Below are 251,314 nucleotides of genomic sequence, written 5' to 3' on the forward strand. Positions count from 1 at the left end.
AGCCTTGGACTTCCCTCACATTTTTCATCCAGTTCTCCTCAGGTTGAAATATAAATAAAACCCAAAGCATTTTAAATCTGTTCTGACATATTTTCATCTTTCAAATAGAAAAGCTCCTTGAAAGAATGTGCCAGCTCAGCACACACTCAGGTTGTTATTACCAGAGACCTATAACTCATGGAGAGCAGCCCCAGGCACCAGTGGCACCTTTCCCAGGGCTGGAGAAAGGGAGCCTGGAGCTGGCCAAGGCAAGGCAGAAGCCATCTCTAAGGCCTTTTAAAACGGCACTTTCAGCCTCCCCTCCGGGGGGTGCAGAGCAGAAGCACCAGGGAGGGTGCTGCAGCAGCATGAGTGATGCTTCCAAAGCCATGACCAGAGCATCCCCTGATCCCATCTGCCCTGTCAGCCCCAGCCCCTTCCCCGATGAGCTGAGCTGCTGACAGAGGCAAGAGGAGCAGCAGCTGCCAGATGAAATATTTACAAGCGGGTGTTTTGAGAGGATAAATATTTAAATGTGCAGAAAAGGGAGTTATTTAAAGAGGAGCTTAGTAATCGTCACCGAAAGAAAAACCGGGACTGACACCAGCCTGATGATGGGGCAGATGGGATATGGGGATGCTTGGCTAATCCAGACACATCTCCTGCTGATTTCTGCACTGACTCCCCTCTCCTCCCAGTCCGAGTCAATGGGGTGTTTACCAGCTTTACCACTCAAGCAATATGATTTTAAAGGCTTTGTCCCTGACAAGGTGGTTGCTGTCTCTAGCAGCCCTGTAAGAAAGCCCAAACCCAATCAAGTATAATCAAGCAAGTCAAAAGCAATTACAGAGCCAGCAACATCTGTACAGCCAAAGCTCTGTCGTGCTGGGAGGGGGGGAACTAATCTTTCTCCTATAAATATTGTCACCCCCAATTATTAACTTAGAGGATTAGGCACAGTGCTAATTGAACAACAACAAAACCCAAATGTAATTACCCTGTCCTTTCCCATCACTGCAATCTCTTCGTGTCTGAGGGAAGCTGTTTGCATAGAAGCGGAATGAGGCAAATGAGATAAACCCCACGTGTAAATTCATTAAAGCCATTGAGCATAATTGATTCCAGCTCCTTGGAGGACACAGGCTGCGGCACAGATGCTGCCCAGACACCCACTCCTAATGGCAGCATCCAGCCTCGAAACCCATCCCCAGGGACCACCCAAGGATGAGGGACATGAGCGATGGAGCACGTGGGACCTGGGGCAGCTGGGGTGACCTGCCTGATGTCGTAGCCATACATGTCCTTCTCCGGCCGCCCATGGATGATCCAGTGAGCCAGCTCCCGCCCGCAGCCACCTCCCAGCATCATCCCTGGGGGAAGAAGCAAGGACCAAGCTGAGGCCAGGAGGCCAACTCAGCTGTGGGTACCAGGCTCTGCCAGGAATATGATGCCCACAGGGGTGCCCGAAGTGTGATCCCTCCAACTCTCTTACCAGCACTGTTGAAGCCACAGCCAAGGAAGAACCCTCGGACTTCTGGGGCTTCCCCCATGAGTGGCTTGTGGTCGGCTGTGAACGACTCTGCAAGACAGAGGGGATGTGCCAGGACAGGCGCTCTGGGGACACTCAAACAGCAGCTCCTCTGCAGCACTGCACCACCTGTCCCTGCAGGGTGAGCACCCGAGGCTCAGGGTAGCTGTGCCCCCCACTCACTGCACACCAGCACTGTGAGGAGAGCACCTTGGTGATAGGGTTAAGACTAAAAACCTGTGCAGCAGAATGAATCCCCAGCTAGAAGTGCGTGAGGTACTGCAGTGGCTGAAGCAGCCTCTTTATACCTCCCAGTCCCCCAGTGAAGAGAGCTGCAGGGACCTGTTTGCTGCCTCTTCAGCAGCTGGGCTGTACTTCATGATGATGACCGTCTGTCACCTTCATTGGTTTCTGCTGGGAACTTCCATGAATCTGAGCTACTTTATTCAGCTGAGAGATGGCTGCTGATGCTGCCCAAGGCCCCTGCCCTAACCACGGCCCATGGTGCAGCTGCTGCTCCCTACAGGGTTTTCAACCATGATCCCTGTGCAAATCCCAGCTAGGAGGGACAGGGCAGAGCCCTGGAAGAGGTGTGCAATCCTCCTCCCTGTTTCACAGGGGGTCATCCATCCATGTCAAAGGAAGGAGGGAAGGCATCTCCCACCCAGCAGTGCCCGGCAGTTTCCCAGGAGTGCTGTGCTCAGGAGAAGGCAAGAGCAGAGCGGAAAGAATATTCCCATCTTGATGCCACCCCTCGGGAGATGACACCATTGCAGCCAGGCCACAGGCACTCTGTGTTCAGTTGTCTTCTCCCTGGGTTATGAAGTTCCCCCTTTGCCTCCAGCAGGATCCTTGGAGCAATGCAGCCACCCTGATGCCACTGCAGCTCCATTACCTGGCCCACAGACAGTGGATTTAATGCCTGTTTTCTCCAGCACTGGAACTCTGTTGATGGCACCTTCAATGTGTTTCATGAAAACATCCCAGTCCAGGTCAAAGAGGCCAAAAGCAAATTTTTCAGATACCTGAAGATGGGAAACAGGAGTCAGGACACAAACTAGAACACAGCTGATGGCCTAAGAACCTCTTGTCTCTAGCAGCCTTGGAGACTGTAGGAAATCAAGGCTGCTTTGCAGGCTCTGGTTTCTTTGGGGTTTTGTGAACAGCCCAGACGAGCCAAAGGTCTGCAGTGAGCCCAAATTCAGACACCTGGATAAGGGATGATGCAGCAGGGCAGGGACCAGACGGTGGCCTCTACATCTCCCCAGCCCAGCCTCTGCATCTCGTATCTCTGCCACCACAGACCCAAAGGGGAGATGCTCTCCCACGCATGGTACCGCAGGCGCCGGGGCTGAGGCACACACGCCTGCGCACAGCCTCCGAGGTGGGTTCCCTGGAAACCTGCCTCGCTCCCCCGGAAAACCTCCCGGCACCGCTCACCTCCTCCCAGAAGATGGGGTTTGACTCATATCCACCCACAGACAGGGCATCGCCTTGGAGACGGAGATAGACCGAGGCGTCGTGATCGCGAACGTTCGGCATGTTCTGAGAAACAGGGAGGGGGAGTGAGAGGGGCCGAGAGCCGCAGGGAGACCCCAACATCACCCACTGCACCCAGCGGGGCTGAGCGGGATGAGCTGGGGCTTGGGGCAGAGGGTCCGGACCTGTGGCCATGACATGCCAAGGATGGGAGCAGCGGTGGCTCTGCGGAGGTTCCCTCAGTCCTGAAATCTGGATGCCCGCATTGTCCCAGGAAGAAGGCACCCAGGTCAAAACCCGGCCAAGTCACGGGCAGTGGCTTAACCAGGCACCCGAGCTCAAGCCAGGTCTTGCACAAATCCTGCCTCATCAGGAGCTGTTGAACCACAGCACTGCGGGCAGGAGTTGTGCTGTGGCCTCAGTGCAGGGCAGCAGCTGCTCCTCCATGGCACCCACAGCGCTGGGAATGCTCAGGGGGAGCGGGAGCCCCTTTGGTTGATCCCAGCTGGGAAGCATCACTGCTCTGCCCCCCAGCCCTGCAGAGGCTGCTGCAGCAAACACAAGGGCAGCAGTGCGCAAAGAATCAGGGATTTGTTCTTGTGAATAATGGATAGAGAAGCACTCAGATAGTGTGGAAGTACTGGTGTAAGGCCTGCTGCGAGTCATGTTGACAAATGGGATTAAGTGGATTGAGCAGAGGTACTGGGGTCTGCAATATGCAGCCTCTTCTCTGCAAAGTCCTCACCGTGTCTGTCACAGCAAGTGACTGGGTGCAAATATCATGGGCACCAGCACTTTGGAAAATGAGGCCTCTTGGACTGAAAAGTCAGACACAGACTGTGTCAGAAGGATGGAAACTGAATGTGTCACCCTCAAAGCCCTGGTGCCTGAGTGAATGAAGCGTCCTTTGGCTCCTGAACAATTCTCCATAGCCAAAGAACAGGGACAGGCTTCTTGGGACAGCTTTGAAACGCACAGAGAACTTCACCTCTGCCTGCCAGGGACTGCGGCTCATTCAGAAAGTGTCTGGCATCTTTATGAATGCTGCCATCAGATAGCAGACACACCAGGGACCTGATAACAATTCTACTGAGACTGAAAAAGAAAAGAGGCAATTATCCTGCTCATCATGACGTTGGTAAGTACTAAATGTGACTCTATTACGGGCAGCGCAATAGTCCTGCTAGGAGCAGAAGCTGCTGTGTGCGCACTTCCCTGGGTGCAGAGCCCAACCTGTGTTGCAGGCAGGATTTTGGGAGGTTCCCACAGGTTTTGGGATCCATGGGGGTCATCCCTGCCTGGTCCCACTGCATGCAGGGGCAGCAGCCAGCACTGTGCCCGGAGCACAGCGGGGACCTGCAGCGTGCGGGACTCACCTGAATGCCCTCGATGCGCTCGGTCACCACGTAGGCGTGATGCATCCCCACCAGAGGCACTTGCACCCCCGCCAGGCGGCCCAGTGCTGGTGCCCAGACCCCTGCAGAGAGCAGCCGGTGCTGAGCACCCCTGGGACCCCCATGGGAGCTGCGGATCACACCCGAGGGAACAGGGACTGGGGCAGAACCCCTGGACACAGAGCCCCCCCCGCCCTGCAGTCCCCGTCCCCACCTGCTGAGCGCCCCGTACCTGCGCAGTTCACCACGCAGGGGGTCTGGATGGTGCCGTGCGCCGTCTCCACCGCGTGCACCCTCCTCACCCCGAAATCGTCAGCTCTGACCTGGATGCCGGTGACCGGGCAGTTCTCGATGATCTGGGGCAGAGGAAGGGCAGCAGAGTCGCAGCAGCATCACAAGGGCTTCAGGACATCAGCTCACCTGATACCCAGCCCCTCCACCAGTCTGGAAAGGTGAATCTGAGCAGTGGTCTGGCAAGGGCCCTTTCCAACAGCTATTGCTGTTAGTGCTGATACCAACATACCCCTCCCCAGCTGCGGACTTAAACCACTGCTCTGTGCCCCAGCACTTGCCCAGGGTGTTATTTACCTCCACATGAGCAAAGCAACACACCAAGGACAGGCTGGCGGTCCCTGCCTTAAGGAATAGATTGTGTTACCTGACTCTAAAACCTCCGCTCTTTAAAGGAACCTGCCCTGGGCATTGCCTCACCTTGCTCCTAAAGGTTCTTTTCATCCTGTATTTCCCCTGGATCTTACGGTTCCTGCCAGCTTTGTCACTGTGACCCAAACAGCCACCAAAGCCACACAGGACAACACCCTTCTTGGGCAAAGACCTGATGCTGCAGGAGCAGCTCTGCTCCAGTGGGAAAGAGGGAAGATGGGGAAGGCAGAGGATAATAACATCTCCTCCCAGGGTCAACAGGCATTAATTGCTAATTAGGAACTACCGTAGCGCCTCTGGCAGCTGCTGCTCTGGCAAGAGTCGAGCAGGTACCAGCGGGATCCATGGTGCCATCCTTGGGGACATACAGCGTGCCGTACAGGTCTTCAATGTTCATCAGTGGGTACAGGTCCTTGGTCTGCGATGGGGTCAGCACGTAGGACTCAACTCCGTACACCTTCCCCAGCTGCCAACCGGACAGAAAACCAGGAGCTCAAGCAGGCAGCCACACAAAGCCGCAGCCTTTGCTCATCCCTTGCTGTTGGAGGAAGAGACTCCCTAGGATGTGTTTCTCTCTCAGATGAGACAGTTGCTGCCCGAGGGAAGCCCTAAATCCAACATGAGATGGTCTCCACAGATTTCAGGGAATATGGTCCCACATTCAATGCAAGCTGACTGCGCAGCTGGAGGAATGATGCTGCCACTATCTGAAGGGGTAAAAATCCACGGTGGATTTGATTTTGCCTATTTGCCAGCATTTTGCCTGTTTCAAGCAGCCTCACAGAGCCAGGAGGCTGGCCCAGAATCCCACCCGGCTGGGGGACACACCGAGGGGCTACTCCCTACCGACATGAGCCTCTTGTACTCATCAAGGCGCTGTTTGTTGGAGGCGATGAAGAGGCCCCCGTTCTGCACCCAGCCCGTGTGCAGCCCCGTCTCCGCCGGCAGCTCCCGGCTGACCACGTCCCGCGTGTGCGCCAGCAGCTCCACTTCCACGTCGCTGGGACGCAGCTGCCACAGCAGACCTGGGGACACGGGACACGGGTGGGACCGCGGCTCCGACACCTCCGTCACCCGGCGGGATGCTGACGGGACCACCCATCCCGCGGGGAACGGGTCGCCCTGACGGGGCTCTCGCTCCATCTCGTGGCGATGTGGGAGCGCTGCAAATCATGGTCTGCTCGTGGGAGAAGGCTCAGTGAGACCTCAGGGCAGCTCCGCTGTCGGAAGGGGCTCCAGGAAACCTGGAGGGGCTTTGGACAAGGGCCTGTAGGGACAGGCCAAGGGGAATGGCTTTAACCTGCCAGAGGGGAGACTGAGATGAGCTCTGAGGCAGAAGCTCTTCCCTGGGAGGGTGCTGAGGCGCTGGCACAGGGTGCCCAGAGAAGCTGTGGCTGCCCCATCCCTGGCAGTGCTCAAGGCCGGGTTGGACACAGGGGCTTGGAGCAAGCTGCTCTAGTGGAAGGGGTCCCTGTCTGTGGCAGGGGCTGGAACTGGGTGAGTTTTAAGGTCCCTTCCAACCCAAACCAGTCTGGAATTAAATTAATGGGAAAAAGGGGGTTTTATGGAGCAGATGACCCCCAAAAGGACAAAACCTCCAAAAGCCAATTGGCTTGTTGAATTAAAAAAAGCCTGGGAATAACCTTTTTCCTTTTCCCTATGGCCATATAAAACTACAAGGAAAATTGAAAAAAAGAAAACCTGGGGGACGTTTTCTCAAGAAAAAGTTGTGTCAAATGAAAACCCAGAAACCCTGAAATTCACCACAATGAAAGCTCCTCCAGCACCTCCAGAGCTGCGCCACAGACACACTCCACGGACACCAGCACATCCCAAAGCATCCCCGTGCCCGCTGAACCCCGCCGTGCCCCCCCCTCACCGGCAGTGTGCCAGGTGGTGCCCGAGGTCAGGCGGTCCCGCTCCAGCAGCACCACGCTGGTGACACCCTGCTTGGCCAGGTGGTAGGTGGTCTGACAGCCCAGGCTGCCCCCCCCGACCACCACCACCTCTGCGGCGCGCGGCGGGGGCCGGCTGGGCCCCCTGCTCCCGGAGCCCTCCTCCTGCAGCGTCTTCTCGTACGGGACGCTCTTCCTGGCCGTGGGACCGGTCGCGCTGCCGCGGGCCCGGGGGCTCCTCCATGGGGCGGGCAGGCGGGGGGCGGCCGCCCGCCAGGCGCAGCTCAGGTACCACATGTCCTGCAAAGACACCTCGGTGGCACCGCGGGTGCTGTGCCAGGCTCCGAGCAGCTCCCAGCCACGGAGCGAACGCCGGGGCTCGGCCCTGGGACCCCGCTCCAGCAGGGACACGGGATCCCGGTGGCACACGTGGGCAGCTCCAAACACCCTTCAGGGGGGCCCCGCTTAAAAAGGGGTTGGAAATGCTCAGGGCGCGGCGACGCCTGCGCTCGCTCACGCCTGCAGGAGCTGCTGCTTTTCTCCCCCCTGCATTCAGGAGCTGTGTGACCACAATGAAGGCACATTTTTGTCCCTGTCAGACGAGGGCGGTGCAAGAGCTGCTGGCGGGGGACGGGGTCGGATCCTGCCTGCAGGCACCCCCGTTCCCGCGGGTGTGCCTCGGGGTTTGCTCCCGGGGTGCAGAGGGGGTCTCAGCCCAGCACCAGCCCCGTCGCACAGACCATGGACGGGGGCTCCCGGAGCTCCCCCCACCGAGACCCTGCTCGCTGCCAGGCGGCCTCCGAGCCTCCCGCTGTCCCTGTGGAGCTCTGAGCTCCAGCTTGGAATTCCCGCGACACCGCAGCGGCTGCTCGGACACCCCGCGGCCGTTCCCACCACCCCACTCACCAGCGAGGCGCGCTCCGGGCCGGCCCTCCCTGCCGCGGGGCCCCTGCTTCTGCCTTCCTCCGATGCTCTCCTCCTCCTCTTCCGTGCGCAGCTGCCCCTTCGGCCCCTGCTGCAAGAAACATTAACCAACACCGGGGGCGAGCAGAGCCAGCCCAGGCGGCCGGGAAGCGGGGGTTTACGTCCCTCTTACCCCTTCTTGTGGCTCTGCTGCTTCCCAACAAAGGATAAAGTCAGGCAGAAGAGAGAAATTCAAAACAGGGCGGAAACCAGCGCTTTTCTGCCCGGCTCCGTGCCCAGCAGGGAACAAACAGCCCGGCCAGGGCCAGTGGGACCCGTCAGCTGGCTGCCAGAAAGCAAACACGGTGAGAAAAGCACCATCTGACCCTCTGACAGCTTTCCCAGCAGTTACGTTGTCAGAGCAGAACTAAACTCGATTCACACGTTTGCTAAGGCAGCCCCGGGAGCTCAACGTGAGGGTGGGAACACCAAAACCGTGAATTTAGAGTGGGCAGGAAAACAAACGTTTCATTTAGATCTCGCAGCCTGCAGGTCTATTGTTCCTCCAACCCAGGACTCACCCCTGGAATTAGGGCCTGTTTGGGCAGGATACGCTGCAAAGGCGGCTCCGGAGGACTCTGGTATCTCGGGATGCAGAGGCCGGGGTGGAGCCGGCGGTTGGAGGGGCCGGGGCTGAGCACCGTGTCCCAGCAGCATCGAGCGCCCCTGGCTCAGGGAGCCCCCAGCAGCCAAGGGATGGTGCTTTGGGGAATCCCAACATTCAACAGCACCGTGACCCCGGGAACAGCCCTCAGTGCTCCCCACAACCCCGAGCCCCTGTTCTGGGATACCCAGCCTGCATCCAAATCCCCCAGCTTGGGAAGGGTTTGAACAGCAGTGGAGGGGCTCCTTGTTCCAGCATTAGCCTCTATCTACATCAGTATTTCTCTCCCTCCCAAAGATAAAATCAGTGCCTAAGTTTCAAAGCAAGAGCCCCAGTACCTCCAGGCTTCTCCATGGACTAATTGCACAAAATAAACCACAGAGATGCAAACAAATCTATCCTCCTGTTTGCAGTGGGGTGTTTCTGTTTGACAGGCCAGAACCATTTCATCAGCATGCACTTATTATAAATATGACCTTTGGGTCAAAACAGATCTAAACCAGTACAAGCCTGAGCAGGCATTCAGCAGCCCCAAAATCAGGACAGACACTTCAAAAAGCGGCACTGACTGTGGTCCCTGGGGCACTGGTGCAACTCCAGAGCAGTAACAAGGTGGTTATTGTCCTTGATGGTCAGTCCAATGTGGAGGGAACCTACCCCAGTTCAGCCTTTGCACTATAATTCTTAGGTTAGTTCTGAAATGAAGGAGCACAGTGGTTTGTATGGCTGGCTGCAGTTTTCCAGGTCACAGAAAACGTTATAGGTAATGCAGGAATGTGCCAGCCAGGCACGCTCATCACCATGGGAGCAGCCTCAGGCGTGAGCCATCAGTGTCCCATCGCACTAAGCCCTGCACCACAGTCTGAATTTGTGCTTGGGAAAGCTTTACCAGTTCGCTCAGAGCAGGGGCAGCGCCCGGCGAGCCCAGCTGATGGGGAGGTTACATCAGCAGCTGCCATTGCTGGGGATAAAAGAGTAAAGAAATAAACCCATGCCTGGTGCATCCCCTCTTGGGACCGGGGCTGGAGCCAGCTGTGCTGCCCGAGGCTGAGAGCCATCCTCCCGTTAACACCCCTGGGAGTGCTGCTCCTGGTCTGGTTACAGCACCTGGCTGTGGCTGTGCTCCATGAATAAATGTCCCATTTATCCATGAGGCATCAGACCTGGCATTGGTGCAGCCCCCACGGGGAGGTTTAGGCATGGAGCCAGGAAAGCCGGCTGTCGAGGCAGCCGCCGGCCCAGGCTGCAACCACCCCCTGCGGGTTACATGTCACCTGCTGCCAGGAGCCAGGCCCTGTGGTGGCAGTGATGCCCCCAGACAGGACCCTACATGGAAGCAGGTCACTGCATTTACCTGCTCCTGCAGCCATCAATCGGTTCCAGACTCCAGTGCTGCAACTACGGTGCCGTGGGTGCTTCATGATGATGCTGACCCACGCAGGGCCCAATGATCACCACCCAAGGAGAGCACCCAGGTACCAAACCCTGGTGTTTCACACATGGTGCATGATGGAGAGCTCCCCTCAGACTGAACAGCGTTTATCCAGGCAGGGGTCATCACCGACCAAGGCTAACTGGCTGAGCAGCATCTTTCCAAATCATCCAAAAGCTAGTGCCCAGCTCATGTCCTGCTTCTCTGAGTAAAACACCTCAGCTCATTGCTACAGCGCCTTCCAGCTGACCCTGTGAAAGCTGAACCAAGAAAGACAAAGCTCTGGGGACTCCAAGAGAGGAAAAATGAACATTGTCAATGAAACGCCCTGACAGCTCACAGCAGCACCTCGTGCGCTGCTCTGGGGTGAAACCTCCAGCACAGCCTCAGCCCTTTTATAAGTGCAATTTCTTTCCTTGCTCTGGAAATGTTTTGTGCAGGGCTGAGGAGATTCTGGAATAGGAGACTTGGGAGTGACTGAAAGCTGTGGAAAATCCTCCTCTCCCCCCCGCAGCGGGTTCAGCTCAGGAGGGAGAGGAGCCCCCGGAACACTGCCAGCAGGAGCCTAGGACAACTGTACCAGGCAGCTGTCCCAGGGACAAAGGGAAGCTGAAAGGCTTCAGGGTACAAACACTTACGGTTCGCAGCAGGAATCGGGAAGGATCCATCCCCAGGAGCACACATCTCCCATAGACCCGCCACGCCGCCCCTTCACCTCCAGCGTGCCCATGGGGGCTTTAGTGACAAGAAGCCCCCCGTGAGCCTGAGGCTCCAGCACGGTAAAAAACCATGGCTGGGAAAAGCCCTCTCAGCAAAATTACACTTTATTTTTTTGTTGTGGAATTTGATGTATGGTAACTAAAAAAAGTCTGGAAAAACCACATGCAAAAGGGTTTCTAAGTAGCAGCTAAAGTTTCTATTCCAGCATTACAAACTATTCCAAATGATTTCCAAATTCCCTGCTATAAACTATTCCATAAACAAACGGTTTTATCTTTAAATCCCCTCCACCCTCCCCCACTTAGTGCAGTGCAAAGGAAAGACCCAAGGAATTTACATATTATTTTCCAACGTATCCCATTGCAAATTTGAATGACCTGCGATGAACTAAAATATATACAATTTTCTCACCATCATAAAAAAACATTTCCCTTTCTTATTCACAGATATATATTGTGGCAAATGGCTGAATAATTACTTACAAACAAAACAATCTTTTTAACAAGTTTCTTACAACAGTAAACACGGGAGGGAGCTCTCCACAGGGAAGGGGCTGGGAGGGGAGCACGGGCAGCAGCTGAGGTTGGGGACCCCCTCCGGGGCTCCAAGGTCCCTGTGATGGGGCACGTGCTCATCCAGGGGGATGCCATTACAGAACCGGCCACGTTCAACAGGAGGGTTGTGTAAGGCTTTAGGATCTGAGGCATAACACGAACCATCATTTGTCTTGTGTGTGTGTGCGTGCATCCCATCCAACTTAAATACACCCTTGGCTTCAGCACAGCTACAAGAGTGGAGAAGGGCCCTTTGCTTTGCACAGGAGGAGCAGGGCATTGCCAGCTCCCACCTGGCTGCTCCTCCTGAGTGCACCCCAAGCTGAGCTGGGAGAGGGTAACACCAAACAGTAGCTTGGGGAAGCGCTGAGTCCCATCTGCATCTCCATCACCTCGCAGAGCAAGACCCTAGTGTGCATCTGCCCCAGCCAGGCCCTGCAGCACCCAGAACTGGGGCACCCAAGGGGCTCCAGGGTGAATGGGCACCAAACTGGGGCTGCTCTGGGCTTGTCACTGAGCAACAACATTTCCAAGTTACTATCTTTCCCTTTGCCTTGAGAGCCCCAGACTCATCCATTTATTATCCCTTGCTGCTCCATTTGCGGCAAGGCTTTGGATGCAGCCGTGGTACCCCCCATGCCAGGGACTGAGGCCATCAGGATCACTCACCCACCCAACACTGGCATCTCCCAGTGAACCAGTGTAGTGCCAAGAGCTGCCCTATGGCAGGACCACCACTAGTGACAGGGGAACAGCATCAGGGCATGGAACCACCAGCTCAAAATGCCACCCAGAGAGGCTGGAAAACATCCCTGGGGCTCAGATACTGGATAGAAAAAAGTTGTTCCCTGTCACCCTCCTACACACATATTTGTTCATATTTGCATCCTGGAAGTAAGTTCTGGAGCTGGAGAGCAAAACCAGTTCCCGACAGAAGAGGATGGCTGGGATTTCCACCTGGCAGCTCTGCCTACCAACTTTGGAGCTGCACTTTGGAAAGAACGGACTCGGATGGACAGTGCTCAGGACAGAGCAGCAATGCCAAGATAGAGGGACCTTTACTTGACAGCAGCAGTGACAGCCTGTGGGAGGAAGAGAGGCAATGTTCACTGCCCCCAAAACTGCACGCAGCTGGAGAAGAAGAGATGCTTCCACAACTCTGCGAGAGCAATCAGTTCATCCCTTAGCCCTTATCAAGTGGGTTGGTCCCTCTGAGCTCAGCAAGGTGGGACATGTCACAGCTCCAACAAGAGCCAGCCTGGCTCGGAGGGGCCTGCCTACAGCAGAACCAAGCTGGGAGCAAGTGATGGACATACCCACGGATACACACTCCCATCCACTCCTGTTTGTATACCTGCTGGTCCCCAAAACCCTGTGGGGCAGAGCAGACCTTCAGTCCTGCAGTGTGCCGAGACCTCCTGCTCACCAGCGGGACAGTTCGCACCCCTGGCTGTCCCCACTGCCCGCAGCAAGGCTGGTGGGACTGACAGCAGTTGTAACAAAAACAGGCTGGGGGTGTCAAAGCGGCTCTTTCCCCTCCTGTCTGACCTGGACATCCATTTCCAGCCTACATCTGATGGTCAGAACGCGTTCCTGGTTGCATGGATGGCATCCTTCTGAGACGAGCAACAGCCCTTCCCTGCTCCCGGGCTGGGTGTCCCCACTCTGCCCCTCGCCCGGCAGCAACACGGTGCTGCCAAAACCGTGACCGGGGAGCTCCCTAAGCAGAGTATGTGTGGGTCCACATTGCCTCCTCAGGGCTGAGTTGCTCCCTCCCCAGAGAAACCCCCAAATTCTCACCTTGGCGCACCCAGGCACCAGCCCAGGCGCAAACCTTCAACCTCACCCTCCCACCACCATCACCATGGTGGCATTTAAACACCTTTACTGGCAAGGGCTTGGACCCCATCCTCTGGTGGGCACTGCACAGAGTCTCTCAGCTCTGTCCATGCAGGGGAGCACGGCTTTCCCGGTACTCTTCAGCAGCTGCTACTCCAATGTTATCCGACAGACCATCAATCTTCTATACATGTAGGAGGAGCGAGGCCGGTGGCCGCGCACACTGTACAGAGGAACAGCTAAAGTCTGCGGGAGCAGTCCCGGGAGGCGTCCAGCCGTGTCCCATGGGAGCCACGGCACTGGGACAAGTGTGCACGGGCTGCAGCAGCTCACTCCAGGCACTGGCGACATCCGTCCGACATCCCGCAGTCACTGCACGCCCTCCTCTTCCACATACGTGGAGGGAAACCAGCCAACCTGCCAGGGAAGGGGAGAGGTGAGCAGGGGCCTGGGGAGCTCAAGGGACCTCCTGTCCTGCTGCTGGGACTATTCCCCTGCCACCACGTGCTGTACCCAGTGAGCCAATAGTGCAGTGCTGGATGCACCCACATCCCGATGCACAGTGGTGGTGACAGTGCAGCCATTACCCTAATCTGGGACAGAGGGAACAACTGTACGTTGCCTGGGCACATGGCTTGTCCGCAACATATAAGGGATCAGGGCATGAAGAATCTGTCCCCAGTGCTGCAAGCCCCGAGGGACACCAGCTCAAGCCATCTCCTGCTGTTTCCCTAGGATGCTGAGCCCTTCACTAGCAGAGCCACCCCTGCTTCAGTCCCCTGCATGAAGGTTCAAGGAAGTGCAGACTCGGATGTCGCCTGCCTGCTCCTGTCCACCTCCATGTGTGTCACTGGGCAGGACCGTGGTGGCTCTCCTGAGATAACAGCCCACTGTCACCTGAGCTGGGAAAGAGCAAGAGGGAATGGGACATGTCCCCCTGCCCTCTGGTGTCCTACACTTTAGCTGGGTAGGTTGAGAACAGGGAGGACCGTGCAGGAAGGGGACAGGACACGACCAGGATGCACTCACTCTTCCATTGGTTTCCCCCTTCCACCATCCCTGGTCCCCGCCGATCCTGCTGTAGATCTTCACCACGTCACCCTCCCGCAGCGACAGCTCCCGCATGTCCCGCGCGGCGAAGTTGTACCGTGCCACTGCCGTCCCTATGACCCGTGGGGTGAACACTGCGGGGGACAAACAGAGGAGCTGGGAGCTGCCCCGCGCGTGGGACCAGCCAAAGCCTAGGGAAAGCTCCGTGAGGTTCAACCTGGGTTTTCCACCATGGCAATGGCTCCCATTGCAGAGCCATGACCTGGAGCAGCCCGGATGGTCGGGCCGGCCTCATCCCAATTACCCAGCCCCACACTGACTGGGACAGCTGGGGTTAGAGTGGATTCTTGCTGGGCTTTAAACAGCTCTGTGGGCTTGAGAAGCCCCTTTCTGCTGATCAGGAGAGTCCAGGAGGGGCTTGGTGGGGATTGCTGTGGTGAGGGGTGCTTTTGTGAGAAAGTGGGAAAAGATTCCATAGCAATATGCATTCATTAACAATGAAATCATGGGAAAATCCTGTTCCACAAGCAGGTGATGGGAACACCTTGTCAAAGATTTCACAAACCAACTTTTATTTAAATTAAATAAAAAAATTGAGTTATTGGGATTGGATTCTCCAGGAGATGCTGAGCAAAACCTGTATGTTTTGCCATGAAAAGGAACAAGCTGCTAACCTGGCATCCTCCCTGCTCCTGGTCCTTGCCAAGGCCCTTGGAAACTTGGTCCTATTTCAAACCAAAAGGCACAAAAGCCCCCTGCAAACCCTAATGCTGACCACACTGTGATGAGGAGTGCATCCTCATGAGAGACCCCAGGAACCAGCCTCTGCCAGCACTGCCACGGCCCCAGCACCACGATCTCCATTGCTTTGGGTGGGGAATACTGGGGGAAGGCACAAGAAGAAACAGCAGTGAGAGGGGAAAGGCAGAGACAATGGTCAGCATCCCTGCCCCAGTGTCCGGGCAGGGGAAGGAGGGCTGGAGGGTGACGCTGGGAGAGACGGGATAGGCAGAGGAGGAGAAAAATGCACCTCTGAAGTTTGCAAAAGCCCCCCCAAAGTGGATGCAGTGCCTCGGTGCCCCCCCCCCCCCCTCCTGCCAGGGGGGGCCTTGAGAATTAATTTCCACTTTGAACATTTGCAAACCAAGGTTGAACTAAGTCTGAGGAAAAGCTTTGCCCAGGTTTTCAGCTCTTGGGATGGAAGGAGATGAGGATGGCAATGGAGATGGTCCAGACACACGTGCAATCACTGGAGGGCTCGTCCATCCTTGCCAGGCAGGCCGGAGAACGGAGCGAGCACCACAGCAGCCTTGAGCCCTTTCATCAGGAGCTTGCTCAGAGGCCACTGCTGCAGAAGGGACTTTCTGCAACACCTTCTATGCAGTGGAAAGATCACAAATTTCCAGAATTACATTCCGGTACCTTGAAAAGTTCAGCGTTCTTCCCAGCACTGCACCAAAGAAAGCACATGTGGCTTTGCCAGTGGTTTTCCCTGTCCAGGCTTAAGAAAAAACTGAAAGGTAAAAGCTTAAATGGGAAAAAATGAACTGGCACAATTTTGCTCTGATCCTGCCAAACAGGGAGGATGTCACCGGTCTGCAACAGATGTGATCAATGGGGTTCAAAGGCCGGAGCACCACTGCTCTCTCTGCAGGAAGCCTGAGCCCCAGAGCACATTCACAGGGCAGGTTCCCCCCCATGTCCTCAGCAAGGGGCTCCTGAGCAGCCTCAGACACCAGAGCTCAAGAACTGCTGGACATTGGGATGTTTTCCTTGTACAGCAAGGAAAATGGTCTGGAAGATGTTGTGATGTCAATGCTCGTTTGGTGAAACACATGGGTTAAGCAGGTCGAGCTTGAAGTACATCATGAGATCCCAGTGTGTTAGGTTCATTTTTTTGTTAATTTAATCCCTTTCTCAAACAGCAATAACTCCATCTTCTCCCTGCCTGGATTCTGGAGAGAGGGGGCAGCATTTTGCTTCCAGCCAAGTCATGGTTAATAACTTATTTCCAGGCTGTGCCCCAGGGCAGCACTGGGGACCCCTGAACTGCCTGTGGGTGATGGAGTGACAGTAGGGACCCACGGGTCCCTCTGGCGATGGCTTTCAAGCTGGGGCTGCTGCAGCCTGGGGAGGGCGGCAGGGTCTCTCCGGCGGGGAGAGGCACTGGTACCTGACCAGAAGGGACTGGAGGAGCTCTGAGAAGAAAAGTTGAGGCCCTGAGGACTGAGAAAAGAAAAGTTGTAGGAAGCGCAGGAGGCTGCAACGAGGTTAAAGAGAAACAGAAAGAGGCAGAACACGCATTAAAAAGGAAATTTAAAAAGGTATTATAGTGCACAATGCTTTAAAAGCCAACGGAGGAACATGGTGCAGAGCATGCAGGACCTGTGCAGGGAGCTGGGGCAGCAGCTGGTCCGGCCATGGCCCCATGGCCAGTCTGGGGCTCAAAAGTCATCCTGGGGCTGTATTTATGTGAATGGATATTTAAACAACTTTAAAAACCATCTGCCCTTGGTTTTCTTTTTAAGTAACCATGGAGAAAGGTTTTTAAAAGGCATTTCCCCACAGAGCAGCTATTCCTGCACTCAGGCTTTCAGGCAAACAGAACATTTTGCAATGATGCACATTTTGCTTTCCAGTTCTTCTGTTTTTTTTTTTCTTTCAGGCACAGACTTACCATTTCTCCCATCATCTCCATTAAAGGAGTCCTGCTGGGATTCAAACCATCACAAGCCGCACCGGAACACGTGCACAAAAGCTCACATGGGCAGGTAGGGCGCTCCACATGAAGCTGTCAGAGCATCGCGTCCCTGCTCGGCTTGGAGCAGCAGAGCCAGGCAGCCCCAGCTCGGCCAGACCCTCCCGGCCCCACCACCTGCCCCGAGACCCGGCCTCAAAGTGCCACCAGCTGAGGGGAGACTTGGCTGCAAACCGGGGGGCTCGAGCCCCACAGCAAAGCTGCAAATCCCTTTGTCAGCCAGCGCTCCCCCCCTTGCTGAGGGTTGTACCTGGAGAGCGGGTGAAGGTCCTGGAGGTAGAGCGCTCCCGGGACTTATAGGGGTATTTCAGCGTCGTGTCCAGCTGCTTGAAGCTCTCCTTCAGTGAATGGCTCTGGTAGTACTCGACCAGCTCCTGGGAAGGGTGAGAGGCACATGCTGTCTCTCACTCTCTGAATGACTTGCAGGGACCGTGTGCATGCTAAAGAGGCTACAGAAGCCTACCAGCAAGCTTTCAAACTTCTTAGCTTCCGTGATGTGAATCCAGTTGTCCTTCTCCACCACCTTGATGTGCTTCACCTCCTCGTTGAACCTGCAAATGGCAGCAAAGGCACTCAAGAAAACACAGCTGCATGCCCCAGCCCCATCTCACCCTCCACGAGCAAGACTGAGTAACTCAATGAAGTATTTCTCACTTAATGCTGATGGCAAAGCGCTCGGCCTCAGCCGGCCGCTCCCGGATCAGGTAGGTGCCGCTGACGTGGGACTTGAGCAGGTTGTCTGTCTGCTGCCGCTCCATGTTCCCTGCAAACCTGAGCCCAGAGCGTAACTAATGCATTTAATGAACTAAAAATTAACACATCTCTTTAAAAGAGGCACGTTTGAGATAAAAAGATGATGGTTTTTTAAGGCCAGGAAGGTTCAGAAGGCAAAGAGGGAAACAGGTCTCATCCGAAACTTCAGGAGAAGAAAGTGCCCCGAGATACACAATGAGCTGCTCAGGCATTGAACAGGGACGGTGAGTGATGTGGAGCACAACCTCTTCCCCTGGAGCTTACACCTAGAAAATCCCACTAATTGGGAATCAGTCCCCAGGTAAATGAGGCCTTAGCAAGAGCTGGAGAATGGGGATAATTCAGACTCATGAATGTGCAAACCTGGCTGGAGCTGGAGGGAAGGAGCAGCAGGGAAGCCAAGAGCAGCCTCTCCCGCCAAGGCAGGAATTGCTTCTTTCTTCCCCAGATGTTTTTCTGGGCACAGAAAACACCAAAAGAAGGAAGAGAAACCAGCGCCTCTCCTGCCTCTGCCCCTCTCCATCGGGGAAGAAATCCCCACTGATGGCGCGAGGCCTCTCCAGATTTAACACCCAAATGCCCCTGCAGCAGCTGCCCCGTGTGGAATGCGAAGCACGGCCAGCCTGCGTTCCTAACTCGCTGTCAGAGCGGCCTCCCGACAAAGGGACCATGAAAACGGGAGGCCAAGGCGTGTTTATGGCCAGAGGAGGTCGTGTCCGCGCGCTGCCCAGCGCAGGCTGGGCCACTCACCATGGGTACGCCGTGTAGTCGATCTCACGCGAGGGCGGCCGGCTGTTGGGAGGCTGCAAAGAGAACACTGGTGACTGATGAGCCGGAGCCTCACCAGGCCGGGGCTCATGAACGAGATGCTCCTCGCCTTGGGAGGGTTTTCATCTGCCAAGCTTCTGATTACTGGCTTCAGCAGCGGAGGGCAGTGTTGCAGCTGAGCTGAGGTGAGCATTTCTTAACTGGGGAATGGCTGACAGCAATACAGAACACAGTGATGAAAACAGTGCAGTTTTCCTGTACTGTGAGTGATCTTGAGTACTCTGAAACAGCCCCAAAGAGGAGGAATGGAGCCTGGATCTGGTCACTCCAACCCCAACCTTGGGAATGAGGCTGAGACCAACCTGACCAGGCATTTGCAACCATGGGATGATGGATCCATCCCTGGCTAATTTGGCCCTGGTAAAAGGCCAGTGGAAGGACCAAGGTCTCAAGCAGAAGGCTGAGAGGAGCAATAGGCACCACCAGAGCAGCACCTCCCATGACAGCCCCTGGTGCTCCCGGCTCCATCTCCCCCTCGGCACTTACCCGGGCATCAACGGGGCACGGCTTTACCGACGAGCTGGGGAAATAACCCGACTTCTTTGTCTGCAGCAGCCGCCCCTGCAAAGCCAAGCAGGCATCAGACGGGGGTGTGAATGCAGGAGCAATGGCTTGGCCATGCAGTGATGGGGACAGGCTCCGAAGTGCCTCACAGCAGCCCCGGCTCTGAACCCCTGGCACAACCCTGCGCTGTGGGACAATGCACAAGTCACTGGTTCCAAACTTCCTGGGAATTCGCACGGGGAACGGCTCTCACCTCCCACCAGGGCGAGTCGGGGTCCCCCCTCAGCAGCTCGATCACGTCCCCAATCTGAAACGTCAGCACGGGTTTCCCGGGGGGGGCAGGGGTGCCGTGGTAGTTCTGAACCGCCACTATTTTAGGACCTGGGAGGGAAGCAAACCAATCTCATCACGTAGGCCTCGTTAGTGAGAAACAACTGAAGACCACCGCTCCCGAAGGGCATTGTCCCTTGCCCTGTGAACCACAAATCTACAGCACCAGGGGGTGGGATTCGGGGCAGAAAGTGTGAAAGCAGAGAGGAACAATGCCCAGCTCCAGAGGTCGTTGCTCCTGCAGTCACACCGAGTTCAGACTGAGCTCCCCCAGCAAAAGTAAACCCATGAAGGACAGACCCAGGCCTGGGACTGAACCCGCCGTGGGGGAGCGGCTCTCGGGCAGTGCTGGCTGGCACCAAGCCCGCGGGTTCAGTGACTGCAAACGGGACCAGCCAACGCTCGGCTCCCACCGAGCGGCTGGACCCGGGACGCAGCCGCCCCTGCAGCTCGCAGCCAAAGTGCGGTCGTCCCGGGAGCAACCGCACACAGAGCGAGCTTCCCAGCTGCACTCCAACAGCGTTTATGTGCAAAACGCTTCCCCGCCGCGGCCTCTCCCTGCCCTGCTCCCTCTGCTTGCTTTTGTTTCAGCCCCCGATTTGATGCAGGTTTCTCTCTGCCAGGCTTGGCTTTCCTCCCCGCAGAGAAAGCACAGAAACAGACTGTTCCCTCTGCTCCCAGCCAGGACATGGGCAGGGCAGGGCAGGCCCAGCACTGGCCAGGATAGCTTCAGGCAAAGGAAAATCAAAGAATACTATAGTAACCATCAGGATTAACGGCCCCATTGAGGGCAGCGCCTGGAGCTGCGCATCCCTGCAGCACACCAGACACACCGCTGGGAAGATGCTCCCCACCATCAACAAGTGCCCTGCCAGGACGGGCCCGTCTGCTTTGGAGGAAGATCTGACAAAGGGCATTGCACCAGCTCTCCTTGGTTACTGTGGGATGTGCAGAGGCTTTGCTCGCATGGCAGAGCAGGGCAGGGGCACAAATGCACCCACGAACAGTGGGGCTGAGCCCCGGGAGGAGCCACGTCTTTCCGCAGGTCCCTCCTGCACCAGCTCAAGCTCCTTTCTGGTTTGGGAAGAAGCTTCCCCCTCCCACGTGCCCGATGTTAGGGACACCTGGGCCACGGTCCACACCCTGTCTCTACCTGCCCTCCTGCAGTACTGTAAAGCCCTTACCAGGTCCAGCACTCAGTGAGTCCTGCAGAGAGAGGAAAAAGTCTCCATGAGGACACAGCCATCTCAACTCTTTCCATAAGCACCTACCCAAATCCCCTTGGGATGAGAAACCCTCTCCCGAAACCTCCCTGCCTTTCCCCAAAAGCTGCCTGCACTGGGACTGGGCAGGGATACAGACTGTGCCCAGCGCAGAGGGAAGTGGGAAAAGGGCAACCAGCAACGTACCTGGTCTGCTGAAGAACCTGCAAGAGAAAGGGGGAAATAAGTGGTGAATATAATAGGCAACAAACCCCATTATCTGTTTCTCTTGATGCTGTGGGTGTCAACAAACCAGTGTCAGTGCTTGAACATGATGGAGGAAGCACAAAGCAGAGCCATTGCCCTGCATGGGGTGGGCAAGACCGAGGGAGGGGCTGGAGCTGGACAAGGACATTGCATAAAGTTCTACGATTTTGTTTCTTCCTACCTGCACCCCAAAACTCCGCAATGGGAAATAACTCACCGATTTTGCAGGGAGGAATTATCTCCAAGCACTCCTTATGAGCACCCGCTCCACACCTGGGGCAAAGATAGCCCTGGTAGAAGGTTCCTCTGTGCAACACAAGAAGTCAGAAAGTCCTAATTCAGCCTCGGCTTTGGGATTTTGTCAGTGTTTTAATGCAGATGCAGACAAGCTGCAGGATGCTGCTCACCTCAGGAACATCCTGCAGGCTTTGCAGTTGGTGGTCTTCTCAAATGTGTACATCTGGAAGTTATGGTGGTTTGCATTGGCTTTCTCTGGCTTTATGTTGGACCTAAGCGAAAGGACCGGGGGTTACTGACCTCTCACCCGAGCGATGCTGCACCAGAGGCCTGCCACAGCAGCTCTGTTTGCGTTTCAGTCCAAGTTTGGAAACCACAGGGGCAGAGATGAAATCAAGTGTGAAAGGAGACTCGGGCTCGACTGTGCAGGGAGAGGATTGTGCCCATCAGCCTGCCCGGGACAGCCTTCATGGATTTGCCATGACCCAGCCCCTGCCCTGCTCAGGACCGGTCCCCCCCAGCAGCAGCCTCCCCCTGCTCCTCCTCCAGCCCCAGCTTCTCACATGGCCTGACACTACGGCAAGGGCTCATTTCAGAGATGCCCCCACATGCGTTGGTGCACACCCTCAGGGTAGATGATTTCATGCTGGACCCGAGCTCTCTTTGTACAGGGAACCATCCGGGGAGCTCACATGAGCTTCCCCGTCACCGGCTGCTGTTGGAGCTGCATCTCCAGTGACCTGCTGGTCCAAGACACTGTTCTCCCACACTTAGCTAGAGCAGCCGCTCATGCTCACATTGCCATTTCAAACTGCTCCATCCACTTCCTCTTCATCTCCTCCGTCTTGCAGAAGAACTGGAAGCCCTGCTTCCCCTGGAGGTGGATTAGGTAGAAGCCATATGACCACTGCGAGAGAAAACAGACTGCTGTGCTCCCACACCTGAGCAGCAAAATGCACCACGCTTCTATTCATGCATTAAACAACTGCTCCCAGTGCCTGTCCCTGCTTCTGATGGGCTGCTGAACCTTTGCACAGGTAACGGGGGGAAGGGAGAAGAAATGCTCTGTGTTTCCCAAACACATCACAACTAATGATGCTTTGGCACTGTGTGCTAGGGCCAAATTGGATTTTATGGTGGCAGATGAGCAAACCCAGATTTTTCTGCTCCAGTGGGTCCTCCCCAGCCATCATCTCTCTCCCTGACAGCAACTGACAGCCCAGGAGGCAGATCTGACCTGCCCACTGCACATATGCTCTGCCTGTCTACTTACAACACTGCACAGGAAAACACAAGAGAAGGCTGTGTGCTTTGCTTACCATTTTTCCATGAGACTAGAAAGCATAGGAAAGCAAAGTGGAAATACATGTCATTAAAACAAAGCTAGCAGCATTTCTTCAGCATCCAAATGGCAAAATTGGCAGTTCTTATCCAAATGTTACTTATCCCATCTGTACCATACCTCTTTCCCATCGCATGTAAGTGGATTAAGCTAATGAGGCACTGCTAAGCCAACAACTGGGAGGTTTTCCTTCGTGGCTGCAGACTAAGCCCCAGACCACTGGCAAAATGATGCTCCTCCAGTGGCAACCACGCTCCCAGTGCTGATTTTGGCAGACTGGTTGGCAATGCTCATGCTGCGTTCACCCCGCGACTCATGGGAGAGAGAGCATCCGGACGGGACGGACCTTCCCTCCCTGCCCTGCCTCCTCTCCATCCCATCTGCAGGTTGCTCCCTGCTGGAAGGCCAGGAAGCAGGGAGCAGCCTCCTGTGGGACTCAACCATCCCAGCCTCTTCAGGGTTGTTTCGCAAGGATGGAGGTTAAGGATCAAGCCCAGCCCCACATTAATAAACATTTCCCAATGCTCTGTAAGGCTGCCCTGAAAGCTGAGCATTTATTTTCCAGCTTTTTTGCAAGCTCAGTTTCCATTTTAAAAGGCAAATGGGAATGTACTACCCAAGGATGGCTGAAACAGCTCCAAAATGCTCTCCAGAAGAGCTAATTCCTGGTCCACCCACCTTCTTAATGTCCTTGTTATTCATAGGGTCATCAGTCATCTTGTGGAAGAGCAGCTCAATAATTTCTTTCAGCTCATAGTTGTATCCTTTCCTTTTGCAGACGATCACCACTTTATCAAATAAAAATAAATACCTGCCCAAAGCAAGCAAATAAAGCAGCAACTCAAACACCTGCCTGAAGTTCTCATTCAAGGAGAGGGGTTTGGAAAGCTCTGCAGAGCTCCCCAGCCAGCGCAGCTCAGTGCTCAGCCCTGCTGCAGTTTCACACTGATGGTGGATTCTGTCAGTGCAGCTCCAGGCAATCCCTGAATACATGAGCACAGAGGGAACGGCCAGACGAAGGCACATCGAGGTTGGGAAAACCAGGCGCTGTTGTCACCCACCTGTCCTGCTTGGTGTGGTTGACTATGGAGCGGACCTTCAGCTCGCCATCGATCTTCGGCCTCCCAAACTCCTCCAGCTTCACTTGCTGCAGAAAGCAAAGCAGGGCTGAGACCCACAGCCAGCTGAGACGATGCCTTGGAATGATGGAAACCCAAACCTGCCTGAGGGCACGGGGTCCTGGGGCATCCCCCCCAGCCCTGCCTTGTGCTGCTGAAGCTCCTGGGAACAGCATGACCCTCACCAAGGGGAGCCTGTGCATGGGAACAGGACCACGGGAGGTACCTGGAGCTCTAGCACCAGCATCCCAGGGCAAGGCTCAGCAGTCAAAGTTCTTTTGCGAGGTTTGGGATCTAGAAAGCAACACCCCCCAGAATAAGCTATTTCCCAGGGCTTTCTACACAACCAGGCTCTTGTAGTTTTGATTCCCAGCCTGAACAGAGTCTGGAGATTCTGGCGAGGCTGGAACCCAACCCAAGGGTTTGGGCAGTTTGTCTACTGGCTCAAAAGCCCTTTCTCACTGCTTGGTGCAGCCTGGCCACGGAGCCACAGGACTCAGTCCGCTTGCACAGTTCTTACAGGAAAAAATAAACACTGTGAAGCATCACACTGCCCAGGACAGCAGTGTGTGTACTGCACAGTTATCGCACTGCCCTGCCGTGTGGGCTCTGTCTACGTAACACCAACCGCTCTACTACGTCCTGCTGCTGCAGCAAAAGGAAGTGGGGAGCAGGATGTGTGGGGGTTTTGCTGACACCCCATCTCCTGATGTCAAACCTGCTCAGGGGCGGCTGCAAGGAGCAGAAGGGGCTGCTTCATGTCCCCAGTACAGTCCTGTTGTATGGAGCATGACGTCTGATTGTTCACACATGACTGCTTCAATCACAGCCTGTGAGCTGCAGCAGCCTGCATCCCACTGGAGAATTTTTGCAGGTTCCTCTTGAAAATTAAGGATTTTGCCTCTCTGTTAAACAACCACCAATTAAAAGTTCCCTGTTTCCAAATGAAGTCAAAGCCCAAAGCCCCAAACCCAGCACCCCTCTGTGGAGCCCCAGGGAGGGCTGTGAAGCACCTCAGGTGTCAGCACCCACTTTGCATGATCCCAGCACCAAGTGCGATGGTGGAGCTGCTGCACCCATGGCTGAGCAGGTCCCACCTCCCCGGTGTGGGAACAAGCTCCTAAGTTTGGAGCTCTGCACTGGGTGTTACATTAATGGGCTTGCTCAGGGCTGAAGCGAGTGATGAGTTGCACAGGGTCAGATGATGCACAGTAATGGGACCAAGTGCCTGACACCTCTGGAGTTTGGAGGATGAGATTCTCCTTAAAATACCTGGTACTTGGGTAGCTCATCAGATTCAGCAGTAAGGGCATAGCAAAAGCATGATAATAGTAATCAAATTACAGCTGGGTGCAAGAGGGTTTTCCAACTTACCAGATTTTCTATAGAGCTCTGAAATTCACTTATTTTCTTTAGCGTCTCTTTGTCTCTCTTTACTTCATTTATGTACATGGCCAAGTCCTTAAAAGCAAAGTGGATATTGGTTTTAATATTCCAGATGGAGAGCACCTCACCGAAGCGGAGCACACAGGATCCGGCTCCCAAAGCCGGGCTGCTGCAGGAGTGGGAGCAGGATTCCAGCTGCAGACGGGACACGCTGGGCACGGGCTGGTTGTGCCCACGCTGCTCGGGCAGGAGCTGCAGTTTTGATCCTTTCCCAGAAGAGGGCAATGCCCAAACCCAGCGCAGCAAACCCGACCCACGGCTTGTAGGGAGTGAGGGACAGGCCAAGCATCCCTGCATTGGAGCCTCTGCCCTGCAGCACCCTTCCCTCCCAGCTCCCATCCCTGTAATTCCCGTATCCCCCTGGATACAAAAGCTGGGAGCGTCTCTGCTGCCAAAACACCCGTGTCTATGAAACAACCGCTCTGGACACCTGACTGCACGTTAGCTATGAACAGCACTTGAGCTGGCGCTGCCCCGGCTCACACTGGGATACCCTGCGGGGGCATCCCCAGCTTCAGCACCTCCGGGCCTCCAACACCTCCCATCACACAAAGGCGGCGTTGTAAAATAGGAGACAGTTCATGGAGCTTGTTCTGCCCTGAAAAAAATCCCTGCTTACCCAAATGTTAACCCCTCAAAGAGTGGGAACCTCATCTCTTCCACAAAAACAACTTCTTACCCCCTTCAGAGCATATTTTCTGTGCCTGTTTGCTTCTTATCTGCTCCCTGCCCCCTTGTCCTCAACAATAGCTCTTGTCAACTTGGATTAAATCTGAGCACAGGCTTTTTAAGACATCCCCTCTGGGTCAGACCTTCCTCAGCTTCCCAGTGTGAGAAGGGTTAATCACAGGTGATAACCTCAAATCTACGTGACAATACCTATAACATCACAGTGTACCCCACTGCGCCAGCGGCAGGGATGGTTATGAAGCATGTCAAAACCAAAGGCTTTTGAAGCAGCATCCTCCATCACGCTGGAGCACTGAGCTCCGCTCCCTCCTGCTGAACAGGCCATCTCCTACACCAAGGGGGATCAACCCTAGGATCAACCACGACTTCAAACAGCAACGTGCAAGCCTGGACTATGGGATCAAGCCAGGAACCCACAGTGCCTTGACCACCACATGGGCTCAGTTCTGTGTACTCATGTGGAGGGCTGGTACCTGCACCAGGCATTCCCACATGCAGGTTGTTGGTGCAAATCCTGCCCCTGCCTTGTGCAAACAACCACTGAGGCAGAGCAAAAGCCAGGTGAATCCCTTTGGGAAACAGAATTCCAATCACCCCTGCTCGGCTCTCGCCCAGACGCAGCAGTGCCTGCGCCTGCCAGCACGGCAGACGGAAGTTCTGGGCTCCTGATGAAGAGCATTACTTGTAAGCTAAGCCTCGGTTTGCAGCTCAATTCGAACCAAACTGCACAGCTGCCTACACCCCGCCGAGCCCAGAGCAGCCCAAACGGCTGCCACGGGGTGAGGAAAGAGAAACCCCACCGCTGGCTCCGGGCAGCCTCCTGCAGAACCCGCAGCCTGCAGCGCAGCCGGTGTGGATCTGAGGTTATGGATCAGCAGTGCACCGGTGGGTGCTGTGCCACGAGCCGGCAGCGGGGTTTAACAACTGCCACCAGGCTGCGTGTCCGAGGCCGTGGCGAGGTGCGGGGTGGCAGCGAGCGCAGCATCCTTCCAACAACCTGAACTGCAAAGTGACCTACATATGGGCTGTGGGCTCCCGGGCGCGGGGGGGCAATGGCTGGAAAGGTCACCCAGCTTATGTAAGTGTGAGGAGATGCGGTGTCCTTACACAACCTGAGAAAACAGTGACCCAGGAGCACGGGGCGACTGGGGACGGACCCTGCCATGCGCTCCAGAGAGAGAACCCGGAGCGAAGGATCAGCCTCAGGCTGTGCTGACGATGGCCCTGTCGTGCGGGGGGATTTGAGCCCGAGTCAGAAAACATTTGGATGATTTTCCTTGTTGCTGCTGGTGATTTCCCTGCGGCCTTGGGGGTTTTGGCTCAAAAACTCAAGAAACCAAACCCTCAAACACAGCAGAATTTGGTGCAGTTTCCATCCGTGGAAAGAGCAACTTCCCGTAACAAAAAAATAAGAATAAACCTGGATGAAAGGATTCTCCAGCAGCGCTGGCTGTCAGCGCACGGCCCGTGCTCCACACAGGCACAGGCTCCATCGCTGCAATCCCTCTGACTTGCTGATACATCTGGACTTCCTCCAGATCCCTCCCAGCAAAAACAAGAATCTGGCACAGCCCCTTTACACACAATAGCAATTAGTGAAAAGTCTTAACTTGTCAACAAATACCAGCGTCCCCAGCTGCTGAAGGAGGAAGATAACAGAGCCGACTACAGATCTGCTGCAAACAATCCCATCAAATGGCAATCATGTCCAGGAGGAGGAGATGCTGCCTTCCCCCAGGCTGCTGGCTGGGCTTTCCATCTCAGGCTTTGTTGTACAGAGGCAGGGGGGTCTCATGCTCTCTTGTACCTCGAGACCCCCACTCTCTGCTCTCACCCTCCCATACCTGCATTGCCTCCAGAGCCTCCTTCAGCTGCTGCTTCTCCGGCCGGTCTGATGAATGACTGAGCAGCTCCTGCAGAAATAAAGTGAAATAAAAGTAGACATAAAGAGCTTTGGATGCTGGAAGCGGCCACACGCTGCCTGTGCCCGTGAGCAGCCAGGCGGTGGCAGGGGTGCTGGGGTGGCAGTGAGACACCAGGGGTGGCAGTGGGATGCTGGGCAGGCAGCTGTGGCCAGAGCACAGGGAACATGCCAAGTGGCTGGTGCTGGGGAGAGCTGTTACACAGAGCTGACGGGAGGAATTTCACACATAATCAGATTATATGCAAGCTTATTTTATATTCATTAACTGCCTCTCGTAGCTAACGAGTGCAGAATTAGCCTAGGTCACCGTACTTTAGGAGGCGGCACAAATATTATGTCATGTTAAGTAGCTCTAGTAATTATTTCATTTGAAGGGGGAAAAAACCCAACAACCCACTCTGCATTTGGCAGCGATTCACTCTCCACTGTAAAAGCTGAACGATGCTACGGCAGAGGACGGCAGCTGGAGAGCAACACCGAAACACTTACTTTTAACAGGAGATGGTATTTCAAAACTCTTTGCATTGGAACCACCAGCAGGTCTTGCAATTTAAATTTCCCATCCTGGACCTTTAGTGTGCATTCCTATGAAAGAAATCAATGCATCAGCAGTGAGGCAGCTGGGGGAAACAGGTCCCCATGAAAAAAAAAACCCATGTCCTGTGGCTGGTAGGTTTTGCTTCTGTAACCCAGCCCATGGCTCGTGGTCCCTGTGTGCACCCAGAGGGGTTATCAGGGAATAGAACACAGGGGCTGGACTCTAAAATGCAGCTGTTCCCACTGAGCAGAGCTACTCCAGCTTAATGAGAGCCTGCTCATTAGGGGAGCTCACGGGTGCTCTCAGACCTTGGGAAATGTCAGAGGAGGTGCATTAGCTGAGCTCACCTCTTGGATGGGCTGAACTAATGCGTTTCCTTTGCGAGGCACTGGCAGCAAGCACAGATGGTCGCTGTGGCTTCGCTGATAAGCATCAAGTCATTGAGATGAGCAAATGTGATCGCAGGAAGTTTTGTGACTGGTCCCTTCACCCAGACCCATTTAGATACGTGACTTGGCCACAGTGGCTGAGAACCCCTGTGTGCCCCCCGGAAGATGAGGGAGGGGAAGGAGAAGCACAGGAGCAAGTGGGTGCTACAACCGTTGGCTTGATGTGAGATCCAGAGAACAGGCTTTAAAAAAGGATTAAACCCAGTTTTAGCCCTGAGCTGGGCTGCTGCTTCTGCATGGTAAAATCAAAGAGCGTTTGCAGAAAGCGACGTAACATGTACAGACAGCCCAGCAAACTCAGATTAGCATCGAAACCAAAGCAGGAATTAAAGCTGGGTAAAAACAGCAGCTCAAACAAAGCATCCCTTCTGGGGCTCCTTTGATTTACTGAATATCTGGATCAGACCCTATTTACGCTAAGCCTTTACATTGGGTAGGAGGACAGGGAGCACCCTGAGCATTTGCCTGGGGACATGGGGACTGTGCCTGACACTGTGTGTGACCTTGGGAAGCCACACAGCTCCTGGCTAGGGACACTCAGTACCTTTGGGTCTCCCTGCATGACTCAAAAGAGGAACTTGTCCACAGCCAGTCCCTCTCTAACAGTCACCTGGATTGGTTTAACCTGGATAAATTCGGGGATAAGGACAGGGCATGTGTCTGGTGGGGAGATGAGGGGCAAGCAGGGGATCAGGACAAGACAACCCCCAGCTTTGCTCCCTCTCTGGGCAGCACAGGCTCACCCCACATCCCTCCCCTCTCTGGCTAAATCATTCCCAATGCACTGCTCTCCAGCAAGTCCCCGGGGTGGGCAGCCCTCACCCACTGCCCACTCACCTCCACCTTCTGCCTGACGTCCTCCCTGTTGGCCAGGAGGTGGTTGAGCGTGTTCTGGGCGTACTCCATGTGGCTGCAGTACCTGCCGTAAATCAGCAGCCTGGAGAGGGAAAATCACCGAGTTAATCGGAAACACTTGCTGGCAGTTATAACCTGTTATAAAAGATATATATGCTTATATACAGCGAAAGGACAAGGCAAACAGCTATTCCCATATAACTGCTTAGCAAAGTATTAACACTTTTTTACTGCATGGCTTTTTAACATTTAAATCGTTTGAAGTTTCCAGAGCTGCAGCCCGTGGGGGTGATTCAGCTCACAGGAGTGGCCAGAGGAGCCCGTTTTTGGAGGCTCCATACCTCATCCCTCCACTCCCCAGTGGGATGTATTTAACCACTTCTTCTCAGAGCACCATGAGAACCCCAGCTCCACAATGAAAGACCTTCCCTAGAGCAGTTACAAAGCGGTACCCGCACCCCAGGTATGACAGCTCTAATATGCAAAGAAGCAGCAAGGAGCTGGCGCCGACCCGTGCACAAGCTGCACCACCACCAGTGCTCGCCTCTCCCACCCCAGCGAGGGTCTAGAGCAGGAGGGGTTGGGTGCTGAACCCTGCAGCCCAACCTCGGCTGCCAGTCAGCTTGTTCTCAGGACCCCACCATCGCCACAACCCCCCGCTCCGGTGCTCCGGCTGTGCCACATCAGCACCAGGGCTCGCTAAGGCAGAGCCGGGATGCGCTGCAACCCCGAACAATGACAAAAATCCATTTCCGAGAGCATTTCCGAGTGATCTCGCTCAAGCCCACACATTCATCTCCCCAGGAGCCTTCATTTCCTGAGCCACAGCTGCTCACGGCCCAGAAGGCGATCGCCAGCACCGTGGCTGATGAGTGTCCCTCTCCCCACGGGTTTGTGGGTATTTCACCAAGTAGGGAAGAAGGCAGCAAGAAACTCCTGGTCCATCCTGATCCATGCCACAGCCTCTGGAGACACGGTGAGGCTCTGTATGGACCCCCAGAGCTATAAATCTAAAGACTGACAAAACCAGAGCAGTTTTACTGTGGAATCCCCCATTTTCCTCCACTTCACTCATTAATCCTGCATGACAGGTTTGGGTTTTCCCCCCTTCCTTGCTGTTAACTGCATTGCTGCTGATAAGACACATATTCCATTACACACTGCAACCCATCCATTATTTTGGGGCCTCATCTCTCAATGGAGACAATCTGGGAGCACCTGACCCGGTGTCACTCCATGAACACGGGACTCTCAGACCCTGGCAAGGAACTGAATGGGGAGATTTATGGGAGCCGCAGTCCCCGGCGAAGCAGCAGCCAATACAGATTACTCTTCTGCCTTTTCCCCCTGACAACTTCTGAACATGCACAATCGTATCTACCTTGCCAGCACTCAGAGAATTTCAAAGAGGCTTCAGGAGCATAAATTCAAACCTCTGGCTTTCAGAGAAAAAGATTTACAAACTATTTCCTGCAAAAAACCCCACCAAAGCCCAGCCTGCAAAGCAGAGGAGCAATACATCACTGTGCCGGGAGGCCTCTGAGGGCACGCAGGGAAGTGAGAGCTATTTGTCACAGATACATCTGATGGGGGAAGGTCCTGCATACAGGAACCAAGTGGGCACTCTGGAGGTCCAGGTTCCCTTCTTGGTGGGGCAATGCTGTCTCCCCAGGTGAGCTCACCTCCTCTTCCTCCACCCCCATTTCCCTGCTGTAATGTGGGATCATGGACTTTCCTGACATAGGAGAAGACCCTGCCTATTTAGATCAGGTTGCTCGAAACTCTTCATCCCCAAGAGCCCAGTTTTGGTGGCTTTGACCCCAAATTTTTAAATTATTTGCATTCTTCTTTGGATTTTTTTTTCTTTTAACTCAAAGGATATTTCCTTTTTAACAAGGGGCTGTCTCTGGGAATGATGGAATATCTGACCTTACGGGGTGTTATTAATGCAGATGGTATTTCTGCAATTATTGACTTCTGAATGGCATTTCTGTGTCTAGACACTGGTTTAATCACAGTGAAATAACACCCTGGCAAGAATCCATGATGATTCAGGCCTTTGATTACTATTAAGGATATTAAAGGCTTTTATTAACCTTATCTTCGCGTTCTGGGGTACTCCTGCCTTCAGCTGCCAAAACACAGAATCTATTATGTTTGCGAAAGCAACTTCTACATTTACACATCATGCTATAGGTGCACGACAAGAGCGGTGCCAAACCCGCGGTGTTTGGGCATGAGCCATCACTCTGATCTCACCAGAGCAAGGACTCATCCCACTACACCACAGCCCCTTAAAGCCCCAGTGCTGCTCGTGGGAGGAGACTACGCTAAACCCATGGAGACAAGTGAGGTTTTACTCCATTCCAGCTCACCATATCCATGATGTTCCTATCATTACATCCCTATAAACACACTGTATGCTCAGCCTGCAACCAGCCAGTCTCATGCAGGATGCTTTGAGCCCAGCAATGTTCAGGCATGGACACAGGCGTGCAGGAACAAGCGCCCACAGGAACCCCACGCATCAGCCAGGGTGGTCAGAGAGATGTCCCAGCCTGACGTGTTTGTGGCTGGAAGTGTCAGCACCGAGCAATGTTCCAGCCACTTGAGAGCATTCAGCTGTGGAGGACACAAACCTGGTCTGCTGTGACCTGCACTTCTGCCCAAAGCTCGGAGATGAGCCCTGCAATTGCTATCCCAGCTCTGCACAAACTGGAGCTGCCTGGAGACCAGGGCTCCTTTACCTCTCTTTGAATTCCAGAAACACTTTTGCCAGGCTGCTTCCTCCAGACATCATAGAGACGTCGATGGCTCTCAGGAAACTGAAGTGCACTTTAATTAGGTCCTAAACCAAAAAAAACAATCAATACTTTAAACACATCCAAAGCAAGTGGGCACAAACAGCCTGAAGAAGCACACGTTCACTGCCTGATCAGACAGGCATTTTCTCTTCTTTTTTTTCTTTTCCCCTTTTCTTAGCTGTTTTTAGAGTAAGTTGTTCTAGTGAGATGCAGCCCTAGATGGCCGGGAGTACACGGGTGTAATTCCACCAGGAGGTTATTCAGCGATAAATGCCCCCGCATTTCCATGTGTATTAAAGTCCCTTTCGCAGGCCTGGAGGCAGCACAGGAGATGGGCAGGCTCTGACCAAGACCTCAGCATGGAAATAAATCCCTTCATCCCAGTGTGCCCCAACCACCACTAAGTACAGATGAAATACACAGCCCCAGCCCTGCAACATTCTCCGTATAAAATTGTTTTCTTACCTGGAGTTCATATAATCCCCAACTCTAAAATTGAGTGTTAAAGAATATCTCCTAAACCCGTGCAAGCTCCGCAGCACATGGAGGATTGAACCTCCACAGGTGAATGCACAAATCTCATATGAAATCTGTCCCCCTCCTCTTAAGCAGAAGAGGTCTGAGCTGCCGTGAAAGGAGCACAGATTTAAGCCACAATGCCTGTGCCGTTACCTCCAAATTGATAAAGATAGCTTCCATGTCTTGGGGAGTCAGCACCAGCCGCAGTGGGTTCATATAGTTCTGCAAGAGGTAAATGGAAAAGGGATTGAAATACTGGAGAGGCGAGGACAAGGGGGGGGTGTGCAAAGGTGGGGGGGTCCTGCTTTACCAGCTGCAGTTACCTGGCAGGGAGAAGCTGGGTTTTAACCAATTTAAGCACTTGCAAAGGCAGATGAACGACCGCGTGTTTGTCCAATTGAGGCTGTGCCAGGGACCCCAGCAGGGCCAGGAGCCCCTTGAGCTCCCCGTGGCACTTCCAGGCATGGGGAGGTGCAGGACCCCCCCCAAGGGTGGGCACAGCCCCTGTCCCACTGCCCCGGGAGGGGATCGCACACACACAGATCCTTCCCCCACTGCAGTCAGGAATAATTCAGCTCTTTGATAATCTCACCAGAATTCTGCCCTTGGGAAGGCACCGATAATGTGATTGCTTCGGAAATGCCTTTCTGAACAAACACATATTAATAGAAACGTCCCCATGACTTGTAACGACAAAACCATCCCTCATGTGATGAGCCGTACCCATAACCCACCATCAGAACCCACCAGGCCTTTACGAACTTCTCTAATGGATATGAAAGCTGTAATTTAACTCTTCCTTTGGAGTGAACCAGGAGGGCTGCAGCTGTTTCCAAGGAACAAGGGTTACTTATGTGAATGACATGTACATTGGGACGTTTTCATGGAAAATGGGAAACGTTATTCCATCGTGCCAGCTTCCCTCACATTCTATGATTTTTCACAGGAACTTGCAGCAAACAGAGGCAAATAATTGCAAAAGGGGAGGAACCAAAAGCGTTTTGGGCTGATTGGAAACGGCAGCTGGATTTTCACTATTGCTCTTCATTCCTGCTGCTTTCCTCGGGGCAAAAACCACGCCAGGCTCCAGCCATGCCCACCACTCCGCTGCCGTGCTGAGGTGCTCGTTCTCACTTTGATTTGAAAGACACAACAATAATTTATGAAAGCCCATAAAACCCTGTGAATTTAAGCAGCAAAATGCTACTTTTAATGCAATTAGTTCCAATGAGAAACCAGCACTTCTGAAAAACACCCCGAATGAAGAAATGATCCCATGGCAATCACGCAATGAGATCTGCGGACTCGGCTCCTATGGGCACGCACAGCGGCTGAGCCTCCAGCCCGGGCAGGGGACACAGTGGGATGGGTTCAGCCTCTTTCCAACAGGCACTGAGCAGACAGAAACGTGCTGGCTGGCTCCTGCAGTTATGGCTGTGCACTTGTGCCGGTCAGGATGGGTTTTCTGGATCTCCCTCTTCAGTTTTACATGTGAACACATCGATCCTGCCCCAACATCTGCCAGCTCTCACTGCGACAACCAGTACAGCAAGACTAATGGGAGACCAGGACGACGGCAAGGTGACAGCATAGAGGAGATGCCTCAGTTCTTACCTTTTCTATATCCTCAAGTGTTTTGTAGTACTTGGCCTCAGTTTCTTGGATTTCTAGCAAACAGCAATTTCTTTTGTCATCTTCTGTCATTCCCATTTTCTAGAAAAAAGGAAAACCAACACATAATAATCTCCAGAATGGTCCAGCCACCTTCTCATGCAGCACAGAGCTCCAGTCAGCCTTCAATGAGAGCCAACCCAGAACCAGCTCAAGCCTGGGAAGTCAGGAGAGCTCTGTTACTGCTTTATGTTAAAGAAAACTATTTTTATCCAGAAAAATTAGGAAGGATCCTGTCTGTACTATCCAATACTTTTCAACACATTCAACATAATTCAGCAGTGGGGTTTCACTGCTCTTGTGCAGGAACGGGGACCCTCTGTACACCCCCTTACAACCCCTAGCTCAGACGTATGTGCTGGATGGAAACCAGTATTTCAATCAATGCATCTTACCTGCATGTATCTGATCTGAAGCATGCAGAAATACAAGAACTGGATTAGCATGACACACACGTAACTGCAACAAATCTTTACAATCCCAACACTTGGCCAGACATAGGGGTGCTTCTATTTAAAATAGACTGGTTTTGCTCAGGGAAGGGGAGGAAGGGAGTCAGAGCCATGGGCTCCATCGCTGTGCAGCAGTGTGCAGGAAAACGGACAGCACTGAGGAGGGGACAGTGGTAAATTGCCAGTTACTGACCCGAACCCTGCACTGCCCAGCTGTGCGACACCGGCCGGCCCCTGGTGCCCCTCAGAGAAGCCCTTCTGGGCTGGTCCCGTCCCACCTGAGCTCACTTTTACTGCTTGCGAGGGAGCTCAGTTTCAGGATTCAAAGCATTCACTCCCCTGCAGCATCACTTGTCACGGGTGGATGGTTATTTATTTAATTAACCCTCCCACTTCCCCTCCCATCAAGGTGCAGCTTTAAAAATGCAGATAAATTGTTACCATGGGCTGCTGAACTTCCACTCTGATGATATCTTCATAGATATCATCGCCTTCATCCTCGCAGGGGACGCAGTCGTAAATATCCTCCCCCAGGTCATGCTCACTGGAACGAGAAGGGGAACGATTTGCCAAGGTCACTGCCTCTGCCCCAGGCCAGCCAGTGACCGCCTTGGCACAAGGAGGACAACCATGACAATACAAAAAGCCCACAGCGCTGATGGGCTCAGCCCACAGTCTCTGCATCAGGAGACTCCGTTTTCCCAGATCAGTACCCACTGCACATCTCTTCCCGCTCACCGGAGGATGAGAAAGGAGAAAGGCACGGGCAGGGATGGCAGCCAGGACACTGCTCTGAGCCCTGTGCTGAGCGCGTGGCGATGCTGCTCCAGCATCAGCTGCCAGCTCTGCTCCTGCAGAGTTAGTGCTCGTCCCATAGAGCACTCAGCAGGACCATCGAGGTGCTGCAGCCACCAGGGCCAGCCCCACCAGCCTCCGGAGCTGCCCACAGCCTCCTGCTCATCTCCTGCCTCCTCTTCAGGACAGAGAGCAGCTCCTGTGCCAGTGGCTTTACCTACATTACACTTAGAGAATACACTTTAGTGGCTTGGATGTTGGGATGTTAAAGCACTGCCTCATTCTTGGTCTGATCATGCTTTTTTTCCAACAAAAAAGACTTTCTTCATGCAAAAAACATCACTCCTTTCCCCCAGTGGGGGCTGCAAACTGGTGAAGGAGCCCATGTCCATTCAAAGCAGTAAAGCTTTGAATAATCATCCAGTAATCACTAAATAATCACCTGAAGACTCCGTGCACAGGTAGAAGCATCCCAGCCCTGCCTCACTGAGGGGGAGTGTGACAGGGCTGTGCAGGACCCACAGCGACACCTGGACCAGCCACAGCCCCACTTCCCTCCAGTCCAGGTTTGAAAGCTCCAGATCCAGCTTCTCTGGGGATGCACCGAGTCCCATGAAGCACAATCCCTGCACTGATGGGCAAACTGGGCGATTTTACCTCTAATGTTACCCAGAGGAGGGGAGCGCTCTCCTGGCCACCGTAAGGTGAGCTCGGCTGATGCTCAGCCTGGTGATGCTCAGCCCCAGTTCTGAGCAGAGGCCAGTGATAATGTTTACAACAAAGATAAATGAAGCAGCAAAAGTCATGCTCTCAAAATCAGCCGCATCACTTTGGAGACGCCCCTGCAAGCACGTGCTTGAAAGGCATCACTAGAGCTCAATTTGTGTTTAAAGCTTATGCTGTGAGGTACTGAGCTGCCATCTGAGCTTATGCAGCCCTGCCAGGGACTCCCAAGTCTTAGAGCACTTCTGAAAATTCAACCCATAGTAAATACCAATTAAGAGCAGCAATTTTAGCTCTCAGATCCACAGGTGTTGATTGCTAACGGCTCCCACTGAAGTCAGCCCCATGGGATCAGCACAGCATGAAACGCTGGAATATCAAACAGAGCTCGGTGTTTTATGAGCTGCCTCATTCAACATGGGTATTAATTACAGACAAATATATTGAGGTGTAGAACTGCACTCAAACTGTAACACTCGACATCTCTACACTACATAGCACAGAGCAGCAGAGTACATCTGCTTACAAAACTGGCCTTTATTTCTTTTCTAAATACAGTTCTTTCTATTTTTATAAACAGATTTATTTAATAAAAATTTGGGGATTTTAAATAAATACACTGGCGTGATGTATCCATCCCATTCTCCCTGAATGATGCATTGCAGCTGCTGTAATAATGCCTACTAATAGCTGGTGATCCATCTTCCCCTTCCCAAGTGTCGCCGTCACCAGCATTATCTGTACCAATATTTATATTCTCTCACTCCTTATCCAGACCAAGTAACTCCCAGATCCTGATGAACATTCCCGCCCGCACCTCTCAGATTCCTGCCTGTCTCTCCATACATCACTCCCCTGGCTCGAGGGCCATTAGGGAACGTAGGGTTGGGTTAATGTCCCGAGCAGGAGCCCGGCTGGTGTGACACGACTGCAGGAGAGCTGCGGGACGCTGCTGCTGGAGCTGAGCCCTGATGCCGCTCAATGGCTGGTATGGGCCATGTGCAAAGGAGAACAGAGCACTTGAGATGACCCCAGAGCCCCGCATCCTGAGCATCCTCTCCCCACACAAGCACAACCAGGTGCCACGTTCAATCCTCAGACCCCAGCCTGGTGCGGCAGAGGGGCCTCCTCTCCTCCATCACCAAGGAGCCACCAGCTCTGGTCTGTGGCTGGGCACACACCAGGACATCACCGTGAGGAACCCAGCAGGCAGCGTGAGATGCTGATGGGGTTTTGCTAAATCTCAGGCTGCCTGCAGAAGGACGGGGGTTCATTGACCTCCCCCAGCCTGGCCCTACCCAGAGCTCCTCTGGGCCACCAGGAAAGGGGCAGGAATGCCCACCAAGAGACAACACAGCAGATTTGCCTGCAGAGCTGCCAAGAGCCGTGTGACAGATACTGCACCCACCACATGGAGCCACATCCTGACAGCACTTCACCACTTTCATTGCTCTATCGCAGGGGCTCAGCCCCGCTGTTTCACTCGCTCCCACCCATCCACACCAATACAAGCACTCCCCATCTCCAGTTTCTGGCATCAGGAAAAAATTAGGAATAACCCTGGTCCTGGGGCCATCTAGAAAGACACCTCCACTTCAGAGCCTAGGGGAGAGGCACCAGAGATGCCCAAACCCGATAGCCATGGTGGTGGTAGAACAACAGCACCTTTGTCCAGCAGACCCTTATTTATTAAACCCATGCCCAGTACACCTCTGAGGAACACCAGAGGTGCTGCTTTTACGGGGAGCAGTAAAACATGCAGATGAGCCTCTCCTGGCACGTGCACAGCGGCTGATGCTGCTGCTTTGCTCATGTTGATCTGCATCAGCCTCTGCACTTTGTCTGCCAGGGTTGAAAATACACACACCCCCTCCCCATCATTAAAGGAGAACAGGCATTGGGATGATTTTAGCCAGTGGCAATCTAAGAACACACTGGTGTTAAATGCCATAAGGGAAAGGAGAGCAAGGCAGGTATTTTCTGTGTTCAGCACAGACCCCTGCTGTGGGAGGCAATAAATTCAGCATCCCAAGCATGTCATGCCTAGACTGAACAACTTGAGCAAGGAAAGCCATACCTTCACCTTGTTCTTCACAAAGAAAAGCAATTTACTCCTCCAATAAAAGCAGCAGAGCCTGCAAGTTACCCACAGGTATCAGAGCCTATGATCTACTGCCTGGATTAGGAGATACATTGACAGCTCTGGGTTTAGGAAGGGATTTTATGAACCCTTCAGAATTCATGCCAGCATTTGCAATTACTGCTATTGGGATGGATGGAACCAGCTTTGGGCTGGCAGCACCTTGCCTTGCCAGGAAAGCTTTTCATACCTAAGGCAATTTGAGGCAAAACCAATGCTTTTGGCTGAGCTCCTCCTCCTTGGCCATGCCTGCTCAGTACATGCCCAAGCAGGCAGCAGCCATACCAAGGAGCAGCTCCCTTAGCAGTGGGACTGGTGCCAAGCTGCTGCCTCGGAGTGAGGGACAAACAGGGATACAGAAGGAGGGAGCTGGAAAAGAGCAGGGTTCCTCCATGATCCCAGTACCTGCTGGTGCCATTCCCCCAGATAGGAAGCCAAAATGGAGTTAGTTTGAGGAAGAACCTCACTGCCCTGGGTGAAGGCACCGGTCCCACTGTTCCCACTGCTGGGAACCCGTGTGGATGAGGAGGGTAATCAGGGAAGCTCTGAAGGTCTTGAGGGCCACTGAAGAACCTCCTAATCCATTAAAGCTGTTCCAGGAATGTGATGAGTTTGTACCAGGCTCAAGAATTCGAGGATGAGCCCAAGCAAAGCCTCAGGGCAAACCCAGCACACGCTGCTCTCGCTCTGAACCACCAGAACCACCAAGAGCAGAAGTCAGAGGCGGAGGAGGGAGAGGAGCTAAAATACGACAACCCAAACAGAGCTCCAGATTTCCAGCCCTGTGGCTGAGGTTCAGAGCCAGAAGACCTCAGAGCCCTGCCAGGTCCAGGCTGGAAAGGAATGTGCAGGTTCCCCAGGACAGCTGCCAGGCTCCAGTTCACCCCAGTAATCCTCCACTTTCTCATTCTTACTCTGCACTTACAGCTATAAATAGGGAGTTCATCCGAGCAGCCCCCTCATTCAGGGTCCCTGTCAGACAGGGACAAGCAGAGTCCTGTATCTGCAGCACATCTGGCAGGCTTGTGTTTCAGGGCGAAGGAGTGCAAGGTGTGCAGCCCCTGGACGTGAGATCTTGCAGGGTTTTAATTAGCCAGATTGTACTTCGATGGAGACACGTGTCTGGAAATAGCAGGAGAAGCCTTTTGCCATCTATTCCACTCAGGTCTTATGTTCCCCATTCAAAGAGGAACATTATAATCCCAAGAATGAGCCTCACCCAGTTACAGCAGCTAGCATGATCCCAGCAATGGCAGTAGCAGCACATATAGAAACCTTTACTGGTGACAAAGAAGAAAAGACACATTTACAAGTGCAAAGGCTCGAGTGCTGTATCCCACAGAGCCGTTCATTTAACTGGCTGGCAAGTGTGGCTTTTCCAACACTACAAAACCCAGGAAAAAAGTGGCAGCTAACTTATCCCACCTTGGCTCCTCTACTCGGTACTGCTTTAACGCGCTAGAGAAATTCTGCTGAGCACATCACTGCCTTGGAAGATGCAAGGAGGCAACGCTGGTGACAGCAGTGAAAGAAGGAGAACCTTCAGCAGGAAGCTCGTGGCAGAAGACAGGTTGGTGGCAAAGTCTGTGCCCCACTGAGCTGCATCGCTTGGGAAACTGAGGCCAGACAGATCTCCTGCAACTCCCCTTCTCTGTGTGGCAGGTTTGGGAACACCTCACTATCCCCAGTGCTTCCACTGAGGACAAATCTCCAGTGAGATGCAGCTCACAACAAGACCAGGAAACACCGACCTGTGGGATGAAGCTCCTGGCTCCAGTGCAGGGCTTGGTGGGGAGCTTCTGTTCAAAACACTGGCTTTGCCCTTTTTACAACAACACAGCTTCTCCCTTCAAACCAATTCCCTTCGGAAGGGATGAAAAAAAAAAAAAGCCAGAAATCATGCAAATTAAATGTTTCATCATGTCAAACTATTCATAGCAATTCTACCTGCCTGAATTCCTCAAACAGCTACGAAACAACCCAAACCCCATCCCACATGGTGGGTGCAACCCACCGAACCTGCTGGCCTTTGTGCCACCACAGAGGGACAGTGCCATGAAGTGCAGAAGGTTCGTGATAGAAAACATTCTGGTGCTGTGAAGAGGACCAGAATCAAAGGCTCTCATCAGCTTAATGAGAGAAAATAACTGGAGAGAGACTAAGGGGCAGCACAGCAAACCTAACTGAAGTGTGAGGTGTAACTTCAGAAGCACCAGAGGGGTTTGGGGCAGCTGAAACAGCCACCAGAGACGGAAAGCGGTCGGTGGGGAGGACGCTCAGCAGCCACGTGGGAAGCAGCAGCTCCCATCACTGCAGAGCTGCGGGAGCATCCTCAGCACGGGCAGCACGGTCACTGATTGCAGCGCCAGCTCCCACGAGCTCCCCCCGCCCGGCTGCTGCGCTGGGCTCCGGGCTCGCTGGGACAGCGCAGGCAGCAGAGGGGGCACGGCCCTTTCCTGCTCCCCAGCGTGGAGGAGGCTCCGCTCGCAGAGGCCGCCCTTGCCCTGCCATCCGCCCGCGCAGCAAACCCAGGGGCTGGGGACAGGGAAAGAGAAGTCCCAGGCTCCCCGGACACCCTCTGTGCCGTGCTCCCGTCCCTGCCCAGCACCAGCTGCTCTCTTGGCTCCTGCGCTGGGCTTCGTTGGGGGTTTTAAGCAACAGCCGCTTCCAGGCACTTCTCTGCCTTGACCTGCTGGGGCTGAGCCAGCGCCGGGGAGATGCACGCAGCCCAGGGTAACCCGTGATACTGAAGGTGAACCGCTCCGTTTGGGGTTGAAATGAGGAGTTTTGATGCTCTCCAAAACAGCCGCTTTTACCAGCCCCCAAAATGTCTCGTTAGAAACTGCTCAATATTTAACCTGAGCTTATCCCAGCAGCACAACGCCCAGAGAGAGCTCCCTTTGGGACACTCATCTCTCCTGGTGGTGCCGAGTCCACCGGGACCATCCCTCCTCGGCCCGTCAGGGACAGAAGGCTGGGCACTTGCAGCAGCACAGTGGTTTTTACGGTGGTTTTATGGGAAGAACCATTCATCCTGCCAAAATGATCCAAAGGAAAAAAACAGCTGCACTGATGCACCACATTAGTGTAGAAAAAACACCCAAAGGTGGAGGGGTCTCTCCTCCAAAAAGGAGGACTGCTGCTTCCAGCTCGGTCATGGTTCCTTTCATGCACTGGGTAGCTTCACTGCTTGTTGTGAAAATCACTTCCTTGCCTCCAATGAAGCATTTCGGGTGCACTTGGATCTTCCCAAGGCTGCTGGATCATCAGCAATATTAAATGCAAAGATGCTGGATGGACTGAATCATGCCCAGCTCATGAATGATGCCTTTGTTCAGCTGTTTGGAGATCGGCAGCAGCGAAGAAAGAGCTTTTCTGATGTGGTCCCACGTTTGCCAGCACCCAGCAGCGGTGCCCAGCACGCACCATTGTGATCAGCAAGCTTCCAGTGAAACTTTCCTTGTCAAGCCAGAGAGATGCTCTTGTCAAAGGAGAAAGGGGGACTCTTGCTGGTGGTTCTGCAGGCAGTGGGATGGCAGCACTGGTGCTGAGCGGCTCTCGGGGTTTCTACATTAGGGGTGAACCACGTCCCCGTTCCATGGCTTGCGTTTCCATGCACAACCTGGCTGCACCAGGAGCACAGACTTGGATGAAGGAATTATTGCAACACCCCCATGGTTTACAGGAGCCTTCCCCCAGGGGTCCTTACTGAAGGTGTAAAGAAGAGGATTTTGCAAAGAATGGGGGGAAAGAGAAAGTTAGAAATTGGAGACAACATGGGACAAAGCAGAGGGATCGATAAGGAATAAACCTTGAAGCCATCCAAGTGCAGGACCTGGGCATCCCAGACCCTCTCACAGGGGAGCCAACTCACAGCCACGAGCAAAGGTCCAAGAAGCAGCTTGGGAAGCTTCACCTGGACCCCCTGCAGGAGCCACCAGCGCTGGGTGCGAGTTCACACACAAACCCTTCTCCAATTAACAGCACATTTCTGTGTGAGAATCAGGAATTTAAACCCAGTATTAAAGGGATTTTGAGAACTTTCTGAGAGGGAGAGAAAAATGTTCCTGAAAGGATCCCTCTATAAGTTAAAATGTTATTAAAGTGTAGCTGCCGGAGCAGACGGGGAGTGGGGGCTTCCAGGGTACTCCCTTCCCTCGGCTAGTAATTTATGATTTACTTTTGTAATAACTGAAGCCATAAGGAACTCATTGGATTAAAAAGCCTTATTATTTATGTTGTGGAACAATAATATTTAACTGTATAAAGCCACATATCCACCCATGCAGACTTTCCCTCCAGATGAAACAGACTGCACTTCGTAAGTAAAACCCTGGCTGGCGAGAAAGCTGCCATTGAATGCCGATAGCACCCGCGCTTCACCGTGTATTGCAGTTCAAGGTTGCTTTTAAAAGCCTGTTATATCATCACCATGGGCAGCAAAACAGAGACCCAGAGACCCAGACAAACACAGACACAGAAACCGCAGCAGCATCGCCGCACAGCCCACCAAGCACCAGGGACAGGCGGGACGATCGCTGGTCTGCATCCCCTGTGATTTCGGCTGGTGCGGTCTGAAATCATGCACAGGGGATGCAGACCCATGTGCCAGCACCAGCACAGCCCCAAAATGCCATGGTGGGGGGTCCAGCACTGAGTTAGCAATGAGTACCCTCCTGGACCCAGCGAGCAGCTTGGCTTCAGCCAGCCTGGAGGATGGATCCCAGCCCCGGATCTTGCAGCTAACGATGGGTTTAGCAGGCAGAGGAGCTCCCCATGGGCTCAGCAACCCAAGTCCCCTAATAAGCCCCCCATACACTCAACCCTATTACAAGTGATGCCTCCCAGGGCTCTACATGGGAATAGACAGACTACTGCAAGAGCACAAGGATCACCTGGTATGATGATCAAAGCAGCCGACACGGCTCTGCCAGCCCCGCTGTCACCTTTCGTCCCACTCTGCTGGATCCACAATGAAATTTTTCCCTTTCCACGTCCCCCCATGACTAGGTGAGGCCACTTACTCTGCCAGCTCCTCCAGGCTCCGATACACATCGTCATCATTTTCCGTGGTCTCCTCCGACGGGAAGGGTCTGGGGAAGGAGAGGAACGACAGTGTTACTGGTGTGTCCCCAGGCAGGCGGACCCCGCAGCCCCAGCCCAAGGACCCCACTGGGCAGAGGGTGTTTGGGAACAAAACATTCATTGCAAATACATTTTCTCTTACGGAGGCATCAGCCAGGACAAGCCCATCCCCGCTGCTCTCCGTGGGCAGTGCTGGCACGGCAGGACAAAAAGCCAGGAGAGGCTGATTCACTGCAGGGCACCGGCTGAGCACTGCACCATTTAATAGCACCTCAGAGAGCCGGGTCTGAGCTGCCGCTTGCACTGTGCTGGTGCTGCACAAAGGACTCGGTGCCAATCTCATCCGAGTCTGTGCTGGACTCGTTGAGCCAGAGAAGCATCCTCCTGTCCCCTGTGATGGAACCTCTCTACCCACGAGCTCCTGCCTGCCCAGCCAGGGCACTCTGAGCTGCTTCCCCCCAGCATCTCCCACCCCTGCCGGCAGCCAACCCCACCAGGATGAATGAGTCCTTAACAAACCCTGGGCTTCCTTGTCCTAACAGCTTAACGACAGCTGAAAAAAGTTAAAACCTGGGGGATTAGGGAAAAGAGACCAAAAGGGCAAAAGGAAGGGGGTAGAAAGCACATTAAAAGAGAAAGGGAGGGAGTGAGGGGAATACAAGAATTCCTTGGCTCGTTCTGAAGTAATAACCAAATAATGTATGAAGGAGATGAAAAATACTGCTTTAATTAAACCCAAACTATTATTGCTGGCGCGGGGCCACGCGGGCTGCGGCTCTGCAGGGCTGGATGCACCTTGCGGCTGTGCCGGGCTCCTGCGGTCGGGCGAGCCCCACTCCAGCTGGAGCCAGGGAATGTGGCTGCAGCCCGGCCCCGAGGCACCGCGGCGCAGGCAGAGGTGTCCCTGGGATGCTGATGCCATGGGGAGCAAACCTGGACACGTGAACTTTTAACTGCCCCAAGGGCAACTTCCCCCTCTTCCCTCCACCCTCCCTGTTTCACAACACATTGCCTCTCCTCAAGGATTCAACACACGGCCTGGCTACCCCCAAATGTGCTATTTTTGGATCCTGTCTCCAGTATGAATCCATTTGTCCCCCGTCCCCCCAGCTTTACTTCACCCTTCCTTTAAGGAGCAGCTTCAGACCAAGTGTTTGAAATAGTGCCCAAACCTGCAGTGAGTTCAGTTAAAACCACAACCAGGTGGTGAGCCCAGGAGGGAAAAGTGACCCCAGCCCCAGGGCAAGGCGATTTCATGCTCCAGCAGCTATCCCGGCTGCCGTGCCCTGCGCGAGATGCAGACCCATGGGACCCATGGGGCCTTGAACCATGCCCACGTGCAAAGCACCAGCGCAGGGGGAGGACAGCGATGGGTGGGAAGAGCAGATGGGGCTGTGCTGGCTCTCACAGTCTCATGGCAAGGCCAGTGCCATTGGACAATGGCCCCAGCACCCCAAATCTGGCACAAAGCTGCCCATGCATTTGTGGCTGGGGGGATGTCCATTCTGGAGAGAAGCTGCAAAGCTCAAAGGTGCAGTGAGAGGCTGGAGGCACCCAGGATCGTTACCAAACCTGTGCTTCCCCTCCCCTTCTGTCCCCTGGGGATCAGTGACAAATACAAGAGCCATGTGAGGCACAGACAAAAATGCCACCAGCTCTTCCTGCAGTGCCAGACCCCATCATGGGAACCTGCCTCAGAGCTCAGCCCCAGCTGGTGAGGGGGAGCAGCATTTCTCCAGTGAGACAGGAGGCATCAGGGGTGACCTCTGCTTGAACAGCACTTGGTTAAAGAGTAAAAGATACAACCCAACGCCAGGCATGACCACCTTTCTTTTACACGCATCTTCTGCTCTTAATCTCTATTGCCTTCTCTTTGCTCACAGAGCCAGAAAGAAAGTAAAAGAGCCACAAAGAAAATTAAAATCACAAGCACATATTTCCAGCCATAAATCTTGGCTTGCGGTGTAATCAGTTCCTGTGATAAACCTTCCCAAGTCAGACGGAGACAGCAAAGAGAGAAAAATACTTTCTACTGCGAGTTTCGTGGGGACAGCAGCTCCATCAGCCCCCGGCTTCACCTTGACCATCAGTAAAGCACCGGAGTGAAAGTCAGGGCAGGGGAGGAATTAATATCCTGTATCTCTGCCATAGCAGCTAATGGCTAAATAAGGATGCAGAATGCAATTAGAAGGGCAGTCACGCAAGGAGAGGGTTACCAAATGGACCATCTAAAACCTGGAGCTGAAGGATGGGTGTTTGGAGGAAGCCCGGGGTTTGCTGTGCTTGCGCCTCCCCCTCCTGCCTGCAGCACCAGCGGCTCCGCAGGAGCCTGATCCCACTCAGGAGGAAGAGCAAAAGCCCCAGAAACATCAAACGCCCCCAGAAGAGGCTCTCAGAGATAATAAACCTCCCAGAGCAGACTTCTGCACAGACAAACCCCACAGCATCCAGCAGCATCGCTCCCAGAGATCAAAGAGGAGAACGAAAGTGGGGTCGATCTGATCTGTTTGTGTTAGAGCCTAGAAGAGAAGAAAAGACCAAGTAATTTGTTCTGGAGTTTAGAGCGAGCTTCTCCTCTTGAGGACATGACTTAGAGCAGATGATCGCTCTCGACACACGATGCAAAGCACCCCCTTGATCTTACGAAACACTTAGGCTACTCCGTGTGTTGGAGACTTGCGCACACGCGGCACACAGAGCCCTGCAGTGCAACACTCTGGTAAGGAAAGGCAGGAGCAGTCCACAGCCACGGTACAGCACATGGGGATGATCCATCACTATTCCACTGGCACCTAATGCAGAACCCCTGCCTTGCTCTTGGTGGTCACTTGAGTTGCCCATGATCCATCCCACGCCGTATCCTCATCAGCCACCCCCATGATCCTCCGTGAGGGTGAAGGCACTGTGTGATGCACAGCCTGGATGCACTCTCCTCTGCATTATTTAATGGCAAGAGCCAGGTAGGCTGCGCTTCCAACAGCGACAGCAAGACGACTTACTTATTTATGAACATATTTCAGCATCTGGGTGCCTTGTCCTAGCAACTGAAGCCAGCTCTTCACCTCTGCGCTACCGTCACAGAGAATACAGAGGGTCAGGGGTGGGTCAGCTTTAGTCTGATACCTGTGTACAATAGCATCTTAACCTCAAATCCAACATGTGACCGAGCAGGGAGGATCTGGCATCATTTATTTTCTCTTTTCCCTGTCTTCATTCGATTTCCTGGGGTCAAACACCAGTCCTGGGAACAGAAAGTCTGGCGAGAAGCAGGCGGGGTGGGAATGTCCCACTCGCTGCCCCCCATCCCATGGGGCTGTTCCTACCAGGGGCTGCTGGCGGTGGAGATGCTCTGTCAGCAGATCTGTGAGCAGGTTTACATGACTTGTGCAAACATCACAGAAGGGTGAAGGATTCGGTTCAACCCCTAGTGGGAGCAGGACTCCAGCCTCTAACACCAGCAGAATCATCTCCTGCTATTGTCCTCAGCCCAGCGATCACATCTGAGTGCTTTAAAAAACAGGCAGAGACCATGAGACCCAGGAAACATGAGCTGCTCCCATCTGCTGCCCCTTCTGCCAGGGATTCCTTCAGCAATGGAAAGGACCAGAGCCTCAGGCTGGTGCAAAGGAGCTTCTGCAGCTCTGCTGGGATGGACGGGGCTGAGCCGAGTCTTCCTGGCTCAGGATCTGGCAGATAAAGGTTTCCATAGCATGGCAGCTACAGGCCGTAATTCCTGGGGAACACTGCTGCACCCTCAGGAGCTGTCCAAAGAAAACCAGGGGGGTTCTGCCAGACGCTCACGCTTGGCTGAAAGCGCTTTCGTTCAGCAGCAGCTTTGGTGGGATCAGGCAGATTAAAGCAGCCTTTAATTTACTGATGTAGCAGGAGGGGGCTGCTACTGATACAGCTGACCAGGGACAAGCAAAGAGGTGACCAGGAGCTGCTTCTCCAGTCCCACTCTCGACCTCTGAGTTTCGATTCCCATCTGTGAAATGGGAACAGAGTCAGGGAACAATTTTGGTTCAAGTGCTGCAAGATGGATGAAAACCAGGAGATTAATGCCCAAGAGCCATTTTTATAAAGCAGATTGGAATCAATTCTTTCCCTGCAGAACAAGACACATTGGAGCACACCAAAAGCTGCTGAATTTAATTAAAATCATACTATTGTGTTACATTACTCATCTCTGGAAAGAAGCGCCTCATGCTGTGCCAGATTTTAGACATGTCCTCTGAAAAATTATGATTTGCTTTTATTTGTGGTCTGGAACTTGCAAAAATTCTCACAAGATTAATTCTGATGGAAATTCAGTGGGGAAGCAGCAAGCTGCATCATCAGATAGCAGAGATGATGATTCTGCAGGGGAGTACTCGCAGCGTTAGCACAGTGCACTGCAGTGCCCAAGGGTTAGCAGCGTGCCCTGCTTTATCTTTAGCTCAAATCTGAGCAGAGCCTTTCTGGAGACTACGAGACAAGAAAATAACAGCTCGTATAAATTTATGTTTCACCACATTATCGCATCTTTAAAAAATTCTCATGTCCCTCTGCTTTGCTCAAGAAAGCGGAATGATTTTCTCCACACTTCAGCTCCATGTTGATGATAACAGATGGATAAAACCAAAAGGGGAATCCAGAAACAACTTTCCCAAGAAGAAAGCAGGAAAAATCCCAACCCTGAACCCTTTGGGGTAACAGCACAGCCAGTCACTAGGAAACGACCTGACCCAGGTTAAAGAAGACTCTGGGCAGGCGGCACCACTCACTGGGGAGCACAGGGATAACTCACAGCTGGGATGGACAGACCTGGGATGTACCCCATGAACTTCAGCAACATCCCCACAGGGCTCTGCAACTGCCTCACTTTGGAAAATGCTGCTAAAACAAAAGCCTTGAAACCCCCAGTTTTAACTTGTGGCAGAGCAGCACAAGCAAATCTTTTAGCAGGTCGAGGAGCAGTTTCTCTGCTGTACCCGAGCCCCTGCAGTCCAAAGAAACACGCCAATGAAAACAAGTAACTACCTAAACATCCATTCCTGTGGCTTCCAGAGCAGCACCCACACTGCTCTCGGCATGAAACCAGCACCAGTGTGTCCTGGCCAAGCAGGGTCCTACTGTGCACCGTAAACCAGATCTGAACACCTCTGCTGAGCAGCACCTTCTGTGGTCCATAAGGAATAACAGACGTGCACTTCCTGCTCTCCGGAGTGGTGCAAAGGGACGTGGTTTGTCCCAGAGCATCCGAGTGTGCCTCTCGCCAGGCACAGCCCATGTGTTCCCTGTCCCCCTGTGCTGGAGACCCCAGTTTGGGACCAGCCATGCCTCAAGTCCTTTACCCACACCTGGGACAAGGGCTGCATTTCAGAGAGACCTTTCCAGCACCCCTGATGTCAGCTGTGCGCTGCCCCTGCTCGGCAGAGGAAGTGGAGGAGCAGCCACGAGGCAGGCACATCCCAAAACCCAGCGAGCCCCACGTGTGACTGTTAAGCAAAGCTGAGCGCATTGGAGCTGTATCTTCATTATGCAAAGCTGCTGGTGAGGACGGGGAGAGAGAAACTGCCTTTGCTTTTATTAGCAGATGCTTATGGGGTGACCTCAGCATCTCCCAAGCCTACAAAGCAGCCGCGCAGGAAAACATATCAATGGTATTTTTCAGGCTCTCTGAGGAGCAAGCCTGTGAGGATACATACTTGCCAAAATAAATGTGTTAAAAACGTTTTTAGCTGAAAAGGAACTGCTTTTAGCCAAGGACCCTGCTCAGTGACAAGGGAGAAGCCCTGCGGTCACTCCTGAAGAAGGTTTGTCCATGTCCCTGGAAACCATCTCCACTCAGCCCCTGGCTCAAGAGATCCGTGGCTGGACCTCCATGGATCCGTGCTGGTCAGTCCCAGGACTGGTCCCAGCTCCCGACTCCCTGGAGCACAGGATAGCTCTGCACAGCAACCATAGGTGCTTCCAGGCACAGATTCCTTCCACAGCCTTCTCCACCCATTTTAGAGCAATGCTTAAAGCACGCACGATGAACACACCGTGGCAGTAAAAAACTAATGGGCAGGGTACGATTACAGAGAGCACACTGGCAATGAGTAAAACAGTCCTCATAAATCCAATCTCACAGGACAAGAGGTCCCGTAACTCCCACAGCACCCAAGAACCAGCATCTTGGCTTGTATTTCTGTATCTGTTTAAAGGGCAGGTAAACCTCTGCCCAGGGCAGTGTGCTATGCTCACTACGTCTGCCCTGAGAGGAGACCAATGTCACCTGTTCTGCCAACAGGCTCAGCCAGCCACAGACCCAAGGGGGCCCTGCCCTGGTTCCCAGGATGCAGAAAACACAACCAGCACCTTCTCCTTCCCTCCAGCACCTGACCAAAGCATGGCCACTGCTCCCGCAGATGAAAACCTCCCTGTGACAAACAGGGCTCACCCCAACTCCCCATTTGCAAACGTTTTTACGTCTCTTTTATTAACTGCGGGGCCTTCTGAAGTCACTGAGAGGTTCACTTCATATATAAAGGATTTTCTTAGATTAAGGGCCTCAATGAAAGGCCTTTGAACACTCCAACTCCTTCCCATTTTCAGATGGTTTCACTGTGCACACATTAAAAATGCATGCAGGCAGCATGAGCCAATATTCCTTAACCTCCTGCCTCTCTTGCAAAACTTGGCTTCCAGGAAAAACATATATCTTGGGGAGACGAAAACACACGTGTCCCCCCACTCACAGCTCACGTTGAGCACACAGAGCTCACAAGCATGAGGTGGACAAGGGCCGGAGCCCAGCGGACACCGGGACATGCCATGGGCAGCAAGAACAGGCAGGGCTGCAGCAGGGAAGTGGAAAGGGAAAAAAAAAGCTTTAAGGGAAAATAAATCCCGGTTTACTGGGCCCGGCAACAAGAAGCCCCATTGTCCTCCAGGGAGCCGAGTTCGCTGGAGAGAACCTGGAAAGAGTGAGAACTCGTGCTCCAGAGCACGGGAAAGCCTTTGCACAATACCCCAGTGAGACCCCGCTGCTCCTCCCTGCTACAGAATCCTCCCACCAACGTGGAGCATTCAGTGCCCCGTGAGGAGCAGGGTAAGGGCTCTGTGGTGGGAGCTCCCCATGTCCTGGCTGTAAAATAAAGGCTCTCATTCAGCGACAGCCACAACAGGCAAGGAACACGGTGGTAACCTCTCCCTGGGAGCACTAATGGTCCTCCAGACAGAGCAGGAAAGGGTGAGAAACAACAGCAATTAAACATATTCCCCTCTCCTGAAGCAATGGGCAATGCTACACAATGAGGATCTTTTCTGTGTCCCCACACACAACAGCCCTGTGAGACAACAACGAAAACTCCAGGGAAAGAGAATTATCGCATTCCTGCAGGACCCGTGCTCCCAAACCAGGTCAGGGGCAGTGCTGCCAAGGCTGCCTGTGCCCAAGGAGCAGCAGGTCTCCAGTCCCACAAGCCAGGTGAACAAAGGCTTTTCTCCCCTCCCCATTCCTGAGACACACGCACAAAACTAAGGGATTTGCCCAGGGCCACGTACGGCACCTGAGCCAGAACACAGACCCTGCTCTCCCTTCCACACATCTTCCCTTCATGCATCACCTTCCTTCTGCGCATTTGTGTGCACAGGACCAACTTTCTTCCAAATGCCTTGAAGAGACAAAACCGTGTCTTTTTCTAGGAGGCACCAATAAGCCTCATAACATCAAGGGTTTGTTACATTGGGCACTACCCAAAAATAACCCAGCGTGGTGGTGGCGGCCCTGGCAACTACACACTGCTTCAGTTAGCGGGAAACGCCGTCTGTGCTCTTCACACAGCCCTGTGCAAGAGAGAAACGAGGTTTGCCACCATAAGGGACCATTCCCTGCTCGAGGGACGCCAGCGATGAGCCGTGCTGCAGCAGGACGCTGCTGCCTGCAACTGCTGAAACCTGCATCATGGCTAGAACAGAGCAGGGGAGGACAGACACCGGGGCTGCAGCAGCTGCACCGGATCAAGCACAGCCCCAGCAGCGTGCTGCGAACGCAGCATCGCATCAGAGATCGTTTTCTGCCATGTTTTGCTGCTTGTACCTTGTTTCTTGGAAGAAACACTCTGTCATCTCAACACAGCTATCCTGATAGCTATCTGATTTGCTCTGTGAAACAGGGCTTCTCTGACAAGGTTCACGTATCCAGGAATCAGTAAGACAGAAAGGATATTTTTTTCCGTCACTGAATACCATACAAGATTGATTCCTTGATTTCTGTTTTTCTACCCTACCTGCCATGTTTTTTTTTAAGGGAAGTAATAGGCTCAGGGATTTATTTCATTCTCAATTTGTGTGATCCTGATTCTTAGACCTCGAAAGAGGGGATGGAGCAGAGCCACATTCATGCACCATCCCAACTGCACTCTATTTACCATGGTCCTGAGCACCATGCCTAAGCCAACGAGACTTTTCCATTTATTTCAATGGCAGCATCCTCATAGTGGGAGGGAAGGTCAGGGACCCCCAGCATCAGTGGGGACCCCAGCGAGCTGAGAGGCAGCAGTGGCCGCCGTGAGCAGCCCCTTTGGGGAGCCAGAGCTGCTGCTGGTTCCCACAGCTAAATTAACTCATCTGAGATCAGTTTCTGTCTTTGAGGCTTTTCTGGAGGTGCGGCAGGAAATCACCTAATCAAGAGGGAAGAACGGGCAGGGATGGACAAGGCGAGGGCTCTGCGCGCTCAGGGGCAGCGGTGATGGGAGCGGGCACCCCGCGAGGGGATTTTCCAGCTAAAGGAGCAACAGCGTTTCCTGTTCTTGCAGTGCTGGCAGTGGGGAGGAGCTGGGTTAATGAGCAGGAAAACAGGGTTAGAAGCAAAGACCCACTAAGCTCTGTGCTATTCTTGTGTCATTACGGTGCCAAAGGCTTCCAAGAGAAGGGATTTTAGTGGGAACTGTAAATGCTGTTTGTAAAATGAAGAAGCAAAAGCCACATAACCACAAGAACAGCAAAACCTCCCTGCCCTGCATCCCAGCTATCGCCAGCCCTGACAGCAGGAGAGCTCAGCAGAAGCAACAGGAATTCAGCCAAAGCCTTCCTAGGGCACAGCCTGCTCCTTCACCCTCTGCAGGACACCAGGACACCCCTGTCTGAAAGGGCTTTGCCAAGGCTGACACAGCAGAGCCGCTCCCAGTGATGCCCCGAGACTTAAACCCAGCCCTGGCAAAGGCACTGCAGCCTGTGTGTGGGTTCCCCCTCACCCCCCGCCTCCCAGCGCCTTGGATGTTCCTTTCTCTTAAAATAATAATCACTGCATTGCTCAGGGCTACCCTTAACAATAAATAGTCCTTAACTTAGAGCACGTCTTTATTCCTCAAACCTGAACCCCCGGATCTCCCCCCAGGTCCTGGTGGGATCTGTCAGGTTTGTGTTTAACAGATGGGAAGGCTCCGAGTTTGTTTTACACGTGAAAAGCTGTTTCCCTCCAGCAATATCAGTGCAGTTAAGGCAGTGAAAATAAGTTCAGACAGCGGAAACGGAGGCGTGGGGTGGTGGGCACGGGCAGCGGGGCGAGATGTGAGGGGGGCCCATCCACAGCACCCCCACAGCGTGGCTGCGGCTGTGCTGACCCCGGGACACAGCCAGAGCCCAGTGCCACAACACACCCTGCCACAACAGCCAGACACGCTCCGCAGGGCAAAGCAAATGTGTTCTACAGCTGAGGAAAAGAAACACCCCCCCCAAAAAGGAGGAAAGGTACTTGAGGCTGAGAACTCGTCCCAGTTGTGTCTGTGGTCTTAATGAGATGGTGCCAGATTAATAATGGAAACACACAGTAACAAGAAAAGCAATCGCAAACCAGTCTTGCAGGGAATTGAACAAAGGCCACGATAACAGCTCTGCTTAACAGGGCTGTCTGCTGGGTTCAATTCCTTCCCCATTGCTCCTTCCACTACCAGAGCAGGAGCAGCCCCACAGCTGGGCAGCCCACATGGGGCACCGGGACTGGGTCACTCCTTACCCCCCTCTGCCCGCACAGCACTGATGCGCCTTTGTCAAGGCCAGGAAGACATTTCCCAGTGTCCAGTGACAGAAAGGCCACCTGAATGAGGTGGGGACAGTGGGGTGACACCACAGGGTCAGGGCAAAGGGTGCTGCTGGCTTTCCTGGGATCCCACTAAACCCACCCGCTGCCCCCCCAAGCAGGCACATCACACACAGCTGATGACTTACTTTCTTTGTAAGCTATTCCTGAGCAGCCTGCAAGGTGCTTTTGCATGTACCCTGTTACAATTCAAAGGCATCCTTGATGTCTGTTTAACCTTAATATATGTAGCTTTTAAAGAGTCTGATGTGATTAAATACTAGAAATATGGATAGGGAGACTGAAAAACATCATTTAAAGCATCAGGTTGAAAAGGATCTTACCTAATTCCTTTGGTTTGAGCAATACTGTGGAAGGAGAGTCTGGATACTGCGGAGATCACCTGGAGAGAGAAAAAGATGCTGATGTGCTTACTGGTGATAGAGGAAGGTTTGGTGGGAACTTGAGGTACCACAGCCTGAACACCCATTGAAATGGGTGAGCTCCAGTGCCCAATCTGTGTCACAGGACAATGCCACCAGGGCTTGGGGGACACTGAGTGCAAACACTGTTTCTGGTTCTATTAATGAGCTTAAAAAACATTTAACCCTTGGTTTATAAACCTACCCATTCAACAGCATTATCCGAGCAAACTTCAACCCACCACCCACACAACACATCCAGACCTGCTCCAGTCGCTCTTTTATGCGACACTGAGAACCACTGAAAACCTTCTTACTTCTGTGTTTTATTACAAAAGGTTTATAGCACCTTTCGTCTCTCCCACACAAAATGATCTTATTGAGGCCACGTGCCAAGACCGAAGGGTTCTGACTTCTTGCGTTTCAGTACAGATACATCATCAATTTGTCAGAGGTGAGCACGGACCATCGCCCTTCCCCGGCACAGAGCAGCCAGAAATGATTCAACAACGACGTGTTTCCATCAGCATCTCAAGCAGGAACAGCAAGACACCACCTCTCCCCGAAAGCTCCAATTCCTGGTGGAAGCTTTAATTGCTACACAGAGTTCTCGATCATTTTTCAGTTCTCAACCACAAGGAGTGGGTTCAGCGCCTCACAGACCTCTTCTACTCTTGCCCAGATTCATCATTGCAAAGCTACATTGAAAAAACAAACCTATTATTTTTGGACTGGTTTCCCACCCACTGCACAAACAGAGATGTCTGGATGCAGGACACGGATAAAGGGCTTCCTGAGCGGTCTGGGCTGCCCAGGGCCCAGCCCTCCTCCAGGCACCTGAGCACCATGGAAGTTGCTGCTGAATGGGGCTGCCCTGCACCCAGCCCAGCCCAGAGGCACCCATCAGCGCTGCCTCCTTTAGGGACCTGTGCTGGGGGATGCTAAAGCACCTCCGCATGCAGCACCCAGGGGAGCAGGAGCCCCCAGTGCCCGACTTCATCCCTGGAGCTGCCGCTGGTACTTGAAGCTTTTCTCCATCCCACATTATTACCCCAGAGCATCAGAGCTGCACCAGGGATCCTCGTGCAAATCCTTCCCACTGCCAGAGCCACACAGGCACAGGCTTGTTTGGGGGATGGACACACACAGCTCCTCGGGACTGAGCAGCTCCTGCTGCAGCAGTTCCTGTGCCAAACCCCATCTTCTCCACCTCTTGCAACCTTCCTCACTCTAATTTTCCTGCTCCTTTACTGTGAGCTCCAGCTACGGCTGCCCCACACGTGGTCCCAAAGCTGCGGCAGCAACAAAGAAACTGCCACAGTTTGGTATTTGGGGCTGACTTTCACATGGAGAACAGAGACGCTGAATTATTCAACAAGGCACACGGGACTGAACGTCAAAACTTGGCCAAGTTTCCCCCGGTATAAGATGTCACTAAGGGGAGCTCAGCACAGAAAGGAGCTTCAGAGCAAGAGGGAATTTTCCTTGCACCTGGGATGCTCTATTGCCCCTGTGCAATGCTTCTTGCAAGAGGCCTTCACCAAAGCATTCTTCCACATCTTTGAGATGTTGCCTCTGACATTTCCTGCTTAGCAGAGGATGGGGATGAAGGATTTCTTTAATTAGACAAAGCTCTACTTTTGCTACTGCTGTCATGAGCATATTTTGGCCAATTTCTCATTCTCAAAAGCCTATCTGGAGAGCTACCAGACCATCACCCCGGCACGCCTGGTTTTATAGGGATGCCCTGGAGCCACTGATCACAGACCATAATTACTGTGCAGCTAGAGGAGGAACAGGAAACCTTCCCAAGCAGAAATTCAGAGCCACGAATGGAAACGCAATGAAGTTCCTCGTTTTACTGCAATCTAACAAAAGTGCAGCTCTCCTGGCACAAAGCTCCCAGCGACACTGCCACCTCCACGGGAGGTGTTAAGCAAACCTGGCTCTCTGAGTCCTTTTCACACCCCATCTCTCATGTGAGACTGTCTCTCGTGTGCCCTGGCTTTGAAGAGCATCAAGCAAAGATGTGGCTTCTGGTAACGTCACGTTTCAATGAGCAAACCCAAAGGGGCTGAGGAAGCCCTACCTGCAAACCACATCCCTGCTGTTGCTGAGGGCCACACTGTTGTTTTAGTCTGCATTTTTAAACAAGGTTGGCTTTGCCTTTAGAAATGACATGAACAGCAACAGGAAAAAGCAAGTTAAAACAGAGCCAGGAGTCAAAGAAATCAGGTCTCACTCCCCACATTGTCAGCAAACTTTAAACACCGTTCCATGCACGTTATTAAATCTCTGTGCTGCCGTCTCCCACCACTAAAATTCTCCCCAGTTAGGGAGAGGAGCTGGGACTCAGTTCATAAGCACCCAATAAAGGCTCCAGGGCTTGTCAAGGCAGAGCCATGGCACGGAGCGTTGCGGAGCATTGCTGCCCGCCAGCGGTACCTGCACAGGCTGAGCCCAAACAGGGCGCAGAGGCTGGGGAGCCGCTGGCACCCCTGCTCCTGCTCCCACAGGGCTTAAAGCAGTCCCAGGGAAGTCCCAGGCTGACTGAACGAGGCTCTCCTGCGGTCTATTATTAGACTTCTGAAGTAAAAAATCGGTTTATGAATCAGATGGCTATACCGCAGGTTCTGACTTCCAGGGAAATCTCAGAGAAAAGCACGCTGCTCCCCAGGCCAACTGCTGCTGCTTTGGTTCCTGCATGAAAAGCCCCAAGCACTGAACATCCCAGCACATCAAAGCCTGGGACCTGGGTCCAGCGACGAGGCAGCACACACCGCTGCGCTTCCCTCCTTGCCTCCCTATGCTCCAGCTCCCAGAGCAGTGCTCAGGTACAAGAGCAAAGCGACCCATTTTGAGGCTTGGATACAAAGAGCCTCCCTGAGCTTGGCACCTCCGAAAGCGCGGCTGGACAGCAACTGTCCCGGCATCAGGGAGTGCTTTTCCAACAACTCCTCCAGCTAAGGCAGTAACCAAGTGCAACCCCAGCTCCTTTTACAGCTCCTGCGCTCCAGCCCCAGCCAGGGAAGTTCTTAAGCATGCATTCAAGGATAAGTAATCCTCTCAATTTCATGAGGATTAAACAACATTCTTAAAAGAAAGTCAATCCTTGCGTGTTTGCTAAACTGTGCCTCATTTTCCCAGCAAAGCAGCCTCTTATTTGCACAGAAACCCAATAACATTTCCTGCCACTCCTGGCTCCCTGTGTTGTTTCGCACCCGCTGGCACCCGGGGTCCCTGATCTCATCTGAGGCTTTTCGTTCCTGCTGCAGTACAGGGACACATTAATACCACGAACACAGGCAGGACACTAAGTGGAGTTACAGCTCACTGGTTATTTATTCCTCTCCTTTCTCCTGGGGCCGCCTGGAAAAGCGGAGTCTTTGATTCCCAAGGCAGATGGTATAAGCAAAGAGAAAAGATTTCTTGCTGTGGGGCATCAATTCTCTTCAGGTCTGTGCTGATTATTTCATCAGCTCAGGTCTTTGGGCTTCCCCTCTCAAAACTGCCTGGGAATAAAGCAGAACCGAGGTTGCTGCATCCTGGAAGTGCTCCTGGAGCACACCGGCAGTAAGAGCTTCCAGATGTGCCAGTCCCTTGAACCAGCACTCGCGAAGGCTTCAAGGACTGAAACCACCTCATGGGTGAGCACCAGGTCAGTCAGTGGGGAGCGCTGGTGGCTCTCCCAGCCCCATCCACATGCAGCAATGTCCTGGGGGAGCACCCACTCTGCACTGGCAGGCGAGAGTGTTGGCAAAGCCACTGGAACGTGCTGCTTGGAAAAACTGCCTTTATCTGGGCATTTGTCTACCGAGAGGAGGAGGGCTGGGGGCTTAAACAACGGGGGCTTAATGCAGATTATTGCTGTTATTACTTCTTTGCCCATTTCTGAATGCAATTTCCTCCAAGAAAACTGCATTTAGCTTGAAAACATTACCCTGAAAGCTATAAATAACACCCTGCTGACAGCAAGATGCCACAAACAGAGCCATAAAGGCAGCAGTGCAGGCGATGCGCAGCCGACCTGCAAAGGACTAGTGGGAAATTTCGAGTGGTTTCACTGTGAAAGGTGAGGGATGCCCTTCGCATTCCCGACCTTCCAGCTTGCCTTGTATGTTCGGACACGAGCTAAATCCAGCCACCAGCTGGGCACTGCCTGACCACCACAGGCATGAGGTGTGATCCATGCTGGGAACCAACAGAACCAGACACGGAGCACCAGGACCTTGCCTCTGATTTTAGGGGCTGAGCTGCAGAAGTCTTGTGGAGACCTTGATTTAAAAAGGCACCAAGCTCTGCTCTGCATGGGAAAAAGAAAGAAAAGGCGGGGGGGGGGAATCAAGTCTGGGCCTGGCTCTCCTCACATTCATCGGTCACTGCAAGAATCCTGGCTGAGGGGAGAGATGGGATAAACCAAACAAAGATATCCCCCCCACACCAGCACCTCCAGAAATCCAGCACTTTTCTTCTCCCTTACCAGGAACGCTTTGCTTTAGGAATTACACAATGGAAAATAAACTAAAGCAAAACAAAAAGCAAATGATTAAGGTTGCTGCTCTCCTATTTCCCCCAGCGCTGTTTATTGCTGATGGCATCTGCTTGCATCTACAAAACTCTCAAACTCACTGCTTGCTTGAAAAAACAAACTACCCAAACCAATACCTGCTTCTAATGAGGAGCTCTGCACAGCAGGAATAACACTGGGCAGAGGGCTCGAGCTGCCATCTCTGCATACACACTTCAGGGGGGTGGAGGGCAAAGGTGGTTTCAGAACCTGAAACTATGTGGAGCAGTGTCCTGGTTTGCCCCTAAACCCATGAAGAGCAAAAGAAACCCCCAGGCCTCCAGAACGGGCAGCACATGCGATTGGTGACTGCAGATGGGGCAGGCATGGGGCTCTGCCCTCAGCACACCAACAGCATGTGGTGTCCCCACACCTGAGCTTTGCTTTGGATCGGGCTTGCAATCAGAAAGCTGCAAGCCAGGGGAGCACAGAGTCACCTCTGCCTCCGGGAACCGCGGGGATTCCAGCCAAGGGCATTGCAAACGTGCAGGATGCTGCAGGAGAGGATGCCCCTTCCCCTGGCACTGACTGGATTTGTTGAAACAGATGGAACAAACAGCTCGTCGGCTGCACAACACGGCTCTCCAGACCTGCTTCCCAGAAACTGGCTTAAGTCCGTATTAAGCTTAATCCTTTTTGATCAAGGCCTTGGATGCAAGCAAAAAATATTCCAGATTTTGCCGTACCTTTAAGTCCCCATTTCCACTCTGCCCTGAAACGGAGCTGGGCGGTCCGAGAAAAACATATGGAGACCACAAAGAGGTTTAGGGACATTTTGCAAGTGCAGGTTGCTCTGGTTGGAGCTTTAGATGCTCCACAGCCAGGGATAAGGAGAAATCACTCACACACCGGTGCCTGCCTGTTTCTACCCTCGACCTCCTTGTCTTGCACACCTAAACTGGAGGGATGTGTCCAAGCCCTCTGCTGCCTGACCCTGCGATTGGCATGAGCCGCTCGCACGCCTCAGTCACCTCTGGGTCTCCCTGCAGACACGGAAAGCAGCTATGTTACATTTCAGAAGCAAAACAGGGCTTTCCACCGCTAATATTTTGACTGCAGAAACACCCTCAGTTCCTGCCGCTTTGTTACTCAAAGGATGGCTCTCAAAATAGCAAGCACCGACTTCCCCAAACCCATGATTGACTTGAAGCCTCAGCAGAGGCTTTCAAACAAGACTTGGCATCCAGAGCCCCCTCCCAGACCGGTTCCCGTACTCCCGAGGGGATGGCACCGGCTGTGCCATCAGATCACGACCTCTGACGCTCGCAGCCACGTTTCTTCCAAGGCTTAATTCCATTATGGCAATTAATCTATTTACACCTGCAGAAAGGAGCCTGGCACTGACGGAGAAGCAATCCACAAAGCAGCTTCCAGAGGCTCCGACAGCCAGGAACTACCTCCCTTCCTCACACACAGTAACGGTGGATAAATATACCCACAAAGTGCTTTCATTTGACTATGTTAAATTTAGTCTCTGCTCTGCCTCTGCAGACAGCACATTTACTGCTGTGTGGGTGACTGAAACACGCATCACTCACAGCACGCTGCGAACTGGTGCATGAAGGAACTGCAGTGAAAGATACCCAGACACCGGCCCCCTTTGTGGGGTGCGCAAGGTCACAGCTCACAGATGACAGGGCAGAAGGGAAGCTGGGTGGATTTCCATGGTCACTACGGCACAGAGGGTGAGACAAGATGACCTAAGGGTCCCTCCAGACCTAACAAATCCATACAGCTGTAAAAAAATACAGTACAACAAAACATCGCAGGCCAGGTCTTGGCTGCCTCCAAGAAAAAAAAGATAAGAGTCAGGCATGAGGTTTTCAGTCAAAGATTTAAGGAATGTGAATAGCTTTGTTGAAGATGCTCAGGCAGATTTCGCAGCTGGATGCTCCACCATGAGCTCACCTTCACTCTCAGGACCTGCAGCACATATCAGGATGGTTTAAACAGCAGGAAAAGCAAAGGTGAGCCCTGGCTCCACTGGAGCAGGGTGGGAAGCACCATGCAGAGCATTCACAACCCAGGGGAACACGGTCCCGATGCCCCGGCACAACCCCATTCAGTGTGCGGTGATGGGAGTTACATCAGCTCCTCAACGGCGCCGTGTGACGCTGAAAGTGTCACCAGCTGTTTATCTGCTGCTAAAATGTGTTTAAAAATTAATAGGAACAGATTGAGCAAGTGTGGAACACAGAAACCAGGAGCTTCGAGGAATTTCAACGCGCAACGCTAAAATCGCACTGGCTGGAAAGAGCCAGCTCCATCCCCGGCACAGGAAGGAGATGCCAAAAATACACACCCATGAGCACACATTCATCCACAGAAAGGGAAGCACAGCTCCAGCCACCCCGCACTCTTTCTTCCAGCCCTCTAGTCCGCCATCGGGGACAAAGAGCAGCCGGGTGGCACTGTGGTCGCTGGGGGCTGCAGGGGGAGGGAAAAATAAAGGGCTCCATCTCTGTGTTCATAGAGGCTCCCTTCAGCACAGCCCACAGCCCGTGCTAAGGGCTCAGGCTGTGGACATATGTCGCTGACAGAGGTCACCCGTTCTGTGGCAAGATGGATGTGAGCCCTTGACAACGAGAGAATGGCGAGGCCCCGGCACCATGTCGGGCATTTACCAATGGGCTAAAATGGGGGAAAAACCAGCAGAAAAGGAACAGGAATGACTGGTCCCCGAAAGGCTGGGCCACGGAGCTCTGGACAGCATCATAAATAAAAGTTAACACCTAGAACTGCATCCCAAAGGCCACTCATGCAAATCTGAAGATGAGCTCAGAGCAACCATTACAGAAATAACTGCTGTTGTTAGGTAGAAGCTGGCGAGGAGCAGAGCTCCACAGGAAACTCCTCCCTGGAGCTCCTGTCCAGAACAGACAGACTGCAATAGAATGGGCTGTTTTCTGCCCAGTGAAGCTCCTGGAAAGGCCTGACAAGTATTTACTTATAGTAAGGAATGGAACAGGAAACTAATATTTGTTCTTAGCCAGCTCTCTTGATATTTCCTTATGGCAGTAGGGGCACATTTAACCTGGAGGTTGAAGTCTTATTGACTTCACCACAGCTAACAAGGAAAGCAGCTGAGGTTGCACTGTACACGGCATCATACACAGCACGAAACCCAGAAACCACCCAGGTCAGAGCGAGACCCTGCTCAGGTACCTCACGTGGGGCTCAGACATGGCCACAAGCCCTGCACCATGAAAATCCAGGCTGCAGAAAACTCGGGAGTGGGACAACAAAAAGAGACAGCTTTGTGCTGGGATGGATCCCAACAGGAATGTTGGGTTTAGCCAATGAAAAAATTAAAAAGGCAGTTTTTCATTTGAATCCACAAACATTCAAACAAAACATTTTCCATTTTTGGACAAAAACACCCCAAAATGCCCCTGAAAATTGAGTTTTAATGACTTTTCCCCATCTGCTTTAAAGGATGTTCTTTGTTCAACGCATTTCTTTTCCACAACATGTTTTGCCCAGATGTAGATGATGTGCCTGGACTGCAGAAAAGAGCATTTGATAGCACCACCAAAAGATAACCAGCTCAGACTAACCCTCGCAAAAGGAAACCTTTCATTTCATGTCAGGTCCTCTGCACTGAGCTGCACCGGTATCACTTCATCAGCCCACAGAGCAAACCGGTCCACAGGGATGGATCTGAAAGGTTTGAATAATTCCACATCAAAATGAACACTACTTGGACGAGGCTTCCACCAAAGCATCAAGACAGAACAAGACAGGCTGCGAGAGGAAAGAGGGAAAATACATTCTTGTCAAAAAGGCATTCCCCTTAGGAGTACAACCTCCACAAAAGCGCTTATCCATGCGCACTGTGTTGGATTCCATGTTCCGCACTTCTGAAACACATTGTGCCGGGTACCTGGATAATTATGCTTGACTTACCTAACAATTTCACATCCGCACGTGTGGCTTTAGAGGAGCAGAATCCCAGGTCTGAGCAAGGGAAGGGAAGAGACCGCTAGGCAACGGGTGTCTACTTATACGTGTTCCCTGCTCTGAAAGTCCGCAAAAGAAACGGTGAAGCGAACTGTCCCTCGCGGGCTGTCAATGGGATTCCAGTGGCGCGAGTGGTCAGCAATGAGGGAAGCGCCAGTGAGTGCCAGGGGACTCATCACTTCAAGGACCACAGTGTGAGCTCCTCACAGCACCAGCAGCGCGAGCGGGCTGGGATGGACACCTCACCCCAGCACAAGGGGAAATAAGCAATAATACAAATAAATAAATGAGAAGTGCAAGGTGTGAGCCCGCAGCCGTGGGGCTCTGCCTGCTCATCACCTGAGTTGGTATTTGGGACATAAACACCGAGCTCTCTGCTGCCCCACATGCCATTCTCCTCAAGCCCAAACCCAGTGTAAAGAAGCATGTTGGTAAGATATCAAGAGTGGAAACGGCACGCCCTGATGGGGAAAAGCTATGCAGAAGAAGGGACCAGAACTATATTAAACTGTACTAAAATCTGTCACAGAAATAAGTCCAAACATCTCTCCATAAAGCAGCTCAGCTCTCTGGGGCTCAGTTTAGCAGACATCCTTTCATTAGAGAGTCACTGAAGATGACTCGAGCAGTTCCAATAAGGAATAGGTGGATAGAAAGGGAAGATTTTTTTCCCCCACTAAGATTACAGAAGGGCCTGAGACAGAAATAAGAGAAAACTTCCCAGTCCAGGCCTTGGTTTCTGCCCAGCTCATTAACCCACACAGTGAGCATCAAGGTCTGGACTGGTCACAGGCTGAGAGCTCTTTCACTTGGAGGGTCACTGGACTCCAGGGTGGCTCATTCAGAGGGACAAGGGGTAGGCACATGAATCATGCAAATGAAAAAGCCTAAAGGGAAGGGGATGAAAAGCGGGGCTCCATGGCCAGCACAGCGGCACCTCCGCCCCATGTGCGGCTCTAACGGAGCTGGCTGGCACATGGGGTGAAGGGCCTGATGCCTTTTATCACAGAAACCCCCAAACAGGAATGCGGCGGCTTGGAAGAAGCTTCCACCTGCACCGCCCTGGAGAAGGACCTTTCACATCTTCTGACTGGCTCCCCCCCAGCTGAGGGCAGGAATTGCCCTGTCCCACCACGCAGCAAGGAAGCGGCATCCTCCCTGTGGGCACCGGGGTGAGGCTCCCATGCCGTGGCTGATGCTTTTCCGCACCAAAGCACTGCCAGTAACGACTCTTCCCAGGCCTCAGTCCTTCCCGCTAAACCTTGGGTCTGCTCCAGATCCATCACTGCTGTACATTATTCACCCTCATTATCATCAAGGTCTCGGTGTGCAAGCACAGACTGAGGTGCTGTAAAATGATCTGGTGTTTGTGTACCCACCAGCTTGCGCTGCGCTGCCACGGCCCCTTTCCACGACAGATAACTCTGATTTCTCAAACACGGCACAAGCAGAGGGGCTGCTCCAACCATCACACAAATCCCCACACAGCAAAGAAGAGAGAGGACAAATGCCTGGAAAGCAGTGAGAATGAAATGGAAAGGATTATAGAAATAATCTAATGGGCTTCAGAAGACCACAACCAGCACCAGCACCATGGGCTGTCCAGCTACCGAGTAAGACAACATCAACCTCCACCCTAAGTTTCAACTCAAACATTAAACAATGATGTGACAGGGTCTTTGCTACAGCCAGAGACATTCCGGGTTTAACCCCCTTATGGTTTCTACCCACATCCCGGTCCCCAGGGCAGACGCTTAGACATGCTGCATTGTCTAATCCCAAAGGTGACAGAAACAGGATGGAGATTTTAATAGTGACAATCACATCACACTTCAGCTTTTTCCACTTTGAATACGAAGAGAACAGGAGTTATGACTTGTAAAAAACTGCACTGTTAAAAATAACATTAAAAATGCAGCTATTTGGCCCTAAGGGCCACAGAGGAAGATGTTTCATTATCCAAGTCTAAGAACATAATTATTCTTTAATAATTTTTGCAATACAAAAGGGAAGTCTTTTGGCTCACTCTGCACTCCTAAAGCTGCACTTGAACAGGAACCCTGAGGTGAGCACCACTTGCCTGTCCATGCCACCTGGGATCCCAGCGATCCCCCGGAGCAGCCTCCCCCAGTTCACCCCCTCCGCATCCCACACATCTTTGAGCAGAGCACCAGCACTGTGCAGGTGCCCAAAGCGTCTCCTCTCCCACTCTGGGGAGATGCTCGTTTCAGCCAAAAAACAACACTATCATCAGCCTTTAGATCTGACAAGTTCAGCATCACACCGACAAGCTGTACCACCTTAACTGAGCTTCTCCAGGCACCGGGGCTGGCCTGCCAGAGCCCCCCAACAACGGGGTGGGTTTTGCTGCTGCTCTCATTCACGTCCGTGTGCAGCCGGTGCCGGATCCAAGCAGCTCAAATCCAAGCCGTTCGCTTGGCACTAAAATCTGGTTTCCATAGAAACAGGTACATAGCACGTAGGAGCTAAATCTTATTTACTCAGTAAAAGAACAGGGCTTTCCAGGCTGTGATTTAGACCTAGGGGTAAGGGCAACATTACTGGGAATACAAAGATTTCATGGTGGCAAAAAAACGTGGCTTTTAAACAAACAATTTCACATCAATTATTATAATAGCAAGCTGACACTCGTCCTCTTGAAAAGGTCCCCAACCCACTGGCTTTCCTCAGAAATACTTGAATTTGATTTTTTATTAAATGCCAGTGGGGTTTGGCAGATTGATTTCTTTCCTCTTCCCCTGCTCCCCCCGTCAGAAATAATCCTGCTAACAAACAAGGAAACCTGCAGTTAGTTAATGACTGTAACTTGGGCATAGCCAGCACTTAAAGCAAGTGGCTTGACCTCAAGTCTAACGAGATACCCTCTAACTGTAAGCTCTCACTTGTTTGGCTCTCAGTTCTTCAGCAGATATATTTAGAGCAGAACTGGTGCAACGTGCACAAATCACTTCTCTCTCCTGTTATAAGTAGAGACAGGCACTGATCACCAGAGCAGCTTCACTGGGGTGAAATGCTGTGTTGTTTGCAGAACATTTCATTTTGGGTGCATCCCGTGTTCTCTGCTAAGAGGAACAGTTACTTGTGTACCCCCAAGCACAAGCACACACGATCTGTTAATGCTTTGAGCCGTAAGATTTATAAGTTGGAGATACCTTTAAAATGACTGTGCCTTGCCCTGAACAATTGCAGAGTTGGAATATGTATTATTTCGGATGAATAATACATGATGGTGATGTAAATCCAGCCCCAGCTGAGAACGTGCTCTCCAGCAAGGAGCAGGGAGGTTTCGGGGACGCGCTGTGCTGTCTGGAGGTAACGTTCATCTCTTTGCTAACGAAGGGAGTTGCTGCCCTGGCACAGAAAAGGGGCTGCAAAACTCTAATTAATGGTATTCAAGCCCTGTGCACATCACTCCCCATGACAGCCCAAATCTCTTCCCCCCAGAGGCCAGCGCCAGCCCTTGCTACTGGGAACTGGGGTTGATTTAAAATAAATGAAGCACTTGCAACCATTTCCTTACCTGGGGATGGGGGGGAAGCAATTGCTTCGGGAAAGGTCACTGGATAAAGACGACCTGCACAACCTGGGCAAGGATTCTGTTTAATCCCCTTTAACAGGGCTCAGCCACGCTCCTGCCAAAGGCACAGATTTTGCTGAGTGTGGAGAACAGTGCGGGCTGCCCCGGAACAGCCTCGTCCCACAGTCCCTGTGCCACATCGCACCCATGAACCCAGACCAGCTCCTCCTCAGGCCATGTCCCGCTGCGCTGGACCAGAATCCCCAGAGCCCATCACAGCTCTGGACAGACATCACAAAGCTATTTTTCAGATGACTGTGGAAGGGAATTTTGAAGCCAGACTGACAGCATCTGATGGCTGCTCATTAGCAGAGCCTGCGATGACATTGCTCGTGGCTCTGCCAGGGTAATAAAGGAACGAGCCAGCAAACAAAGCAAAAATCAATATGGATGAGTGTAATATTTTTCATAATGTCTTTACTGTGCACAGCTTTCCTCACGCAGCTATTATTAGACACTTTCTCTTCATTTCGCAGGGAGTGAAGAGATGGGAATTGTTCTTATTCACAACTGCCACAGCAGACAGTCATACACTGATTTCATCATCCCTGAAGAGTTTATGAATTAAACCCAAATAAGACCAGACTAAGTCAAACATTCATCCTAACTGGTGGAGCCGGTTTCGCTGCTCATGGGCAGCTGGGGACATCCCTGTGGCACCAGGTCCCCCGAGCTGTGGAGCAGGAAACAGGCTGAGCCCCTGGACGCTCATGGTAGGAGGAAAGGAAGAAAAACTCCACTCAACAGGAAACTTTGCCAGCAAACACAGCAGAATCACATCCTTCCCACCAACATCCTTCCTATGAAAGCAGTGACCCCAAATGACTGGTGCCAAAGACAGGGTTTTGCACTGGATGTGAAGGCTCAAAGCCATAAGCAAAAGTGTGCTGTGCCACAGGGAACTGTGCTGGACACCGGGCAGACAGAGGAGAGATGGCTCATCCTGCCGCGAAAGAGGTGACACACAGCGAGGAGCAGGGCTGGCTTGAGGAAACACCAGGCTTCCACCACCAGCAACCCGGACGAGAGGCTGATACACTGGACACCACCTCCCTGAAGCCAGGCTTCCCACACCCAGCAGTGCAGCACAGGGGGCTGGAGCCCTGGTTTTGGGGTGCTTTGCTCTGCCCTGGCATTATCAGTGGAACCACTCCAGTCTGCATTTACCCATTGCACAGCGGGCGCTGCAGGATAAGCTCGGAAGCACCACGATTCCAGGCAGGAGCACTGCCCAGCAGACACCTCCCCATCCCTGCCGGGACTGCAAGGGATTGATGCCTCCCCACATCAACTGGGTACAGTGAAAATTACCTTAATTCCCTGCAGTGAACCGGCACCCGCCAAGGTCAGAGCAAGCTGCGCTTTGAGGCTCAGTGTGCGAAAAGCTCTTGGACACAAAGGTGAAGCACCAACAGCAGCACCTTTGCTGCACAGCAACAGGAGTTACCTGCCGGGCTCAAAAAGCCGCTGCCACCCTCCTCTGTCCCCGGTGTCACCTCCTGACAGCCCCACTCCACTGCTCGGACTGCTCTCTGGCCCGGTGCAGTAAGAGCAATGCTTTCACAAGGCCCTCAGTCTGTTAGCATCACCCCCTGTCAAAGGACACTGGACCCTAAATGGCACCTGCTGGATGCAGAAAGGGCTCTTACACATTAGGGTCCTCTTGTCCTGCTGCTGCCAGCACAGCGCTGGGCTGAGCTCACCTCCAAAGCAAGCCTGAGGCTGCTGAGCCCCAGCCCTGCTGCGGCCGGGTGCCAGCCAGCACCAGAGCCTCACCAGAGCCACAAACACCAACACACCTTGCTGCTGCCTGGTCACTGTGCTCTGCCCCACTAACGGTGCAGCTGATGGCTTCAAAGGGCAGGGGAATCACTGCTTTTATGTGCAACCAGGTGGGTTTTGATACCTCTACCTGGGCTGTTGAATATAATAAGGGACAAAAGGAAAAGAAATGATTCCTCTGTGGCTTTGCTCTTGGTGAGTAAGCAGAAGCCATTGATTAAAAATGAGAAACGAGAAGAGGAAGTAGCTCTCTGCTTCATAAACAGCTTGAGATACAATGGTTTATACTTTACATAAACTTAAACAGAGGAATAAATAGCCTCCTCCTGGACACTGGCCGAAGCAAAACGATGGCAGGATGGAGGCAGCGCTGCAGGGCTGGACCATCTGCACTTAGCAGGGACGATAAGACCTAAATGAGGGCAGATGAGGAGATTTTACCTGTCTCAGAAGTAGTTGGGCTCAGCGCGAGGCTCCCGGCCCAGCTCAGGCCTTGGCAGGGGAAGATGCAGCACAGGAAGCAAACAGCACAGACGGAGCAGAGCATGGCAGTGGGAAACGTGTACAAACATCACCAGGGCTGCCGCAACAGTGAGGTGTGTACAGCTGCAGAACAGCCCCAGCACAGAGCTGGGGGAGTGCCCGTGCTCCTCCATAGGTGCAAACCTGGGCTAGAAGGAAATGACATCTTCAGGAGCATTCTGCACAGCAGCAGGTCCCACATGAACCCTGCCCAGTCCTGCACTGTTGCTGCCGGTACTTCTCACCTCCAAACACGTCACAGCCATTAACGAATCCCCACAAAACCCCTGGGAACTCTCAGTGCCATTCTTCAGATGGAAAAACTCACGGTCAAAGACGTTGATCAATTTGGCCAAGGGGAGGAACGAGCGGATGGTGCCGGGAGCCCCAAGGCAGGGAGGGAGCTGAGCATGCCCCGGGCGGCCAAGAAAAACCGAGCTGTATTTACAGCAAACAGCAGGTATAAAAGCACGGAGCCACGGCACAGCGCAGCTCTGTACAAAGGGGAGTGGGGCTTATACACAGAGCCCTGTGTTGAAGCAATATTTATCCTACCGAGCGCTCATGGGATGGTGCGAGGCACCGCGGGCTCTGCCACCAGCGTAACCATGGCCGTGCCGCACTGAAGCGGGCAGCTCGGGCCAGGCAAAGAGGGAAGAAAAGCTCAAGGACAAGACACAGCCTGGTAAAGGGATTTTCTCCTGCACCCTCGTCCAGATCCCCACCAGGAAAACATGAGCGAGTTAATTCACTGCACCATCGGGTCCGTGGGGTAGCGAGTAGCAGAGGCTGAAGAGCACTTGCTTTTGGCAATGCAACCTCCACCACTGTGCCAACCACTTGAGCCTCGCACCGCGGCCGGGATCTTGGAGGTGTTATTGTTGGAGACAGCAGAATAAATCTCCAAGGGTATCACGGAAGAAAGGGAGGAATCAAACCCCATTTAACTCTTTGGGAGTGAAAAAACAGTATGGAAAATACACTTGAGGATGCAGAGCATAGCGGGGCTCCCTCCTCCCCTTGCTTCCCCAGCAAAATGTGCACAAACACATCCTGTGGCCGGGGCTTTTCATCCGCTGCCAAGGAGATAAAGCGAATTCCTGCTGCTCGGGCGGTGCGAGGCCGCGCCAGCCCCGGCCGGAGCCGAGGAGGGCTGGAAACGTGCCCTTCCTTCGAGGGGACAGGGGGTCCTGCCACCACCCCCCGCAGCACGGGGCAACAGCCACTTCACAGAGCTTCAGGCACAACCTCAAACCATCGCTCCTCTAGGTGGGCCATGGGGAAATGACTCGATTTATCCCAGCAGCAGCGTGGCGCAGCTGCTGCGTGTCCACACAACACACACCCATCTGTCCACGCCTCCTTAAGCTCCAGCCCAACATCTGGACAGGGGAACCAAGCAGCTAAAGGACTTCCAGAATGGTACAACCTGGCTCCCAGCACAGCGCAGGAGATGAAGGGGAAGTTTCCCTTCTAGTTCCTAGTGTTTCTGCACACACTGGCAGCTGCTTTCTCCATTTGCAATCAACAGCATCCAGCAAGCGCGGTGAGGAGCTACGACAAGGTTTGCCCATAGAGGTTTCCGCATCCATCTCCACAGCATCAAATCAAACCATCTGAAACCCCAGCTGAACGGTGCACTTCCTCGCTTCCAAACCTCCCTCTAGCACTTCTGCACATCAGTGGCCCCAGAGAGTGCCCAGCGGCACTCACAGCATTAGCTGCTCACACCACGCAAACACCCCCAGTGCTGAGGCTGCAAGTCCAAACAACCCGAAATTTCCAAAAGCATCGGTGGTTTCACAGCCTGAGGCGAATCCTCAGAGTTCTGCTCTACCTTTGAAGCGCTGAAGCAGCACTCATCTCCAAAAAACCCAGCGTGGGGCTTGTTTCCTTAAATCTCAAGCCATTGCAGACCCTTATCTTCCTAAAAGCTTAGACCTGTTCATTTTTTAATCCCTGTACTAAGGATACAATTGCATTTTAGCAGCTGGATCTTTTCCCCAGCCGAAAACCCCTTCCCAAAGTGCATCCCACAAAACCCCTGGCATCAGTGCTCGCCCAGCCCTGCATCCATAGGCAGAAGAACAGCACCACAATAAAGCTGCATCAGCAACACCGTGGTACAGGGCTGCTGCTCGACTACTTTAATTTCCCACACTCACACAGCTCCTTGGGAACTGATTTATAAGTACAGTATAAAACCTCATTGGAATCAAAACTAATTTATAGACTCGAGAGAAACAAATTGACATTTTCTAGATCACACACCATAGCTGTAAATCAATTTCCATTGTGTGCCCCTGGTGCAAGCTGCTTCCAGCCTCTGTAAATAAATGCCAAGGGTAATGAGTTCTGAAACAACCAGCCTGAAAGTAACATGGAAAATGACAGTCACTGAAAAATCCTCACAATGCCAAGAAGCCCAACTGCAGATTAAAATGATTACCCAAATCCAAGTGACAAGGTGGAGGAGACCAAGGAGCTGAGCAAGGAGCTGATTTTGTGCCTTTTGTCTGCTTTAGCTCCCTCCTCCAAAGCCAGGGAGGATGCTGAGTCCTCTTCTCATTAGTGACTGCTCCCCCATAATAACAATAATAATAAATAATGATGATGATAAGAATAATAATAATAGATAATCACTGCTGGAGGAGGGCGAGTTGTGCCCCTGCACGGGTAATGAACCTCCAAGAGATCTCAGTAAGGCAGGAGGGAACAATTGCCAGCCCTGTGCAAGGAAGGGCTTTTACATGGACAGAGGAGCTGCAAAGAGCCACACAAACCCCTAATGCACTCATTAGCACAGCATGGGGTCAATGAGCAAATTGCAAACTGTCACTTCCTGGGGGATAACTGTCTCCTCCAGCTGCAGTTGTGCAAGTCAGAGTCTGAAGATGCCCTTCACCATCACCTTCGCTTTGGGAAGAGGCAGGAGATGGGTGCAACCCAGGTCCAGGCTTTGTACTGAGCAAGAGAGGAGGCCTTGGACAAACCTGCAGATCACCTAGGATGAGCGTGCACCCATCACGCGTGAGTTCCTGTGTTCTGTCAGCTCTGCTGCAGACCTGGCTGTCATGGAGCAAGATGCTTTCCATGCCATCTGCTCTGTGATTCTGAAGGCTCAACTCCACAGGGAGAGGCAAGACTCTGTTCATCAGACCTGAGGGAGTTCACAGGCTTCTCAGGGCATCTCTCCTGGTCCTCAAGCATCAGTTGAGCCGAGCGGGAGCAGCCCCTGCCCTCTGGTTGCTTCCCTGGCAGGGATCCATTGTTCACATGAAGCTTTAGGATGCTCGAGGACGAAAGGTGAGGGATGTCAGCAGGGTCAGCAGCTAGCGCATCTCCCTAGGCCCTGCTGAGCACCCAAACAACCCCTGATAAAGAGTGGTGCTCCGACCATTGAAATCACTTGATGTATAAAAGAAATCTGAATTTATGTAATAGAAATGCTAATTCAGCCCTGAGGCCATTCTCCTGTACGTGCCCAGGAGCCTCCCAGCACAGATGTGCTTCAGAGGTGAGTTACTCAGAAAATAAGAGCGAAGCTAATTACTGGTCCCAGTGCTCTAAAGCTTTTGTTACGGTTCAGAAGGAAAAGAAACAAAAAAGACCAATGTAGAAAGAACTGGAGTGACTCATATTTGTCTTCCGTTAAGAAAAGCCTGGCTAAGATGGATCTGCACTCAGCGAAACGAAAGGCAAGGCCGGGTCCCATCTGTCCCTGTCTGCAGCAGATGCGCCGTGTCCATGTGTCCATGGCAGGGAGGGGGATGCCGACTGAGGCGATGGGGGAGCCAGGGCACCCTGAGCCACCCTGGGTCCTCACACCTTGGCCCTCCCAGCCCCAGCTCACCCCTGGGGATGGGTGCCCGGAATTTATAAAATAGTGATGTGTGGAGAATTAGGAGACTCTCTGGGAATGAGACAGGCTTCTCGAAGCAGGCGCACAGTGATGGTGGTGGGTTATCACCAGCACTGGTCCCTGTCCAGAGACACTGCACAGCCTGGAGGCAGCCCTTGCAACACACAAGTTCATCATCTCCTACCACAGGCAATGGGGATGGAGCTCCCTGTGCTCACCCTCCTGCTGGGGAAACACAGCACCCAGGGTCGGGGCAGCAGAAACCAAACTGGGCTGCAGAACAAAGTTTGCAGCTAACAGCTCGACAGGGTTGATTCGTACTTCCCAGCTACAAAGAGATGTCCCTGTTTGCCAAGTATTTCACCTTGGCTTGGCAAAGAACCATCAACCAAAGGCACCTAAGTCACGAAACCTCACCATAAAAGCCTTGGCACTGAGTAAAAGCAATATTTAGGTGTCCTGCTCAAAGAGGGACTGAGAGAGAGATGGAAACTCCGTATGACTGCTTCATATATCCAACAGCTTTATATACTTAGCCATCTGCAAAGGGAAACGTGCGGCTGCCGAGAACAACGGCAGCAGTTCCTGACACCGCGCCGTGCCCTGGGAGAGCTGCTGGCAGGAAAAGGCCTTTGCCCAGCGAGCCCACGAGGGAGCCACGGCCACGGTCCCGGCACGCACCCAGCCACGCGGCGCCTGGAGCGCCAGCCCCGTGCAGCCCTGTAGAGCAGCAATCCCACTGCTCTGGAGCCTCACCGCAACCCAGGCACCCCGCATCGCTCTGGAGGAGCACAGAGGGATTGATGGCTCCAGCAGCACTGATCCAAACTGCTGGAGCTCGAGCAGAACGATCCCCCTGAACACACAGTGATGCTCCACAGTACGCATGTAACATCCCAGCACAGGTGTGAGGGATTTGTGTAACACACCCGTGTGCGTACGGAGGGGAGGACACTTCCCTCTGTGGCACTATGGGACAGCCTGACACATCACCGAGGTTCAGCTGTGGGGCAGGAGGACACACATTAACTTGCATTACGATTTTCTGTCTGGTTTAAATACTGATAAAATAGTAACATTTATTTCTAGAATGTTTTTATTCAAAAACTACTGCGCCGACACTCGCATGTCTGAATGAAGGACAAACCCAGGTCTATGCAAAGTCAAGTGAAAAGGAGACGGTCTCCTTGTGACTGACAAGATAAAGCCTCCAGATGATTGACAGGACAAAAGACTTTTGTTTTCAGTTGATAGGCAATGCAGTCATTCTCTTTAGATGGCATCTTTTCTCCCCAGGTCTTCCTCGAAAAGCACAAACCACAGAGAAACCCCGTACTGAGCTGTATCGATCCCTGCCCAGCCAGGGGCGTGAAAGCCCTTCACCACCATGTCCGCTATGGGCCACAGCCCAAAGAACCCAAGTAAGTCCAATATAATCCTGAGAGCCAGCCCTGCTCCCACAACAGGCACAGTCACTGAGCAAATGGGCAGCAGCAACATTGCTGGTGGAACATCAAATCCTTACATTCTGGGTAAAGGGAGCCTTCCCTGACAGCAAATCCTGCCTTCCCTCACAGCAAACCCTATCACATCCCTGCCCATTTTCCTCTTTTCCTGAGCTCCTGCCCACACCAGATTCCCTTCCCCAGCAAGAATAAATTCAATGCACAGTGGTGACAAATTCATGTCAGATGTGCCGTGCTGACAGGCATCTTGGAGGGAATGGGGTTTAGCCCTGATGGAGCAGCCAGGATGCTCCATGGGACAGCAGATCAGGGAAGGAGAGGGTGACCCCGGCCAGGTTTGCTCTCACTGTTCCCCTCTGCGCAGTTCCAGCTCTCAGAAGAGCCCCAACCACAGGTTAGATATGATTTTCACTGAAGGAAAAGCAGATTGTGAAAACAAGGAAATCCATCTTCTCCAAAATGCACTTTTCAGACAAAACAATTGGCTGCACTTCAGCCAAATTTAGGAGTGTTTTCAGTTAACAGCTTGTTTGGGGAAACAGATAAATAAATAGATCAATAAATTAATAAGATGAGCAGCCCCAAGCTGCTGGTGCCGTTCTGCCCTGATGTGACCCGCTGGCTGCCGGCACTGTTATGACAGTGAGCAAGATGCTTTGCTCTCTTGAGAGTGCATGAGGCAGGGGGCAGGTCCCTGGCACAGATAACCCACACATCTGCTGTTTATGGCAGAATTTGGGAATAACCCAGAGTCATTTACCAGCAAATCAAAGTGCAAATAGAAGCAGTCAGGAGCATCTGCCCTGTTTCTTGGCAAAGCCCCACCAGGCAAAGGTGACGAAGGGATGGGACAGACCCATTCGACTCCCGGAAGCCAAACCTGACCATCACAGCACATACACGCGCAGAAAATACATCTGTGCAGGTCTGTCACAAACATCCCTGTGTCCCACAGAGCCCATTCGATTGAGTCACCATCCAGTTGACCCCAACAAGAAGCAGAAAACATCTTTCTTTGCCAGCAGCAAACCCCAGCAAGCCAGAGGTAGAACTGCACGATCAGCTTTCTGTGGTAGAATCACAGCTGCAGCCCAGATACAGCCGCCTCCTTAAAAGTAATAGCAATCTATATGTGAGAAGAACAGAAACATCGTGCCTTGCCTGTGAATAATGACTTAAGACACCAGGAAAAATACCCCACACATGTTAAATGCCACGGCTGTGAGACCAGCTCGCATCTGTTTTCTGCCGTCGTTGCTCCTCGTTTCTCTGGCTTTCCTGAGTTCATACATATTTAAAAATGCCAATAGCTCCATTACCCCTCACTTCTTATAACACTGGAAGATTAGAGTCCATAAGGGAGAGAAAAGAAAAGAAAGCATCATGGGGAAGAATGTCACCCTGGCGCTAGAACAGCATCTACCCCAATCCCCTGTCTGAAGCGGTTTTCCCTGGAGGGGCTGCCTGGGCGGGAGCAGGGACAGGGCTCGGCTTCCTCTGCAGCCGCTGCTCTCAATGTCCCCCTTGTTCTCCCAGCAGCATCGGGCTGGAAAACTATGAATTATGAACCGGAGCTGGCACGCTCCCTTCACAGCACAGCAATGGGGGGAAAGATACCCCAGCTCGCTCTGGCAGTGGAGATGCAACTGCAGAGGTGGGCACTGCGCACACAGGGGTGTTTTGGGTGGGGTTTTTTGGGCACTTCCCTCCCTGCACACACCCATCTCTGACTGAACTTTCAGCCCCACAAGTCCATATCCCCAGTTACCAACTCTTCAGCCCCAGATCTCTACGCAGGAGCCACAAAGCTTCACGGCTCAGCAACTAAAACATTAAAGCAATAAATATTTGCATGTTTATATAAATCTTCACATAAATATTTTGCTCACAACCTGCACTGATTTGTTTTCCTTTCCCCTCCCTTCTTGCTTCACTTCCACACTACTGATGTGGGGATATTTTCTTGCATTACAGGAACAGTTTTCCCTCTCAGAAGGAAGCGGATGAAGAGTCAGCGCCAGCCGTGAGCGTGCCGACAGCCGCACCACGAGAGCTGAATCCTTCCAAAGGCTGAAGAAGGACAATTTCAAGTGACCTCATCATAACTTCAGCCTTATTTCATTCCCCTGATGCAGGGACAGGTTGAGAGCAGCCGGTGAAGCTCGCTGGGGGTGAAGCTGCTCTCCATGAGGTTCCTCATGGGTTCGTGGGTGCGCAGCAGCAGCTGACTGGGATTTATCTGAACATTTCTACAGTGCCACTACTACAAAGCTCTGTTCTTCACCCTGCCTAGGTGGGGACCTCCATACACCAGAGCTCCTCTCCCAGCCCCACAAAGCACCTTTGCTAGCTCTCAGGAGTTGTGATGGACTTGCAATGACAAGTACCCAAGTCACTAACGAGCTTACACTGGAAATCTTGCACATATACCTTGCCTGTGGGGCTCCTGCTGAATGGGTGCAGGCTGCATGGACAGCAAGGCTTGAGGACACCCACAAGGCTGGCGATGCTGAAAATCATGACAGTAAATGGCAGCACCCACCTGCGCATCACCCCTGGCCCAGGGCACAGAGCGAGCTCCTCACACAGGGTGACACAGGCGGACATCAGGGTAGCAAAGCAGCATTGCAGAGGAGCAATCACCAGGTCCACCTCCAGACCAAGAAGTAGGGATGGAAGCAAAGCACAAGCACTGCTATAGCAAGGCCAGCCCGGCTGCAGCATTTCCGGTGCACAGGGAGGCACAGGAATCTAATTTATTGGGGTCAACTCTGTTTTGACCAGGGAACAACCAGCTGGAGCAGGAGGGACAAAAATGCAGATTCCGTGTCAATTTTAAAGCTGTTCATAAAGTTCCAGCTCCACACTCTTGTGCATCCACACACATCACGTGCTGCACCCTGCTCACTGCTGTGCTTCAGCAGCTCGTGTGTCTTTAGCGGCCAGGGCCCCAACACTGCTAACGGGATTTAATTTGCTCCTACTAATATTTTATCCGTGGTACTAGGTCATGTTTCCCTTTCCACTTGAAAGGCATCTCCAGCTTATTGGCAGCAGTGAAATTAATAGAGAAATCATTAGAAAGCATAAGGCACAGGCCATGCAAATCACACACCACAGAGGATTATTTCCAAACAATAAAATTAATTGGTGTCATCAGCCACCAGCAGGAACGCAGAGAGAGTTCGCATTAAAAAACATAGAGCATTATTGACAGCCCGCGCCTCCTCATACATAAAACATCTGATGGCATCGTTTCATTGTGTTATTCCCTATGCATGAAGGCTTTCCCCGTGTGGAGCTGCGGAGCAGAGGTGAACCCGACAGCAGGACACAGACAGGACAGGGACACCACAGCAGCACCTGGTGCTCGCCTGCGTGGGTCTGCAGTGGAAAAGCACTCCACACCTTCTGCAAGTCAAGCCCTACAAAAATGGGCTGTCTGGACCCAAACCGATGTCTTCTTTTGGGCACCTGGGACACAAGGACTTGCTGATTGCAGGCACTTACAGGGAGCAAATCCCACAGCAAAATACCCAGCCCTGGCGCAACCCGTGTTCAGCTCCAGTCACTGAAGCAAACACCCTCCTGATCCTCCAAGGTACAGGTCTGGGTTCCCACCACAGTGGGGACTGGTCCCTCGGTGACCCACGGATGCCAGGCAAGCACGAGCAGAGCACTTGGGCCTGAGCTACAGTATTTTCCCCCAGTATTCAAACATACCCATACTCTTGAGAGGCAGAGAAAGCCATCACCTGAGCAAAGCAGTGCAAATACAGTGCTGCCATTGCCACAGAGGTTGAAAAAGAGAACAATCAATTGCAGGTCTGGAGAAGGCATGTACGAGTTTGTTTTGTTTCAGAAGAAAAAGAGTAAATAGTAGCCTCAAGTCAGGATAATATTTATTCACATGCTTCACTTTGAAGTTCAGCCCCTGTTGGCTTCACGTGGTTAAACCTCCTAGAGAAGAGAGCTCTCTGAAACCGCACCCTGCGCAAGGGAAGGAAGAAAGGAAACTGTTCAAACACCGGCATTAGGGAAGCAAAATAAGCCTCGGCACCAGGGGAATTATCACTGTCCCTCAAAAACACAAAGGAGAACTTGAACAGGTTTGTTTCTTCACGCCCCAGACGGTGCAGAACTGAGAGCAACAGCTCAGGTTCAGGGAACTGCATTTCATGGCAGGACAAGCAAAACGAGAAGAGCCCCGCTAACCTCCAAGGTAAATCCCCATCCACTTGTTTCCTGCCCTACAGAGGGGTTTCTCTATACTGCATTTCTCCCTGACAGAGTTTGGATGTGTTTCCGTACTTGCATGAATACCTGGAGAGCTTTAGGCCGGGAAACGGGCAGGAGCAGAGGCAAAGACAGGCAGAAACACGCCGGGGCTGGTGGCAACGCATCCGCAGCACAGCCTGGAAAAACACCATCACATCCAACAGCCCCGCGGGAAAGCCCGACCCAGCCCCAGCAGCAGGACCTGCCCACGAGCTGCTTAAGGAACGGGGTGTTTTCCTTCTCCACACACGTGCCCCAGCCAGGACCCACAGGGTCCTGCCCACAGCCCCTGAGCTCCGGTTTCCAGGCAGGCTCCAAACTGCACGGAGCAGTTCCACGCACGCTGCGGTGCCGGTCTGCTCAGCACATGCCAAGGAGCAGCAAAGCAAACAGCTCTGCCCTGTGCAAACAGGAGCAGCAGGAGGGCTGCCCCACAGAGAGCCGCCCGGCAGCTCCTGCCTTAGTCCCAGCACAGGGAGCGTTTTCTTTCGGAATTCCAAGCACACCCCAGGTAACCACTGGTACCAAATCCCTCTCCCACTTCACGTCCTGTACTGCCCAGAATGAGAACACTTGGGACAGGAAAGTTCCCCTCTCCAGATCTTGCACCTCTTGCCTCTCTCCATGGGTCCTCTTTGCTGAACACGTGGGTAAACCAGTACGCCAAGTTACACCCTGATACCCTTAACAAAGTGTACTGGGTAATGTCTCTTATCTGACCTTTCTTTCAGTTGGGTCACTCATATTTATAGTCATGCTTCATTTTTCCTTAAGCGTGCCCTAGTTACAGCATTTACTCATTTATGTTTCAGAAGAGAATAGAGTGAAAATGGAGTTAATGGAGCTGGAAATAGGATGAAGCCAAACCACAAAACTCTACAGATCTGCTTGTCCTTCAGACCGCTTACACAGGCAGGAACCGGCTGCGACCGATTCTCATCGATTGCTGCCTCTTTACAAGCCCTTCTGTGGCAAGACAGAGCTGGAGAAGAGCAGAGTGCCTGAAGTTCAATGTTTTCTGCTGTTACTCAATCCTGTAGCACACGGTGCAAACAGAAGCGCCTGTTGCAGCTCGTGTGCGACCTCTCAGAGCCCAACAGCTCGCAGGACTGGCGCAGCCAAACCCCGCTGTCAGAACACTGCCCAGCAACAGCACCCACCAGCCCTGCGATGCAGCTCCTTTCACCCGCTGCCAGGGCTCCCAGCACTCTGAAGGTCCCCGTCACTGAGAGAACAAGGCCAAAGCTGAGCACCCCTGGCCACAGACCGGCTGTGGCCCTGGGCAGCCTCCTTAGCCTGGCCCAGGACAGGTTTCTGAACCTTTCGAATCCCCCCTGCTCTGAGGACCTACTGCAAGTGCTCTGGGATCAGGAGGTGGTCAAAACCCGCCCAGTCCCTAATGTTACAAAGAAAACTTCCTCCCTGGCATTTTCCTTAAAGCCTCAGCCCCAGGAGCCCTGCAATTGCTTGTTAACTGAGATGTCAGGTTTTCTTTTCAAGGCTTTAGCCCCTCACAAACGCAGAAAACCCCAGAGCATCACTGAAGTGCCCCCTGCTCGCTTGCAGAAAAGCCTCTGGAAACATTCCTGCAGTATTGCTGTTTTTAAAGGAAACAAACCCACTTTGAGAGCACCTAAGCCATACCCCCTGGATTCTCTGCAACACCAACAGATGAGTGCACAGGCACAAGAGCAAGTCCCTGCACCCGGCCAGGGAGCAGAAGGTCCGGGCAGAGCTGGCAACTCCTTCCTGACGTGACAGACACTGGGGGACACGAAGGAGTGACCACACGCAGGCAAAGAGCACCACAAACATCCCCGCTCCAAGGGGGTTCAGAGCTCAGCCTCCCCAAAAGCCTCATCCCCCCAAGCCCTTCCCTGAGGACCAGCAGGGCTCCTGCTCCCCAAGCCCTGCACCGCAGCCAGCCCGGCTGTCCCAGGGTACCCCCAAAAATCCACTCTGGAACCCCATCAGGAGAAGCAGCTCTGTGAAAACAGACCAGCGGGACCCGGAGGACCAGGGTCAGCCCTCACAGCCCTCGTTGTGTTCCCCCTTCCATCCCCAGCCAACAGAACCAGCGTGTCCCAGGGGGCCTGGGAAGTGCAGTGGGGAAGCTCTGATCCAAGGACAGGCTGGACGCGAATGGCCAGCCGGCAGCGAGGGGAGATTTCATCAGTGCACAAATGGAATTTGCCAGGAGGCGTTTTAGGAGTCAGTTCTTCACACTCCAGTAATCAGAACAATGTTACGAGACCAGGCGAGGTGAGGGCGGGCGGCAGCACGCGGGGACTTGGCTGAGGCAGGGAACGGGCTGAGCAAACACCAGAGTCAAGTGAGGCCTCAAGGCAAGAGTCCTTCACATGGCTCCCTGCAGGCTGGCGTCAACCAAAAGTTTATCCACTTCCCAACTGTGGATTTCTCTGTGCACACGTGAAATTCAATTTCATATTTAGATTAAACACAGACCAATGACCCTGACCCAACCTCCTTCCCTACCTCAAAAATACCAGCAAGGTCAACAGGGGCTTTTTGCTTCTGGGGCAATACATTCAGTTCAAGGTCTGCTCCAGACTCTGCCAGTGACTGATAAATCCCTGTGCATGACCTAAGATGCCATAAAAGTCTAATCCCATTGAGCACTCAGACCCCAAAACCAGATTCCCACAGAGGAGCCGTCATCTAAGTCCACAGAAATCAGAACACCCCAAACTGCTGCATTAGATGAAGACGCTCAAAGTTAGCTTCCTGTCCAGTACCTACTACAAGGGGATGAAACATCCCAGCTGAAAAACAAAACCAAACCAATCCACATGCTGGTGGATCCATCTCCAACTCCTCCCTGGAGCAGCCCCTTGGGGACCTGGTGGGCTCTATGAGCTGTCCCCCACACTGGTGGGCCCACATGCAGAGCCCTCGCAGGCAGCTTCGCTGTGTTACTTCCAGGAGCCAGAACTTTCATTGCTAAAGTAAAATTGATGTGCACAAGCTGCTCCTTCAAGGGCAGGCTGGGAGCAGGACGGGTGTGTGGGTTCAAGACAGACCGATGCTGTACAATGGGTATTCATATCTGCTGGAAGTGGGACTCAGCCACTGCAATTCACATCTGCAATGAGCTGTGATCTCAGCTCCGATCCCGGAGCACAGAGGTCCTTTTGATGAACGGCTGCACGCAGGGACTGAGGCGCTGTTGCAGCATCGAAGAAAGACATCCCGTTTTTTAATAATCTTCCCAGTCCCCTGGCTCTGAAATCCAAGTTTCTGTTTCCCATCAGGAAGCTGCTGCACCCCAAGGGTCTCAGGCACAGCACTGGGAAGCAGAGAGTGATGCTCCAGACTTGCTGCTCATCCAGCTCTCCAGGCGCTTCTTGTAAATCACAGCACAACCTCCAGTTGCTTTGTCATTTGCACATGCCCAGAGGAGAGCAGGGCCCCACGGAAACACCCTCGCTATCACCCCCAAAATCCTCCTGGGCTCCCCAGCTCCGATTTATCTCAGCGCACACTCGTAGCACCAACAGGGAAGGTCTGTGCATGGGGAAGAACCTTTCCATTTGCCCTCAAGTACTGACCACCTTTTTCAAAGCTAAAGCCACAGGCTGTGAAATCCCCACCATCTGTTAGCCAGGGAGAAGCCTCCACCGCAGCCCACCCTCCTCTCCCACACAAGCCTTACTCATCGCTAGGAACGACAGCAAGCACGTTGGCTCAAAAGTTCCTAAAATCACAAACAAGAGGCTGGGAATAGGAAACCCTGACAAATGCCACAGAGTTCAGCGTGTCCGCATCATTAGCTTTACCCAGGATGCATTAAGGCTGCTTTCTTGCTACCATGATTATGCTTTAATATGCAATTAGTGGGAAGAGAGCGATGTCGAGGAGGAGAATGTCTCACTTACACACACCCCGTTAATGCTGAGAGTGCAAATGAACCAAACGCCCCAGCCGCAGCATCACCCCTGAGGCTCGTGACCCGCAGCAGCCAAGCACAGAGCGCAAGCGCTGCTGTCCCACGGCTGCACAGCCCCAGCCACCCCATCTCCCACCTCCGGGAAAGGAGCAAGGGCTGGAAGAAAGGAACAGAAATGCTGGGTCTGGAAGCCCTTCAAGCGTGACCCCGAGCACTGGGGCGGGCAGAGCTCAGCTGTGCCAGCACCTTCAGACCAACAGGTTCACTTTTGCTGAACCCCGGTTACACGCCTGTGCTAATCTGTTTCAAGAAATGTCAATCATCACCTGTAACCAAAGCGCTCGGCCTTGGGACATTCTCATCAGCAGATGCTGCAGCTCCAAGAAGTTGAGAAATCTGAAGGTTTTAACGAGGAAATAGAAGAGTTCATCATGAAAAAAAGATTCCTTTTATTCCAAGACTCCCTTAAGCAATACTACCTGGGAGGATCTTCCTTCCTTCCTGCCGTCCCCTCCAGCGATGGCAGACGCACTAACTGGGCACCACGACATACAAAGACTGACTCTGCCTGCGGCATCTTCCAGTCATGAGGATGCTCGGTGCATCACCAAGCCTCAAATGCCCAACACAGCAAAGGAAACCATGCTTTTTCCAAACATAGCCAAAACCTGTTGGGTCACCCCGAGCAGCCTGGCTGGCTTCTGCCCCCTCCCCTTTCTGGAGACACAGACCAGCAAGTGGCTTAGCTTTCCAAGGGAAAAAAGAATCCTTTTCTCCCAGATCTTGTCTAAAATTACTGGAAGAATTGCTCAGACAAATCAGGAAGGTACAGAAAGATCAATTTCATGCACATTAAGGGTACCATTTATCCCGTCCTGATCAATACCTTGGACTCCTCACCCATTACAACACTTCCATCGCTGTTTAAGGCTCAACTGCAGAATTCTCCCATCCAGACGATGGAAGTTATGAAAGATCCTGCCCATACTTGTTTGATCTGAAACATAAAACCCCCTAATGTGACCCCTTGGAAAAATACTGGGGAGAGCAGCCAAGGAGGAAACAAAATGCCAAGCTTCCCAGAAGGAACACTCCTGGCTCTTGCAGCTCCACCGAGAAGCTGCTCAGCTGTAAACAGACCAGAGGGAAGTAGGGAGAGAGGAAGAGGAAAAGCAGGGAGAATTTGCCACAGCACAGCTAAAACTGGAGCTGCGGTGAATGCCAGAGAGCCACCACCGATGGTGCCTGGCTCCTGCTCCAGCCCAGGAGCCCCTTGCTGGGACACGGCCTTCCCACCGGCTCTGCTGGACACCAGGTCCCAGCCTCTCAGTCCCACGTGCATGTGCCGAGGACCCCGCAGCACCTCCCTCCCTGCTCTGCATCAGCGCAGCTCCCGGCGCAGCATCGCTCATGCAGGTCCTCACGGGCCCAGGGCACAGAGCCCTCGGAGAGCCTGGGGCAGGACGCCCTGGAGCAGCCCCTGGCAAAGCCCCGAGGGGAACCACAGGAGCGGGTCTGGTGCCAGCGGGCACTTCCTGGCAGAAAACCCAGCCCCGGTAAGCGCAGACCTCGGTCACCCGCAGGTGTCTGCTTTCAGCCGTGCAGGTCCTCACCAGCCCCAGCACAAGCAGAAGCCTCTGCTCCCACAGAGTGGTGGGAGCCCAACGGGACCCCCTCACTGCGGCAGGAGTGACACCAGGGCCACAGCTCCCAGCCACCCACCGGTGCTCATGAACCCGGATGCTCCTCAGAGGGGTTTGCTTTAGGATGCACTGAAACCCAGCTGCAACCATCAGCACCTTGTTGCCTATGCATGGTTTAAGGCTGTGGGGTTGTTACCAGCTCCCTGAAGACCACAAAACACATTAGCGTGCCCCTGTCGACATTAACAGTGACAGGCAGCTGGGGAGACTCACAGCCCACCAGATCCTTTCAGGGCAATATTCAGATCACAGCAGGGAGAAATTTCCAGGACATGGAGCCTAAAAACACACATTACTAGAGGTGTGGTAGCACCTACCACATCCTCATGGCAAACACCACCCCAGTAACAGTCCCACGCAGCAGAAACGTCTGTCTGGTCCTCGCTTCACTTGCCACAGAACTCTAATACATGTGCCTTGTGTTTTGGGGAAGTTCAGAGTCAGGGTTTCCTGTAGATGATTTTAGCATCCCAACTGAAAGCATCTGCTGGGCACGCTGCAGTGGCCAACACTGCACAAATCCCAGTTGATGGGCTCATGGTGCCGAGAGCAGGAGGATGGGAGCAGGGTCTCTGCATCACCCCATGTCTGAGAGCATCACCAAAGGTGAACCTGCACCACTGGTGTGTCACAGGCAATACAGAGCTCACAACACATGGAGTGTGAGACAAGCAGCCCCCAAGCCCAAATGATCCCTCAAGATGGCAAGGCACGGGGATAAACCCAGCCCACGTTGTTCCCATCTGCTTGTGCCATTTGAAGCATCCATCCCAACATCCAAGTCTCCAGTAAAATTCCAGCAAACCCATTTGAAACACTGGTGGACAAACACCGGCTGACCTAACGCCAGCCAAGCAAACAGCAGCCAGCACAGAAGGACCAAGCACCACCCCCAGCTCCTGCAGGCAACCGGGGAGTTAATCATCAGCTTGGCAGGGTGACGGCCCTGCACAGGCACCCACGGGCTGCTTCCCACGCTCCCATACAATTCCTGGAGCTGGGGCTGCTCCCTCAGGCAGGGACTGCAGCACCCAGGGCTCGAGGCAAAACCCTGTGGGCAGCAGCAAAGTTGCACATGAACCTTCAGCTTCTTGGAAAAACAAGCACAGAACCAGACTGGTTCAGGGCTGAAGGGACCTCAAAGCTCCTCCAGCTCCAACCCCTGCCACGGGCAGGGACCCCTTCCACTGGAGCAGCTTGCTCCAAGCCCCTGTGTCCAGCCTGGCCTTGAGCACTGCCAGGGATGGGGCAGCCACAGCTTGCCAGGGCAGCGGTGAGCATGTCCCTGGTCTCTCCACAGTCACACCCAGGATCCTCTCTGCAGTTTCTGCACTGCTCTCTAGGGAGTTAAAAGAGAGAATAAAACAAAACACACCCTTTTGGAGAATTCCCCTCCGACCTGCAGCACACGCACGGTGCAGCTACACAGCAGTTAGAAACACTTCCCTCTGCGACAGCATCTCCTTGACAAGCACCCTGAGTCACTGGCACGGAGGGACACAACCAGGGGGTCCGTCCGACTGCCTGGTCCCCTGGGATCTGAGAGCAATCAAGAGGCACAGGGAGAGCCACAGCCTCCTCCCAGCACTGCAGAGCCGTGCGGCACTGCCCAGCGCTGCTCTCCCCTCCAGACCCATCGCTTCATGCGCTCGGGAAAACCTCTGCTTTTAGCTTGTTCCTGGCTACAAGACATCAGGAAAAAACCCAAAAATCAGGAATGGGAGGAGGAGGGCTGGTCCCAGCACCAGCAGGGCACTGCAGGAGGGCAGGCACTGGGCTTGCTTTGGTACAGCACCAAAAGGCAGCTGATCTGAAAGCCTTGCAATTTTCAGCTACCTGCACTATGCCATGTAAAGCTCCCCGTTTCTCCCTTCATATGCCCAAACTCTGTAAATAAAGCACCCTTTAAAACGCTGCTGCAAGGACGTTGACTTGTACATGAGGTCACAGTTGAGGGAGGGAGGGGAATTCTCAGCAGAGAAACGAAACACAAACCACCACGTCTCAGTTATTAATCCCTTCAATAATTCTGACAACGCTCCCCACCCTCCTGCCTCAAACCGAGCAGAAACCAATTTTCTGGCTCTTGGGCAAGTGGGTGCTGTGTGTGCGTTGGGAGGGGGTCAGGGGATGATGCAGCTGAGTCCCTTCATGCTCCCCCAACACCCTCCCACCCCCAGGTGGACGGGGATGCCGTTACAGGAAAGACCATTCTGAAGACACAGATGCTTTACAGAGGGGACTCAGCGCTTCAACTCCAATGGTACCAGCACATCCCCATCCTTTCCCACCACCACAGCAGCTCTTGCTGCAATCACAGCATCACTTGGTGTCATGGGTCAGGGTAGGAAAGGCCCCAGCCTCACAAAAAAGCTTTTCCAAATAGCACAGGAACTTCAAAAGAAGTTAGGACAATGAAACCCACGGCAGGAGCACAGGAGGAGCAGGAGCTGACACATGCGCAGGGAGCAGTGGAGCTGACACAGGGCTCCATAGCTTTATGAATATTTGAACTATATTTCTCAAGAAAGTACATTACTGCAAGTTATTGAAAATGAGTAACTGCCTCTAATGAACCCCGCTTCCCCCACGCTGACTAACAGAGTGATACAGAGTTTAATCCATATTTATGTACATTTTATCTCATTATGGTTGGTGCCAATAAATTAGCAAGTCCAAGAGGAGTTACATTTTACACCACGACGGCTATTAAATGTGCATGAAGTAAAACAGCACACGGGGCACGAGCACCAACTTCTTTTGAGCCAGGCTGAACCAGGGAACCTGAGCCCAGCACCCCAGGGCTCCCTCTGCCAGCCCAGAGCCTAATGAGGGACAAGGTGGGGGCAACGGGGGTTCTCTTGTGTGCAGCACGGACACTGCACCGCTTCTGCATCCTGCAGCGAGACGTGGCCACAGAGGACCACTCGTGCAGATGCCAGCAGTGATCACAGACAGTGCCTTCTGCGCCGCTTTAAAGGGACAAGATACACAAAACAACAATAAAGAGCCAACCTTCACCCATCAATATAACAACACAGTCTTTCGAGGTGTCAAAGGGGCACAACTAGAGACAGAGGTGGTCAGCATCTCAGGTCACTTTTGGAAGCCTCTGTCATGACACACAGCATGCCTCTGGTCACAGCGGGATTGCTGAACAACGGGACACTGGGGAGAACAGTGGCTGTGAGCAACCTGAAGAGGCCTCTCGGCTCCCTCGCGGGACTGGGAAACACGGCACCAGGATTACAAGAAACATGACGCATCTATCTGGGAGAAGCCTGCACTCGCCAATTACCCGGCATCCCACAAAGGCAGAGATGGAGCTTTTCAGCTCCGCAGGGATTTCGGCCGGAGAAGCCCAGATGGCTCACGATCCCCTTTCACCAGCTGTGATCCTGGTGACAGGAAGGAAGCAGTCACTTCCCAAGCCTAAAACTCATGGAACTGGCAAAACCAGGGGCAAAATCCTCCTGTTCCAGAACTCGAGCAGCCCCCAGCCACACTTGCTCCCCCAGGGGAGGCTCCATAGCTCCTTCTCGATGAAGTGCTGGCTCAGAAGCCAAAGGGAGCTGTGGAAACCCCTCTCGGAATAGCAGCCAGCCATGGATAGACTGAGATCCGATTTTGATTCCTCTTTTAAAGCACCAACATTTTTCTTTCACTAAGAAACCCCGAAGGACTCTGCAGACTCCAGAGCACAAGCCCTGCACATACAGGTTGGTACCACAGGAATGTAAGCCCCTGCCTTTCTACTGGGTAATTACACCGCAGCAAACCCAGATGCTACTATAGCAGTCACTGCCTCACTGGCCTTCTGGTTTGGAGAAGTAACCACTTCAGTGGCATCCAGAAAGGAAACACCCAACACAACCCCACCAAGGTTTCTATGTAATTAAATGGTCAACTGTTACTATGCTGTCCTTAAAAAAGTATCCTACACAGCCTAACGCCTTGTAACCAAAAGCCCTGTTGATCCAAGGGATGAATGGCTCCGGGAAGAAGTTTGCGTGTGTGAAGCCTGGACACGTTCAGTGGGAACGTGGATTAGAGACTCCTTTTGCTCTCACTGCGACTCAAAAAGGAAAGGCGCTTTGGTCGACAGCAGATTTTTCCCTGTTTGTTTGCTTTGCCGCTGTTGAACACAGATCTGAGGACAATGTGGGAATGAAAGGTGGCAAAGACAATGGGGATGTTTTGACAGGCTTCCAGAGGGATTTAGGGTGGTGCAGCCTTGAAGAGCTGATACCTCCAGTGAGCTGATAAAAAGCTGCACTGGGAAAAGATCAGCGAGGATTTTGTGTACAGAATCTGCGCCTCCCACAGCTTAGAAGGTTGTTTGAGGATGGCAATGCATGTGAAAATAAGCAAGATCCAGGCCAATAAAGTACATTTGGATTTCTTGGAAGTTTATGACAAGTTTCTTTCCAAAGTCTCCTAAAAACCTAAACTGCCACAAGGAAAGAGGGAATGGCAAATCCTCACCCTTCCCCAAGCCACAAACCTGAACGCTCCCCCAAAAAGTAACCATAAGGAGGAGAGAATAGCTGTTCCCTAACCAGACCAAAAGGAAACCAAACTGTGTTCAGCTGACACGTTCCAGCAGTGTTTAACTCTGTTAACAGGCATCTTAGGCAATTTGAAACAGCACAAAGCAAGAAGCAATGTGACAATAAAGCAGCATTTTAATTAGCAGCAGTTCTTTCCCCAGCCCAAAAGGTTCCTTCTGTGCATTCATATTCCCAGAACAACAAAAGCCGCCTTGTATTTCATAAATCACAAAAACTCATAAAACAAGCCCCTACAATTGCACATTCCAGATAATGGTCCAGAAATAAATTAGGCAATAAATATCAAACAATATATCCCCATCAGCAGTGCAATTCTACTCTCTGGATAATCAGAAGAGAAGATGCCTTCCAGCAGTTTATGCCTGGTAGCTGGAAATAGGTAAAACAATAGAGCTTTAATAAATCTTTTAACACTTTTTCCATTGAAGAATATAGCGACTGCCCTGTGTAATAGCTTCTCTGAGCGCAGTACCCATCAGAGTAACAGCACAGCTCCGATGCTGTTGGTGTCAAAAGCCGGGCTATGGACAAGCAGCCACTTGTCAAAATCAGGAAGGATTTTCCCCCCTTTCAGCTGGGTCTGGTTCAGCTCTTGGTGCCAACCAGCCCTTACAGCAAACACAAACCCTGCTCTCTCCTCTCCCACGCAGGGGACAACGGCACAGACGTGGTTCAACCCCAGGCTGGGATGATGCTTAACACTGGTTTGACGGCAGCATCCCCACGGGGAGCTCGCAGGCAAGGAGGTGGTGTGGCTCTGCCCCAGTCACCCAGCGGGGCAGCAGGAGCTGGGAAAAGGACCTGGTGTTCCAACCCCACAGCAGCAGCAGCCCCCAGGGCTACCACCTTCTCCAACAGCTCTTATGAACGCACAGATACTCTGATTCCCTCAAAAAAAGACATTTCTTCACATACTCTAGAGGGTTTTAGATTGCTCTGCAATCTACAGCAGAAAGCTTGAGGGCTTCATCTCCCTTCGCTAACCAAGAACGCAGCAGCACCATCCCCTACATAAGCAAATACTCGAAGCACAGGGAAACAGGTGCCCAGTGAATGGGTTAAGGGCACAGAAGCTGCTCAGAAACCCACAAAACATTCATATATTCATCCAAAGCCTGCAGCATAAGCCCAAAGAACCCCTGGTGCCAGAACCATTACCCCCAGGAGTCACCCTTACCTTTCCAAAATCCCGTACGTCGAAGAGGTCGAAGGGATCAAACAGATCACTGTTTCTTAACCCAAATTTGTCATGACACACTTTGAGGAAGGTTCGGATGTTCTTCAAGCAGAGAAACTGCAGGAAACAAAAGAAGAGAGGGGGAAAGGTGAGCAAGGCAGGCACACATCTTAACTGAGATTTACCGTGCCAAATTCACACGAGACAAGTTGTCAGGGACCCGGAAAGCCGCACTGAAGAGGCCGGCACTAGCTCATTTGTTGTCACTGGAGATGCCAGGCTCACGGTGCCTGGGAGCACTCCTGTGTCCTCAGCTGGGCACCAAACAAACCTCCTCTTGGAAAACAAGTGTCACAGAAGATAACACTGCAGAAGGGCTGGAAATCTCAAGCCAGGAGTTTCCCTTTCAAGGTCATAGCCAAATATAAGTTACAGCTGATGTTGCACAGAAACCCAGGGTTGAACTTCTAACCGTCTCCAGCATGATCCCATTTGCTTCCCTATAGAAGGGGCACATTACATCTCCTGCCCCAACTCAGGTCTCATTCCCAAGACCAGGGCAATCCCCAGGACTGTTTCCACAACACTTTGCTCATCTCTAATCTTCACCCATTTGAAGAGGCAGAAACCTCCCCCCTCAGGGACCACACTCGGTTGTTCTGCTGGGTCAATGGGCAGAGCAACACCATGTTTCTCTGTCGAGAAAATCCTGTCTTTGACTAATGCAATAATTGGTCATTTGTTTGGGAGGATTTTGAAGTCTGGGCACTGCAGACAGTCTCGCTCCAGCAGTGACGCCTGCAAGGGGCTGGAGGAGAATAAAAACCTGCTTCATTTCTGCAGCTGCATCACCTTCATCAGGATGGACTGACTCTGCTGAGCAAGCCAATTTAAAGCACTTCTTTCTGCATCCTCGCACTATTCCACAAACCCCCTTCAATTTATTGCTGTGCTTTTAAATGACTCCTTTTTTTCAGCAAATTCCTCACACATACATAATAAATGTTAGAGTTGTAAGTAAATCAACCCATGCAAAGGGTGAATTCATCCCCTCATGATGAACAGGCACAAGACTCAAGCTGCCATCGGGTGGGTTTGATCCACGCAGTTTCATGGATCACACAGTGCTGTCTCTGCTCCCCAAGTTGTCATCAAACCAGCACCACACAAAAACACAGCTTGCAAACGTCAAATAACTTAACCAGGCTTAATTATTATTAACTTAATAATGTAAAATAGCTTAATTTTCTTTTAATTAAGAGAATCAAAGCAGAGTCTTTGGGACCACCAGACCTCCACAGACGTGACAGCAATGCAGCTCATCCTTATCGCTGTGTTTGGGATTATACGTGAGGTTTGTGGCGATGGATTAGCAAAACCACCTCATTAACAGCAGGCTCATCCACCTACGCAAAGAAAGAATCTTTCACTCTTCTCACCCATGCCAGCCCCCTCTACACAGAGCTGTGGAGCGACAGCACAGGACGGCTTGCACAGGGTGTTCCCATCACAACAAGAGCCTTCCCATAGACAAGCAAGTGCCAGAAACAGAAATTGAAACCAGTTCTGGTTTTCTAGGGCATTCCTCCACCTCGCATAAACACTGCAGTAAACATCATCTGTCGAGACTGAGCGGCTAGTTTGGAATCGCTTTACAGCCTCGCACCGATACGGGTTATTTCATAGCTTCATCTTTTGGTCTCTGCAAGAATTCACACCCTGGGCTTGCAGCAGGGGCGTTTTCTGTGGCGCTGCAGCCTCATTGATTCCCATTTCTAGCATATGTTTATTTTAAATCCTTTTAAGCCTCGAGTTTCGAAAGTTAATGACACGGGTTATAGCCACAGTTACACACAGCAAGACGCTGCACCCTTCGCAGCGCTGCCCAGTCTCTGCAGCATTCCCTGCCCACCTCCCACTCACCCCATGAGGGCTGAAGGGCTCGGGAGGAAAGACGTTCACTGTGGTCGCATTCAGCCAAGAGGAAGGCCCCCACTGGTGTGGAAGCCTGAACCCTCTGCACTGTGTGTTTGTGGAGCAAACGCTGCACAGAGCTCACCCCGCCTCTGTCCTGAATGATGGCAGAGATCCTACAGCCAAGCAAGCAAACACCTTATTTGCAGCGGGAGCCCCAGCCCCAGCGTGGCCAAGCGCAGGCAGGGGACAAGCACCGATGCAGAAGCCACTGATCTATTCACAGAGTTGTTGAAAAGGCCTAATGGAAACCACAATAAACCAAGGCAGCAGCACCATGGTCCTGCTCCACCAGCAGGGAGCTGGCAGCAGAGCCAGGCCACCACATTGCCCACAGGAAAAGCCACCACGTGATGATGGCCACAGGTCGGGTTTTAGCTCCACTTCTCACGCACAAGTCAGCGTGGGTACGACCCACGTGTGCGTGGCTGTGGCACAGTTTGCTCCTGGGCTATTTCTTTCTTGCCCACCTGCAAATACCTCCATGTGGTTTTGCTCACAGGTGTCTCAAGGTTGGTTTGCTGGTGATGGAAGGTCATGAATTGTTAACTGTGGTACTCAATGGCCCCATGTTAAAATTAGCTACAATTGAAAATAAGCTGTGCAGAGGCCATTTCATTTACCAGTCAATCACACCTCTGGACAAGCAAACACTCCACAGGAGAAAGGGAGAGAGGGAAATCAATGTTCTCCATGGGCCTCATTCACCACCTGCCAGGCCCAAAATCAATAGTGTCATTTATATGCTCCAAGCAAGACCTGAGCACTACAATCTCCTTCGGTACAAGGGCCAGTGGGAGCCCAAGCACCGCACACCCCAAGTTCCACCATCGCCCTCCTCTGCACCCAAAACAACCCCAGTATCAACCAGCCATCACTTCTGGGACAGACACCATCACCAACCGGGATGCTCAGCTCTGGATACAGACCCCAGAGAGCACAGCATCTTCCACAGCCATCAGCATCCCTCGCTGCACACCGGGCAGGCTCTGAAAGCAGCCATGGCACAAGTCCTTGGCATAGGCTGAGCTCCCCAGGCACTGCAATGTGCATCCAAGGTGCGGTGGAGAGGGAATTCCTAAAGCCAGAGCAAAGAGGCAATGGGGGCAGGGATGGGACTGTACCACAGGCAGCAAGAAACTCATCCACTAAAACAAAGCACCTTGAAGCATGCTGATAGATGAGAGGAACCTGTGGTCAGTTCTGCCCTGAGCCTCTGAGGGTTAGGAGAAGCCAACACTACAGAGGCAGCAGCCACAGCCCCACTCCTGCCGCCGGCAGAAGGGCCCCGGCACCTGCGCTCGATGAGTTTCAGAACAGCTTTGCTTGTTTTTAAACACCGTGTAACACCATCAGGTGAATGAACCTGCCCTGCCCTGCCCTGCCCAGGGCACACACCTTCCGGCTCCCGGCAGGGCTGTTCGCTCGAGGGAGATGGCAAAGAGGTGGAGAAGAAGGTGGTAAATGCAGTAGCATTTGCTCAGCAACCAAACTGCCCGAGGTGGGATCTGGAGGATGCTCATGTGAGCATCTGAGCAGCCCCTGGTCCCTGCAATTGGGATGGCACAAGGGAGAGAGGTGCGAGGTTTGGGAGTCTCCAAGAGACATACAATAATGTGAGAAAATGTAGGAAAAAGAAAGACATCATCAAAACACAGAACCCCAGAGTGGTTTGGGCTGAAGGGACCTTAAAGCTGCTCCAAACCCCTGCCACAGGCAGGGACCCCTTCCACTGGAGCAGCTTGCTCCAAGCCCCTGTGTCCAACCTGGCCTTGAGCACTGCCAGGGATGGGGCAGCCACAGGTTCTCTGGGAGCCTGAGGATGGGGCAGGCAGAGCATCCTGGATCACCCAGCGGCTTGCAGCTTTTCAGAAAGGCCTTTTTGGGGAGGCAGCGTTGGCCTGAGCTGCGAGGGACCGCACACAATAGCCCTGGGCGGCACTGAGCCCCGTGCTGAACCGCAGCCAAAGCCATGGGCTTGGAACGGGTCCTGCTGCATGTGAGGAATGCCGCAGCGCTGCGTGCCCCAACAGCCCACTGCCAGTGACGAAAGGGACTTTCTTTAGTGCTTCCTGACCGTGATGTCAGATTTCCTCTTATCTCGCTGCTGGCATGGCCCGAAAGCACCAGGCACAAAGCAAGTCCCAGCCAGGAGCTGCGAACATCTGCTTATCACAGCTTCTGCAGCGGGGAAGGGAGGGTCTCATTGAGAAAACACATCATCTGCACCAGTCAATGGGAAACGGTGCAAACCTCTCAGAAAGCCAAAGGGTGCTTCCCCACGCCACATCAAGCTTCCCTGAGCTACCCTGACGCTGCAAAGGGGCATCAAAACTCCCTTTGTTTGCCCCTAAGTCAAGAGCAGATGAAAAGTCCAAGAGCACCCAAATACGCAGCAGGAACCACAGGGCTGCACCAACATAACTGCATTTAAACCCATGCAGATCATGACCTTTATCCAATCTCTCCAATGGCTCTGCCCAGCCTCGCTCGCCTCCACATCAGGGTGTTACCAGGAGAGGTCTGGGAGCAGTAATACGAGTCAAAAGCACAAGCGGAGCTTTTACCCCCTCCACCAGCAGCACCACATCTTGTGTGGCTTTGTTCCTCCTCATGTTTCGCCCCATTGTCCCCGTGCAGAGGAGCAGATGCAGAAATGATATAGAACATGTCCACAGAAACTCTGCCTTCCCCTTCACATTTGGATTCAAGTCACAGCTCATCCATTACTTTAGATGGACAGATTAAATTTCAGGGGTTTGGACAGCAGATTTATCTATTGAGAAGCAGAGACTGAAATTATTTCTCAAACAATTTAGTGCTATTATTTCCCCCCATTTCAAAGACATTCCCACTGCAGAGAGCTCACAGGCTGGGTGAATTCCACTTGGTGAGATGGATTAATGAGCCTGAAATGCTGATGAGCACTGACCTCCCCACAGCTTTTCCATTGCCTCATACCCACCTACAAGCAAGTATTAGCCTTTGGAGAGTACCTGAGGGAGAACAACCATTTATTCCAGCACATGCCCATAGCTCCTCACTGGAAGGACTGAGGCAAAGCAAACCTGCAGCGAGCAAAGGTACTTCCCTGCAAGAAGCATCAGCAGAGCTCAAAGGAGCTGCAAAGCCCCCACATAAGCTCACCGGGAGATTCTACCCTGCTCAACAGAGGCACAACACTGAGTCAGGCAGCATCCTTGATCCCCATCATCACTCTCACAGGGCTCGAGCAGACACAGAACTCCCAGGTACCTTACAGGAACTTCACTCTCTCAAAGCAAAGGGGTCTCTCAGATAACAATATTAAGCTCACGAACTGGAAGCCAGAACATACACAGAATTATAAACACAATTCAAACCCGAGGGACTTTGAATTTCACAGGTTACTCTGAAGTGAGAAGGCTCAGCCCCAGAACAGCTCTCGGCAGTGCTCAAGTCAGAGCGGGCACAAACATTAACCAGAGCTCCTGGACTTCACACAAGACAGGATGCGTTGGAACAAGGCGAGGACCAGAGGCGAGCACCCCCGAGGTGTCAGACATGAGGAGGACGTGGGAAGGGCAAGAGAGAGGGCACAGGCTCAGATGATTAAATCCAGTCAGTCACAGGCGCAGAAGCAGTTCAGTGACACACAGGAGCAGATCCTGAAGCTGCACAGGACTCAGATGCTCCCTGAGCCTTCTCTGCTTGCAGGAGGACCCTGTGCTGGGGGAGCAGCAGCATCCCCAGGGCTGCTGCAGTAATGCACAGCGCAAGCCCAGCACTGCAGGAACATGTCCTGTTTTATCTTAGGAAAGCCTTGCTGACCCCCCAGCTTCCCCCGAGGATGGCCAGGCTCATTTCCTCCATTCCATACACTCCTCTGGCAAAAGAAGGAGGAGAGAAAAGAAATGACAGCAGAGCCCAGGCGCTCACGTCCTCTGAGGCAAACTCCCAACAGCAGTGATGACATTCCCAAAGCTTAAAACCCCTGCTGAGCCCTCCCGGGCAGCACAGCACAGGAGGTCCATTAGGGCTTGTTAACGTCCATCTGTCCGTCCATCCAAGGGTCACCCCATGGTGCATGGGGGCTTTAAATGAGCGGAAGGAAGCTGCAGTTTCCTAAAGCAAATGAGGAGCTGCAGCCCAGAGCAGCACTTCCCTCCTTTGTGGAGCCCTCCCATGTCTGCAGGGCTCTGTGAGGCATCAAGGGAAGCGCTCTCACTGCCTTGGAGCGCTTTATCAGAGATTCTCAGATGGGGGCTGAAAGTCTCTGCTCCCACACCAAAGGTCTGGGCAGCCCAGAATGCAGCAGGTCCAACGGGTTCAGCACCGCAGGTCTGAGGTTTGTGTCACCGAAATCCTCACCACTGAGGATTCCACTCTAGGAAACCCTCATCAAGTTCCCTGCATCGCACCAGGCTGCTGACCTGGCTTCAGAGAGTCATCGCTTAGGATGTCCCAGACAAAGATACCTGCAGAGCCATTCCCAGGAGTAACGAAAGTGCCTGCTCCTCCAGACACCATAAGCATCAAGACTGAGGGAAGCAAACACAGAGCAGCAGTTGTTTCTGCAGGTCCTGGCCTGCACCAGCACCATGTGGCTGCCAGGGCAGGGATAGCAGAGCAGGAGCAGGGGCTGTTTGCAGCCTAAGCTATGGGGAAAACCACCAGGTACCGCCACAGCTTTGGAGGAGTAACCAAGCTGGACCTTCTGAGGGTCATCAGCACCACAGGCAGGCACAGCAAAGGGGTTTCTCTGGGACTTTCCCACAGAGTCAGGGTTAGAGCCTCTGATCTGGGCTGCCTCTGCGGTACACAGACCAAATCCAGGCTCGGCTTGGTAAGCAACAAGGTCTGAGACTGCACAAAGCATGGGAACTGCTCAATCTGCCCACGTTCGGCACCCTGAATGGAGAGTCCCTTCCACATCCATTAAATCCAGACTTTTCCTCCTCTCTCTGGAAGAGCAGCAGCTCTGGCAGGAGAGCTCGGCTGAGAAAAGGGAGGGAGGAGAAAGAAAGAAGCCAGGTCTTGGCTTTTACTACGGGTGTGAAGTCCTGAACTCCTGTTTGCTCACCAGGGCTCACACTTCACTCATGAAACACAGCCACGGGTGAAAGATGGGATATGTAAAAAAGGGATTATGATTACAGCTGATCAAGAAACGAGACACCTTCCCACACACTGAGTTCCCAGCAAAGAACACGCAAAACATTTGGGGCAAGCCAAAGCATTAGGACAGGACTCGATGTGAACCATGACAATCAAATTGTAACACAGAATTCAGCTGCTGTTAAAGAAAATGAGTAATTGTGTAACCGTGTCTGGTGTTCCACTGCAATGACACGCTCACAGGAGCTTTCAAGCACTCCTTGTTCTCCTGCTCCTCAGGCTGGCGCAGGCAATGGGACCGCGATGAGCATCTCACAGGACAGTGATGAGAACAGCCACGGCGTCTGCAGGATGGGGGGAAAGCAGCAGGTCAGGAATCGAGCCTTGTCACGTCAAGTATTGGGCCAGAGCCGGGGGAGCTCCAGGCCTGCAAGGCCGGGCTAGTTCCAGAAACTCACAGAGCTTATTTCTGCCTCTTCAAAACCAGGCTGCCCTGTATAAAGCCTGGAGAGCAGCTCTGAGACTTCGGAGGGAATCACAGGGTGGGATCTGCGGGAGGTGCCTGCAGCAGCTGAATCCAGTATCACTTGTGCAAAGCTGCCCAAACAGAGGCAAACAACGGCCAAACATGCAAGTTCAATTCCTTTGTATCAGTTTTATAGGAGTCCCATAGGAGCCCAGCTTTAAATACCCACTGATGTCTCCAGACCATCCCCGAGATGATTGTGCTGCAGGCGGCCGCCGTTCAAGGCGCATCCTCATTCCAGGGCATGCACCAGTCTCACTGCAGGCACCATGAGCTTTTCTGTTTTAAAACATCCCAAGAGATCTTACTGCAACAGCTCTGCCATCACATCAATTGCATGTCATCTCCCAGCATCCCAAAGACTTCTCTGGCAAAAGCTTCTATGGATGCTACTGCATTATTCATCCAGCAATTTTTCTACATAGTCATGATTTTGGGTGACCCGCTTCCAATTAGACTCACTTCACTTTCAGAAAGCCTCAGAAATTACAGCTATTGTTGGAAAATGTGCTATTTTCCTCACTTCAGGAAGCGCCAGGTCACCTGCCAGGAAGCAGAATTGCTGAACCAAGGAACCTCCTGACATATTCATCCCACTGCACGGAAGCAGCACCAAGGGAAAGCACCACTGCAAAGCAAAAACCCAGCCATGGAAAACCTTGTAACCCTGCATTTGCTGTGGCTGTCACCTTTTAAACTGGCCATGGGGGAGATAACGGCTTAGAATAATTGCACAAGCCTCTTGTTCTGAGATTCGCAGTCTTGTGCCCAGACACATCTGGAGGTGACAGTTCAGCTTCCAGATCAGTGCTGAAGGACCCAAAGCTGTAGCTGCTGCTGGCACCAGAAGATGGAGATGGTCTGCTCACGGTTGCTGACACACACTGACACCATCACCCCGTCCTGGGCTGCTGCCCAAGGTGCCATCTACTCGCAAAGCTTTGCTGCAAATCAGGCCAGTGCCTGACAAGGGGTTCAGTGAAAAACGGTTCCAAAATGTCACTACAGGGGCTGGGGTGGCACTATGAGGAGCAGCGAGCAAACACTCCAAAAACCCTGCTAATGGCACCAGGTAATGATGCTGAAAGATTCCCCCCAGCTTCTTCCTGAAGAGCTAATTAAAACCAGAACACTACTTTTCACATCACAGATAACCAGTGCAGACCTGCTTATAAGATCAAGCTGCATTTTGCAACATTAAGCCCACAAAGTGCTTTTAACAGGTCTCTGGATGCTCCTCAGCCTCACGCCAGCACGCTGGGGCTCTGTGCAGATACCAGCTCCTCGCTGCAGGGATGGGGTGGTCTTGGAGCAGCTCAGAGCCTTCTTCACCTCCAATTGCAACAGGGTCACGGGATGCTTCTGGGCCATCCCTGCATTGCTCCTCCATGCACAAGCTCCCACCATGGAAAGAGCAGGCCGGTGGAAAGAGGTAGGAAAGACAGACCCACACCACAAACCCCTTTACGCAAAGGAACGCTCTCATGGATCACAGGACCTACCAGCCAGTGTATGGAGGCTCCTCGTGCAGGGATAGAGAACAGACCCTGGGTCGCGCAGAGCTTCTTCCCCTCCTCGGTTTTAAATAATGACTGTTTTGTTGCATTTCAGTGTTGGGAAGAACCAAGGCTGTGAACAGACACTGTGAGCTGCAGAACAGTGAGGGCTTTTGTTTTCTCTCATCCTTCAATTGAGGCCCATCAAGATTTCTAGCTCCACATTTCTTCTGCAGAAAATGAAGCTGGAACACAGGGGCAAAAGCAGGAGTAGGAGTAGCACTGTCTGCGAGGGGACAGCCTACCATGAGGGATTGTAACACGTGTGCAATGCACAGGAAACTGCTCAAGCAAGAGTTACAAGTGATGGACTCACAGCTGTGTGCTCAGAACTTCCCAGGCATCAGAAGCCCCCCCGAGTCCTCAGCTGGCTTCAGAGTCAGTCCCAAAATCCCACTTGGTGTCCTCATACCAGCTCCAAGTCCATTTCTGTGTATCAGGAGCATGGACATGAACACAGACATGAACACACATTTTTCTTACTACCTAAAGCGCTCGCGCTGCCTCCTGTGATTTGCATTCAGGGTATCGGTTCCTCTGCCTTTCCACACTGCAAGGAAATTAATTAACTGAACAGTAACTGTAAGTATCACAAAGCTTGGGAGGCCAAGACAGGAAACCTGAAGGTTACCCATCTCATTTAATGTATGACAGAGACAAAAGTCAGAATGAACTTCGATCAGGGGAAGGATGGGCAGGCCATTGGCATTACTGTGATGTTGCTCTGTTAGTTGGGGGTTTTAATATTACAGACTATATTTTATATTTACAATATCAATTAAGCATTTTTCTCCACCCTGTGATTCCACAGTTTATCCCTGTTTACACTCACTCAAGAGAGAAAACCCATCAGGAATGTCTCGCTGTAGACAACAAGAAAAGCCCATTATCTCCAGGAGGTGACTTTGCCTCTCTCCGTCCCTGCATTAGCACGGCTCTGGTCAAACACAGGTATTTTCCTTGGACTTGCATCTTCCTTGCAAAAGAACATGGCGATGTATTTACAAGCCAGACAGGAACAGTTCCACCAGCCAGCATGCAGGAGCAAAGCTTACTCTCCTAATTGGAGTATCTAAAATAAACTCTGTGTAATTGCCTTTGCAGAGCAGGGAGCTTTCGGGAAGGTTGTGGTGCTTTTGCTGTGCTGGTCTAATTAATTTGGTACAAGTTGAGCATGGAGATAAGGCCCCAGGGACCTTAGGGCTGGGCTGGACCACTAATGCTGTGCTTCAGCAGGAGGGGTTTGGAGGGGCTGGGAAGCAGCATTCGACTCCTTCCTGGGCTCACCTACATCTCCCCTCCCAAAGCCGCCCGCTCCACTTTAGTGGGCTGAAAATGATGTGGACATGAAAGGACAACACTCAGAGCTTCTAACGCAGAGGATCAATACATGCAAATAGGCAGCAGCCCTAAAAACGCTCACTGACCCGCACACTAAAGTTACTTTATTGACATGGTTAAGGCAGTGTCAACGCGCAGCTAAACACAGGCTCTTCATTTCCCCGTTTTTGGCAACAACCCTGTCCTAAGTGCCACCCAACTGAAGGTAATTTTTACTTAATGATCTTTCTTCTGCTTTGAATTGATCCTCCTCTCAGCAACTGCCTTCAACAATGCATACTCAGGGTAAGACGGATGGAGAATATTTAAGCACAGAATTAAGGTGCAAGAATGAGCCCAGAGGTTTTTCTCAGGCCAGCACACTCAGTTCTGTGCAGCCCAAAGTAGAAGTTATTAAAAACATTTGTTTAGAAGCCAGCGTGACACTTTTTAAATGTCATACAGCAAATATAAAGACAGGTCTGGCTCCTGTAAAAGCGGCTGCGGCACATATCAGGCTGAGCTGTTAGGAATAAATTGCTCCTCTGCATAATGCAATCAAGACTGTACAAAGAAGGAAAAGAAAAGGCTACACAGTATTTTACAGGGCCATAAACACCAAGGGAAATAAAACATCTCTCTCTAAGGTGTAGCTTTCAATGCAAAAAGCTCTTACTCACAACAGTGCTTCCTCAGGCTCCACAGAGGAAAGGCTTCCAGCTGCGGCATGCCTCTTGGGGAAGGAGCATAAATAATATTGCATGTAAAGTCATCATGACCCATCGCTTCTGGTTGCATTCAAGAAACAGACTGAGACATTTTCTGGTCCATGCTCCACCACAGTGAGCGCTCCCTGGCCTGGACTCGAGGAGGGACAGACATCCGTCTGATGGACACCTGGCACGGGGCTCGCATCCCAGCGGGATGAGAAAGCCAAGGCAGCGCGCAGCCTCCCTTCCTGCCCAATGAGTAACAAAGCCCGTCCACCTTGCTTTTGTAACTTGACTCAAACCCACGTGCAGACCACCCCACATCAGCCCGTGGCAGCTCCCCCCAGACATTCACACGCTCAGACCCCAAATCACTGCGTAAAACAGCCCATGTGCTACCAGCTCAGGACAGACCCAGACCCCACACAGAGCTGACCCCTTGGGGTGCGTGGCCCTGGGCACCCAGGGATGCACACACACACACACACACACACACACACACACTCCTGTCCACTGCTAAAGGAGATTCCTACAGAACCAGGTCTGGAAGCAGCCCACAGCACACACAGACCCACAGCAGCAACAGAGCTGTCTCTTTGTTTAACGGTTGCCTTAACCCCAGGGCTGTGTTGGCAGCGCCTCAGTCCCACATGTGAGATTCTCATTATCCTTTTTTAAGCCACCCATAGAAAAGTTCTGCAAAAGTTCTCTCCCAAAGAACAGCAGAAACGATGATGCCAAAACACCGGCAGGGAGCTCGGAGCCGCAGCAGGGACATGGACCCAGCGGCACGTCAGCTCCATCAGCCCTCATCACCCTGGCTTGTCCCAGAGTGAGGATGTCCAAGAGCCCAGGAGGGCCAATGGGAAATGGAGATGGATCTTCAGCCTCATGGACACTGAAAACGTTAAACCCCAAAGAAAGGAGCCAGAAGGCATTTGGCTCCCTGCAGGGGCTGCGGGTGGGATGGCCGAACGTGCCAAACGGCGTTCGTTCCATTTGAGTAAGGCACCAAGTGGGTGGAAGGAGGAGAAGCTCCACAGTTATTCTTCAGCACTCAACCACATGACAAAGCCTGACTGCTAACGTGACAAAGACAAAACCAAGCAGTTATTAAGTTACCCTGAGCGCAGAGACAAGTTAAATACCCCTTTTTGTCTCTGGTTTCCTCCTGAGCTCTGTCAGGAGGAGCCGCTCCTGCTCCACACAGCTCCTGACAGTCCTGCTGGGGGGAATAACGGGTTCCTATGGAGTGATAACGCTACCTGATGCCTTGTCTTCATCACACAGGATCTTCACACCATGGCACTGTTATTAGAAAGTAGTCTCCCAGAAAACTCCAAATCATAGGAAAAAACCACTCGGAAAGGGGATTTGAGCAGTTCCTCCTTCCACGTGTGCACAAGAGCAGTGCTCACTGAAAAAGGACTTGGATTCGCCTCCCCAGGATCAGAACAGGCAAAACCTGGTGGCTACAGGGGAGAGATTAAGTCCTTCCCCCTGCTCCGGCTCAGGAGGTTTAACCCATGAACACGGCCTCCTCCTCGGCCAGCTCCTCCCTGCCCCATGGAATTACAAGGCTGCTTTACACCTCCTGAAGTTTTCCTCTCACTCCGTTTATTTACATCCAGTTGAAACAGACATTTAACACTGCTTAGCATCATTCTCCTCCATGCATTAAAAGATAATACTATTGACTGAGTCAGCCTTCGCTGGTGGAGCCCAACGCTGAATGTGGGTTGTGTTTAGTTTTACTTTTGCATCACTGTACAAGGAGGCAGGCTCAGGATACCACCACCCGCTCCTCAGGAATCCTCCTGCTTTATAAATTTTCAAACTTGGGTATTTTAAATTCGCTTTCAAGTCTATGAGGCATCAGAGAGCGCTTCAATCATGGGTTTGTGCATCTCCCACACTCCTGAAAGCAACGGCTTCCACGCCTGCTCCTCTGACTGCCCGCAAGGAAAAATCAGATTCTCACATCACAGGATGCCAGGAGCTGGCTCTTCCAGAAAAACACCAGAGAAGCGTCACAGAAACACTTCCCTGCACTGCTGCTCCCTGCTGCAGGCTCCAAGCTGCAGGCGAGGCACCTGCCTGGGGCACAGCGGGATCCCAATCCCGGGAATGACAAGCAATGGCAGGGAACCAGTGCGTGCGGATGCACCCCAGCACAGAGCTGCAGCCCCTGACGAACACAGCAAGAGCTGGGTTACAACACAAACACCTTCATGAACAACCCAGATGTGCTGTAGGCACCTGGCTGAGATGGCACTGACTGAAGCGTCACAGCCAGTGTGGGTACCACATCGCCATTGGGCTCACAGGGACCCCTCGCTGGAGGCTCTTGCCCTCCCTACTTCAGCCTGAGACGAAAGGCCAAATCATGGCCTGCACAGAAGTGGCAGCCTGAAAAACCATGGCCAAGCCACCCCATAAGAGCCCACCATGGGGAGCCAGCTTGGCTCTGGGTCCTGCACTTCGAGCATCCCCCATCCAGGAAAGCAGAGCTATTTCCAGCACATAGTAAATAATGAGCCCCACAGCAAGCCCAGCTCCACCCAGGCAGTAGGACTCATCTGGCAGGGTGAACCATGCCAGAGAAACATTCAAAGAGAACCCAAAGCGGGCAGGGGGACTCTTGGCTTTGGGTGAAGCCTGAAACAATAAAACAAAGGATGCTCAAGTCTTAAATGTCCATCAGAGTCCCATATCCCGGCACCATCCTTCCCCGCTGCAAAGGAACAGATTTTGCCCACGCTGCCAGAATCACCAGGAACTATGAAAATGCAATGCGGCTCCATCCTGCATCAGTTAACTCATTTATTCTTCCATAGAGCCGGTCTCCACCCCAGCAGCTGTATGCTAATTCCTCAGCGCTGCTTTATTATCGCTCGGAACAGATGTTTGAGCCGCTCCAAAACCCAGAGGTTACAAACCCCATTAACCTGGTGCGGGAGGCGCTCAGCACCGTGGGAGCACCGGCTCTGCCCTCCTGCAGCCGGAGAAGCTGCTCCTCCAGCGCGGCACCACCAGCAACTGGGGACGGGACCTGGGGAACCGACACACTGGTAATAGACAAAAGTACCCCCAACCACCACAGGACAAAGCTGGAGAGTCCAAGGGTGGGATGCGATTTACAGGCTTGCTCCAAAAGCGCAGGGAAATCAGCTCCTTTCAAAACCTCAGGCACAAACGCGGATGCTATAACCTCTTCTCCCTGGTTTTGAGGGGGTTCTGTCTCTGCTGGGGTGCGTGTGCAAACACACACAAGACAAACCCGACTGCGAGAGGTTTAGCATTCCCTGTGGAGTGGGTTTCTCCAGTGCAGCCCAGTGTGGCTCCTGGAGTAATTAACGCCAGAATCTATTTATGAGCTTTGCATAAATTGTTCTTTTCTCAAGGAAAGCTGTTCAACACGTTGGCAAATATAATTAAGAGGGAAGGGGGGCCTGACAAAAATCTGGAATTAAATCTCTAATTAGAAAGAGCTTTTTGTGACAACCTGGCTAAAACCCCCCTCTCGAGCAGATATTGTACCTTCATTAAAGCTTTTTCATTATCTCTCCTGAGATAACTGAGCCATCAATACAGTGGAAGTTTACCTCTAACCTTCATCGCTCCTAAGAAAAACAAGTGTGGAGGCATCCCTCCACATGGGTAAAGCCTGGGGACGTGCAACCCTGACGCACCAAAGGCTGTAACACCTTTGGGCAAGGGATGAGCAAAACCTCTGCGTGGCCGTGGGTGCTGCATCGGGTCTGCATCGCTGCTCCTCACCTCCCAGACACGGGTCACGGTGCAAGGAACAGGTTTTGCTGTCAATAGCTCAGGGTATTTGATCAAGTTTGCCATATCTCAGACCCAGTCCTTGCTCCACCAGCACAAACATCCCACCCCTGCCACTGGAGAAAGCAAAAGTGAACTGATGCATGAGAACAGGTTAAAGCTAGAGAATAAACTGCCATGTTGGAGAACTTCCAGCACTTGGAGACCAAACCCAGCACCCAGCCCGCACCACTGTGACATGAATGTGCAGAGGGCAGGATCCCATCCAGCCGGACCCCAGATCTATTTATTCCTAAGGTATTTTAGAAGGCCCATAAGAAAATCTGGTTTCACATAAAACTCCCTGCACTCAAGTAACGCGTTCTCCTGCATCTCAGCTGGTTCCGCAAGCAGAACATGACCCCCGCTGCGAGGTGCTGGGTGACATGGGACAGGGATGCGGGGGGCAGGAGGCGCAGGGACACCTCCCTGGGAACATCAGCAAACCCCAGAGCAACACCCGCACTGCTCCTCCCGCAGCTTCGCACAGGAAAGCCCACCCATGCAAGGGAGCCCAGCGCCAACAGGCTGCGTCCTCTCCTCCGGGGCTCACCCTGGAAGATCCCGCACGTGAGAAAGTGCTTCCCAGGAACACAAAGGCTCTCGATGCACTCACACGTCTGCCCCGGCGCTGCACACGTTTCCTGTCCTGGGGACAGGCCATTCAGCCTGGGATTTCCAGTCTTTAACTCCCTCCAGCTCTTCAAAACACACCACTTTACTTACACATACCTCCCATTGCACACATGCATCTGTACCTCCCACTCCTGCTGTTCTGCCACAGACATGAGCCCAACCTCTCAGTGGCAGGGCTCTGCTTTAAGGAAAAGCTGTATCCCCGCAGGAACCTCGATGCTCCCGGCTCAGCTGTGAGCATTCCAAATGCCTGGAAAACCCAAAGGAGCCAAACAGCCTCTCCTAGAAAGCAGAATCAGTTTACACAGACATCTCCCTCTGAGCAGCCCAAGGACGCATCCTCAGCAAGGACACGCTGATGGGTCTCGTGCCAGGTGCTGCCACAGGGCTTTCCCCTGGGAATGGTGGAGCTCATCCCAGCCACAGCTCTCGTGCTGCACCGGCTCCATTGCAGAGCACAGGACGCAGCGCTCCCGGGATGCTCCCGGCTCAGGCGGACGCGGGTTTTCCACGCAGCCCAGCACTTCTGTCATGCCCCCGAGTTCAGCGGCTCTCACAGACAGCTCTGTGTTCGCAGCAGTAAACACAAATCACTCCTCCCACTCCTCCCCTTCTTGATCCACAACCCTCCTCTGTTCCCTGCTCAGCCCCTTTCCAATACCAGATGTTCCATTTAGCTCTAAAGCACTATAAAACACAACAAAAGATATGAACGCCACAAAAGAGCCAATTTACTCCTCCCCTCCATCAGTTTTAAAGCGTATGCTTGAAGAGAAAGAGCAAGTTTCCTTTATGGGCACCTTCCGACCTCCCCATCTGTCAAACCCAACCCCTGTGGGCAGAGCTGTGGCTCCAGTGCAGGCAGGAGCCAGCAGCTGCCCCAGATGGAGCTGGGCAGGGCCCAGAGCTCATTGCAAGCAGGGGATGCACGCCCCAGAGGGCAAATCCCTCCCACGTTCAACCCTGCTCTCATCACATCCAAGGGCAACATCTCCCTGCACCAAACCAGGCTCACCCCATCGGCACAGCCTGGGACAGAGCATGGAGCCGAGGCTGCTCCTGACCAGGGTGCACAGGGCACCCACAAGATGGGAATGTTCCCCAGGTCCAGCAAGCCTGGCAAATCCAAGCCTGAGAAGCCAAGCAGCATCATGGCAAATGAAAGCGGATTTAGATCTGGGTCTCTACCACGGGCAACGCTGCGGAGTCTGCGACAGGGAGTTCACTGGATCACACCAGCGAGGAGCCAAATGAGCAGAGCAAGTCAGGATATGACTCAGGCTGGTGTCTTTCCAAGGAGGCAAAGGAGGACCTTCCGGCTCCATCCCTGCTGTCCAGACGGGGCAGGCCCTCGGGTTACGAAACAAGAACAGACTTCACATCGCCTCCAGCTCCCCCAGCACCGGCGAGGGCAGGGCGGAAGCGAGACAATGGGCAGCAGCATCCTCCGCTGCAGCCCCCCACACCCCGGGTTACAACAGCGGGGTGACAACAACCGCCTCGGGACTTCAGAAGGAAAGGGCTCCTAAAAGGGGAGTTGCTCCAAAGCACGTTCTGCAGGAGCTGCCAGGCAGGCTGAGTTTGATGGCCAACAAACTGCTGCTCTTCAGTGACTTCTGCTGAGGAAAAGGGGGTTTTACAGAACAGGAGGGCTTTGAGCCTCCACACAGCTCAGCAGCCTGACCCATCTGCACACAATCTCCTTCTACAGTGGAGTCCTTCTGGCTGTTACTAGAGCGAGAACGCCCTCTGACACCAGGAGAGGACTCAGATGATCCAATTACCTGTGATAGATGTGTCCCTGTGGAAACCTTTCAGGGCAGGGCATCTTAGCTGAGCCTTAGCATTAACACGGACTGGACTCAACAAGGCTGAGCTGCTCCAGAGCAGGATCCAGGTCAAATCCCCCCCAGGAGCAGCAGCACGACAGAACACCCGTGTCCTGGGAGCAGGCTCAGCAGGCACAAGGGCACTGATAAACTCGAGGTGTAGGAGACCCGGGGAGAGGAGCTCAAGCAGCACAGCTCTGCCATGCACAGCCCCCTGCGCCAGACAGGAGACCCCAGCCCTGCCTCACCACCAGCACGAGCATGGGGGGCGAGGGGTGGCTCATTGAGTTGTACCATGGATGGAGCCCAGCCCTGAGCTGCCACCAAAACAAACAGAAGGGGTGGGGAAAGACTCCGGTTTATCAGAAACAGAGCTTTTTCCAGGGTCCTTCGTGAAGGGGAGATACACCACTGGGAGAAGTGGCATCACTGACACTGAGCCTGAGGCTGCCAAATGCAGACTGTAATTAACAGCTGCCCTGAAGAAGGTTCTTCCCCTCCAAAAGGGGCACCGGAGGGCACAGCTTCGAACAAGCAGGACACATGATGGGGGTGGCCCTGGACCCCAGGAGGCTGCTGAGCGGTGACACGAGTCACCCCAGGATGGGCCACCCCGGGACGTGGCGAGAGCAGAGCCCTGGGGCTGATACCCCTGGATCAGAGCCCCGGGTCTAACACCGACAGCAGAGCTGGGGGTGACTCAGGGCAGGGACAGGGCCAGTGCTCATGGAAGCAGCACTGTGAGCCCCCAGATCGGGGACTGCATGAACACCAGAGCAGGTCACCCTGAGGGGGCACCAGCAAGTCTTTGGGTGGGATGGGAGACTCAAAAGCTATGCTGGCTGCTGGGAGAGCAGCCACAGGGACCCTTTTAGGATCTCAGAGAGTCCAAGGGATCCAGCTGATGTCAAGGGCAGTGTGAGGGAGGGGAGAAAGGGAAAGAACAAAAAGCTGCTGTGGAAGGGGATCCATGCTTTGAAAATCAGAGAATCTTCACATCCAGAGGTGCTGCCAAGCTCACTGAACCCCACCTGAACCAATGGGACCCTGGGGCTCCCAGCCCAGCCTCTGCTGCTGGGACACGTGCGAGTAGGGGCCACTAAACACGGACTTAGGGGGAGTCAAGGGGAGAAGGCACAAAGCTGCAGGAGGAGGTTTGTCTCTTTAAGAGGGGGCAAGGAAGCCCATCAAAACATTACCCTCAGGTCAGTTCGGAGCAACTTTCTTGGGCCAAACCCAGGTCCCTTCTGGCTCCACGTGAGCTGGAGAGCAAAAAGCCCATGGGTGATGGGCAGCGGTGAGGTGGGGATACTCAACACCCCCCCCCATGTAACCACAGCCCCAGCTCACATCCTGCCTCAATTCCTGCAGCCCCAATTCCTCACCCAACACAGGGATGGCCAGCAGGAAGGAGGGACAAGCTGAGCATTGCTTACAGCTCATCAGCATGCTGCTGAGATAGAAGGCAGCTTCCAAGACTGGTCCCAACTTGAAAAGCTACCAAATTGCCTGGTTTTTTTGGCTTTGTGCTTTAAAGGCACCTATTCATCCGAGTGTTCCTGCTAGGTTTTTAATGCAGGTATTTAGTGCCCATCAATCATTCCAGGGGGAAAGAAAAGTTTTCACTGCTTTTCATGTTTGTTGGCAGAGCCAGCAGGATCCATCTGACACCTTCCGCCTTCTCCTGCCCAACAGAACTCATAGGAGCTGCAGGTTCAGTTAGAACTTGCAGCTTGGCCAAACAGCTAAAAGAGGGTACTGCCTCCAGCTCACACCAGGTTTTAGGGTGCTCTTTGACATGCAGGAGGCAGGAAGGGGGCTGGGAAGAAAGCCTGCAACCAGCTCCTATTTGCAAGGGCCTCACAAGACAGAGCACCTTTTTTCCCTTTGTAAAGCTCAGCACATCCAAACGGGAAGTCACTGAGACACAGTAAACAGGGATATGTAATGAGGCCATTTTTTATAGCCTGTTTTGGAACAGAACCCAATTTCAAGAGGCAGAGAGTAAATAAAAAGCCAGAGAACCTGAGCAGGGTAAATGAGAGAGTAGCTACACAGACCCTGCTCAAACAACCCACTACCAAGAGAAGACAATCATATTTAGCTGCTATCATGACATATGGAAGTAATTACAAGCATTGTAGCTATAAAGCCTTTAAGTGGCATGTCAAAAATCCCAAAGCCTTGTGAACAATTACGGATACCAAATAGGCCAACGTGCCTTCATCTCCCCCACAGCTGAGGTAAGCAGTTGCCACAAGCCACCCTGTTGTGACAGCAAATGAATCCTGGAATTTCAGACTGGTTTGGGTTGGACGAGACCTTAAACCTCACCCAGTTATAGCCCCTGCCACACGCAAGGACACCTTCCACTACAGCAGGCTGCTCCAAGCCCCATCCAACCTGGCCTTGAGCACTGCCAGGGATGGGGCATGGTGATGAGCACCTTCATCACTGATAAACAGGACTTTGGTATCAAATTATTGCCATCCTCCAGACCCTTCTCCAGGCTCCCCGCACAGCTCAGCCTGGCGCAGGTGGGACACCCATCAATCCCAGGCAGTCAGTTGTCTGCGTGGCTCCTTAATAAGAGCAGAACAGAGCAGTGGGCAGCCAAGTCATCACACCAATTACATCTGCTGTGTCTCAGCAGTCTCGAGAGCCCCAGTAGAACCTCCAGGCGCTGCAGACCGAGATGGATTATCTCTAGGGAGATGTCAATATGCTTCAAAATAAGAATCCTTAATGAGCTGCCCATTACTGCTAACTCAGAGTCTGCACACACAGATACACACATTACATACACGGCTGCTTCATTTCAAGTATCCAGAAGATTCTGAAGCAGGAAAAAAATGAAGATATTTAGCAGTGCCCAGGCTAACTTTAAAAGAAGGGTGAATGCGACGTGTTATCAACAGCAGTCTTCATATTAAATCCTGTGATCAAGCCCTAGAAAGGTGCAGCTGCTTCGCTATAGAGAACAATTGCCACTTGTCCCATTACAGAATCACAGAATCCCAGCCTGGTTTGGGTTAAGGGACCTTAAAGCTCATCCAACCCCAACCCCTGCCACGGGCAGGGACCCCTTCCACTGGAGCAGCTTGCTCCAAGCCCCTGTGTCCAACCTGGCCTTGAACACTGCCAGGGATGGGGCAGCCACAGCTTCTCTGGGCACCCTGTGCCAGCGCCTCAGCACCCTCACAGGGAAGAGCTTCTATGTAAGGAGGAATGTCAGTGTCGTGGCAGCCAGGACAGGGGCAATGGGAGGATGGGGCATAGAGGCTCCCATCTTCAGAGGTGATTCCTCTTCAGAGGTGAGCCCCACCTGCAAAGGTGTCCAGCACCCACAAGGTGTCTGCTCAAGCAGGAAGCCCCCATCTCAGGGTTGCACTTCCCTGCACGCATCAGATTCACAAATGATCAATTTTATCCAAGGCAAATGCAAAAGAAGCTGAAAAGTAACAACAATCCCCAGAGCAAAACTCACACACCAAGCATCAACCTCACCCACACCCGCAGGGCTCTACTGCACTTACTTTTTATGCCTCACCATGCTGAAACACCAGTGAGGAGTCACTTGATTTGTATCTGACCAGAGAGTTAACAAAATTACAACTGTAACCTCATTATCGATGAAAATCCAAAGCTGGGAGAGCTCCATCTTATAACTGGAGCTTGGGATGCCAGAGCGGCTGCCCCACAGCGCTGGGGGTTAGGGCTAGACACTGGGGAGCAGGGAGGGAAGCGGGATTCTGGAGGCGGCTCCGCACAGAGCTGAGGAGAAATCCTGCACAGGGGATGCAGCTTGAACTGCACCCCCAGCTCTGACCACAGAACAGACACAAGGATCAATCAGTACTGAGGGCAAACGCACTCATCCACCCCTCCAGAGACAGCCCCTCCGGCCAAAGCAATCAGCAGAAATGGAGTTCTTCTCCAGGCCCATTGCAGGGCACGTGAGGCCAGAAGAGAAGCGAGCTTTAGGACCTTCTTCCCGGTTATTTTGCTAGTGTCTGTGGAGGTTCGGCACCTTTGGGTCACCCCATCCTCACCCTGCCAGGCTCCACCGAGCACCAGACTCGGTGCTTTGGAACTGAGCAGGAAAGCAAAGCAAACTGGAAACTGCAACCCACGGAGGTGATTTTACTCCTTCACTTGTTCGTTTAAGCACAAATAAACCACTGCTGTGTGGCCAGCCCGGCCCTTCCACCAGCCTGGGCTCCCTGCGGAACGGGCACGGGAAGACTTTAGGAGGACGGGGCAAGGGTTCAGCTCTCCACAGCACAGAGCACACATCCTGCAGCCTCACCCATGGCAGGAGCAGGACCCAGCGCTCCAGCTCCCCACGCAGCTCCCTTCCGCTCACCTTCCCCGGCTGCAAGAACAAAGCAGCACGGAAGGGGATTAAAACCACACAAACACACACACCTCAGTGTCTGGATCTTACAGCATTTCTTTGCAGAGATGTGATTTCACCGCTGGCCTTTGAAACGATGCTCACCTCAGGCAAAAATCTGTTTCTCATTACACACCTGCACAACCCCATTTAATTCACTGAGAAAGGTGGATGACAGAATATTGCTGGGTGTTGCAAGGCGAGCACAAGTGTCTTGCCCCCTGGCATTCTGACTGATTACTAAAACCCCGGTAATCTCTGCAGCAAGGCAGAGCTGGGAGCAGCCCAACCAGACACACTGTGCCTTCATCACCAAACACCACCTCAGAAGTTTCCAGGCACATTCTGTCTCGTGCATCCCTTCTGAACACATCACAGCTGCGTGACAAAGATGGGTTCCTACACTTTTCTGCTGGAATTTGGCTGGAGAGACCAAACCGTTCACAGGCCCTTCCCCACAGCTCCCAGGCTGCCAGTGCAGCAAAGGCACCAAGGTGAAGAGCAGCAAGATGCCTGCTGTCTTTAGCTACCCCAGGAGAGAAGCCAGATTCCCAAATCCAGGAATAGCCAGAGAAACACCAAACACATAAGAGCAAGCAGAACGACTCAAATCTAGATTGACTTGGGTCCCATCCCAGCTGAGGACAAGCACCCATAACATACCAGACAATGGCTCTGCACGTCCCCAGGGCTCAGCTTCCTTCAGATTGTGCTGGTCTGTTCTGACCTCTGACCACCAGGTCCTGACCATCGACCCCTGAACACTCCTAAAGCTGGGAGCACCCAGGTGGGGTGAGTAGAAAGTGATTTCATTAAGGGCAGCTGGGCTGCAAACAGCTCCAACAAGCATCACCTGCCTAGGCAAGGGTAGCAGGAGCCTCTGCTCCAAGCCACCCCTGGGATCTTCCCTAGATCACAGGCACCATGTTTCAACCCCTTCTGCATTCCCCACAGGGAAATACCGAACCAAAATTAGGTTTGTAGGATCACAGTATTTCCTTACAACTAAAAAAAGCAGCGCAGTGCCATTCCCAGCACGTTCTAGGAACGCCCCAGTCCCGCACACCTCCAGCTCCAGCACAACAGTTTATATTTGGAAGCATCACTCTGTACGGAAGACAGCTTGATCAGTTGATAGCCTGGAAAGCCAAGAGGAAATCTCAGGGCATTGTTCCACCCGGGGAAGAGCCTCTGGGGCTGTGTTGTTATTTACTCTGCACCAGCAGCTTTCACGGGCTGGGTTCACCATGGGGCTGAGGCTTCGCACCCTGGCGCCATGCGGGATCGGGGTCTTTGGCTCACGAGCAGCCTCATCCCCACGTTCAGAATCCCAAAGCACAGCCCCACGTCCCAGTCCCCAGGACTGCGTGTCCTGGCCTGCAGCAGCTCCCAGCACCCAGGGTCACGTCTGGCTGCACGAGGAGGCCCAACCTGCACAGCACCATCACCCTGGAACACAACTCCAGGAGGAGGGAGAGGCGCTTGCCGGGGAGGCAGGGGCTGCCACAGCGCAGCTCCAGAGCTCGTGTTCACCTTATGCATTATTCATCTCCCAATGCTTTAATAAAGTTAAAGGGAGTCTCGCCTGCCCTTGCTACCAGGAAATTTCCCTTCGCTTTTACCAATAACGCCTGTGGCTGCTCAAAACCAAAAGCCAGCAGCTGACATCCACTCATCACATCAGGGGCCGCGGGCAGGGGGCCACAGCACCCCACTGCAGTTGTTTCTGATTTTCACTTCCCGATTCCCATGCAAATGCCGCGCCGCTCGTCTTGCAAAACCAAGAGCCGAGCCCCTAAACCCCGACCGCCCCGACATGGGCTTCATTTCTGTTTTCTGCCGTTTGCTCAGGCCTGCTCCCACCGAAACACCAGGACCTGGGAACACCTCCAGGGAGGGAGCCCCGAAGCTTCCAAGGTCTGGAAGCCGTGTGCGGTGCAGGGAGCGGGGCCCGAGCCGCTGACCCGGGGCCGGGCTCACCGGTTACCCCACGGCACATGTGGCACGGGAGCTCCGGCCCGCGGGGACAGGACGGGACCAAGACCGGCACCGCGTGGCCGGGCTGGGGACAGGGCTGCAGAGCACCCCCGTTAGCGGGGTTTTGGGGGGGGGTTCTTGGCTTTATTTTCTTTCTCGGTCGTGGTGTAGATTTTTTATTTGCTTATTTTGCTTTTAATCTTCCCGGCCAAAGTCCTGTCCTCGAGGCAACACCGCGCGCTCCTCCAGCACCCCAAAGCACAACTGCTGCTTCGTTAACCCGCCCCGGAGCCATCCCCATCATCTCCTCCTCTTCGCCCTATTATTTGCTTTTGTTCCGCGATGACTGCGCACAGAACGGGGATGTTTCCCTCTGTCCCGGGGGGTGTGGGGGGGTCCCCCGCCCCGGTTCCCACCGCGCTGCGCTCCCCGCTCCCGGCACGACCAGGGGCAACCCTGGGGTGCAACGGGGGCCCGGAGCAGCCGGCGTCCCGCGCACCCCCAGAACCCGCTCCCATTCCCCGTCTCACCAAGTTCTGCACGCTCTGGCCCCGCACCCTCCTACCTGGGACATCTGGGGCCTGAAGTTGATGTCCTTGAGGTCGATGGAGCCGGGGGAGAGGTTGTGCAGCAGCTGGCAGAGCAGGACCCCGTCCCGCAGCGCCTGCGCCAGGTCGAAGACCACGGCCGATGGCCAGACCACCCGGTGGTTGGGGGGCAAAACTTTGCAGTCGATCAGCCAGCGGCCGCACTGCCGCCACTCCTCCATGGCCGCCGCCGTGCTCGCGCTCCGGCCTTCCTCCTCCTCCTCCTCCTCCTCCTGCGGCCGCCGCTCAGGGGCAGCGGGCGGCTGCTCTGCTCCGCGGCACCGCGCTACCGCCCCGCTCCATCGCCGCCCGCCGCCCGAGGAAGCATCGCTCCGCGCCGGGGCTCTGCGGAGGAGGAGGAGGAGGAAGAGGAGGAGGAGGAGGAAGAGGGGCGGCGCGGAGTTTTCCGGCCGAGGGCAGCCCCTGCCCCCGCCGCGGCCCCTCCGCCCCCCGGCTCTACGCGCGCCGCATCCCCCCTGGAACAAAGCGGGGGCTCCGGACACGGCGGCGCTGCCCCACGCTCCGCGCCCCCCGGCCCCGCGGAAACCTGCCCCCGCCCCGGGCAGGCGGGAGGAGCCGCCCGGCCCCACCGCCCCTTTGTCTGCGGGAGCCCGGCCCCGGGGGGGGGGGGGCCTCCCGCCGCCTTCGCTCTTCTCCCAGTGGGAATTTCCCCCTCGTTCCCCCTTTCCGTGTCCCCTCGCTCCCTCCCGCCGCCGCCTCCCGCTCACGGAAGCCGAGGTGCCGCTGCCGGGGCTCCCCCGTTCCCTCCGGGACCCCGCTGCCCGCACACACAGGACGGGCTTTGTCCGAGCGCGCGGTCCCGGTGATCCCCCCGTGTTTGGGCTGCAAACACTGCAGGGAGAGGTTTAACCCAGACACGCGGTCGGATTCCTCGAGTTTTAAGCATAAAGACAACTCCCTTGATTAATTACCGGGGTATTTACTAACAGCCTCAACTCCCGGCCATTAGCTCCTTGGCAGCAAACTCCTGAGAAATCTCAGGTTTTCACTGGTGATTTCCACCCAAATCGGTGCCGTTCAGAACAGCCCCTTTGCAAATCTGCTCTGAGTTTGCTTCCGAGATCCTCTCCCCAGAGTTTGCCGATTAATTTCCAGCCCGGCTTCCCAGATCAGCAAAACCGGAAGCCGAGGCTGGGACGAAGGGAAGCTCTTAACCTGGATGTCAAGCAAACGCTACTCTAATCTCTTCCAAATGGAGCCAAGTGGAGATGAAGAAGAAAGAGTGACTGCCGGCACGAGCCTTCAGTTCCAGCAGAGGAAGGAGGATCCCTCCAAAGAACAAGAAACAATTGTTCAACATTCCCAGCACAGCTCGGCAGGCTGGTTAGTTTGAATAAGACCCTTTTAGCCTGATGTGCTCAACCTGCCTCGGTCGGGTGCATGTGATGCCGAGGGGTGGGATGATCCAAGGAGGAGCAGATCCATACACCCCAGTCTCACAACCAGAACCCCACTGCCCCGGGTGCACTCTGGGGTGACTTCAGGCCCCGGTTCCTGGTATCCCATGGATGTGATTTGATTTCTCAGAATAAGTTTCGCAGTCTTTGAGCTCTTCACAAATCTCAGGTCCCCACTGGGTGTGCAGCAGCACCCACGGGCAGGAATCACGGGGCTGCCGGGGGGAACTGGCTGACCCTCCACTGATCTGCCCTGAGGGGTCAGGTCCATAGGCAGGGACAAGGCGAGGTGGGTGAATGCGTGTCAGAGCTGCAGGCGGCAGCGGGGCCCTCCCGCTGCCCCATGAGCAGCCCTTGGCCCCTGGACGGAGCAGTGCGCGCAGCTGCGACGGCGGCCGCTGGAGGAGGTGTTGGAGAAGTCGGGATCTCACCTCCCCTGCAGCAACCACAGCGCTGGTGCAGAAGGGGGGTGGCGGGGAAAGGGGTGAACAACCGAAAAGCAGCAGCACGACAAGAGAGGAGCCTGTGCCCGGCACACGCGGCGGTCCCCTGCGAGCCACAGATCACACAAACGTCCTAGAGCTGGCGCTCCCCTCTGCTGCCCCTTGGCACTGCTGGGAATGACACGCAGGGAATGACGGACAGGCAGGGAAAGGCAGGGAATGACGAACAGCCCGGGCTGAGGCTGCTGCCCCACAGGCAGAGGCGGCAGTACCCTCTGCTGGAGACCCGGTGTAGAGCTTCTCCTTCGCAGTCCAGTGTGGAATAGGGAAAACTAGGAAGGAAAGAAGGGGAGGAAGGGAAAGAAGGAAAACTTCCATGCACGAACATGTGCAAGGTGATTGTACCTCACAAACCAACCACAGCACATGGGCAGCTCTCACAGTAAAGGTATTTTCTGTTGTGTTGCCATCACTCCAGGGAGCAGCCGTGTGAAAACACCCCTCATATACAAGGGCCAGAGCTCAGAACCCCCGTGTCCCGGTGCCAGGGTCTGTGTGTTGCCATTGCCACCTCCTGGGTTAGACCAAGCCCCAGCCCCTGCTCAGGGCCCAGAGCAGATCCTGCCCCAGCCCCTATCGCCAGCAGCAGCTTCGTGCATCCCCATCACCCTCGGGCCCTGATCTCCTTTCACAGGCTATTTTAGAGACCCGTACAGGCCGCAGCTCGTCGCAGCAGCGGCTCAGCAGTGAGGGACACACTGCGGGGTGCTTTCACCGTCAGCCGCGCACAGGCACCCTGTATGAGCAATGGTTCCCCCTCTGGTCCATCCACTGCTGTGAGCCCACACCCTGGAGCAGTCACTGCGAGGATCCTCCCCTAAGAGCCCCGTGCTCCTGCCAGGAGAGCTCACGACTTCTCCCCTGGCTCAGGCTCAGGGAGAGCAGGGAAATCACCCTGGCACAGCGCAGTGCATGAGGCATGAACTGGACTCTGTGCTGGTACCGATCAGCATCTGCTGCCCCTCTTTGTTTAACCTGGATAAAAGCAGTGCCTGAGAGTGCAGCTCCACTGGAAACAGGCTCCCACGGGGTTGGTATGGCCCCGTGTGCTCAATACAAACACCAACACCATCATTCTGCTGCTGGGACACCTCCCTCAGCACCTTCCTCCAACAGCCTCCACCTCAGCATCTTCCTTATCAAAACCAAACCCACCCAAAGCATTTCACAGCCCTAAGGAGCAGATGAGGGGACCTTCACTCAGCCCAGCCCCATACACTGCCACATCTTATAGCAGAGCAAGGCCCAAGCAAAGCAGACAGACACAGGGTTTCCTTGGAGCAGGGAGGAGAGGAACTAACCATTGGCTGGGCAGCACTGGGGTTTCACGTCGTCGATCCACTGCTGCTGCTTCCAGGTTTATGTGGGAAGGGTCCCGCTGCAGATGTCACAGGGACTCACAACAAAGGGCTCGATGGATGCTCAGAGCTGGCCATTGGCTGTCAGAGGTTTGCCATTCCCAGCCATTCTCCTTGCCTTATCTCGGCAACATCCCCACGTGCTGGCTGCTCCTGTTGTGCCTGGAGCCCGATGGTGACAGAACCGGTCACATCCCCGCCAGAGCCAGGAAACAAAGTCGGGATCCACCAAACGATTTTGGTTTTCGTTCTGCAGCTCCCACAATGTGGGGCCGGTACCTGGTGCTGCTGGGATGCGATGGGGCAGCAGCGTCGCGGCTCTTCTGAGAGTCACTGCTCCACTAGCGTGTTCAGGTTTACTTTCTTCTTTCTTCCCTCTTCTTTGTGTTTGGTCCGGGTCTCCTGGGACAGGGAATCGCAGTTTGCCTTCTATCTGATGGAAGAGGATCCCTGCATTGTGGCTGTGCCCATGAAGGCCAAGTGGGACAGCACCAGCACCTCAAGCAGCTCTGACACAATGGGTGCATCAGCCCCTTCACAAGAGATTAGGTGGTGCTGTGCTAACAGGAGATAAGAAGATTGAGGGCTTAAATTTAGCACCATCTGAAAAAGAATAAGCCCCACAGCTCTCTCCAAACCTGTTTCTCACTGTGCCTGGAAAGGACAGGCTGTCCAAGGAAGTTGTGAATACTCTATACCATGGCCTTGAACAGCCTGCTCTAGTGGAAGGTGTCCCAGCCCGTGACAGGGGGTTGGAACTCGATGATCTTAAGGTCCTTTCCAGCCCAAACCATTGTATGATTCTATGGCAGTCGGGCCCAGGACATGCACCAGAGCAATGGTTCATGGGGTACCAGAGATGCTGCTCCATCCCACTCCTCTCCATGCAGGATGGTTGTCCAGGTACCAGCTCACATCAGGGTGTTCCTGCCCCCATTGCCCTGCGCAGGGGTGGTCACAGGGTCACATAAGTGAAGGGGTCCAAAGGAGCCACGCACCCTGCAGCACAAGCAGCTGCTGCTCCAGTGACCAGCCAGGAGACTGGGCAGCGATGGGCAGCGATGGGGCAGGGATGGGGCAGCGATGGGGCAGCGATGGGGCAGGGATGGGGCAGGGATGAGGATGCAGCAGGGATGGGGAGGGCAGGGATGGGGCAGGGATGGGGCAGCGATGGGGCAGGGATGGGGCAGGGATGGGGCAGGGATGGGGCAGCGATGGGGAAGGGATGGGGCAGCGATGGGGCAGCGATGGGCGGTGATGGGGCAGGGATGGGGCAGGGATGGGGCAGGGATGGGGCAGCGATGGGGCAGGGATGGGGCAGCGATATCCGGAGATCACACGTCTATTCTGCAGTCAATCGGCAGAGAAGGGGAAGCCATGTGGCAGCGATGGGCGGTGATGGGGCAGGGATGGGGCAGGGATGGGGCAGCGATGGGGCAGGGATGGGGCAGCGATGGGCGGCGATGGGCGGCGATGGGCGGTGATGGGGCAGGGATGGGGCAGGGATGGGGCAGCGATGGGGCAGGGATGGGGCAGCGATGGGGCAGCGATGGGCAGCGATGGGGCAGGGATGGGGCAGGGATGGGGCAGGGATGGGCGGCGATGGGCGGTGATGGGCAGCGCAGGCACCCGTGGTAACCGCCCCCCCCGGGGTGCTCCATCCCCGCGGCCCCGTCGCCGCCCGCCCCGCCCCTGCCAGGCTCCTCCCGCCGTGATGCGCTCGGGTCGCGCCTCCGCGGCTGCTGCGCCGGGCGGCGGCGGGGCCGGGCCGGGCCGGGCCGCGGGTTCGCGGTGAGCAGGGGCCGGGGGCGGGGGGGGAAGGGAGCCCCCGGGGGGGGTGCGCGGGGCCGGAGGGAGCGCGCGGGGGGGTGGGGTGGGGGTTGGTGCCGTGGCGGGGCAGGGACCCGCGGCCAGGCCCTGGCGCGCACCCCCCGTTGCCGGCCCGGAGCGGAGCCGTCCGGGTGGGTTCCGGAGCGGGGCGGGGGCAGCGCCGCCTCCCGCACCCCTGCAGGGCCCCGCCCCTCGGGGCCGGGCGCTGGTGACCCCTCGGCTCTGTCCTGCGGCTTCGGGGTCCGGTCTGCAGGGCAGCAAACCCGGTCCAGAGCTGCGGGGCGAGCCCAGCACCGCGCCCAGCGCCGCAGAGCCGCTGCTGAGCCCATCAAGGTGCTTCACAGACTAACAACAAGCAGCAGCTCGTGTGCGTGTGGTCCCTTCACCGCGTGAACCGCGCAGCAGCATCACCAGTGGAGCAGCTTTCTGAAGTTCTGTCCCGTTCTTTAAGCCAGGCCAGGCTGTCCCTTGTGCATCCCTGCGCTATCTCCTGAGCGGTGCCAGCACCCAGCGGCAGCTCCTGGGTCCTGGGGATGTTCCCCCTTGAACCAGAAGCAGCAGCAGTCGACCTGGACCGACGCAGCGGGCTGTATTCCGGAGCTGCCGGGTGGGAGCTGTCCCCGCCGGAGCCGTCCCCGAGCAGATGACTGACACGGTGATGAACGGGAGGGTGCCGCTGCCGGAGAAAGCCTTGTCCGAGGGCTATGCCCGGCTGCGGTACCGGGACACCTCCATGCTCATCTGGCAGCAGCAGCAGCAGAAGCTGGAGTCGGCGCCCCCCAACACGTACCTGAGCCGGAGCCGGAGCATGTGGTACTCGCAGTACGGGAACGAAGCCATCCTGGTGCGGGACAAGAACAAGCTGGATGTGCCCAGGGACACGGGGCAGTCCAAGTTCTGTGCTATTATGTGATCGCTCTGGAGAGCGGCCAGGCTGGCCTCGGGCTGCAGGGATGGGGCTGCAGCACCCGCAGGGCAGACCCGTGCAGGGCAGGCACAGGGCCCAGGCCAGGAACTGTCTGAGGTTTGTGTGTGTTGTCGCTGTTGTAGCATCAGTCTGCACGTCGTGAGGTGTGTGTAGAACCCCGGCCTCAGCCGGAGCTCACAAGCCCGTGTCTGCTGCCTGGTGTCTTGGCATGGTTCGTGTTGGACCATGTGCTGGGTGTAAGTGGCTTGGGTACGGTGAGGAGCACCTGCAGTCATCTGAGAGCCATCCCCAGCCAGCACTTCCATCGCTCGTCCATATGGATCGCCAGAGCTCTGCAGGGGCTGGCGGGAGACACGGGCACGGATCCGCTTCCATCGAGGCCAGGATTACGGGAAGGTTGATCCGCACAGCTACATGGCCATCACTTGTTCAGTGTGCGCTGCCTCCCTGTAGTTACAGCCTGGAAGCGGTCTCATACATCCAGGAACGAGGCGATTTATTGAGGGGAGGAGGGAAAAGATGTGCTGAGAGTTTCATCTGAGCCTCCAGAACCCCGTCAGGAAAAGCTGCACTGGAGTTTCATGCAAAGGGCCCTCCCTGGAACCACAACTGGGGATCAGACGGGACTTTGGGACTGCTCCCTTCCCACAGCTCCCCAAGCCCCTGCTTTGGCACCAGCCACCGAGTGGGCACCCGGAAGGGAGGGACAGGCCCAGGAGCAGCAGGGAGAAAGTGACTGTAAATCCACCCATCTGCTGCAAGGGACACACAGGAAGCCCTGCAGTGCTCCTGCCCCAGGCGCAGCCGCGGGAGCTGCACTGAGCCTTGGTGCACGCAGCAGCTCGGGAGGGTTCAATCCTGACTGGGGCTGGAGTAGGTTTGGTCGGTTTAAATTGTGTCAGCTGGAGGACTGCAGGAGGGAAGAGTACAACTGCACTGGGGGAGAGGCTGCTTCCAGGCTGCCTCCGTTGGAGCCCCATCCCCAGCTTGCTCAAGGCAAGATCGCACCAAGAAACCCAGCCCAGCACCTACATCTCATTGAGACCAGAGCGGTGCCACTTCCCGGGTGCTGATTACACCTGGGCTCAGCACTGAGGGGTAACGCTGGGCTAATCACAGCCTCCCTTTACGCCCTCCCATAGCCCTGTGTGTCAGCCCAGCAGCAGTTGAGCCCAGGCTTCACCTTCAGGCAAATCAGTATTGAATGTTGGCTTCAGTCTGGGCATTTCCTGCCTACAATTAGGCACAGGCATTGTTCTATTTACCTAAAACCTCTTCTGCATTTTGTTTGAGCACTTTATTTATTTATTTATTTATTTTTAACAAGGGGAAGAAGAATCTCTCCAATGCACACACAGGGCTGCTGAGCAGAACTTACCTGTTCTAACATGAGATGGTGGAGGTTTGGTGTCCTCGGCCCTGAGCCACAGCACGTGGATGCACTGCAAACCAGAGGCAGCTCTTTTGGGGTTCTTAGCGCTGTTCATGCATGTGTTGGTACCTGACGTGTGTGCTCATAGAGCCAGACCTCCACGTGCTCTCACCGCCCTCATGATCCCACCAGCACCAGCCCTGGCTGGGAAGGGCTTTGGTGAATTTTCCAGCCGGGGAAACCCCATTCAATGCAGCTCACGGAAGCAGCGGGATGGGGAGAGCTGCAGGGCCCTGTGCTGGGTGTTCTGTGCAGCACTGCCTGGGGTGTGCAGCCACCCGGCTCCAATCAGTGCCTGGTGCCACTGACACCCATGGACTGGACTGAGCCGCAGGGAGCTGCGGGTGAAGGGACCCGGAGCACAGGAGAGGGGGGTTCAGGAGTGCGGGAGCACCCTGGAACCTCAGGAACAGTGCAGCCCAAAGTCATTTCCTTCACTTTTCTCATAGAAAAAAGCCCACAACTCATTTTTCTGTTTAGTTTCAGTAAGAGAGTTGATTACTTTGGGTCTAATCAGGCTCTTTTTGTAAACCTGGCTGGTAAACCAAGATTCAGTTACCTGAAGAGTGTTAATTGGAATACTCAAGAAAATCCTAGGTATGCGCATAAATTCCTCCAGGACTGGGCCTGGATGGGACAGTGCAGGAAGTAGGACTTGCTCTCCCTCACGCTGTGAACGTGACTGTTTCATTTCCACATCCGTGTCCTCTTTAGTCACAGCAGGCTTGTGGAGTGGCTGCTGTGAGCAGTGCTGTTGTGTTGATGCACTTGTTTAAATGCTGTTGTAGCCTCTTTGGTAAAGAGCATTAAAGTGATTTGAACGCAGCATCATGAGTGGCCGGTTCTCTCCTGGGTGCTCAGCACTTGGGCACACTGAGGGTCACAACCCACAGATGGAAAGGCAGCAGAGCAGCAGCTCCCAGCTGGGAGCCGCCTCAGTTACAGGTGCAGCTGGGGGTCATTGCCCCCCACTCCAGTCACATGTGAAGTGCAGCCCATGCAGAGAAGCCTGCTCCAGGTTCCCAAGCCCAAGAGCCTGGTCAAGCCTCAACAGTGCGCTGGGCTTGACCCAGACAAAGACACACCTGAGCATCACACATACAATGAATGATCTCCATTGCTGTCAGTGTGAGCTGAACCTCAGATAGGTTGTGCTTGTCCTCAACCTCCTCCAGGGCTGTAGGAAGAGACACTGATGCACCCAGCACTAAGTCACTAGTAAATACCAAACATCCTCCTGTGGGGCAACTATGATTGTGAGGATGGGTTGAACAAACATGACCTGTGGGATATCACTAATACACCACCACACAACACAGCTACACCAACAGCAAAGCAAAACAGGTTTGCCAAAACCTTGAATTGTGACTTTTAAGTGCAGTGAGCAGGAACAGGATTAGAGAAAGATTAACCCTGGGTAAACTTGGCTGTTGTAACCCTTACCTTATAAATAAACCATCAGGCATGCAAAGAAACCCAACAGCAAACCCAACCTGAATCCTCCCAAGTGACCAAAACAGAACTTGGCCACCACGCAGCAATGTCAAGACTGGGCCATGCCTGTGAGCAGCACCTCTGGGTGCCCCTGTCCCAGCAGCGCCCTCCACATCCCCATCACCCTGGGCTTACTGACCAGCCCTGGCTGGAGGAGCTGGTGCTGTTGCCAGTGCCGGGACATAAACCTGGGTTAGGATTTCCATCTCCTCCTTCTCAGCTGAACTTCCATCACTCAGATGCAATTCCACATAATCTGCAGGAAGAGTAAAAGTCCTTCCTTGGCTCTCCTGGTGCATTAAAGCAGCAGAGTGCATCCCTCACCCGCACAAGGGTGGATTTAGAGCATTTGTGTGCCACTGCACCGACAGCTGGACCTGAGAATTACTCCACATGAGTTCAAGGCTCACAGCACTGGGACTCTTCCTATACTCCTGTCTGTCTGCTAGCAACGCCACTGATTGCTCCAGCAAAGCCCTACAGGTTTGCAGCTGAAGCAAGCACAAGGAGACAAGGAAAGGGAAAGGGAGAGGAGAGGGGAAAACGCAGGATCAAACTGCACACACAAAACAATTTCTCTTTTTATTATGAAAAGAAACCGAATGCCCAGGACCAGGGTCCGTGATCACCAGTAACATCACAGATTACTTTCTAACTCTTCCTTTTAAATTCTGTCGTGTTTGAGGCCAGCAATTTGCAATGAACAAGCTAAAACTACTTACATTGACTCATTTCTCCTCAGTAACTGACATTTACAGGAATATACTAGAAATGGCACTAAAAAGGCTTAAGAAAAAGTTACGGTAAACTTGCATGCACATCATACAGAAAAGTAACATTCTTTTAAATATTAAAAAAACAAAACCCAAAAAATACACCAACAGATCTGTCTGCGTTGGTTCTGTCAGGACCAGGGGAGTTCCCAGCGGCCTGTGCCAAATCCCGTGCTGGTGGTTTGGTTAGTTCTAAAAATGACAGTTACAAAGAGCTGCAAATACCAGTTGTTAAAAAAGCATCTGGTTGTTCACAAGCAAGAGGATGCTGCAATGGGATGAACCCATCCCCAGCAGCACAGAGCCTGCCCACTCAACCCCAGGGAACCGCTCCGTGCGAGAGCAGGTCTCTTTAAAACCCAGGATTACAACAAAGGTGGTGGGGTTTGTGTCATGCCCGATCCCTTCCCCCAGCTCCAACCCCAACTGTAAAAAACATCATTCCTTTCAAAACAAGGAAAAACCTAAAAACTGGTCCGAAAGTCCCCAAAACAGAGCAAGAGCTAGGTTAGGTGGCTGCAGTCTGCTTCTACCACATGGAGAACATGGAAAGAGACCTCACAGGGGAACTAATGTGCACACGTACACGCAGACTCGCTCGGGTATGCGTGCGGCTATCACACACACAGGTTACACAGTCCTGAAGCGTCGGCTCCACAGTTACAAACCCTGTCGGTAGGAAAGTTTAAAATCACATCGATACAAAAGGAAATGCTTTTGTACAGACATTTGGTTCGCAGGAAGCTGCTGTACCCAACAGATCCCTCGAGTAGCTCCCACTGCCCTCCTGAGCCCACGGCTGATGAACAGCGAGAAACAGGCTGAGCTTATAATCAGATGGAGTCTACAGAGCTTCCAAGGCGCAGGGATGCTGGTTCATAAGAGGTCTGGTCAGAACAGGAGTTTCTCAGAAAAAAAGTTTCAATAAAACTACTTGTGTGTATGCATATACCTGAAATCAGACTGATTTCAGTGGAGCTTCCCCTGGAAAACAAAGTTAAACTTGCTCCTTCAAGCAAAATTCTGCCATAAAAATCTCAATTTTCTTTATTAAGTTTTAAGAAAACCCTGTTATTTTCAAACATTTTATGTTTGATCGTTTTAAAGTTCTCATGACACCTGCACTGCCAGGTCATGCAACACGAACTCAGTTAAATAAATGCTCTATGGTTTCAATTTCCAACTCATTAAGGGCAGCTGCTACTTACTATGGACTGAAAACAGCTCTTCTTTCCTGGAGACACTCTGCTCTGCAGGTACAAGAGGCACCACTACTGACATGGCAGGAGAGAACCAGCACTACAAACAACACGAAAATAAAGAGTGTAAGAACAACATTTGGAAATGGGGAGTCACCAACTTCTTTCCTGAAATGAAGGTCATGGCAACATGGATTTCTCCTGTGAATTGCCGTCCCGTAGGGAACACCTTACTTGCCATGAAAACACGCAGTTTCCCACTAACTGGAAGCTCAAGTTGCAGCAGGTTTATGAGATGCAGAGGTTGTTCTTCATGCTCCTCAGTGGCTCTCATTGCTTGTTCTCCTTGCAAAGCCCCAAGCCAGGGCAGGTTTGCCAAGTACAATGGGATCCTCCTCCAGCGCTGCAGGGCCCTTTCCATCACTTTGTGCTTGGTCCCCAACCCTTTGGCTCCAGCCTTCCCATGGATTGTGGTGGGACAGAGGAAGGTGTGTCCCTGGTGCAGTCAGTTTGGAGCAGCGATGGTGGCACCCTGCAGAGCCAGTCCCTGGGCTCTGCGTGGTGGTGATGCTGGTGGTTGCAGCTGGTGCTGCCTACAGCACTGCCTGGGCTTTGTTCTCCCACCACAGCACAGCAGCAGCACGGCTCCAGGCACTGCGCTCAAGGAAAGGTTTCAAGCAGGGAAAGCTGGGAGCTTGTTTATCCAAGTTGCCATGGTACTGAAGTGGCTGCAATTATCTTAATTAAAACACTAGTTGGTTTCGCTAATGCAAGTCTCAGACAATAGGAGAAACACAGATGAAACCCAACCTATTAAACCCCCCAAGCTCTTCATTAGGTGGATAGTACATTTCCTCAGAGGAAATCCTGAAAATATATTGCTAAGGATCTGGTGAGGGGAAGATTTTTTGAGGGCAGAATTTAAAATACAGGAACTAAATAACTCCATTGTTAACGGCAAAGCAAAAACATTCGTTTCAGTAAGAACTGGAATTCCCCACTTCATCCAATTCCAAATGCTATGGGAAATCATCTGCAAAGACTCGAGAGCCTCCTACTACCAGGCCAAGCACCCTGGAGACTGCAAAACAAGCCAAAGGTGCCCAGAGACTCACAGGAGGGGCTCAGTACCTAACAGCAACACAGCTTCTCTCTCAGCCCAAGCCAAAACACAGAGCCTCTTTTCTACAGCAAACATGTTATTGCCAGGACATGGGTCAGAGACAGAGGCACATCAGCTGTGCCCAACACACACTGAGCACCCCGGAACACACTGACAGACACTGGTAAAGACAGAGAAGTGTCCAGCTAATGAAACCTCAGCCGATGGGCAGTGACTGGCAGCTGATACAGATGCTGTCAGAAGTGCAGACCATGCAGGGCTAGTAACAGTCTGGTCCTGTGCTTCCCAGCAAAGGGCCATCACCCGGACACCACACATCCCAGCACAGCATCTCTGGGCTGTGGGTGCATTGGGAAGCCTGGGCTGGGGTTGGGGGGTCTCCAGGGCCACTTGCCTGAAAAATACAAGCTGGTGCAATCTGCACCCCAGGGCCTCTGGCAAAACCCAGGCTGTGACCCCAACAGCAGAGAGGCAGCATTGGGGCTGGTGCTGGGAGAAGGAAAGGCGTAACGTTGTTAAACTCTGTACGCTCTGTCTTTACAATAAAAAGTTCAGAATTGATAAGAAGTTCCTGCCCCTCAGATTTCAAAGTTTTACAGTTACAGGACTCGTGCTTTCCTAAGGCTGGATTACAAGAGAAAAAACCCACTGGTCTACAAATAGAAATCAAAAATAAAACAAGAGCAAGGAAAAGATTCCTGGAACATTACAGAGAAAACAACAGCACTCTGCATCAAGAAACTGTATCTACCTGTATGGCTCCAAAATCTGTACAAAACAGCAAAAAGGGGGGTAAAAAGAGAAAGAAGAGAATGAACAAATCAAAACCCAAACACACAAACATGACAGCACCAGACACAGGCTGGCCCATAGCACCTGTGAGTATCAAGTCCCATGTATTTACATGAAGCCTCGGATGTTTATGTGCTTTATTGCTGGTTACTTGGTTTTGAATCTGGTTCCAATCACATCCGATGTTTGCCCTTCTGCTGCTTGCAGGACGCAGCTTTGCTTTTGTTATTTATTTCATTTTAAACAACCAATGGTTTAATAAATAAAAGACCTGTATATACATGAAATTAGGGACAGTGAAAACTGGCTGTATTGCAGCAGCGTGGGCCAGAACATTAGGCCAGACTCAAGAAGTTGCTGATGTCTCTTCTTTTTTCCTTCCTCCCCTCTTTTTTCTTTTTCTTGAGGTAAGCATTTCAGTGCCTGAAACCTGCACCCTGCACCACACACGCAGCGTTCCCTCCTCGGAGCTCCCTACTGAAACCAGGAGAGGAACAAAGCCCCCAAGCCCCAGCACACACAACGCCCCTCTCCAGTTCCCTGCCAGCTCAGCCTCAGCTGGAGCTCAAGGGCTCCTTTATTTTAAGCACAGACTGAGGTGCTTGTCATGGAGAAAATTCTTGAGCCTGTGTCTGGTAACAAGCACATGACTCTGTGGTCACTGCAGGAATCACCCCGAGGTCCAGCTGAAGACTGTCAGCCAAAAGCTGTTTTCAATTAAATTAAACCTTTCCTAGAGCGTGCCCATTTCCTGGAAATCATCTATTGCATGTGAAAAATAACATTTCCAAGAACCCCGAGCGTCCCTTGCTCCCGCCTTCCCAACACATCACCAAGAAAAAGGAAAACCTCAAGTGGAAAAAACAAAAAATGCAACTACTTGTATTGCTCATGTGCTTAAAGTTCATGCTTAAATACCTTCCTGAAGAGGTGCCTATGTCTCTACCAAGATTAAGAAAACCCCAAAAGCATGTGAGCAACCCAGAGTACATGACTTTTTTGTTTCTTTTTGTTTTTATGTAAAAAGATGATAGAATCTGACATTCCCATCACACTGGAGACTGCGAGATTAACACTAGTGCTAGTAACAAATACACCGCCTAGTTGAAAAGCTAACATCTCCCAGATACAGTACCATTGTACAGAGATCTCTTTAGGAAAAGAGGTTCTGCTTTTCCCTTGTGTGAGCCCAGCAGCTCCTGAAGAGAGAACGTTGCAGGGAGAGGGCAGGGGCAGGAGGGGGGTTGCAAGCCTCACAGAACTTTCTAGTCATCTCCTGCTGAGAGTTCAGGGTTCTTCCATTTCAACCAACCTTCGTCAGCTAAAATGTATTTCAGAGACTTTATGCAAAGGGAACTATTTGTCATGGTCTGGTCACACACACACGCACACGGAAAGATCTTTGACCTATTAAGAGTGCCCCCAAAAAATGGAAGATTCCTTTTATAACACTGAATTAAAAAATAAAGTCAGAGAAAGAGAGAGGGGACAAAAAAAACCTGACCACCGTGGAGCAAGAGCAGTATATTAAGGAAAGGAACACTGCAGAGCATCGGTGAAGGTGATGTCCGTTTTGGGTGCTGGGTGTAAGTGTCCGTAACTCATTCCGAATCGCTGCTGTCTGAGCTGGAGCCGCTGGAGCTGCTACTCCCAGACTCGGAGGAGCTGCTGCTGCTGAGCCGGGAAGGGCCTCCCAGGGGAGCCGAGCCAGATTTCTCTGCGGGGGGAAGGCAGAGATGAGGTTACCTGCACGGAGCTGAAACAGAGCCCTCGCCCTCCATGGCTTTGTTCACAACTTCATTTTGCCTGGGGATCTGTGCCCACAGCCTTCTCCCTCTGAAGGATGAATTTGCCTCCGAGAGGCCTTACATTTACCACCAGGGAGCTACCCCCTGGACAGGGACCAAAGCAGCCCCCCCACAACAGCTCAGTGCCCAGCAGTTACTCACTGACCAGCTGAGTAACTGTCACAGAGAGAAGCCCCAGGCTGCAAGGCAGCAGCAGTTCTGCCTCAGTGAGGAAGTCTATTACATACACAAGTGTTCAGGCATTGGTAGCACAGTAAAGCCAAAGCCTTTACCTTTCTTTGCAGGCTTCTTGTTGTTGTTCAGCTGCCCACTGACATCCTGTAACCGTTTTTCTAGTTCTTTCTTCTTTTCCTGAGCTAACTCTTCTTTTGACTTTGCCGCTTGCTTTTTCCCACCTGCAGCTGGGGATGAAGAATGCACAAGCTCTGAAATTGCATGGTTGCAGGTGAAAAAGATTGGACATCACTATTTTACAGGGCATGTAAATCTGTGCAGCCACTTTGCAGTGACGCTGTCAAAGATCAAGTGACCACACAGCAGCTACACATCCCAGACAGAGCACAACTTCTGAGGTTGTCTAGATCATCCAATCACCATCATCCTGTAATGTGCATTTTCTAAGAGGGATCTTCCAAAAAGTATTTCAGAAGATAGAAATATCCATGTAATAACCTTATAGTTCCAGGTTACTTACCAGCCAGTTAAATGGTCAATAGTTACACATTTGTAATTACAGAATTGTTACATGGGGTTTCTGCCCTGTAAAATAAAGTGTCCCATTAAAGGTTGTCAGAAGTTAAGCACTTCCCATTACAACTTAAGATACTTCATGCAAGAATCTACTGTGATTTGTGTTACTTTAGATATAAAACAAAAAGGACAAATTAAAAACCAACGAGGCAAAGGCTGGCAGAGAACAGGAATGTAGCTGCACCAGTTCGATGGCAATGGTGAGAAGTACCAGCAATACCCAAACTTCTGAGCAGAACAAACATTCCTCCAAAGAAGGAGTAATTGAACACAGGCTTTGGGCAGTGTCAAAAGCACAAGTCAGGGGCCAGATAACTTGCCTGATGCAGCAAGGAAATGCCTACATTTCTGTGTGCTGTTCTAAAGCAGTGATAAAAAAAGAAACCTGGAAAGCAGAGAAACCCTAACCCTAACAGGGTGCATCCCCAGACTCCAACCATGGTGACAGACAGCAGAGGAGCCCTCTGGGGCCAGGAACACCAGCCCAGCGTGTGCAGAGGAGCAGACGTCTCAGTTATCTGCATCACTCTATGCTTTGGTTCCAAAACAAAAGGATGCTTCTTTTTTCTATGCCCTCTGGAAGCTCTCTTCTTGAGCTAGTCCAACTCAGGAGAAAACCAAAACTCAAAGCAGTGTATTGAAAAGCAAAAAGAAGGGTCAAAGCCTGAGCTCTGCTGAGGCCTACCTGAAAATCCTGCGATGAACAAATGGAGGTGCTCTGCAAGAGCTGTGAGTAGCTATAATGTTATACTCTTAACAGGACAACTCCTCCTTAAACAACAAGCAGATGGACAGGGCCAGAACCACTTCAGGTAAGTGATCCTATTGCTATTCAGCTGGAGCTAAACTCCCAGGGGGCCACCACAATTCACTCTGTGGATGAGGCACAGAGAAAGGTCTGTCCCACACCAAACTGGACACACAGCAGCACGCTGACATTAATCCTGATCTGATAGAGACTGAGGGTAATACTGTGATCAGGCCATGTAGGAAGAGCAGTTCTGGGGTGAACACACAATCACTTAAACCCAGAATCCAGAAGTTTCCCAGGTAACTGTGCAAGTCATTTTTTCCCTTGTGTTTTGGATCCCAACCATGCTTTTTGTTTCCTTCCCAATTAGATGCTAAACTATTCAGGATGAGAAACTGATCCTCGCAGATGTGTGCATATTACACCTAACAGAATGAGACTGAAACCTGTATAGTACCTTCTAGATTCTAGGTAAGTAATAAACCCATCACAGGTCTTGTAGAGGAACACAACAGTCCTCCAGGTCTCCAGAGCATGACTCCATGGGAAGAATGGAAGGAATAGAAAGTTTCTGTACTTCTCTTGGGAGAAAAGATCTCAAAAGCCCTGTCAGCTCATACCCAACAGCTGCATAACAGCATCCCAACACACATGCCCTGTCTCCAGAGTTGAGCCCAAGAGCTGGTGGAGGAAAAGTGCCCCAGGAGGTAACTTACAAAATGGTTTCCTCTGTTTTTTCTGTAAACAAGACTTCACGTATCGCTCCAGCTCCCGTAAAGTCGTGGGCTTCAATGTCTCAAAATCTATTTCTATCTCATCAGGATTGGAGTCTCTGAGGGAAGGCTCCCGGGACTGGATGATGTGCACCACTCTGCCCAGCTTCTCCCCAGGCAGACGGTTGATGTCCAAGCTGAGCTGTCGTTTCTCATCATAGGTCATGGGCAGACCTTCCTCCTCCTCGTCTGAATCGTAGGTTGCAGATGCCTGTTTGCCTCCTTTCTTGGGCTGCCTGAGGGGGTGGCAAGCATGAAAACATTCATGGGTATACAGAAGCAATAAACTGATTTTTTCTGCCCTCCTAGTGACAAACACCCCAGTGCTCTTGGCTTGGAGCCACCAGCCAGATGGCTTGAGCAGCAGCACAACTTCTGAAGAAGTTCACAAATCAGGGATCAGCTGTTCTACCCCATTATACTTGAGCCCTGTGATGCACAACAAGCCCATGTAGCAGCAGGGCAGCCATGAAGTGGCACATTCTTGTTGGCAGTGCAAAAGGCAAAAAGCAAAACCTTATCCCAGAGTGATCAGAGGGGACTGAGAGCAGGACAGTGTAAGTATGATGGTTCCACTGCCAGCTCTAACTTTGAGAGTCCCTGGGGTTGTCTGGGAATGGGGACACTATTCAACAGCAAATTAACTGCAATGATAAGTGAGCTTCCCAAGGAGCTCAGCAGGGAAAGGGGAACTGGGCTGGAGGCTCCTGGCATTCCCCTCAGGACAGCTTGTGGAAGGCAGGCACTCACCTGCCAGCTGTGGTTGTGCTGTTTGCTTTCTTAGCTGGGGCCTTCTTCTGTTGGGCTTGCTTTGGTGGCTGAGCCACCTTGGGTTTCTTCTCCTCCTCAGCTTTCACTTTGTGCTTTTCTTTTTCCTTCTCTTTATCTTTCTTTTTCTTCTCTTTCTCCTTCTTCTCTTTCTTTTTCTTTGGTTTGTTCACTGGTGCCTGTGACAATGCAGCCAGCTGCTCATGGACAGCCTTCAGCTGGAGGAGAGCAGTGACAAAGGCAATCAGACTTCACAGCAAGGTAACCGACGCCTCCACATGTCTACACGTAAGTATAGCCCAAAGTCAGTGATGGAGCAGTCTAGTGACTGAACTCAGGAGGCTTTGCTATATTTGAAAGTCTCTTAGAAATGCAGTGCAAGTGCACAAAGCTGACTCAACTGAACACGTCATTCTTGGTTTATAGGGGCAAATGAAAATTAAGCTTAATAGCTCCATCTAGAGTGCTGACAACTTGGCCTCTGGAATCCTGCTTCACTTCCTGGCTCTCCTACTAGCTTGCTTTGAGACACCGGATAAGCTATTTTACTAATGCTCTGTTGTATTATGGGAGCACACATAAGCACTGCAGCATCTGGGACTGTGTATCTGCATAAGAAAGGCCGTGGCTTAAGTATTTGCAACGACAACAGCCAGAACAGCTCATTTCTACAGCCCGGGTACAGGTGACAATACCCACAGGAAGCTTGTGATTGGATTTCCTTATTATGCCTGAGCTCTCATACAAAATGGGTTTCTCTGTTTTTTCTAAATCCCAAGTACTGTGCACTCCTTCACTCACACTCCAGGATCCCAGAAGGAAGCTCACAGCATCAGTGCTGAGAATGGCTCTCACAGAACAGGAGCACCACATCAACCATGCACTTACTTCACTGCTGAGCCTTTCCCCTCTGGCTGCCAGAAGGGGAGATTGCTCTGCTGCAGCACAGTTAACCCCTTCCCCCTGCTATGGCCTTGGTGCTGCACAGACACCAGCCCAGCCACCGCAGTACCTGCTCCTGCAGCTCTGCCAGCCGCGTCGCTCGCTCCTCCTCCGAGTCCGAGCTGTCCGAGTCGGAAGAGCTCTCCTCGCTGCTGTGGCTGCTCTCTGTGCTTTTGCTCACCACTGGGGCTGCCGGGGGAGGTGGAGGGGGGGCCTCTGCAGGCTCATCGGGCATCTTTGCGAACCTCATCTCAAAGACGTCCTACAAAAAGGGGGAAAACTGGTCACAAAAGGAGCCTCAGCCACAAAGACCTCCCTCTCTGGCCTGTTAAACACACCAGGCACCCACCATGGGTCAGGGTCCTCCTGCCCGATACAAGCTGCTGTACAACAATAATGTACAGATGGCTCCTGTAAGCCCAGGAAAATTCCCTCATTAGTTTATACAGCAGCAATTATGACAATTTAGGAGCAGAACACGGTGTTGGGCAATGTCATGTGAAGCGCACAATAGTTCTGCAGCAGAGAACGTGGCTCTTTCCAAGGGCTGGAGAAATCACCAACCCTTTATGGTGCTAAGGGCAGATCCACACTTGGATCTCTGAATCCATAACTTGCAGCTGAACTAAATGTACTCTGGAGGACGCATTTACCAACAACTTTACCTGGAGCTTCCTGGCCATCGCTACCACCTCATGGTCTGGAGGGTTGTACTTGTAACAATTAGAGAACATTAACCGAATGTCTGCTGCAAACCCTTGTGCATCCTGGTATTCCCGACTGTCCATCTTTTTCTGCAAACAAACAAGCCAAAGGGGGAGGGGAGAAAAAGCCATAAGCAAAAGGCATTTGTAACAACTGCATGGAGGACATGTGCACCTTGGAGACAGCTCAGAACACCTTCAGAAATCACTTTTGTCTAACAGTAGTTGGCATTTACAGTTGAGCTGCAAGAGCTACTCTTGATTTTAAAGTCCAGCTGATAAAGAATGGATACAGACTTCACCCTTTAGGAGCCCATTCATAATGTTACTTCCCAGTGTAGCAAGGATAAACATCAGCAGATAGATATTTGCACCTTCTTCCTTTCTCGTATTTTTCAGCTCTCGCTTTCACCCATTCCTCTTGCAGTTTGGGACTGAATGACTGGGGTTTAGAGAGCATTCCTTCAGTGATTTTATGCCTCTATTACTACCAGGTGTAGAACCTTAGCACCAATTACTGCTATGGAAAGGAAACAGCTGAGAAGGTGGCGAGCCCTGGAAGGGAGCAGATCAGAGTATGTGCCCCTGCTCTGAGCAGGAAGGCAGCCTCCTGACCAGCCAAAATTATCCATCAGCCTGTGATCCAGGCCATGTGGATGCACATCTGAGCTGGTGAAGAGCAATAACACCAACACAAAGTAAAGCGAGACCTCGACAGCATCAATTAAAGCAATGTACAAGGATTAACAGGCCTTCAGTGCTGCGCAGCCAAAATGAGCAGGATGGTGAGCACACTACAGCACCAAAACTGAGGGGAGCTTCCCCCTTCCTCATCCACGCTCAAGAGCAAGAGAAAATAGAAAAACTTACCCAAGAAAAGACTGGAACCTTCCTCTATCAGCAGGACATTAGAGCCAGGGACCAGGGCTCCAGCTTCGCAGACTACCATGTTCAGCCTAGCCCTTTCTCCTGCTTTTAGCACTGTGTCTGAGGCTCCCTCTTCTTGCCTGCAGCAAAACTCACCCTTTGTCTTGCCCTCTTCTCCTGCCAGGAAACTGCTGCAGGATTTTAACAAAGCTACATTGCAAGTCAAGGATTCTGCACGTTCTGCACCAGGAGCTCAGGAGGAAAATGGCCTCAGCTCCTCCAGAGCTTGCTTACAATGCTTTTGCCAGCTCAGAAATTGCCTTTTCTGTACAAACCCCATCAAGTAGTACTTAGTGCCCTCCAGATATCTGTCCTCACAACAGCCCTGTGAGGTAGGTTAAGCATCATCTCCAGTTTATGACTGGGAAAACTACAGCACAGAACTGTGGGGAAACTTGCCCAGGACCACAGCATGAGAACAGGAATTAGAGCTCAGACACTGGCAACTCCTGGCCTAATCCTCAATGCAAAGACTACGACAGCTATTCTCTCACCACTAAGTAATGCAACTAAAATACTCTTAAAATTATCACAGTTGTAGTAAGAACGCTCATAGCATCATGGCTGAATCGCAATGGTACATCAGCACATGACACACTCCAGGTTCTGTGTAGGATTTGCCAAGGAACATGGAAGCAATCACAAGCACAGCTGCCCTTTTGTCACCTGGGCATTGGCTCTGCTGGCAGCAGAACACTCCTGGCACGCTAGCCAAAGCCAGCAGCAATACCTTCGCCTCCTGCATGTGGAAGAGTCTCACCTCCACCAACACCAATTCCAACGGCCCACAAGCAGAAGATGGGAACTACAAAAACAAGGCTTTGCTCCATGGGTATTTAGGAGGAATTCGGGAAACCTCCCAGTCTACTGGGAAAAACACCTTGAGTATTGGGCCACGCTAAACTAGGCTCTTGAAGAGCCAAACGTGAACCATCACATTATCTCCTCCCCTCCCCAGGTACCAGGTGATCATCCCATTGTGGTTGGAATCACTCAGTGTAAGCCTATCTGGACCACACATGCCAACAAGTAGGCAGCAGCAGCTTCTGGAAACGGGATACTATCAATCGAATCCTATGAAACACAGCACCTCTTCTTCTCAGGGTGCAACACAATCCCAAGGACACATGTTTAAGCAGCTGGGCTATCCACAAAGAGGAGATGCCATCGCACGGTCTGCTTTGCAGGGCAGAAAAATAGATGTCCCTTCCCCCTCCCCCAGAAGCAGCCAGTCCTCTGCAACCAGAGGGCTGTGACACCCTGCAAAAGAGGTGGTAAATGTGGACGTACTTTAACAGTACTGAGATCCATGGGGTGTTTGATAATGTCATGATAGTCATGTAACTCCAAGGCCTCCGCATCGACAGGCTTGTAAAAGGGCCATGCGTAGGCTGCGTGCTTCTTTGAGAGCATCTCCTTGAGGATGCTGTCACAGTACTTGAGGTGCTCAGAGAGTTTGCCCTTCTTCCCAGCGTGCTGGGGCACTTCCCCATCCTCAAGGTCCTTCTTTGGTGGCTTGATGGGCCGGCCGCCGCTCTCCCGGCGCGCGATGATCTTGGCCTGCTTGGGGTCTGCAAGTGCTGTGGGCGACTCGCTCCGGCTGGCAGTGATGGCCGAGGTGGTGGGGGTGGTCGTGTCTGCTTTCCGCTTCACGCCCTTCTTCTGAAACAGACACGGACACATGGCATGAGCAGGGCCCAGCTCTGCGGCTGCACCAGCTCACCCTCACCTGAGACCTGCCTGCCCTCCGACAGGGTACCGTGACGGCACTGGGGGCTTCAACACGCGTCACTGACTGTGACACACACCACCTGAGCCACAGTAACCAGCCATTTGCACGTCTCTAAGCCAACCCCAAACATGATGCAAAACGTGTTAGCTCTATGCACTGCTGAGATTCAAACCCAGGACTCTTACCTCCTGTTTGCCAAGGGAAAGGCATGCGCCCAGTTGATTACTGCAGCTCAGCTGATGCATCAGGACTTAGTAAGCATCAGAAACTTAAGCACATGTCTAAGTCCCCAGTGGCAGGATCAGGCTCTAAGTTCTGAATCAAAGCATATTAATCACCAAAGACCTGTGAGCCCTCACTCCCTCGCATGTAGTGGCTGTGCTAAGGTACACTGTTTGTTATGGGCAAGAGAGGAATTTAATGATTTTGCCCTCAGCAAATTCACAGGAATTCAAGCTGCGACTGTGCAGTCAGCTCCCCCTTGTGCTCCTAGGAAGGATTTATTTCTCTGGAGAAAGAAAGGGAGGAAAAGTTCCAGAGAGAAATCTGAAGTAAATCCCATCAGGATTAGTTCTGTGTACCTGGTGAACTCCTGGGTTCATTCTTGAGTTTTAAAATTAAACCGATTCTCAGAAGCGAGTTATTTGGACAGAAACTGAAGCATGAGACACGCTTCAGGAAGTACAGCTTAGCTACAAGATCTGCCTTAAATTTCTCCAGTAATTTCTCCAGTAATTCCTAAACAAAAAGGTTAAATGAGCAAAACAATTCTGTGGCTCTCCTGGTCCATGCAACCCCCCATTAGAGAACACCAGTAGTGGTGCAGTTAATCCCCCACTTTAGAAAACTCCAGCTTTCTCTGAGCTATGCTTTCATCTTTTTAAAGGAATACACAGCTTGCAAGGAAAATTCCAATTATTTAGAGCAACATTCTCCTTTACCCATAGATTAACACAGTAAATAGCAAACCACCAATGACAACTCCCAGAAAATTACTCAGTAAGGAAGACAGAACTAATGCACCCAAAACCTGCAGGCAACATCAGTCTCCTCCAACTGGAGTGACAGGCTCATCTTGAGCTGGTTTATGGCAGAGAGGAACAGTCATAATACTGGAGCTGCAAACCTTAAAGGAATAGTCCTGGTAAAAATCAGGGTCTCAGTTACACTGGGAAGAGATGCTTTGGGCTATATGGTGCCAAAAAGTGGAGCTCCCAAGAGCCTCTGGTTCATGGAGCATCAGCACTGGCCGAGGCTATGGTCAGATGAGAGACTGTAACCTAGCTGGAGCAACTACAGCTTCACATAACCCCAGCTGGGTGAGGCAGAACTGGCCAAACCTCCCTCAGCCCTCTCAAACTCGAGAGCCAGCACTCGTCTGAGCACACCCCAAAGGGACAACGATGGCCGGGGAGGCAAGGAGTCAAGTGTGGAGGATCACACGCAGCACCAGCAGCGAGGGGATGGAGAAAAAGCCCTGCTTCAGCAGCCATTGCCTTTGGAAGGGAAAGGGGTCGAGTTCTGCATTTACCTTGACCACTGGTGGCGTCGGGGGCACCACGGGCATTATCGGCGCAGCAGGCGGAGGGGGGGCAGCGGCAGGAGGGGCAGTGACAGGTGGGACGTTAGCGGTGATGGTTGGCACAGGGGTGGCAGCAATGACGGGCATCTGAGATGCAGCCGGAGGAACGTTCTGGAACGGGGCCGGCGGGGACACGGAGGACATGGCCACGGCTTGCGGAGCTCCTTTCAACGACAAAGGGAGAACACACTGCAACGCACTGATGGGCACGAGTGCCGGCAAGACATCGGGACAAAGTGAACCTGGTCCCACTGGACTGCTCAGTCACAGGCTTGGCAAAAAGCTCCCAGGCCAGGGTCACCAGGAGAGCACAAAGGACACTGTGCAATTTGTTTGATGCTGTTACCCAGGGGTCAACAAGAACATAAGAAATCACTGACCCGGGTCCTCATACCATGAGCTTTCGGCCAGCCACATGCAAGCAAAATACTTTTTGCCCATGGGGTGTGGGTTGCCCTGGGACAATCTTCATCCCTCTCACGGCTCTCAGCAGAACAGCAGGAGCTCAAGGAGATCTCCATTCCATAGGGAGATGGCTGTTTTGGACAGCTGCTTCCCACACAGGCCTCAATGTGGGGCTGTGCTTCCTGTGCATGACAAATGGCAACAGCCACTCCCCTATCACCACCTAAACACCCAGGAGGCCAAACCACTTCAGATTTGCCACAAGTTATACAACAAAAGAAACAGAGCAGAGAGCAGAGCTTAAGCCTCCCGATAGCGAGGCAAGTCTCTTACCTTAGACTTTGTCGCGGTTTAAGTCCAGCCGGTAACTCAGAACCACGCAGCCGTTCGCTTGCTCCCCCCCCACCTTTTCCTTCCCCCCACTCCCAGAGGGATAGGGAGGAGAATCAAAAGAACACAACTCCCAGGGGCTGAGATAAGAACAGTAACTAAGGTATAACACAAACCACTCCTGGTACCACCAATAATAAGGGAAATAACAAGGGAAGAGAATACAACTGCTCACCACGCACTGACTGATACCCAGCCCGACCCGAGCAGCTATCTGGGCCTTCCGGGTAACTGCCCCCAGTTTATATACTGGGCATGACGTGCTGTGGGATGGAATACCCCTTTGGCTAGTTCGGGTCAGGTGTCCTATCTCTGCTTCCTCCTGCCTTCCCCTCCTCCCTGGCAGCGCATGAGACTCAGAAAGTCCTTGGTCAGAGTAAACATCACTTAGCAAGAAATGAAAACATTGGTTTTATCAGCGCTGTTCTCAGGCTGAAAGTCAAAAACACAGCACTGCACCAGCTACTAAAACAAACGACTGCTACTGCTGAACCCAGGACAGACTTGCACAGTTGAAGAACTGCCTGCTAGTGTAAAGTTAAGGGGGACAAATGTAATAACTAATAACCAGAGTAGCAATACTCCTCTATGGTTTTATAGCAGCTTTTAACAAAGGATGCTGAAAAGACAAATTTCTCTGAGCTTGGATGAAGTTGTAGCTCCATTTGGCACCTGAGATGTGGGAAAGTAAAGACGAACATTTGACTTTCCCAGAGCAACAATCAGACTTTGTTTACAGAAAAGAAGTTACAACAGTTTAATTCAGCCCACTCGAACTCCTGTATGAATGGTTTTATTGTGCTTACAGACAGTTTAGTTCCAAATCCATTTAAAATCAATTCCAGGTAAGCTGAACTAAACTTAGTTCCTACTGATATTCAATGGTCTACAGTCTTTTGCAGTGGATTAATAAATCCCTCCCTTCTGCTGACCAAACTTGATTCTATGATGTTGCAACCATGTGCACAAAAGAAACACATTACACGAGGTTCAGGGATGAGCAAGATTGGAGTACGAGTTTCTGCGGTGTCAGGCTTCTCCCAGGACTTGGGGTGAGCTCTACAAACCCAGGTCTATACAGGCATTCTACATCACAGTCTGGCACTTATGGCAGACCAGCATGTTTAACTACCTTGCCTCTTCTTGCCTCGGTTTATTCTTTGCATACAAGCTCTGTGTAGGTGGGTAGGTGACGGACGGGAAGGTGTTTGCATGACAAATGCAGAGTGGCTTTTAAGACTTCAAGCCCTGGAAGACTGGGTAAACCACTGCTTTAACCATCAGATCACGTGCTCCTTCCATGCCCCTTCCCCACCTGCAAACCAGGCAGCTGAAAGGTGGCTCAGATCTCAGCAACAGGCTCGTAACGGTCAATGTCACTGCACTGGGTCAGTACCTGCACCCTGTGTGCCCGCTGATGGCTTGCGACCTTTGCCTTTAGGGACTGGGGGTAACAACTCAACCTCCTCCTGAGGCATCTGAGCAACTTTCTGCAGGAAGATCTTCTCCAGGGCTTGGGCCATGAGGACGATGTCATCTGTGGGCTGCAGAAAGAAGAAAAAAGCCCATGTTGTATCACCCACTTACAAGAAGCACTGAGGTTCAAGATCAGGCTTTGAAATCCCCAAGGAACTGCCCTCCAAATAAATGATGTTATCCCAGCTATGACAATAAAGAGACCAGCTCCTCTCTCTCCTTGCATGCTGCCCTCCTGCTCTTCTATTCTGGCCTAGCATGCAGTAACTACAGCCTCTAAGAGCGCTGCATCCAGAGAGTTATCAGGACTTGCAGGAGCCAGGTAACCAGCATCCTGTGCCACAGCGTGGAGCTGCAAACTGGAACAGATGAGCTGTCCCCCCTGCTGCCAGCAAGGCCAGGGCAGGAGTGTGAACACTCACGCTGTGGCTCAAGCTAATGAATTTGTTTATTTCAGCTTGTTCTCAGCCTAGGTCAGCGATGACAAACCACTGCAGAAAATACAAACACAAAGAGCAGCGGCTTTTAACAACCTAACAAAACAGCAAGCAAGCCAAACCCCAAATAGCAACCCATCTGAAGGTGCACAAGTACAGACAAGATACAGGCAGAGAAGAGAGTTACACTTCCTGAACTGCTCTCTGCTGCTAAGATACTAGTTACTGGTAGACAGTGTAACACATAGCCCTGACATTGCAGAGCATCTGCAAAGCACTGCATAAACCATAGCTCATCTTAAAGAGCTCCTAACTGAGAATAAAATCAGTAAACACTTGCTACATAACCCCAGAACAGAAACCTACCTAGAATTAAAAGGCACGTTTGCCCTTTTAACTGGTCTGGGGGAAGAAAGCCACAGCACAAAGACAGCTTTGTGCATTCAAGTAATGTGCTTGCAATTAGTGACATTTCAAACCCTTGCAAATGCACAGCGGAGCCGGCCCTGCTCAAAACCCACACTCCAGTAGGTGGGTCTTTTCTAGGCAGTGCCCCAGTTAAAGGCTTATCTGGGCTCTTTACCTTGTTGTAAATGTAACAGTTTGTAAACATGGTGTTGAAATCCTGCATACATTCACTGGCACTCCAGTAGTAGTTGTGTTCCAGGCGCTTCTTGATCGTCCCCATGTCCATGGGGTTTTTTATGATCTTGTGATAATCCTGTTGGAGAAGCAGGAAGGATGGTATTTATAGCTCCTGATACATGGAGTGTTGCTCACACCTCCCTCTACAGCCCCAGGTTTCTCCTCATCCCTCCTCCCCAGAAATGAATCCCCAAGGTTCTGTGCAAGCTGTAAATATTACCTCTGCTTTCCTTTGTTTCCTAATATGTAGCTTTTTAAGCTATCATTATTATGAACTTGACTACGAAGCATCAGTCTCCCCTAGTACATGCTCAAGCCCACACACAAATGGCTACCTGGTTGTTATCTGCCTTTAGTAAGAACAGCTGGACTGAGGAGGCACTAGGAGCAACATGTGAGGAAAACACATGTCCTGAGCAGCTCTGCCTGGAAGCTGTTTGTGCTGTGACCCCCCTTAGGAGGTGGATGGTGTCACTTCAGACTGTGCTAAGTTTCAGTCTTTTAAGGGCATTTTAGCACTTAAAAGGCTTCCACGTGTTAACCCAGTTTCTCTCTGGGCTGGTCTCAAGCACACACAGATGCTGTGATTGGCCTGAGGTGATCCAGGCTGTGCTCTGTCATCTTCTCATGCTAGAGAGAGGCAGCACATGTACAGCCACCGGCCGCTGAGCCCAGCCCTCAAGCATGATCTGAGGCACTGGCATTTCCAGGCAAGGCATGCCAGGGCAGGAGAGGTGATCCTGCTGGCTGCTGGGCTGGTGCACACTCAGGTCACACATGGAAAACTGTTCTTCCAACTGACTCCCTTCTGTTTCCTGGTAACCTTCCCTAAAACCACCTCAAAATGCCTCACTGAGAAACTAACTCCAAAAAGAGAAGCACAAATGAGCACAGACTTAGAGAAGTGCTCTACAAGTGTGAAGTGTTTTACTCTTTTGGTTAGCACTTTAAACAGCACCCAGCAACAGCATCACACAGGTCAAAAGACTCCTGGTCCAGTCCATATATTTGGATTATAACTTGTAACTGGAGCTCAACTGACCTCACATCCCAGAACATGCTCCTCGAATCCCACAAAACCCTTTGACTCAAAGCAGGCAGAGTGAGTGTGCAGTGGGCTGCTGGGCTGAGCTGACAGGAGGGTGCACAGGGGCACTGGTGCCTGTGTTTAAGTGAAGCAGTTTTCTCCTTCAGAGACCTGCACTTCTCCAGCTCTGAAAGAGCTTCTAATTCAGTGAATCTCAGTGCATTTGAAGGATGCCCAAATCCAACCTAACTAGAAGACTGCTCTCCCCAGCAGACAGCTGTCCAAGAGCAGGATGCCAAGCAGGAGATGATAGATACGTACCGGCAAATTCAGTTTAATTGCATCAACAGGTTGGTAGAAAGGCCAAGCAAACTGATGCTTCCACAAGGTCTTCACCACCACGTTTTGCATATATTGCAGTTGGTTGGTCTTCCTGCCGGGCTTGTTGGGATTAGTGACCTCCGGAGGCGGGGGGTTGACAGGGCCCTGTGGAGCCGGGACCGCTGCCGTGACCGCAGACATCTTCCTGCGCTGGCTCTCACGCGATGTCACAGCCGCAGCAACTGGGAAACCTTCCTTCTTCCTTTATGCTCCCTGAATGGGACTGACATCCCATTTCCAGGGTCCAACCATACGGCCTAGATCAAACGAGAGAAGAGGACAATGTGTAAGTACAGATACTCACTTGAAACAGGCACATTAAGACAGTTCTGCTGTTGACATTGTGTGAACTCAGGCTCTTTACTCCATCTGCTTTGCTCCCTGTAACACACCATACTGACGATGGGCACAGTTCAAGACCCAAGACACAGTGGAACAGCAATTTCATACAATCATAGAATCGTTAGGGTTGGAAAGGACCTTAAGATCATCTAGTTCCAACCCCCTGCCGTGGGCAGGGACACCCTATGCTAAAATTTCCAAATTCAAAGCCTGCAGAGAACTAGTTAAGTTCCACAGGATAAGTTATTTGGCTCAGAGAGCATCTTTGTGCAAAGAAAACACGTGAGGTAGCAGAAGAATACGGTTAAGGAATCCAGTTAGGCTGTAATGCAGACACCCATGAACATGCTGATCCAAGCTAGCAAACCCACAGCTTGCAACTCCATGTAAACCTCACTGCATTGTCTCTGCCTGAGTTGTGAGCCCTGACATACAACATGAGGAAGGCAAGAGGCATGACCATCTGATATCCCGGCTGCCCGTCACATCCAACATGGCACTTCAGTGGACTCACACACAAACCCAGGCAGCTTACACAGACTGCCTGTAACTACAGGTAGAATCCAAACACACAGTTCTAGGCTAAGCACTTCATCTACAGGAATAGCACTGGTATCAGTAATTATTTGAACTATAACGGAGCCCAGCTGCGAACCAGGACATCACTGAACAGGTACTGAACAAGCCTGGAATGAAGGCTGCCAAAGGCAGCCCTGGCACACACATCACTTGCACATGTGCAGTTTTGATAACACAGTTTCAAGTACAGCTTTTTGCTGTCCCACATGACGAGCGTACACTGCTTCCACACTGTGCATTTCTGCCCCTTCTTACTCATCCCAGTCTGGGAGGATAATTAAAAGCAAAACCCAAACTCCCAAATAAATCCTGCTTCTCTGGAGCGTCAGTCTGCCCGTTTGTGCTAAGCTGCACCCTCAGTGTGGAATCCAGCAGGGCTGCGGGGTCTGGCACATCCCTCAGCCAAAGGAGGCCTCGAGAACCCAGCGAGGCTGGAAGGATCTGGGGTTTTCCTTCCCTGAGCTGCTCACAGGGGTCAGTGAGGGCAGACACGGCACGGGGCAAGGACACGGACAACTCCCTGTGCTGGCGGGAGGACCTGGCTGCAGCAGCGGAGACAATCCTGCCGGCAGCTCCGGAGCACCGGGAGCCGTGCGCTGTGCCAGGGAGCTGCTGCTCACCAACGGGCTGCACTTCCTCTGAAGAGCAGCTCCCTGCCCGGGGCTGCTCCTGCAGGGCAGGCTGGGGTCGTGATGGCTGCAGAATCCGAAGGTAGCAAGCATCAAGTTAGCACATGAGCCCAACTACTCCGTTCCCATTGGTATGGTATTGCTGTACAGTCACTTGGACACCGACCAAAGTCTGGCACAACTCCAGCCCAGAAACAGCAACATAAATCTTCCCATCCGGGAAAATTATCGAGTTTAAGAGATGTTCCTTGACCTCAGCTTTATCTCCACATTATTATTTACATTACAGTAGCGCATGGGGGCTGTGCAGAGACCACAGCCCCTTGGTACTTGGCACTGCAGACACGAAGCAAGACCCTGTTCCTACCTCGCAGAGCTGGTGCTCACAACTCACACTTCATACCACGCTGGTGAGCCCTGAGCCCCACAGAGCAGCACTTGGTGGCAGCAGGATGGAGCCAGCAGCCAGGCAGGACACAGGGAGCCAGCACCTTCCCACTGCTGCATCACGTGCTGCTCCCTGGACAGACTCCTCGCAGGAGTTCCTCCTGCTCTGCCTTCCTTCCCCTCCACAGCCCCAGACAGGGACTGAACCTCAGGCAGCTCTCACTACCTACCAGCTCCATGCCAGCTTTTCAGACTCAAGGGATCTCTGTTTTGAGACCACAACTTGAGGACAGACGAGTTGCTCTGTCAGCCAGTACTACCCCATATGCACACAATGTGTCACCACCTCAAGCCTTGGGGATGAAGCGCTTGCACTTGCCTTCACTGCAGCAAGTGGGGATTTGGCTTGTGAGTGCCCATGTGGCACACTGCAGCTCTGCCCTTGTTGCCTACCAAATTGTTGATTTCAAACAGATTTGCTCTTCATACATGTTATTTTGAGCACAGCCCCAGTAACATCCTGAGACTGGGAGATGTGTCCTTAACTTACCTCCGCATGAGGGAGGGGAAAAGATCACAGAAGATTAAGTCAGTTCCTTGGCTTTTGCCTTGGTTAATTTAATGCTCATCAGATTATGCAGATGGGCTTCCCACCCTCCATCTCTCCTTGGCTCTTATAGGAAGGAGCCTGTGGGTTCCTAAACAGCAGAATCAGCCAGCAGTAACTGGTAATTTCAAGGGCCTTCAGTTCTAACACACACTCAGCACTCCCTATGAATTGTGCTGCTTTAAGACATCTCACATCATGCCTTCAAACTCAGGGGTACCCAAAAGTCACTTCATCTTGACTATAACAGCCGTTACATTGCAGTTCTGTTAATAAGGCTGCAGGAAGAGGGAAGTGTGAGCGGTGAAAGAGCTTTACGCTTTGCTGGGGTCCTGACTGGAGGAGTCTCAGCTTTGAGACCTCACTCTGCAGCAAGGACTGGACTGGGGTTTCAGAAGTGAAGTGAACAGCACTGCAGAAAGGCTCCAGAAGTACCACAGAAGTGTGACCTGTGGTGAGCACATGCTCAGCTGTAGCAGTGGAAGTAAGCATCTGCGAGCAGGTTTCAGAGCGCATTGAGCAGCTGGTGACTCGGACATCAACACCCAGGGGACGCAAAACACATGGAGGGAACGGGCATGGGCTTCCCAGGGAAACACCAGGATGTGCCTCTCACAAGAGTCACAACTTTATGGCAATGGGGGAGGCAAAGAACTGTTGGGTTGTTTGAGCCTTCATTTCTTGGCAGAGATTTGGCACAGAAAGGAAGGTGTTTGGGATAAGCACATGCCTGGGCAGAGGCTGCTCGTGCCATTTCTTCCTAGAGGGGAAAGGTGGAGATGCACTGAAGTTACCTCACGTGACCCACATGGCTGAGCCCACAGCACCTCACAATTAGGGGAAGCCAGAGAGCAGCCAGAGATGGCAGAGAAGGTGAACCTGCCTCAGAGCATGCGCTCTCTTATCTAGTGCACTGCAACACGCTCAGTGCTTGTTTATTTGGCAATATCTAGCACTTGCAGGGGTTATTGCAATTCCTAAACACCCATGTGCAGAAGCCCTGCAGCCTTGGGCATCAGGCAAAAAGGAAGCACTGGGAAGGTTCTGGCACATGGCCACACACCATACACAGAAAGTCCCAAATTGTCAAGAGCAGGATAGGGAGCAGGGGACCAAGGGGAGGCAGGAACATGGCGGAAGGCACATGGGAAGTATGGTACAAACCACGACACAGACACAGCTCAGTCCTCTGTGATTCAGTAACCACTTCAAACCCCATCCTGCAGAGTGCTGAGCAACCTTCCACTCTTGACGAGCTGCACAGTCTGTGGCTTAGCATCTCAGCACAGATGAATCCGCAGACTATCACCTGCAAGATACCACCAACTGATGAATGCAGATAAACCCCTTTCTAAGGAAGGTTTAGGAAAAGCCAGAAAAACCTCAAGCTCTTCACACTTTCTGGTCCCTCTGCCTGGGTCAACCCTTTCTCTGGCTGTCTGTATGGAAGAGAGAAAATGAGATCAAGTCCCGGACATCTGTGGCTGGAGAGTGTGTTCAGAACGATCCCACTGCTGCAGTGACAATGGCTATGATGCTGATCTAGTTGATGCTGCCCAGCTCTGAAGGGACATCCCTCACTGCAGGATTGCTGCAGAACGTGGTCCTAGCTTCAGAAGTTCCATTGTACAAGCACAAGATGTGCAAGAGCATGGAGATCCTGAGCTCTTCCATCACATTCCTAAACCACCACAGAAAGAAATCACAGCCTGGTCAAGGAGATGGATCTATCTCCATGTTTACATGGGAGTTGGCCAAGCAGGGCGGGGGGGGGAAATTTGGTGATCCCAAATTCAAACCTTGCTGATGGGCAGAGGAAGAGACCACAGACTCAGTCACAACTTCTTCAGACTGGCCAATTCTGCAGACTCAGCCCTGGCAGAAGTGCTGTCTGCTGGACGCTGCCTTTGTTATTCCACCTCCAATGTTTCTGGCATTATTATCACTTTAAACTTCCCAGACGGACGGGATCTGCTGTTCCACTTCTGCTCACCCTTGCTTGTGCATTCAAATCTGTACTTCAAGGCCAATCAGAACTACAGATCCATTTGCTCATTTGGGCTTGAACCACAGTCACGCTTTATTAGCATCCTCCATGCCAGGCCAGGAAAGAGGGCCAAGCTGGCAAGATGGAATGGTCACAAAAAGAAAAGCTAAAAACCACAACTGGGGTCAGTACCGGAACCCAGCTCCCTCCAGGCTCTGTTCCCCAATTCCTCTGTTTGTCTGCTACTTCCCAGCCCACCTTCCCCAAAGCACGACTTGCACAGCAAATGACGCTGCTGCTGCTGCATCCTGGGGCTCCAGGAACGGCGGCTGCCGGTTTCAGGTCAGCAAACCTTGTGTCAGTTCAATTATTTACAGCAAACCAGAACCAATCCCAAACCAACCCCCATTCCCTGGCTCGGACCCAGGTTTCAGAGGATACGTGCACACGAGCAGCAGCCAGGTACACCCACTGAGCAGAGCATGGCAACACCCGCACAGGCTCCAGTGCTCCCAATGGGATCATTGTATGTCTACACCCTCACAGGGCTCTTTTTCTGCTTTCTAAAGGATGTGATCTGCACAGTCAAACATTTGTGTTCTGGAAGAGAGTCTGCCCTTCCCCTTTTTAATCAGCATATAGTGCTCTGTGCACTTTTACAGTGCAAGAAAACACTCAAACTCACTCAGTTTGGTCCTGCATGTATATAGTGAACAAATGACACAGTCTTTCCCCAATGGGCTTTGCCATTATTCTTTTTCTGCACTCTGATTTCCAAAAGAGATTACTGGACAGAAAGCACTGTGAAGAAAAACCAAAAGCAGAAGCACATGAGCTCGAGCACTTCCCTGCTGGCAGAGCATGGTCAAGCTTCTGCTCTACCTGCAAAGAATTACCCAAGAGGGCAGCAACAGAACAGCAGAACTGACAAGGTGGCCGAACACCATAACCTGGGTTTCTGAACAACCTCACTTGCTCTTTACCAGGAACAATGCTATTTGCCATCTGAAGAAACTAAACCTGCTTTATCCCTCTGCCCAGACCGCAGCACTTCCTGAAAGACAAACCATAGCACCCCAAGGTCTTTCATGACACCTGGTAGGGAGTGAGCTTAGGTACAGCCCAATTCCACTTTCAAATGTATCTAAAAGGCTGTAACAGGAAGATTACCCCCTCTTAATGAAAACAGGTACAAAAGCATAAAACACAGCCCTGCAAACAGCATCCAATCCCTATGTATTACCTACTTAAAGGATTGTCTTCTGCTCTGTGACCTAACAACCTGCACTGCAAACCCCCTCACATCACCTGCCTTGCACCAGCTTGTATCAGCATTATTAATGCCATTTACAAGTGCTACAGATGTTACCTCAGGGGCAGCAACCCAAATACACAGACAGAGAAGACAGACTTCAAAAACAGACACAGATCCATACGTTAACTTAAAAGCAGCATTCCATGCTACAGAGCGGAGCCACCAGTGATTCATTACAGAAACTGCTGTCCTCCATCAGTACCCCCCTTGAACACTTGTGCTGCAACACTTTCTCCTATTTAATTTTTATGTATTTAAATGATTAAAGTTACTATTCTGAAAAAGAACAGCTTGGTTTTAGGACAGAAAGCATTACAAGCATAGGAGGAACAGATGAGCTGACACTGGTTTACATCATGCCCCAGGTTCACAGCTACAGCACCACAACTTGCCCATGCAAAGGCTCCCAGAATTTAAACCCTCCCGATGTTGGCTTCAGCAACAAGTGGGTTAAAGAGTGTGCTCCAAAGAGTTGTTCACCTCCAGCAAGCACCAATGCTTGACAAAACCACACCAATGTCACAGTAAGACACTGTGCAATGAAAGTCTCGGGATGCACACACACATCCCGAGTGTCCCAACAGCTCACTGAGCAGCACAGCGCACAGGGGCTCCTTCCCAATTCCCACAGCTCTACTGGAGGATAATGTGGCAACTTCAGACAAAACAACAAAACCAACACCCAGAACAAAACCCTCAAACACGCCATGGGAAACCCACTGCAGATTAATGAATTCTGCAAATTAGCAAACAAGGAGCAACCAGGATTAAAGCAAAACAATCACCAACACCAAGATGCAAAAGGCTCCTTGCTCATTTATATAGCAAGGTGCCGCTCTGCGCTGAAAGCACTCGACAGCTCAAAGCTGACAGAGTAATATATTTTGTAAAAGTAATTAAGCCTTTGAAAGGCGAGAGCTCACCACAGCACTGCCTGCTGCCCAGGGATGGAGCTGTTTGTGCTGTCAACAAGAGCGATCAGGCTCCTAAACTACTCCAGGGAGAAGGAGTGAGGATCTCAGAGTGCAGCAGGGGTCCGGTGGATGCCCACAGCCCACTGCACAATGCCGCAGGTGAAGCAGTAAATACTGAACAGAACTAGTCCCAGTTAGAGATGTGCCCCCTCCCCTGCAGCAGGACAGGCTGCTCTACCTGTGCGACTGCCTCAGCCCAGGCAGGGACACCCTCCGGGCTGCCAGGCTGGGTCCCAGCCTGCAGACATGGCTTGTGGGCACCAAGAACCGCTGTCAGAGAACCCACCAGGTTAGGAGATGACTGAAGGATAAAGTTCTCAACACACGGTTTCTTAACTCAGGAAAGAGCCATTTAGCAAGATTATTAAGAGCTGTGATTTAAGTCACTGCACCCAGAGCAGTTACAGCAGTGCAGAGAAACAACCAGCTACACAGAAGAGTGACAGAAGGAGCCTCTTTGGAAGCAGCAAGGAGCCGGTTACTGACCTGCAACATCAGACTCTGCACTATGCTTTTCTCCAGAGCATTTTTAAAGTGACAAGAACTAAGAGTTTTTGACAGCCCCTCAGTGCTTAAAATGACAGAAGCAACAGAGCCTAGTTTGTATTTGAAGACAATGGAACTAAAGCTCCAAAGTCAGTTTTGAGAATACAACTCAGACACTTCACACCGCACATGCATTCCTTCTTCATTTAAACCCTGCATGCACAGGTCACTGAAACACCTTCACTGCAGCAGGTACTGTCCAAGTGCGGAGCACTACATGAGCCGAGAAAGACAATACTGCAAACAAGCTAATGCTGAATGTTGAATAAGACTCTTATCCTCTGCCCAACCTTTCATTAAGTATTGACTTGAAACACCCAATCCAGGCATGAGTATTTTTAACCAGTGGGGGACTAAGGAATGCACAATTTTAGCATTATTCTTTCCAAAAAGGAAGAATTCGAGGTCAGAAGTTCCTGTTTCAGGAGGAGTCTCCCAGGGTATCCTTAAAAGCTCCCCAAACTCCTGTGCTAACAGCAGCAGCCCAGACCCGCAGTGACAGCGCCCGGGTACAGCACACATCAGGGTGCGCTTAAAGGCAGTGCTGGGGGCTTCTGTTTGTGTTGACTGATGTGTATCTGTTCTGCACTCCTCACCCCTCCACAGTCACCACCTCCTCGCCACTATCAGAGTTATCACTGTGTCAGTTCAAGAGCATCAGCTTTAAACCTAAACTTCCAGTTTAATTTAGAGACAACTCCTGAGCACACTCACATACACTGAGCACGTTGGAAACACTGACCAGCATATTTAGATAAACACTTTCCTGTTCCCCCAGCAAGGGACAGCAGGTGTGCTCTGCTCAGATTTACCAGCATCGGGAACTTAGAGATGTAAACATACATATTTAAGTTCGAAGTGACTTAGTGAAGCCATTGTATTTGTTTATCGAAAGAAGTTTATTTTAGTAACTTTTGACTCCCGAAGGCATCAGCACAGAGGTACATCCACACCGCAGCGCTGTCACCGAGCCCGAACCGCACAGAACGCCCACTCCACGTTGTCAAAAGCCGGTTCTGTAGGAAGCACATCCCGCAGCAGCGCCCCGCGCACTGACCCCGCGCAGCTCCGCGACCCGCACACTACAGCTTTGTTTGAAAGCGAAACCAAGCGGGCTGCAGGTAACACCGTGCCCAGCGCCGGGGAGCGCGGAGCCCGAGCGCGCACTGAGGAAAGTACGGCGAGTTTGGAAGTTTTACATTTTATTATCGGTACCATTATTTATAGCGCGACACTTCTATATATAAATCCGTGACCTGCGTTTCCTTTGACACCTCTAACGCGCACCCAGCTGAGGCAGCGAGCCCCTGGTTCCGAGCATTTCCCGAAGTTGGGTGCGCTCCAGGAGCGCAGCCCCGCACCGCTCCGCACGCACAACACCGCGCACGCCCGGCCGCGCTCACCGGCCACCGACGGGAAATGGCCGGAGCCGCCGCCGAGCCCCGCTCCGCGCCCCGCAGGGAGCCGCCGCCGGAGCCCCCGGCGCCGGGACCGCGCACCGCGGAGCTGCTGCCGCCGGGTCCCGCCCGCTTTTCTTCCCCCCCTTCTTTCCGCTTCCCCCCTCTTTTCCCTTTCTTGTTTCCTTGTTTTTAAGGGCGCCCGCAGCTCTCCCTTCCTTCGCCCCTATTTTCCCCTTCAAAAGATGGCGGGCAGAGAGAGCGGGCGAGGGAAGGCGAGCGACAGAGGGGGAAGACGAAAAACACAGAGAATAGGAAAGAAGGAAGGAGCCGCCGCTCGCGGGGCGCGGGGCTGCGGGGGGAGCCCGGCCCGGCGGCTGCGGGCGCTCGGCGAGCAGGGGAGGGGGGGCAGGAGATGGGGAAGAAGCGGCAGAAGAAGAAGAAGAAAAGGGTGGGCAGGAGCGGCGGGGCCGGGAGGAAATCAATGGCCAGGCTGCAGCCAGCCCCGCCGCGCTTTGTTGCATTGTCGCGGCGCACAAAGGCTGCGGGGCGGCGGGGAGCGGCGCGGGGCTCCCGCAACAGGAACGAGCAGAAGAAGAGAGAAGGGGGGAGGGAGAAATTAAAGAAAATCAGCATTGGCCTTTCCCAAGTGGGTTTTGCTTTCGTCCCGCTGCTTCCCCGGCCCCCTCCCTCCAGAAACCATGGCCCAGTGCTAGCGGCGCACACCCAAGCATCTAACGAATAAAGGGAAAGATTAAATAGATTACTTTGCCCCGGCAGCTCCAGCAACGTTTGCCTTATAGTCCCTCCAGTTGCTCTTCTTTTTATCCTCGCCAGGCAGTATAATAGATGCGCTACAGCGCCCCAGAGCCCATGCGCCGGCCGCAAGGCCGTGTGGGCGCGGTAGTCCCGGCCCGGCCGGGGCAGCGGCGCCCGCGGGCCCCGGCACTACAACCCCCAGCAGCCGCAGGGCCCCGCTCCCCCCCGCGCCGCCGGCAGGGACACAACCGGGAGGGGGGATGCCCCGGGCAGAGGGGGAGCCGCCGGGCCCGGGGGACCGCGCCGTGAGACCCCGCGCACGGCACCGGGGAGCCCCGGCTCCCCCCCGGGCTCGGGGCACGACGAGAGCCCGTCAAAGCGCAGCCGGGAACGTGCGGGACCCCGAGCCCCGGCGTGGTGCGGGGCACCGCGGGGCAGAGCGCAGCCCGCTCTGCTCGCTTCTATCGTGAAGTTCAGTCCCGGTTTGCGCCGGGCGGTGCGCGCTCACGGTTATTACACAACAACTACTACGAGCCGCAATAAAAACAGAGCGTCACCAGTGCGAGTAGTAAGTGCAAAAATAAAGCCCATGAAGAGCCGGGTGTAGCCTGCGCTGGTCAGTGCGCTTCACAATCCTGTCAACGGCTTACAACAATTGATCCTATGTATACAATAACAGACCAGGAATTGTACACACACGGAAGCATCAACAAACACGAGCACTCCCACAGCACTTCAGGCACACTCCAACCCAGCCGGTGTCCTGCAGCGAATCCACAATGCAAACAGAAGTTTATAAAGCAGCTCAAAGCTGATGCAATCCAAAACACAGTTTAATTACTGCAGCACGAAAGGTAGAAACAAAAATTAGAAACATAAATGAGTCCAGGGGAAGCTTTTGAGCACCAACATCAAGTAAGGAGCAGTTTTAGGATGTGGCTGTGGACACACAAGCTGCAGAGGCTGCCACACTGTGATGCCAGTAGGTCAGTTCAGTGTAGCCATAAGGTGAAGGCAGTTTTATTGGAAGATCTTATTTCCAGCTGTTTAAAACGTGACCAACAGGACTGAAGTTCTCAGGAGGTGTGATACAGACACCGGGATCTGCACAGGCAGGACATGCTCAGGAAGACCTCACTGCACCAGGTGTGCGGCTGCCTCAGGATGAAGCCGAGGTTGTGTACATACCAGAAACAAACCCAAGAAAAGTGATTTTTTAACACCAACTTCAAGGCACGTTGAAATCCAGGAACCTGCTCACACTGGGATATCCTTTGTCAGACAGCACTGAAGGTGGGTGCATCACACCCCCAGTCAGTGCGTGACCTGGGCTCCTCCTCAAACTGACCTTTTTGACTTGACCATCCAACAGTCCCACTGCAAATCCAAACGCAACCTGGCAATGGCAAGTGCATCAAAACTGCAACCCAAAAGCAGTCTCCAACTACACCTCACGCTTCCTTATCTCACCTGGGTGAACATAAGATAGTTTCAACCCAAATTGTAACGTTCATGATACATTAGGCTGAGCAGGCAAAACAATTCACATGGGAAACTGCACCCAGAGATTTTACTACTATCAACTTTCAACTTGGAGCACACCAGTAACACACCTACCTGCAGGTCTGCAAGCCTACACCTGAAGAACCCAGCTGCATCCTCCCAGGGAATAGGAAAGCAAAAATCTTCTAAGGATCCTCAAAGCCTTCTTTATGCAAGGCAGTGAGTTTGGATAGTGCTTCAGCCCAACAGGCACAGCCTGGCTCAGTTTGAGTAAGCTCCGGAGGAGGTACAGTGAAGTCAAACTAGAAAGATTCAAGCTTAATTTAAAGCACTCAGGCTGAGGAACAGATAGGTGCAATCTTTAAACTAGAAATTCTTTTGTCATGGTAGTTTTACACACAAGATACAACAGTTTGCCTGCTCTGGAAATACATCAATGCCAGCTTTTCCATAAAACACAAGACCACAACAACAGCTTTTTACCTCTTCCTCCTCCCCAAGCTCAGAGGAGCATCCTCCATTCACCCAAAGCTCTTTGATTAGCCTCTGTGGCCTCTTATGTTGCACCTCCAGTTACCCAATTAGTACCTTGTTAACTAACACCTGAGTGTGTTTATTCCTTGCCAATACACTAGTTTTAACCCTTCATGCACGCTGGTACATACATCCTCCTAGGAAGCTTTGTCCATAGGCTTTGACAAGAAAATGCCTTATCTGTGCCACACCAGAGTGGTTTTTAGGGCTGTTAAACACTGACACGTTTTGCTTCTCTTCTCTTGGTGTCAGAGTGGGACCTGAGTCTTTTGAAAATGAGGGTTATGGGAACAGAAGAGGGAGATACCTGTGTCTCTGGGGCCAGTGAGTTTTGTGAGAACTGGGCACACTCAGTGTCTCACATGACTGCACCCAACAGTGTTTAACACACAACAGCAGGGGTCTGTTGGGAACTGACCTGGAGCCTGCTGTTTCTGAGCTGTGTTAGAGGTTCTAACTGTTAGCTTCTGATTCTCTACCTCACCTTTCAGTGTCTGTTTCACCATCCAAACCACAGCTCCCTGCTGGAAGGGAGCTCTTTGTGAGGATTTGGACTTGGGGATTACAAGTGGAGCAGGCTGCTGAAGGGGGATGAATGCCAGGTCAGCAGTGCACCCTGTCCTCCACGGGGCACACAGCAGACACTCCGTACATCTCTATGCATGCAGAGGGCTGATGTGAGCCCCACACACCTTCAGGCAGGTGAATTTGGCCATTCTGACTGTTTGTGTGGGCTCCAAGAGACCTCACATATGAGCAGACTCACAGAAGAGCCTGTAACAGAATGAATGTCATTGCACATTACAAGAAGAGAATTTATTCAGTAACAGCCATGTTTGGGATAAAGAAATAATAGTGCCCAAATAGAAGACTGCTTAAGAGCATGTAGTCAGTGTCTGGGATTATACAACTCCGATCATCCAGTGGCAGACAGAAGGGAGTTGAACACAAGCGGATAAATGCTCTTATTGCAACAGAGAGTCATCTTTACCAATAATTTTCTTCACTGTGGTGGCAGGATTTCCTCAATTGAGTCAGTGTTATTCAGTGAGTTGAGGATGACAGGCCCAGGGCAGGGGTTTGAAACAATAATTGCCGTTTGTTCTTCTGTAGTACCTTTCATCTGTGGAATTCACAACAATGCAGTAATCCTCCAACAGCTTCTGTGGGTAAGGAAATATTATGATTCCTGTTTTTCAGCTGAGGAAGCCGAGAGGGAATACGATGATGCAGAGAACCACAGGCAGAGCCAGAACTGGGACCTGGCTCCTCTGACTCGTACTCTGTAGGTTGGAGAGCCTGGACACAACAGCTGGTGAGGCCACTCTTCTGTCAGTGACTCTGTCAGTGCCTGCGGGACCTTTGTCTCTTCAGTCTTCATCTGGAAAGGGGTTAGCAGCGCCCCCAAACAGGGAATCCAGGAGCCAGGATGTCTACAAGCCCCCAGAGGTGCAGCACTATGGGAACTGATGGGAAGGCAGGAAAGAATCAAGCTATCCAAGACCTGAAGGATCTCATAAGTGTTTACCTGCAAATATACAAGTGCCTTTTATGGGGATGTAGCAAGAAGCATTACTTGGAGGAGCTGGAAGCTGGTATACAGCGGACTAAGATTTATATGTATGGGAAGAAGCAGAGCAAAGGCCTAAGCTATTGTGAGAGAGAAGAGAGGGACAAGATGACAGAATTTGAACAGTGAAGAGAAACTGCCCAGCTAATATGGCCACATATCTTTGGCCACAGTAAATACATTTCTTTGGATATCAGCTGCATCTAAATGGTTTTGTTACACAGTGAGTATCATGTAGAGACCCAGCACCTGCTGTTAACAGTGGTTTGCACAGGTAAGCAACCTTGTGACTAGTGTGTGCTAATGAGCTGGCAGTTTAAACTAACAGAACACACTAGATTTCAGCTGGGTACAGCCCTAATGGATTCCTGTGTGTTTTCTTACTTTTCCTCCTGCCCTCTTACAAAGACTGCAGAGAATGCCAAAGAGATGCTGTGACCAAATAGTAACACTTTCAAACACTGTGATGTCTAAATTACAAGGAGTAATAAATATATTCAGATTTCACTCAAGCTATCTCAGGAGTATGAGCCAATCATGTTGATCTGGCTGCTCACTGGAGTTGCAACCATTTGCACCAGCCAAGAATGAAGCTCCCGACCCACAGAAGTGCTGAGAACCTGCTGCTCCAGCTGAAGTGGTGGGGAGAGGCTGTCATCACGTCTGGCAGTCAGGCTGTGTGTGATTCAGGCTGGGGCTCTCGAATCTGCAGTCTTTATATGCTTACTGGCTGTAAATTCCATTGGGAGGGAATCTGCTTTGGACAGCACGTAGCTGGACTTTAGTCCTGTGTCAAGTCCTACCTTCTCTTCAAAACCATGGACTGTTTCTTAGCAGGTCTTTACTAACATTGAGCTCGATACATGCAGTGTTCAATGATCTTGCTTTGAACGAAGCTCTTCAGCCTCCAGAGGCCGCTTGTGCCCAGGCTGCGTTTTGTACACATCCCTCCCAGGGCAGAATGAATCAAATCCTACCTGCGCTCCACTGGGGTAGGATTTCCTAGTTTTAAATGAACAAATGTTGGCAGTGAAGCAAGCAAGGTTCCTGCTGTACTGGGGGAGGTAGAAATATCAGCCTGGAAAAGGTTTAGTGTTTGTTTTTAAATCCCAGAAGAAATGTATGTGATGTATCAGGGATTTAGAACAAATCAGAGCAGTGTATTAGCAACCATACAGAAAGAACTCCGTGTCAGAGAGTAGCTGCTCTTTAAAAGCCTAAAAGATGCAGCTGGTCTCTCATGTGTTCTTCCTCCCTCTGTTCCTTGAGCAGTGTGTAACTCACACGGTGAGTCTGTTCCCCCTTCCCTGGCTGCTGAGAGGCCCAAGCACAAAAACGTCCTGAGCCTGCCAATTGTGCCAGAACGTAAACGTGGGTTTACAGAGCTTGTAAGCTTAGTGCCTTATTACTCACCACTGCAAATGTAAGCACCAGCTTGTCTGCAGCAGTCAGGTCTAGAGAGCGGGTCCAGCATGTGCTGAAGTTAGTGGGAGCTTTTCCACGAACATGGATGTCCTCTGGATCCTATCCACAGGGCTGGGTCCTGGTGGAACCTGTGACAAAATCATACATTAGTCACAGCAGGACCCTTGGCCTCAGCTCTGTTCCTGACACCCTGAAAGCCACCCAAAGGGACCCCAGCAGCACTGAGAGCACTCATTCCATGTCATCTGAGCCACTCACAGCCTTTTCTTTCCCTTTCATCATTATGGGAAGCTGCTTTCCTCAAACCCCCTCAGACAGGTGTCGTTCACAGTGTATTTTGGCAGGTCACCAGTTCAGGCTATTTTGAACTAAACGGAATGAAAGATTTTGTGAGGGAGAAGCCTGCCAAGCCCCATGCTTTTCCAGGGAAGGAATCTGGACAGACACCACATCCTGCTGATCCCAGCTGTGGCAGCAGCGCTGGGGGAGCAAGAAAGACCCTCACAGATGACTCATAACCAACAAGTTAAATGTCATGCTGTCAGAACCCCAGTCTAGTGTGTGCCTGAGCACTGCACCAAGTGCAGTGTACCACACTTTCAGCTTGGTACAAAAATTAAAATGCAGGAACTCAGAGCTAAGGGGTTGTTCAGGATTTAAGAGTGAAAACTGAGCCAAAACCAAGCAGAGCGATCAGCAGCAGGAACTGGGTTTCTTTCCTAATGCTACCCAGTGCAGCTTTTGTCCCCATGTTTCAGCTCTCTGGGTTCAGACCTGCACCTGCACTGCACATTTCAGGCTGCAGAAGGGTTTCACTGTACCACAGGGGGGGGGTTCTTCCTTTTTCCCTCTCTTAACTGCCACGGGAGCCCCAAGATCCTCCTGTGCCAAAGGGCCAGTACATGACACGTGTCTCCTTTTCCTCCCTCCCTCCTGCAAGCAGACTGCATCGTGTCCTGTGTGGCGCTGGGCTGCTGTTCGGAAAACAGCAATGCTCTCCAGCACAGGGCTCCAACACATCCTTACCATTAACGCCTGCTTGGCCTGACTGAATCAAACACTTCTCTGAGTCAGGGCCCGTGTACACCAGTGCAGTGCCTTACATACACGCTCACCCAGGCAAATACGGTGCTAATGGCTCACACATCAGCCTCGTGCAGTACTTGTGTTGCTGCTTTAGGCTTGGGCTTGCCACAACGGTTTGTACCGGTGGTTCTGGGGCACCCTCCCACCGGGGCTGGCCTGTGCCTGACAGCCGGCCCTGCTGCGGCCAGGCCCGGCGGAATGTGAAGCACAGCAGCGCTGTGCCCACCTGGCACGGTGTACAGAGAGAGCCCGTGTACCTGACACACCGAGGGCCCTGTACCGGGCTGCCGCGCTCCGCGGTACCGGCTCTGCCCCGCGGGCTGGATGAGGCCCGCCCCTCACCACAGCCCGCCCGGGCGCTGCCTGCCGCTGCCGCCGCCTCCACGCCCGCTCCCCACAGCAACACCCGGAGCCGGCGGGTGGCGGGGAGAGGGCGGAGGGGGGGAAGCAGAAGCACGGCCGCGAGCCCGGAGCTGCCCCCGCCGCCGCTCAGCCCCGCCAGGGGAGGGAGAAGGAAGGGCGGGGCCGGGGCGGGGCGGGGCCGGGGCGGGGCCAGGGCCCGCGTCCCTTACACTCCTCCCACGCGCGCGAGCGCTGCTTTTTGTCCCTCGGGCCGCGCCGTAGCTCTCCCGGGAGAGCGGCATTGTGCAGCCTGCGGCCCGCACGGCGCAGGCGCCGTTCCGCATTCCCCCGCCCGCCGGCCCCGGAGCTGCTGCCGCGCCCCCTTCCCCTCCCGCGGCCGCGCTCCTCCTCGCCGCGGAGGAGGCGCCGGCCCCGCCGCCCCCCCCCGCTCAGTGCCCGCTCTCCGGTAAGGCCCGGCCCGCGCCCGCTCCCCGCGCGGCGCCGCCTCCCTCGGGCAGCGCGCGGAACCCGCTCCTCGCGGCGGGGCGCGCGCCCACCCCGGCCCTGCCTCGCGCCGCCGCGCTCCCGCCTTTCCCGGCTCCCGGCGCGCGCGTGCGGGCTGCGGCGGAGGGGGGGGACGGGAGCGGACCCCGAAGTTCGGGCAGGGACCCCCCGGCCTCCCGGCTCGGCCCCGCGGGGCCGTGGGGGTGCCGGGAGCCCCGCGCTCGGGGGTGTGCGGGGGCAGCGCCGGGGCCTCGCTGCGTCCGGTAACTCGGGTTCCCGGTTCGTGCTGCGGGGGGGCAGCGCTCTGTGATCCCCGTCACTGCTGGAGCCAGGCCAGAGCAGGCCACGGAGATACTGCGAGGGCTGGAGCAGCTCTGCTCTGGAGCCAGGCTGAGAGAGCTGGGCTGGGGCAGCCTGGAGAAGAGAAGGCTCCTGAAGGGGAGACCTGAGAGCAGCGCCAGTGCCTGGAGGGGCTGCAGGAAGCCTGGAGAGGGGCTTTGGACAAGGGCCTGCAGGGACAGGCCAAGGGGAATGGCTTTAACATGCCTGAGGGGAGATTGAGATGAGCTCTGAGGCAGAAGCTCTTCCCTGGGAGGGTGCTGAGGCGCTGGCACAGGGTGCCCAGAGGAGCTGTGGCTGCCCCATCCCTGGCAGTGTTCAAGGCCAGGTTGGACACAGGGGCTTGGAGCAAGCTGCTCCAGTGGAAGGGGTCCCTGCCCATGGCAGGGGTTGGAACTGGGTGAGCTTTAAGGTCCCTTCCAGCCCAACCCAGCCTGGGATTCCCTTCCAGGAGGGAGATGCTTACAATGCCAAGTATGTGCTGAAGCGGCAAGTGCTGCTGCTCCAAAATCTGCTGTCACCAGCACAAAGAAGGGCACCAGTGGTGGGGTATCATGAGCACGCTTTGAAGACAAATCCTGGCAGCGTGAGCTGGAGGCTCTCCTGTTTCTGAGCTGCAGTGGAGGTTTCTTCTCTCTGCAGCACCAGCCCCCATTGCTGAACACGGGCATAGCACCGTGAGGGTTTGTTGCACATCGTGGATCTGGTGGGGTGAGCACGAGGCTGCTTCAGTGTGAGAAGTCTTGGGTGGAGAAGGGCAGGGTTTGATAGCCAAGCCATGGCTTGATATCCTGACCATTTAAGAGGGAAATATGAGACTGAAATACATGCATTCTGAGGTGAAAGGAAGCTCCTAGAGGCCTAAGCTTTGGGAATGCCACTGCAGGTTTTGTATTTATGTCAGTCTTGTATTCTGAACCTTAACAAACGTGAAAAAAAGGCCTTGGGCTGTTCCTTCCATCTTTTGCACAAGCCTTGGTATTTACTGTCTGCTAAATGCTTGTTAGAAGTGTTTTGGGGAACATGCTGTGAAAACTCTGCCACACCTAACAGCTTTGCAATAAAAGGCTGTGGTTTGGGCTTGGGTCTTGCACATTTGGTAGGTCTGAAGGCCTGCCATCCTGCTGTGTTCCTAACGGGATCTAGATTATGTTTTTTCATCCTGGTTTCCTGCAGTTAGGTACTCTCATTTTTCTGGCTGCTGAGAATCTCTTTGACAGCTAATGAGAATATTCTGTTTTTCTTCCAGGTTTGCATTTCAGAGCCGTTCTGTCTGTGGCAAGAGCTGCCTTTTGAAGCAGCACATTCATTCTCCTCTTCAAGCACCACAAGTCTCATTTGCCAGCTTCAGAACCATGGCAACAGAAGAAAAGAAGCCAGATGCAGAATCCACCAAAACACAATCTACTCCTTCCTCCTCAACCAATCAGAGCAAGGTGTGTGCAGGGCTCCAGCAGTATCTGTGTAAATACACATGGCAGCACCTGCATATTCAGCAGCCGAACCAGCATCGGTCGAGTTCTCCTGTAGATGAAGATCTCTGCCAGGCTCTGCTGTTGTCTGAGCTGGAAACGTGCTGAGGGTCTCATGGGAAGGGCGATGGAGCGCAGCCTGTTCCACAGGGCTGGGCGGGGATTGCAAACAAAGTCCTCCTGGTCACTTGGAGCCTTAAAAAGAGAGGTTGATTGTATCCTGGGAATGCCTGGAGGTGACTGGAGAATCAGGGAATCTGTGAGCATAGCTGCAAAGTGGGGAATTAAGCAGATTCTTTGAAGCCTGCAGATGCTCAAAGGAGATGTTGTGAAGCCTTTGCAAAGGGTGAAAAGGGAAAAAAAAGAGGATTTTAGGAGTCTGAAGGAATTGGCCTGTGATTTAATTCATGGTAAGGATGAAAACTGCAAACACTTAAAAGCAGTCCACAGATCAATAGCAAGAGGAGTATTTTGATCTACCGAGCGCTTTATGGCTGGGCTGTTGGATTATTCTCCCCTGTTTGTTACTGGCTTGGTTGAAATTCCTATCAAGGGTGAGTTGTTGTGCATGCAACAGGGAGGCACTGCTGGCCCAGACAGCAAGGGTATTTGTTCTGGTGTTATTTGAATTTGGAGGCAGGGGGGAGACATGATACAGTTGTAAACGCTGGCATCTGTACTGGAGTGGACATCCATGCAGTCTGTCACTGCGTGCTGACCCAGTGGGATGCTAGATCTGGAATTTATTCAACTTGCTCATATGTATTTTTCTTACAGCCTGCACCAGTAAAACCAAACTATGCTCTGAAGTTCACATTAGCAGGACACACCAAGGCAGTCTCATCAGTAAAGTTTAGCCCTAATGGAGAGTGGCTCGCCAGCTCCTGTAAGTACTGCTTCCTTCTTGTCTCATCTAAAACATGCCAGCGTGGGCTTTGGAGAGCTGCCTGTCTGCAGTGTTACCTCCATCAGGTGGAGGAGGGATGCAGTGTCATGGTTTTTCTTCAAAGGAGCAATATCAAAGCTCTCAGTCTCCAAGATAATCTCTTTAAGCTTTTTATGTTCTGTGGCTTTGAACACTGGACCTTCTGTGTGTTGCAAATTGGAGGGCCTGACCCACTCAGCTTTTCAGCTACACAGTGTGGTACAGAGGCTGGCCACGTGCCTCTGTCCTGGCTGCCTGCACTGGTCAGTAAGTCACAGCCTTTGATTAACGCAGTGAAACATGCAGGATATTATAAATAGTGTTTCAGTTCTTGTTCTCTTCAGTGGTGGATCAAGTCCTCTTCCTATCAGCTTTGGTGTTTCCTAAAGGGTTTTTTGTGGTCAACATTGCTTGACAGCTTTCCTTTGAAAACCTGTTTGTGTGACCCTCTGATCCAGAGAGGATCCGTGTATAAGGGCAGTAGAAAAGAACATTGCTGAATGTGTTGGTGAGGACCACTTGAGCATCTGCTGGGACCACTCGAGCATCTGCTGGCCATGGGAATGACTTGGGTCTTTGGCTTCACTGCAAATGGCCTTAATAAGTCCAGTTACCATGTAGAAATCACTTTAATGTTCGAGTGTCTCCATGACCGCCCCCCTTCTCAGATTTTCCAGTCTCTACCTCTGGCAAATATCAACCTTTTTCTCTGGTGTGTTTTGCAAGTTAACATTTGGGGTTTTGCAGGCATTAACTTAGCCCAGCCTGTGGGGTAATGTTTGTTTGGTTTGGGCAGAAGTGTTTCAGGATTCCTATGGCCCGGCACTGCTGTTACCACTGGCAGTCTAAAACAAGAGTAGAAACCCAAACTGTCATCAGAGGAACTGAAGCTGCTGGAGACTGTGCATTCCAGGCAGTTTATGTAATCTCAGCTGCTGCAGCGTGGTGTGTATGGAGCTGTTCTTTGCAAGCTGCCTATCACCCTCTACACTTAGGCCTGCTGGGGAGGGAGGACTGCCCAGTGCTTGCAGATGTGTAGTTAAGATGTCTCTTCCCAGTTGGAAGGGCCACCATAGGAATATCTCTTATCTGGTGTGTTCTTTTCCAGCTGCTGACAAACTCATTAAAATCTGGGGAGCGTATGATGGCAAGTTTGAAAAGACAATATCTGGCCATAAACTGGTGAGTACGAGGAGGTTACTGGGCGCTTGAATATGAATTTACTTTTCCTCACCCGGAAGTTTCCATTCTGGCTTAGTTTGACAAGTGTGGAAGGCTTATTCTTTGGTCTTGTTTTGTGCTGCTTTCTTTATGCAGGCCTGTGCAGCAGCCTGGAATTGCTGAAGTAAGCCAGGGCAGGCTGGAAGTGTGGGTGAAGTGCAGGCTGCTGATGGGGTCCCTGCCTGCACGCTCCCTTGCTGGTCTTGTGTCCCTGCCTTTTGAGGACACCAGCCTCGGGCATGGGGCAGTACATGCTTGGGTGAAACCCCTGTGGACTGTAACAGTGTGTCCTGTTCCATCTTCCCTTTGTGTATGGAGAGAATGGTTTGCCTTTTAAGGAGATTGAATTTTTCTTGTGGGTTTGCCTACGTAAACACAACACTTACTCATTCTGCAAAGTTCTGAAGAAACACAACTCCCAGCCCCATAGCTTTGTTTTCTGAAGCTTCTTACATGCTGAAGCTTCGTAAGCAAAAACGAAGATTCGCTTCAAGGAAAACCAGTGTAATTTGTTCTCCAACGTTTAGGGACTCGGATGATAAAGAGCAAGCGGTCTGGCATGACGAGAAGCCACTTCTTCAGTTTAGTTAGATAGCAAACTGTTACGAGTGCCAGGAAAGGGCTTTGTTGGCCATAGAAAAGCTGTGTGAACAAGCCATTGGTATTTTTGGAGTATATGGCTCAGCTTAAAATGAGCAAGTGTCCAGCAAGGAGCTCTTAACCTGCTCTGATCAATGAATTCTGAGCTCAGTGCTGCATTTTCTTTCAAGATTCAGCTGTGCAGAGCACATGCCGTCTCTGTGTTCCATTTTCCTGTGTCAGTGAACAAGCAGAGCTCAGAATTGTTTTTCTGTGTTTTAGGGTATCTCTGATGTTGCTTGGTCATCAGATTCCAACCTTCTTGTGTCTGCCTCTGATGATAAAACACTCAAAATATGGGATGTAAGCTCGGTAAGGACAAATTACTGCTTATCTGCCTTCTCCCCAGCACTGGCATCTTCACTCATGTTCTGGGAGACAGCCTTGATGTGTTACAATGAGAGAAGGTTTAGTGTTAAGCACTACCTCCTGTTTGGGTAACACTTAATCTTTCCAGCTTGTAACGAGCTGCTGGTTGACTGGGCTGTGAGGAAGAGTGAGATATGCTGTTGCTTTTGGAAAAGAGGGGCTGCTTATGGGTATCAGGAAGAATCCGGTCACCTTCTGAGAGCACTTAAGCCTCATGGTCACAATGCAGCTGCAGGCTTTGTTTCTGAAAGCAGCATCTCAGCTGAAACCTCTGTAATTTCTTGTCATAGCCTCACTTGGTTTTGCTTCTTTCCCCCTTCCTTATCTGCAATGACAATGACAAACTTGCATGTATTTTGACTAGGTGTGTTAACTGCTTGGTTCTCCTGAGTTGCCCAAAGGGTTTGCAACTTGGCTGCAGTCACTAAAAATAAGGGTGCTTTTTCTTTCCTGTTTTGCTGTAGCTGATCCTCTGCCCATCTAGGTCTTGGGTTAGAGCAGGTTTCTTTGTGTGCTGCACAATAATGTTAATGCAGCTTATCTGAATGCATTTTTGGCACTGAAAGATATTTAACTCTGCTAAATCTTATTTCAGGGTAAGTGCTTGAAGACGTTGAAAGGGCACAGTAACTATGTTTTCTGCTGCAATTTCAACCCTCAGTCAAACCTCATCGTATCTGGATCAGTAAGTGGTCCTTTTGTCCCTTTCTGCCAAGCAAGTGTTGCACTCCCCAGTTACCCCTCACTTGGGGCACACACAGGTTTTTTTAGGGATCCGTGGCAGAATGCCGATGGCACTAAATCAGAGGGTGTGATTAGTATAGCACAGAAAATTTCTGATGAGAATGGCACAGGGTTCTACAAGCGGGATCAATGCAGTTCATGCAGCTGGCATAATACAGAATTTATAGTGCAACTTAAAATTTCTAATCACCTGGATTCTGACTTAACCTGAATTATAACTTCAGTCACCTGGGCCCTCTGCAGATCGGGTCAGGTCTTAATAAATGGTTGGCTGCATTGATAAAACCAGATGATCTTAAGGTCCTTTCCAACCCTAACTATTCTGTGATAACAGCCACAATCTAGACATGAAAACAGTGCAAAAGAATGTGAGTCACTCAGTCCTTGGAGGCAGCAGGTGGTGGTGGGGGGTGTCCCTGTCTGCTGTAGGGTCATGGTCTCAGTGTCCAGAACAGTTGTAGGCCAGGGTCCCTGCTCGATTCTGCAGGCAGCACTCAGTGTGCTGTTGCAGCTCGTTCTGGGATGGGGTGATGGCCATCACCATGCTGGCTGCATGCCTGGGACCTTCAGGGCTGGTGAGGAGGGGAATAATCTTGACACTGATAGGGATGGGACGAAGCAAGCCGTTTGGTTTGTCTGCTTGGTTCCAAGGACCTACGGGGCCTGATAACGAGGGAATGGGGACAAATGTGACACTCAGTCTCAGAATGGCTGCTGGCCTTACAAAATGGTCTTAGTTATGGTTAGTTAGGGCTTGGACCTGGGGTACCAGTCACAAGCCTTTGCCATTTCCATTCTTTCTCCACAAACACAGCTTGTAGTCAGCTGAGCTCCGCAGTGCCACTGCTGTCTTTGCTTGGGGACATAGTCACGTCTTTAACCCATCCCCAGCATGCAGGTTCCCTGCTCGGAGAGGGGGAGCTCAGGGAACTATGTGCCAGTCTGTTATTTTTGCCCTGCTTGGTTCCGAGGCTTTCTGATGCAGCTCAGTGTAGCTGGAGGAGGGCACGTGCATGTGGTCAAGCTATAACACCTCGCATGCCTCAAGTAGGTGCATCATTAAACCACCTTGTGCATTTCTTCAATTTTCAGTTTGACGAAAGCGTGAGGATATGGGACGTGAAAACAGGGAAGTGCCTCAAGACGTTACCTGCTCATTCTGACCCAGTTTCAGCTGTAAGTATCTTCTGATAAATGAAGGCACTAACATGCTTATGTTCTTTAGCAGAGCCGGTGCTCAGTGAGAATGGAGTGAGCAGTGTTTTCTGTAAGACTGGTATGGATCTTGGTCCTGGGTGTTAATGTGGGGAGCAGGGAATAATGGTGTGCCAGTCATTCCTGAGCCTAGCTGGGGCATACATTTGTGATCACTTGAGGCTCAGAGAATGACCTGTACATCTGTTGCATTTGTGTTGTTCACACCTAATCATGTCTGATCAGAGCATGTCTGTGTTCATGTGTTCTTAGCTTCTGAGGAAACATATTCCAGTCCCTAATGCTTGGATGAACAGCTGTAGTTAACATCCACCCCTCTTTGTAATTATGCCAGACAAACTGAGGGGAAGGAATCTGATTTGATCATATTGCCCATCTAAACTCAGGCCTGTGGTCTGTATGTTGTGTTGACTTTCTCCCTCTGTCCACGTGAACTGCAGAGTCAGTAATGCAAGGCAACTTAAAGTGGAGCTTAAACATTTGACTTTTATGTACATCGGTAAAGCTGGTTTTCCCCTTCTATAATATTACAGGTGCATTTTAATCGTGATGGATCCCTGATAGTGTCAAGTAGCTATGATGGGCTCTGGTAAGTGCTTAGTTCCTGCCTGTGGCACTGTTCAAACCTTTTGCATTTAAAAAAGGACTCTTTTAAAAAGAGCTTGTATTTATAATGTTAAAATCAGAACAGAAACTTCAATAGTAATGGTTCTGCTGTGTTTTTAATAGTCGAATCTGGGATACAGCATCAGGCCAGTGCTTGAAAACACTGATTGGTGAGTAGGAGTATTTCTTGTTTGTGCTCTATTTTTGCTGTTGTGACATAAATATTCTGCATCATTGCTGTGAACAGTGGCTTCCTTAAGCTCCATTTAAATATCTTCTTCCTGCTGTGGTAGTACACTGTTTTCTTCCAGTCTGTTGCAATAAGAGGAACTAGCCTCTTGCATGAATGGAAACTTGCTGGAGTTGGAGTGTTCTGTAGTATAGGTGAATAAATCATAGAATAGAATCACAGAAGTTTCCCAAAGCTTTCTGCCATTCAGCTGTGCAGAGCTTGCCATGCAGCAGTTCCAGACTGCCGCACAAAGTTGTCTGCGCTGTTGGATGCAATGGAAACGGGCAGTCTGTGACTGTTGTGAGGTGCATGAAGGTGTCTTGTGAGTATGGCTGATGAAGGGAAACCACCGGTTGGGCATGTGTTCCCTAGTCCTTCCTGGTCTTGCAGAGCATTTTATAAATGAGTTAAATGGCACTGCAGATCAGTGGCATGTGTTCTAATACAATGATTTTTAAAGGTCTTGCTCTGGTACCTGCTAATGCAGGGAAGGAAAGTTCAGTTACAAAGGGATATTTAAAATGTGAGAAAAGTGCTTTTCTTAAATGAATCAAAACAATCACCTTTCCTACACCTCTTTTTCTTGAAATAGCAGGGGACAACAAAGCTGAAAGCTTGCTTCAGTGAGACAGTTAACACATTATTGTCAGAGGACAAGACAGTGCAGCTGTGCACTAGCTAATGTTGCTTTTGTTTTCACTGTAGATGATGATAACCCTCCAGTGTCTTTTGTGAAATTCTCACCTAATGGCAAATACATATTAGCTGCAACCTTGGACAAGTAAGTACTTAAAAACCAAACAGAAAATCCCCACAGGCTTTGGGGTGTTTGAGTGGCAGGTAAACCCCTAGTTTGCTTCTCTTTAGCTACCGTAGTAATGGTATACAAGTCCATATATACTATCAAACTTGAACAGCCGGTGAAGTGTTGAGCTGTGCTAATGGCGCAGGCAGGACTTGGGTTGTCTTGGCACTATTTAGTGACTGCAACACCCATTCGTTCCTCCTTGTACCTCTCAGAACCTCAGCTTTTCCTTGCATTGATCATATGATTCTTTTGTACCACTGAGAGTCAGAAAATACGACCTGTAAAAGACTGCTCAACTCTGCTATGGAGGAACTGCTGCTACTGAGAAATTTTCAGATGGGAAGAAAATCCAAACCCCAAGAACTAAAATCTTTGGTTTTCTCTTGTTTTCCAGCACTCTTAAACTTTGGGACTACAGCAAAGGAAAGGTAAACCCAATCCTACCTCACTATATAGAATTCACTAAGCTTATAGGAGAATCTGGGTTTCATAAGTGCTTTTTGCTTAACTGAGACATTAAGTAGCGCTTTATTTCTGCATTTGTTTCATGAACAATAAGTTGCTGCTGCTCTCTCTCTGTGGTAATGTGACAAACTTAGGGCTTCCACCCCCCCCTTCAGAACCATTCAGTGTTGTAGGGCAGAGGTGCCCCCTGCATGCTCTAGATAAGTCGGCAGGCTGGGAAGCACAAGCAGATGTGTTAGTCTTTTCTGCCAGAAGAGTTTGTCCTTGACTAGAAAACTACCTCCCAGCTGTGTTAATGTCCTGTGGCTCTTCACTTCCAGTGCCTGAAGACCTACACAGGACACAAGAACGAGAAGTACTGCATATTTGCTAATTTCTCCGTCACTGGTGGAAAGGTCAGTGGTTATGGGAGAGGCTCTTTGCCAACGTGCAGTTCTTACTGCTTTTCTCTGGAGCTGAAACAGGAGTTTGGGAATGGAAACCTCCTTTGGTGGGTGCTGGTTCACAGGGGCTGTAGTGCAGCGGGGAAGAGGGTGTCCTAGCAGTGAGCCACTGGATGATAGGTTCGTACATTGAGGTGATGGGACAGGTTTACTCCTCACACTGAACCACCTTAGCACCTGTTGCTCTGGCATACACAGGGTAGAACAAAGCTTTCTGCTGCTTTTGAGCACTGAACAGAGGTGCTGAGAGGATGAACCACATGGAGCAGTCTTGTAGTGTTGGGAGTTCCTTTTCACATGGTGGCAGTGAAATGCTGACTGAATTTGAATGCAGATCAAGATGAGAAGAGAGATGAAAATGACTGTGTTTTCTCTACCTCTCCAGTGGATCGTGTCCGGCTCAGAAGACAACCTGGTTTATATCTGGAACCTTCAGACAAAAGAGATTGTACAGAAATTACAAGGACACACAGGTGTGGAAGAGGATTTTGGTTTTATTGATGGACTATCCCTCATGTCACTTGTAATGAGAGCTCATCCTGAGCATTTTCTCTCTGATATTTAGCTTTTGACTGTCAAACCCAAAAATTCTTGGCTGGCTGAAGCTTAATTGGGCCCAAGGAGTTTGCTCCTTTTTATGAAGGGTTTTTTATGGGCATCACAAGCGTTTATTCTTTCACTGTGAGAACTTTGACACCAGCTTACAAAAGAGATTTCCTTGAGTTCAGAGCTGGTGGAGTATTTAAGTGACTTGTAATATTAGTGACTTTGATTTGCCTGTTAACACCTTCCAAAGCTGCAGCTCTTGAAAGGATAAGGACTGATGTGCCCCTGCTGTTTGTAAATGGCTACATCTGCCTGTTCTTGGGGGCAGAGTTGAGCATGTTTTGAGGTGTTATCTGGTGGAAATTTCAGCCTGAAGGATCATTGATTTGGTCTCTGAGTGGGGCCAGTGGCAGCAGGTTTTCATTCTTGGGCTGGGGCAGGGCTCTTCAGTGCTCCCTGAGCATTGGATGGGATGGTGGGAATATCTTCCATGGACAGGAAAAAACTGACCTGGGTTTTTGTTAGCTATCTGACATAACATGCCAAGAGTGCTGGCTGTGAAGTAAGTGAGAACCAGAATCCAGAGAGTTCTCACGCTGTGAAATCCGTCAAACACTTTCCAACTACGACTAGCAATTCTTCTGGCAAGTATTTCCTCTGACAGGAGCAGCAGTTGTCAGATATTTGCAAGTATTGCATTTGTAATTGTGCTCTAAAGAACCAGGAACTCAGCAATGCTGTTTGCAGGTGTGGTTTCAGAAATGTCTGCTATGCACCAGCTCTCCCTGCTGCAGATAGTGATATCTGTGTCTCTTCTCCTTGTTTAGATGTTGTAATCTCAACAGCTTGTCACCCGACAGAAAACATCATTGCCTCGGCTGCGCTAGAAAACGACAAAACAATTAAACTGTGGAAGAGTGACTGTTAAATGCTGCGGGATCACTGAGACTGTCAGGAGAAATGCTTTTAAAGAAAGAATACTAAAAACCCACATGAGAATATTAAATGCAGTTTGGCAGGAAACCCGAAGAGTGTTTGATAAAGTGGTTTCTGTTAGTCTTGGCCCAAAGAACACGTCTTAGCTCTTTGCTAGAACCGGGCAACGCGGTGGAAAACACACACAAGATGTGGTTCTCCTTCCCCTGCCTGGTCCTTGGCAGCCCTGGATCACCCTGACATCGCCCTGTATTGGACACCCCAAAGATACTGTATGGCCGTGGTGGTGCCTCTGGGCGCTGCTGCTACGCGGGAGCGCTGCCATCGCCTCTCTCACAGTAAGTGAAGTCAAAGCCTAGAGATGTGTGGAGGGTTTTTTAATGTCTGATTTCTTATTTTCCTTTCCAGAATGTAGGTTCTAGTCTCTTGGGAAGTTTCTGTCCTGTTTTACATAGAAATACTGCATCTTTAAGGGTGCTTCATTTTCAACACTCAGCTCAGACTTTGTGACCAAATAAAACCATGCAGTTCCAGACCCCCCTCTTCCTGCCCCTGACTTGACTCCTGTGGTGAAATCTCCTCTTCCCTTCTGTATAGTTGCTTACCTCTTGTTACGTGTGTTTAATAGATGCTGTTCTAGAGCAGAGTTACAGTTCTGTTAACCATTAAAATGATTCCTGCTTGTAGTTGTTCTCAGCATATTTTAAGTTTCCTCTTCTGGTTCTAAAGCTCACAGAACACTGTAAAGTTACTTCAATGTAAAGAGTTAAAAAAACCCCAACCCAGACTTTTGTATCTTGAAAATCCATCGTATGAAGCTGTATTGATAATGGCATGACTCTGTATCTGTTTCAGCGTTGGTATTTCTTTCCCTTTTTGTCATACCCATGTGGTATTTACACATCCAGAAAAATGCCATATGCCATAATAAAAAGGTGGGATTTTCTGTGTATGCTTGTGGTAAGAGTGTGCTAATGTGATGTGCCTGTGACCAAAGAAGCCTCCCTTAGAAACACCTGTAAGGGGAAGAGCCTTCTGTAGCAGGTCCATTGAGTGAGGAAGGGAACAGGAAGAAAGGAGCAGCAGCATCGTGGTGCTTGACGTCTGCTGTGGAGGCAGAAAAGAGGAGCATAACTCAGGTCAGAATTTCTAGTAAGAAAGGAAGAGGGTTCAATAGGAGCTGTCCTTGGCAGGCGCAGCGTTGGTACGAATTCGCACAGAGGCTGTTGGCTATGGGGAAGTGAATCAATCCTGCTGCCCTCACAGTGTGGGCAATGGGGGATGATCCAGGACCTGGCTGTGTTGGGCACAGCTTGTATTGCAGCCAGAGGGTTCTGCTGGGAGGGGATGCCGTGTTCCTGGGGCACCAAAAATCCATGGGTTTGGCATCAACCTCGTGTGCTTGATGGCTGAAGATCAATTGCAGTACAATTCTCTCCGGTGCCTGCTCCGGAGCTGTGTCGCTTTACCCTCGGAGACGGTGCTAACTGCAAGCCATGATGTATGGGTTTGCTTTTACATATGTAAAAATAGAATTCACATTGAGCTGGTGTGAAAAGGGCCAGTAATGATATCGCTGTCTTTTGAGGTTTTCCATTACCCCTAGGGGCGGACACGTCTCCAGCCTTGGCGAACATCACTGCTGGAATCATCTGTTTCCTCGTGACTCTTCCCCACTCCAGTTTTTCTCTTGGGCTGATGCAACTGCGTGATTGCAGATGTGGCTGTGCTGCTTTACCAGTGTGGAGAAGCTGGTATCCGACTCCAGGAACGCATTTTTACATAGATTCAGATCTGGTTTGTACTCCCCTGTAGCTGTGTCTGAGGGGCTTCGCCGAGCCCCTGCCACAGGCACCTTCTGCTGGACCACGTTTCTCCAAGCAGTCTCTTGAACAAGGATATATTTTGTCCCCCAGACTGGAGAGCCCAAATATAAAGGATCTACTGGAAAGCTGCCTGTAAAGGTTGTGTTTAACTCCCCAGCATCCCACCTGGGAGTATTGCTGGCACCTGTGAACGGTGCTAGCTGTGATTACACCGGGCTTGGTGTGTCAGTGGTGGTTTGGGGCCAGGATTAGCTGATCTTATAAAGTACAGGGCTGAAACCAAGGCTCCTGCCATGGTGGGGCTGGGTCTGCACCCTTGGGAGGGTTGTGGCCTTGCTTGTGTTGGGTGCAGGGGGGCGGGGGCAGGGGCTGGAGCTGCTGCTGAGGAAAGGAGGTCTTTTCCCTCGTCGAACTGGGGGAAAAGGAGAAGCCGGGTGGGATCATCAGTGGAAGGAGCTGGTTCCTTCAGGGGTTCCCCCAGTAAAAAAAAAACATGGTTAGATGCCACGAAGTAGGTGGCAGTGCCTTAACCGTATGCGTGTTGTACAGGCCACAAGGGCCTCTTCCATCCTTATCAAGGGGAGTGCTAACCTTCTCTCCTTTCATACAACACAGCTGGCTGTGGTGCACCCACAGCTATTTAAACCTGGAGCAGCCTTCCGCCACAGCGGATCGTGTGAGGACTGTAATCTTGTTTTCTTCTCCATCAGTTTACATCTCTTTATAATCCCATTGTACAGTTTTTATTCTAGGTCTCCGAAGGAGCAAAAAACCCTAAAAAATCCCCTCAAAATCTCACAGAACAGCGCTTTCATGGTGCTCCCTTAATGTATGCATCCTGTCAGCCAATAAGAGCGCAGAGGGCGGATCCTCTTCCATCGCCGCCTGTTGTTGGCGCCGAGCGCCGCCGGCCGCGCGCCCAGCCCAATCAGCGGCCGCGTTGACAGGGACGGGGCACTTCCGGTTCCGCCTCGCTAATGGCGGCCGGAGCCGGAGGACCCCGGTTCGAGTCCTGCGTCCGGCGCGGAGCGGAGCCTGCGGCTGCGGCTGCGGCTGCGAGCGCCGGCGGGGAGCGGGGGAGCGGCGCTGGCGCTGCCGCCCGCAGGGACGGGCTCCGAAGCGGGGTTTGCAGCGAGCCCGCCCGATGTGCGCGGGCTTCAGCCGCCGTCCCGAGCGTTTGCGCGCGAGCACGGCTGCTCGGGGCTGGCTGCTCCGGTTTTCCCAGGGCGGGAAGGCCGTTTCCTGAGGGGTCCCGGTGCCCCGCGCTCGGCAGCAGCTCCGGGGTGCGTCACCGCCTTCCCCGGTTCCGGGTGCGCACGTGGGTGAAGGGGCTGCTCTGGTTTCCCCCCGTCGCTGCAGGTCCTTGCCTGCTGCTTCCCAGGGGAATAACGCCCAAACGAGCGCGTGCTTCAGCCGGGAGCCAGTGACCTCATTGAGCCATTGAAAGTCGCCTTCCCTCCCCACTGAATGCTGTGATTTCTGCTGCTTTAAAACCAGTCCCGTTCCCCCGGTTTATCCCTTCTCCCCGAGGCTCTCGCGCGTTGCTGGGTCACAGCCGGTTCTAATCGCGTTGTTTTGGGGCCGCGGGTGGGTTGGGGCACGGGAATCAATGAGCTGCGTTCCCTGGGCTCTTCTCTGGCACGGACAAGGTTGTGCTGCTGCAGGTGAAGTCCCAACGAGCACGTTGGGCTGCATGGGGCCAGGTCCAGGGCCGGGACCGCGGGATCCAGCTGCGCTGGTGCCCGGGACCGGAATGCGGTCGCTGGATGCGCCACATAAGCAGCTTATTTTGTCCCTTTAATTTTTAATCCCGTGCGTTCGGGTGCGCTCTCCTATTAGTCAGCATTATCCCTCCAAGTCCCATTAGCTCCAGGAGAGCTGGGGCTTTGCCTGTGGGGATGGCAGCACAGGAGCCAACAGGGCTCTGGGTGCCCGGCGTGGCTGTGGGTCAGTGCTGACCCCACGGGTTGGGGCCATCGGGACTAGGTGCTTTATTAAGGCGCTATTTTCATGTATGCAAATGCCTGTGTGACTTTCACACCCACTTGTGTGCCCTCCAGGTTCTCCCTTTAACGCCAGGGCCGGCCCCAGCGCTGTGCTTTGTCAGAGGATCTCAAGCCTTGGATGCAGAATTAGTTGACTGCTTCTCTTTAATAAAATTACTGCTGCCCTCTTCAAGCAGCTCAGTGTGACACGAGCCGGTGGGTCCGTGCCTGGAGATGAGGCAGCTCCGGGAGGAAACAGAGGGGAAAAAGCCAGTAAAGCCACGCATCTCCCGAAACCCCTGCTGCCTAATCCAACTGAATTAGAGGATTTCCAAGTGGATTTAAAGCTAAATCTTGATTAGGGAGAATTTCTCTCCAAGAGCTGCTGCACAGTAGTATTAATGGGTAAGTGATCATGGGCAGAGGAACTAGGACAGAAATAACAGAGGGGAGCACATACGTGCTCACGGCTCAGCACGGACCGAAAGAATCAGGGAATTTATCCAAGGGAAAAGGGAGAAATTGAGCTTTGACGCAGCAAGACCGGGCGCGGGGTGGGAGCAGCCGCATCCCGGCAGCATCTCCCTGCCTCCTCGTGGGGTTTGTGGGTGAAGGAAGCAGCGTGTGGTCAGGCAGAGGGGACATCACCGCTCCCCGGGCACCGTGCTCATCCCAAGCCCTGCTGGAACTCCAGGAACCGAGCCCATGCTTACAGGACACATGCCCGGAGGTGCCCGTGGGATCCTCTCTCTGCTGACCATGGTGTTTGTGCTCCCCAAGGGTAAGTGGTGCTGTGGCGGGTACCCCGTGCTTTGGAGTTATGGCTGTTTGCATCCTCCCTAACCCCTGGTTGGTTGTTGAGGTGTGATTTATCCTCGGGATGCATTTGGGGACATTCCTTGCCAAGCAAGGTAGCTGTGTGTGGTGTGTGTTGGTGGGTTTAGGATGGAGCGAATTCCATGATATTTTGTACAAAACAAAGGCGTGGGACAAGTACCCCCTGGGCTCCCCTTCCCTGTCCTGCTCACCCATATCCCGAAAACCCCATGGGACCAGACGAGGCTGGGCCGAGAAGTGCTCAGGGTCACATCCAGAGGAGGGAGAGGTAAGGGCAGTAGTGCGTGCAGCCTGATTTTTGTTGCTGTGAGGCCGGGTTCTGTGTTTGCCCTAAACCCCGTTCATGATGTAAATGAATCACCTTCAAAGGCCTTTTTATTTAAAGCAAGCTGAGGAATGGCTTCATCCCCATTCTGGTCCAGGCCAAGCAGTTCTTGGACACGGGGCTGACCCACAGGAAAGGGCTGAGCTGTTGCCAGTACAAGTGTGCAAAGCTCTGGGCACACCAACATCCCTGTCCCGGGGTCACCAACCATTGGGCTGTGGCTGCTCCAAACAAGGATCTCCCTTTGGTTTCGGAGTTGTTTTCCCTCCCTGGCAGACCCTGTGTAAAAGCAGGACCATGCTGGGGAGGAAACCCAAACCACAGCCATGAACCATCCCTCTGGCACAGCTGGAACTGGAGGGGTTGGGTGAAAGGGGCAGAAGCTGTTTCTGAGCGCGGCCGAACCCTGGCTCGGTGGTGGTGTTGGCTGGGAGGTTCCACATCCTCTTTGCAAACCCTGTTTCAAAGCGCCCTTGTTCGCACCATTTGATCCCAGCCCCGATCCCCTCTAATCCCTGATTTCGCACTGACCTCTAGTGGGAGATGCTTTTATCATTTTGAGGCCCTGTGGGTAAGCGAGCGCCGGCGGCTCCGGGCTGCGCTCGGTGCTTAATGCGACTTGGCAAGGCAGAGAGCGCTGTGAAGCCGCCGTTGGAGAGCAGCTGGGAAGGAGCTCAAGTATTTTTCCCCCTGGAAAAACACAGTTGCGTTTCCTGTGCTTCTTGTTCAGTGTCCGGGCTCCAGTGCTATGGCTGCAACATCATCGTTGGCACCAAGAACGTGGACAAGGGGTGCTCCCACCCGGAGGTCATCACCTGCTCCCACTCCCACCAGGGCTTCAAGCACCGCTTCTGCATTAAGACGGAGAGCGGTGAGTGCGGTGCTGGGGCTGCCCGGCCCAGCCGGGACCGCATCCTGGAGCCATGGGCCCGGGGCAGGGCTGGGTGCGCCCCTGACGCCCCGCTCTGTGCTTGCCTTGCAGTGGTCCTGGGCACCCCGCTGACCAGCGGCTGCGCCACGTCCCGCCACTGCCAGCAGCAGGAGCTGCCGGGGGTGCGCATCCACTGCTGCGACACCGACCTCTGCAACGGCTCCCCCGCCGCCCCGCGCCCGCTCCCCGGCCTCCTGCTGCCCTGTGTCCTCGCTGCCCTGCTCCTGTCCTGAGCCCTGGGGTGCGGGGAACCCTCGGGGAAGTTGGGCAGGATGGGGGCAGGACCCCTCCGTCTCCCCTCACCTCAGTACACAGTGCCGAATGCTTTGCCCTGCCAAGGTTCGGTGATGCCATGGTGGTGTCCTGGCAAGGATGGGGGGCGTTTATCCAAGCTCAGGGGACTGGGGATGGCCGCGCTAGGGGGTTCTGCCCATGTCCCATGGGGTGATGGGAGAGAGGTCAAGCACAGCTCTTCCCATGAGCTCTTCCCATCCTGAGCTGCCCTGGGGAGCCTCGGTGTGCAGAGCTGGAGCATCCTCATGGCTCAGCCCCTGCAGGGGTGGGTGGGCAATGGGCTGGGGACCAGCCCCTGTGCAGTGAACATTTGTACCAGACGTTCTCCCAAGCAAAGGGGCCAAGGGGAGACATAACAGAGAAATCTCCCCCCGCACGCATCGGAGCCGAGTGGCTCGTTCAAGGTCATCGCGGGGGTTTGTGGTAGAGCTGGGAATTAAATGCATATGTCTGAAGAGCCAGGCTTGTGCTTTTATCACCAGGGAAACGGCATAAACCTCAGTGGTGAGAAACGGAGGAAATATTTTTATTCTAAGTTGGTTTTTTTCCTTTAGTTAAAAAAGAAATAACGCCAAAGACCTTTTCTGTGCAAAACATCAGCTTTTGATGACATTTATCAGGTGCGTGTCAGAAAACAAGGCAAAACTCTACCAAAAATATCATCTGAGGCACCTTCCCAGCAGAAGCTCCTTGGGGCTGGTACAAAACAAGTTCAGGTTCTGAAGATTCAAAATAAAAGGAGCTCAGCGAACAACTCCTGTGGAAATGACAAGAACAGCAGCACGAGCCGATCCCCCCCGCTCCCCTTAAACCCGCCCGAGGATTTTCAGGGGAGCAAGAACCATTCCCTTGGCAGCAGCAGTTATTCTCACTACAGGTTATTCCTCTGCCCCAGTGAGTGCTGAGCTCCGGCAGCAAAACCTCCACAGCATCAGCACGCTCCATAAACATCCCCGTTTTGTGGCTGGGGATGGGGACGGGCTCCCAGCCTGGGGACAGAGCTGGTGGCCGGGGGTGCTGGTGTGGCGTGGGCCAGCTTGCCATGCAGCAGCAGCCTGGGTACAAGCGAGGGGTGAGGAGCTGCTGCAGTGCCCTCCATCAGTCACCTCCATCACGGTCCCCTCCATCTCAGTCTCCCCCACGGGTCCCCTTGCCACGGTCCCCTCGCCGCGGTCCCAGCCGTGCGGGTGATGCTGCTGGCCCCGCTCTGCCCCCCTCTCCCGGCCGGGATCATCCATCTCTCGCTGTGTAAGGGCCTGTTGCAATTAAGGAGGCTGAAGTGCTCCTGAACTCTTTAACCTTTGCCCTGGGATTGCTCCTTTTGCCCCGCGGCTGTGGATCAGCTCCATTGCACTTTCCAAACAGCGCCTGCTACTTAGCTGACGTTTCTTTCTCCTGCTGGATCCTATTAGCACCCTGAGGTTGAAAATGCTACTTTGGAGTGTTGTAAGGAATGTGATTTATACTGGAAAGTAGCAGCAATCTATCTTTCCCTATACACACACTACACATGAGGCTGGAGAGCTAAATCCACATCGCCTGAACAAACAGCAACTGGGGTAATTGCTGAGGAGGCTTCAGACACAGAGTGGGAGAGGAGACCCAGAGGGCTGTGCTGGGAACCCATCCCCACACCAGCACAAACTGGTGCTGGGTGCTGCTGCTTTCCAAGTGATGCTGGCTGGGGACTGTTTGCATGGGCTCTGGTGGGGGGGCCCATTGTGTTGTTCTGCACCCTTTTCTTTGCCTGTTGGTCTTGTGTTAAGAGAAGACCAGAGAGAACAGTGTTTGCACTAGTTTGCCTGTGTGTAAGTACATGTAGAGGCAGCAATATGTATGGGAGGCCAATGAAGATGAGGATTGAACGGTGCCTGAAGGGGGACTCATTACCCTTTATCAGATAGGACGGACACACCACCCGGGCTCCTTGCTGGGACACGGGGTTGAAATCTCTGCAGTGTCAAATCTCCTCCTCCTTAAGCAAAGAGACTTTGCAGAGCGTTTGTGTGAATGCTCAGGGTAAGCCCCGGAGACCGAAACGGTCCCAGCTTCATGTGGGCGCTGCGAGTCCCACCCACGGGGTTAAAACGAGCCCCAAGCCCAGAACCGCAGGAGCTGACATTTACCGGAGCTGCCTCCCCTCCGGAGCTGCCCCCGGGCATCCTCTGGGTGCTCGGACCCGGGGCCACGGTGCTGTTGGCTCCCAGGTGCTGTTTTCTGGGAGGAAAACCAGCCACAGATAACACACACACACACACACCCCGCCCCTCACAGCCCCGTGTTAAAAGCCCTTTTCTAACACCTCGGTAGCCGAAGCGTTGCCGTTGTTTCAGTCTCCAGTGAGTGCTCCTCTGAAAACGTTTCCAGCTCGGAGCAGGCTCTGACATTCTGCCCAGACCCAGGAGAGGGAACAGCACGGGCTCAGAAACGCTGCCGCGAGGCACAGATCCTTCTTCTTTCCGGAAAGGCACGCGCAGGATCTCACATCCTGTGGCTGCATCCCCGCAGAGAGGGGCAACACCCCCAGGGGCAGGAGGTGGGGATGCCTCGGGGTCCGCGGGAGGCAGAGCCGGCCCCACTCCGCACCCAGGCTCTGGGGTCGCGTTCGTGCCTTTACTGAGCCTTTCCCTCGCGAGCAGCAGAACCATTTTCTTCCTCAGAAAGACGCGCTCCGTGCTCTGCGTGCCTGAGCGCCGCCGGCTGCACAGCCCCGCTCCCAGCGCGCCGGCTGCCGGCACATGGGCCAGGCCCTGGGCATCAACGACGGGAAGAGCGGTGGTGCTAATCCCCCTTCAGCCTTTCCATGGAACAGACTGGTTTGGGTTGAAGGGACCTTAAAGCTCCCCCAGCTCCAACCCCTGCCACGGGCAGGGACCCCTTCCACTGGAGCAGCTTGCTCCAAGCCCCTGTGTCCAGCCTGGCCTTGAGCACTGCCAGGGATGGGGCAGCCGCAGCTTCTCTGGGCACCCTGTGCTGATTTCTCTCCCTGGGCTCAGACACTCCTCAGGCTGGGAAAGGGCCGTGTTTACCCAAGAACAGCGTGGGGTTAGAACTGGGTAAGTCCTTGTGCAGCTGCTGCAGAGGGGCAGGGAGGACCAGCAAGCAGCTCCCCCACAGTCAGCGCTGGGCACGCTGTGCTATCCCGGCTCCAGAAGCCCGCGTTGTCCAGAGGTTCCAAGGGTGGGATTTAGGATGTCTCTTGTCTGCACCCCTCCCGTGGAGAGACAAGCAGAGGAGCAGCATGTGTGGGACACCCGTGAGGCTGCAGTGGGGCTGGTGGGGACACCCCCTGCCCGAGGGGCTGCTTCAGCCCCATCCGTTTCACAAAGCAGAGCAGGAGCGGTGCCAGCCTCATTGACACAGACCATGAACTGGGTCATGCTGCCCATTCCCCTCCCAGCACAGAGCTCTCCTCATGCCCGGACGCACAGGGAGCGCGTTGCCTGCGGGATGCGCAGGGCACAGCATCCTCAGCGCCCCGGGAGCTGCACACAAATGAGCCCAGAGACCCAAAGAAATGCAGCTCCTCCCTAGGACGAGTGCCAGGGCTGCCCTCTGCCAAGGGCTGGGCATCGGGGATTGAATGGAGCGAGAAGCAGGGATGCTCGTTGGGTTTAATAGCCTCATGGCAGTGCTGGAGCCGGGGATGTGCCTGACCTACATACAGCCCAGAGCTCGCCAGCACCACTGAGCCACTGGCAGGAGAGCAAAGGGTGGAGGGGGAGGCCCTGCCCCACAGCACCTGACCAGCATCACCCCACTCAGCACCAGCCAGGATGGAGCCGTTCGAGCAGGTTCTCCTCTGTGCTGGGCACCACGTGCATCCCGCAGCTCATCCCTGTGCGTCCCCTCCATGCTCCACACCCCCAGCACAGATCAGCCGGCCCCATGGATGTGTTCTGTGGGGTTCTCCAGTGGATTCCGTGACCTTCCTCCTGGCAGTCTGGTTTATCCAGCCCAGCAACACACCCTGAAGCCTTTCCTCAGACTCCATTGTTTCAGCATCTCACAGCCTCGGGCCACTCACTGACCCCACAGGTTCTGCTGCAAAGGATGGGGATTTCTGCCATAATTTGCTCTTTTCTGTCCTTCAGAGGAGGTGGTTGAGGGGCAGCAGGAACATGAAGGCAAACAAGGGAGGGGAAGGCACCTGGAGCCCAGACTTTATCTCTGGTGGTGATTACAGGGCTCGTTAAACAGAAAACCAGGCCCTGGTGTGGAATAAGGAGAAACAGGACAAGTGTGGAGGTGGGCAGAGCCCGGCATCGGCTCTTCCCCGCGGCGGCCCCAGCTTCACACGGCAGAAATGAACCACAGGAGAGCACTGCCGGAGCCTCAAACCCCAACTGCTCCGGTACGAGGGAAGCACCAGGGGCTCCGCTCCCGCCCTGGGCAGCGGGCGGCTCATCAGCAAATACGGGAGAATCCCATCGGTGACGGGATCAGCGTGGAGGGGGGGCGGCCATGCGGGCTCAGCGGGGCTCGGGGGGCTCTGGGCGTGTGGGGGGGCCGCTGGGGGTCTCACCACAGGATCCTCCTGGAACCCAGGTGGGAGATGCCTTTCCCATCAAACAGCTCTCCCTCTCCGGTGAGTGTGGGGTTGGTTGGATGCAGTGGATGTAGGATGGATGCTCAGGGTGTCCATTGCCCCCTGAGGTCACTGGGCTGGGGATGGTTACTGTGAGCAGAGAGAGGTTGTGCCCTGAGTGCATGGGCAGGCTCCACCCTGGAGGGATGGGGGGGCTGGAGCCCATTCAAACCATGCCCTGTTCCCACCTCAGGCCTCCCCCAGTCATCCCAGTATCACCTCAGTGGGTAAATGGAGGCCGTGGGGTCTGGCACTGCATTGGTGCAGGAACTGCTGTTTCCAGACTGGCAAATTCAGCCTCAGGAGAGCCCCGGGAGGAAATTAAAAGCTCATTTGGTGATGGCAAGGGGGGCTCTCCGAGGGTTGCAGCAGCCCAGGCCAGGGGTCCTGATCCTGCTGCTGGCCCCAGGGCATACCCTGTGCCCCACAGCGCATCCCCAGCCCCAGAGATCCCTCACACAAGGGTTTTCTGAGCCCCAGTCCCTTGCTGCTCCTGGCTTTGGCACCACGCAGAGGTTTTTCCACCAGCACCGATTCCAATTGCGCGTTTCTCAAAAGTCGTTAAAGAGAATTCCCGTGAAATGATCTTCATTTCCCGCCCCTGCTCCCGCCCCTCCTCTCCTCCAGACGGAGGAGATCAATTGGAAACTGCAAACATCTTCCAAGGGCCCGGGGCAAACCCAGTGTCAAACAAATGTGCCTCTTCCCCAGCTGCCGTGGCAGGGACCCTCCTCCCGCTCCGAGCATCCCCCCGGCACGGGGCCGTTTGCAGCCTCCGGAGCAGCTCAGGTTTGGGAACCTTTGATGTTCTCTCCCTCCTTTGAGGAAGGGAAAGGAAAGCGCCTGAGGAGCGGGAGCTGTCAGAGGCAATAACGTGAAGTCTTACTTTGGGCTGGCAGGAGGAGGGTTCTCTGGCGCGCGGCGTTAACTGCGGGGCTGAAACAGGGAAGCAGGGAGGAACATTAGCAAAGTGATGCAGCCCCCAGGCAGGGAGAGGAAAACCAAACCCCCCAAACCCAGCAACCTGCAACCCAAACCTGGCAATGGCCTCATTCACCTCAAGGCTCTCATCCACTCCTGGGTTAATCGATAGAACAAATCCCGGGGGGCTCACCTCTCCTGGCCCCTTCAGGCTCATCCCAGCCTGATGAGAGCAGGGAGCCCTTTGCAGGGCTGCAGAGCCCAGAGCTCCACCAGACCCCAGTGCCAATACCTGCTCGGGGGCAATGATGGAGAGGGAACAACACAGGGGAATTGCTACTTGGTGGAGCAGTGGCTCTGCATCACCTTCCCCCGCTGCTGCTTTTAAGCAGGGCGCAAGAAAACCTCACACAGAGCCCCAAACCCTCTGTGTTACACAGGATCACACATTTACGTGTTCATACACACAGGGGGGTGACAAAGATGTGACAAAGCTTTGGGATTGGAGAAACCAGATTTATTTGCATGGAGCAAAACCCAAGCCTGGTTTGTGCAGACGCAGGGCACTGGTGGTGGCAGAGGTGAGCAAGGCAGAGCAGGACGAGCCGTGCGGCTGCCGATGGGCAGCCTGGTTAGACCAGAGCACGGTGGCTCCATTCCCTGGCACCCTCTGACAAGTGAGAAACCTCCAGTGCACGAAGGACACATTCCTGTGCTAATAAAAGCCGCGTTGTCTGGTGGCGGGAGCCTGCAGGATGTTATGGTTGGAATGTTCCTCGGCCCTTGTGTAATTAAAAGCCCCACAGCTGTGGATGGGTGAGAAGCTGTTTTCTGCCCCCAGACACACAGACTTGATGTTTTCTGTGATCTCCACCATGTCACCAGCTCCCCTTTGATGTGTGCACCCGGGCCCACGGCTCTGGGGGGATATTTGCTTGAGCATCACTCATTAGGTGACCCGGTAGGATGGAGGCAAGATTAACTGCGGAAGGGGAGAGACCGATCCCTGCATCCACATTCATCAGCGCGCTCGGGCTCGGTGGCTGCTGTGGTTGAGCCAAATGCAAAACTAATAATAGGACAAAGTCAATTCCCTGCAGATTTCAATAATGGATTGGAAAAGGGCAGATTATTTTCCCATTTCATGTGGGGAGGATGGAGACATGGAAAAAATAAGGGCTTGCTGTAACGTTAATAGCTGGCTGTACCATGGCATGCAGTGGATCCCTCCCGATCCCCTCTCCTGCCTTCACAGTTGTACAACACGATGAAACCACTAATTGGTGCTGGTTTCCTTAGGCCAGTCCTGCTCTTGGAGTGGCCGGTGACAAGTGATGGAGCAGGGTGGCCAGGGCTGCTCAGAGCAGTGATGCTGAACACTGCAATGATGGACCAGCCCTCGGGTTTTGGGGCCTGAGCACAAGCCCTCATGAACTCAGCCCTCCTTGTGATCAGTCTTCTGACCCAAACCAACCTCCTAAAATCACTGGAAAACCATTTGTTCCTGTTCTCTTCCCGACACCCTCATCCCCATCCCCGCGTTCTGTGCTGGAGACAAAAGGCTTTCCCATGGCACAGCTCAGATGCTCCCTGGGAACTCCTTGCCAGTGACCAGGATTTTCCAGGGACTGAAAAAGCTGGAGGCAAAATCCTGCTGCCCGCTACAAGAACATGAGGACACGCTTCATGCCAGCCCTCAGCTGTGCGGGCTCTGGGTCCATGGAGGGCAGCTGGAGCCCCCCCCTCTGCCCAGGCTCGGTAACCACTGCGCTGCTGGTGGCTTCAGAGCTGTTGTGTTGGGTTAGATGCAAACCGGCCCCGTGCAGAGGCTGCAGGAGCGGCGCGTCCCCTGCGCGCACCCGGCTGCTGGCTGGGGGAGACACCGGTCCGCAGGTATTGCCCCGAGGGAGCCCGGAGCAGGGTTGGGTGAGGTGGGTGCTGGGATGGGAGGTGCCGTCGGGCCCGCAGAGCTGCCGGGCAGATGAAGCAATCGTGTTCCCAGGACATGCATAAAAAGAAGTGAAAACCACGATTAATCCATAGCAACAAAAGGAGGCAGCATGGCAACAGCAGCGCCTGCTGCAAAACAAAACAGGGACAGGAGCAGGCGGGGAGGGAGGAAACAAAAACCCACTGGGTCCTTCAGGGCTTTCCAAGGCAAAGGGGGATGCTGCAGCCCAGGTCGGTGGGATGGGTACACGGATGGGTGCTGGTGTGAGGGGCACCGGCCTGTGCACAGCTCCGTGCTCCTGAGCATCCCATGGTGCCTGGTTTGGCCTCTGGAGCTGGGAAGGGGCTGCAGGAAGGCAGTGGCCGTGGCACAGGGGGATAGGGATGGGGATGGTGGTTCCCAGGCTGTCCTTAGGGCAGGTCTGGCCATTGTGCTTCTCTGGGGGCACCTGAGCCTGTGCTAGGGCTGGGGAAGGTCCCAGCTCCTGGTGATGGATCAGCAGCAGAGCCGGGCTGGAGCTGGGGACACCAAGCCCATCCTGGTTTGGGGGTTTTCTCTAAATGCTGTAGTGAAAATGAAACCCCAAGTGGGCAGCGCAGGAGGAGCCGTCCCCATAGCACCTCACAGTCCCTTCACGAGGATGAGCTGCTCATGGCTGCTGGCACAGCCTTGTATTCCTTAGGACTGATGGACTGGATTAAATCCAGGAGCAGAGCTCCCTGGGGCACCCTGCTGCACTCCCACCCTCCAAAATGATGCTTTCAGCTCGGATGAGGGTGAACCCCTCAGGAAACAAAACTGGGATAAAGTCAGCATGAAACCAAGGCTCAGCCCCTGTTCTGAACCCAGGTAAAGCTCTGCCGTGGGCGCGTGGGAAGAGCGTGATGGAAATAAGCCATAATGGGTGCTAATTTGAAGTGGCATGTTTGTGAGTCAGGGGAGAGGGAGGAGTGGGCAGGAGGCACTATGTGAGGGTGAGGATGAGGAGTTCTGCTGCATCTCCCATGTGCTGAGCGGGGCCATGGCGCTGCTGGGGCTTGGATTGGGAAGGGGAAAGGGACCTGCATGGGGAGCAGAGAGGGGATTGCCCAGAGCTCAGTTACAGGCACTTTGGCTTTATCAGAACCCCCGTTCGAGGTGAGGAGGAGGTTTTCCACTCTGTGAGAGCCAAAGCAAATACAGTGAAACTTAATTAAATGCTCGCCTGCTAAAGTAATAATTTTCTTATGAACTGAGGAAGGTGAAGCACAATGAGATGGACCTGATAAAGGAACAATGGTTCCCAGTGTGCCTGGCAGCAGGCACATGTAAGAGGCAGGATTCTGGGGGGAAGGTTCTCCCCTTTTTACCTCACACAGCTCTGGGTGTTGGATGCTCCCCACGGAGCCAAAGCCCTCATGCAGGGCCTGTCTCCATCACTAAACATGAACGTCCAGTCCTGCGCTGCTCTGTACGGTCACCTCAGGGCATGGGGCTGTCTGGATTACCGGTGGTGAGTGGTGATGTCTGGAGGGAAAAGAAGAAAAGGGGGGAGGAAATCCATGAATAACTGCCATTTTAATGGTGTTCTTGCTTGCTGGTGCTGGGAGATGGGTGACACCTCATCTGCTGGGCCTGGGGCCACTGCTGCATGCTGAGAGCTGCTCCGGGGGGTTCTACACAGAGAAAAACCTCATCTGGGAGGGAGCCAAGTGAGGAGTGAATGGTAATACCATCATCATCATTATCATCATCCGAGGGGCCCGGGAGAGTCGTTTCAAGAAGCAGAGATGGAAAATGAAAAGAAACCCAAGAGGTGTTGACCCGTGCACCTGCGGGACCGGCTGCCTGGTGGGTGGAGCATGCCTTGCACACGTATGTGCACTGCTTGCACATGCCTTGCACATGTGTATGCACCCCGAGCACAGCCCCAGCACTCGCTCCTGTGGCCTCAGAGGCCAGGCAGGGATTTCTTCTGGCAGCTTCTCCATACGTGTTATTTCCATTCATAAGGAGAAGGATCAAGGGAGGTAGTCGATGGCTTTCACTTTGCGAGGGCTGCCCCCAGCAGCACCATTGGGCTCACCCAGCTCTGCCCCACTCCCTGGCCGTGGGCCTTCAGCATCTTTCAGCACCAAGGAAGGAGCTGCTGCTTTCCAGCTCTCTCGGGCTGTGACAGGGGCCGGGCACCAGCAACATGGGAGAATAAGAAGCAATTTGGAGCTTGTCTCGCTTTTCATTCAGCACTGCCAGCTCCAATCAGGGCATTTCACTTCTGGGGTTTGACTTCGGGGTGCATGGACTCAAACCTTACACTGAGGCCTCAAACCATGGGGGAAAGGTTAAGCCAAACTCCTGGTTTTCCATTCTTTTAATGAATGTATCATTTTAAAAAGTTCATTTTCCCAGCCTCCTCCAATGCAGATATTGCCTTTCTCTCAAAAAAAACCCCAAACCCAGAAACCAAAAGACTGAGTTTGGACCCTTCCTTATTTGGCATCGGCTCTTTTAGATACATTGGGCATTACTTCATGGCTGAAATTACAGAAATAACCCCCCTAATAAAACAGAAACTAATAACTTTCACCCTCTTTGTCTTTGGATGGGCATTGGGAACGGCTGAGCCTGTACAATAATTACACTGTGTGCACAGCAAAAAACAGTCTTGCCTCCTGCCATTCCCAGCCCTTCCCTGCCAAAGGAAAAAGAAAAGTTGGCAATAAATTTTAAACAGTTTTATTTACCTTGAACTACTCAGCCAAGAATGCACATTATTTAGGGACTGGAATAAAAAGCCATTCACTCTGGTTCAATTGGCCATTTAGTTCAATTTGTGTGTGTTACTGCAGGTAATTACTATGGTAATAATGTACTGTAATCTGCACTGATTTGGGACTTGTCCTGTTTCTGTATTAATAATAAGTGCCATATATGTACTAATTACCAGTTTGTTACCATGGTTATTTGCGTAGATGCCGTGTTAATGATACCCTGGAAACATAAAGCAATCACATTTTTGAATTAAATCTTTGTGGTCTCTTTAGTGCTAAAAGCCCAATTCACATAAAATAATGATGAAGAAAATGAGCTCATCGCGGCTGCCTCGGCAGCGCCGCTGATTGTGCTCGGCACAAACGCACCGGCCCGGCCGGGGAGCCAGAGCCTCCCAAACATTTTCCACGGTTGCTAGGAAACTTCCCGGTGACATCAGCGGCAGGAACACGCGGTGCCAGGCTGTCATGCACACGTATTTATAGAGCACGCGGTGCGGGGATGCTGCAGCCAGAGGTGTAAAACTGCTGGGGCCCTGCCAGCGAGAGGAGTGAAGCAGGAGCCACCCCTCCGCTCCCGGCAAACCCTTTGTCCCTGGAAGGAGCCAGGAGCCAGCCCGCAGACGTCCGTCTTTTAGGCTCATCTAAAGCCAGGAGGGACCTCTGCTTCCCCTCCCCGGCAGTAACCGCTCCGCAGGTCCTGCGCTGGCTGTGCCTCTCCTCCCCTTCAAACCGAGCTGCGCAGCCCACCCTTGGGAATGATTTGTGCCCTGAAGGGCCGGGGCTGCTGCTGCTGCCGCCGGTGTCACCGCGCGGGTGCGGGACCATGAGCAGGGTTTGTCCCTGTGAGGGGTGCGGGACCATGAGCAGGGTTTGTCCCCGCGGGGGTTCTGGCTGCAGTTTGCCGTCCGGCCTGTCCTGCAGGCGCTGCTGCTCCCGCTCGGCAGCTCCCTCGCTGGCCATGCTGGATCTGCATTACCATTGAAAACAGTTTATTGGCAACAGAACCGTTCCCTTTTCCCTGATCGCGCAGTAAACAATGGGTCCTTCCTACCCCAGCGTTAATGGCAATCCCTTAACCAGATGAGCCTGGTGCAGGGGCTGGGGAAAGCTGGAACACTGAAGCCGTGTGTCCCTGCAGACAGCAGGGAGTGAAGCAGGGAAACCTCCAGGTCCCAGCCCTAAATCAGGTGCGACCTGTGCTGCTGTGGGTGATGCCCTGTGCATCTCCAGCCTGTGCAGCTCTATAGGGAGCAGCAGGAGTGGAGGCTGCAGGAAGCAGCAGGGTTTGGGCACTCTGGGTTAGCTGAAGGATGGAGCTGGAGGTCTCTTTTACCGGCAGGGTTTGTCCAGGAGATGAGCAAGGAGGTGGGAATCCTGGTGATGCTGCTTGAGAGAAGCCGGTGTCCCGGACTGCGGGCACCTGGGAGGACCTGCAGCCGCTGTGATACCGGCCAGAATCCCTGGGAAAATCCCAACACCCGTCTGCCAAGTGAGTCTGTGACCCTCAGCCTGTCCGGAGGGGCTGAGGCACCCCCTGGAAAATGCCCCCAGCTTCCCCCAACGAGGAGCTGCTGGACCACACTGCGATGGGAGCGGGGTCTCTCCGTTATCCCCCTTGCTCTGGCGTTTCCCTGCTGGAGACCCAGCCCTGTGCAGCACACGCTGTGTCATTTGAAAAGGTACTTAATGCTCTTTATTATCTGGTCATTATTTTTCCACTGAAGCCTGAGATAAGCAAAGCATAAATCAAACCAGAACAGGAGCCACTTGGAGCAGGTAAAGGATGGAAAAGATCTTAATCAGTGAATCTGGGCAAGAGAAGCCAAAAGAGGGAGAGGGAGGGAGGAAAGGGGGCTGAGGAACAAAGAAAGGGGGAGAAACACCACTTGTTTGTGGGATGAAGACAAATGTTTCCAAAGCCACATTTTCCACATGACACCCAGTAAAAGGCCTTGGTTTGATTATTAATCACAGGGCGGCCTCCATTCATCACTCCATCCCTCCGTGCCTCCTGAGCTGTTTGATGTGCTGTCCCCCGCTCCCCCATCCCACATCCCCCACCCCACGAGGCTCAGACAGGGGAAAGCCCAGGAAGTTATTCCGATAAAGAGAATGCAATCAAATAAATAGAGGAGGAAATAAGACTATTGGGAAAGCTGCTGCTGCGCTGGTTGGATCCCTGCCTCCCGAGGCTTCTGGAGAGCTGCTGACACTGAGAGCCTCTTCTGAAATGGATGGACTTTGCCTCTTGCCTTATACATCTGTTTAATGACCTCTCCTTGAAGGCACTTGACATGTGATTTATGGGATATAAATTCTACCTCTTTGCTTCGGTGTTGCAGTCTCTGCGTTCCCCAAGGTGGGAGCATCTCACCCCATGGGGAAGCTGTCCCTGCAGCCCCTGCCCTCCTGCACATCCAGCCTCCATCCTCCAGCCCTTCCTCTGAAACACAACAAAACAACAACCAAAAAAGCCCCCGGAAGACCTCTAAAAATGTGTTTTTTCCTCTTTAAACGAAAACTGCTGCTGACACAGCGATTGCCACGGTCAAGGCTGAGGGTGCTTTTCTGCAAAAGCAAACAGCAGCATCCCAGCTGATTTCCTGCAAATAACAATTAGAAAAGCATATAAATAAATAAGTCCTTAATTCCTTTCCTGGCATCCGTAGCTTCTAATTCATAAATTCATCAGGACTTTCCCAGGATGTCAGTTTTGGCAAATGAGCCCAGAGTTGCTTCATGCTAATGGAGCGGTGGGCTGCCTGACCTCAGGAAATAGAGAGGCCAAACATGAAAAACCAGAGCTGGGTTCAAGGCTGGGGCTGTGAACCCCAGGTTGGAGGCTGAGGTCGGGAGCGGGTCAGGGAAGCATTGTGTGTGCGTGTGTGTGTGTGAGTGTGCGAGGCTGCGGCGCTGGTTTCTATTTAAACCCTTTCATGCCGCTGCCAGGGACCTCTGGCCATTGTGTGCCGGAGCATTGAGGAACGCGCCTCGAAGCTCCTGGCTGCGGGAATGGGGAGAGATTGGAAACAGTCACTCTTACGTGGTACAAGCCAAACCCTCCCCTACCTTGGGAGCGGAGGGAGGGGAGCTCTGCCTGGCTCTTTTCAGCACTAACACAGATGGATTTGCTTTGGCATTTAAGGGTGATGGATGTGCCAGGTGCTATTCATTAGAAATGATTTGTTGAGGCCAGCGCAGCTCGCCGGCCCATTAGGACGCATTTACTCCGCAGGTTGGTAATGATGGGTGTGCTTAATAGTTCCTAAGTATCAGAAGGCATTAAAAAGCCCTGGAAGAGGTGGCTATCAATATTTACAGCTTCGCTTTGTTGAGGGAGGAAGCCGGTGCATGTGCCTGGATGGGGTGTCCGCTCCGGTCCCTGCTTGCGGTGGGTGATGGCACAGGGAAGGCTGAAATCCTTGAAGCATCCGAGTGATGCAGCAGAAGCTTGTTCAGCTCTGGAGGGGGAGGAATTCAGGCACACACTGAGGGCAGAGCCCAGCAGCCCCTGGTCCAGCCCCAGGGTCTTATTGGTGGTGGTCTTATTGGGATTGCCTCTCCCAAGCCTCATGAACCACAATCAGAGGAGGCAGAAGGTCATTCACTGAGGGATGATTGTGGCTATTACGTCCCAATTCCCTTTCCCTGCTCTCCCCTCCCCTGGCCTGGTCTGTGCTGGGATCAAGATCCCGTTAACAGCCTCTGCTGATGGGCAACCATTTACTTAAGTCCCAATTTTTCATTAAAATAGCCCGCTTGGCTATCAAGCATCGCAAGGTCACGGAGCTGCATTGTCTCAGCTTAATACGATGCTATTAAGGCTGGACTATAATGTCCCAGATACAGCAAGTTCAGCAGCGTAAGATCAAGCATTGGGCAAGACTGCAATTTCCTCCTGTCCTGCTGTTATGATCTTATCAAAGCCTGACTGATCTCTATGAAAGAAATCGCACCAGAGAGCATTAAATCCGTGTCCCGGGTTCACAGCCTGGCTCCCTTTGTGTCGCTGCAGCCCCTCTTTGGCAGGCACCAGTGGTAATTGGGCTGGGCTGGTGCAAGCATCCAGGCTGAGAAGTGGCTGTGAAGTCACGTTTTATCTTCGCAGTTTGTGTTCACAGGTTTTGAAGCCTCATCACTGCTCAACCCCTCACGGTTTGAGTCTCATCTTTTGCATGGCTCAGCATCATGCTGCCAGCCCTTGCTGTGCCTGTGCCACTGTGCTGGCCTGGGACCCTCTGAGCAGTGGCCATCATGGCTCTGAGCCCTGCTGAGCAACCGTGTTGTTTCTCCCTCACCTAAGACAGATAAGAATAACCCTTTTCTTCCAGCCTTTATCTTCCTACCTGAGCTACAAGTGCCTGCATGCAGTCCCTTTATCTTGCCACGCACTTGCACAGTTCCTAGCACAGCAGGGCCCTGCTCTCGGTCCTTGACGAGACACAGGAAGGCTGGCTAGCAATTATGGAACAGAGGAGGAGGTGGGAAAAGGCAGACTGGAAACTGTCTGGTGGCTTTATTAAGTCATGCAAAGATACGGTGCTTATTGACTCACTGGCATGGATACAACGTGGTGTACGTGTGCCCAGATGGGAGGTTTTCACAGTGAGAAGAAAGCACGTAAACAAAGGCAGGTTTGTGTGCACCGGCCCTGCCAAGGAGGAAACGTCCCTCCCGGTGTCTCCATGAGAAGGGCTCGCAGAGCAAACAAACGTGTTACTTCATCCAGGCAGGGAGGCCAAGGCCTGGCGAGGTGTGCGGGGAGCCCTGGCGTGGACGGAGCACAGCAGGTACGTGGGTGACACAGTGCATGGGTGCACGCATGGCTGCATGGGTCGGTGTTGGCGCCCTGTGCACACGAGGGGACAAAAGGACAGCAGTGGGAAGGGGTTTGCTTGCAGAACAGACCCCCCAGCTCCCCCAAACAAAAAAGAGATGCAAAAGCCAAGCTCTGCTGCCATCGTTCCCATTTGAGTCAGAGCAGCTTAAAGGATAATTAGTTAATTGAGCAATGGAAGCCATTTCCCTATAGCTATGTGTCAGCTCCTGTTAGCTGCTCTGGAATGCTCACTGAGAATACACAGATACTCTCTGGAGATATCAATCACTTCTTTGCCAGGCTGGGTGCTTCCATCCCTTTGGTGGGCAGGGATCCATCACGGCAGGCAGGGATCCAGGCAGTGATCCGTTACGGCAGGCAGGGATCCATCATGGCACATCAGGCTCCACAAGCACTCATCAGCTGCAATTGTTTTCTAGTGAAAATAGATGTTCAGTATCGATCTCCTCCCTGCAGCGCAGTCTGGGGACCTTCTCCTTAGTTACTCTAATAAAACACAGCTAATTAAATTTGTGCCTTGCTTTCCCAATATTGCATTATCCTAATTACTAATTAAGGAGACCACATGTAAGGGATAGGCATTATTCCCTGCAAAAGATCCCCTAATGGCCTAAATGACATCTCGTGGAAGGAGGAAATCTTCCAGCAGAGGCCAGGACTGAAGCTTGGGGAGGGATCCCCGGGGGCAACTTAACTAGAGGCTCTTTAACCCTCCAGCTGCTGCCGCGGATTTGCTGAATCACGGATGGCTGGGAAGCAGCAGCAGAGCTTCCCGTGCACAGGGAGCGGTGGAGAAGCTGGGGGGGAATGACCAGGAATGGGCCGTGTGTGCCTGCATCACCTGCCTGGGGAAGCGGAGGAGCCGGGGGGTCTCCGGCTCACACGTCCCGCACTGAGCCCAACCGCGCACCGCGTCCAGCCCGCCCGGGGGCGTACCAGAGCTGGGGCTCGGCAGGGAGGGACGAGCCCGGTCAGGCCTGTGCAGCATCCCTGCTCCTGCCAGCTCCTGCCAAAACGGGTCCGCTGTGCTCCAAGTGGCAATTAAATACACGGCATCACGGTGAGGGCTCTCTGGGGGAAGCGTCATAGAATAGTCAGGGCTGGAAAGGATCTTGAGGTCAGCTGCTTCCAACCCCCCTGCACGGGCAGGGACTGAAGGTTTACCGCAGGGCAAGGCTCAGCACGGGGGAGAACCGAGGAACCGGGGCACCGAGGGGGTCTGGGGCAGCCCTGCAGCGGGAGCGGCTGCGGGGCGGTGCTGCTGTCCGGGCATGCAGCGGGGACCGTGCCCCCCTTCCCATCCCTGCCGCTGTCACTCGTGTTCCCCCCGGCCGCCCCGTGTCCCGGTCTCCAAGAGCAAGGGGAGCCCATGCTCTGCTCCTGTGTGCCGGCACCCAGCAGAGCCGGGCGCTCCTCTTAGCGAGCCCCGGACCCATCGCAGCAGCATCCCTGGGAGAGGATTTTGTATTTGATGGAATTCAGGTTTGGATGATGGGGGGCTCTTTAGTTTTGGAGCCGCTGAACAAGGGAATTCTGTTCTGGCAAATCTGAGTTTCAGAGAATATTCTCCTGCCATCTGGGAAAACCTGGTTTAGCCCAGCCAAGTACAGCACCGTTTAGCCCAGTTCAGCCCAGTCAGCCCCGTTTGGCCCAGTTCAGCCCAGTTTAGCCTGGTTTAGCCCAATTAAGCCCGGTTTAGCCCAATTAAGTCTGGTTTAGCCCAGTTTAGCCCAACCCAGCACAGCTTGGACCCCGTTAGCTTAGTCCAGCCCAGTTTATCTCACTTCAGACACTTCACCCCAGTTCAGCCCAGCCCACTTTAGTCCTGTCCAGCTCATTCCAGTTCATCCCAGCCTGTTTAGCCCACTTTAGCCCTGCGCAGCCAACTTTAGCACAGTCCACCCCAGTTTAGCCCAATTCAGACAGTTTAGCCCTGTCCAGACCAATTTAGCCCAGTCCAGCCCAGTTCTGCCCAGTTTGGTCCAGTTCAGACCAGCCCAGCCCTATTTAACCCAATTCAGACCTGCCCAGACCAATTTAGCACAGTTCAGCAGGGTTTAGCCCAATTCAGACCAGTCCAGCACAGCTTAGCCCTGTTGAGTACAGTCTAGCACAGTTTAGACCAGTTAAGCCTAGTTTAACCCAATTCACATCTGTCCAGACCAGTTTAGCACTGTTAAGCCCAATTTAGCTCAGTCCAGCCCAGTACAGTTCAGCCCACTTTAGCCAAGTCCAGCTTATCCCAGCCCAATTTAACCCAGTTCAGCCCAGTTTACAGCCCATCCCACTCCAGCTCAGCCCAGACAAGTTGAGCCCAGTTAGGCCCAGTTTAGCACAATTCACACAGTATCACAGTATCACAGTATGCTGGAGATTGGAAGGGACCTCAAAAGATCATCTAGTCCAATCCCCCTGCCGGAGCAGGAACACCTAGATAATGTTACACAGGAATGTGTCCAGGCGGGCTTTGAATGTCTCCAGGGAAGGAGACTCCACAACCTCCCTGGGCAGCCTGTTCCAGTGTTCCGTCACCCTCACTGAGAAGAAGTTCCTTCTCAAGTTTAAGTGGAACCTCTTGTGTTCCAGTTTGCACCCATTACCCCTTGTCCTATCATTGTTTGCCACTGAGTAGAGCCTGGCTCCATCCTTGTGACACTCCCCCTTTATATATTTATAGACACTTATAAGGTCACCCCTCAGTCTCCTCTTCTCTAAACTATAAAGACCCAGCTCCCTCAGTCTTTCCTCATAAGGGAGATGCTCCACTCCCTTAATCATCTTGGTTGCCCTGCGCTGGACTCTCTCCAGCAGCTCCCTGTCCTTCTTGAACTGAGGGGCCCAGAACTGGACACAATATTCCAGATGGGGTCTCACCAGGGCAGAGTAGAGGGGAAGGAATTCAGCCCAGTTTAGCTCAGCCCAGCCCAGCCAAGACCTGTTTAGCCAATTCAAGCCCAGTTTAGCCCACTTCAGCCTAGCTCAGCCCCATTTAGAGAAGCTCAGATCTGTTCAGCCCAGTTTGGCCTCTTAACCCAGTTCAGCCCAATTTAGCCCAGTTTAGCCCAGTTCAGCCCAGTTTAGCTAAATTCTGCCCAGCCCATACTGATTTAGCCCAGTTCAGCCCAGTTTAGAATTGTCCAGCCACTTTAGCCCGGTTAAGCCTAGTTTGGCCCAATTCAGAGCAGTCCAGCCCAGTTTAGCCCATTCCAGTGCAATTAAGCCCAGCCAAGAACAGTTTAGCCCAGTCTTGTTACAGGAGCACCCGGTCCTCACCGCTGACTGCGAGTCGTGGAGCTGACCTGCATGGTGATGCGCTGAGCCAGGCTTAAACCAGGCTGCTGGGCTCCCATCAGCCCTGCTTTGGTTCTCTGACCGAGCCAAACTGGCTTCTACAGTGAATGTACCCTGAACCCCTTTGCTACGCCCCAGGGAGCACAGACGAGCGGTGCAGGAGCCTGTGCTGGGCTTTGCTGACCCCCTCCCTGCTGAGCACCTTCGCTGCAGTTCACTTACGTTTTCATTTCGTTCCCCATGTGAGCCGCTGCCCACGCTCTGCCTGTTCTGCCTTCATCAGTCACCGGCTCATTTCTCATACGGCTCTTTTGGAAACATATTTTTCCCCTTAAATATGTGGCCTGGAAGTGTGAACTGAGATTTATGCTGAAAAGAATTGGGAAAGAACAGCAAATACATACTTGTTGGAGGGAACAAAGAATACTTCGGGCATTAGAGAGAACCCCCCATGCTGGGACTCACAAAGAACACGTTCTGCCAAAGATGTAGGTGTTGACCAGGAGCAGCTTTACTGCCCCATGCAGCAGCAGCACTTAACCTTTGGGATGAGCCTTTCAGCTCTCTGCTTGGGAGGAGCTGCCAGCACTTGACCTCTGGGGAAACTGAGGCACGACTGCACCTCCTACCAAGGCAGGGACTGTTAGAGGTCAAACACCTTCACATCCTCCCCATTTCCCTTCTCGTGGTGATTTGCATGTTGCTTTACGTAGCTCTGTTACAGCCAAAATTTGCCCGAGGCCCCATGTCATTAACTGCAATTTAGAAAGACTCTGCACAATATTGAATTCTACGATTCATCATCCTCTTGGTTTCTATTCTGCTCACAGGTTAAATTGAGCATGGGTCCATTTTGGCTCATTTTACCTCTCCCTTCCTTGAAGTGATTGAAATCTTAATAATGAGGATAATATCGACGCCAAAGTTTTAAGCAATAAACATATAAACAGAATGAAGAGAAGCAGAATGCTCACGTCTCTCAGCAGCAAAAATTGTGCCTTTTAGTTTGCTGTAGCAGATGTTAAGTTTCCAATAATAAAATAGAATAAAAAATCTAAGGGAGACATTTAGCAAAGTATAGCTTCACACTCCAGAGTTATCACTCCAATTTCAACTGGGACCATAAAGTTTTATGAGCTATTACATTGCCCTAAACCTCCTTTAACACACTAGCTCTAATGTTGAGATTAACTGTTTAGAAAAAGGAGGTTACCTTGGCAGACACGGGGCCATTTCCCTGCACTCTTACTCGGTCAATAGCACTTCCCTATGGCAGAGCCATTTGCTAGAGCGTGGCTGGCAATCAGCTGCGTGCCCTGCAGGTGATGCAGTCACAGTGGGTGCAGCCCCTGCCACAGCACTGGAGCAGCACCAGCACTGGGAGGGATGCTGAGGACAGCAGAGGTAAAATCTCAGCTCCCTGTCTGGATGCCGTTTTGGTTCCCCCATCCCCTCACCCGTTCCATAGGGATGCTCGTGGTTTCTTCTTTCCCCCTTTCCTTTCTGTCTGGGTGAAACAAATCCATCTGAACATGGCCTTCAACTGTGTTTTATTGCCTTACAGAAGAGACCCTGGGTGCTGAACTAGCGCGTACACAACCCAGGAAAAGGTTAATAGCAATTTCCATTTGCACTTACAGAGCTCCTGCCAGAGGAGGAACTTAAAAACACTCCAGCCACATCCTCAGCGTGTCACAACGCCCTCCAGCAGCCCAGCATTCACCGTATTGATTTTCAGACAGCACAAACCCAGACATGGGCTGGATCCACAGGCGATCCTCAGCCTCTTAAAGGGGACTCGTGGGACTTTGCCACTTGTAACCTGCCAAATACCACCCTTCATCACCCTTCATCTGCCACCCTGGGCAGAGGGCGGCTCCTTCCGGGAGCTGTGGAAGAAAGGGTCACCCCTGTTCCATTTCTGACCGCAGCGTCCATCCTGCATCCTGCGCTCAGTGCAGCACGGGCTGGCTTGGCGGCCCTTGGGGCTGGGAAAGATCCCTCCCCAAAAGCCTGATTCCTGTTTCCCCTCTGATAAGATCAGCAAAAACCTGCAGTTTCCCCCTTAAATTTGGTTGAAGGCATTTCCTATTTTGAGACTTTATTAATGGCCAGGGGTTTTGAGCAGGCACGTCCCCAAGCCAGGGCAGGATGTCCTCCCTGCGTGTGCACTCATAAAGATGCATTAGGAGACGCTTCAGAGCCTCTGGTACCTGTGAGAGGAGCAAGCTGGACTGCACCATCAGTCTCCTTTGCTACAGCACAACCCCTCTTTCAGGTCTGGCTGCACTGGAGGGTCTTTGCTTTCTTCTCAGCTATCTGTGTGGTTAAAATCCTAACTGGGCCTTCAAATTCATGTACAGTCGGTGCAAGAAGCCCAGCCTGCTGTGGGGAGCAAGGAGGAGATTATCCAGCTTCGATCCTTCACCAGACCTTGAGGACATGGTTCACCAGGTTTGTGCACACTGCAGCCTTTAAAAAGATGCATTCTGCTGTCTGAGATGCCTCGGACATCAGCAGAAACTGCATTAAGGACAGCAGTGTTTTTCCTTTAAGTTCTTTTTAACTGCATTACGCTGCTATGAAGTGAAATGTTACACAGCTACAGAAATACGTTTGGACTCGATGATCTTAAAGGTCTTTTCCAACCTAAATGATTCTATGATGCTATGATTTGATACTGCAAGCCCCAGGCTTCAGAAATGCTCTGGCTAAGCCTACCTTCAGCAGTACATGTGTCTCCTGTGTCCCATACCACAGAGAAACAAGGTTTAACTGATGCAAGCTTGCAGACTAATAGGACACTCCATCTACAATTAGCTGGGGTTAAGCTTTTGGAGCCGTGTGCTCTTTGTGCAGCAGAGGCAGGGCTCAGAGGAGGATGCAGCACTACATTGCAGTGGACATTTGGATTGAGCAAGTTTTAAGACTGAGTCAGAGAGATTTCCTAACACCTCTTCCCTCCCCGCACTGCCCAGATATCAAACATCAGCTCTGGAAGGCAGAAAAGCCTGGTTTCTCCCCCATCCCGGCTGGAGAGGGCTGGCCTGGGGTTGTATGGGGTTCAATGGACCCCTGCCTGAAGGCTGTGAGTTCCCTCTGCAATCTTTAACTGAGATGAGGGCATCCTAAAAGTGCTGCACACCCTCACAGAGCCTGAGCTCACACTTGTCTTCTTCCAAACTTCCCTCTCTTGAGTTAAAGCAGCCCTGATAGAGAAGTCCCTTCTCTACTGGTCCCTACAAAAGCCTCAGCATCTTCATTGAATCCCAGGATCCCAGCCTGCTTTGTGTTGGAAGGGACCTTAAAGCTCCTCCAGCTCCAACCCCTGCCACGGGCAGGGACCCCTTCCACTGGAGCAGCTTGCTCCAAGCCCCTGTGTCCAACCTGGCCTTGAGCACTGCCAGGGATGGGGCAGCCACAGCTTCTCTGGGCACCCTGTGCCAGCGCCTCAGCACCCTCACAGGGAAGAGCTTCTGCCTAAGAGCTCATCTCAGTCTCCCCTCGGGCAGGTTAAAGCCATTCCCTTTGTCCTGTCCCTACAGGCCCTTGTCCAAAGCCCCTCTCCAGGTTCCCTGAAGCCCCTTTAGGCACTGGAGCTGCTCTAGGGTGAGCAAGCCCAGCTCTCAGCCTGGCTCCACGGGAGAGTGGGACATGGTCTTACATAGCAGCCTCAATGTCCCAGCTGCTGTACTGGGGATCCGGGCCTCAGAGGAACATCGTCCTCACCCTGAGGGGCTCTTGGTCTGAGGGATTAAAAGGCCCAGCACCCCAGGAGGTTCTTTGTTGCTCAGCTTTAGTAGTTAAAGGGATGAAAGTAAATGCAAGGCCCTATTCAGCCCAGAGACCTGTCAGCATTTCCAGGCCATTCATCTGCCTCTTTCAGTTCCTTTGCTTTCCTTCTAATGTATGTAGATGGTGAATGCAAATACCATCGTGAGAAAACTGACCTTTTGGCTGAATGTCACCAAGTTCTGCAGCAGTGGGAGTGTTTGCATTCAGTCGTTAGCTTTAGCCTGTACAATTATTTATATATAGCCCTGTTAAGACTCGATGGGATGACTCAAAAATGGTTTTGACCTCGGTTGTTCTGGTGGTTTGATGGGCTGCTGTCCTTAAATGTTGTGTTGCTAGAATCAGTGCTGGCCTTTCAAACCTGGCATGTACCTGGTCTACCACTGCCCTAGAAATGCCAGCGTTCAAGAGCTGGGAAGAGCAGCCAGCACCTGAGATTGCACCTCCAGGAGCGGAGGCTTCTGAACTCCATTATTAACATGGTGTTCAAGGTTGGAAACCTGATACATAAGGTATCGAGCTTGAAATCCCAGCCCTCACCCCAGGAGGACTGAGCTGGCATCACCTCAGGTGTTTTTCCCTTGCGGGTCTCACACTGTTGGAGGGGAGAACATTCTCCATGGTTGGCATTCCTGCTGCTGCCTTGCTGGGAATGCCAACGCTCCCTTTGTCCTCAGGCCTCTCACTGCAGCTCTGCTGAATTTCATCCCTGCAGAGCCTCACATCGTGTGCATCCTTTAGACGACGTTAACATCCATCTCTGTTCTCGAGATGGTGCGAGCGCTGGGCTGGGACGTGTGTGGAGAGCAGCATATGGACCAAAAACCTGGAGCAAGCTGCCTAGGACCACGGCCAGGAGTCATCACCCCAGCTCTGTCCCTTCATCCTGACACCATCATTTTGACATCCAGCACCTCCAGACCCTTTTCTCATCCCCTTCAGCCTTGATTTTGCATGCCACAGCCATCCTGTCGCCTGCGTCTCAGCGATGACGGAGAAATGAGGGCAACTGCTGCACAGGGCTTTTATTAGGATTGCCAAACTCTTTCAGCATTTTTAGAAAGGGCTTGAAGAGAGGCCAAGTCGTGTCTCCTTCTTCTGTTCCTTCTCCTCCACCCCCTCCCTCGCCACCCCCCCTCTTTGCTGTCTGCGGATGCTTTGGGATGAATTAATTTAGACGTGTGGTTTTGAATGTTTTTGGCTCCTGGTTATGGAGCCATTCAGCAGCCCCGGGAGCCTCCCCCACCGCCTGTTATTGAAGCAGACAGAGAGGGGCGGAGGAGATGGCAGCGCCCTGATTTGTTGGCTTGTTAGTTCTGCTCCTGCGAGCCCTCCATCGTCTCATGTTCCCGCAGGATGGGAGAGGCAGCAGCCGAAGCGCTCCTCATGGGCCATGCCCTGCACCCAATGCATCCATGCATGGATGGCATCACAGTGCAAGTGAAGGGTTTTTTTCTCTGTTGCCCCTTTGCCCCCAGCCCTCCATCCCGAGGTCACCCCAGCTCTGCCCTGGGATCCCCTCCGTGTCTCAGTTATGTATTCTTAGCCCCAAGGGGAAGCAGAGCTGAATGAGCAGCAGTGATGTGCACATGGAGACCTTCTCTTCTGTCCTTGTTTGCACCCTGGGCTGGCTCGGGCTGTGTCCCAAAGCCCTGCAGGAGGCCTGGTCCATGGGCAGCCCTGCCATGGAGCCATCCACTGTGTCCCATCCATGCTGTGCAGGAGGCTGGAGGGTTTGTAAGCTCTTCCTCAGGGATCGGTGAGCTCCAGGCTGGCTCTCCTGGAGCCTCCCCTAGTGTAAGCAGAGGCAGAGATAACCACTAAATCCTTCTGAACAGCATTTCCTGCTGGTGCCGCTCCGGGGGGTAGCACTGAGACCCTTTAATCATAGCGAGGGTTGTTGGAATTCATTTTCTCAGGTTCTAGTTAAATTATAGAAGCCCACCTGAAGCTCTCATTATTCCCTGTCAGAACTTTCTCTGAGGATCCTCCTGCTCTGATTCCGTACTAATACCTAAGGAAAACATTAGCTCTGTGCCTGGCTCGCTGCCACCCGGCCATGCTGAGCTGCAGTGCGGGGTGAAGCTGCCCCAGTGTACGTACGTAGCTGGTGAAGCCACCCCTCCAGGACCCCCCTTGCTCTGAGCTCAGGGCCCACGTATGGTGGAAATCCTGTACGGCTTTAAAGCATCACCATGTGCACTCCATGACTGCACCAGGCAGAGCTCCTCCTGGAGCGCTCCTCAGACATCTGTGCTTTAAACAGCCACGGAAAAGTGCAGAGCCCTGATCCGCCTTTGGGTGCTCAAGTTTCTGGGTTTCGTTTGTTTCATCCATTGTACTCAATGGTTAAACACCAGAGGTGCAGACACTTTGAGGGGCTGCAGTGGCTTTGGAGCCTTTGTTACTATTTAAGCTCAGATCCAGAGAAGTGTTGACGATGTAACTCCTGCCGGTATAATTAAAATCCCCCTGGGATTTACCCCCAGAGCCCTGATGGGACGAGGGCTGATGCTGGCGCTGGGCTGGGAGCTCACCACACCAGCAGCCCCTGAAAGGGCTTTTTTCCAATGGATCTCTTTGGGAGAGGGTCAACACCCCCCAAAACAGGGATTTTTGGCCCCAACCTGTCCCAAGGCATGACTGATGTGTGTGTGAGCACGCTGCTCCTATCTCTGCATCCCAGCATCCCAGCAACCGCTCCCTGGCCATGGCCTCCGTGCATGTTACCCCATGGTGACTGCAAAGAGCTTCGTGATCTGCTGCCCTGCGGGGATGGGTATGGGCTGCCTGTGGGGATGGAGCAGGGACACAGACACCGCTGAGCCAGCCCAGCAGACCCACGCGGTGGGGGATGCTTCCACACAGGAATTGCCCTGGAACACCGGCAGCAGGAAAAGGCTGCTCAAAGAGCTCTGCTGGTAAATTCCCTCTGCTCACGAGGCGGCCGGCACTGGAGCTGGAGGATGCTTTAACGCACTCATCTCGCACAGAGCACTTGGTGCATCTCCTCCGTGTGAGAGGGGAAGAATAGAGAGGAATGGGTGAGGGCAGAGGAGAGCGGTGCCAGCTCTCCAAGTGTCTGAGGCGGACGGCAGCGAGGCACTCTGCGCGCAGCCTGCTCCAGCTGGGCTCCTCTTTTGCAATTCCAGCGTCTTGTTTGTCAGTAATTTATATTGACAGAGTCTTTCAAAACACTTTAGGGTTGTTTACAGCATTGAGCAAGAACATCTTGTCTCATGTCCGCTTCATTCTTAAAGACGATCCTGGCCCCCGCCAGCTCGCAGGAGAAGCAGCTCCTTGCTCTCTGCAGACCTGATGGGCTAGAAAAGAGCCTGCAAATCTATTTGATGTGATGCTCCTTCCTCCCTAATTGTTAATCAGCATCTACAATCTGGAATAAAGCACCTTTCCAGTGGCAGAAACCTCCCGCCCCAGCAGCACTCCCTGTGTGTGTCACTGCACATGGTGGGGAGTGCTGGGAGCCAGCGTGACACAAACACTGCACCCAGCAGTGCTCCAGCATCCCCACACCATCACCTGAGCCCCTGCCCTGCTGAGCCCCGGCAGCGCTGGTGTAACCAGTACAGGGCAAGAGCAGAGCAGCGGGACACGGGCAAGCGAGAGGCTGCGGGGCTTTGTGGTGGGTCTCGTACGTGTGTGCTGGAGCCTGCATCGCCCGAGCAGTCAGATGAAAGCTTGCACTCGGTTCGACTACCCGTGCTGCAATAATGCTCCCATTCGCACTCACCTCAGAAGGCTGGAGCACCCAATTACTTCAGAGGCTGCTGGTTTGCGTGCTCTTGGCTTTGATTAAAACTTTTCATCTCTCAGGCAGACATCAAAGCGAAACCTGGAGTTTTCCAGAGCTGCAGCGTGGGCTCAGGGTGTTCTTGCTGCTTCCTTGTGATTATTAGCTGAGGAGCTGCCTGCGCGGCAGAGCAGTGGGGAGAGGAGCAGCAACGAGGACATTGCACCAGCATCCTCCTGCCCTGCTCTTTTCTGTCCTTCCCACCTCCTTCCTTTCCTTCCTACCCTGCTCTGAGAGGTGGTTCAGGTTCCCAAGCCCGTCCACTAAACTTGGTATCATTGAGGAAGAGGGGGCACATTTAGTGAGCTCAGGAAAAAGGCACCAAAGGGTGCTTTGGCTTTCTGATCCCAGGCTCTGGCGTGGCTTTCAGCCACTTGGTGCAGCCTTATACCAAAATCAGTAAAGTGATGGAGGTCTTGGCAAGCAAAGGTCTGTCCTCATGGGTTTTCCCCATCCAGAAAGGCATGGTCCAGTGCTCCTCTTTCCTCTCTCTGCTCATTAGAGCAGCAGTCACAACAGCACCCACCCAAACATATCCCCCTCCTACCTCCATACCTATTCCCCAGCAGAGATGCACTCGCCTGGAGGAGCAGGTAAGACGCGTTTCCAGGCCTGTTTTCCACCGTGTCCCCTCGTAAATCGCTCTGCAGGACAAATCAACTGTGCCACTGCTGGGAAACTCATTTAAATACATTAAGAGAGAAAATGGGGGTGTGTGTCTCAAGGAGGCTCTGACACATGGCATCTGCCTGATGAGAGCGGCTGTCAGGAGCAGGCTGCGAGGTGGATGCTCCCCGCGATGATAACTGCGCAGAGTGGATGAGCTTTCTGTCAACAACTTAATAATCCGCGTCTGCCACGATCCCGTGTCAGCCAACACTCCTGCAACAAATGGCTGATAAGGAGGAGGTTAGGCTGGGGAAAACGGGCTGTTTTGTCAGCACAACGCTCCTGTCAACAGAAAGCCTCCGGAAAAGCTGGCTGGCTCCTTTGGAGCTCTCCAGGAGGATCCACCAGCGCCACAGCCCTATCCCCACCAACAGTGGCTGCAGCAGAAGCAGCACCAGACCCCTGCAGTAAGGAGGTTGAGCCTCCTCCATCCTGAGTTTGTCCCAGTGCCTCCACGGCTGGACCATGGTGGTCCCATCACCCCGCTCACGCTGCAGAGCTGGATGCACTGTGGGGACCAAGGCCAGAGCCCGGATCTGGAGGCTGGCAGGAGACCAACCCATCCTCATTGCACAACAGGATCCATCCCATGGGCTTCCTCTGGGGAGCAAGAAGGAGTTAGTGCTTTGGGAGCAAATTCCTCCCGCTGCTTGAGGCCAGGGCTCAGAGCTCTGGAATGCCGGAGCGATAACACGGCAAGAGAGAGGATGGTTAAAGGGGCTGCGGATGCAAACAGCAACCCCATGACCTGCCCCGGGCTGCAGCCCAGCACTCGCAGCTCTGAGCTGCTGCTCTAACCACAGGGCTCAGGTTGGAAGGGCTGACACAGGGCACTGGTTGGAAGGGCTGACATGGAGCTCAGGTTGGAAGGGCTGACATGGAGCTCTGGTTGGAAGGGCTGACATGGAGCTCAGGTTGGAAGGGCTGACATGGAGCTCAGGCTGGAAGGACTGACATGGAGCTCTGGTTGGAAGGGCTGACATGGAGCTCTGGTTGGAAGGGCTGACATGGAGCTCTGGTTGGAAGGGCTGACACAGGGCACTGGTTGGAAGGGCTGACATGGAGCTCAGGTTGGAAGGGCTGACATGGAGCTCTGGTTGGAAGGGCTGACACAGGGCACTGGTTGGAAGGGCTGACACAGGGCACTGGTTGGAAGGGCTGACATGGAGCTCAGGTTGGAAGGGCTGACATGGAGCTCAGGTTGGAAGGGCTGACACAGGGCTCAGGTTGGAAGGGCTGACACAGGGCACTGGTTGGAAGGGCTGACACAGGGCACTGGTTGGAAGGGCTGACACAGGGCACTGGTTGGAAGGGCTGACATGGAGCTCTGGTTGAAATGGCTGACACAGGGCACTGGTTGGAAGGGCTGACATGGAGCTCAGGTTGGAAGGGCTGACATGGAGCTCAGGTTGGAAGGGCTGACATGGAGCTCAGGTTGGAAGGGCTGACACAGGGCACTGGTTGGAAGGGCTGACATGGAGCTCAGGTTGGAAGGGCTGACATGGAGCTCAGGTTGGAAGGGCTGACATGGAGCTCTGGTTGGAAGGGCTGACACGGAGCTCTGGTTGGAAGGGCTGACATGGAGCTCAGGTTGGAAGGGCTGACATGGAGCTCTGGTTGGAAGGGCTGACATGGAGCTCTGGTTGGAAGGGCTGACATGGAGCTCAGGTTGGAAGGGCTGACATGGAGCTCTGGTTGGAAGGGCTGACACGGAGCTCTGGTTGGAAGGGCTGACATGGAGCTCTGGTTGGAAGGGCTGACATGGAGCTCTGGTTGGAAGGGCTGACATGGAGCTCTGGTTGGAAGGGCTGACACAGGGCACTGGTTGGAAGGGCTGACAAGGGGCTCAGGTCCTGGTGAGAGCTGGAGTTGCTTTACATTTAATGGTGCTTCCTCTGGCATGTATGAGCTGAGGACCTGGCCCCAGCCCCTGTGGCATGGCATCATGAACCTACCAGGTTACATGCCCCGGGTCTCTTATAGCTTTGTTCAAGCAGTGCTGTTACTGGGACAAGTTAATTAGCTTAAAGCTAGCCTGGATATGCCTCCCTGTGATGCAATTGCATTTCTGACTGCAGAGATACACTCTGTCACTTTCTGCTGGGAAGTTTTTGATGTGTTTAAGACAGAAAACATTTGTGGGCAGGTTTTGAAGTGAAGGCAGCGTTCGCCCACAAAACCCAACTGCTACGAAACTTTCTCTTTGTAGGAAACATCCTGATGTTAACATTTTCCTATGTATACATTCTTGTTTTTATAAAGAGCAGACACGGGATGCTCGTTTGAGTCAGGCATTTGATATATGTACGTACGACTCTACAGCTCCCAGCTCTTTTGGTAAATTCACCATGAGCTGTACCCACTCATGCTCTGAGTCTGCCCAAGCGCAGTCTGCGGGAACAGCATGGAAAATCCAAGTCACTTCTGCCTGGCTCAGAGAGAACGTCTTGCAGGCTGCCAGCGCCTGCTTCTTCCTGCTGCTTCTGCAGTGCCAAGGGGAGTGGGGAGAAGGCAGAGAAAGGGCAAGTGTGTGATGTGGGAGCAATCCACGCCAGTGGACCCCGTGATGTGGTGTGCTCACTGTCAGTGGAGCTCAGCCAGAGCTCACCCCAAGGTGAGGTGAGACCGAGCCATGTCCCCGGTGCAGCAGGCAGGTATCGAGGGCAGAGCGCAGGGTGTGCAGTCACACCATGGCTCAGGCTGCTCCAGGCTGTGAGACCAGGAGCCGAATCAGGCACCCACAGCAGCAGCATTAGCACAGCTTTAAAAGCTCCTGCCCCTTTCCTAGCACAAGGAATGGGTGAAGGATGGCAGTAACATGAAGCGAACAGTCCCAATTGCTTGGTGTCATCTGGCTTCACCCCTGTCATGTTCTAGCTCTGTGCCACAGCTGGGTTTCTGTACCGAGCCCATGCCCTGCTTCCTCCCCTTCTGTCTCCCCATCACGAAGTCTTGCCTGCCTGATTTCATGCCCAGAAGCAACGTTGCTGGTTTAAATGCTGGCAGCTGGCAACATTTTCCCTTGGCGTCAAGCAGCAAAGAGTCTGCTCTCCCAAGCCAGCCTGGAAGCTGGCTCTGCGCGTCCAAGCCCCATGGTTCTGGCAGGGCTCGCAGGAGTTTGCTCTCGCTGCTTTCCTCGGTGGGCTCTCCATAACCTCAGTTTCAAGACAATGACTGCTTTGAGCAGAAGAGAGCTCAACTTCTCAAGTGCTCAGCAGAATCACGAGGCTCTTCTGATGTCACCCTGGGCTCAGGAGCCACTCCATCACTGTTGGGATGAGCCATCGACACAGAGCGGCTGGCACTGCTGGGCACCCCTCCTTATTTACATGGCTTCAACGCTTGTGAAGGCTCAGTCATTCATTTCCTGAATGGCTCCTTTAATGGGAAACATGATGTTTTGGGAAAGACACTGGGCCAAGCTGGGCAGAAACCTCCTCAAGTCGTTCATCCAGGTGAAGCAACGTCTTCACATCCTGTTTTCTGGAAACCTGTCGGGATTCGGGCAGGTGCCCACATCCTGCTCCATGGGAGTTAGCTGAACGGTTAACTCATTTAGCCTCCTTTGGAAAGGCTGTTTTACCCCACACTTCACTTCACTTCACATGTGTCCTTTGGTCTCATGGAAGCCAACAGGGCTTCTGTACATTGCTTAAAGTTTAACTGATGGTTGCACAAGTGGCTGAATCAAAATCCAAACATTCAGCTGCAGTTCTTGGGCCAACAGAAGCCCAGCTTGAAATAGCATCTGCCTCTGCACCAGCGCTTGTGAATCTGCAGAGCTCAAAGGCCTTGAGCATCGATGCTGACTTCTTGTAGTTGCAAAGGTCACCTGAATGGTCCAGCAAGAAAGACCATGCCCATGTCCTCTTCCAGGGTCTGCATCCTGAGCGCACATCGCTTCTGGAGGGGCTGGGGTGGATGGGGAGGGACTGACAGACTTACTCTGACCGGCTAGGTTTGTGATCCAGGCAGCATCAGATCCATGCAGGCAGCCTTGGAGCTGTCTGGAGCAGTAAAAGGAGGCCTCTGGAATGAATTCATTTGCATGGCAGGGTAATTCTCCGTCTGTACCGAGCACCAAAGTGGGAGCCTTCTGCTGATTCTGGGGGCGGGAGGAGGCTGGAGCCTGTGTCTAACCTGAGCTCAGCACAGCTCCTTCCCTTCAGACGGCTTTAAAAAGAATGTTTTCTCCTTTTTTATCCTTTTCTCTGCATTGGGAAAGCTGCCAGAGGAGGACTGAGCAGTCTCTGTGTGCATGGATCCAGCTCCTTGCCAGGTAGGAGCCAGGCAGGGAGCAACGAATGAGCCCCATGTTCAAGTCATGCATATAATTCAGAACCAAATCCCAGAGCCAGTTCCCAGCCCCAGCCCCATGGCTTCACTTTGCCTCTGGAAAGAGAGGGCTCGTGCCTGTCAGGGGACCTGATCCCCTGGGTGCCTGGAAAAGCTTCTCCAGACCCATTTCCAAGAGCAGGGCTGTCTCTGCAATGGCATAACCCAGGAGCAGGGCTGCGCTGAACCAGGAGGTGAGGTTTAAAATAAACCCCTCATTTGCTGCGTGGTATTTTGTGCTGTGAAGGGAAGAGGCGCACGCACAACCCTGGGTTGCTTTCACCAGGATCCTCCGTTTCTAAAGCAGTAACCATAAACCTCTCCCCATTTTGGCTCCTTGCCCCTCTGGGCAGATTTCAGCTGCCCGGGCAGTGGGTTCCCTCTGTGGCACGTTCTTTTGTCTGCGTTTATTCAGTTTGAAATCTGCTGCTTTAATGGGAACCCTCCTTGCTGCTCTGAACAAAACAGGGCTGGAGTTGCCTGGCTTGGCCCGGCCTGGCCCTGGCTCTGCAGATGGGATGCTTGCTGTCCTGGCAGGGCCACACAGGAGCAGGTTCTGCTGATTCCAGCATGAAGCTGGCTCTTGGCATTGCCAGGGCATTGCTTCTGCCCGAGGATCTCTAAGCCTTTTGTGTCCATTTAGTGCAGATTGGACCGTGGGTCTGAACATGGGATTGAGAAGACCACGGTGACTCGGGACCAGACCTTTGCTCTGGTGCCATGACCGAAGCTGGATCACATTTCTGGGCTGTGAGAGGGCTGGCTCCAGGTCCATGCTGCTGCACTGACAGGAGGAAAAGCCTTGGGCAGCAGCGGGTGGAGATGGTTCTGCCTTTGGATGCTCCTGTGCAGCCTCCCCGTGGGAGCTCTGGTTTGGTAGCATGGTTTTGTGACACAGAAGAGTGCTAATGAGGGTGCTCATGGCTGATCCACGGCTCTCCAAATATGTGTGCCAGATCTCCTCATTTCCTCAAGGCTCCTGAAGCATTTGGTGCTCATGTTCAGCCTCTCCTCTCTCTGCATTCCTGATGCTATGGACATTTCAATTATAATTACAGTGCTTCTGGATCCCCAGATATGAATAAACCTGCCCCTCTGGGAAGGCTAAATCCACACCTCAGGAGTTAGGGCTTGAGGACAAGGGCTTGGAAAGAAGAAAATGTCCCTGTCCCATGGCAAAGGCTGAGGCAGTGCAGTCATCCCAAGCCAGAATGACAGTCCCAATCCTGGAAGTTCTTCTCCTGAAGGGAAAAGTCAGCATTTCTTTTGCTTCAGTCTTATCTAAACATCTTGCTTTGGCACAGCACAACAGCCTAGGACCATGACAGTCAGATCAATGTGCTTCCAAGCCATCTAAAGGAGTGTGATCTTTTCCTGCTCCAAATTAAGCAGGGGTTAGTCCTTCCCCACAGCACGCTCCTGTGCTCCCGCAGGAAGCCAAGTGGCTGCGCTGGCAGCACTTTGGAGCACCCTCAGAGCAGCTCTTTCCTGTGTCCTCACATCCAGACCGGGGGCTCAGAGGGAGCTGGGGTTTTCCTGCGCTCAGATCCCACGATTGCTGCTCCTGGGAGGGTTTTGGCCTTTGCTCAGCCTGAAAGCCAAACCTGTTCTGCCTCCCCAGGCTCGCAGCTTCCCCTGCACCCATCACAAAGAGCCATTGTAGGTCCTGCCCGTGGCACGGCTCTCGCTGCGGCACAGCCATGGTCGGAAGAGGCGCCTCTTGCCCACTTAGCCGGAGATAAAGGCTGGTTTGTCTGGAGTGGGAGGGAAGCATCGGGAATGCTGCTGCCGGGTTTTCTGGTGCGTGGTCGGGCGCTGCTTCCACTGCTGGGCCGGGGGGTTGGGGATGAGGGGGGGACCCTGCTCCCTCTTTCACCTCTCTGCTTGTCCCCTTCCAAAGCTGCTGCATCTCAAGCCGCTGGGATGGGATCCCTGCGATGTGCGGCAGCGCTGAGCAGGCCGGCATGGAGCACGATGGTGCTCGTGGGGTGACGGCAGCCGCGGGCTCAGGCTGTGGGCGCATTCCTGGCCCGGGGCCCTGTGGGTGCAGAGGAAAGCATTCCTCCTCCTCCTCCTCCTGCTCCTGCAGCCGCACCTGGATGGGAGCAGAGGCCCCCTCCCTCCCCCCGGGCGCTGTTCGTGTTTTGGTGTTCTCACCTCCCCCAGCCCCCTCCATCCTCGGCTGCTCCCCAGCCCGATGCTTTGAGTGGGTTCAGCCCCCCCCGAGCTGGGCAAGCCCCGGCGGCTCCAAACCCCGGCTTCAGCTGCGGGATGGGCACGGGAGCCGCAGCCAAGAAATGCAGTGGGGGCTGCTCCGGGGGGATCCTTTTGTATCATCCTGGGGCCACCAGGCAGCAAACCCTCCCTCTGAATCCAGCAGGGAAAGCAGGCTAGGCAGGGCTGCAAACAGCCTTTTTACATCCTCTCTGCAGGGGCCTTTGCTACCCATACATGTCCAGTGGGAGCCTCCTGGCACCCATCACCTTGAAGTTGGCCAGTTCCACCCATTCCTTTGCCTCTTTGGGCCTGGTGGGAATCAGCCGCAGGATCCAGGTCCATTTTCTTTCTTGGTGCCCTTCTAATTCCACTGGAGAAAGATGCTTGTGATCTCCTGGGTACCAACCTCGCCGAGTGGTCCAGCATTCCTGCATCCTCCAGTGTCACAGGCTCCCATAGCAGAGGTAGGGGTGAATCGGACATGGGACACAGGACTCGGGTGCAGGAGGCAGCAGGTTCATCCCCAGCATCTCAGCTGCCTCTTCCATCCCCGCCATCAGCTCAGCTTGGCTGGGAGCACCCAGAGGGAAGGAAAATCAAGAAAGCTTGAGCATAAGCACTTACACATCGGTGGACAAGTCACATCTGGCTGATGGCTCTGCCAGTGGGGACAGCAGCGCGGCGCAGCCTCTCCTGGGTGACACAAGGCCACTTCAGAGCAGAGCTGGCCCAATCCTCACTCTCTGCTCTGGTCCTGCCATAGATGCCAGCCAGAAACACATCCTTCCAGGGTGATGCAGCAGATGTTGCGCTCCTGACAGATTCCTGCATGCCTGGAGTGCTGCTGTAGTGCTGGAGGTTTGGAGGCCAAGTGACTACAACCAGCTGAGCAGGCTAATACCCTGCAGAAATGCACTGCCTGCAGTGCTGTTTTCCTGTCTTACGGATGCAAAACTCACAGTAGAGATGCAAGGAGGAAAGGCAGAAAGGACCTTCCCCAGGACCCAGATCCCACTTAGGGCTTGCTGTGGTCTGTGTCATGGTGTGAAGCCAGGGCAGAGACTGCTGGCAAAATACCTGGAGGAGACACCCAGGAGGGAGGCTGCAGCAGCCCCGGGCATGGCTGCACCATGGAGCTCTTCAGGAGCTGCCCATGGCCAGGGCATGAGGCCCCCTTTGTGCCCTGGTGGTGTCTGTCTGCCCTCCCTGGGGGTCTGTCCTGCTTTGGCTGCTGGAAGCACTTGAGTGCCCTTTGCCCGTTGTCAGAGCAGCCCCGGACTTCACCCCAGGGCAGTGCAGACCTGGGCTGGTGCAAACAGCCCAAGGCATGGACCTTGGCACGTGCCTTCCTGCTGCCCCTCACCGTGCCCAGGCAACTCCATCATGCCCAGTGCTGCATCCAGCATCACCATGGCCCGGGATGGGTGCAGGAAGACATGGTCAGGCTGTGGGCAATGACTGGAGTGCAGTTAGTGTGGAACAGCCCCTTGGATCATTTCCTGATGTTGGGCTGCTCCTGGAGGGTTCAGAGGGACAGAAAGCTCCAGGGCTGGTGGGGATCTGGAGCTCATTTCACAAGGGCACCGCAGAGTTCTTTGCTCAGAACACTGAAGTTAGCTTTTGTGCCATTAGCCCTGGGGGGAGAGACCCCATGTTATAATGCAATATAGGGCTGGAGAGAACGCTTTTCAGTCCTGATTGGGTTGAAACAGGAAAAAGAAGGCAGTGTGGGTCCTCCAAACAAACAACGCACATGTGCTGCCATACTGGAGGAGCATGTGTCTCTGATTTACATGAGTCTGGGAAGTGCCACATCCGCCTTATGTTTGGAATATTTTGGCTGTCCAAGGCCTGAATTTAACCCCTGCCCTCTCCTCGTCCTGCCTCCTCCAGCAGATCCTGCAGCATCACTGCTCTTGCTCTTAGCCCCAGTTCCCCAGAAGAGCTTGGAGCCAGAGGAGGCACGAGGATGCTGATGGAGTGGAGGGGCTCCCTGTTTGGCCCAGCCTTGTGCAGACATGATTTAGGAGCCATTTCTTCTTCTTTCAGCATGGAGTCCAGCGAGTGTAAGCCCTGGTCGGTGGGACACTGAAGGATGTGGCACAGGAGGGGAAGTAAAGGCAGATATCTCTAGTGATTGTTCTGTGCTTTTCCTCTGTGTGCTTCCAGAAAGGGCTCAGCCTGAAAAAGGATGTCAAGACAGGAAGGATATTGAGTTGGCTTTGGCTCTGTCATACAAATAGCTTAAGTGACCTTTCTCTAGCAAAACACCAACTGTCATTGTATGGATTTGTTCTAAGGTTTGTCAGCTCTGGAAGAGTGCAGTCATTTCACAACCAGCAGGTGGGTGGGTAGATGGATGGATAGATAGATAAGTGGATGGATGGATGGATAGATAGATAGATAGATAGATAGATAGATAGATAGATAGATAGATAGATAGATGGAGTGTTGGGTAGAGACAGAAATAGAGAGAGACAGCACAGCCTTCACAAACCCTTGCTTTAAGTGCCCTCATTTATAACATGGGTTTTGTAGGTTTTCTTGCCTTTGGAAGGGGATTTCGTGTATCTTCACACCGTTCCTGAGAGTGGCAGTATTTGCACAGTGTTAATGTCTCAGGCCTGATCCTGTGCTCCTTCCCTTCATGCACAGCTCCCACCTGGATGGGGAAACTGAGGCACACAGCAGCAAAGGTCCGGTGTCATGCAGGAAGCAGAGCCTGGCTTGGCAGCCCTGGAGCCCCATCCTCCCTCCTGCCCCTGCCCCGGCTGCCTTGCCCGTTGTGGTTGATGCGGAAGATGTCGCCTCCTGAAGGGTGGCGAACACCCACCCTCGGACTGCGTGAGTCACGCAGGAAGAGCCACGGGCTGCGAGCTGGGCACCTTCCAGGAAAAGCCGTTCTGAAACCGCAGCAGCCATTTCCTTGCAGACTCCAGCCATTATCCCCCCGCCAGGAGCGGCTGCTCCGCACATGCCGAGCCCTCCCGAGGCTGGATTTGCTCCCACACATCCTCACCGCGGAGCTGCCGCTTGCCCACCCTCTGCCCGCCTCCCACAGGGGCCTCCTGGCATGAGGACAGCCACGGGGCCAACGCTGCCTCATTGCCTGTCTCGCTCCTGCAGCTTCCCTGGCTCAACCACCCCCCTCTGCATCGCTGCCCTGAGCGTCTCGGCCGGCTTTAACCCAACCCAGGGACCGTCCACTGGGAAAAATCACTGCACCCCATTGGAGAGCAGACCTCTCCTGTGGGCTGCCGTCCTCCAGCTTCAAAGAGGCTTCCATGGCTCCAGGCTCTTCCCACCAGAGAACAGGCACCCTGGGCTCCAAAAGCAACTTTCAGGATGTTATTTTCTCTTCTGGACTGAAATAGTCCCCAGAACATTGCAGGATTCATAGGAAAATGTTATTGGAAGAAGATGGCTGGAGGTGGCTGTTGAGGGAGGTGGTTGTATCTCCTTGGAGCTGAGGCTGCAGGGGTGCAGATGTTCAATTGGGTAATTCATCCATTCCTCATGTCCAGGAGGGCTGAACCAAAGGGAAAAACCCACCCCAGTTCTTGGGACACGTTATATTGCATTGCTTTTCCTCGGTGGGACTGTATGTATAGGCTCAACCAGGCAGCAGGAGAAACCTATCCAAGAAATAGCTGCCGAGAGGCAGCAGAGATTGTCAGAAACAGCCTGAAAACACCAGGACTCGAGGGGTATTTCCTACTGCATCCCCTGGCCTAGCCCCACTCCCAATGGGAGATGCTCTTTGTTCACTGCTGACAGCAGTTGTGTGCGCTCTATAAACACTGGATGGAAGAGACACTTGCAATGCAATTATAATTTAAGCATAAAATATGTCACTTCTGTAGGATTTTGTTGTCTGGTGCATAATTACTTTATGGCACTATAAAAATATATTACATTATGATGCCTTGCTGTGCTTTGCTCAATGAATTTATAGCACAGTAATAGCGTGGAGCAATATTCAAGACCATTGCATCCAAACTAGCATATAAATAAAAACTGTGTAAAATAAAGATCTTGGTTAAACACTTGTTTAATTCTTTCCCCATCCTGGCTGAGGTTCTTGATCCCGGTCTCATTCCCGTATCCTCAACAGACTGTATATAAAATACCCTGGGGGAGACCTTCCAAAGCTCAGGGAAATCAGAGCTGTGTCTGGGGGGGTTTAGATGCTGCCGTCTCCAAACAGCTGGGGGGAGTTTGCTGCAGGTTGACTGGAACTGAAAGCGTTTCCAAACCGTCTCCCCAAGCGATACACTGAAAACATTTTCATTTCAAGCCCACTGAAACCTTTTGCTGCTTCAAACCCCCAGCCCCCTTCCTTCTGCTTTTGAGGTTCTCAGCATTGAAAGAAAACTCTACCGGCTTTTGAAGCAAGAAGTTGAGTCAAAACACCCAACCCCCTTTTTGCCCTAGAAACAGGGAAGTGAAACCCTTCTCTCTTTTCCTCTCAGCATCCCTCCCCCGGCGTTGGCTTAGACCACAAGCGACAAAACATCCCCCCTGTGCCCCTGCTCCCAGAGCAGTGCTCGGCATCCCAGCACCTCCTGTCCCACACCACGGGGTCTGGGATGTTCACGTGGCACAGGGATGCTGTGAATGCACAGGGGATGAGCCTGCAGCTCCCCTGCACCAGGAACACCTCCTTTGAACTTTAAGTCATAGAACCCCGGCCTGGTTTGGGTTGAAGGGACCTCAAAGCTCCTCCAGCTCTAACCCCTGCCACGGGCAGGGACCCCTTCCACTGGAGCAGCTTGCTCCAAGCCCCTGTGTCCAGCCTGGCCTTGAACACTGCCAGGGATGGGGCAGCCACAGCTCCTCTGGGCCGGTGTCACATTTAACAAGCAAAGAAGCAAAACAATCCTCATTAGCAGGGGCTGGAGCTGAACTGACAGCGCATGAAGGACTGGGAATACGCTCTGCTGTCGTAGGGGCTCACTGGCACCAAGCTGTGAGACTTTTAATCTCCATCTCCTCTGTGTGCACACGTGCGGGAAGCTGCGGTACTTTGGGGTGCAGGAGAGCGTGCGTGGCTGCTGCAGGAGGGTCGCTGCTTGGCCCAGTGCAGAGTGAGGATGGGCTCAGCCCCGGCGCTCAGCAGTGCCCTGGGGACGAGCATCCTGTGAGGGAGAGGGGTGCAGTGCCCTTCGTCACGCACAGGGTCTTCCCTCTTCGGCCTCCCCCATCCTTTTCCTCCCGGGTCTGCAGCGGGAGCTGGGACAAGGATCTAAAAATAGTGGTGGGCCCTGTATATGCATCTTCAGCAAAGAGACTCATAAATGCAGCCAGGACTGAAAATCAATTCCTTAAAGCTGAAATCAATAACAATAACTAATATTAATAGTGATTATCCTTTCTTTATTGCACTTTGCAGTTGGAAATGAATTGTTTTTAAGGATTAGCGGCAGCTGAACTCTGTAACGCAATGTAAGACTGAAGATTTACTATGAAAACACTGCTTATGAGGAAAGACCCATTACTGCTGATGGAATACACTTTGGAAATGGCCCCGGCGATGGCTGCTGCTGCTGCTGCTGAGCACACAGAGCCCCAGAACCTGCAGTCTTAGTGGTGGATTTAGGTTTCTGGCAGGAGACAGGGATTTTTGGTCTCTAACCCTGTCTGGTTTTCTGCAGTCTGACTTTTTAGTTCCCAGACATCCCAAATGCATTTTCATTTTTGGTATCTTTTATCTGACACAGCTTCAGACATGCAAAACTTGGGGTGGGGGCAAGAAAGGGAAGTGTGTTAAGCCAGTCCTATATATATCTAAGCCAGCCATACCTATATGAGAAAGCAGTGTCTAAGCTCTCTCTGTGTGTCAGAGTTTCCAAAAGCAACGTATATGAAGCGTGCGATGGGCTCTGTAGGGAAGTCTGGTCTGGAGCATCCCCACAGGGCTCCCCAGCACTGAAGCACTTCCAGTCACTACCTGCTCCCGCAGCCCGGCTCCAGGTGCTGTGGAAGCCCTCTCCCAGCACACCTGGAGGCACGGGGCTGGCTCTCACGTCTGCCCCGGGCCAGCCCTCACCCCGCTGCTCGTGTCTCAGGTGTGAGAATAGGCTCTGGTTTGGTTTCATTTCTACAGCTAGAGGCCAGGAGCCCTGTTCACATGTGAAAACCATCACGGTTGGCATGGGGCTGGTCATGGCACTCAGGCTGCGTCGGCTGCAGTATCTCCTAGGAGGACTCCATCTATCTCATTGATGTGCTTTGATGTTTTCCCAAAGGGATATTTGTGCTTGGTAAATGCGGATCCTAAATTTTTCCTAGAACTACCTTGCTCCAGGGATGGTGTTTTCTTAAGCACAAAATTCAGAGGGATGGATCTGAGGATGACACAGAATTCAGATAAACACAGCCGGGAAAACCCTGTCTCTGCTGAGCTCAGGTCGGACGGGATCCCACCCCCCGGCTGGCTCCTCATCCTGTCGCGGGCAGGATCTGAGCTCCTGGACCTTTGATTCCTGGTGTTTGCTCACTTTTCTTTTTAACACTGGAGTTTTTCACTATCAGCTGAGTTGTAAAGACAGAATGAAAGCCCTTTGCAAACAACAATAGATCAGCAGCAGCGGGCTGGAGCGGCCTGATTGTGCCACGTTATTGATCCCTGCTGAAGGGGACCAACATTTTTCACCTGGGAAAGTTCTTGTATTTTCATTGAAAAAAATGGCCTTTTATCCTGAAATAAGATTGGACCCTCACCTCCATCCTTCTCTGTCACTTTAATTCATAGTTCCCTTCCCGTTTTATAAAGGTTTTCATCATATTTGTCCTAACAGTCCTGAAGATCTGTGTTTCAATCAGAACGCACTTTTCAATGGCACCACATTCTGGCAACTAGAGCAATAATCACGTCCAAAATGAAGATAACTTGGATGGTTCAACAGTTCATCCAAAGTTGTTCTTTTCCTCTCCCTTGTGCCTTAACTCTCCTTTCCACCCAGTCCCTCCAGCCACCTCAGAAGCAGAAGCCCTGGGAGCTTTCCCAGTTGGGCTGAGCAGCTGCTTCCATCGGTGCCAGCCCGGAGAGGCTTGCTGGGGTTTCAGTGCTGGCATGTGCTGTGCAGATGTCCCCAGCTTTGAACTCGCTCGAACCATTCAAGTTTTTCAGTTGTGCATCATTGCTGATTTCCTCCAACTCATCTGCTAAGGGCGGGGGTCTGGAAAGCAGCCCCTTTACCCCAGCTCACAGCAAACAGCCCTCCCTGGCCTTGACAAAGGGGGACGGTGGCCACCTGGAAAAAGAGCTAAAAAAGACCATGGCCTGCACCAGCATCAAGGCTGGAGAAGCATCACTCTTGAGGGAGCTGAGAAGCCAGATGGGAAGGAAGATTTGGTCCCACTTGGATAGGTGCATGCACCAGGAGGATGCGCAAAGTACAGCTTCATGGGACCATCCCCTTCCAGCACAGCATCTGCTGGGCAGCAGCTTGCCGAGGTGCTCCTGGACACATCACACTTCCCTGATGAGCGTGTTGTGTGGCAGCAAATGAGTCATGGTGAGGGACAGGGAGGCACAATGGACCTTGTGGCACACACAGGGGACGGGGCATCTTCCGCATCTCAGCTCCCAGCCACTGGGGCTATTTCAGTCCTGGGGGGCAGAGGGAAATGGAGGCAGAGCCGGGCAGAGCCATGGCCGGTGTGTTTTATCCTGGGACTTCTGAGCACAGCACCCTGGGGGTGTCTGTCCTGACGAGACGGGAGCCGGTGAGGTCTGGGACGCAGGGCAGGCAGTGAAGCACACCCAGAGCCAGCTTTACAAAGGACGTGGTTGGTGACCTGGGTTTTGTTACAGGTCTGGGTCCTTCCCCAGGCTCCCATCACTGCCGCTGTCCTGCTGCCCGCTGGCAAACAGTGCCAGAGGAGATGGGAGCAAGCCGTGGGGGATGGCAGGAGATAAGGGAGGGAGGGAGGTGGGATTGATCTGTCCAAAGGTTAAGGAGCTGAACCTATTTAACTCCCATTGGTTTATTTATTGTCCTGGGGTTATATTTGGGACCGTGCCTGAGCAGATTAGCACAGGATTGCTGGGTAGGTGTAGAAAGCTTCAGTGTTTCTCTAGCTCAGTGTGCACAGGGGCATGTGCCCGTGTGCCAGCTCTGTGTGCCTTAGTCTCACTTTTCACCAAGAGGTCCCTTCCCCCTCTGGTTATGGATGAATATAAGCACCCTCAATGCAATTAGGGACAGAGAACGGGAAAAATGTCCTTGCTCATCAGATCAGGAGCTAAATTCATGCAGGGTGCAACACATGCTCTTTATTACACCCTGAAAGCAGTAGGTAGTAATTCCTCTGTCCCCAGAAACAGGGACACTCACTGCAGTAAAAAATACATATATATATAAAAAAACCCTCCCACTGGTGGTAAACATGCGTCATGCAGGGCTGAGATAAGCTGGAGCTGGTGAGCACTGGATGAGGATGAGTAATGCTGCTTGTGGCCTTGCTGGCTACCGGGCACTCTCGGTAGCAGGAGCTGCAGAGGAAGGAGCAGCAGCACTGGGGGAAGGACCGATGGGCAAAGGGCCCAGGAGACACCAAAGGTCCCTCCAAGCCTGCAGGCAGCCTGGCAGGGCCCCCCCAGTCCCTTGAAGCCCTGTTTCCAAGGGGAGCCGGGTGGGTTTGGGGCAGTGGCAGAGGCTGGTCCCGGAGGGTTTCCTGCTGCCCCCCTTGGTGCCTGGAGAGCAGAGCCCAGCCTGGGGCTGGCTGGGAACCGGGGTGAGCGGGATGGATGTCCCAGAGCAGGAGCGAGGTGCATTAGTCAGATGGCTTGGCTGATATCGTCTCTTACATCAGTTTCTTTTCTGTCTCTGTAAAACAGCCACAAAAAACAATGAGCAATTCCTCTGCGGAATATTCATCTCTAAAAAGCCAGGCCCAGTGCTCCAGGCTTCCAGCTCGTTGTGTTCTCCCCTTGACTTTGAAAGCGTGTCTGGCCTGAAAACCCAGCTGGGTAAAGCTCTGGCTGGGGAGGGAAGAGCACAGGAGAGGGTGTCCTGGGTTGGGATGAGCGGGGTCCTGAAGGAGCTGGGGTTGGCTGCAGCCCAGGTACCATGGCATTGGGATGGGTGACTGCACGGTGGGCACCATGGCATTGGGATGGGTGACTGCACGGTGGGCAGCAGGGCACTGGGATGGGTGACTGCATGGTGGGCACCATGGCACTGGGATGGGTGACTGCATGGTGGGCACCATGGCATTGGGATGGGTGACTGCACGGTGGGCAGCAGGGCACTGGGATGGGTGACTGCACGGTGGGCAGCAGGGCACTGGGATGGGTGACTGCACGGTGGGCACCATGGCACTGGGATGGGTGACTGCACGGTGGGCAGCAGGGCACTGGGATGGGTGACTGCACGGTGGGCACCATGGCACTGGGATGGGTGACTGCACGGTGGGCAGCAGGGCACTGGGATGGGTGACTGCATGGTGGGCACCATGGCATTGGGATGGGTGACTGCACGGTGGGCAGCAGGGCACTGGGATGGGTGACTGCACGGTGGGCACCATGGTACTGGGATGGGTGACTGCACGGTGGGCAGCAGGGCACTGGGATGAGTGACTGCATGGTGGGCAGCAGGGCACTGGGATGGGTGACTGCACGGTGGGCACCATGGCATTGGGATGGGTGACTGCACGGTGGGCACCATGGCACTGGGATGGGTGACTGCACGGTGGGCAGCAGGGCACTGGGATGGGTGACTGCACGGTGGGCAGCAGGGCACTGGGATGGGTGACTGCACGGTGGGCACCATGGCATTGGGATGGGTGACTGCATGGTGGGCAGCAGGGTACTGGGATGGGTGACTGCACGGTGGGCACCATGGCACTGGGATGGGTGACTGCACGGTGGGCAGCAGGGCACTGGCATGGGTGACTGCACAGTGGGCACCATGGTACTGGGATGGGTGACTGCACAGTGGGCAATATGGCACTGGCATGGGTGACTGCACGGTGGGCACCATGGTACTGGGATGGGTGACTGCACGGTGGGCAGCAGGGCACTGGCACAGGTATGTAGCTGAATTTTAACTTGAAAGCAAGCCCAAACCACAGGGTTGAAGCCAAGTATGAAACTCCCTGGAGAAATCTGTTTGCCTGCTCCTAACACGGTGCCACCAGCTTTGCTGCAAGCACAGAGGGAGAGCGACTTTTTATAGACACAAACCCAGTCACCAGGCATTCACTTCATTTACGGAGGGCACAGGTAATTGGCAGGTGGCTGTCTGGAAGAGATGAAGCCCTCCAGCTAAACACTGCAGCTCTGGCAAGGGGACCAGTGACAGAGAAATGGCTCCGGAGGTGATAGACTTGTAACACTGCAAGAGATAAAAGGGAACGGGGTTGAATCACACCGAACACTGAACTAAATCAACCCAATGATTTCACACCGGTGTCTAGAGCAGCCTTTAACTGCCCTTGGGTTACTAAGCGCCCTGTTGCTTCCCAAAGGGACTTGCAAGCCCAAGGGCTTCAGGTCCCGTTTTCAGGGGTTCACTGCACCCACACTGGGGCCAGGAGCAGGGTGAGGGTCGCATGGGGCTCGCTGGGGGTGCTGAGCAGTGGGAGGTTGCCCTTCAGCGAAGCGAGGGGCAGGCAGGGAGTGGGGCAGCATCACTGGTGCTGGGCTGGCCGGAGTCCCACCAACCTCTGCTGCTTCTCTTCTCTCTCCTTTGCACGAGCCCCCCCAGGACCTTGAAGCCAGCAGAGCTCTTCAGGCCTGCGCCTTGTGCCCCCCGATGGACCTGTGCCTACTTCTAGGATACTCCGTGTTACCCACTCCTGGCCGTTATAAACAAACCCAGAAGCTTACATATTAACCCCAGCCCTCACGGCTCCACCACGTTCAGCCACTGGAGAACTGCTTGCTCACATGAGAGATTTCCTTCTGCTCCTTAATCAACCTCAAACTTCTTTCTGTTTCTAACGTTTACTGGAGTTTCCCCCTGCAGGGCAGGTAACGCTCATGATGTGGAGTTACAGAGGCCGTTCCTGTGCCACACACCACCGTGATTCAGTGTCTGGCTGGGACCGAGGGAGCCTGTGAGCAGGATCCCTCTGCTTCCCCACCTCCACACAGCCTTGCAACAAATCAAAGTGCAACAGAGAGCTTTGCATCACTTCTTCGAGGAGTCCTGGGCCTTGTACATTATCTCGAGGGCAGGGTATATGCTGTAATAAAAGACAGCTTTACTGCAGCTGCAACAAAGGCAAGGATTCAGACATGCAGCGCCTTGTGGGTCTGCTGTAAACTCCCTTTTATGGCCCTTCCAGTTTATTGCTAATAGAGATTTACAGTGGAAGAAGGGGCCGGGAGCTGTAATTAATACTGTTATTAGCCGGGGTGGGTTTGATGCAACGAGCGCTGCTCCCAGCCTTGGTGTTTGCCCTTTGCTGCCCAGCCCTGTGAAGGGGATGGGGACGGGACGGCGCCGTGCTGGAGATGGCCGGACCAAAGTCCTTCCCCACCCGGAGGGACCCGTGGTGGGTCCGGCCGGCTCGGAGCAGGACATCAGGAGAGCACATCAGCTTCCCCCCGGGGCTGAGGAGGGCACTTCTGCTCCTGCTGCTTTCCCCCAGAGCAAACACCGCTCTCCTCAGGTGGGAGGCAAGGCAAAGGAAGGGGATTGTTTTCAGTGGTTTCGGTTATTCCTGACACAGGAATCATTTCAAAGCTGGACATGGAGAACGCACCACCATTCCACATGGTCCCCTTTAATGGAGCCTCTTTCAGAGTGCTCAGCCCATGGGGACAGGAGCCAAACATGGCAGATACAGCAAAGCACGAGATAGGGAATGGGGACTGTGCCGAAAATATCCCCTGCTGCCTGCTCGGGTGTTCTGCTCAGCTGAGGCCATTCATTAGAAGTGATTGTTGCTCCTTGTCCGTCTCTGGATGCTGGAGGACTTCTGAGCCACACTCCGGCCCTGACACCACTGGAGGCACTGGAAGTGGCTCTATTAATATCAACCTGGTTTCCATCACCTGCTGCTCTGCTGAACGAAACCTCAAATGAGGCAAATTTCACGTGGCTGCAGCTTTTTGCTATGAAAGTTTCATGCCGCTCTGCTGGGCAATTAAAAAGCAAGGAGCCGGGGTGAGAACAGTCCTGCTAATGGTTTGCAGTCAGCTCCTGAGAGCCAAGCTGTCTTTGCAAAGCCAAAATTATATCGTATCAGCCTCCAGAAGCTACCACAGAAGTTAAACATTAAGTGGTTGAAGTTGCTGGAAACTTCCGTGGTTTCCGACTGATCACAGGTCAAGGATAAAGCCATTGAGTGTCCTTCACGTCAGCCAGCTGCCACGGGAATGGCCAAGCCCAGAGAGCCCCTGAGCAACAAGAGCGCCATAAACCCGACCGCACGTGACTGCTCCTCGGGCAGGCCCCGTCCCAGCTCCAGAGAGCAGGGAAGATGCTGCTGATGCTTGTAAATACGGGAGGGATCTGGGGGATTGGGAGCCCAGGTGGGAGGGAAAGTCCGACTTGTGATGCTTTTATAAGCCTGATGCAGCCATCGAGGCAGCACGGCTGCCCCGGTCCCCAGCACCAGGGTCACGTTTTGTCATTATCTGCCCAAATTTCACTCCATGAATTCCCTGCAAAAGGGAAAAAGCCGAAGGCTGAGAGCTGGGAGAAGTCACCAGGGCTTGGGACCGACCTGCCCTGGAGGGTTTCAGCCAGGACATGGAGCTGCTGCTCGGGGGTCAGGGGTTTGTAATGGAGCCTGGGGTTCGCTGGGCTGTCAGAGGAGCTAAGAGGTACCAGGCTCCTTCTCACCATCTCTATTAATATCCAAGCAAATTAACTTCATGGAGGCTGGAGGAAATCGGATCTCCATGAGAACCTAAGCCCTGCATTAGATTGTGAGCCATTTGAAGCTTTTGATTCGAAGTTTGTGCTTTTATGATTGTTATTTTCAAATCTCCTGCATTTTCCCCTACAAACACCAGTGTTGTCAGAGGACGCAGCAGCAATGAGTGATGGTTATTAACAGGCATCAGCAGCAGGTTCCCCCTGAACAGAGCACATTTGTGGGGGAGCCAGGGTCAGGTTTGGGGGTGCCATGGGGGGACGACCCTGTCCTGAGGTGGGTTTCCTGGGAATGGGTCAGCCCATACTGGCTGAGCGGTTGGAGCTTTTGTGGGGTTAAATGGGAAAGAGCTTAAACCCTGAAGCTTTTCCAAGCTGGAGCTTACAGCCTTGCCCTCCCTCTCTGCCCGGTTATTAAGTAATAATGAAACACTTTTGTCAAAGCCGAGGCACCAAATTTCTGACACCAGATGAGCTCTAAAGCTAATCATGGGCTGGAAAAATGGGAATATAATTAAGGCTGCTGACAGGCCTGTGTCATTAACCTCCCAGCTCTCAGGTGCCACACTGAACCACAGCTGCAAGAGAAACTGTATTACGGGCACTTGGTTTCAGCTGTGGAAATGAATTGGGCTTTTAATGGCTCTGTAATGGCTCTGGAGCCGTTTGGTCGGGCGCTGTGAGGAAGGGAGCCATGGGCTCTGCTGTATCCGGCTTGTCTGCCCCTGGCTCGTCGAGGCTGAACTGCGGCTCCTTGCGCAGGGAGAGGAGGTTGGTCTGGATGAAGGTTCAGGCTGGGGCAGCTCTGCTCTGCCTTTATCCTTCCCCTGTAATCACAGCCATTCCTAGCAGTGTGGGTGTCTGCTTTGCCCTGGCACCCGGGATTCCTGCCTGCACCCTGCTCTGCACCAAAGCCTCTGATGTAACCCTGCAGGCTGATATCCAAGCCATCCACGTGCTGCGTGACTCAGTTTCCCATTGTACAGAGGAGGTAATAACCCTGGGGCCTTTGGGAGGATGCTTGGGATTTGCCAATGTGTCTGTGTCCATTCCTCCTAGGAGCCTGTTACAGCAGGAGGCTGTGATGGGTTTTGCTGCTTTGGGAAACCTCTCCTGAATCCCATGCCAGCAGGAGCACAGCAATGCAAGGGGCAGCACTGGTGGTGGAGCAAGGCTTTCCTTAGTTTTTTTGAATGGTTATGGAGGCTTTTCCCCCAAGATTTTAGTGCTCTGAAGGTGAGGAAATGGGAAGCAGCTGTTCCCATGGTTTACCAGCACAGGCACCTCCACCTTCTTACCAGTGCTGGTGGGAGGAATTGGGAGAGCCGGAGCATGTACTGCAACTGGGAGCCCCCGGGGTGCTGTAGCAGCAGTAACCCTCAAACAACCTCTTATCCTGGGAATCTTCACCTGTGCCGCAGGGCACGTTTCATGGACAGGTACCTGGGGACATGGAAAGGCCAAAAGCGTCCTCCTGGGAAGGAAGGCAGCTGCGTCACTGCCAGGAATAGCACCGGCATCCCGTGACCTGGAGTCCTGCAGCAAGCACGACAGCGTTCCCACTGACAGGCAGGGGGAAGCAGCACAGAGACCTCCTCAGAGCTGCCCCAGGACGATGGACGTGCTCCAGCCATCACTCGGAGCACACAGTGCTGTTGTCCGAGCAAAGCCTTGGAGCTGCCGTGGTGTGGAGATGAGGAGCTGATGAGCAGGGTAACCCTGCACAGACCTGAGCTGTGCGTGCTCATCCTCTGCTCTCGCTGCGGTGGCATCGGCTGCCCCAGGCTTCCCATGTCTCACACATTCCCTGCAGTGTTCTCTGTCCCTTGGGTGCGAGGCTTTGAGCCTCAGACATCAACAACCCCGGTCCATGATGTTTGCACCCTGTCTGCTCCAGATGCTCCGCAGTGGTCCTGGTGCAGCCACATCCATCGGAACACAGGAGTTCATGAGAGATTCAAAACAACAGCACCATCATCCATATGGGACCTCGTGAGCATTCACATACCCCAGCAATCCCAAGCACCCTGTATGGTTCCTACTTGGTTTTAACTCAAGTTCTTTGAGATGCAAATCAGAGGGATTATATTCAGAGGCTGCATCAAAAAGTCTTTAATCCAAATGGGCTATAAGATTTATTTAGAAGAGCCAAATGTCTTGTCTGGGACAGAAGCAACTGAGCTGAACTGAAACATATGGACATAAAGGAAATTAAGCAATTCTAATGGTCTTATCCAGAGGTTCAAAGTATTTGGTCTTCCGATAGCTCTCTCTCCTGCAGCACGTGCGGGGATGGAAGCGCAGGTTTTGCTTTGAAACAGGCTTTGCAGTTCACTGAGAACAGCAATGATGTTTGTGTCCCTCCTGTGTACAGAGGAAGCTGCCTCCCAAATTCAGCTCCTTAGCCAGGCTTGCGTTGTCTCATGAAGAGACATTGAATGGGGGTTTTGGATTCCTCATTTCCATGGTAGTGCCATTATTTCAGCTGTCTGGGTTCAGGATTTCAGGAAACCCGATGCTGGATATGGGGATCACAGGTCTTGTGTTTACCAATACAGGAAAAACATCCCTGGAGTCTGAACTGAGCTGCTGCTTCTGATGGGTCTCTGAGGTCTCTCTGAGCCTGGGGTTTAACTGGGATGTCAGTGGTGCAAGGTCAGCTCCGGAGCACTTGTCTGGGATGCGATTGAACCGCTGGGCTGGGAACCTCGTCGGTCCCTCGGGACCCCACGTGGCTCCAGTTCTGAGGGCAGGTTTGCAGCAGCAGAAGAGCCTTCCCATGAGGTTTGGATGTGTTTGGCCACAGACAGAGAACAAGTGTGAGGACAAATCCCTCCCACCTTACTGGGGCTTTTCCGGATAGTAAAGATGGGTACGGATTGGGGAGAGATGTTTAAGTTTGAGTTGGTACTTCAATCTTCAGCCTTTAGGCTCTCTCTAATGGCAGGGTGTGTTTATCATGAGTGAAAACTGAATGTGCTGCTTCATGCTTCCTGAGGCTCCCAAAGCACTGCCCGGTGGTCAGGGAGAGCCCAGAGACAGAGGGTGGGTGAACCCTCAGGGATTCAGATGCTGAGCAGGGAGGAGAGCCCAGAGTGTGGCCTGAGGGAGCAGAGGGGGCTCTTGGGGTGCGGGGTGCAGGTGGCTGCTGCCCCCAGCTCCGTGCTTGTGGAGCTGAAGCTTCTGCAATAGCCTGGAGAAGTCCTTGCGCTCAGACCCTGCCGCAGGCACCCCCTGCTCAGCTCAGCTCAGCTCCTCTCACCAAGCGAAGTGCCAGAGCGCAGGAATCTCACGTGTTTGTGCATTTGCCATCCTTCACCCCGGTGCATTTGCAAGTGGATTAAATAAAAGGTGAGAGAAGTGGGGAGAAGGGGAGGGAGAGCGAGGGAGGGAGTGAGAAGGAACTCATCCATTACTATGCTGTGCACAATGCAGGAGGTCTTGGCCTTCTGGTTTGAGTGCTTATTCCCCATAAAATACATCTGAGAGAAATCAATACAAGAAGCATGCAAGAACTTAAATCAAAGCTTAGGGAAGCAGCGCTTGGCAAACGGAACGACCTTGCAGGGAGCTGTCAGAACTGGAGCCCCAGCACTGCAAAGGCAAACCCTGCCAGGAAGAATCCCTGCAAGGCTGGCACGTAGGCTTGGGCGGGTGTGAGCTTCCTTGGCATGGAGCTGGCACTTGGGAATGCTCTGATCTTCACAGCAGAAGCATGTGGACGGGGTAGGCTGGTTGTGGGCTGGGTAGACAGCACAGGCTGAGCTGCCAGGTTGCTCCTGGGACAGCAAGGAGAGCTGTGGTACTGTGTTGCCTATTTAGGCTCGTCGGGAACATTAGGGATATTGAGGCAAGGGGGACACCCAGCTTTGAGATGGAATCCCAGACTGGTTTGGGCTGGAAGGGACCTTAAAGCTCACCCAGTTCCGACCCCTGCCACGGGCAGGGACACCCTCCACTAGAGCAGCTTGCTCCAAGCCCCCCATTGCCCAGCACAGCAGCTGAGGACGGGGCTGCCTCCATCCCTCCCACCCTGCAGGCAGGTGCCTGGTGCTGGTGCAGGTCGCAGTGCTGCAGACACCATCCCTCTGCCGAGGTCTGCTCCGGTCAAACCCCACCTCTGCAGACCACGGACACATGTTCCCGTACAGGGAAACCTGACCCCTGGGTAGCCTGAGAGACGGGAGAAGCTGGGTTTGGTGTTTTGAATAAGTGGCTTTTTATCTGCAATCCCTTTGGGAGCATGAGCTCAGTAACCAATGAAATTATATCTGTTGTTTCAAGCAGTGAAGAAAACTTGGCTTGATGTTTATTGAGATTTATGGCTTCCCTTGAGCTTAATTGTCTTTGGGAGCCCTGGATCTTTTTAACGGTTCAGCTAAGTGGTACTAAGAAGGATGATAATGGCCTGAGCAGCCTCCCCTTACCTTAGCTCTTGCTCTCACACCATTTGGGAAATAATGCTGCTGCTCTCCTCCGAGGTCACAGCGATGCAGGGGCGTGAAACCAAGAGACAAAACCAGGTGTGAAACGCTCCCAGTGAGTGTTCCCTTGAGGAGTGCTGGCTGCCAGCATCAGGCTGGGAAGAGGAGATGTCCCTGCTCCTGCTGGGGAGGGTCACCCTCTGCTCTGAGGCACTGCTGTGCCCCTGCTCATGCCCCTTTCCTGGATGCTGTGCTTCACTTTCCTGGCTACCATCAGCCCGGTGGCCTGGGGTAGGTTCTTCGCTTCTCTGTGGTGGCTTTTCCACCTCTGCTGTGGGCTCTTGGCTGCGTGCAGCTCCAGCTGCTTGCTCCTGAGCACAGCCCAGCATCGCTTCCCAAGCATGCTGGGTCTCATCCCGGGTCACCGGTGGGGTGAGCATTGGGATCAACCTGTGGAGATGCAACTGGAAGAGTGCACCCTTCCTCTCTGCTCCTCACACTGGTCTGAACTGGGAAGGGTTGATATGGGCTGTGGGGAAGGAGCCTCCTGCCTGGTGCTCACCCTGCAGAGACACAGCTTGGTCCCTCTGGAGCATCCTCAGCACTGGAGGGCTCTGCTGAAGAGCTTGTCATTGGGAGGAAGAGCTTGCCCTTCACACGCAATTATTCCTCACCTCCAGAGCCTTTTCATCTGCTATCGGTGGTGACCCCTGATGTTTGTTATCTCTCCCCAGCCATGCAGCAGAGCCGCAGACCTGTCATCGTGGGGAATGACCTCAACCCGTTTCCTCGCCTCCCCACGGCGCGGCAGCCGGGATGCTGCGGTGATGGAGGTAATTACAGCAGCCGCTATGGTTCAGTGGGCACCTGCATTAACAAACCTCAGGTTTCAGAGTGCCCAATGCAGCCACTTGAAACCACATCTGGCTGTAACCCCGCTGCCTGTCTGAGCTCTCAGCTGCTTGCCGTTCACATAAGCGGGTTACAGGATGAGCAGTAAACAGAGTCTGTCGTGTTGGGCTTTTGCGTGCTGTGAGGCAGAGAAAGCAAACACCCGCTCACTGAGCTAATCCCAGTGCAGGGCTGGAGCCTGGCAGCTCCTGCCTAGGTCACGCCAGTGGGAATTTGATCTCTGGTGTGGCTCAGATGATGAGCACGGAGACATGGTCCTGTGCATGTGCAGCCCTGGCTCGTGGCACTTGTCAGGGTGTCGTTACTCAAATGAAGTTTAGGTGATCAGTCTGGGTATGTGGATGCCTTTGATCCTGCTCTCCCTGCTAATAGGTCTTGAAGCCATGAGCCAGTTCCATCCTCACTAGGATAAAGCCCCTGAAGGGGTTATATTCTGATGTCTTCCATGGCCAGAGGCAGCCAGCAGCGGAAGAGCTGTGGTGAGTGTCTCACTGGGGCAGTGTGGCCTTTGCAGGGATGGAGAAGCTGCACAAGGAGCCCTCCTGCCTCTGCTGCTCACGCACTGGTCTGTCCATGTGCCTTTAAAACTTGACTCAGCAGTGGGTCGGCGCTGGGATGGGCTCACTGGGGCTGCTGGTGGGGAATGAATTAACCTAGAGCCCACATCACCTCAAAGCGCTTCAGTATTTTCCCTCCGCAAGCCTGGTGCATGGGAGGATGAAATGCCACATGGGAGGCAAAGATGGAGTTAAATTCCACGGGGGTGTGAGGAGAGGCGATGGGGTAAGGATCCAGATGGGGATCAAAGGCAGTGGGTAGACAAACCTCCAGCTACAACCAGCCCCACCCGCCAGTAAAACATCCCCTCTAATAACCCGCATCCCACTGGAGCTGAAGGGCAAGTGAATGCAGGCCCAGGGCTCCATGGAAGAGCTCTGCCCGGGAGATGCCAGCAGTGGGGTCTGAAGCCAGGCCCTTGTGTTGGGGGCTTCCAGGCCCAGCTGAAGGGAGAAGATGCCCAGCCCTTGGCACTGCAGAGCAGCCACCTCTGCTTCCCAGTAAGCCACTGGGAAGGTGATGGCATTGGCCTGGAGCTCCCCAGCTGTCTGAGGGGACAACTTTGTGCTCATCCAACCTGCCTGTGGTGAGCTGAGCACTGTGGGTGATGGAGAAACCCCTCCTCAGGATCCCCAACTGCTGCATTCCCAGTGCAGAGTGAGCGGGTCCATCTGTGTGTTTCCTGTGTGCTGAGGGAGCTTTCCCACCCTGGGGAATTGAAGAGGAGGTGGCAGCTTTGGCTGTGGGTTTCTGCAGAGCCCACGGGTGGATTGCTAATGAAGCTTGTGAAAACCCAGGGCTAGGACCACACACAGGAGGCTCGGGCAAGGACGCATCTTAGACCTTGAGGGTACAAGACAAAATGATTTGGGCCTGACTCACTGGCTCTGTGCTAACGCTGACTCATAATCACTGATTTTGATTCAGACAAAAGATTTATCTGCATTGGAACCTATGGAAAACACCAGTGTAACCTGGCAGGCAAAGAGGAGGCAGAGCTGCTAAATTGTCCTGCTGTCCTTGGCCCTGGGTAAGTTGTGGGTAGCACAGGATGGGCTGAAACCTGCTCCCTCATCCCAGCTTCCATGTTGTGTGTGTGGCTGGGATGAGCCCCTGAGGCCAAGCAGGGTCTGGTCACCCTCATCCCCGCACAGAACTGGGCATGGTGGAGGGAAACCTCTTTCCGAGGTGACTTCTCCACCAGCAGGGACACGTCTGGCCCCTTCTCGCACGGTCTCGATGCAGGAAGGCAGCTCTGGGGACGGAGATGTCTTGTGAGCAGCACACCGCGTCCGGAAGCGTGTCCGCAAGGTGCCCCTGCTCCAGCGCAACGCGGGCTGAGCAGCGAGCAGCTCACGCGGAGCAAACAAGCAAAGCCGGCTGAAGGGAGGCACAACCGCCACCGCTGTGCGCGGGGAGATGAAGCCCGGAGCAGCTCCGTGCCGCCTCCTGCCCCGGCCGTGCCCTCTCCCGGTGCCCTGCCCGTGCCACCTTTCCCCCCGCTCCAGCGCGGCTGGATGCCGACTGGAGGCTTCCCCCGTGCCAAGCGTTAAACGCTTGCGGGGCTCCGGAGGTGCGCGCATGAGACAACACGTTCCCGTCCGCCCCGAGCGGCCGCGGCTGGCACCGGCCTCGCCTGCAGCTGCTGCCGGTGCTCCCAGCGCCGCTCCCCGGCTGCGGCTCTGCCTCCTCCACGCGAGGGCTGCGGGGGGTGATGCCCCGCGGGCCCTTTCTCCCTTCCCAGGGGCTGGCTGAGGTTCCCAGCCCGCGCTCCGCAGGCCCTGCACGTGTGGGGGGTGTTTGTGCTCTCTGTGAGGTGACTTGGACGAGCGGGTCCAAGGGGTTGTGGGGGGTGAGGAGCTGCTTCGGGCAGTTTCGGGGTGTGCTGGTTTGGAGAGGTTTGGGGGAACCCATTGCAGGAGGAAAGTGAGTTACTGCGACCCAGCGGTTTGTGCCTCCCATCCCAGCTCAGGTGGATGCGGCAGTCCCTTTGGCTGCTTTCATTGTGGGAACTGCCCTTGTGCAGGGTCCCTTCCCTGGGCAGAGGCTGCTGAGTGCCATTGGGGTCTGTGTGGCAGGGACTGGGATGCTTCTGGTGGTACCAACACTGGAATGAGATGGGAGCAAGAAAGAGAGAGGGGCTGGGCTCTGTGGGGGGAGGCTGCGGCACGGCTTTGGGTGCTGGAACTTGCAGTGTTTATCATCTGGTTGACTGTACCTTCACAGAGCCCAGCCCCTGTTATCTGGGCCGGTGTGGGTTTGTTCACTCATCACCGACCCACTCAGCCCCAAGAAGAGCTGCTGCACGAAACCTTGCCATCCTTTTAAATTGCCTTGAGCTCCCTAACTTCCCAAGCCCAGAGAAGTCATCTCAGCAGTAGATGTTTGTATCATGACCTACATTGCTATTGGTTTTAAATATATTTTTTTTTTTCCTGTGCTATGTACTAGCTTCCCACATGCAAATTGCTCTGAGTGAACCATTTATCTGGAAAATAAAGGTTATGTTCTCAAAAGGCATTTAGTTCCCTTTCTGAATGATTGAGGGAGTTTTCCACTGAGAAAACAAAGGTCTTTAACACAGAGCAAGCCAATGATGGGGAAAAAGGTTCAGGTAAAACCCCTCCATTTATTTAAGAGCTCCCCCTTCCTCATTCATATTTACAAGATAAAAGGGGCTCCATCAACCCATTAAAGTTGAAATACGTGTCCTGTCTTCAAGGAAAGCAAATCCCATCTGGCATCCCTGGAGGAATATAACCTTAACTTCAGCTTAATGCCACATTAGGGTATCTTACAGATTCTGCCTGAGATTTACCTGCCTTAAGGGGAGATTTATTTCTGAAGTAAACTGGCTCATGTGACAAATCTCCTTCCACGAGCAACTTTGGTGAGTAGCTGCATTTGGGACTCGCTGGTTCCTGGGTCCTGGCTGGGGGCAGTGTGGTTGGTCACACTGGGGACCACTGGTACCTGCCCTGAGCTCCATCGTGTAACCTGGGAGCTGTGGGACGGACCCATCCAGGGCGGGCTGTGTCCCACCAGCAAACCCAGCTCCCTGCCGTGGATCCGGGTAGCTGCAGGCTGGGGTAGGAAGATCAGAGCTGTACCGGGCTCACTTTCCCTATCTTGCAGCCCGTCTCGGGCTGAAGGTGTTCCCATCCACCCCCATGGCCGCAGGGTCCAGGCCTGCAGGGCATCGCATCAGGGAAGGTGTTTATAAGGAAAGGGAGGTCCAGAAGGCTCAGGGGAGAAACCACAACCTCCCCTGAACCTGAAAGGGCTTTTGGGGGACCAAAGTGTTGTACTGTGCGTCTGAAAGTGTGTTATGTATAGAGCTACCTGGAGGTGCTCTTTGGTAGCATCAGTTTATTGCAGGTTTTACTGATGTCCCTAGAAATGATGAAGGTTTTCTTATTACCAAATGGGTCCCAAATCCTTTTAAATGCACAAGATTACTTTTAAAAGTCATGGGTTAAAGCAGAGAAGTCTGTGGAGTTTTCCCCTTGCCATGCCTTGGGTCAGAGCTGTTCCTTGTTTCTACAGCAAACATAAACTGCGAGGGGGACCCTGACAGAAGCCGCCGGTGGGTTCTGGACCAATGCTGCTCCTGTGCAGGGTGCTGGGGCCGGGAAAGGGCCTAGGCTGCCCTTGCTCCCCATGGGGCTGTTGATGAAGGCGCTGTTCAGCCTGAGAACGGCAGGGTAAGTCAGCTGCGGGTGGGTGAAACCCATCTCCTCTCAGCTCAACTGGCCGGCCCGACTGGTTTTTTATGGCTGTTTTATTCTGCCTCCGTTGGGCAATGCACCGGCTGCTGGGAACGCTGGGAATGCCGCCCTGGGCTGCCAGCTCAGCGGAGGAGAAACGCGGGTGGGTGCGACCCAGGGGGAGGCGGCATCAGCTGCCCCCTGCCTCTGCAGACCCTCCCCTCGCCCCGGTCCATCTCTGCCGTTGCAGATGAGCATCCTTATGGGGGGATTTCCTCCAGGGTCACTCCTGCCCCCCTGCTCCGCAGTGCTCTCGCACACCGGGGCGGGTTGCTGGGCTGGGGCGGGTGAGTCCCAGCGCAGGCGGTGGTTTGGGATCATTAACCATCAAGGTGCCCCTGGGAAGAAGGAGTTATTTGGGAAAATTTGCTAACAGGCTCTAATGACTTCATAATCCCTGGAGAGAGCAGGGCCAGGCGGGTTAGGTCAATGTCAGGCTTCTTTGCTCTGCTGAGAGCCGGCTGCTGGCTGTCACTGGGGCTGTGACCTGCTGTAAGGGGGGTAAAAGGGAAGAAAAAGGAAAACAGGGGCCTGCCTGCTCCATGGAGCTGAGGGAGGCCGGAGCTCAGCATGGTGGGAGGGGTGAGTAACAGGGTCAGGGATGGACCAGGGCCCACCCATAGCAGTGGGTACCAGGGCAGGGTTGATGGAAATTACATTGCCAGCAGAAGCAACCAAGAGCCCAAGTAGCACCAGGGACTGATGGGTGTCTGCTGTGCTAGTATATGCTGCAGAGGAGGGGGCACACAGAGCGGGCACTTGGCCCTGAGCAAGCTCTGACACAGCACAAGCCCTTATCCCTCTGCCAGACGAGGTCTCCTGTTGCTGCTCTGGCTCACCAGGTCATCATTCCTGAAGCAATTCCTGATCTGGGGAGGCAGGACAGAGCTGGTCAGGGTCTGCTCGGTGGTCCTCAGAGGTGGTGGCTGAGGATGCTGAGGGCTCCCAGGCTGATGAGAGTGAGCTTTGGGTCACAGCAGGAATTGGGAAGGGGATTAGGGTCCTAAAAGCTTTGGGCCTTCTTGCCCAAGGCTGGCCAGAGGGATAAAGCTGTCCTGTTTTGGGGAGGCTGTTGGGATGCCTCTGCTTTGCCTGGCTGAGGGTGTTCAGGTCCCAGCGAGGTTTACGGTTTGCTGCATATGGGGTTTGTCCTTGAAGACGAAGGGGTGTCAGGGCTGTGGCGTGGTTCGTAACCTGCTTTGCATTAGCTGCTGCTACCCATGGCGCTGGTGTGCCCCGACCCGCTCCCGCTGGGGTCTGACGTCTTGCTTGGGAGCCGAATCAAGGCAGTGGGTGCTGGACCCCGCTCCCCACGGCTGAGCTGGGGCTGTGCAGAGCCGGCTCCCCGCGTGTGCGGCAGCGCCGGGCTCCCGGTGTGGTTCCTCAAGCTGGGGCTTGCCAGCCCCGGCGCTGCGCTGCTCAAACAGGCGCACCCGCAGACGTAGCCCCAGGCCAAGTCGCGGGCGGGCAGCGGGAGCAGCCACAGCCTGGCTCCGGACCCCGGTGCAGGGGTGCCATTGGGTGCCAGCGCGGTGCTGCCGGGGCCACCTTGAACCCAGCCACAGCCATAGGCTGCTGACAGTGTGGGCACAGGACCTGGGAAGCCAGAGACCCCATTCATGCAGCCACCCCTCTGCCCTTGCTTTCAGGGCAGGCTGCGCATCCCAGCGGCGATGCACATCCTGGCAATAGGAGCGTCCTGGGGTCCTCCCAGTGGGACACGGCTGCGGCGCCAGGCAGGCTCTTCCAGCATCCTCTTCCCTCCTGCCTTCTGTCTGGTTTCCCAGGCTGGTGGGCTGCAAGGGATTTGGGAAGGGTGCAGTGGGGTGGCCCTCGGCAAGGGTGCCCCGCAGAGGCCCCACGAAGAGCACCCAGCTTTCCTGCTGGGAAACCACTGCGAGGCAGAGTGTGAAACGTGCTCCTCAAAAGAAAAGGGGAAAAAAGGCAAACAGAAAAAAAGAAGAAAGGAAAAAGGAAAAGGCTTCTGAAGCTTAGAGCTGGATATTTATACACTTGACATAAAGGATATTTCTGCATTGAAGTAATAAGCGTGACTCAGTAAACCAATGGGGAAAGGGTGTTCCCTTTGCAGCAAAACCTCAAAAGATCAAAGAACTTCTTGAGTGGTTTAACATTTCGAATGTTAAATGAATCGGGTTCCCCTCCCTCTCCCCTTCACCCCTTCACGCTTTGAAACAGAAATGGTTTGACTTTAGCTCCGGAGGGAGCTTTTTGGCAGCTACAGAGCGTGGTGCTAGTCTGGAGCAGGAAGGTCATGGGCTTGGGTGTGCAGGGCCATTGGATGTCAGCCCTGCTCGGGATGGGGACACGGCATGGCCTTGGGGCTTCCCATTCACCAGCTGAGCTCATGCTGGTCTATGGAAACTCTGCTGCAGACGGGGATGGGCTGGTTCCAGGCTTTAGGGAGAGCTGAGCATCACCAGGGTTCAGTGGGCTCTTCCTTTGGGAAAAGCAAATCCTGATGTTTGTGTGCATATACCCAGCAGTGGGGATATTAAAGCTGGTCCCTGGCCATGCCTGCACTTGGCAGCAGGGACTGGGGCTGGAGTGCCAGTGGGAATGCAGCAGTGGATATTCAGCAGGGAGGCATCCAGCGGCAGCAGAGCTCTTGGACACGTGTGCGTTTCTGGGATCGATGGGCTGCAGTAATATATGGCACCAGATAACAAATCACTTCACTTATTGGGTCTTAATTAAGCCTCTTTTATCTCCGTGACAGCCGCACACCTGGGCCATCGCCCGGGCAAACCATAGCCATGGCCTAGCCATGGGGACGCCGCGGCGGAGCCGGGGGATTGATGAGCCTCTGCTGGGTGGAATTACCTCATTGTGTTCGCAGCGCTCGGGGCCATCCACCTCCCAGCTGCCCTGTCCCCCTGCCCAGCACCCCTGGTGCTGCCCTCCATCCCTGTGCCCGGCAGGAGATGGGGCCGGGACCCCTGGTCGGATTAGCCTGGGCGCAGGGGAGGAGCTGGGGCAAAGCTGCCCCATTTGGCCTCCTGGGTAATAGATACAGTTGTTCTAGTCCCTGACAGCGCGAAATGAAGACCTACATCACCATAATGTATTGTCAGCCCGTGAGCACGCTGCGGCCCCCGAGATGAATGAATGCAATATCACTGCGTGCTAGGGGAAGGCAGGGAAGGGGCTCGGCCTCCGGGCTGGAAGGCAGAGCCGCTGCTTTGTGTGGCAGGAGAAGAAAAGGCATTTTTCATTTGTGATGAGGAGGGTGAGGGTGTCTGATCCCCGCGGAGCCTGTGACAGACACGCTCCGTGAAGGAGAGCGCTTAACAGACGGCTGGAATGCTCCCGTGATGAGTTCATCCAGCAATGAAGTCATCGTGCCCCACGTTACTGAGAGCAGGGCAATTTACTGCTCGGGGGCCAGGCGAATCAACACCGAGCACGGCTCATGTAAACCAAGAATGGAGGGGACCATCCAGAGCAGGGAGGCCCATTGGACCGGAAACGCGTGTGCACAGCAGTAGGGATCTGAAGCACGTATTGCAGTGAGGCATTTGAAAGTAGGGCGGTTTTTACTCTGAAGTGCGACTGCTGCTGTGCTGACTTGGAGTGAAATAATGAGAGCTGGGACTTGCTGACTTAGAGCTGAGCAGCCACGTCCTGCCAGACCCCTCTTCTGCAGCACTCCCTTTCTTTAGCTTGATGCTTAAACCCTTTCCCACCTTGGGCTGCTGCTAGGACCTATCCTGCTGGCAGACACAGCACAGCAAGAGGCATCCTTCATCTCTGCTTCACACCCCAGCACCTGGGGCAGGATGGGAGCAGCAGCATTCTAACACCAGAAACAGCTGGGAACTGGGTAGAGATTCTTAAGTTCAGCTCCCAGTGTGGCCATAGGGTTATTTTCTGCCCATGGGCAAAAGTTGCTTATGATTTCTCCCTTTGCCCATATGAGAAATGGCAATGGCCATATAAGGTCCCCTCCATCCCTAACCGCTCTAGAATTCCATGATTCTGTGATTCTAGAATTCCAGCCTCTTGTTGTGACTTCTGGTTCTTGCCAGAGCAGTTGCAGGGTGCTGAGTGGGGAGCTGCATGGCAGGTACTGCATGTTTGCAAATGGTCATGGAAAACCAGACCAGAAGGCTCTGTGATGGAAGAGGAGCAGCTCACAATTCATCTTCGTGTCACACAAAGTCCAAAATAGTCACATTACACAAAATCCAACCCAAGGGCAACACCCTTCTCCTGTTCCTGAGTTTTCATGGCTATTCGCAGGTTTTGGATAAGCATGATAAAGTTGATATAGGAACAGCCAGATTCCATGAGCTGTGGGTAAAACCTTCCCCTGCAGACTGGTCCTGCTGCAGCACATGATGTTATTAAAGCCATTTGCATCAGGGCTTCCGCAGGATGGACCCATTCTTGGTTACTCGTGATCCTTTGCATCAGGTAGGACAGGATTCCCCTTCCTGCTGTTGCAGTTTGGGGTTTGGGCTGTGCTTGGCCTTTGGTTTCCCCTTCCCAAAACCTGCAGCCAGAGCCCTGGGCTGTACAAGCTGCTTTGGGGGTGCTGGGGTGGCAGTGTGTGATGGGTAAAGGCTGAGGATGGGCAAAGACCAGCCCCAGCAGCTCAAACATTGGGATGCCCAGAGCAATGCTGTTTGGGTCGTGAGGTGCAAGCAGCCTTTGTGCCATGGCCCGGGTGTGCTGGCTGGACACAGGGTCACTTTCTGGCCTTGTGGCATTACCAGGGAGCGATGCCTTTGGCTGCTGCATCAGGCACCAGGCATGAGGCTGCTGCGGGGTTTTGGGCATCTCCCCCTCTCTGCTACAAAACTCGCCCTGCACCAGCACTGCCCAGGGGACACAGCTCTGCTGTTGCTGCTGCTGTGGGGCTCTCTCTGCAGGGAGTGCTGGTGTTGGGAGCAGCACTGATATACGATGCCCTTGTAATCTCCAGTGACATAAATTCTGCTCCTGTTTGTCTCCTCCTGTCAGATCCTCCCCGTGCCGCGGCTGTTGTTGTGTCTGGCCTTGCCGTTGTGCTTCAGCACTTCCCGTTGTTTGTCTTCTTCACCTGAGGATGTCCATCACTGGATGGAACAGCTTTAACAGCTTATAAATGGCAGACTGGAGTTTTTATGTTTCAGGGAGTGTCACTCATGGCAGCCGCTGTTCAAGAGCGGCACTTACCGGTACTCAGTGCCTAAACCAGCATCTTCCATCCCCGCTTTCTATTAAGGACAATCGGCTCATGTGAAGCTGCCGATCCGTCCTGGAGGTCAGGTTTGTACCCACTGGGATTTGGAGCTGGGGTGAGTGGCTGGGACAGAGCCTGGTGTGGCTGGCAGTGAATGGTGTCTGCTCCCAGCGCCAGTGTTGGGTTTGCCCCTGTGTCTCCCTGCTCTGCAGCCTTGAACCGGAGCTGAGATTTGCAGCTTCACCAGTCTCCTCCCCAAATCCTGCCCTGTGCATGGGGTGCTGGGGGCAGCTACAGCCAAGGCTGGGCCTTGGGAAGGAGCCGTTCCACTCTCCCACATCAGCACCTCTTCCACAGCAGAGCACTCTGCAACCAGGATCTAATTAAGCGGGCTAATCTGAAGGAGGTACTACATCTCCATGGAAAACTGCTTCAGTTTGGCTTCTGTGAATAATAAACAAAGCACTTGGGCAGATGATAGGGCATTTAAGTGTTTACTCTTCAGAGCATTAAGTGCTAAATTTGTTTTTAGCTCCCTTATGAAAAGCCCTTGCAGAGTTACAGCACACAAGGGTCTCAGTCATCCCTTGCAGCCCTCCTCCGAGCCCACTGTGTCCAGTGCAGAGCAGCAGCCCGGGGACAGCCACCAGCACCAGCCAGTAGAGTCACAAGCAACCACTGAGGTTTAATCTGCTGGTGAGGAGCAGGGGATAAACCAGAGCCAAGCCCCGGGTCCACCCGTGGGGATGTGCGTGGAGTCAGCCCTGGCCGGGGGCTGTCTTCAGTGAGGCCAAAGTAAGATGGGCATCCACTGCTACTTTTTAATGCAATCCATCCATCACTTAGTGTAGTAAACTCCATAAATGGAAAAGATGAAGACAAAAACCTCTGAGTGAGCTGCAGCACAGAGCTCATTTCTCCTGCCTCTTACCATGCTATGGCTGTTCTGGTGGCCGGTGCTCAGGTCTGGGGTGCAGGACCTGAGCAGAATTTGGCTGGGGACATATGGAAAGGGATAAGAAAAGGTCATTGGGATGGCTGCTTTGGAGCCTCAGGGATGTAGAGGTTGTCCCAGCACAAGGCTGGAGGTGCTGTGCTGCTCACATCTGGCCATTGCGTCCCAAAGACCGCCTAGGGAGGGCTTCAGGGCCGAACCCACCGCTGGAGCTATAGAAATGGAGCACAAAACCAACAAACCAACTTTCCATTTCTAAAGCTTGAAGGGGTTTGCACCCTACCATGCCAGGACAAAGGGGGAATTAGCAGCCAGCAAAGGGAAAAACAACACAAAGCCACATCACAGCGTCAAGAAGCCAAAAAGCCTTTTTCCTTCCTAATGCGCGGGTAGGGCTCAAAGGGCTCTTGTTCTGCTGTGGAGCCCGACGTGGCTCTGCAGCGCTTTGCATGCATCTGTGTGAGCCTGAGCGCAGCTCTCCTGGCTGCTGCTTCAGCTGTGATGTTTTAAACCAGCCTTGACACATCAAACCCCATGCGGAGTGACTCAGAAGCGTTCAGACAGAGCTTTCTCCTTGCAGGAGGGGACGGACGGGGCACACGTGTGTTCGGCAGCAGCCGCCTCCTCTAAACCAACCTTTGTGTTCAAGGAGAAGGCTCTGGTTCAGGCGACTCCGGGATGTGCCCGAGCCCGCTTCCCGCCCGCATCATGGATTCAATTACAACACAACACTTTGCAGAGTTCTGTTAAATTTTAACTCGTTTCACATGGGTTGCGTGAACTTTGCCTGACATTTGGAAGCAGGCAACTTGTGTCATCAGGTTACACTCACACTTATCTCTGCAAACACATCCTTGTACCCGGCCCCGCACCGGCGCGGCCGCCTCTGCCGGGGATGGCATTAATTGAACCTGAAATGTGTTTTCCTCCGGCGCTGCGCTCCCGCCTGCTCACAGAGGGATGCGTGTGACCCCGACCCGGCAACCTCCGAGCAGCAAACGCAGTGTCTGTGGGCATGGAGTGTCCAGCAGCAGTGGAGGGGATGGGGACAGGGGCAGTGGGGGATGAGGGGCAGTGAGCCATGGGTCTTGCTGTGGGTTTTGTAAAGGGCAATGCTGGTGCCCCGAGAAGGGAAAGATTTGAGATGATCTTATCCCCCCCCAGCCTCTGAATCACAGGGATGCATCTGGTGGCCCCAAACCACACCTCCTGGGGAGCCCCAAGGCCCATGGCAGCTCAGGGCCCCTCTCCGGGCCCCGAAGCCGTGCCCTGCTCTCCTCCATCACATCGAGCCATGAAACCCAGCGCTGAAGCAGCAGCTCCTCGAGGTGGCTCAAAACCCAGGTCTGATCAAAGCCTGGATTCAGTCCCGGTGCTGGGGCTTCGCAGGGGGAAGGGAAATATTAAAACCCCAGCACCAGTCGGTCGCTGGTTCTTACTTCAGCTGCAAGAAGTGACCGGCTCTGCTGATCAAAGGCCTTGCCACTGTTGTTTTAAAGGTGACATTAACATTTAAGGAGCTTTTGAAAGCCCTGGCTTGCAATAAAAAGCCAGACACCCGGCCACAGAGCAACTCAAACGCAAGTTTAATGATAATGAAACAGCCTTTTGTTCTTAAACTCAAAGAAGAACCACAAACTATTTATAGCATTTACAATAAAGACTGAAGCTTTTTACACATGATCCAGCAAATCAATTCCTGCAAGTGCTGCTGCCAGCGATGCCCAGGGTGTGCAGAGCAGGCAGGTGTGCTCGCTTCCATCCTCGGCTTGCAGGCACTGCTGCCATGACCCCCTCTCATGATGGCAGGCTTTGACCAGCACCGCGAGCATCGTGAGGATGCTCCTGCCTGGTCGTGAGCCTGTGCCAAGCTGTGCTGGGCCATGCCGCTGGCCTGGGACTCGTGGGCATGTCCCCAGCCAGGGTGGCAGGGCACAGCACGGCTCAGCACGGCCCGGCCCTGCCAAGCACCCCATTCACATGCCACAGCCTGGAGCCTCCTGCACCAGGACGGGCACATTTTAGTGCTCGGCTCACGTACACCGTTAGCACAGCAGGCACCAAACCTCTGGGTTATGCAGATGCAGTCACTGCTTTTCCTCCTTCCTCCCTTCCTCAGCCCCACGGTGCTCCCTGCACCCGCTAAAACTCCCTCTGAACCTACCCTGCTGCAGATGTGGACCTGGGTGCTCAGGGCTGCTGCTCCCCCTGCTCTCTGAGACGGATCTCCAGGGAACCGGGATCATTTCAGCAGTGCAGAGGCAGCCGTACCCAGCACATCCTGGAAAGGAGAGCAGGATGGATGGAGACGGGGTAAGGAAACCTGCACTGCTCCCACTGCGCTGTCTCTCACATAAAGCTCTTTGCTTTATGGCTCCCAGCCCTGTCTGCTGTGCTTTACCTTGCAGCTCCAATAAGGGTGATGGCGTGCACGTTCCTTATCACATGCAATTAGAAATATCAACCCAATTCCCTCATTCTGCGGGAGAGCCTCTGCTCTGCTGTACAAACAGTTCCATGACAGCGTGTCACATCAAAGATCTTTTACTCCTCCCCACCGTCCTCATGTGGTAAATAGCACTGGGTCCTGATCACAAGCATTCCCTAAGCATGGAAAGAGCCGGGCAGCTGAGCAGGAGCAGAACAGGGATGTTTGTTCATGTGGTTTCTCAAGGGCTTGGGCCTGGCAGGTCCAAGGTCCCAGCAGAAGGAGGCATGGATGAGCTATAGCCTGTGATGCTGCTCCAAACCCCTCCTGCCCTCTGTGTTGTCCAAGTGGGAATTCCCTCTCCCGCCTCGTGCAGCAGTGACCCAGGATAATTATTTCTGTTTTCCAGAGGGATGGGCAGGTCTCCAGCCGGGATGCTCTCAGCACACTGGTCATTGTCTCGATCCCAAGCTGGGATCTCCCTTCGCTTTCTGTGGGCACGGATAACCAAATGAATTAGCAATGGGAATGCGTGGGGGTGGGGGGAGGCAGGCGCTGGAGCACGGGAAGGCTGGAAGTGACCCAGGCCCAGGGAACAGATGCAACTCATAACGTTAATGAGGGCACGGGGGGGGGGTCCCTCCCCAAAGGCACCGCACTCCTGGGAACAGGGGGGTCCATCCCATGGCAACACCAAGGGGGAAAAATGGGGCTGGCTTTTATTTCATTTATTTTGTGCTTTCCGGGGCTGGCGGCGAACAAAAGCCCGGCGCAGATTGATCATCCCCCCTCTCCCACCCCCGCCTGGGCTTGCCTTTGCTATTTCTTTAAAATAGGGTTGGAGCAAGATGGATGGTTCCCCAGGCCCGGGGAAGGAGCCGGCCGAGGCAGCCCTGTCGTCTCTGGCATCCCATTAAGCCGGGCTCTGGGAGGAGGCCATAGCTGGATGCATTGAATTTGCTCCAGCCCAGACCCCAAGCACCAGCCCCGGCTCACCCTGTCCCAGCTCCGCCACCTGATTCCCCCCACACATCCAGTGCCACGGCTCCCGCACCCCCCAGCCCTGCTCTTGCCCCCGCCTCATCCCGGGGAGCGGCTCCATCCGTTCCTGTCAGCGGGGCCGATTTGTCACCGCTGGGTGACAGCCGCTTGTATGGCTCCATCAGCCCAAAGCCAAGGGTCCCCCCTGGGAAGGGGCTGAGGGCAGGGGGGGGCACGGCCAGCCCCGACCTCCCCCTGACCCGGGGGCTCCTGTGGCTGCAGGATGGCAGGAAGGAGGGAACACAAATGGAAAACGGGATAAAGAAGCGATTTGAAGGGTACTGGGGGGCTATGGAGGATGCTGCTGCCCCATCCCCATTGCCCGCCCCCCGTTAGCACTGTTATTTCCACTTCAACACTTGACAAGGATCTAAACCCTTCTGCAGTCACAGTTTGTCCTCAGTGATGAATTTTGAATAGGTTATAAATTATGGACAGGACAGGACACGGTGTCTGTGGCTGGGAGCAGGGGCCGGACCCCGCTGCCAGCCTGGTGTAAAGCTGCTCTGGCAGGTCGGCATTCCCCGAGCCGGATCCGTCCCGCAGCGCCTGGATGTAACATGACTGTGGGGATCGGATCGGATCGCAGCGCAAGGCACAGGCACGTCTGCTTCACACCTCCCGATAGTCATCACCCGGGAAGCAGAAATCACAGGGCAGGATTACAGATGAACAGGGAAATGCACATCACCCACTGCTGCCTGTGTGTATATATAGAGACATCGATATATATAGCCACGAGCACACTTGTATGCATGGGGAACATGCTCCTGCTCGGGACGAGGGGTCAGGTTGCCCATCTCCTGCTGACAGCCATCCCCCAGCTCCCAGCCGACCACGTTCCTGCCCAAACCCCCTGCACGGGACCACAAATCCCAGCAAAATCCCTGTGAACGGGGAGCTCCGGTTCCTGCAGGAACACCTCGGCGCTGGGGCCGGGAGGGGATCCACAGTGAGAAGATCCTGGCTGGAAGAGATGATTTCATCCGCCCTGGGAGAGGAATAGTGAGTGTTTGTGGAGGCCAAAGGGGTGTCTGTAATGGGCCTTTTCCCTGGCACACCACAGCAAGTCGGTAATGAGGTGACGGCATTGCTCCAGCTTCATTCCAATGCTCCGATGTCCAATAAATGCCTATGAAGTTCATCTGTGGGCCCGTAGTGTATAAAGGCTGGAGGAAAATGGCCAGTTTTCACTACATTAATTCATAAAGCAGGCTGTGCTCGTCTGGCCCTTTCCCTCACTTGTTATTCCTATTTATTAGTAATATTGATGTTTCAACCAGGGAGCAGGACCCTATCGAGCCAGCTTTAACATCAGCGAAGATTTAGCAGGGGAGAGCTCTGTAATGAAGCAACAGCCCCAACACTGAGCTCTCTCATAGCACAGCTCACAAAGCCTGGCATTATTTGCAGTGATGTTCCTCAATGCCCCAGCACCGAGCTGGCCTGCCATGCAGGGCAGCATCCCCCAGCAGCGTGCCCATCATCAGATGTGACACCGCTGGGCCTGGCACCCCCGGGGCTGCACCCTGTGAGTCACGCAGAGGGGCAGTGGGGGTGTTTAGGCTGCATTAGGGAACAATCACAGACTGTGAATGCCAAAACTAAGTTTTCACATGAGAACCACGTGGGAGCTGTACGCAGCCTAGAACCACATCTAAACCAGCTTCAGATTCATTGCCTGCTGAGAAGCTGAGCACGAGCCAGTCCTCAACCCTGAGTGATCCTCTTAAAGCCAACATACACTTAAGCAGGGTTTGTCTGGCAAAACCCCCTGGAACTATTGATCCTTGAGAAAGAGCGGTCAAGGGAAATAAAAGCAGTTATTGCCTTGCTGTGTTCTCCATCACTGCTGCAAGAGTTCAGCTGCAGAGGCAAGGACAGGCCAACGGCTCCTGCCTCCAGCAGCTCTGCTCCCCCCGGCAGCAGGACCCTGTGCATGGTGTTACCCCTGGTCATTTCTGTAGCACATTTCCCAGAGCCCAGTGGACCAGGGACTGTGTTTCGAGCTGTTACTGCTGAGTTCACCATCCCGGTGCTGCGGCATCGCCGGGCCAAGCGCTCCGAGGCACAGCCTGGGCTTGGATCCACGTTGTTGTGCCAGGGGAACAAACCCCAGTGGGTTCCCGGGGTCAGCACATGGGGCTGGGGGGGGAAACCAAGGGATTTCAAGGAATTTTGAGAAGAGACTCAGGAATTTCCAGCCCTAGCCAAACCTCAGGGGTCGGATCCTGCTCCCGGTGCCACTGCTGCGAAAGCTGAGTAAATGTGGGGGAATCGGTCAAGGTCACTCCAGGCTGGGACGTGACGTCCGGCTCCCCACGGTGTGCATGGCAGCAGGACCTGCCCCCCCGCGCTTCCCTTCATCCCCTTCTGCCATCTCTTGCGAAATGTTTATGTTGGATGCTCCCAGGGCTTACACTGGATCCCACCGTGTCCCTCTGTCCGAACATGCTGTGTCAGCAGCGCATCGGAGCCCTGGCCGCATCCTGACCCCCGCTGCTGAGCAGAAGGCAGGAGGGGCTGGGCACTGCTCTCCCAGAGCAGAGCACAGCACTTGGGGAGTGTTACAGGACCAGGCAGGATGAGAGCGAGCCCTGGCAGCATCCCTGGGCATCGAATGGGCCGGGCAACTGCACCCCCCCATGTCCACGTCTTCTGCGGAGCCAAGTGGGAATTTCCTGCTGGAGTTTCTTTTCTGCAGGGAAATTCCATTGAGCTGAAATTGAAGCTTCAGCAGAGAAACCCTCCTGAGTGTGGAGGAAAAGGAACTGCACAGTGCAGGGCTCAGGGCAATGGGCACCATCCAAGTTCAACCCCCTGTGCTGAGCCAGGCAGGACAGGACCTCCTGCTGCAGGGACCATCCCAGTGCGAGGTGGCTTGGGGGGGATCTCACCTTTTCATAACAAAATTTGGGTTTTAGCAGCACAGAAGAGAGAAATAACCAGCAGCATCCTTCCCACTGTCAAGGGGTGAATTACATCTTGTGACAGTGACCGTGGTTTTCCTGGGATAATGCAGGGAATACGCTCGTGTACTTTGCCAGACTCAGTGGAATGGAAGCAGGGATGGACCAGAGCAGCGCCCAGAGTGTCCCTCACTGGGGTGAGGAGCACATCAGTGTGTGGGACACGGGGAGCAGGAGGCCCCAGGGGTCTCAGTGCCCCATTCTGCAGCCATTCCCCCTCTGCCAGGGATGGGGCCCTTGTCCCCCGGTGTGTGCCATTTACTGCTCGCTCTGCATCCCCGCCGCGGGCCACGGGGACCACGAGGCCATAGGAGACTGATGCGCATCCACCCTGACCGACTTACACCCAGGCCCGGGGACTTTGTGGGGTTCCTCCTCTCGGAAGCACCACGTGTGGTTTTAGGGCAGCACAAATCCATGCTGGATGGGGACAACGTCCCAGCCCCTACCCCGTCCGGGACACTGGAATTGCTTTGACTGCCTCGGAGCCCGCTTGCCACCACGTATCACTGCACAGGCTCCAGTAACAACTCCAGCTGTCACTGGTGTGCTTCTCCTTGCACTGGGGCCTTACACGTCGTCGTTTCATTTACAACCTGGCATTTGCTTTTCCTTCCCTTAATTCACCTCCCCAAAACCTCATTACGTTGCTGTTTGTTGCAACTGGGAGCAAATCACAGCCCAATCCAACCTGCCCCCAAAACCTCCTCGAGGTCTCCATGCAGGGGGGGAAGGACAGCAAAAAGACATGGAATTAGGAGGTGTCCAGGCTCATTTGAGAGGCGAGGAAGGGACTGTGGATGCTGACAGGATAGTAATGCAAATCCCCTTTGGAGCACCCAAAGAATCAGCCTAAATGGATTGATGTGAGGACAGAGAAGAAATGACTTCAGTTGTTTCCATAATTTGATTCGATTTATTTTTATATGGCATCTTCATAGAGAGCATCCCACAGCTGCTTCCCCAGAAGGGGAATAACACAGAGGCCGCTCTGGTGGGAGTGCTCACCAGTACAGCGTGAGAGCCTGATCAGGAAGGCACGTGCCATCTCTTCCTCTTCCCCAATTTCAGTATCACTGATTTCCCAAGGCTTTCCTCGGGGCATCTCCACAATGCACTGAGCCTGATTCTGGTCTCACGCTGCGTTTACAGCACTGTAACTCTGACCTCACACTGGTTTTACACCGGTGCACTTCCACTTACTTCAACTGAGTGCATTCCTGATTTATGCTCGTGTAAAAGGCAGCAGAAATAGGCCCATGGTTTTCCCTGGAGCAAGACCTGGCCCCTGCTGGGGTGAGGGAGAGGAAGGCTGGGTCCCTGGCAGTGCAATGCAGAAAACTGCCATGAAGTTACATCTGGACCTGACTGCAGGTACAATTCTGCTTCCTTTCAGAAGGGTGCTGTCACAGTCACAGACACATGGGACACCAGCCGGGAGGGAGAGCAGGGCACGCAGCTCTGGTGGGTTGCAGCCCCTCTTCCCCTCTGCTTTTGGGGGACAATCAGCCTGCACCCCCTCCTTGCTCCTGTCACCCATCCGTGCACAAGCCGCTGCTGTCCTCCCGGGTCCAGTTCTGCCCACGGGTGCTCCAGGTTAAACTGGGATGCGTGTGTCCTGCTTGCTTTAAAATAGGGAAGTGCCATCCTGGGGGAGGGAATCCCTGAGGGCAGCACAGCCTGAGCCCTGTTATCATGGGGAGGGCCCTGAAGAGCTCCCAGGTGTGAGCTCCAGTGGGTGCCTCTGCAAGGAGCCACTGAGGGAACTCTGATTCTTTTACTTTCTAAGGGGGAGCGGGTCAGTGCCTTGCCCTGGCTCTGCTTTGTTTGGAGCACGGAGCATAGATCAACTCCTTGATTGATTCTCTGTGATGGGAAAGGACGTAACCAGCATCTCGGTACCTGCCTCCGAGGCTGCCCCGGTCCCCTCCCCACAAACCACTGCAGCACTCCCAGCTCCTGAATCCCCATGCAACACCTGATCCCTGTTAGTGGCTGCTATTAAAAGCAGCTCCCCCGGCTGCAGGGCAGTGCTGCTGGATTGACACCAGGCATCTGTGCTCCTGACCCCCCTCCAGACCCTGCTGCAGCCGAGGGGTCCTGCTGGGCTGCGCCCTCCACACAGGCAAGTCTCATCCTCCCTTGGCTCTGTGGTGGAAGGACGTTGTTTCTGCTCAGGTGTGGGTCTGGTTTTGTGGACAGGGGTCCCTCAGGCCCTGTGCTGTGTCCTAAGGAGCCTTTTCTTGCAGTGTGAAGCCACCAGCCTGTTGTGGAGGTGTGTGATGGTCAAAAGAGCAAATAGCTCAGGGTCAGTGGTGTCACCCACAGCTTTCCCGTGCTCTAGGCCAGGCAGGCCCTTGCTGGTGCACATGGGGGATCGAAGATTCGTTTATCTCCATCCATTCTCCACCTGCTGTGAGCTGGCGCAGGGAAGCAAGTGATGCTGCAGCCCCTCCAGTGGTGCCCTGGCTTTGGGCACACAAAACCAACGGAGGGAACAGGATTCAGGTGCCCCAGCTCCCAGAGCCACCCTTGGGAAGCCTTGTGAGCATGAATCAGTGTGGCTGTATTGTTTTACAGGGCTATGCTGAGTTATGCTGGCTGAGGACCCTTTGGCATGGCCCAGCCTGATGGACAAACATCCCCCTTCTCACCCAGCTCCTCCCCTGAGCCCCTCTCCTGCTCCTCCTCATTCTCCATGCCAGCACAGCCTCCCTGCGCACACATCCCAGAGCATCCCCAGGGAGCATCCCTGGTGCTCCCCGGCAGACCCAGGAGGATGAGCTGCCACAACCTGCCATCAGCAGAGTAAAATATGGCCCTGGCAGTAACCTGATAGAGCCTGGTGGTAATTTGGGGTGGGGGGAGGAGAGGAGGAGGCATTGGAAGTACACTTCCTTTCAGTGCATTGCTGGGAAGACCATTAGGAAAACCACTAGATTATTTTTCACATTCTTCAGTGCAAAACTACTGCATTTTATGACCACTATCAATAACAGCTATCGTATTACTAATGCTACAGTTGCCACATATATAATATTTAAATCACATTTGCGGCTGACAGAGACCTATGGATATTCTCGATCCCAACAGGCTATTACAGTTCATATCATGTCTGTCATATAAATATTATGAATCATTTTCCACTATCTTTATGGGGGCTACATTGACATCATCAAAAAGGCTCTGGGTACTGCCTGATACTGCATATTTATACGCACCTTATGTATATGTATGTGAATGGAGGGAGATTTATACAACAATCATAGGTAATAAATGCCTATGATAAAGCATATTATCTTCACACTTCATTTGCAAAGTGTTCTGTATGCAGGGACGAGGAGGCTCTAAGTGACTGAGTCACATCCCAGCCCTGGTGCACATCAGTTGCTTCTGTGCCATGAGGCTGTGCAGCAGCAGGGCAGGATGAGCTGCAGCAGTGCCCAGGCTCCAGTTTGGTCCATGTGCTGCTGCCTCGCTGCAGGTGAGGACTTGGCTCGTGTCTGTCTGGCTGGCTGGGTGATGCTCCATGTGCTTTCCCAAAGAGCTGTAAATCTCCTGGTTCATGCACTGCATTTCATCTTTCACTGCTTGCTTTGCTGGCTTCCTTGGCAGCCAAGCCCTGGCCTGGGTGATGAGATGAAATAAAGACATCTCCAGGTGCTGCAAAAGGCAGAGCCGGGCTTTCCATTAACAGAGTATTTCTGCAAAGCGGTTAAACTGCTGTCCCTGCAAACCAGGTGAGAGATGCTAAACCCATCCACCAGCAGAGCACAAGAGGGGAGGGAACCTCCCACCGGATCATTCAAGGGAGATCCAGACAAGAGCCCAGGCGCCCCGAGATCTCTTCTCCAAACCTGTTTTAGCTGCTCAAACACTCTGTTAAGACTCGCTCCATATGTGGAGACAGACAAGAACAAATGCAACTTTATGGCTTGGAAGTCAGGAGGTCTCTGATAAGCATTTAATGTCCGGTTCTGGAGCAGCTGGAAGGGCAGCGCAGGACTCGTGCCTGTGCAATGCGTTCTTTTATCTGAGCAGGCTCCAGAAGAGGGGAGAATGTGGAGTCTCTGCCTGTCCTTGGCGTGGGAATGTGGCTCTCCAGCTCCAGCAGATCAAATAAATCATGTGCATTCACTTCATAAACAAACATCAGCAGCCTGTTAAATGCTGCCGGGAACAAAGCAGAGCAGTTTGAATCTGCAGCGCTCGGAAATGTCTCAGCCTGCAGAGCTTTTGCTGGTTTGTGTGTGTGGAGCCTCCCCGAGGAGCAGGGACCTTCCCCTGCATCTGTGTGGGTTTGCAGGGCTGGTCTGATGTGTCTGACAGGGCCTGGCAAGGGGACTGCGTGCCTGGGGACTGCCTCTGCTTCCAGCCTACAGGGTCCCCGTGGGATGCCACAGCCCCTGACCTGTCCCCCATAGTCCTGCTGTGTCCTGCAGCCAGGGAGCCTGGCTGATAATGGGAAGAAAAGCAACACATGAGCAGCTCATGCCCCTGAGCACAAGAGGCAGGTCCTGTCCTGAAGACCAACAGAGCTGGTACCCCAGGCAGAAAGCTCCAGAGTGCAGGGACGTTTCAGCAGCCTGAATGTTGGGAGTGATGGATAATCCAGACCCTGGCCTACCGCATCCAGAGTGTCCAAGGTCCTGGAACCTGCAGTGGCTTTGTGGGGAGCGGGTGCTGGAGCTGACACGCATGGAATGTGCACAAACACCTTGAGGCTGGAGCCACCCTTGTCCCTGCACCAGTGTGCTCTGGGCACCCCTCACTTTGCTGGGGGAGATGGAGCCCAGACATGGCCCAGGAGCTTCTCCTGCTCAGGCTTGTGTGTGTTCTTTCTTTAATCTGTAATGAAGTGCAGTGGGGGGGGATCGCTGGTATTTTCTCACTGTGCAGGACGGTAGGGGCAGGAGGGGAAGCACAGCAGGTTCTGCTGGCATCCCATCAGATGGTTCTGGGTTCTGGGCAAGATAAGCTGGAATCACTTAAAAATGATAAAGGCTGTGATTCCCAAATCCCCTTAACTGGGTCCAAGGGCCCTGTTCTGGATACGGTGTCAGCCCCCACAGCAACTCGGCACCAACCTCCTGCTGATGCCCACGCACACCTACATCCCTCTGTCCCAAAGTCTTGAGCACACGTGGTGGGGATGTGGGGAGAAGCCTTTGCTTAATGGACTTTCATTAGTGTCTCTGTTAAATTCAGCTGGAATTGGGTGATGGGACTGATGGGGCAGGCGGATCCCAAATTACCCCATTGTGTAAGGCTGCTTCCCCAGCATCCCAGGCTGAGGGGTATTTGCATTGCCCAAGGGCAGAGGGAACAAGAGCCGCTCAGGCTCACCTCACAGCTCTCCCAGGCAGCACAGGACCTTCAAGCATCCTTGCGCCGAGCAGATGTGTGAGCCAATGACCTGCAAAAATTATCTTAACGTCCCCCCATCGCCCCCCGTGACGATTTAAGTCCTTAGCTGGGAAGTGCAAAGCTGGAGTTGAGCACAGCATTAGGCAGCCTGGTAGAGCTTATTAAATTAATAGTGCATTAAAGAAGTGAGAGGAGGCGGGTGGGGGGGAAAGGGAAAGAGAAGGTTTGTAACATCACAGAAATATCCTTGCTACCTTCTGGCATCTTCAGGAGACTGGAAATGTGGGACTGCATCCAGCTGCCTTCTCTGGGGCAAAATTCCTTTGGCTTCTGTGGGAGGTTTTACCCAAATAAGGACTGCAGGATCAGACCTGTTATTGTCACTGCAATTAACATTTAGATCCACATCTAACACGAACTGTTACAGGCTGGTTAGGGAGAAATTTAATTTGCTCTAAACAGCTTGATGGGAGAGGAGCGTGAAATGTCCTAGTTATGGTAATTTCATGTGTTAGAGTCTCACAAAGGTGGATTTTCAGCCGTGGGTCTCACAGCGCTGGTATCTGCTGCAGCCATCATCTGAGTGTGCTTTGGGATGCTGAGGTTTGGGGCAGACCCTCACCCATGCTTAGTGGTGTGAGCTGTGTACACCAATGGGTTGTGTGGTCTCCGTGGACCTGCTCAGAGTCGTTGAGGCCCTCACTCACCTTGGCCTGTTTTGGCACTGGTGTAGTGTGGGCACGGTGGAGAGTTTGCCCTCATCAGACACCAGGATGAGCTTTAGTTTATCAAGAAACCAATTTTACCTTTCTGTTGTTGGGTTTTATACACAGATCCATGGGATCCATGACTTTACCCTGCTGATCCAATCTTGGAGACTTCAGGCCCTCTTTTTCTAACACCCCCCAACTTTCTCTTATATCCTTATGTATTTCCCCTTTTTCCCCTCTTCTCCCAGGAGTTAATGTATCTCAGCCATAAAAACTGACTTGGAGATGAAACTTGGCATTTAAGGTCCCAGCCCGGGAGCAAATGAAGTTACCAGTTATAAACACACACCAAAATCTGTTTGGACATGCTGAAATTACAAGAGCAGAGGATAAAAAGGATCCAAGATGTTTTATTTTGCTTCAACTTCTGCAGCTCCGCATGTCAGCTCGCAGCCTGACGCAAGATGGGTCCTCTCGGTGTTGCTCTTGGTGGTGGTGCAATTAAAGCTGAGCATCTCAGCGTGCCAGGGAGGAGGCAGGATCCGCAGCAGGACCCTGAGGGGCTGCTGGCTGCGCACCCCTCACCTCACCACGGCGTGTGGGTCTGCCCCGGAGCCAGGGCAGGGGCTGTTCTGGCAGCCAGCACAGAGGAGCAGGCAGGAGTTGTAAGGAATCAGGTATTAGGGCCTTTCCAGGGCCTCTCCTTTAGATACTACAGCGACAGATAGGAGATAGACTGATAAGGGCACGCAGGTGATAGACAGGGATATGGCAAAGGAAGATAAGAGGCTTCATTTTTATAGGAGGAGGTGCTGGGTTGCTAATATTTATGACACAGGACGCTTTGCCAATTAAAGAGTAAAGCACGGCAGATAAGAGCCTCGGAAGCGCTTCCACAGCCGGATCCACCACACACGAGGTGATGGCTGGCGGCAGCAGCGCACCCACGGCTGATGGTTGTGTGCCAGGATGGTGCTGGGTGCCCCTGCCTCCCCCATTCCCCAACCCCATTCAGTGCAGGGAAGCTGGGCTCTGCATAAGGGGCTACCTCGGCCCCCAGAACCCCCAGCAGTTGTCCTAGTGTCATTTCAGGCTTCCTGCATGGCTGTGGGGCTCCCACTGTGTGCGATCAGAAGCAGCCGTGAACCTAGCCTGTTTGTTGTGTGTGTT

General features: G+C 53.2%; 5 protein-coding genes, 1 long non-coding RNA gene and 1 other non-coding gene across 15 annotated transcripts in view; 3 read left to right on the top strand and 4 right to left on the bottom strand.

The window, feature by feature from the left end:
• Positions 1-8,399, bottom strand: part of SARDH (sarcosine dehydrogenase) — a 20,789-nt gene extending 12,390 nt beyond the window's left edge. Inside the window, exons 1-11 of one of the 2 annotated variants that reach the window (XM_062641223.1) lie at positions 8,035-8,399; positions 7,845-7,950; positions 6,923-7,238; positions 5,890-6,068; positions 5,330-5,509; positions 4,613-4,736; positions 4,363-4,463; positions 2,948-3,052; positions 2,403-2,532; positions 1,472-1,558; positions 1,259-1,349 (exon numbers count right to left, since the gene is read on the bottom strand). In XM_062641223.1, coding sequence (XP_062497207.1) covers positions 1,259-1,349; positions 1,472-1,558; positions 2,403-2,532; positions 2,948-3,052; positions 4,363-4,463; positions 4,613-4,736; positions 5,330-5,509; positions 5,890-6,068; positions 6,923-7,235 — 1,310 coding nt within the window. In that variant the 5' untranslated portion in view covers positions 7,236-7,238; positions 7,845-7,950; positions 8,035-8,399. Of the gene's footprint in view, positions 1-1,258; positions 1,350-1,471; positions 1,559-2,402; positions 2,533-2,947; positions 3,053-4,362; positions 4,464-4,612; positions 4,737-5,329; positions 5,510-5,889; positions 6,069-6,922; positions 7,239-7,844; positions 7,954-8,034 lie in introns of both variants that reach the window. The other variant, XM_062641222.1, reaches the window with a different exon arrangement.
• Positions 8,400-10,745: 2,346 nt separating this feature from the next.
• Positions 10,746-114,339, bottom strand: VAV2 (vav guanine nucleotide exchange factor 2). 2 transcript variants are annotated; one of them, XM_062641209.1, is made up of 28 exons: positions 113,805-114,339; positions 89,391-89,507; positions 53,920-53,978; positions 43,470-43,538; positions 35,229-35,331; positions 34,279-34,377; positions 32,818-32,886; positions 32,089-32,189; positions 29,324-29,423; positions 27,989-28,084; positions 27,420-27,488; positions 24,814-24,900; positions 23,383-23,468; positions 23,000-23,132; positions 21,777-21,886; positions 21,150-21,251; positions 20,960-21,048; positions 20,683-20,699; positions 20,458-20,479; positions 19,197-19,324; positions 18,926-19,000; positions 18,362-18,414; positions 17,513-17,629; positions 17,322-17,409; positions 17,109-17,232; positions 16,274-16,360; positions 14,080-14,234; positions 10,746-13,467 (listed from the first exon to the last, which is right to left on the bottom strand). In XM_062641209.1, the coding sequence occupies exons 1-28, from the start codon at positions 114,006-114,008 to the stop codon at positions 13,420-13,422; spliced, it is 2,607 nt and encodes an 868-aa protein (XP_062497193.1). In that variant the 5' UTR covers positions 114,009-114,339; the 3' UTR covers positions 10,746-13,419. The 2 variants fall into 2 exon arrangements, with proteins under 2 accessions (XP_062497193.1, XP_062497192.1); XM_062641208.1 differs by lacking the exon at positions 16,274-16,360 and having other exon boundaries at positions 113,805-114,330.
• Positions 114,340-119,223: 4,884 nt separating this feature from the next.
• On the top strand, positions 119,224-122,120 carry BRD3OS (BRD3 opposite strand). The gene has a single exon (XM_062641206.1). The coding sequence runs from the start codon at positions 119,579-119,581 to the stop codon at positions 119,846-119,848; it is 270 nt and encodes an 89-aa protein (XP_062497190.1). The 5' UTR covers positions 119,224-119,578; the 3' UTR covers positions 119,849-122,120.
• A 1,238-nt stretch (positions 122,121-123,358) lies between these two features.
• BRD3 (bromodomain containing 3) lies at positions 123,359-156,844 on the bottom strand. 7 transcript variants are annotated; one of them, XR_009968986.1, is made up of 14 exons: positions 151,705-151,884; positions 142,115-142,431; positions 140,705-140,842; positions 139,605-139,752; positions 137,363-137,577; positions 135,390-135,761; positions 133,134-133,262; positions 132,539-132,730; positions 131,509-131,744; positions 130,702-130,994; positions 128,757-128,885; positions 124,996-128,393; positions 124,771-124,861; positions 123,359-124,231 (listed from the first exon to the last, which is right to left on the bottom strand). XR_009968986.1 is itself a non-coding variant. In XM_062641204.1 (12 exons), the coding sequence occupies exons 2-12, from the start codon at positions 142,313-142,315 to the stop codon at positions 128,278-128,280; spliced, it is 2,169 nt and encodes a 722-aa protein (XP_062497188.1). In that variant the 5' UTR covers positions 142,316-142,431; positions 156,717-156,844; the 3' UTR covers positions 123,359-128,277. The 7 variants fall into 7 exon arrangements, 3 of the variants coding, with proteins under 3 accessions (XP_062497188.1, XP_062497187.1, XP_062497189.1); XR_009968984.1 differs by having other exon boundaries at positions 123,359-124,861; XR_009968987.1 differs by having other exon boundaries at positions 123,359-123,754; positions 124,771-128,393.
• On the top strand, positions 153,881-157,907 carry LOC134175359 (uncharacterized). Its single transcript, XR_009968988.1, has 3 exons — positions 153,881-155,106; positions 156,702-156,849; positions 157,672-157,907. It is a non-coding gene; the product is annotated as an uncharacterized LOC134175359 (long non-coding RNA).
• Positions 157,908-158,457: 550 nt separating this feature from the next.
• Positions 158,458-170,572, top strand: WDR5 (WD repeat domain 5). The gene is made up of 14 exons (XM_062641210.1): positions 158,458-158,622; positions 160,249-160,435; positions 161,249-161,357; positions 162,505-162,578; positions 163,479-163,568; positions 164,221-164,310; positions 165,462-165,545; positions 166,118-166,173; positions 166,314-166,360; positions 167,128-167,203; positions 167,625-167,658; positions 168,016-168,090; positions 168,524-168,611; positions 169,512-170,572. The coding sequence occupies exons 2-14, from the start codon at positions 160,355-160,357 to the stop codon at positions 169,610-169,612; spliced, it is 1,005 nt and encodes a 334-aa protein (XP_062497194.1). The 5' UTR covers positions 158,458-158,622; positions 160,249-160,354; the 3' UTR covers positions 169,613-170,572.
• A 1,359-nt stretch (positions 170,573-171,931) lies between these two features.
• On the bottom strand, positions 171,932-172,059 carry LOC134175484 (U6atac minor spliceosomal RNA). Its single transcript, XR_009969026.1, has one exon. It is a non-coding gene; the product is annotated as a U6atac minor spliceosomal RNA (small nuclear RNA).
• Between the last annotated feature and the right edge of the window lie 79,255 nt (positions 172,060-251,314).

Source organism: Pezoporus occidentalis, unplaced genomic scaffold (genome assembly GCF_034315485.1).
Source record: "Pezoporus occidentalis ecotype Australia unplaced genomic scaffold, CSIRO_AGI_Poc_V1 ctg68, whole genome shotgun sequence".
Taxonomy (NCBI): domain Eukaryota; kingdom Metazoa; phylum Chordata; class Aves; order Psittaciformes; family Psittacidae; genus Pezoporus; species Pezoporus occidentalis.

Excerpts from the sequence above, each read along its gene's own strand:
- VAV2 (XM_062641209.1), bottom strand. The coding sequence starts at position 114,008 with ATGGAGGAGTGGCGGCAGTGCGGCCGCTGGCTGATCGACTGCAAAGTT. Across the intron at positions 21,049-21,149 it reads GCCTGCAGGATGTTCCTGAG|AGGAACCTTCTACCAGGGCT; the intron begins GTGAGCAGCATC and ends TGTGTTGCACAG. Across the intron at positions 19,001-19,196 it reads CCGACTCGCCCTGGTGGGAG|GGGCGGCTGCTGCAGACAAA; the intron begins GTGAGAGCCGTT and ends TTGGCTTTGCAG.
- BRD3OS (XM_062641206.1), top strand. The coding sequence starts at position 119,579 with ATGACTGACACGGTGATGAACGGGAGGGTGCCGCTGCCGGAGAAAGCC.
- BRD3 (XM_062641204.1), bottom strand. The coding sequence starts at position 142,315 with ATGTCTGCGGTCACGGCAGCGGTCCCGGCTCCACAGGGCCCTGTCAAC. Across the intron at positions 139,753-140,704 it reads ACTGTTACATTTACAACAAG|CCCACAGATGACATCGTCCT; the intron begins GTAAAGAGCCCA and ends TTCTTTCTGCAG. Across the intron at positions 135,762-137,362 it reads CGACGCCACCAGTGGTCAAG|AAGAAGGGCGTGAAGCGGAA; the intron begins GTAAATGCAGAA and ends TGTCTGTTTCAG.
- WDR5 (XM_062641210.1), top strand. The coding sequence starts at position 160,355 with ATGGCAACAGAAGAAAAGAAGCCAGATGCAGAATCCACCAAAACACAA. Across the intron at positions 162,579-163,478 it reads CAATATCTGGCCATAAACTG|GGTATCTCTGATGTTGCTTG; the intron begins GTGAGTACGAGG and ends TCTGTGTTTTAG. Across the intron at positions 164,311-165,461 it reads ACCTCATCGTATCTGGATCA|TTTGACGAAAGCGTGAGGAT; the intron begins GTAAGTGGTCCT and ends TTCAATTTTCAG.